This window comes from Equus przewalskii, chromosome 11 (assembly GCF_037783145.1).
Source record: "Equus przewalskii isolate Varuska chromosome 11, EquPr2, whole genome shotgun sequence".
NCBI classification, from domain to species: Eukaryota; Metazoa; Chordata; class Mammalia; order Perissodactyla; family Equidae; genus Equus; species Equus przewalskii.
This window is the reverse complement of record NC_091841.1, coordinates 18,232,893-18,521,250: the sequence shown is the minus strand read 5'-3', so window position 1 is coordinate 18,521,250 and position 288,358 is coordinate 18,232,893. Positions and strand designations below refer to the sequence as shown.

At 38.3% G+C, this 288,358-nt stretch overlaps 2 protein-coding genes, 1 long non-coding RNA gene and 5 pseudogenes across 3 annotated transcripts; 2 read left to right on the top strand and 6 right to left on the bottom strand.

The window, feature by feature from the left end:
• Window positions 1-3,387: 3,387 nt before the first annotated feature.
• LOC103561010 (putative olfactory receptor 5AK3) lies at window positions 3,388-4,287 on the bottom strand (annotated as a pseudogene).
• Window positions 4,288-21,208: 16,921 nt separating this feature from the next.
• LOC103561011 (putative olfactory receptor 5AK3) lies at window positions 21,209-22,138 on the bottom strand. The gene has a single exon (XM_008535392.2). The coding sequence runs from the start codon at window positions 22,136-22,138 to the stop codon at window positions 21,209-21,211; it is 930 nt and encodes a 309-aa protein (XP_008533614.2).
• Window positions 22,139-60,271: 38,133 nt separating this feature from the next.
• LOC103561012 (fatty acid desaturase 2-like protein FADS2B) lies at window positions 60,272-100,661 on the bottom strand (annotated as a pseudogene).
• A 42,246-nt stretch (window positions 100,662-142,907) lies between these two features.
• Window positions 142,908-157,847, bottom strand: LOC103561013 (putative olfactory receptor 5AK3; annotated as a pseudogene).
• Window positions 157,848-165,863: 8,016 nt separating this feature from the next.
• Window positions 165,864-202,249, bottom strand: LOC103561005 (fatty acid desaturase 2-like protein FADS2B). The gene is made up of 12 exons (XM_008535388.2): window positions 201,568-202,249; window positions 194,852-194,962; window positions 185,180-185,377; window positions 183,766-183,867; window positions 180,134-180,259; window positions 177,438-177,498; window positions 174,464-174,537; window positions 174,174-174,271; window positions 173,318-173,414; window positions 171,154-171,233; window positions 169,787-169,912; window positions 165,864-168,312 (listed from the first exon to the last, which is right to left on the bottom strand). The coding sequence occupies exons 1-12, from the start codon at window positions 201,949-201,951 to the stop codon at window positions 168,234-168,236; spliced, it is 1,536 nt and encodes a 511-aa protein (XP_008533610.1). The 5' UTR covers window positions 201,952-202,249; the 3' UTR covers window positions 165,864-168,233.
• Window positions 201,714-277,106, top strand: LOC139074354 (uncharacterized). Its single transcript, XR_011523877.1, has 5 exons — window positions 201,714-201,828; window positions 251,942-252,008; window positions 265,559-265,690; window positions 276,189-276,228; window positions 276,897-277,106. It is a non-coding gene; the product is annotated as an uncharacterized lncRNA (long non-coding RNA).
• On the bottom strand, window positions 229,432-231,403 carry LOC139074609 (olfactory receptor 5AK2-like; annotated as a pseudogene).
• Window positions 277,107-287,207: 10,101 nt separating the features above from the next.
• Window positions 287,208-288,005, top strand: LOC139074608 (olfactory receptor 5AK2-like; annotated as a pseudogene).
• Window positions 288,006-288,358: the final 353 nt, after the last annotated feature.

The window sequence follows — 288,358 nt, the reverse complement described above, 5'->3', positions numbered from 1 at the left end:
GAGAGACAGAGTAACAGTTTCCCAAAGACGTCCATATCCGAATCTGTGGAATCTGTGAATATGTTAGGTTACATGACAAAGAATAAGTAAGGTTGCGTGAGGAATCAAGGTTGCTAATCAGCTGACCTTGTGATGGAGAGAGTATCCTGGATTTTCCAAGAGTCCCTAAAATTGGAAGAGGGAGGTGAAAGAGTGAGAGTCAGAGAGAGATTTGAAGATGCTGGGATGCTGGCATTGAAGATGGAGAGAAAGTAGGTTATAAACTAAGGAATACATGTATCTTCTAGAAGCTGAAAGAATCAAGGAAATAATAGGTTCTCCTCTAGACACCTCCAAAAAGAACACAGCTCTGCTAGAGACCCATTTTAGACTGCTGTCTTACAGAACTGTAAGATAATAAATTTGCATTGCTTTAAGCCAGTACGTTTGCAGTAATTTGTTACAGCAGCAATAAAAAATGGATATACAGCCAACGAAACAGTTTGCAAGATGTTAGCATAATATTGCAACCAGGATATCAACACTGATGCAATCCACTGATCTTATTCAGATTTCCCCAATTCTACTCATTGCTGTGTGTTTTTGTATTAAGTTCTATAAAATTTTATCACCTCTGAAGGTTCCTGTACTCACCACCACAGTCAGGATAATGAACAGTTCCCAAACCAAAAGGATCCCTTATATTGTTCTTTTATAACCACCCCTATCCCATCCTTTCTCTCCTCCTCCCCGACCCGTACCTCACTGCATCCCTAACCCCAGGCAATCACTGATCTCTTATGTAAATGGAACCATACAGTATATAACCTTTGGGACAGGCTTTTTTTAACTCAGTATAATTCTCTGGTGAGTCTTCCAAGTTGTGTGTATCAGTAGCTCATTCATTTTTATTCTTAAGCACTTTAACTTTTTAAGAGGGCTTCTGCTTAACTGTTGAGCTTTGGACTTCTGCTTCATGGATATTTGCTTAGTATTCATCTTATCTTGGCCTCTAGCTACCTTCCAGTTGGTTCTCTCAGGCTTCTGGGGTGCTATTCTAGGCTGTGAATGAGTGCTACATTTCTATCCCTCCATTTCCTTGGGAAACAGGATCTTTTTTTTTTTTTTTAATATTTTATTTTTTCCTTTTTCTCCCCAAAGCCCCCCGGTACATAGTTGTGTATTCTTCGTTGTGGGTTCCTCCAGCTGTGGCATGTGGGACGCTGCCTCAGAGTGGTTTGATGAGCAGTGGCATGTCCTCGCCCAGGATTCGAACCAACGAAACACTGGGCCGCCTGCAGCGGAGCGCGCGAACGTAACCACTCGGCCACGGGGCCAGCCCCGGGAAACAGGATCTTTTGAAAAAACTTTTTTGAGTGACTCAGGTGCTTCCTAAATCTGTTACTAGAGATAGTATCTAATTCAGTCATGGGTGCCCAGTGATTTTATACTAGGCCTTCAGTAAATGTTTGAAATTTCAAATAAATAAATGGTTGCAGAAAATACCAATTCAGTCAAGATTGGGGTCTGTATTTTCTGTTATCCTCAGTCTAGGCTGAGCCTAAATATCCAAAGTGTAGCAGATGATTTATGAAATAATGTATGGTTATGCCACGTCAGACCATCACTACTCTACGTAATGTCAGAAAGGAGGTTCTCTCTTGGATAAGTGCTAACAATCACTAATCATCCCCAGGCCATAACCCAAAACAACTCTTTCTTCCATGTAAGCCTTGAGGGTTTCACTGCTGTTGTCTATTTGTCACAGAGCTTGTTTACTTTTGCAGTTTTTTTCACCCCAGTATTGAACATAGAGTGCTACGTGACTCTCCTTTTTGTGCCTTATTTCCTATTTGGTCACTTAGACTTCCCAACATGTACTAAGTTTTTCTTTTTTTATCATCTCTTTCCCTCTATGTTTATTGAGGTACAATTGACCAAATTTGTATGTATTAAAGGCGTAAACTTGATATTTTGAAATAGATACACATTGTAAAATTATCATCACAATCAAGCTCTTTAGCATACCCATCACCTTACATAGTTATCATTTTCTTTTGTGTGTGTGTGTGGTGGCAATGCTTAAAATCTACTTGAAATTTAGCAATTTTCAGGTATACAATACAGTATTTTAACAATATGTGCCATGCTGTACATTAGTCTACAACTGTCCCCTCCAGGGTCTCAGGACATACTGTTTACTTTGCCAATGACTCTCCAGAAACTGTCTTTGGTCTTGGTCTTTGAAGATACCTGGACCTGCTCTGTATAGAGGATCTCTTCCTTTATAAATACAGAGTTTTTACTGGGGAGATTCTGGTCATCCTCCATTGACTTCAGGTTAATTATTCTCTTCTCTTAGAATTTATGCAGGATATCGTCTTTGAAAAATATATCTTATTCTCTTACCCCAATCTCTTTGTGCTGTTACTTAACAGTATATTTTCTGGGAAGTACATTAGGCTGCTGTTATTTTGGTAGGAAACTTGCTCTTTCATCTAGGAAGTATGGCATCTCTAGATTCCTATGGAGGTTTTCATCAATCTTCCTACTAACTACCTTCAATGGATCTACTAACACTTTTTTGTCAACAGTTTATCTTCCTAATTCAAAGGGCTCTTGGTCTTTCTTCAAATTCTCATTGAATTCCAATAGTTTAAAGTTATTTTTCTGGACTAAAAGGATTTGTATGCCTTTCATAAATGAATGACCATTCTTTAGGTTTTTAAGTGTGTCTATATTCTAGATTTTCTATCTCTACTGGAGAGAGAGATAGAAAATATTTCTAGGAGTTTCCTTACCTTATGCAAGAAAAAGATGGACTCGGATTAAAGAGGGTAACTAATGACAAAAAGATTTCATAACATCACATAAGATGTACTAGAGAATGTAACTAATATGAGAATATTAGGTAGAAAGTATAGCCTGAATCATAAGTTGCTTTTTATTTAGGTTTATGTAATAATTGGAAGAGAATATGTAAAGAGCCTCCTTGTAGATGATTTAGGGAATCTGTTTAAATGGATGGATAGTAATTAACTTCAATTTTAATGTTGATTATATACAAAATTGGGTTTGTATACTCTTTAAGAACATATTTGAAATATATTTGATAGAACTAAATACTCTGTAAAGTCTATACATCTTAATATTTTAAATAATTTCAATAAAGCACTTCTTCATGGATAGTATGAGATATGTTTGTCATACTATATTCAAGGTAAAATTAATGTCATGAGATGTTATTGTATTCCTGCATTCTAAGAACTTGTCCACTGAAACAGGTAGCAGTGGTTTAAGATATGAACGTGTTCCTAATTCAGAAACATTAAATAATGGTCAAGTATCTCTATTGGATGCTTCCATGTGCTGAATTTTAACAATTTCAGTCCAATCCAGAAGAACTTTTTACCCATCAATTTTGGAACTTATCTCCTTATTTCTCAAACTATAAATCAGGGGATTCAACACGGGAATCACAATGCCATAAAATATGGAGGCTACATTCGTATTCTCATAGGAATTAATAGAATAAGGCTGTAAGTACATGTATGATAGCTTTCCACAGAAAATGGTGACTGCTGTAAGGTTGGAGGCACATGTGGAGGAGGCTTTTTTCCTTCCTGCGGTAGGAGACATCTTTAGGATGGTGACTGTAATATATATGTAGGAAAAGATGGCAACCAACAAAGTGATCATCTAATTAAATCCCACAAAGACAGAAAGTAGCATGATGTTGATGTCAGTGTTGGAGCATGAAAGGGTGAGAATTGGGAGAACATCACAGAAAAAGTGATTGATGGTATTGGATTTGCAAACAGATAGTGAAAATGTAAAATCTGTGTACAGAAGCATTTATTGAGCCTATGACATATGAACAAGCTACCAACTGGATGCATGTTTTTCAAGACATCACTATGGGATAGTGAAGTGGGTTACAGATGGCTACATACCACTCCATTGCCATAGCATCCAGGAGGTAACAGTCACTGGTCGCAAATGTTCCAAAAAACAATTGTATGACACAGTCTCAAAATGGCATTGATTTATTTACTACTGCCAAATTTTTCAGCATCTTGGGAGTGATAGCAGAAGTGTAACAGATATCAACAAAAGCCAAATGTAGGAAAAAGTATATGGGTATTTGAAGTCTGGATCTCTGATGAGCAGGATCATTCCAATATTGCCCACCATGGAGGTCACATAGATGACTAGAAATACAATGAACAGGACATACCGCAAGAACTGTTGGCTGCTGAATCCCGGAATAAAGGATTCAATCACTTCAGTACTATTTCCTTGTGTCATGGCTACCAAGTCTAGAAAGGACCAAAAATAGGACCAAGAAAAGAAGGGAAATATTGGTGACTTATTGAGGGGAGAAAGGCTCTTACAGTTCATGTCACTGTATTTGAATTGGATTTTCATGGCAAACACTCACAAAGAGTTTATAGCTTTCTAAATATTCCTTCTATTTTCTTGATAAGAAACTGCCACATGAACAGGGATATGTGAGCCATGGATTCATTTTAAAAATAAAGAAGGATTCGTAGAAGAAGATAGACTTCTAATATGGGTGATTCTAAAAAACATAGATTAAAACATATTTCCACTATATTAAACAGGTATTCATATTTGCTTATATCAAACATGACATATGTATGTATGTATGACATAAGTATGTCAAGGGGCTGGCCCAGTGGTGCAGTGGTAGTTTTCACGTTCTGCTTTGGTGGCCTGGTGTTTACCCATCTGGATCCGGGTGCAGGCCTAGCACTGCTTGACAAGCCATGCTGTGGCAGGCATCCCACATAGAAAGTAGAGGAAGATGGGCATGGATGTTAGCTCAGGGCCAGTCTTTCTCAGCGAAAAAACAGGATTGGCAGCAGATGTTAGCTAATTTTCCTCAAAAAAAAAAAAAAAGCAGTATGTCATTATGATTTTGTAATTATTAAATAATCTATAGTTTTTCTCAGCCATTTATCATTTTATATCATTTTAATCGTGGTTCAAATTTCTGAATTTAGTAGAACTAGTTAGAGAAATTACCCTGCTAGGAAGACAGCTGAGATGTCTTCATCCATGATTTTTCATATACTGTAAGTCCTCAAACTCCCTAATTCCAATTCCTTTACTTTTAAATACCATTCCACAGTGGTGAGCACTGCTCATGGTAGAGTAAAGTATCATGGACCCTTCATACAGCAGAAATTGATTTGTTGCTCATCAATACACTTGTCTTTTCTTCTGGACATAGCATCTTTTCTTTTGGGTAACCAAACTTTCTCATGTGTGGCTATGATACCATGTTCTGCCCATGGAACGTGAACAAAAGTAATGAATGCTGCTTCTAGCAGTGAACCAGTTGCTCCTTGTTCCCCTAAAACTGGAGCCATATGACTTTCCACTCCCTAATCTTCTCATCTCTTGGCTGGATATTGACATTCAAGGAAACTTTGGAAGCCATGTGTTAGGTTTGACAGATAAAATATAGGACACCCAGTTAATTTGAATTTTAGATATATAGTGGACTTTTTTTAGTAGAAGAGTGACAAATATTGCATGGGAAATATTTATACCAAAATAGCTTTCTGTTTATTGCAGTTCAAATTTAACTGAGACTTGCATTTTTATTTGCTAATTCTGGCAAACCTACCTGTGTTCCTTATTGTTACCTCTTTCAGGCTGTATTCTCCAATGTCTGTGTGCAAATGATCCCTCTTTCCTACACTGGATTTTATGTGATTGAGAACTTATATTGCTATAAGTTTATGAGATTTTGGGATTTATTTATTATATCAGTAGTCTTATTTTTAGCAATGCCATTGCAGTCACACACCACAATAAGGAATTTTTTAAAGGGCTAAACATATGAAGATATACAAACAGTAAAAGTTTTCAACCTGGAAAGTGTATTGATGAGTGATAAGTAATTCATCAGACCCAAGAAGACCAAATCCTGAGCCAGAAAAGGAGAGAGTTGAGAATCAACTTGATCTATACTGCAGAATGCTCAAAAGGCACAGGAATTGATATCAACAGATACACTGGAAGAGGGCTGATGGGTGTATTGAAAGAATGAGTACTGGTTAAGAGCCTCTAAGAAGCAAATTACAGAGAAACACATCATTAGTAGCTCACTTAAGATATCAAAGCCTCCTCTATTCATCAATATGAACAAACATGGCTCAGTTAACAGTTAACTGAAGAACAGAGAAAGAGAGAAAGGCCATTTGAAAACAGCAGAAACTACAAATGGAGAATGAATATTTTTGAAACTCACAAACCACCTACCCCCCAAACACACACACACACACACACACACACGAGATTTATAAATATACATTATAGGCTAATTGTTACTTTTATGGAGGATAATTGAAGAATCCATAAGAGGTCTAAAAATATTGGCTATTATTTGTATTTTGAATTGTATCATGGCTAATATGTTGTGGTTGTAGTCTTCTTCATATAATTTTATGAATTTACACATATAAAATACTATGTAATAAAAGAAGTTAATCATAATGGGAAAATCCTTATCCCTAGTATATCATTAGAGGGTCCCAGCACTCTGACGTCAATAACTCTAAGCAGAGCTATATACCCATATAGATGAGATGGTCAGTAAGAACCTGCCTTTAGTGGTAGGAATGTAGCTGACTGAGCCTGTTGTTATATGGGCTTCTCTGGTTCTTTAAATATTTTGAGAAATAAAGACAGTGGGATAACTTTGTAGTAGCAGAACAAGAAACAATTCTCTTCAATTCAACATTTAGTGAGGTCAGAGGAGAGTTAAGTTAGTGCAAGTTCCTTCCTCAGGTTATATTGCTGTAAAACAACTGAAATGCAGCCCATTCAAGGAGGCATTCATCCATTGAGTATGAGCACTTATCAGAGGAAGCTAGAATAGATCAGGGTTCCACTTAATTTAGAATCTTAATGGGGTAATTATAATTGCATTTACCCCATCAATTTGACTGTAATCATTCTGATTCAATAATATGTCATAATTATATGACATGGGGACTCTTGAAGAGCTAAGGAAACCAGGACAAGCTCCACTACCTACCTCCACAAACAAAATCTGTACGTTAAAGATGTGTTGGCTCAGTACGAAATTCTTTGTTTCATCTAAGATGAAGGTATTTGCTAATCAACAGAATGTTATGAAGAAAACTGCCAACGACCTGAGTATTTTGAATGCATTTCACCCCTACCGAGTTTCAGTGCTTCTGAAGTCTCCTGCATATTCAGCACTGGGCAGTGGAAAGGAAACCAGCAGACTTGGGTTTGAATTCTTGTCCTACAAGTTAAAAGAGATAAACAATATAACCCCTTCCAGCCTTAGTTCTTTCCTCTGTAAAATGGGGATCACAGAACATACTTAGAATTTAATGATGTCCCTTGAAACACTATTTATAATAGCAAAAGTATGGAAATAGGGTTAAATAGATCACAGTAGATTCATATTATGCATCAATACACAGTCAAAAATGGATGAGGAAAATATACACTCTTGCAAAAAGCTGTCCATTTCATCTTATCAAAGGACAAAAGAGGGGCAGGCTCTGTGGCCGAGTGGTTAAGTTCACACGCTCTGCTGAGGCGGCCCAGGGTTCGGATCCTGGGTGCAGACATGGCACCGCTCGTCAGGCCACATTGAGGTGGCGTCCCACATCCCACAACTAGAAGGACCTGCAACTAAGTTATACAACTATGTATCAGGGGGGTTTGGGAAATAAAGCAGAAAAAAAAAAAAAGATTGGCAACAGTTGTTAGCTCAGGTGCCAATCCTTAAAAAGAAAAAAAAGGAAGATTGGCAACAGTTGTTAGCCTAGGTGCCAATCTTTAAAAAAAAAAAAAAAGGACAAAAGTAAGTTGTAGAATGATAGGTAGTTTGTGAGCTGTTTTAAAAATCAAACTCTTTCTCTCACTCTCACTCTCTCTTGCTTCCATTCTCTTTATTTATTCGTGGATAAAGTTCAGTTTGGATATACACCACACTCTTAAGAAATAACTCTTACTTGAGTAACCAAACATTTAAGTTATCCATAGGTATGGTATAGAAGCGAGAGAACCTCACTTTTTAAACTTATAAAGTTTTGCAACTTCACTTTCATTTTAAAAGTGAGAATTCATGAATTTTATCATTTTAACACTGAAAAAGACCGTTTACATTTTACATAGTCATTGATATGCTAAGGCTTAAGTTTGCTATTTTATTATTGTTTTCTGTCTTTTCTGTTTCTGTGTTTTATATTCCTTGCCTTTCTGTGGGTCACTTGAACCTTTTTAGAATTCCATTTTGATTTATCTATAGAGTTTTTAATGTATATCTTTGTATAACATATATATAAGTGTGTATATATATATAAAGTTACACACTATGACCAAGTGGTGTTTATTTCATGGATGAAAGGCTGGTTCAGTATTTGAAATCAATCAATGTAATCTGCTATATTTACAATCTAAAGAAGAAAAAACACATCTTTTAAAATGACGAAGAAAAGACATTTGAGCAAATTCAACACCTCTAGTACTTTTAAAAAAATCTCAGAAAACTAGGAATAAGAGGGAACATCCTCAACTTGATGAAAAACATCTACAAATAACCTACAGATAACATCATACTTAGTGGTCAAAGACTGAATGTTTGCCCCCTAAACTCGGTTACAAGGCAAAGATATTCATCCTCACCAATTCTATTCAGCATAGCTCTGGAAGTTGTAGCCAGTAGAATAAAGGAAGAAAATGAATAAAAGCCATACATGTCAGAGGAAGAAATAAAACTGTCTGTTCTGCAGATGACATGATGGCTATGTAAAAGATTCCAAGGAATCTACCAAAATCTTCTAGACTAGTAAGTGCATTTAGTAAAGTTGTGATATACAAGATGATCATTTAAAAACTAATTGTATTTCTATATTAGCAATAGACACATGGGAACTCAAATTAAACTACTCCTTAAGTTGACATACAGATTTAACATAATCCTTATCAAATTTCCTGCAAGACTTTTCAGATATGGGCAAGATTATTCTAAAATTTATATGAAAAGGGAAGGTGGTTAGAATAGCTAAAATGATTCTTAAAAATAAGTAAAGTGGGGTGATTCACTTCACCTGAAATGAAGATTTTTTATATAGTTACGGTAATCAACTCTTTAAAATTTGCAGAGAGATACACAAAAAGATGGATCAGAATAGAGAACACACAGGTATAACCAGCTAACTTTTGATAAATATGCAAAACCAATTTAATAAAAGGACAGTTTTTCCAATAAATAGTGGCAGAGTAATTGGATATCCAGCTTCATTTGTAATAGCCAAAATCTATGCACAACCAAAATATCATCCAATGCACGATGGTTAAACAAACGGTAGTACATTCATGCTGTGGAATATTACTCAGCAACATAGAGGAACAAACTATTGATACACACAACAACTTAGGTGGATCTCAAGGGCATTATGCTGAGCAAAGAGGAGAAAATCTCAAAAGGTCACATAGCGTATTTTTCCTTTCATTCAACATTCTCCACATGATAAAATTATGGAGATAAGAAGAGATTAGTGATTTCCAGGGGTCAGGGGGGTAGGGGGAGGGGAGTGGTGTGACTATAAGGAGTAGCACCAGGGAGGCCTGCATGGAATCTGACATCTCTGGTAGGGTAGGTTTGAATCTTGATTGTAGTGGTGGTTACATGAATCTACACCTGTGATAAAATGACGTAGAACTACATACACACATTGTCGTGCACACCATTATCAAAATCCTAGATTGATGCAATAGTATAATTATGTAAGATCTAACCATTGAAGGAAAATTGTGTGAAAGATACATGGGATCTGTCTGTTGCATTTTTGCAACTTTCTGTGAATATATAATTATTTCAAAATAAGAAGTTAAACAAAATGAAGAAGAGGAAAAAGTAAAACCTGCTTTGCAGTCGTGTGAAGTTCAAGTGAGCAAATTTATGTAATCTTGCCAGAACAAGGCCAGGTGTTGAATCAATGCTCATCAAATGGCCATAATAATACAAGCAAATAATACACTAAGGACATGTAATAGTAATTGGTTGATTGATGTATTGATTCATTCAACTCTTTGTTCATGCCTATCCTTTCCCAGGAACTGCTTAGCCCAACTGAGTTCCCTGACTCCATTTCCATTACATTACCAGTGATGAATGGATTTCTCCTGATCTTGAGGCAAAGGATGGTGGAAGTGTGTTTCTGACCTTTTCACTCTGTCACTTCCTGCACACTGCGATGATACATAGCTCATGTTGAAAAATGGGATTTGCTTTGTTTTACTTACGTGAATGTTGCCTCAGATTCTCTTTCCACAACTGGCTAATTATCCTCCAAAGTTTCTCTGCACGGATCCTTCTAACTGAGGATATTATAGCTGGGGCCTGAGGGATCAATACTTGCTCACTTGAGAATTTGAGGTTGGGGCTGAGAAGGAATTGGAAAAAAACAACATGAATTAGTTATTCTCTGCTGAAGAAAAGTTCAGATTTCCAGAGGGGATCAAATTTATTTGTGTGTTGCTGCCTTTATGGACTACCTGTTTTCAGTTTAGAGAAATGCCCTGCTATTGACAAATTATGTTCATTCCCTCACTTTCTTCCTTGTTTCCTTCTTTCCTGCCTCCCTTCCTTCCTGTCTCCTTGCTTTCCATTGTGTGTGTATGTCTGTGTGTGTATAACAAAGCATCTGCATGGTTAAAAGTTAAGGGGTATGTAAGAGCATAGAGTAAAACCCAAGTCCTTCTCTTTACTTGATTCTCAATCTCTAGTTTCCCTCCCTGGAGATCACCACTGTTATAAGCTTCTGTCTTCTTTCAGATATAAGCTTTGCATTGCATTTGCAAGCATACTAATAGTTACATTCTTCCTTCCTCACCCATGCACCTGGAAGTGTAGTACTGACATTTTTCTGCAGCTTGCATTTCACTTAATAATTCTAGGTGATCTCTCTACATCAGTACAAAGAGATCTGTCTACATCAGTACAAAGAAGTCTCACTCTTTTTAATAGTTGTGTCACATTTTATTGAACAGCTGCATTGTTTACTGTGTTTAATGAAACTCTCCTCTCTATTGGTAGATATTTTGATGGTTTCCAATCTCTTACTCTTATAAACAGTTACCATAAATATTAGAGTCCTAAGTGTAAATATACTCCATCATTAAAAGATACTTACGAGACAAATCTCCAAGTCAAAGATGATCAACACTAAATTTTGACAGATATTGCCCAACTGTCCTTCAGAGTAAGGCTCTGTCAATTTAAATCACTTCTAGTAAATGTAAAGTGACTATTTCTGCAAATCCTCTCTAACACAATGCCAAGAAATTTTTGTTGAACTTTGTCATTATGATAGATGAAAAACAGTATATTTTAGCTTTACTTGCTGTTTTCTCCTGCAAACCAGAATGAGCATGATTTCATATGTCCAACAACCATTAGTATTTCTTTTTCTGTGAATTATCTGTTTACATGTTCCCCTCTTAAAAAGTAATTTGTTTGCTTTTATGCTGATATTTTGAGTTAAGAATCTTTCCTTATAAATTTGCAAATATTTATTTCTCAATATTAGTTATTTTACATTGCTAATTGTGTACTTTGCCATTCAAAAACTTTGATTTTTATACAGCAAATTTATTTTGTTTTATGGGTCATATTTATAAAGGCCTCTTCACTCTAAAGGTATTAAAAAATTCAGCATTTTTTAATTACATTTAAGGTCTAGTTTTTATTTGCTTAATTTTTTTACAATCTACTGTTACATTATTGCTGTCATTAACCTTATATATGTAACGTGTATTTTTTCATTGAGATCACATTGGTTTATAACATTATATAAATTTCAGGTGTCCATCATTACATTTTGCCCTCTCTATAGACTACAATGTGTTCACAACCAAAAGTCTGGTTGCCTTCTGTCACTGCACAGATGTGCACCTTTACACTTTTCATCTCACACCACCCCCTGCCCCACAGATAACGACCAATCTGTTCTATGCATCTATGTGTTTGCTTGATTGAAGTCATATGGTAATTGTCTTTCTGCATCATACTTATTGCACTTAGCATAATACATTCAAGGTCCATCCATGTTGTAGCAAATGCCATGATTTCATCGTTTTTATGACTGAGTAGAATTCCGTTGTATATATATACCACATCTTCTCTATCTATTCATCCCTTGATAGGCAGTTAGGTTGCTTCCAAGTCTTGCCTGTTGTGAATAACGTTTCCATAAACATAGGGGCACATATATCTTTTTGAATTAGCATTTTCATGTTGTTTGGAGAAATGCACAGAAGTGGAATAGCTGTATCATATGGTAGTTCTAATTTTAATTTTTTGAGGAATCTCCATAATGTTTTCCAAAGTGGCTGTACCAACTTACACTGCCACCAGCATTGCATGCAGGTGCCTTTTTCTCCACATTCTCTCCGACACTTATTATTTCTTATCTTTTTAGTAATAGACATTCTGATGGGCATGAGGTGATATCTCATTGTAATTTTGATTTGCGTTTCCCTAATAACTAGTAATGCTGAACATCTTTTCATATGACTGTTGGCCCTCTGTATGTGTTCTTTGGAAAAATGTCTGTTCTTATTCTCTGTTCATTTTTTGGTCACATTATTCTTTGTTTTGAGATATATGATCTATTTATACATTTTTGATGTTAACTTCTTACCAGATATATGATTTGCAAATATCTTCTCCAAATTGGAAGATTGTTGTTGTGTTTTGTTGGTGATTTCCTCTGCTGTGCAGAAGCTTTTTTGTTTGATGTAGTCCCATTTGTTTGTTTTTTCTATTGTTTCCCTTGCCAGTGGAGACATGATATTCAAAACGATACTATTAAACTGATGCCAAATAGTGTGCTGCCTGTTTTCTGCCAGGAGTCTTATGGTTTCAGGTCTTAACATTCAAGTCTTTAATACATTTGAGTTAATTTTTGTGTGTGGTGTAAGATAATGGTCTACTTTCATTCTTTCGCATATGGTTGTCCAGTTTTCTCTACACCACTTATTGAAGAGACTTTTCTTTCTCCATTGTATGTTCTTAGCTCCTTGACAAAAATTAGCTATTCAAAGATATGGGGGTTTATTTCTGGGTTCTCATTTCTATTACATCTTTCTATGTGTCTGTTTGTCTACCAGTACTATGCTGTTTTGATTACTATAACTTTGTAGTGTATTTTGAAATCAGGGAGTGTGATACCTCCAGCTTTGTTCTTTTTTTCTTGGGATTGCTTTGGCTATTCAAGGTCTTTTGTTCTTCCATGTAAATTTTAGGATTATCTGTCCTGTTTCTGTGAAAAATATCATTGAGATTCTGATGGGGATTGCATTGAATCTGTAGATTCCTTTAGGTAACATGATCATTTTAACTATGTTAATTTTTCCAATCCATCAGCACGGAATTTCTTTATATCTCCTTCAATTTCTTTCAATTATGTCTTACAGTTTTCAGCATACTGGCCTTTTACCTCCTTGGGTAAATTTATTCCTAGGTATTTTTTTTCTTTGTATTGCAATTGCTACTGGGATTGTATTACTGATATCTCTTTCTGCTACTTTGTTGTTAGTGTATAGAAATGTAACCGTTTTTTTATGTTGATTTTATACCCTGAAAATTTAGTGTATTTGTTAATTGTAAGTAGTTTTTTTGGTGGATTCTTTAGCGTTTTCTGTATATAGTATCATGTCATCCAGAAATTGTGACAGTTTTACTTTTTCCTTTCCAATTTGGTTACCTTTTATTTCTTTTTCTTGCCTAACTGCTCTGGCTAGCACATCCAGGGCTAGGATGAAGAAGAGTGGTAAGAGTGGGCATGGTTCTCTTCTTCCTGTTCTTAGAGGAATAGCTTTCAGTTTTTCATCATTGACTGTGATGTTGGCTGTGGATTTGTCTTAAATTGCCTTTATTATTTCAGTTACTTTCCTTCTATGCCCATTTTATTAAGAGTTTTTACCACAAATGGCTGTTGATCTTATTATTCTTTGTTGTGTTAATGTGGTGTATCACACTGATGATTTGTAGATATTTGACCATCCTTGTGTCCCTGGAATAAATCCCACTTGATCACGGTGTATGAGCCGTTAAATGTACTGTTGTATGGATTTGCTAATATTTTGTTGAGGATTTCTGCATCTATATTCATGAGCGATACTGGCTTGTATTTTCCTTTTCCACGTTGCCCTTTTCTTGATCTGGTATCAGGGTGATGTCCACCTTGTAAAATGAGTTAGGAAGCATCCTATCCTCTTCAATTTTTTGGAACAGTTTGAGAAGAACAGGTATTAAATCTTCTTTAAATGCTTGGTTGAATTCACCAGAGAAGCTGTCTGAGTCTGGAGTTTTGTTTTTTGGGAGGTTTTTGATTAATGTTTCAATCTCTCCTCTTGTGATAGGTCTATTCAGATTCTGTAATTCTTCTTGATCCAGTTTCGGGAGGTTGTATGATTCTAAGAATTTATCCATTTCTTCTGGGTTATCTAATTTATTGACATATAGTTTTTCATAGTATTCTCTTACAATCCTTTATATTTCTGACGTATCCATTATAATTTCTCCTCTTTCATTTCTGATTTTATTTTTTGGTGCCTTCTTTCTTTTTCCTTAGTGAATCTAGCCATGGGTTTGACTATTTTGTTTCTCTTTCCATAGAAGCAGCTCTTAGTTTCATTGATCTTTTGTATTGTCTTTTTAATCTCTATTTCATTTACTTCTGTTCTGATTTTTATTAATTCTCTCCTTCTACTGACTTGGGGATTTGTTTGTTCTTCTTTCTCATATTCTTTTACATATAGTGTTTATTTGTTTGAGTTTTTTTTTTTGTTTCTTGGGGTAGGTCTGTATTACTATGTTTCTTCCCACTTAGCATTGCTTTTGTTGCATCCAACAAGTTTTTGTATGTTGTGTTTTCATTTTTATTTGTCTCCAGGTATTTTTTGATTTCTGCCTTGATTTCTTCATTGATCCAATAGCTGTTCAGTAGTATGTTGTTTAGTCTCCATACCTTTGTAACTTTCTCAGCTTTTTTCTTGTAGATATTTCTAACTTCATACCATTGTGGTCGGAAAAGATGCTTGATATAATTTCAATCTTCTTAACTTTATTGAGGCTTGCTTTGTTTCCCAACTTATGGTCTATCTTTGAGAATGATCCATGTGCACTTGAGAAGAATGTTTATTCCATTGTTTTTGGATGGAATGTTCTCTATATATCTTAAGTCCATCTGGTCTAGTGTTTCATTTAAGATCGCTGTTTCCTTGTTGACTTTTTGTCTGGATGATCTATCTATTGATGTAAGTGGGGTGTTAAGGTCCCCTACTAGTATTGTGTTGCTTTCAACTTCTCCCTTTAGGTCTATTAAAAGTTATTTTATATACTTTGGTTCTCCTGTGTTAGGTGCACATATATTCACAAACGTTATGTCTTCTTGGTGGAATGTCCCTTTTATTACTTCATAATGACCATCTTTGTTTCTTGCTATCTTTTTTGTCTTGGGGTCTGTTTTTTCTGATATAAGCATAGCTACACCTGCTTCCTTTTGCTTGCTATTTGCTTGGAGAATCATCTCCTATCCTTTCACTCTGAGCCTTTGTTTGTCTTTAGAGCTGGGATGTGTTTCCTGGATGCAGCATATTGTTGGGTCTTGTTTTTCAATTCATCCAGCCACTCTATTGTTTTTTGATTGGTGAATTCAATCCATTTACATTTAGAGTGATTATTGATATATGAGGGGTTAATACCGTCATTTTATCTTTTGTTTTCTGCTTGTTCTATATTTCCAGTGTTTCATTTTCTTTGTGTTTCTGCCTGCTATTTCAGTTTAGTGGGTTTCTGTGATGTTTTATTCAGTTTTCTCTTTATTTATGATTTTTAACTCTGATTTTTGGTTTTGTGGTTACCATGAGATTTGTATAAAAGATCTCATAGTTGAGGTAGTCCTTTTTCTGCTCATAACACCATATTGTCATAAGCCTATGCAGGTTCCATCTTTTTCCTCTTCCTCTTCTATGTTTTCATTGTCACAAATTATCCTTTTTTTGTGTTGTCAGCTTGTGACCAAACTATAGTGGTTATAGTTATTTTTGATGTTTTCTTTCCTGTTAACTTTTATGTTATATTTAAGTGTTTACTAACCTAGTCTGATACAGACTTGCTATTATTTGATTCTGTCTGTCTATTTATCACCTAGCTCAAAGTTTTATAAATCCTTGACTTTGTTTCTTTGGGCAGGAGAGCTCTTTTCAACATTTCTAGTAAGGTATGTCTAGTGGTGATGAACTCCTTCATCTTTTGTTTCTCTGGGAAAGCTTTTATTTCTCCTTTATCTGAAGGGTAACTTTGTTGGATAGAGTATTCTTGGCTGACAGCTTTTGTCTGTCAATATTTTGAATACGTTGTTCTAATTTCTCCTGGCCTGTAGGGTTTCTGCCGAGAAATATGCTGACAGCCTGATGGGGGTTCTCTGTAACTTGTTTTCATTCCTCTGGATACTCTTCATATTCTTTCTTTGTCATTGTTTTTTGACAATTTTAACATAATGTGTCTTGGAGAAATTATTTTTGCATTGAGATAATTAGGAGTTCTATTAGCTTCATGTACTTGTATATCATTTTTTTCCCCAAGTTTGCGAAGTTCTCAGGTATTATTTCTTTGATTAAGCGCTCTGATCCTTTCTACTTCTCTTCTCCTTCTGGGATACCTATTACCCTTATGTTGCTTTTCCTAATTGAGTTGGATATTTCTCATATAATTTCATTTTTTAAAAATCATAATTATCTCTCTTCAAACTGAATCGTTTCTAGATTTACATCTTTGAGCTCACTAATTCTCTCTTCCTTATGGTCTGCTCTATTTTCAATGCTTTTTACTTTATTTTTCATCTATTGAGAGTTTTTAACCAGAAAAGGATGTTGAATCATGTCAAATGCTTTCTCTGCATCTATTGAGATAATCTTGTGATTCTTATTATTCATTTCATTTATGTGGAGTATCACATTGATTGATTTAAAGATATTGAGACTTCTCTGTGTCCTTCGAATAAATACCACCAGATAATGGTGTATGATCCTCCTATTGTACTGTGTCCAATTTACTAATATTTCTTTCAAGCTTTCTGCATCTATATTCATCAGTGATACTGGCCTGTAATTTTCCTTTTTTCATATTGCCCTTGTCTGATTTTGCTATTAGGGTAATTTTGACTTTGTAAAATGATTTAGGAAGCATCCCATCCTCTTCAATCTTTGGAAGAGCTTGGGAGGGATAGGTATTAAATCTTTGAATCACTGGTTGACTACACTAGAGAATTTGTCTGGCCCTGGACTTTGTTTTTTGGGAAGTTTTTGACCACCATTTCAATCTTTGCTTGTGATAGGTCTATTCAGATTCTCAATGTCTTTTTGATTCAGTTTTGGGAGGTTATTTGATACTAAGAATGTATCCATTTCTTCTAGGTTATCCAATTTGTTGCCATATAGTTTTTCATGGCATTCTCTTATAATCCTTTGCATACGTGTGGTTTCCATTGTAGTTTCTCCTCTTTGATTTCTAATTTTATGTATTTGAGCCTCGTCTCTTTATTTCTTAGTAAGTCTTGCTAAGAGTCTATCAATTTTATCTTTATAAGGACAGTTAGTTTCATTGATATTTTCTATTGTCTTTTTAGTCTATATTTCAATTATTTCTGCTTTGATTTTTATTATTTCCTTCCTTCTACTCACTTTGGGATTCATTTTTTTTTTCTCTTTTTAGTTCTTTTAGGTGTAGTGATAGATTTTTTCTTTGAGGTTTCTCTTGTTTCTTGAAGTAGATCTGTATTGCTATATTCTTCCTTCTTAGTACCACTTATGGTGCATCCCATATGTTTTGGTATGTTGTGTTCTAATTTTCACTTGTCTCCAGGTATTTTTTAATGTCTCCTTTTATTTTTTCATTGATTCAACAATTGTCCAGGAGCATGTTGTTTAATCTCCATGTATTTCTGACTTTTCCAGCTTTCCTCTTGCAGTTGATTTCTAGTTTCATACCATTGTGATCAGAAAAGCTCTTTGATATTTCAATCTTTGTAAATTTGAGACTTGTTTTGTTCTCAACATATAGTCTGTCTTTGAAATTGTTCCATGTGCACTATAACATTTGTATGTCTCAGCAAGTCTGAATTTATGTCTTTAACCTAGTCATGAATAAGACAAGTTAGTAACTGATTTTCACTTCCATCTGAAAAGTGCATTCCTAAATTCCAATGTATTTTGTCTAGAATTTCAATTATAACTGCATTGAAATACATATACAATTAATGTTATTATATTATTGCAGTCATATTTTTTGTGTTGGCCAAAATACGTTATAGATTATTTTATTGAGGTATAATTGACATATAACTTTATTTTAATTCCAGGTGTACAACATAATGATTCAGTATTTGTATATATTGCTAAATGATCACCATAATAAGTCTAGTTAACATCTGTCACCATATATAATTAAAATTTTTTTCTTGTGGTGAAAACTTTTAAGATTTACACTCTTACCAACTTTCAAATATGCAATACAGTATTATTAACTACAGCTGCCATACTGTACATTACCTTCTCATGACTTATTTTTTCCGTAATAGTAAGGTTGTACTTTTTGACCCCTTTCACCTATTTTGCCCACCCTCCATTCCAAACCTCTAGCAACTGCCAATCTGGTCTCTTTATTTATGAGCTTTGTATGTTTTTCTTTTGTTTCCAGATTTCACATTTAAGTGAGATCATATGTCATTTGTCTTGCTCTGTCTATTTCACTTATTGTAATGCCCTCAAGGTCCATGAATGTTGTTGCAAATGACAAAATTTCATTCTTTTTTATGATTGAATAATATTCCATTGTACCTATACACCACATTTCCTTTATCCATTCATGCATTGCTGGACACTTAGGTTGTTTCCACATCTTGGCTGTTGTAAACCATGCTGTGGTGAACATGAGAGTCTATATATCTTTATGAGTTAGTGTTTTCATTTTCTTTGGATAAATACCCAGAAGTGGAATTGCTGCATCACATGGTAGTTCTTTTAAAAATTTCATTAAGATTCTCCTTACTGTTTTCCAAAGTGGCTGTATCATTTATACATTTCTACAAACAATGTAGCAGGGTTATAATTTTTCACTTCCTGCCACTTATCTTTTCTTTTTGGCAATAACATCCTAACTAGTATTAGATGATATCTTACTGTAATTTTAATTTGCATTTCCCTGGTGATTAGTTTCTGATTCTATAGTACATCCAGAGTAAATGTTTGAAATTGAAAATACGCAAACAGCTGCACAAAATTTTGATTCAATCAACATTTGGGTCTATATTTTCCTGCTCTCCCCAGTCTAAGTTGAGCCCAAACAACCTACAGTATAGCCAATGATTTATGAAACAAGGTAAGACTGTGCCACATCAGACCATTACTATATATAATGTCAGACAAAAAGTTTCTTTCTTGGGTAAATGCTAATAATCACTAATCATTCTTGGGTCAGAACTGAGAACAAGCATTCCCTTCTTTGCATAAGCCTCATGGATTTCTCTATTTGTCACAGAACTTATTTCCTTCTGAAATTAAGTTCACCTCAGTATTGAATGCAGAGTACTATGTGACTCTTCCTTTTGTGCCCTATTTCCAATTTGACCATTAAGAGTTCCCACTATATAGCTTTTCTTTCTTTTTCCCCTAGGGAAAATTGACCAAATTTGTATATATTTAAGGAGTACAAGTTCATATTTTGATATCAGTATATATTACAAAATGATCACCACAATCAAGCTCATTAACATACCCGTCACCTCACATATTTATCATTTTCTTTCTTTTTATTTTTGTGGTGACGATGCTTAAAATATACGTTAGATTTTAGCAAATTTCACCTGGATGGTACAATATTTTAACTATAGTCATCACGCTGGACGTTAGTCTCCATTTTTCACCTCCAGGACATTAGGACAACCTATGTCTATACTGCCAATGACTCTCCAGTAACTGTCCCTGGTTCTGGTCTTTGAAGATATTTGGCCCTGCCCTGTTATGAAGATCTCTTCCTTTATAAAGACAGAGTCTTTGTTCCAGAGAGTCTAATCATTCTACATTGACTTCTGGTTAATTTTTTCTCTTATAATTAATGTAGGAGATAATATTTGAAAAATATATCTTCATCTCCTGCCCAAATCTCCTTATGCTGTTACTTAACTGTACATTTTCTGGGCAGTTCATTAGACTGTCTTCTGTTATTTTGGTATGAGGCTTGCTTTTTCATCTAGCTAGTATGGCATCTCTAGAGTCATATGGGGATTTCCAGTAGCCTATATTAACACTTTCCTATCAATAGTTTACTTTCCTGATTCAAGGGGCTGTTGGCCACCCTTCAAATTCTCATCAAATTCTTATAGTTTATTTGTTTTGACTAAAATGATTGGAATGACTTTCATAAATGAGTTAGGTTTTTAGATCCATCTACAGTTGAGATTTTCTATCTCTACTAGAAAGAGATATAGAAAATGTTTCCAGGCATTTCCTTGGCTATGCAAGAAAGAGATGGACTTAGAATAAAGAAGATAACTAAGACAAAAAGAAGTCACAACATCACATAAGAGATAAGTGTTTTCAAGTGCTAGAGAATGTAACTAGTCCAGTAATAGTAGGTATAACATTTAGCCTGAGTCATAAGGTGCTTTTCAAAGAAGTATGTTTATTTTACATTCAGGTTTATGCAATAATTGGAACACAACATACAAACAGGCTCTTTGTAGATGACCTAGGAAACATGTTTAAATGAATGGAAAATACGAACTTCAATTTTAATGTTGATTACATATAAAATTGGGGTTGTCTAGTCTTTAACAACATATTTGAAATGTATTTGAAACAAGTAAATAGTCTGTGAAGTGTATACATACTTCTTAGCACATTAAATAATCTCAATAATGCTTTTCTTCATGGGTAGTATGGGATATGCTTTCCAAACTTTATCAAAGGGGAAATTAGTCCCATGAGATGTTAGTATACTTCCTTCATTCTACACACTTATCCGTTGAATGATGTAGCATTGGTTTAAGATGTGAACGTGCTCCTAGTTTCAGAAATATTAAATAGTGGTTAACATGTCTGTTGGATGCTTTCTTGCACTGAATTTTGACAATTTTGGTGCAGTCTAGAAGAATTTTCTCCCAGTCACTTTTAGAGCTTCTTTTACCTCTTTATTTCTCAAACTATAGATCAGGGGGTTCAACATGGGAATCACAATGCCATAAAATATGGAGGCCACTTTCATATTGTCCTGGGAATTATTAGAATGAGGCTGTAAGTACATATATGACAGGGTTCCATAGAAAATCGTGACTGCTGTCAGGTGGGAGGCACACGTGGAGAAGGCTTTTTTCCTCCCTGCTGTAGAAGACATCTTTAGGATGGCGACCATGATATATACATAGGAAAAGATGACGATCAACACTGTGAACATCAAGTTAAATCCCACAAAGACAACAAGTAGCATGATGTTAATGTCAATGTTGGAGCATGAAAGGGTGAGAATTGGGGGAACATCACAGAAAAAGTGATTGATGGTATTGGACTTGCAGAAGGACAATGAAAATGTAAAACCTGTGTGTACAGAGGCATTTATTGAGCTCATGACATATGAACTAACTACCACCTGGATGCAGATTCTTTGAGACATGACTATAGGGTAGCGAAGTGGATTACAGATGGCTACATAACGGTCCACAGACATAGCGGCCAAGAGGTAACATCCACTGGTTGCAAATGTTGCATAAACCAATAATTGTATGACACAGCCCCCGAAAGATATTGATTTATTTTCTACTGTGAAATTTTTCAGCATCTTGGGAGTGATAGCAGAAGTGTAACAGATATCAACAAAAGCCAAATGTTGTAGGAAAAAGTACATGGGTGTTTGAAGTCTGGAATCTGTTTTGACGAGTAGGACCATTCCAACGTTACCCACCATGGAGATCATATAGATCACTAGAAACACGATGAAGAGGACATACTGCAACTTGTGTTTGGCACCAAATCCAAGAAGACAGAATTCAGTCACTTCAGTGATATTTCCTTGTGTCATGGCTACCAAAGTCTAGAAAGCACCCAGAAAAGAAGGGAAATGTTGACTTCTTGAAGGAAAAATGCTCTTACATTTTGTGTCACTGTTTTTGAATTGGATTTTCATAGCAAATACTCCCAACAGGATTATTACTTTCCAAATATTGGTCCTAGTTCCTTGATAAGTAACTACTAAATAATAAAAAGGGACATGTGAACCATGGATTTATTTTCAAAAGAAGGCTGAATTCTAATAGGTTTGATTCTAAGAAGCATAGATTAAAAGTTTTCCACTATGTTAAAAAGATATTTGTATTTGCTTAAAGCCACATGTCAGTATGATTGTGTACCATTTCAATGACCCATAGTTTGTCTAAGCCATTTCTCATTTTAATCCTGGTGAAAACTCTGGAAATTATTAGCATTAATTAGAGAAATTTTCTGAGATATGTTCACAATCCACAGATGATTGAAAGCTTCAGGTTGTCTTTGTACTACTATTCTTAGCTGGCAACTGCCATGTAGGTGATGTTCTTCACAAGCCAAATAATCCTCTCATTTTATATATATATCTATATATCTATATCTATATCTATATCTATATATATATATATATATATATATATGAATGTGGATTTCTGAGAGAATCTTGCATTTCCCATTGTATTATTTCTCTTTTTAAGTATATCCTAGCTGCAGGACAAATCATCTGCTAAAAAATTTATTACTATAAAATGATAGCTTATTTTAAGTCCTAAGTCGCTTTGTTTTCTACTTTAAGTCATGCTACCTCTGTATCTGGTTAGGTAGACAGCTGAGATGTCTTCATCCATCATTTTTCATATAGCCTTTGAATCCCTAATTTTAGTGTCTTTACTGTTAAACACCATTCTATATTGCTGAGCACTGCTCATTGCAGAGTAATATATTATGGACTCTTTGTATGGAAGAAATTAACTTGTTGTTCATCAATAAATTTGTTTTCTTCTAGGCACAGCATCAGTGCACACTTCCAAACAATGTTTTTCATGTGTGGCCATGATACCATGATTGACCCATGGAACATGGGAAAAGTAATGAATGCTCCTTCTAGTCCTGAACCAGCTTTTCCTCGCCTCCCGGAAACTGGAACCATATACTCTCTACTACCTTTCTTCCTCATCTGTTGCCTGGATATTGACATTCAGGGAAACTTTGGAAGCCTTGTGTTAGGTTTGATGGATAAAATACAGGACGCCCAGTTAAATTTGAATTTCTGATAAACAATAGGTATTTATTTTTACTATAAGGGTGATCTAAATATTACATGGGAAATACTTATGTTAAAAAATCACTTACTGTTTATCCAAGACTTACTTTTAATTTGGTGTATTGTGTTTTTGTTTGCTAAGTCTGACAACCCTATTGCAGCCTCTTTTGGGCTGTGTTCTCAAATGTCTGTGTGCAAATGAGCTCTCTGACAGCAAACCCTTTCCTCAACTGGATTATATGTGATGGAGAACTTCTATTGTTATAAGTCACTGAGATTTGGGCATTTATTTACTACATCAGTAGTCTTATTTTTAGCAATGTCATTGCAGTCATACACCACAATAAGGATTTTTTTCAAAAGCGTAAACATAGGAAGATATATGAACAGTACAATTTTTCAAACTGGAAAGAGGGTTGATGAGTGAAAAATAATTTATCAAATCCAAGAAAATCAAATCCTGACACAGTAATGAAGAAAGATGAGAATCAACTGGATTTATACTGCAGAATCCTAGAAAAGCTCAGGAATTGATAACAACAGGTATACTGCAAGAGGGCGCATGGTTATATTAAAAGAATGAATATTGGATAAGAACCTATAAGAAGCAAATTATGGTGAAACACATCACCAGTAGCTCATCTAAGACCTCAAATCTTCCTTCACTCATCAAAGTGAACAGACAAATATGGCTCGCCTGATAATTGAAAGACAAAGAAAGAGAAAAAGAACACTTGTAGGAAGCAGAAACTACAAATGGAAAAGGAACACTTTTGAAACTCACAAACAACTTTTCCACTACACACACACACACACACACACAAACGCAGACACACATACACATGAGATTCATATACATACATTGTAGGATAATTGTAACTTTCATGGAGGACAATTGGGAATGTAATTATTGAAGGATGCATAAGGGGACTAAAAAATATTGACTGTTATTTGTACTTTGAATTGTATCATGGCTAAATATGTGGTTATTGTATTATTCTTCATAAAATTTTATGCAACTACGCATGTAAAAGACTATGCAATAAAACAAATTTATCATAGTTGAAAAATTCACACCCCTAGTCCATCGTTAGAAAAGTTCTTTCCTCTGATGTCAATAACTCCTAGCAGAGCCATATACCCATGAAGAAAAGATGGTCAGTAAGAACGTACCTTTAGTGGTAAGAATGTACCAGCCTAAGTCTGTTGTTGATATGGGCTTCTCTCATTGTTTAAATATTTTGAGAAATAAACACAGTGGAATAATGTTGTAGTAACAGAACAAGAAACAGTTCTCTTCAATTCAACATTTAGTGAGGGCAGAGGGGAAATAAGTTAGTGCAAGTTCTTTCCTCAGGTTAACCTGCTGTAAAATAACTGAAATCCAGCCCTTTCAAGGATGTGTTCATCACTGAGTATGAGCACTTATCACAGGAAGCTAGAAGAGATCAGGGGTCTACTTAACCCAGAACCTTGATAGAGTAATTATAACTACATTTACTATATCAATTTGATTTTAATCATTCTGGTTCAATAATATGTCTTAATTATATGACATGGGGACTTATTTCAAGAGTTAAAGAAATCAGGACAAGCTCAGGACAAGCATCCACCTCCACACACAAAATCCGTACGTTAAAGACAGGTTGGTTCAGTATGAAATTCTTTGTTTCGTCTATGATGAAGGTATTTGCTAATCAACAAAAACTTATGAAGAAAACTCCCAACTACCTGAGCATTTTAAATGTGATTGACCTGCACTGAGTCTCAGTGCTTTGGCAGCTTCATGCATATTCGGCACTGGGCAGTAGAAAGGAAACCAGCTGACCTGGGTTTGAATTTTTGTACCACAAGTTAAAAGAGACAAAACACGTAACCACCTCAACCTCAGTTCCTTCCTCTGGAAAATGGAGATCATAGAACTTAGAAGTTAATGATGTCCTTTGAAACACTATTTATAATAACAAACATTTGGAAATAACATTAAATAGATCACAGTAGCTTCACATTATCGATCAATACACAGTCCACAACGAATGAGAGAAATATAGACTCTTACAAAAAGGTGTCCCTGTCATATTATCAAATGACAAAAATAAATTGTAGAATGATAGGTAGATCGTGGGCCATTTTAACAATCAAACTCTTTCTCTCACTCTCACTCCCTCTTGCTTCCACTCTCTATTTATTCAGATAAAGTTCAGGTTAGATACATACCAAAGTCTAAGAAATAACACTCACTTAAGTAATAAAACTTAAGTTATCTACAGGTGTGAGATTGGGTGAGAGAGAACCTCTCTTTTTAAACTTACACACTTCTGCATTTTTACTTTCACTTTAAAAATGGGAGTTCATAACTTTTATCATTTTAAAAATGAAGAAGACCATTTTATGAAGTTATTGATATGCTAAGGCTTACATCTGCCATTTTATTATTGTTTTCTGTCTTTTTTGTTTCTGTGTTTTATTCTCCCTGACTTTCTGTAGATCACTTGAACTTTGTTGAGAATTCCATTTTGATTCATTTATAGTGTTTTTACTGTATATCTTTGTATACTTTTATACACATAAACTATATAACATATATTATATATATACAAATAAATTATACACCATGACCAAGTGGTGTTAATTACAGGGATGAAATGCTCATTTGATGTTGGGACTAAACCAAGGTAATCTACCATATTTACAGTGTAGAGGAGAAAAATCACAGAATTATATAAATTGAAGAAGGAAATGAATTTTACCAAATTTTATTCATGATTAAAAAATATTTAGAAAATTAGGAATAGGAAAGAACACACTTAAGCTAATGAAGAACATCTAAAAACAACTTACAGCTAATATACTTAATGGTCAAAGACTGAAGGCTTGATCCCTAAAATCAGCTACAAGGCGAAAGATACACACCCTCACCAGTTTTATTCACCATGGCTCTGGAAGTTCTAGTGAGTGGGATAAAGAAGAAAAGGAATAAAAGTCATATATATCAGAAAGGAAGAAATAAAACTGTCCCTCAAGCAGATGACATGATGAGTATGAAGATCCCAAGAAAACTACTGAAATCATCTAGACCCAATAAGTGAGTTCATGAAATTGTGGAATACAAGATCATCATAGAAAAATTAATTGCATTTTTATATTATAATGGACATATGACAAATGGGAACTGAAATTAAAATGTAATATCATTTACAATCATTCAAAATATGAAATACTTAAGCATAAATCTGAAAAAACCTGTACAAGACTTATATGCTGAGAATTACAAAATGCCAATGAATGAAATCAAATAAGATCAAAATAAATAGACATACTGTGTTTATAGATTAGAAGATCCAGTATAATATAATCTAATTCTCCTTAAATAGATAAACAAGTTTAATGAAATCCTTATAAAAATTCATGCAAAACTTTTTGGATATGGCAAGATTATTCTAAAATGTATATGGAAAGACAAAGTAGTTAGAATAGCTAAAACAATTTTGAAAAAGAAGAATGCAGGATGGATTACTCTACCTGATATGAAGATTTATTATATAGTTTTAGTAATCAACACTCTAAAATTTGAAGAGAAATAGACACAAAGATGGAGTAGAATAGAGAACCCACAGGAACAGTCAACCGATTTTTGATAAAAGTGCAAAAGCAATTCAATGGAAGATTGATAGCGTTTCCAATACATAGTGCCAAGGCAACTGGATAACCATAGGCAAAAGAATGAACCTATACACCCTCTACAAAAATTAACTCAAATGGATAAGATATTTAAATGCAAAATATAAAACTTCTAAAAGATAATATAGGACCAAACCTTCAGAACCCAGGACTTAGTGCATAGTTCTTAGACATTACAGTGAAAACACAATCCATAAAAGACAAAGAAAGTCAATAAATTGGACTCCATCAAGATGAACAATTTTGCTGTGTTAAAGATCTGGTTAGGAGGATGAAAAGGCATGCTACAGACTTGGAGAAAATATTGTCAAATCACCTTTCTGACAAAAGACTTATAACTAGTATATATAAAAAAGTCACAAACTCAACATTAAAAAATCAAATTATAAAATGGATGAAAGACATGAATAGACAGTTCATCAAAAAGGGCTATATGTATGGTAAATAAGCACATGAGATGTCCAGCATCATTAGGCATTAGGGAAATGTAAATTAAGAACAAAATGAGATATCACTACACACCAACCTGAAAGCCTAAAATAAAAAAACAGTAGCAATATGAAATGCTGGTGAGGATACTGAGTAGCTGGATCTCTGATACATTGCCGGTAGGAGTGTGAAATGGTACAGTCACTGGAAAGAGTTTGGCGGTGTCTTAAAAAAACAAACCTACACTTAACATACCACTTAGTAATTGCACTCCTGGGAAATTATGTTTGCACAAAACTTCTTGTCCACACAAAAGCCTGTACATAAATTTTTGTAACAGCTTCATTTATAATAGTCAAAAAATGTACACAACCAATACGTTCTTCAATAGGTGAGTGGTTAAAGAAACTATGGTACATTCATACTGTGGGACATTATTCAGCAATAAAGGTGAACAGACTATTGATACATGCAATAAGTTATAAGGATGTCAGGGAATTATGCTGACTGAAAAAGAGCCAATCTCAACAGGGTAGACAGTGTATTGTTCCTTTCATCTAACATTCTCCAAATGACAAAATTACAGAAATAAACAGATTAGTGATTTCCAAGGGTCAGGGTGATAGGGCAAGGGGACTGGTGTGACTATAAGGGGTACCACCAGGGAGGCCTGCATGAAATCTGACATCTGTGATAGCATAGATCTGAATCTTGATTGTAGTGGTGGTTACATGAATCTACACCTGTGATAAAATGACATAGAACTACATACACACATTGTCACACACACCAATATCAAAATCCTGGTTTGGTGTCATAGTAAAATTACATATAGATATAATCATTGAAGAAAAACTATGTGAAGGATACATGGGGCATAGCTGCAGTAGTTTTGAAACTTTCTGTGAATGCATAATTATTTCAAAATAAGAAGTTAAAAAAAGAAGTAGAAGAAGAAAATGTAAAACTTGCTTTTCAGTGGAGTGAGGTTCAAGTGAACAAATTTATGTAATCTTGCCAGCACAGGGCCAGGTATTGAATCAGTGCTCATCAAATGGCCATAATAATACAGGAAAATAATACATTAAGGGCATATAATAGTGACTGATTGATTCGTTTATTCATTCACTCAATTATTGGTTCGTTCATATCCTTTCCCAAGCAACACTCATCCCAGCTGAGTTCCCTGACTTTATTTCCATTACATCACCAATTATGAAGGGATTTCTTCTGGTCTTGGGGCAAAAAATGGTCTAACTGTGGCCCTGACCCTTTCGCTCTGCCACTTCTTGCACACACTGCGATAATACACAGCTGATGTTGAAAAATAAGATTTTCTTTGTTTTACTCACGCTAATATTGCCTCCAGATTCTCTTTGGGCAACTGATGCAGGCTGATTGCCCTCCAATGTCTCTCTGTGTGATTTGTTCTAATTGGGGATTTTATAGCTAGGGCCTAAGGGATAAATACTTGCTCCCTTGAGAATCTGGGGTTCTGGGGATGAGATGGAATTGGAAAAAAAACAACATTCATTAGCTATTCTCTGCTGAAGAAAAGTTTTGATTTCCAGAGGGGATGAAATTTATTTTTGTTTTCCTGGCTTTAGGGACTTCCTGCTTTCAGTTTTGAGAATTGCCCTCCTATTGACAAATTACCTTCCTTCCCATCCTTCCTGACTGTCTCCTTGCTTTCCATTGTGTGTGTGCAAGTGTGTGTATAACAAACCATTCACATCGTTAAAATTAAGAAGTATGCAAATGCATGGAGTTGGAATAAAGTCCCCTTCTATTTCTTGATTCTAAATCTCTATATTTCTTCCCTGGTGATCACTCCTGTTATAAGCTTCTGTCTTCTTCCAGATGTAAGCCTTGTATTGCATTTGCAAACATAATAATACTTATATTCTTTCTTCCTCGCCCGTACAAATGGCAATGCATTATTGACATCTTCTGAAGCTTGCATTCCACTTAATAATTCTGGGTGATCTTTGTACTTCCATACATAAAAAGAACTCTCATTCTTTTTAATCATTGCATTATATTCTACTGAACAGCTGCATTGCTGAATATTTAATCAAACTCTCTTCTCTATTGGTAAATATTTATGTGATTTCCAATCTTTCACTATTATAGACAATGTTACCATAAATATTAGTGTGCATAAGTGTGAATATATCTCTAGGATTAGAAGAGATTTAGGAAAGGAGTCTCTGAGTCAAAGGGTATGGACACTGTAAGATCACACTTATAAATGTATTTGTTGTTTAAAAGTTACCTGTCATATATCTGCAATTCAAACTTAATTGGGTCTTCTATATTTTATCTGGCAACTCTAACACATGGCTTTCAAAGTTTGCCTGAATGTCAATATCCAGGCAGCAGATGAGGAAGAAAAGGAGTAGAAAGTCATGTGGTTCCAGTTTGAAGGGGGCAGGAAAGACCTAGTTCAGGGATAGAATTAGCATTCATGGCATTTGCCCACGTTCCATTGGCAGAACATGGTATCATGGCCACACATAAGAAAAGTTGGCATGATCCTGAATGACCGTATGGAGCAGAGTCCTCTTGCCAGCATGCCTTTTCTCTACTGCACCTTATGTGATTGAGGACTTCTATTGTTATAAGTCAGTGAGATTTGGGTTTTTATCAATTACAACAGCTAGTGTTAGTTTAATCCACCTTCATCGCAGTCACGATTTTCATTCTTCATGAATGACCTTTAGTCTTTTAAAATATAGTAATTTGGAGTATTGCTAAGGTAAGAACTGAGTTTTGTGAGTTGGGAGCCTTTGTATTGTTTAGAATACATTATCCTGCAAAAATGAAAACATAATTGATACATTTCAATGTCATTTTTTTGTTCTCTATACCTTATCTTAAAACACTGTAACATTTGTCTTTTCTAGCATTAAAAGAAATTAAGCATTTAAAAAAGTTCTCTAAACCTAACCATCACAAATGTCAAATGGTAACGGTAGTGAGGTTATTGCTGCAAAATAATAGAGTCACTTTTACATGCAGCATCCCAACAAAATATTAAGGTTAATATTTTATCTTAGGTCAATATTTTATCTTAGGTCAATATTGTATCCAGAGTAGTTGTCACAAGATGTTGCTTGGGCTGCCACAAAGACTTTTGCCATTACACGAAACACAAATCTTTGGTTTAAAGAGCTAAGTGGGGGATGGGAGACTATGTCTTGTATATGCAGAGTGTAGATGGACCCAAATATATAATCTCAGTACATAATGGCTTAGAAAAAAATATCACCCTCATGGAAAACAGCTTCTGCTTTGACAAAAAAAAGTCCCACCTGAGTATTTGTAACTTCCGTTCTGAATTCACATGGGTTTGGAGTTAAATTTACATTTCTAGATAAGAAATTAACAGAAAATTGTGCTGGGTTGTGACTACCTTAGCTATCTGCTTGAAACAAAGTAAAATCCTGAGAAGTAATATACTAATAATCCAGATTCCTTAAGGTTCATGCAGATGAGATCAGTAAAAATGATATGATAATTCCAAAAATTTAACAAATTTCCAAGAAAACAGTCATTCTGAACAAAATTAAGATGAAAAAAACCAAACAGCAAAATTGAATAATATAGGATTTCAGATACTGGAATTATCAGGGATGGAATATAGAATAATAGATTTTTATTATTTAAAGAAATTAAAAATTAAAATAGGGCAAGGAAAAAAGACTATCAGAAATTACCATGAGGATTTATAAGTTTTTCACAGATTTCCTGGCAAAAAAAAATCATCGAAAGATTCAGTAGAGAGTTAAACAAGAAATTAAAAACAACTGAAAAGAATATTGGTGAGCTAGAAGACATATATAAGGAAATTCTTGGGCTAGCCTCAGTGCCTTCATGGTTTAGTTTGATACACTCTGCTTTGGTGACCTGCATGCATTCATTTCTGGAGCATGGACCTACACCATTCATCTGTCAGTGGCCATGCTATGGTGGCAGCTCACATATAAAAAGAGGAAGATTGGCAGCAGATTTTAGCTCAGGGAAAATATTCCTCAGGAAAAAAAAAGAGAAATACTCTGGAATACGGGATATAGTGATGAGATGGAAACTATAAAAGAGAGATTAAGAAATGTTGAAATTAGAATAGAAAGCATTAAATTGGAATATCAGAAGGAAAGAACATGTTTTAGGAAATAATGGCTGGCAAGTTATGAGAAAAGGCAAAAGATAAAATTTGGAAAGTATGAAGAAACTCACGCAGAAAAATAAAAACTGTCCACATACAGAAATACCATTGTGAAAATAAGTAGAACAAAAGAAAAGAAATCATAAAAGCATCCAAAAGAAGAAAATGACAGAATCTAAAAAATCAGACTTCTTAATACTTAGAATAAAAGCCTGAAGAGAACAGAATAAAATCTTCAGAGTGTTGTGAGAAAACAATCACAGCCTAGAACTGTATACGAGTATAAACAGTTATACAGGGAGGGAAAAACCATCACCTATGTTGTTTTAATGCCAAAAATGTTTATTCTGAATCTAATCATGATGAAGCCACCTGAAAAAATCCATATGATGGGAAATTCTACAAACCAGCTGGCTTGGACACCTAAAAAATGTCAATTTTGTAAAAGATGAAGAAAAAATAAAACAGGAAACTGTTCCAGATTTTAAGATTAGAAGACATTATAACTGTTTAATAAACAATCCTTGATTGCATCCTGAATCTGAAAATAAATATGTACAAAGGATATTGTTAGGACAAGTGGGAGAGTTTGAATAGTGAGTATATATTAGTTATTTTATCAATATTAAATTCCTTTGATGTGAAAGTTAGTTATAACAAAGATTTTCTTTGTAAGAAATATATGCTGAATATCTCTTCTCTATCAGTTTTTCTTTGTAGAGATAAAGCAAAATGGGAAGAAGAAATTTGTTAATCTAGATGAAGCATATACCATTTCACCATACTATCATTTTAACTTTTATGAAGGTTTTACATTTAAAAATAAGACGTTAATGAAAAAAATGGAGAAAATAAAACCTTTTCACATGAAAACAGATGAATAATGTTTACCATCAATAGTTGTGCACTAAAAATACTTGAAAGGAGTGTTGTTGAGAAGAGTGGAAAATGACCTCTGAAAAAAGTCTCAGAAGCAAAAAATGGTGACCTTAAAAACTAGTCAGCATTTCAGTAAACTGGAATAGAGGCAGTATAAAATATTAATAATATTGTCCATGGGGAAGTGATAAACAAAAAACATCACCTAACACTGATATAGGATTGGAGGGTTCTTTAGACTTAAAGTTCTCTAAGATTCATGTACTTTTTTACTTAGATTATATATTTTAAATAATTACAAAAGATTAAAATGAAGTTTTATTTAAAGTTTAGGGCAATAAATGGAATTTTAAAATAAATCAAAAGAGGAGATAAAAATAATAGAAAAATTTAAGACAAATAGAAATCACCTGAGAAGGCATAAATAAATCCAAATTAATTAGTAAGAAAAATAAATATAAAAGGAATACAAATATAAAAGGAATAAATTCATCATTAAAATTTAAAGATTGTCAAATTAGATTTGAAAAATATAAATTAAGCCATGTGATATAATAGACAAGGAATTGAAAAGAAACTAAACAATTAATGATTAATGGTATAGAAATAATGGTATACAAAGGAAGAGAATATTATGCATCAGTGAAGAGGAATTCACAAGAGCTACATTTCTCAACCAAGATCTTAAAAATATAATGTTGAGAAAACGAAAAGACAACCTAACAATTGGGAGAAGATATTTGCAAACCACATATCAGATAAGGGGTTAATATCCAAAATATACAAAGAACTCATCCAGCTCCACAACAAAAAAACCAACAATCCAATTAGAAAATGGGCAAAGGATCTGAACAAAGATTTCTCCAAAGAAGAAATACAGATGGCCAACAGGCATATGAAAAGATGCTCAACATCATTAGCTATCAGGGAAATGCAAATCAAAACTACAATAAGGTATCACCTCACTCTGGTCAGAATGGCTATAATTAACAAGACAGGAAACAACACATGTTGGAGAGGGTGTGGAGAGAAGGGAACCCTTGTTCACTGCTGGTGGCAGTGCAAACTGGTGCAGCCACTATGGAAAGCAGTTTGGAGTATCCTCAGAAAATTAAGGATAGATCTACTATATGATCCAGCTATTTCCACTGCTGGGTATTTATCCAAAGAACTTGAAAACACAAAGGCATAAAGATACTTGCACCCCTATGTTCATTGCGGCATTATACACAATAGTCAAGACTTGGAAGCAACCTAGGTGCCCATAAAGGGACAAATGGATAAAGAAGATGTGGTATTTATACACGATGGACTACTACTCAGCCATAAGAAATGACAAAATCCAGCCATTTGTGACAACATGGATGGACCTTGAGGGTATTATGCTGAGTGAAATAAGTCAGAGGGAGAAAGTCAAATACCATATGATCTCACTCATAAGTAGAAGATAAAAACGACAAAAAAAACCGACATAGCATTGGAGATTGGACTGATGGTTACCGTTGAGGAAGGGGGGAGGGGGGAGGGCAAAAGGGGTGATTAGGGTCACATGTGAGGGGATGCACTATAATTAGTGTTCGGGTGGTGAACATGATGTAATGTATCCAGAATTTGAAATATGGTGTACATCCGAAAAAAATAAAGATTAAAAAAAATATATATAATGTTGAAGAAAAGAGCTTATTGACTAATTAGAGTATGATATAATACTTGGGCTTCAATGATATTGGTGATATTTTATATCCATGGCTATTCAGTGGTTACATGTGTCCACTGTATATTCTATATGCCTTTTTATAAGTATTAAATATTTTTGTATGTATTTTACAGTCATAAATTGCCTGTATAACACGTTACACACATACCATCTCTCAGCATGTCAAAATGCTGCCAGTTTTATTAAATCAAACCCATACCTCCTTTATAACACATTAGAGAAAGAAGGGTATTAACATTTTCAGGGTTAAAAGAAATCAATTCAGTCCAAAGAAAAAAACTGAGTATCTCAATTGTTAACAATATTGTTCAGAGACTTAGGGTCTAAAAAGGTGAGTAAGTTACACCCACAGTCCCCAAGTTCAGTTGTTACGGTGATTCTCTGTGGGAAAAGTCAGAGTTAACAGTGTCCACAAGGAGACACAAACCAAATGCTGTTTGAGTTCAGTTTAGGGAATGATCTAATCTTGTTAGAGGATCTGGAAACCTTTCCTGAAATACTTGGCTTTAAAATTTGTTCTAGAAATATGTTTGGGATTGTATAAGGTGACGATCTGTATGGCCAGGGCAGGCAACTCCAAGCAGAGGAAGGACTTTGAACAAAAGCATGGTGATGATGCTCCAGATGCTAAGAGCAAGAGGCAACAGGGTCTCAGATGATATATAATTCAGGAGTGTTGCTCTAATTAGTAGCAATTTCTGTATTAAATCACAACAGACTTTTCCTGTATCTGTTTCAGAGACATACTTTTCCCCCCAGCTTTACTGAGATATAACTGATGTATAACATTGTGAAAGGTTAAGACATGCAATGTGATGATTTGATACACGCATATATTGTGAAATGTTTATCACAATGTTAGTTAACACATCCATCACCTCACATAATTACCATGTTGTTGCTGTTGTTATGGTGAGAACACTTAAAATCTACTCTTAACCAAATTTCAAGTGTACAATGAAATATTTTTAACTATAGTCACCATGCTGTACATTAGACACCAGATCTTATTCCTCTTATAACTGGAAGTTTGTACCCTTTGACCAATATCTCATTTCTCCCACCCTCTGGGCCCTGGCAATCACTGTTCTACTCAAAGACATTCTTAAGTAAAGCAAATTTTGAGTCTGGACCGGACTTCTCCCTTTCCCAAAGTTTTAGCTTGTAACTAAGATAGTTATTTCAGTCACAAAACTTTGAATGAGCATTGACAGTATTTGAGGGATTATTTTAGGTACTGAATGTCCGGAGTTCTCTCAACTCACCCCATCAGCAGATCCTGCTACTTTGTTTCCACGTTTGATTTTCTGAAGGAAGATTCCAGAGAGCCTGCAAAGAACCAAAGATAAAGTTTCTGGTGTATTTCTATGACTTCTAGACTTGGATTTTCCTTCCAGATGCTACAGCCAGTGTCTGCTTAGAACAACAAAACAAGAATTATTGTTTTAAAAAGTCGTATTTATTGGGTGGGCCCAGTGGCATAGAGATTAAGTTCATATGCTCCACTTCAGTGGCCTGGGGTTCACAGTTTCAGATCCTGGGCATGGACACACACACAGCTCATCAAGCTGTGCTGTGGTGGCATCCCACATACAAAATAGAGGAAGACTGGCACAGATGTTAGCTCAGGGAAAATCTTCCTCAAGCAAAAAGTGGAAGATTGGCAACAGCTGATAGTTCAGGGCCAATCTTCCTCACCAAAAAAAAAAAAAAATTGTATTTATGTTAGAATATCCCTATCCACAACTCCTGCAAGGTGATATTTTTGCTTTTGCTATAAATGGTGGGTTTATTTTGGAGGGCTGTGGGATTAAGACCTACTTCCATGAGAATATCAGACACTGAGGGCTGTGTTGACTATATAGTATAGAGCTGCCCAAGTGAGACCATTAAAAAAGTTTTTTTCCCCAAGTTTCTGTCCTTTAGGGACTTTGAAACTTGTTTACTTCCAAGTGATTGGGAAACATCTGTTCCAACCTGGGGTTCATCCCGGATTGTGAAAACCAAGTTTTGCATCTTGGATCTTCTACTTACTCTAAACCTCAGTTTCTCCATCTGTAAAATAGGGCTAATGACACCAGACATAACTTCCTCAGTGGTGCTGGAAGAGGAACTGAGGGGATGCACATACATATTACTTTTGAACTGTGAAGGGCTTTGCCATGAAAAGGCTTTCCTGATTATCATTCTTAGACGGATTCTCCAAATCTGGGTGCCACTTTTTCCTCTTTCACTGTGGTAGCTGTTGTCATTGTCACATACCATGAGGGCTCTCTGGGGCCCTACACAGCCAGGATCCTCAACTGAAGCTCTGCTCCAAGATCAGCAGACACATTCACATGCCTTCTTAACTTGATTAACTCCATTCCTCACTTTATTCACCTTGTGGTAGCTATTAGAAGACAGTTCACAGGCATTACCCTGTAGTTCTAGACCATCATTTCAGAAAGCTTTTTATGTATCCTTCTTGAGCTCAATTTCCAAGTGATTCTCAGAATTTAAATCCCTTCTCCTACACGCAGTAGATCCCCTGTCAGGGACTCTGGCCGAACAATGAGAGGTTATTAGAAATTTGTGTTTTACTGCCTACTCTTCTTATATTCAGTGACCTCCCAGTGTTTATCATGAAGTATTAAATGGGTATCTTTTTCCCTGGAGGCTGGGCAAGCCAATAGGCTCTATGGCATAGGGGTTTAAGGCATAAACTCTCAGAGTCTTTCTGCCTGCATTCAAATCCTGGTTCTATCACTTATTAACTGAGGAAACACTGACAAGTTACTGAACCGCTTGGAGACTTCAGATTTTAGGTTTCATGGGTTTAAGGACTGTATCACGTATTCTATTATTTAATCCATGTTTAGTAAAGTGTTTAAAACATTTGAACCTGTTGCCTGAATATCTATCAAGCAGCAGGCATCATTGTCTACCAGTAGCCAGCCCTGGTGGTCTAGTGGTTAAGATTCAGCCTCTCACTACCACAGCCCGAGTTCATTTCCCAGTCAAGGAACCACACCACACATCTGTCAGTAGTCACACTGTAGCGGCTGCATGTTGTGATGTGGAAAGCTATGCCACTAATATTTCAAATACCAACAGGGTCAGCAATGGCAGAGAGGTTTCAGTGGAGCTTCTAGACCAGACAGGCTGGGAAGAAGGACCTGGGCACTCGTTTCTGAAAAAACTGTCCGTGAAAGCCCTATGAATAACCATGGAACATTGTCTTATATAGCACCAGAAGGTGTGAGGTTGGTGCAAAAATACCGGGCAGGGTTCTGCTGTGCTGTAAACAGGGTTACTAGGAGTTGTAATCGACTTGATGGCACTAACAACAACAAAGCAAGCATTATTCTAGTTGCACTTTGACCAAATGCTGACAGTATTAGAAGGATAATACACATTGAACACTGCTAGTGGTGACCATCATTGCTTACCATGTTTCACTCTCATCAACTGTCCCACCATATCTTGATCACTGGCTGTGCATAATCACTTTTGCATCAAATCTTAGAGCATGCCTAAAAGGAAATTTAATTTCTCAGTTCTAAATCTAATGAGGACTATGGTTCCCTTCCATTCATCATATTTGAGCTTCTAAAAGTGGTTTTGTTTGAATGCCTCATAAAACCCAGTTAATTCTACTTCTCTTTCATATGCTTCCTAATTTCTGTCTCCATATGCACTGCCTTAGTTCATATGTTTGCTACTTCTGCTCACAATTACAAACCTAACTTCCTAATGCACCTTCTACTCACAACTCTAACCTTCCACAAATCCAATATTTCTTAAATGCACGTCTGCTGATGTTATCTTCTCTGACTAAATTTTTTCCATGATTCCTCATTCTTTCAGGATAAAGTTCAAACTGGCTCAGCACACAAGGTTCTTCACTATTTGTCCACTGCTTTCTGCTCCAAATATACCAAAGGAACCACTGCTGCTCTTCAATCCATGGTGTTTCCTACAATGCCTTCTGAAAACCTCTGTCCCTTGCTTCCCTCCACTTTCCTACCACTCACTATTCTTCTGACTACTTCATACTCATCGCTTGACTCTTGGTTCAGAGAAATGTCCATCTGCTTGCTCTCCTCACTTGTGACTTAGATCTTTCTCTCTTTCTTCCCATAGCCAATAGGTTTATATCTATTCTTTATCCTTATATACTAAGTACCAATGTGAATCATTTCTTTTTGCAATGGATGGTAAGCTCCTTGAGGACAAGTATACTTGTTTGTATTTGTGTAGGTGGTGCCTGCATGGTGTGTAGAACCAGTATGAATTCCCACCTCCATGGAATGAATAAATGAATGAATGTGAATGAATGATGCAAGATCTTTGATAGAGAAAACTATACCTTCTACTTTATAGTGATGACTACTGCGAGCTCAAAACCAACACTGGCAACAGTAATAATGTTTATTGAAGACTTGTCATTTCAAGACATTGAGCTGAAAGGTTTTATATGTATTATCTTGTTAATCTGCACACAATCCTATGATGTAAGTGCTGTTATTATCTGCATTTTGCAGGTAAATGATCTGAGGCTCAGGGACATGAAAGGATTCAGACATGACCACGTGGATAGCAAAGAATGAAGATGGAATTCAAATAAGTCAGTTGGAATTCAGAATTTAAGATCTCAGTCATCAGGCTGGACCAGACCCAAGTTTGAAAAGAACTAGAATGGAGAAATCTTCTGTCTTCTTGAGGAAAAACATAAATTCAGTGATTCTATGTTAAATTATATGGTAATGCAATAGATAGTACTAGTACCTAATGTGTGCCTGGCAGTGTTCTAGGCACTGTGGACACACAGGAAACAGGAACAAACGGCTATGACTTTCACAAAAGTTGCATACTAGTGTGTGTGGAGAACAGAGTATAAACAAGGAGACTCACTAATAAGCAAGATAATTTCTAGCAGGGATAAGTGCTAGAAGGCAAATAACATACTATGGAGTGAAGGTGCCTGAGAGGAGGCACCACCTCAGTCAGGAGAGGCCTCTTTAGAGAGATGCTACTGTGGGAACAGCAAACCCAACTGAAGGAAAACATGGTTCAAAATCTTTAAAGTGGGAATTAAAATGAGCTTGGCTTCTTCGTACGTTCCAAGGACAAGAAAGCAGCCAGGAGGGCCTGAAGGAGAATATGTTACACATTGGGTCAGAGGCCCAGGCAATGGTCTTATCGTATATGGCCTTTGGGGTCTTGGTGAGGAGTTTGGGTGTCATTCTAAGTGTGACAGGGAGTCATTGTAGGCTAAGTGGGGAAAGTGACATTAGATAGATCATTGCACTGGACAGATTATTCTTGCTGCTGACTGGAGTCTAGATTATAAGAGCAAGAATGGAAGTTGGGAGACCATATATGAAGCTCACGCAGTCGTTCAATTGAGAGATAACAGTGGCTCATCTAGGCTAGTATATGGGAAATGGAGACAATGATACTTAATTGTACTGTTTTGAGAAGGTAGAGTTTATAGGAATTGCTTTTGATTTCAATGTAGGAAGTGAAAGAAAGAGAGAAATGAAGTTTGACTCTAGACTCTTGTTCTAATTAATTATGTGAATGGTGGTTCTATTTAAGTGTGATGGAGAAGATAGAAGGAGTAGGTTAAAACACATTGGAGATAAATCAGATAAGACATTACCAAAATACCCTACAAAAACAAGCCTCAGTATAATTGCAATATAAAATGGATTTCAAAGGCTTTGTAAGGGACTTTGTCAAAGCTGAAGATGGTGAAAAGCTGCTAACAGGGTTCCAGAGGGGTCCAAGGAGACAAAAACTAAATTCCTTTGGCCTCTTTTCAGAACTTCTCAATAGCTGAGTCACAGAGTAAACAATCCCCAGGAAGCCTACTGCTGAGGCAAACAGAAAACAAACAGCAAGCAACCATTCCAGCTGACCCCTTAGCTGCTTAAACTACCCTAGGGAAGGTTAGCTGAGTCCTTTCCAGCCTCCTGTGGAAATTGGCAGGTGACCCACAGTGAGACCAAAAGCTTTGAAGGAGGAGGAATAGCTGGTTTCCATATCCCTTCTTTTCTGACAGTTTATAGTCTGTTACTGAGGCAGCATAAGTAAGGTGCATTGATCCATTTCAGCTGAAATATCTGCCTATTTATTAATACTCCATACTACTATACAAAGAATGTCAGGCTCACCTGGACACTTGGCTCTGATTCATTTTGTTCACCCTCTTCATGTCAGCTGATACTATGCTGTAGTCCAAATTCCTAAAATATCTTTTTTCTTTTTTTGGCGAGGAAGATTGGCCCTGAGCTAACATCCTTTGCCAGTCTTTGTCTTTTTTTTTTAAACTTTTTATTAAGATTATGATAGTTTACAACCTTGTGAAATTTCAGTTGTACCTTATTGTTAGTCATGTTGTAGGTGCACCACTTCACCCTTTGTGCCCTCCCCCGACTCCCCCTTTCCCCTGGTAACCACCAATCAGTTTTCTTTGTCTATATGTTTAACTTCCACTTATGAGTGGAGTCATACAGAGCTCGTCTTTGTCTATTTGGCTTATTTCACTTAACGTAATAACCTCAAGGTCCATCCATGTTGTTGTGAATGGGACGATTTTATCCTTCTTATGGCTGAGTAGTATTCCATCGTATATATATATGCCATATCTTCTTTATCCAATCATCAGTTTATGGGCACTTAGGTTGCTTCCACATCTTGGCTATTGTAAATAATGCTGTGATGAACATAGGGGTGCATGGGACTTTTGGAATTGCTGATTTCAAGTTCTTTGGATAAATGCCCAGTAGTCGGATGGCTGGGTCATATGGTATTTCTATTTTTAACTTTTTGAGCAATCTCCATACTGTTTTCCATAATGGCTGCACCAGTTTGCACTCCCACCAACAGTGTATGAGGGTTCCTTTTTCTCCACAACCTCTCCAACATTTGTCACTTTTTGTTTTGGTTATTTTTGCCATTCTAACAGGTGTAAAGTGATATCTTAGTGTAGTTTTGATTTGCATTTCCCTGATGATTAGGGATGATGAACATCTTTTCATGTGTCTGTTGGCCATCTGTATATGTTCTTGAGAGAAATATCTGTTCATATCCCCCAGTCTTCCTCTTTTTGTTTGAGAAAAACTATTACTGAGCTAACATCTGTGGCAATCTTCCTCCATTTTGTATGTGGGTCACTACCACAACATGGCTTGATGTGTGGTGTGCATGTCTGCACCTGGGATCCGAACTCAAGAACCCTGGGCCACTGAAGTGGAGCATGCTAACTTAACCACTATGCCACTGGGCTGGCCCCTAATATATCTTTGATAGGGACATTTCCTAGTTTCATATCACCATAATCATTTAAGTAGTTCTATGAACAGGAAAATGTACGATTTGTAGTGATACTGTTTTACTGGATTTTTCTGTTGTCCAAAATGATTGATGCCTCATAATTCCTAAGTGGCCCAGTGATTTTGTTAGAAAAGGTGGAAGAGGCTCAATCATTCAATCATTAAACAGATATTTATCAAGTACCTGATTTGATTCTGCCACAGTACTGAGGATGTGGTAGTGAAGAAGAGAAAAATTCTTGACTCTCAAGAAGTCTGCATTTTGGTAGGGTTGCTATAGGAAGTACTACTGAAATTATTAATGCAAATTTGCAAGCATGTTGAAGGGTGCACAGACCTATAGGTACAGGATAATCCATCTGGCTATAAAAATTATTAGAGTGTCAGAGCTAGATGAAAACTTTGCTATCTCCCCATCTAACTTCCTCATTAAATTTAACACATGAGAAATCCAACACACAGAGGCCAAAGCCCAGTAGGGATTGTTGTCTGTGCCTTCTTATTCTGGAAGACCACACTGACTCCTTCTCTGAGTTTTAATTGTTGCTATCACATCATTTTTAAAATTTTAAATCTGATGAATTTCTTGTCAAATTCAGATGTAAAACTAGTATTTCTGTTGTTTTTAAGAACTCTTACATTTTACGTGAATATTGAAATATTTATGAGTAAAATGATATGATATATAGGAAATGTATGAAAATAATCAGGTGAGGGGACTAGAAAGGGTGGCAGAAAGGAAGATTGGTTATGAATTAAGAATTATGGGATGTGTCAAGATGGCAGTGTAGGCAGATTCTGAACTCACTTCCTCCCATGGACACAACAAATTTACAACTCCTCTTGTAAACATTACCTCTGAGAAAGAACTGAAAACTGGATAAAAAGAACCCCCACAACAACTGAGATGGGGTGAGGCAGAAATTTTCCTCTGGAGAGAAAAAAGTCACCTTTGAGAGGTGGCGCTTCATGGTCAGCTGGGAGCAATCATAAGGTATGAAACCTTCCCTGCAGGAGTGGGGGACCTGAGGGGAAGCGTTACCACTATAAGCAGCTTTTGAATTCAGCACAACCAAGACAAGTGTCATATCTGGATTTGCTGGCTATTAACTACAGTCAGGAATATCCCTAGAAAAGCTTTCAATCACAAGGGAAAAAAAGTCTGCTCTTAAAAGGCCTATGCACAAATTCACCCATTTCAGGAAGCAACCTAAAATCACCAGGAAGAAAAGTGCGTAGCCCTGTGGTGAAAAGAGACTCACTTGATAGACTCTGGGTATGAAAGACTAGTGGAAATCACTGAAGCTGAACAGATAAAAGATAAAAAAATTAAAAACAACAAGGACCTCTGGGACAACATCAAGTACACTCACATCTGTATTATAGGTGTCCCTGAAGGAGAACAGAAAGATAAAGGGGCAGAGAACCTATTTAAAGAAACAATAGCTGAAAACTTTACTAACCTAAGAAAGGAAAGAAACATTCAGGTACAGGAAGAACAGAGAGCACCAAACAAGATAAATACAAGGAGGCTCGCACTGAGACACATTATAATTAACATGTCAAGAATTAAAGATAGAGAATCCTAAAAGCTGCAAGAGACAGGCAACAAGTTACATACAAAGGAAATGCCATAAGGCTATTAGCTGACTCTCAGAAAAAATATTACAGGCTAGAAAGGAGTGGCACAATATATTTAAAGTGCTGAAAAGGAAAAAAGGTACAGCCAAGAATACTCTACCTGGCAAGGTTATCACTCAGAATGGAAAGAGAGATAAAGACTTTTCCAGACAAGCAAAAACTAAAGGAATTTATCACTCAGAAACCAGACTTACAAAAAAAGCTAAAGGGACTTATTTAAGTGGAAAGAGAAGACTACGAATAAGAATAAGAAAATTATCCAAAAAAAGCAATAAAATCTCTGGCAAAGGAAAATATACAGTAAAGGTAGCAGATCAGCCACCTATGAAGCTAATACGAAGGTCAAAAGACAAAAGTACTAAAATTATCTATTTCCATGGTAAGAGGGCACTAGATGCACATGCACAATAAAAGAGGTTAGACATGATATCCAAAACATAAAATGTGGGAGGAGGGGAGTAAAAGAATAGAGCTTTAAGCAAGAGGTCAAACTAAAGAGACCATAAAGTTAGTATAGATTGCTATATACATAAGTTATTATATATGGACCTCACGGTAATCACAAACCAGAAACCTGTAATGAATACACAAAATATGAAGAGAAAGAAACTCAAACATAATACTAAAGAATGCTATCAAACCACAAGGGAAGGGAGCAAGAGAAGAAGAAAAGAAGAGGGGAGAACTACTAAAACACTCAGAAAAAAAGTATCAAAATGGGAGTACGTACATTCTTACCAATAGCTATTTTAAATGTCAATGGGTTAAATGCTCCAATCAAAAGGCATAGGGTGGCCGATTGGAAACAAAAAACAAGACTCGTATATACTGCATACAAGAGACACACTTCAGACTTAAAGACAGTCACAAACTGAAAGTGAAGGGATAGAAAAAGATATTCAATGCAAATGGCAATGAAAAGAAAGTTAGGGTAGCAATATTTATTACTAGACAAAGTGGACTTTAAGATAAAAACTGTAACAAGGGAAAAAGAAGAGCACTACACAATGATAAATGGAATAATCCAACAAGAGGATATAATACTTACAATACGTGTAAATATCTATGCACCCAACATAGGAGCACATAGATATATATATATATATATATATATATATATATATATATATATATATATATATATAAAGCAATTATTGGCAGACATAAAAGGAGAAGTAGACAGTAACAAAATAATAGTAGGGGCTTTAATACTCCACTTACACCAATGAATAGATCATCCAAACAGAAGAACAATAAAGAAACATTGGCCTTAAATGACACAGAAGACCAGATGGACTTAGTAGATATATACAGAACATTCCATCGAAAAACTGCAGAATACAAATTCTTTTCAAATGTACATGGAACACTCTCCAGGACTGATCACATATTAGGACACAAAATGAGTCTCAGTAAATTTAAAAGATTGAAATAATATCAAGCATCATTTCTGACCACAAAGGCATGAAATCAACTACAGGAAGAAAATCAGAAAAGCTACAGTTATGTGGAGATTAAACAAAATGTTACTGGACAATGATTGGGTCAATGAAGAAATCAAGGGAGAAATAAAAAATTACCTGGAGACAAATGAAAATGGAAATACCACATGCCAAGATGTATGGGATACAGCAAAAGCAGTTCTTAGAGGGAAGTTTACAGCAATAGAGGCTTACCTCAAGAACAAGAAAAATCTGAAATAAACAATCTAACAGTGCCCTTCAAGGAATTGGAAAAAGAAGAACAAATAAAGCCCGAAATCAGTAGAAAGAAGGAAATAATAAAAATCAGAGCAGAAATAAATGAAATAGAGACCAAAAAAATAGAGAAAAATCAATGAAACGAAGAGCTGGTTCTTTGAAAAGATAAACAAAATTGACAAAGCTATGGCTAGACTTACAAAGAAAAAAATAGAGGAAGCTCAAATAAAATCAGAAATGAAAGAGGAGAAATTACAATGGACATCTCCGAAACACAAAAGATTATAAGAGACTACTATGAAAAGCTATATGACAACAAATTGGATAATGCAGAAGAAATGGATAAATTCTTAGAACCATACAACCTTCCAAAACTGATTCAAGAAGAAATAGAGAATTTAAATAGATCAATCACCAGTAAGGAGATTGAAACAATAATCAAAAACCTAACCCCCCCACCCAAGAAACATCCAGAACCAGACAGTTTCCCTAGTGAATTCTAGCAAACATTCAAAGAAGACGTAATACCTATCCTTCTCAAACTGTTACAAAAAGTTGAAGAGGAGGGGAAACTTCCTAACTCATTCTATGAAGCCAATATTAACCTGATATCAAAACCAGACAAGAACAACACAAAAAAAGCAAATTAAAGACAAATATCAGTGATGAACATTGATGCAAAAATCCTCAACAAAATACTAGCAAATAAAATACAAAAATACATTAAAAAGATCATACACCATGATCAAGTGGGATATATTCCAGGGCTGCAGGGATGGTTCAATATCTACAAATCAATCAACGTGATACACCACCTTAACAATATGAAGAGTAAAAATCACATGAACATCTCAATAGATGCAGAGAAAGCATTTGAAAGATACAGCATCGATTTATGATAAAAACTCTCAATAAAATGTCTACAGAACAGAAGCACCTCAACATGATGAAGGCCACATATGACAAACCCACAGCTAATATCATTCTCAATGGAGAAAAACTGAAAGCTACCCTCTAAGAACAGGAACCAGACGAGGAGGCCCACTTTCACCACTCTTATTGTACATAGACTTGGAAGTCTTAGCCAGAACAATCAGGCAAAAGAAAAAAAAGAAAAAGAAAAGGAATCCAAATTGGAAAGGAAGAAGTGAAACTGTCACTATTTGCAGATGACATGATTTTATATATAGAAAACCCTAAAGAATCCACTAAAAGACTTTTAGAAATAATAAGTGAATGAGGTAGAGTTGCAGGATACAAAATCAACATACAGTTGCATTTCTAAACACTAACAACCAAGTAGCAGAAAGAGAAATTAAGAATACAATCTCGTTTACAATGGCAACAAAAAGAATGTTACCTAAGAATAAACTTAATCAAAGTGATGAAAGATCTGTACACTGAAAACTATAAAACCCTGTTGAAAGAAATAGAAGACACAAAGAAATGGAAAGACATTCCATGCTCTTGGATTGGAAGAATTAACATATTTAAAATGTCCATACTTCCTAAAGCAATCTACAGATTCAATGCAATCCCTATCAAAGTTCCAATGACATTTTTCACAGAAATAGAACCAAAGAATCCTAAAATTTACATGGAACAACAAAAACCCCAGAAAGCAAGCAATCCTGAGAAAAAAGAACAAAGCTGGAGGTATCACACTCCCTGACTTCAAAATATACTACAAAGTCATAGTAACCAAAACAGCATGGTACTGGCACAAAAACAGACACATAGATAAATGGAACAGAATCGAGAGCCCAGAAACAAACCCACAAAACTATGGACAGTTAATTTTCAACAAAGGAGCCAAGAACACACAATTGGAGAAGGAAAGCCTCATCAACAAATGGTGTTGGGAAAACGGTACAGTCACATGTAAAAGAATGATAGTAGACCATTATCTTACACAAAAAATAACTCAAAATGAATTAAAGACTAAATGTAAGCCCCAAAACCATGAAATTTCTAGAAGAAAGCATAGGCAGTATGTTATTTGACATTGGTCTTAGGAGCATATTTTCAAGTGCCATATCTGGCCAGGCAAGGGAAACAATAGAAAGAATAAACAAATAGGACCACACCAAACTAAAAATCTTCTGCACAGCAAAGGAAATCACCAACAAAATGAAAAGATGACCTAACAACTGGGAGAAGATATTGGGAAACCATATATCTGATAAGGGGTCAATATCCACACTATATAAAGAACTCATACATCTCAACCACAATAAAACAAACAACTGAATTAAAAAATGGGCAAAAGATCTGAACAGACATTTCTCCAAAGAAGATACACGGATGGCCAACAGGCACATGAAAACATGTTCAAGATCATTAACTATGAAGGAAATGCAAATCAAAACTATAATGACATATCACCTCATGCCCCTCAGAATGACTATTATTAAGACAGGAAATAACAAGTGTTGGAGAGGATGTGGAGAAAAGAGAACCCTCATACACTGCTGGTGTGAGTGCCAACTAGTGCAGCCACTATGGAAAACAGTACGGAGCTTCCTCAAGAAATCAAGAATAGAACTACCATATGATCCAGCTATTCCACTTTTGGGTTTATCCAAAGAACATGAAAACATGAATGCTTAAACATATATGCCCCCTTATGTTCATTTCCAGCAGTATTCACAATAGCCAAGACTTGGAAGCAACCTAGGTGCCCACGAGGGGACAAACGGATAAAGAAGATGTGGTATATATACACATTGGGATACTACTCAGCCATATAAAATGATGAAATCTGGCCATTTGTGACAACATGGACGGACCATGAGGGTTTTATGCTAAACGAAATAAATCTGAGGGAGAAAGTCAAAGAGTGTATGATCTCTCATAAATAGGAGGTTAAAACAACAACAAACAAACACATAGAAACTAAGATTGGATTGGTGTGGTGATGGATTGTAATTGGTCTTTGGGTGGTGAACCTGATGTAATCTATACAGAAATTGAAATATCATGATGTACACCAGAAATTTATATAATGTTATAAACCAATGTTACCATAAGAAAAAAAGAATTATGGAAGCTGAGTAATGGTTATGTGGAGGTTCATTATAGCCTCTTACTTCATACATTATAGTCTCTTACTTTTTCATTTGAAAAAATTTTCTATGATAGAAAGTAAAAAAAAATTTAGCTTGAGAATTTCTTGAGTACAGGTTCCCTGGGTACCCCAGTTCCTGGAGTCCTTCTCAGAAGCCACCTGCCTATAGACAGTCCCCAACTTAAGATCGTTTGATTTGTATTTTTTGACTTTTCAGTGGTGTGACTATACGCATTCAGTAGAAATTGTACTTCATATTTTGAAATTGGATCTTTTCCCAGGCTAACAGTATGCAGTGTGGTACTTTCTCATGATGTTGGACAGCTGCAGCTCCCACAGTCAGCCACTCGATCATGAGCATAAACAACCAATACACTGACGACTATTCTGTTCCCAGACAACTATTCTCTTTTTCACTTTCAATACAGTATTCACTAAATTACATGAAATATCCAACACTTTCTTATAAATTAGGCTTTCTGTTAGACGATTTGCCCAACTCTAGGCTAATGTCAGTGTTCTGAGCCCATTTTAGGTAGGCTAGGCTAAGCTATGATGTTCAGTAGGTTAGATGTATTAAATGCATTTTCAACCTGTGATATTATCAACTTAATAATGGATTTATTGGGATGCAACTCCCTAATAATTCAAGGAATATCTGTATATACCTCTAACTGAGGCTGCAAAAAGCTTTGCAGAGCCCCCTGAAACAGAGGATATGCTTTCTCTGGGGGGCTCATGTCCAAGGGGCATGAAAACAAACAAACAAATTAACTCCCAGAGGTAAAAACAGAAAAAGAATGAGAGGATAAAGAAGGAATCCAAAAGGTGATGTTTTTTTCTCTCTGGGTGGTGGGAATACCTTCTTCGTGCCAGTGCCTAAGCAGTACTTGGCTATGGAGACAGACACCCTGGGTTCCAGTGCTGTCTCCACTACTTACCAGCTGTGTGACCTCAGGAAAGCTATGTAATTTCTCTGTGCCTCAGTTTCCTCATTTATAAAGCAGGGATAAGAGTATCAATTTTTTGTGAGGATTAAGTGTTAACACCTGGCAGAGTTAGTACTAAATAAGTGTTAGCTGGTATTATTACTATTATTATTGCCTGAACTTCCCAAAAATCTGTGGCAAAGGGAACGTGGGGGTAAAGACAGCATTGAGGAAACACAGAATGGGATTTCTGTGCTGCGCAGCCTCAAACTCAGGCTGGAAGGGCTCATTCTACTCTCCTGACCATCTGCGACACACCAACCAAAAGAAAGGCTCCCCGTGCCACTGATGTGACTGCTATTTTTGCCTCCAGCCTTGGGGGACTGTGCTGAGGGTGGGGAGCAGAGGGTTCGTCCACACTGCAGGCTAATCAGGACCTCCCCTGAGAGAAGGGGCTCCCGGGGTGTGGGGACACAAGCAGTCCCCAGCGGCAAGTGGACTTCGTCAGATGAGGCAGGTGGCCCTGCCAAAGAGCCATCACCAACCTGTGCTGGACACAGTTACAGAGAGCTGAAAGGCGATGGTGGAGGAGGATGGTGAGGAGGCCTCGGAGTCTTTCCCTCCAGCGGGGCCACAGGCAGCAGCAGGCTGTGGGCTTTGTGGGGGGGGGGGGGGGCAGCGGGGATGACATTCTGTAGCAGGAGCTCATCCAGGCCCATGGTCCCCAGGTGGAATGGTTCACCCTCATATGAGAAGGTCTCATCCCAGATGGACGGCCTGAGGGAGGCTGAGGTGGCCACACAGCTGGCTGCCATGGTCTTCCTCTAGCTTATCCTTCCTCCCTTCCTTATAGAGGGGTGCCTGGTGGGGGTTTCGCTGTCAGCTTCTTCAGGACCAGTGGGCAGGAGCCTGGGAGACTCCTCTCCCCAGCAGGGTGCCCAGCCTGGGGCTGGCCCACCTGTGGCTCAACAGGCAACTTCTTTCTACCGAGCATTTCAAGTCCTGCCCATGTTCTGTTCAGGCACCTCACCTCACCAGGCTGGCCTCGAGAGATGGGCCTGAGCCCTGTGACCTAATAGCAGATACAGGAAGCCACTGCACAGGCGCCCAGCAGTACAGCCGCCTAACCACTGCTATTTCTAACAATAGCCCTGGATTACCTTAATTTTATCTTCATTTTAAATTTGTTAGCCTTGGTTTCTTAATGAAATTGTCCGCTCCTTTAGGGCAGAACGATGGCGTGCTCATGTTCCACCACATGCCCATCTGGGTGAGCAGTGTGGGATAGGTTTCTGAGAGAACCAAGAAATGACCCAGAGACAGAAAATGAGACATAGGGGTTTATTGGGGAGTTACTTACAGGGAAGGTCCAGCGGCAGCTGGCTGGACAAGCAATGTGCACCTGCTACAACCGCCTGAGAGAAGCTTGCCTAAGTAGACAGAGGAACAAAGGCTGTGTGCTTCCCAAGTTGGATTGTCCCTGTACGACCTGCATTCCTAGGACCAGACCCCACCCCTGGAATGCCTCTGTGTTCCATCAGACAGTGAAGGTCTTTGGGCTAACTACCCCAAGAGAAAGCAGCTGGTTTGGCCAAGCTGAGGACTTATCATTGTGAGTGCTGGCATGTAGCCCAGACAAGGAGCCTCAAGGACACATGGTTTTTAAAGGGGCATGTCAGTTAATGCCCCTTCAGCTCATATTTCATGCACCTGCAGTACACGTTAGCCTCAAAATAGGTTCTCCATAATTGCTTGTTGAATTCTCTGAAGCCAGGCATCAGAAGTTCTTCTCCAAATACGACTCTACTGGATGGTACTGGTGGCTCCGCCCTTGGAAATTCCAGCCAGGCCTGGACTTTGTACCCCCTGAAAAACCACTCTGAGATGTGTTTGATGGCTTGAAGGGAGAAAAAGTCAGAACAGACCTTCAAGAACAATTATTTATTGAGCACCCACTCTGGGCCATGCTCAGTGCCAGAGAAATAGTAGTAAACAAATCAGTCAAAAATCACTGCTCTCAAGGAGTTGAAGTCTTTTTCCCAATTTTCTTCTCATTTATAAATGACAAGGATATACTTAAATTCATTCATTAATTTGTGAAGCACCCTTCCAGATTTCTGTATTAAAACTTGTCAACTTAAAAAGCAAATTTGCCTGGTATTTTATCTCAAAATAAATTTATTTGAGAATAGCCAAAAGAAGTATAGTTTAGGATGTTCATGCTATGGTAATCCACAGGCAAATCCAGAAAACAAAGGAGGGGAACTGCCTTTAAGGGAGTAGGGAGAGGCTGTTCTAATGGAAAGTTCACTGGGGGAAACTAGTTCAGGGTGGTAACGGCTTCTCATTGACTGAGCTGTGGGATTTCTCATTGGCTGGGCTGTTGCTGGGTGGGGAGAGAAATCTTCCTTCAGTAGTAAAGTAGTTTTACTTCCTGTCAAAGATGCAAGCTTCCAGTCTCTTCCTGTTTGCTGTAATTGATGATGTGTTATAAGGCATGAGAGCTCATCCTACAGGCCTTCTCAACCCCAATTTAGTTAACATTTCTTTTACTAAGTTCCACAAACTTATATTGCAATGAGATGAGATGAATAATAAATAAGATAATTTCAGATAGTGTTCCATATTATGAAGGAAAGAAAAGTGGCTAACGATTAGAGAATGACAAGCAATTGTGGCGGGGGAGTGTACAGGGATTCTGTGCATGAATTGGATTGGATAGAAGGTGACAAGAATGATGAGTAAGTAGCACTTGTGCAAATATCCAGGGGATTTCAGGTAGAGAGAACATCAAGTTCAAAGGTGCTGATGAGAAAGAAGAGGGGAAGCAGAACGAAGAGTTAGGAAGTTATTGCAGTAGCCCTGAAATCTGACCAGTGCCAGGCAAGATACTGACCCTTTAACATACATTGTACTTTTAAAACTCAGAATGATTCCTTGTATTTCATTCATCATTTGTGGATGAAGGAGGGAGTCTCTGGAAAGGAATGGGCAGGCTCATGAGCACATTGTTAGTTAGGAGTAGATGTGTACCTATTAACAGAACCCAAGAACAGGGCTCTGGTCAGTGAATCCTCATGGCTATAAACTCCCCCTTGTGGCTTAGGGCAGCCTCACTTTCTGGTCTCTCCAGCTCTGCCTATTCCTTCTGTCAATAAATCATATGTCAGAACAAAAATTATTTGGGTGTGAGTCAACGTTTGAGTTTGCCCTGTTGAGAAGAGGATTCAAATGGCTCTTGTGCATCCTTTTGCAACTGCCTGAGCAAAGGATTCCAAATTACAGGTTTTAACAATTTCATCCACATAGGCATTTTCTTTTGATTCCTCTATTGAACAGGGAGCACCAGAATAACAGTTGCATTCCGGGCAGCAATTACCAGGAGTTTTTGGAATGCTGTTCATGAGAAGGAAGATTATTTATACTTTTCATCACTCGGTAGTAACATTTTGTGTCTTTGGTTGTTGCTCTTTATTGGGAGATTTTGTAGGTCATGTTGAAATGGTCAAGCTCAAATAATCTGAGGCCTAGAGCTTAAATTTTATTTTGGACAGGATACTTGTCTTTTGTAAATAAGCTGCTTTCTCAGTACATTGAACAGGGTTTAAAAGATATGGAAATTTACCACCACCCACTCATTCCCATTCCAGGCAGATGGTAAGTGTGTCCTTGGAGAAGAGGTGGGGTGTCAGGGAGAGAGAGTTGTGGGACTTAGGAGAGAGGGTAGTGGCTATTTGCCAACTGATATGGTAGTGTCTCTAGCCAGCCCTGGTGGCCTAGGGATTTGGAGCTCCTACCATAGTGGAACAGGTTCGCTTCCCAGTCAGGATACCACACCATCCATCTGTAAGTTGTCATATTGTGGGGGCTGCATGCTGCCATGATACTGAAAGCTGTGCCACTGGTAGGGTCAACCAGGGTGGGCAGGTTTCAGTGGGGCTTCCAGATTAAGACATATTAGGAAGAAGGACCTAACCACCCACTTACAAAAAAATTGGTCGTGGAAACCCCATGAATAGCAGTAGAGTATAGTCTGATATAGATCACTGGATAGTGCAAAAAGACTGGGCAGGGTTCAGTTCTGCTGTACATGAAGTCAGAATTGACCAGATGGCATTAATAACAACAACAGTGGTAATGTCTCAATCTTTTAATAAATGATACAGCTGAAGGGGCTGACTATTATCTCTCCCTGTCAGAATAGCAGTAAAATCCAGACATGTTGCTTGAGGTGATGTGAATCACAATTTTCCAACCTGTATGCTGGGACATTCTGATATGCTAAGATATTCATCCCCCCATCTTTCCCTTTAGCTGGATGAGGCTTGGGGAAGCCATAGTTCCCAGGTGGGTCATCTTGGTGGATAAGCATCCTATTCTATTTACTCTTATATTTCATATAAACATTCTAATTTTATGTTTGTGACATTACAGAAAAATTTTTGATGGTATGCAAATACAAAATCTTTATCTCTACTTTTTGTAAAAATGATAACACACTTTCAAACATTAGCAAAATAGTCCTTTTAGAATATCATGGCAACATGTTCAAGTACACATTGTTCCATCTGGATGTTTAGTTCCTTCTTCAGATGAACCCAACTCAACTTTGGCAAACTGAACAAAGTTAAGTGAAGTTAAATGGACTTTTCTCTGTATTAACTTCTTTCAGTATTTGACTGTTCATTAGTCTCTCTCTAACCTTTATCCTCTCCTATTCTGCCTCATACATTATCTTGTGTTTGCTGCTAGGGCTCAGCTAATCTCATTTATTTTTGCTGTCCCCTTTTTCCTCAAATCTAACATCCTTAAGGAATCTTCCCTAATCCTTAATATCCTTAAGGAAATTCCTTAATATCCTTAAGGACAATCCTTAAGGAAAACATCCTTAACATTCTCAGTCAAATCAAGCCTCTTTCCCTCTACTCTTTTTCTTGATGATCTCTCTGGAGATTATGTCCAAGCTGGTATCTTTTATGTTTATTTCTCTTCCAAGATCCAGAAGGGAATTTCCTCCAATTACTTGCTAGACATCTCCACTTAGGTTCTCTTTCAATATCATAAACTCAAGACATTTAAAAGAAACCCTTCACTTTTCCTTCATCTTCTACTTTTTCTCCCCTAGTTAATGTCACCATCTACAATCCAAACTTTGGTTTGTACTTAGGTTTCCCAAATGTTTTATTACATATCATTTCACGGACCCAGACTCTACAATGTGTCTCTATTTATTCCTTTGTGTTTCATATTTGTAGCACCAGCCAAACTCAGGTTTCTTTGATCTCTCACCCAGGTTGTTGCAATGGTCACCTCTCTGGTCTCCTCACCTCCATGCCACTTACTCTTCCAATCTTCCCTTTGTGTGGCTTCCAGAAGGGTCTTTCCAGAGCCCAATTCCAATTCCACTGCTCTCCAGTTCAAAGATTCTCTATGGACCCATGTAATCTACTTAATCAAGCATATACTTTCCAGCCTGGCATTTTAGATTTTGTTCAATATGAACCCCAATTTAAGTTTCCAGGCTTATCTAGCATTGCTCTAATTAATTATTTATTTAAGTAATCATCAAAATATTTATTGAACACCAAGTCAACGTGCTACAATGGACTAAGGCTGGTGATAAAATGGTGAGCAACCACCTACTGTCCTCATGGAATTCAGTCTAGTGGGTGTAGAGGCAGAAATAAGTTTTACCAGTGAGGTGCACAGAGCACAACAGCTTCTAACGGGAGAATTAACCTGGTCAGTTAAATCAGGGAAGAATTCTAAGAGAAAACTAGGTTCATACAAGTAACAGAAAATTATTTTTGAATGCTGCTGTAAAGCCACAGTGAAACATGCTCATGAAGAAATGAAGTTGAAGAGACAGTGAGGACAACACCTAGCACACTGTTCCACAGCCCTACAGGTTCCTGCTCTATTCTTTGAACAGCTTATTCTTGCCTCAGGGCCTTTGCACTTGCTTCTCATGATCATACTCACCAGGATCTCATGGCAGGAGCCTTCACACTCTTCTCACATTCATCTTTCCCTGATCTCCTTATCATTCTCTCTCATAACACTCTATTTTCTTTATAGGTAATCATCCTGAGTTTTCTTCCATTTACTTGTTTATTGACTCTCTTCTCCAGTACACTGTAAGCTCCAAAAGGCTGGGCTCCTGCCTCTCTTCTTCACATCACCTAGCCTCAGTGTCTAACACATGGTAGGTGCTTAATTAATGTTGCCAAAAGAAAGAGACTGAAGGTATATATATATATATATATATACATATATATATATATGTATATATATATATATGAACACATGAAAAATAATGGAAGAGAAGTGTATGTATGAGAAGGTTTATTCTGTTTTGAGTTAATAATTGATTTTTTCAGAAAGTTAACTACTTTATATTCCCCTAACATATTCCCTTAACATAGCAAAATTCTCTTAAATATGAAACTGATACACAATTTTCACCACTTCTTTATTGAAGAGGAGAAACATACTTTGTTGTCTGCATAATCTGAGGTTTACTTTTAAAAGTAAGCCTCTGGAAATTTACTCTGAAGTGCGTAACAAAATAAGAGGGATTAATGGATAGAGACATAGGTAGATGGATAAATATGAAGTAAAACAAATTTACTAAAATGTTCAAGTTGAAATTTAGGTGATGGCTATGCAGATGTTCACTGTAAAATTCTTTCAACGTTGCTGTGTTTGCAGTTTCATAAATGAAGTTGAGAGTGAACAAGTACATTCTGAGTATAGTCCTGCCCTCAGCCTCCTATGCTTTCTGCATCTTTGTGGTTGGTGATTAGCAGGGAAATACTCAAGAAAGTCCTTTATAATATACCAGTTAAGCAACAAATGGTATAGTTGTATTTCGTATGATTTCCAACAATAAGAATTATGAGCTCACACTGTTAACCAGAAGTTTGGATAATTAGAACCCCTGGCTCTCTACTGTCCGGCAGGCCTGAGATGTGCATGCTGGTCCCAGGGGATTTAATATAGTCAGACAAGGAGGGTGACTCTGGGTGTTACTTGTAACAGAAGAAATTGTTTCTTCCCTTGTGACTCATAAGCCTCTCATCTATGGAAAAGCGCTCCTGTCATGGTTGAAAAGATTCAGTGTCTTTCCATCCTTCAGGTCTGTGTGACTCTATGGATTCCCTTGCTTTTGGTCTGTCTAGGATGGGGGGAATCATTATAATAACAACAGTAACCAGCATCAGAATGAGCATTCTTGGCTTACAAAACTGTTCCATTTGCCTTATTTCATTTGATTGTCCCAACCATGCTGTGATGCACAGAGGTTGGGTAATATCATGCCCTATGTCAGTTTAACAGATTGAGATAAGAAGTGTATAAATGGCCTGGCCAATATCAGTATGGAGTATTAAGTGAAGGAGCAGATATTGGAACCTAGGTTCCTGAATTCTAATTTAGGCACCCTTAATTAATGGTAAAATGAATATGCACACACTTTCTCACAGCCTAATTTTGCCAAGAAGAATGAAGCTTTAGAGGATACAGGATCCAGGAAAGACCTCCTGAAAATAGCCACAAGGAAGGTGAATTTCCCTTGGTTTGAATTCATGCTCAGCAATCACAAAAATCTCAAATCTATTTCTTATAATGTTCTTCCATGTTTAATGCAGTGTCTGTCCTTTCTGAGAGGTTAAATCTCACCTTGACTCCTCCCAAGTGAAATTTCTCTGAGCTGCGTACTCTTTCAGGATTGTTGAGTAGAAGGTAGTCATGGGGTGACTCTTTCTAAGTTGCTGCTGTGCCTGTCATGTGCTCCTCCCCTCCCCAGCCATCTGTTCTCACTGAGATGGAAAGATAACCACCTAATGCTTATTCCATCAGCTTCTGGGAAGCTATTACAGATATTGCAGAAATGCCAACTGCTCATGTCTTCTGCATTTGATCTTAGCCAAAAGGCCATGAAGTGATTGCCCTTGTCTTTTAATGCCTCTTAATTCCTCTTTATTTTGAATTTCCTGGCATGGTAATTCATGTTCATTGACTATGGAGTCAGTTGTTCCTGGGTCTGAAACTCTGTTCTGTCATTTCCTATCTGTGACATCAGGAAGTCGCTTGGTCTCTCTAAGCCACAAGGTTTTCATCTGTAAAATGAGGTTAATTACAAGGCTTGCCCCACGGGGCTGTTATAAGGATTAAATGGAACCATGCCAATGAAGGATGTAGCTCAGTACATATTTCTTAATGGATGCTCTTAAGTATTGGTAAGAATTTTAATAATTTAGAGTTAGGATATAAAAGTGCTTTTCATATATTTGATAAAATTTACCTTTGTAAATTTTTGTAATTGGTAATTAGAATGAATTATATTCATATACATCTATTCTTTTCTTACTCCCTCCCTCCCTCTCTTCTTTTCTCCCTCCCTCCCTTCCTCTTTCCCTTCTTTCCTGCCTCTCTTCCTTCTTTCCTTCCCTCTACCTGTGTTTATTGAGTGTCTCTAATATGTCAGCCTGTCCTTGCCATCACAAGTATTGCAGGCTAGAGTGGAAGACAAAGAGGTTAATTAAGGAATCACACAAATAAATGTAAGATTATACCTGTAATAATTTTATATTACAGGAGACCTTCATTTAGTTCAGAAGCTTCCCTGGTCGTGTGATAATAGTACTGAGATCTGCAGGTGAGTGGCAGCTAACCAGGTGAGAAGGAAAGGGCAGGAAGGCTGACAGAGCAGTTCAGACACTGGGTTCAGGGGCAAAGACCTTGTGGCAGAAGGGAGTGTGATGATTTGAAAGAAGCCTTTGGGGCTGAAGTAGAGGAAGCAAGGGCCAGAATAGTACAAGGTGGAGCAGGGTGCATAGGGAAGGGCTAATGCAGGCAAAGTCAATCAGCAATCTTCAGGGTTGGTCCATCCAGAGCCATGGGAATCCATTGAAGAGTTTTAGGTAGAGCCGTAACATAACTCTCAGGAGTCATTTAGCTTAAAGAGGCAGAAACTTGGCTGATTAAGCTACCTTCATGCGTACAACCATAGAGTAGAGCCTTATAGTACAGAGGGCAGAAATGAAATGACCTACAGGAAGGATTAGCTAATTCTAACTCAGTGCTTAGTGGTCTGGGAAGTTGTGAAAGTAACAGGCGTTGGTTCTCCTCCTTTGGGAGGATTATTGAACAAGCAATAGAAATGCAGTCATTTGCCTCACTAACTGCAAATATCTGTCACCATAGGTAAGAAAGAAATCAGTTGGAAACTGGAAAACAATTATTTTATCGACTAGCACAAAGCAAGTTAAAATTTACTCCATCACACATTTTTATTCTCATCAAGCACATTTCTGAACTGATTTCACATTTTGCCTACGTAATCTGTCTAAATACCCCAAGTTCATTCAGTTACACATAAACTAATCCATTCAGGCAGCTACAAAGCTGGCCAGCTTTGACACTGAGGAAGGAACACCTTGGAGGTGGTAAGTTTGTCCAGGGAGCGGTCTGGTTGATATCTCTTGTCACTAGGACAACAAACGATGCTTGACCATCTCTGGAAGTTGGACCAAATGAGACAAAGAAAACCAAGCACTGTACCCTACTCCCACTGGCAACCTTGATTTTATGTGGGAGAAATCATGTATAGATCCACCAGCATAAGGAATGTGGGCTCTTGCCAGATCCACCCAGGGCTATACAGTCCTGCATCACTTAACAACAGGGAAACCTTCTGAGAAATGCATTAGGTGATTGCATGACTGTGCAAACCTCATAGAGTATACTTACAGAAACCCAGATGGTATAGCCTACTACATACCTATGCTATATGGCATAGCCTGTTGCACCTAGGCAACATGATATGTATGAAGCTGCTGCTGGCTTAACACGGGATGCTATTTTGCAGTAAACTTTTTTTTTAAGTAGAAAGAGTACACTCTAAGATAAGGATAAAAATATGGCATAGTAAATACATAGACCAGTAATGTGTCATTTATTGTCATTATCAAGTATTATGTACTGAATGTAATTGTACAGGCTATACTTTTATTTGACTGGCAGAGCAGTAGATTTGTTTGTACCAGCATCATCACAAACATGTGAGTAACATGTTGTGCTACATGTTATGACAGCTGTGATATCACTAGATGATAACAATTTTTCAGCTCCATCACAGTTTTATGGTACCACTGCAGCATATGCAGTCCATTATTGACTGAAATATCATTATGTGGTGCATGGCTGCATTATGAGAATGCTGAAGTCAACAAACCCTTTTTTCCTTTTCATGCTTTGCCCAGTTTCTCTATTTGATATTTTTTATTTGATATTATTACCATTTCAATGTCCAATTCTCCAAGACAGCCAGTTGTTGTTTTCTTAGCTTTGACATGCTCCCCAGGACTGGTGAGCAATTTAATGCATTTTCCTTCATTGCTCCACCTTGTAGCACTCTGGCTTTTGTGTCCTCTGCCTCATCCCCAATGGCTTTTTTCAAGTCATTGCACTTCTTTCTGCCACAAGGTCTTTGTTCATGAATCCAGGGACTTAATTATTAAACAAACAAAGAAGAGTATTTTGCGGGGTTGAGAGTAATGGAATGAAATGCTCCCCTGGTAGAATATTAGACAACAGAGAAACCCATAATGCTGACTTGCTTGCAGCTAGGTATGGAGGTTTGTGCTGTTGTGCTTTCCCTCCCTGCAGCTAAGGTCCGCTTTAATATGCCCTCATGAATAGATGAGCAAAAGCACAGACACTATATATCTGTATAGTACTGAGAATGTCCACTCATTCTTCTAGCATTGAAACTTTCTCATCCTAAGCCAAGCTTAATTCGATGCCAAGCTTGAAAAATGACTTGACACAGCCTTGGGTATACATTATAGAAAACAAATCTCTTTCTTTCATTAAGGTCACCCAATAATGAGGTTCAATATTTCTGCTCTGGTGGGTAGAGATTAGGCAAACAAATCTTACACTCAGGGACACTCTATTCTTTAGCAGAACAACAGTCACCTTTAAATGTTGAACCTTAACCTGGTTGATCAGTTTCTATTGGTCCTGCATGTAGAAAGCTCCTTTAAGAGATTTTTATAACTTGGACAGGAAGTGTATATCTATACACGTTAATTACACATCGGCATGTACAATAATGAAAATCTAAAGTGAATATTGAAACATTTAAAGAGAGTTTAATGTCAATTATACTCAATTTTAAAGAAAATGAAGTTGACATATTTGAAAGAAGAATAAGCAAAAATTTGTACTTCATTAGGAACTTCTTAAATACATGATTCTCTTCTAAAAATGATTGCACTGTTTTCAAAAATACCCCATTAGAAGTCTCTGCTTTAGCCCATTTCTGCCTATTCCCTCTTCATCAGTAAAGCTTTACCTGCTCCCTGAATTTATGCCCAGTGACCAAGATAATCTGACTAAGGTATACTGGTAGAACTAAGTTCAAGATCCTATTGAAAAAATGAAAACGTTGGCTCCCATTTCCCTTTTGTCACCCTGGCCAAAGCCACCTTGTGTTTCCTCTGCTTCTTATTGGTAGGGAAAATCTTCAGGGAAGGGGGTTATCATGTGTCCTTGGAACTCACACTCCTGGCACACTCAGGTATGCCAATAGTGCTCACAGTTAAGCAGCAAAGATCTCTTGCACATTCACCAACCCTCTTCAGAGAAGCAATTACATGCATATTCAGTCTGAGATTCTGCATCATGTTTCTGTGTTTCGTAGTAAGCATCCTTCCAGAGGGCTCCAGATTTCTTCAAAGTCCTGTGGGAGGGGTAAAAAAATCATCAGGAGGTGAGACCCTAAGGTAAAAGAAGCTACTCCACAGATCATTTGTTCCTTTATCTGGTTCAAGGCAATGCTGTCATTTTCAACTATATCTCAATAACGTCTTTCTCTGTTGCCCAGTGGTAGGAGACAAATACACTGAACTGTTTTTTAGCAGATGTGTTCACCTTTCCTTTACGGAGGAGATTGAGCTTTTCTTTCATTTTATTCTCTTCTGTACCCCAAATCATCACCTATCCTTTTCTCTATCACTTAAAATAAAAAGGTTTCTCTGAGTCACTATAAGATAAAGCTGATACTTATAAACCACTCCATCTGATATCCACCTATGCATCCTATTTTATAATGTGAAAGATATTTTTCTAGGTTCTGGAGCTACAGCAATGAACAGGACAGATGTAAGTCCTGTTAACATGGAGGTCCTGATCTAGATTGGGAGACTCATTTTAAATAATTTATTAACCAATATGTTATTTCTTTTTTTTTCTTTATTTTTTTTAAAGATTGGCACCTAAGCTAACATCTGCTGCCAATCTTTTTTTTCTTTCTTCTCCCCAAAGGCCCCCCAGAACATAGTTGTATATTCTAGTTGTAGGTGCTTCTGGCTCTGCTATGTGGGATGCTGCCTCAGCATGGACTGATGAGCGGTGCCATGTCTGCGCCCAGGATCAGAACCAGTGAAACCCCGGGCTGAAGAAGTGGAACGCGCAAACTTAACAACTTGGTCACGGGCCGGCCCAACCAATATGTTATTTAATCACGATTGTGATAAAAGTCATGAATGAAGAGATCAAGGTGCTACAAGAGCATGGGATGGAATTAGTGTTGGGGGTCAGGGATGACTGAGATGAGGAAAAGGCATTTGACATGAACTGTGAAGAATGAATCCAAATTGAGAAGATGATATGAAAGGAGGTGGTAGGTTGGAAGAGACTTATAAGCAGAAGAAAACGTGGGAAAGAAATAAAATAGCACAGAGCAAAGAATTATGTAGCAACTGAAGGGAGGCCAGATATCTGGAGGGCAGAGAAGGAGGAGGGGAGTGGCAGAGAGTATGAAACTGGAGCACTAGTCGGGGCTCAGATCAGACTGGGCCTGGCCTTGTTGGCCCCATTCAAGATATTGTTTTGTTCTGATATTTTGCAATCCTAAAAGAAAGAAAGTTATTAAACCTAGAGCACTGGCTGTTAATTTGAGCAGTACACTTTTCTCTTAGGAACTGTGAATGCTTTATGATGAGTATGGATTTTCAGTTTCCCCAGGTCTCATCACTCTTGCTTAGTCATCCCAGGGGTCAGTATACAGGTGGTCAATCATCCATGCCTGATTCACAGACTTATGTCCCACCAAACCCTGCAGGCATCTGAGTTTGCCACCCTGGACCAGATGACTTGGCCGTCTCTTCCACCACTTAAATCTAAAGCAGGTAGAGGTTCTGCAGGTGGATACAAAGACAAGTAATACACAGCCCTGATTTTTAAGACGCTTGAAATTTAGTATGGCAGCAAGATAGCACCTAGAAGGCATTAGGTAACAGTAAGAATTATTATTATCATTGCTGTAATTGATATTGTGCCCTGGAGAGTCTCATGTCCATAGGGGGCATACACAGGTGTTCGTGATGAATGGTTGTTGGGTGAATGAATCCTAAGCCAGGGAATAGTTTGGGGAGCAGCTGTGAAGGGAAATGAGGGCTGTGAGTTGAAAGAGACTCTATTACCTGAAAATATCTCCAACTGCCTTCAACAAGGGTTTTTTCACATACTGCAATCCATGCTTGGCACACAGTGACTTCACCAGAGGTGCCACCTTGTGATAATTATGGCGTGGCATTGTAGGGAACAGACTAGCGAAACAGAGACAGGAGATATAAAACTTAGACCTAACGAGAAACTCGAAGGAAAGATGCCTTTTCCCTATTACTTAACAAAATTATATCAGCAATGCAGACCCAATCTTGACCTTGAGCAATACTTCTGTTCTGGGAAATTCAAAAATTCCTGGAAAAGTGCTGTCATTTTAGCTCTTAACCCTCTATGAGCCCTGTGGGTGGCAAATGTTTAGGAAGAGCTAAGAGAATAAATATTAGCTCCCTTAAAAGTGTTTATTTTTGGCCAGGTCAAATGAAAGCATGCAGTTTTACACCATTTTGAATGACCTATAGACGTGAATATAACCACCCTCCATCTCTGTCTCTGTTTCTCTCTATCCATCTAACTGTTGTATCATGAATAGTTGAGTATTCAATGAGCTCTAGTCATGATATGTGCGGAAAAGTCCTAAGATATGAATAAGAAGTAAGGAGAGGTGGGTTTTTACCTAAGATTTTCACTAGTCACCAGATGACCTTCTAGGGTTTTAACCTCCTCCTTGGTAAAATCTGAATAATCATCCTTTCATTTTTTTTGCTGAAATTTTATAAGACTAACATGAGAGAAAGAATGAGAAAATATCATGAATAGATATAATATCTCATTCCCTCTCTGACTATTGCAGTATGTCTTAGACAGAGTGGATCTGGAAAGTGCCCCTCCTGAATATTCTAGACAGATTGACTCTCAAAGTATCATCATTTTCTCTTTCTTTAGGGCATGTCTACACAACTGACCCATTGGTAAAGTGTTTCCAGGTATCATTTGCAACTTGCAGGAGGGATTGGATTCTCTCATTGATTATTTTGTAACCTTAGCTCTAAAGATATAGGTATAGATAGATAAAGAAACTAAACTGTAATTAACTTTCAACAAAACTTTTTACTCAAGTGGTATAATCTTTCTTGGGTTTTGTCAACAAACCAAATGCAATTAAAACAATCACCAATTCCTAAGTCCATAGGAATCTGGAAACTGAGGTGCTGGTATTTTTCCAAGATTTCACTGCATTTACTCAAAACTGTTCTACCTCCTTTTCTTTCTTCCCTTCCTTACCATTGATCTTAAGAGAGAGAGAGCAGCCTTTAGAGAATTCTGGTTCATTTTTTCCTACTGAGATCTGGAGCCTAGGGCTCTGCTCTGGATTCTATGGGGATGCCGTGATAAGTGACAGCCCTGGGCCCTGTGATCACTACTATCACTTTTCCTATTACTCACTGGTGCTCAATTTGGAAGTTCAGGTGCCCAGTGAACCAGTCGTTGAAAAAGGACTGTTCAACATTACAGGTGGCCAAGACCTGCAAAGAAAAAGCTTACATTAGATGTAAATGAGCCCAAGGGTCAAACAGAGAAAATGTTTACTTATTCTTTTATTCAGTCAATCATTCAACAAGTGCTGATTGAGTACCTATTTTGTGTAAGAAACTACGCCAGATAAAAAGGATACACAGTCCTAGGTCTCAAGGAGTTTACAATTTAAAAAGGCAATAAGACATTTGCTAAGAAGTATATGCAAGGCAATAGATATGAAAACGTATGTAGGATTTAAGGGGGCTAAATCACTATCTGCCCTTGGATACAGAAGACTAAGGTGTCATGAATGAAGACTTTGGAAGACGGAAGTGGAGTTGTAAGATTTTGGTAGAGATTGTAGGAGTTAGAATACCATTTCCATCAGGTGGACTTGAATGACTTCTAAATTGAGAGGAAGGCATTCAATAGTTCTGTGCAAAGAAGTGCATTCCAATACTAGTGGCTTCCTTTGTAATCTAATGTATTCTAAAAAGATTATTCTGAGAAGGAGTTCATAGGCTTTTCCAGACAGCCAAGATTAAGAACCTTCATGAATGTCATTTTATTCAATGCCTTTCTAAGCTTTATTAGCAGTTGGGATTGCTGTCATCTTGAATGCGATTTTTGTGGTTGCTCTATGTCAATGTTTCTCCAAGTGTACTTCAGAAAAACTTGGGGTTCCCTAGGATTCTTTCAGGGGATCTGCAGTTTCAAAACTATTCTTGTAATTCTTCAAAAACATTATTCGCCTTTTTCATTCTCATTCTCTCATCCACATACAGTGGATTTTTCCAGAGGTCACTCAACATGGGATAGCATCATGACTCTGATGTTTATGTGCAATGGTTTTATTCTCGCTATTTTAAAATTAATTAATATTTTAAAATTTCTCAGTTTTATTTTCAAATACAGTAAATGTTAGCAGATATATTATATATGTACTTATATAGGTTATCATATAACCTATGCAAACAAAACTTGTTTGAGGTTCTCAGTAACTTTTAAGAATGTAAAGTAGTTCTATGACCAAAAGGTTTGAGAATCATTACTCTATGCTCCCTGAAATGTCCACTCAGTTTGGGAAAGAGTTTGGAGAAGGAAGCAGGATAATGACTGGATTCTGGAGTCAATCACAGCACAGCCAGTGGAAGGCTTAGGAGGCAGGGGTGTTGTGCATTAGTCACTTCTCTGTTAATCATTAATGGCATGCTTGAAGACCACGTCATATCTCCTCTCTAGGCTTCTCTATCTATACAATGAAATGAGGTGAATTCTAGGGTCCTTCTAGGTGAGACATTCATTCTGTAATTCTAGGAGTCTCAGATTCACTTGAAAGGCTGTGTCATGTGGCAGTTTAAAGCAGGGGTCAGTAAACTTTTTCTACAAAATGCCAGACAGTAAATATTTTAATCCTTTGTCACAGCTACTCAATTCTGCTGTCATAGCATGAAAGCAGTCATAGATAATATATAAATGAATGAGCATGGCTGTGTTCCAATAAAACTGTACTTCTGAAAACAGATAGTGAGCTGGATTTGGCCCTTGGACTGAAATTTATTGACCTTTGCTTCAGTGCAAGAGCTCTGAAATACAACTGCTAAGGTTTAAGACCTGCTTCTACCACTTATTAGCTGTGTGACTTTATGCAAGTTACTCAACTTCTTCATGCCTCAATTTTCTCATCTATAAAATGGGAGTAATCATAGCACATACCTCATGTAGTTAGATGCAAAGCAGTAGACACTGCCTGGCCCCTGGACAGTATTCAATACATATTATTATTATTTTTCGGGGGTGTAGGGATGATGAAGATTGGCCCTGAGTTAACATCTGTTGCCAATCTTGCTCTTTTGGTTTGAGTAAGAATCACCCTGAGCTAACATCTATGCCAATATTCCTCTATATTGTATGTGGAATGCTGTAACAGCATGGCCTTATGAGCACTGTGTAGCTCTACCCTCGAGATCTGAACCCGAAAAACCTGGGCCCCCAAAGCAGAGCGTGCAAACTCAACCACCATGTCACCAGGTCAGCTCCTGAATTATTATTATTTGAGGTAACCACATTCTAAATCAGTGTTGTTTGAAGTATCTTCTTCCAGGATTTCCCTTATTACCTGAGTACTGAGCCAGTCCTGATTCTCTTCTCTGGTCGTTATGTGGCTCAAATTGGTAACACATTATCCAGGGACTTTCAAGAAACCTTTAAGAGAATAAAAAGGGGAAGAAATGACTCCTTGGGGTGTTATGGTTCCAATCACCAGGCTGGAAGAGATGGCTGAGCAATGGAGGAAATGGAAGAGACCCAAAAGTTCCCCCAAAATGGTGGTCATGTGTTTTCCTCTCAGGAGGCCTTTATATCAGGAGATGACACTTTAAGAATTTGGGCACATAACCTGTCATACTGTCTAATGTATGGGAACAGTGCCCCAATAATTTGCTGTAAACATTGATGCAGGATCAAAAGCTATCTAGGGAACTTAACTGCACGTACAAAGTGATTGACAGCCTAAGCTTTGTCATCAGTTAGAGCTGGTTCCAATGTCTGGTTTGGCACTGCTAGTGGCCCTTACTGGCTCTATAAACTTGGGAAAGGGATTTAATCTCTCTGATTTTAGTTTAGGGAAATTCTCTAGTCATAAAGTAACTTTAAAATATTCCTCTCATTCCGTTATCTTTGGGAAGGGTTATGATATCTATTGGGATTAGATGGAACACAGCAATTGTGAATGAAGAAAGCGGGGAAAAAAAAAGATTGGGTAACATTTTTTCCAAGGAGCTCTTCGTATTAAACTATTTCCACCAATGTTTTTCACATTTTCTTGGAAATGTCACTGTTATAGAGAATGGGGCATAGTGTCATAATCTTCTGCTAATCACAAATTCATTAGACGAAGAAGGTAAAGGACCATCCAGGTTATGGGAATAAGAGGAGATTCTTGCTTTCTTACTTCACAAAATAGATGAGCAACAGGCTTCCAAAGATTCCATATGAAGGGCCAAATATGATGAAGTAGTGGATGTAAAAGCTGCTGACCCAGGGCAATTCCTGCAGAAAGAAGCGCTTGAAAGTTAGTTGCCATGAACACAATTGCAATTCCCCTTCATCGGGCTAGGGTCCCTTCACATACTGGCTAAATAATATGTCCTGTTACTCAAGGAAGCTACATCTGGCAGGGACCAAGCATTTTCATATTTCATTTTCTACCTGATCTAGCTTTAGAGAATGAGTTGTTACTCACCTCCCAATGCTTTCGGCTGTATATATGTCGCACGGTTTGCATGCTGATGTATCCAGGCATGAAGAAGGGAAGAACAACTGAAGAAGTCCAGAAGAAAAGATGGTGAATAAATGAGCAGATTGTGACCTCAAATGAGCAGGAGTCTATCTTTTCCCCATACCACCCCTAGAATGTTGCCCCTGAGAAAGAATGCAAGGTGGAGATCCACAACCACCTCCTAGACTCCACTGGGGTTTTTTGAGTCTCCGAGGATGAACCAGGAATTTGGTTCATACTCCCTCAAGGAGACTAGACAAGCTTTGAAGATTTGAGTCATTCTTGATGGAAGCATCCTGGAAGAGCTTCTTCTGCCAGCTTTCAAGTTTTCTCATGGTCTGTGGAATCCTTCTGTCCTTCACAATCTCTAGGATTCAGCCCTGTCACAATATATCAAGGTGGCAGAGATAAAGAAGGTTTACTCATTTCCTGGGTAGACGGTTATGTACCTGCTTCTCCCCTAAGACCAATGAGGCTGTCCGGAGCACAAGGGCATCTTATGGAAACCCTTTGGGTTTTGACTGACTCTCTCCTTCACCAAACTTTAGTCAAGTTCTCTGAATCCTCTTCTTGACTAGGCCTCAGAATTGGTCTACAAACTCTCAAACTCTGCAAATTCTCAACATAAATGATTTCATCCACCCTCCACACTAAGAGACTTGAACAAACACTAGCATAGTTTCTAATAGCTCAAGGCCAAATTTCTAGGATGACCGCAGCCCCCTTAAAGATCATGCCTAAGAAAGTTCAACACTGTCAACAAAAGGTACTGTTTGTTCAAGCCAAAACCTGACTATGGGCCTCTGACTTCCCTTTTCTTGGACCATTTCTGTTAGAAAATTTAAAATTATAAATCTTTCCTATGTCCCTTTGAGATGTATCTTCTACAATCCAGAAATATCTTTCTCAAGGACATAGGAGTCATCCTTTTGAAATATAATCATCAGGAAAGATAGTGCCCTGCATCCATGTCTCTGTGGGAGGGTAAGAGCCTAACACAGATTCCCTAATCACAGTGACCAGCGTTGCTTCCCCTCAATATCTTTCAGTAGTTTCCTTTAGCATGCCCCAGCGTTTAAAGTCTCCCACATTTTGATTCGCCAGAGTTGATCTCAGCTTATAATGAAGTCTCTATTTCCTGCAGCAGTTGCTTGAATAAAATCTGTCTTGCCACCTTTGAAAACACTCAGCTCTGTTTCTCTTTGACAGTTTGAGTGTGACTCATTTGTACCCAAGTTGCTAAGTTGACATTTGAAAGGAAAGGACACAGTGAAACAGCTGCTGAGAGCCCTGTGGTTTGTGAGGTGGGCATTCTGCAGTGAATCCACACCATTCATTCATTCTTCATAAGCTAAGGGCATATTGCAGAACTATAGACATGGGACTTGAGTTCAGAAAAGAAACTCCAGCTGCTTTTTTCTTATGTGAACACACATCTAGTTAGGCTAGGAGTCAACTGCTTTTCAAAATGGGGCACCAATGTCCTCACCCCTCATTTTGGTCCTGCAAGAAAAGGAGCAGGTGACTACTATAGGCAGAGGCTGCAGAATTCCAGCAGGAGCAGCAGGGCCAGTTGCCCCCATATCACAGAAATTGAGCCTACAGGCCACTCTGTTCAGGCATGTTACAGTTGAACAGTGGCAGTCAACATCTCAGCAAATTGGATTGTCTGCAACAGAGTTTCCCAGCCTTACCACTGTGGGCATTTTGGGCCAGACAATTCTGTATTGTTAGGTGCTATCCTATGTTTTGTAGGATGTTTAACAGCATCCTTGACCTTCTATCCCCTAGATGCCAGTAGCATCCCTCTGTCTCTGTTGTGATAACCAAAAATGTCTCCAGATATTGTCACATGTCCCATTGTGGGTTACATTGCTCCTAGTCAAGAACCACTGATCTACAGGAAATGTTTTGGACTTTCCCTGATTGGGGCTTATCTCTTGGATGTTTTAGACAAGCATATTTTGGGGTCCCGTGAGACCTTTATTTGTGAGCTGTTATTAGTTTGATTTTTATTAAGAGAAAAGCATTTTTGCTGCTGATGTTCTTTATTGGTACCAGCATTATTCAGCTATGCTAGTTTCTTTTAAACCTGGACCACATTCAGACCTGTTATATAAATCTGTATCTATGCCTAGCTATCAACCTATTTATCAATTGATTAATAGAGATAGATATAAAACAGGTACATATATGTATATCAGAACTATATATATACAACTGTCCACCAAGATATCTTCTACAGCTGTGTGTAAGCCCTAGGAACAGCCAGTTTTCTTTCACACAGAAGCTCTACAGGTATCTTTTATTCCCAGGCCTCTGCTTTTTCTGGCATCATCCTGTCAATGCTTTGGCATTCTTTTCCTATTTCTCTTTCCTCCTGATCCAAATACCACTATTCTTTTCCTCTTGACAGGTGTTTAGTCTATCCAGGATGAAAGTCCCAGATGCAAATCCCCTTGATTGGCATCCTTCTTTCCATCCTTATTGGAGTATCTCCTTCCCTGCCACATACCCAGAGTGATGAGACAACTATTAAATATTCCTATTTGCCTTTCCATTTTCCTTTTCAGGTCTTCACCCCAAAAAGTCTGAAAGAAGACATGCTGCTTTTCTCAGTCACAATAAGACATGGGCTGGTCTTTGTCAGAGGGTTCCAGTCTGCATTTTGGCCTGACAACTGCTTGCCTCAAGGAAATAGGATGACAAGAAATGTGGCTGCAAAAAGACTCACTCATTAAGAAGTACAGGTGCTGCTTCTCATAGTTGATGTATTTGATTTTCCTCTTGCCATACTGAATGGAGAGAGAAGAAAACATAAAAGACAACTTCTGAGCACTACACACGAGGACATCTGTGTGTGTGAATGAGTGTGTATGTGAGTGTCTAAAATCTCTATGGAAAGAGCTATCTGATCGAAGTTCACTGGTGGTAAAATTTGAGATAGTAGAAGAACCAGACCTGGAATGGGAGGTAATATTGTAGGACCTTTTGCTTTAATTAAATGTGGGAAATTCTTGCATGGATGGTTTATTAAACTTGACCATGGGGATTGCAATCATTTTTTTCTTTTTTATTCCCATGGAAGCCATTTTGAAATTTTCTGTCCTTCTGTAGAGAGGAGTGGTGATTGGGAAGGGAAATTTCTGATGAGTTTTCCTAGCTCTTCTTTAACTGGGGTGTATAGAATTCTTCTTGAGGCTGAGTCTCCATCTATATTTATTCATTCAAAATATATTTATTGAATGGTAATGTCAGGAAAGATATAGGCATGGGCCTTCCTATTTATCTCATCTTTCCTCCTTTGTGTTATCATCATGGATCTCATGCTGTGATTTTCTATTTCTAAGACATGATGATATTATATATAACCTCATGACAGGGAATTTGATTCGTTTTCTTGGGGTCTCCTCAGTTAATTTAGTCTTTCAGTGCACAAGACAGCAAATACCCTGAGAAGAAGCATAGAAGTAATGGTTATATCTCCAGTAACTAGCAGACATTCAATCAATGCTGAATTGAAGGAATGAATGAATAAATGATAATTCACATTCACTCTGTATTTTTGCTGTGTGTTCACTGAGTTACAACATCATGGGTGGTTACAACATCAAGACACCATGAGATCTTGCTTTCCTTATTCCCTTGATAACTTCACTCCTACGAACAGATTTCCTATCTTGTGGATAGTAGAGTTTTTCCATCCTTCTCTTATTGTCAAAAACAAAAAGAAATATCATGGTGATGAAGTAATAATAGCTAATTTCAGTTACTCTCAAACTTACAAATATTTAAGAAGTGGGAAGCATGGAAGAAAGAGTAGGTAGAAAATGCTTGAGAGTTAGCGAACCGAGGTGAAGGGCTGATTTTGAATATCACTCCAAAGGAGGACTCTGTGTCTTTCAGGTGCACATGACATGGCACATTGAAGATTTAATTCATACTTGTTGAAGGACTGAATGTTTGGAGAAACTAGTAGAAAGATTCACAGTAAAATGAGAAGAAAGAATAAGTTCCAGACTCATCAGAACTATTTTTTGATGTGAAATAACTGAATTTTAGAGTTTAAATAATTTTAAGTAATGTCTGGTATGGTAGCTTTGAAACTATAATGTACAGATGTCTATGTTTTAAGGCATAAAACTCCCAAGAGCATCTGTAAAACATGGAGAGGTAACCATCATTTGTGAAGGGCCAGCATGTGTATTGAATATGGCTCTAATGAAGGAACTTCTGGAGAAGGTCAGGTCGCTTCATGAACTTCAGTGAGATGAATCTCACAGATTCACTATATGGGGGAATGATTAGAGAAATTAAAATGTCACAGTTTTGTGATGTGCATAGGAGTCCAGTGACATCAAGTTGGTCCAAATTGTTTGCGGAGCCATGGTCAAAAGCAAGTGATTTGTGATCACACCCAATGATTTTCTTTTTAAATCTAGGCAGCATATTTCATCTCCTAATTCAGCTGGGGAAGAGGGTGAGTTCCCCAAAGCTGACAAAGCCTATTTTCAAAGAGTTGTACATAATTTGTGGTTTACGTACCTACCACAGGGCTTGGGCAGCAAGTGGTAAAACTATGTTCTCCTATTTTTATAAAAGTCCTAAATTCTTCTAGAAAGAGATAGCACCCTTGTCCTCAGTACCTTATCCTCAAGATTTATCATTTCTTCCTGAGGAGAGATACTTCTGTGGCTGTCTTTATACCTCCTTTGGAGTTGAAAGAAGACTACCTCCTAACAACCTTGGCAATTGTCTTTTACACAATGACTTTAAGTTGAGGTTTAAAAACAAATCAACATGTGATAATTTCTGGAGTTGACTTTTCCCCTTTTATTCCTGTGGTTTAAGAAGTCCAGAGGTGGGGTCTCTAAGTGTCTTACAAGGCATTTGGTCTATGGTTTATGTGTAAATGAACCAAAAGGAACATTAACTAAAAACAACAGCACAGTATCTTCTAGCTGAGCTGGAATTAGTGAGATGACTAGATATTTAGTTGTTTGTGATTTAGTGATTGTTGAATACACTGACATGTCTTCTCTAAGTGAATGTTTCTATATGATTGTTAAATTTTGAAGAGTCATCGCCAACCTCAATCATCTAGTTTCACTATCTAACATTAGCTTGAGTTCTCTCAGAGGTAGTGACAGGCACTGGGCAGGCATCCCTCTGCCACCAGGATTGAAGCAGAGTGATATGAGTTATCATATTCCCCACTGTAGGAGGTTGGACTTAGTGACCTGTATGGTCATAGAGTCATGCGCTCCACATCTCCTATTCTTACATCCCCCGATTCAGTTATTTCAAATCTGTAACTTGGATTCAAAGGAGTGATGCCCTCAGAATATGCTTGAAGCTGGAACCTCCAGCTTGATCTTTCCAAGACAAGGCTGTAGGCTTTTCCAAGAACCACTTCCAGGAACATTTCTCTGATGCTGTTTGTTTCAAAATATACCTCAACAGGTAGTAAATCTCCAAACAGAAACAGTGGCTGAAAACTAATATCTGGGTCTTTGGAGTAGATGTTCGGTTTTCCATGATGCTGGGGGTGTGCTGAAATCCACAAATTTCTTGATACACCCTGAGGAGAAGAGAGAGTTCATTAGCTGCAAGATTTATTTCCTGAAATATCCTTCACTACCGCAGTTTTCTGAATGCATCTCCAAAGTCAAAATAAGATATTTGACCTTCTCAAACTTATCCCCACAGCTGGGTCACAGAATGATTCACTAGACGGAGGCTCTCCAAGCCTACAAACAAATAATTATCTGATTCAGGAACATAATTTCAGGCTTAAACAACTCTGGATAACGAAAAATCATAAAAACCTGTTGAAATAAAATGTTTTTCCATATTTCTGTTCCATGACTCTCATTTAAATGAAAGCCTGAAGGTAGGTGGGGCAGAGAGTATTCTTCCCATTTGACAAATAAAGCAAGCTCAGCTCCAAGACTGGAATTAGTTCTGGGGAAAAAATGGCCCAATCATTTTGAAGAATCCTACTTCAATGAATATTTCAAGGAAGTATGGATCTGAAGTGATCCCCTAAGGGAGGTTGGCTCACATCATTGCATTCACAGGCTTCAATGTTTTCATATAAAAATAAATTAGAATAACAATATTTCAGCTAATGTCAAGCCTGAGTCATCTCTGACGAGGTTGTTTGCGGTTTTATCTCTCTTAATGAAAGTCCGAAGATCTTAATAGAGCAAAGGATCTAGAGCCGCATCAACCTAGTTTTGTATACTAGATGTATAAATACTGCTATGTGTTTTGGACAAATTACTCACCCTCTTTGAGGCTCAATTCCATCTCCAGTAAATATAGCATAATGACATTTATATCCTTGGGTCGTTTAGGGAGACTTGATACGCTGTACATAAAATGTTGGCACATTGAAATATTTAATTTCTCCTCCTTTCTCCCATTATGTTAAACATTTACAGAAGAATAAACAGTAGCAGTAGTTTTTTATTGAGGATTTGACGTCTCTCAATAAGTGGCCAATATGTGTTTTAGATCTGCACTGTGCAATACAGTAGCCACTAATCACATGTGGCTATTGAGCACATGAAACGTGACCAAATTAAGGTCGCCTGGAAGTGTATAATACATACTAGATTTTGAAGTCTCTGGATGAGAAAAGAATGTAAAATATCGTATTAGAAATTTTTATACTGATTACAAATTGAAATGATAATATTTGAATATATATGGTAATAAAGTTCCCTTTTAAAATGTGGCTATTAGAAAATTTAAAATGACATGTCATTTAAGTGTGATTGGCATCATTTTTCTGATGTTGGTTGATTCATCTATGGTAGAGTGGGGTGAGTATGCTTCAAAATCTGCAAGTGTTGCCTTTTCATAGTCTTCGTTGAATCTTCTCTTAGCAACCCACCCCCCTACCCCGATCCATTGGGAGAGGGATTCTCTTCTCACCTCTAACACTCTCTAATATCCTTACAGTGGAATGTCTGTCTCTCCAGTCCCGATCTCTCTCTTGAATCTCATGCTTGAATGGCAGTCGCTTTCCAAACATTTTCTTTTGGATGTCTCATGATATTTCAAATCAACGTGTGCTACTCAATTTCTATTCCCCCTTCTGAGGCCCCACTACACTCCACACTGCTGTCAAAGAGCATACCACACTCACTCTTAAAATCGCGTATTCACTCATTTATTCACCCATTCATTATTTATTCTGAAGTATGTCTCATACATCAGATACTGAGCTAGGCATTTGGAATATAGACATGATAAAATAGTGTTCCCACACTTATGAAACATTCAATCTAATGGGAGTAGTAGGCAATTAAACAAAGACCGTATGATAAGCAATGATTCTCTTTTTCGATTAAATCTTCTGAGAGCTATCATTTGGCCTCTTCCACTAGCTGATTGCACACTTTTAGCTAATGACTAACTGTGGAAATTGCTAATATGAGAAAAACGTTTTGATTCGTGATAGGTCAGGGAGCAGATCTTGACAACTCAAGGTCCTGGAGCTTAGAACAGTCATCAGAGTAATTATTGGTGTGATCTAAAGCTGCTGGCCCCACCCTTGCCCCTCTATCTGGAAGCCACTCTTGCTGGAGACCAAGGAGAGTGTGATCCATAAGGAAGTAAGGATTATCAGCTGCATGCAAAATGGGCTGATTCTGCACCAAGTTCCATGCAGAAATCACCCTAAGTCATTCTTTATTTCCAAGGTAGACCCTTTCTTCATAAAGTATAAAGAATCTAGACTCTGGACTGAAACCATCCTGAGTTTAAATCTCTGCTACTAGGTGCATGGCCTCGTGCAATTTCCTTATTGATAAAATGGATGAGGTTACCGGAAGGATTACAGGAAATGACATGCTTAACACTCCTCCCCCCAAAAATGTTTTAGGATGTAGTCATGGAAACAGTATGGGCCAGATTTTCAAGGAAGGTTCATTTTAAAGGTTCTGCCTCTTTATCCCTAAAATAACAATAGATTTTTATAGTTTCTGAAATATACACACTGGGGAGGACTTGAAAAATATGCTACAGGGAGTCCATTTTGATTTTAGGATTGCACAGAAGTTCCTATGGGTGACATTTCCTGCTTTATTTTCAAAAGGGCTCTTTTATTGTATAAACACTGCAAAGAACAGAACATACGTATTTTTGCACAGCTACTGAATGAAAATTTTAAGAATTTCCATGTCTGTGCGTTTTTCAGGGCGAGGGCAAATTGATACGAAATCAGGTTTTGAAATTTGAAATTGTGATGTGTATATAAGGCAGAGAAGTTGATGTTTATATGTTAATTTTCCTTGATACCTCCCTCCCGCTCACTTTTCCTTCTGACAGGTAATTGCTCTCCTCACATAGCTGAAGCCTATGTTCATATTGCTCATGAATCATTGGTTTTTCTACAAAACGGCAGAGTTTACTTGATTTACTTTCAGAGCTATTTCCCATTACTCTGTTCACAAGTCATGAAAGTCATATTTATTTCAACCAGAGCAAACTTATTTCTGAAAATACAATTGATAGAGAGAACTGTGTACAAATTTGAACCAATGAGAAAGCAGTGATTTTTTAAAAAGCATCAGCAAGAGTGGGGCTGATCTGAAATATTCCATACACTGGCACCAAACCAACTCCATGGCAGATGAGTCTCACTTTTCTTCTGACGTCCTCAGAATTGGGGAGAGAGGGTGGAGGTGTCCATTACCTGGATCTCACGATGACGTAAGAAACCATCTCTGCATTATTTCCGTGATAAGGATTTTTGAGTGAACCCAGAAACACTTCAACTATCCAACACTGGTGGATAAAGGGCAGAATAGGGTGCCTACATAAATTTTCTGGTAAAATGAAGCTTGTCACATATAATGACAATATATTATTCATTTTAACCATTTTGAGTGGCAGACATATTTCTAATATGAATCTGGATCCAACCCTGTGTTGTTTAATCTACTTAAGCCTCAGTTTGCTCAACCAGAGTGAGAGTAGATGAGAAGACTAGGTGATTCTAAGATTCTTCCAATTTAATGATGCCATGATTTATGGTCTAATTCCCTATCTTCTTAGTGACATAATTCAACATTTTTCTTAATGATTCTGGGTTCTTGTTTTGATTATGGAAAGATTGTGCTTAATATTGTTACTAATAATATTAGTAACAGCTGAACATTATTGAGCATTTCCCATATGTCATGCTTTGTGTTCAGCACAACACAGGTATATGACATATAATCCTAACAATATCCCTGTCGGGTTGAAGCCATCATCTATCTCCATTTTACAACTGAGGAAACTGAGGTTCATAGACATTAAGTAATTTGATCAAAGTGACCCAGCTAACTAGTGGCTGAGTTCCTACAGAAGGCAGGTCTGATGTTAGAGCCACAGTTCTTAATCCTGGCTGCAGGTTAGAATCACCTGGAGAGCTTTCAAAACAGTGCTGACGTCCAGACCCCATCACAGATGAATTAAATCAGAACCTCTAGAGAGGGTACCTGTACCTGGGAAGCAGTGTTTTCTAAAAGCTCTTCAGATGACTGTAAATGACAGCCAGAAAGGAGGAGCCAGAATGACTCCTCAATATTAGCTCCTAATATGAGAGATGGGAACCCTGAGGGCCAGAGATAGTATGTGACTTACTCAAGGTCACACGATAAGCATTATCAGAGGCAGGGCTAGAAGCCATTCTTAGCAGTCCTGTTCTGTTACCAAAGTTTCTTCATTCATGCATGCATTCATTCATTCATTCATTCAACAAATACTTATTGAAGACCTCCTATGTGCCAGGTACTCTGCTAGGTGCTGCACTGCAATGTGCATTGCGTAGGAGTGTGTGCCTCCCCTCCTGGAGCTACGTTAGGGGGGATAAAACCAACTGCCATCATCATCACCTTTTTTTCAGCAGTCTAGGTTTTGTAACCCAAGAATCTTGAACAGAGCCATCTGTAATTTCTTGCCCATCCTTTCTCTTTCTCTTCATATTTGTCTATTTTCCTGCATTTTTTCCTTTATTTCTTCATAGTCCCAGCCCTCTGGAATTAATCACGTTTGCTGGCATCCCTCAGCTTCCCAACGATAAATGTCCAGACCCGTTCTAAGAATACTCCCTCTCATGATTTTACAGGCACACCTTCATTTGTAAAGATGCAATCCTTCTCCCGTGAGGTGGCTCCTTAATGAGGTACCAGGGATTGGGCCAAATAGTTTACTGGGATAAGGAAAAATATTAGAATTTCTTGAATAAAAATAAATCTTATCCTTCTAAAATTCTAATTTTAGCATATATATTATAATGTTATATTACATATTAGTATATATAAATATATGTATATATAATACCTACATTGTTAGCATATTTATTTTTATTTGTGGGGTTGTAAAAACAGTTTTTATTGAGATCAGTGAACAGTCAAGGAAGCTTGGAAACTGGTGCCTTAGCAAATGACATTCAAGAATCCCATCACACTTCCTGAACATCTCATACCTCGAGATGACACATCAAATTTGTGCATCAGGCGGTTGCACTTGGACTTCTTAAATATGGATAGGTGTTCTGCATCATGCGTAAAAACGCACTCTGAACCTAGAAGAGATCAAATTGTGGTTAGAGAAATTGGGAAGTCAAGAGGTAATTAATAAATCAGCCTGCTAGTAGATTCAGGAGTCAGTTTGAGAACAAGAGTGTGAGATCTTCTCTGACCTCAAGCTAAGTTTACTTTGTATTTCTCACATATGTCGCTTTCTTTCCCAACTCCGTGCTTTTGCACAGATGATTCTCCAGCTGACAGTGCTCTCCTTGCCACCATCAGAATCTTTCAGTGTGGAGTGGAAAGAGCATGACCTGTGGAGTCAGGCAGATTTGGGTTCTAAACCTTCTTCACCATTTATGAGCTGTAAGACTCTTGGTAAGTCATTAGTAGCTTGAACCTCAGTTCTTCATCTGATAAGCAGGGATAATACCATCTTACTGATGGAGCTGTTACACAACTTAAATACATGTAAAGTGACTGGCTTATGCTAACCACCAAACAAATGTTTGCTTCCTTTCTTGTTTCCAAAAGTTGCTTTTCAAGGAATAAAGCAAGTTAGCTTTTCAAAAAAAAATTAACGTATGAAATTCTGGAATGAATGTTGGTGTTAATTCTCCGTAAAACCTTCCACAGTTATTCCAATTAGAACTAAAAGCCTCTTTCTGCCACAATAGGACATGTTTTTTCCTCTCTTTGACATCCATGTCATTGTGTCATATAGTATGTTAGATATTTAAATGATGGTCTCCTCCAGTGGATGACTTATTTTCCACAGGCAGGGTCTAGATGCATTGGTATTTCTTTCCCTAATACCATGTTGTGCTCATAGAAGGCCATGCTCAGAGATTCATTGATGGGGTCCCGCCCCGGCGGAGTCCAGGTTCCTGAGGGATGGACAGCGTCAGCACAATGAGGGGAAAATAAAGGGGACGTGAGACTTGGGTTGGTGTTAGCAAGTCCGACTTTACTGTGCACAAGTGTCGTTTATATATTTTTCAGGATTAGTACAGAAATAGTTCTACAAATATTCTCAGAGAGATAAGGAAGTAAAAAACGAGCACAAGAATATTTATTAGCATTCTATTCTATAGAGCATATGGTTAATGGTAGTCTTCTCCGCAATTAACTAGTGTTTGTTGTCTCTAAGCTAAAGGAGATAGGTACCTAGGCATCTGTTGTGATTCACGGTAAAGTTAAATCAAAGAGAGAAGGTCCAGGCCTCCGGACAGGACAGCAGTCTGTCTGGTTACATCCTGGTGGAGCCATCCCTGCCTCCCTCAATCATTTATGCCATTAGTGTAGATGGTTAATGGGAACAAAAGGCGACTCCAGGGTGTCTTATTCCCAGGGCTATCTGCATTCTCAACGGGCAGTTAAACCTCTTTACATTTTTGCGCCCTTTAGGGGGTGAAAGCATTCCTTTGTCTTTTAGATTGTGGAGCTAACAGTCCCTTAAGCACACTGCCGGAGAAAGTATCATTTTGTTAGTAAAGTAAAGGGCTGAAAAGCTAAGCTAAACTGTATATCTTCAAGAATAAAAAACAGAAATAAGTATAGACATAACCGTGCTAGAAAGCATGCATATAATTCAGAAAATATCAGGGGTGTTGGCTGGCCATTCTTCACCGAGGGGCATCCTTGCACCCCTCGGCCCTTCTACTCATCAATTATTTATTATTTATTGCTTTTAGGAGAAAACCTCTATAACATTTTAACAGAAAGCAGAAGGTCAAGAATAATATATAGATACTTCTTGATCATCCAATTAACCAACAAACTTAGAAGGACAATGCATATATATATTTAGACAAAGAACTGGAGGGAGAAGGAAACATTAACCAGATAGAGGCCATAAACCTAATTCGACATCTTATCTGGACAGGATTCCTTTCTGCTTGAATCAAGTGGGACTGTGTGCTCCTCCGTTAATTAACTGAAAAATATGTTGAAAGTTACCTGCAGGTGGTCACATTCTCTTACTATATTTAATTTTCCCAGGAGGTAGTGCCTCCCAAGCAGCCACCCAAAGGAGTGAAAACGGGAGGTTAAGAAAGGAAAAGGAACGAAGGGCAATTAGAAGCAGCACAGGTTTCAGAACTACGTGAGAGGCTGGCCGGTTATTCTTCACCAAGGGGCGACCCTGCACCCCTCGGCGTTAATTGGCTGGACCCTGTCAAACAGCCAATCAAATGATGTAGCCACGGCTCCCAGCAATTCATATTTGATTCAACAAGGATTCATCAAATGTCCTGCTATGTGCCACTTGCTGGTTGTCCTTTATGGCAAAATCTATGCATTCTTAATTTTCATATAATGAGATATAACCTCTGCTCTTGAACAATTCATGATTCGATGCATTGATAAATCTTGGTTGCTAAATGAATGAAAGATAAGAATGAGTGTTACCTGGCTGAGAGTAGAACTTCAGTTACTGAAGTGGTGTGGATAAAATTGGGCAGAGAGTAGCAACAGTCATGAATTAAATATTTACCATATACTAGGTCTTTTACACATTAACTTGGTTAGCTCTGTTTAGAATATTTCCATAAAAAAATTGTTATGCCCACTTTACAGACAAGAGAACTGGGGCCCAGTAAGATTTCGTGACTTGCTGGTGTGAGACACTGATGAGTAGCTTGCTAGGAAGCAGCAGGCAGCAGCTGAAACCAACCTAAAGAGAGAAGAAAAATGTCTAAGCTTTCCCCTGAAGATATTGCCTGGGCTTAGGATGCCACTTACCTGAGAAACTGTGAGAAGAAAGGAAATGAATATTGTAATAGTCCAGCTATTGCCAAAATGCCACAACATTAGCCAAGCCAGGGCTTCCAAAATCAAGATCTGGGCAAGGTGAAGGAAAAAGAACCCGAGATTGGCATTGAACATATTCATAGCCTCTAATTTCCTCCGCAATTCTTGGAAATCTTCCACCAACTGGGACTGCGAAATAAATGTTCAAGGAATGAATTAGTGCTATAAGGGGAAAAGAAACACAAATGAACATAATTAAGAGTTTATTTTATTAACTTACTAATGCCTTAACTTTGTGAATAGAAACTTGTTAATATTAATAAATTTAATTGGGAAGAAGTATAAGCAAGAAACAATGAACAAATAAAACCTTTAAAAAGGTTATGATAGGGGCCGGCCAGGGTTGTTATGGTTAAGCTCTTGTGCTATGACAGCAGCAACATGGCAGAGTGAACTGTTCCCTTTGTCTCTCCCTCTTTTGAATTACAAGTAAATTGACATTCACTGACCAATAGAGGAAGTCCACACAGCACAACAGGATGCCTGAGAGACATGCAGCTATACATCTGAGCATGGATAGACTGGCCCCACGGGAAGTGACAGACAGGTGAGCACTGCCTACTCTCCCCTGGTGGCCCTGTGTGTGCACAGAAACACTTCCCAACCTGGAACGAGTGCTCTGAAAATGGGTACATGCACCAGGGCGACTGTAGGAGGAGGTGGTGACAGCCATTAGCCTGCTCATGATCACTTTCCCAGCAGGGAGGTGGCGCCCACTGGGCCCCTACAGTGCCAAAGACTGGCCCTAGCTTGGTCTCAGGGAGGAAGCCCTGCCTGCCAAGCACAGGAGCCCCGTGGACTGCAAGCAGAGACTACATCAGATATACATGCTGGGGCAAGCACATTCCAGGCCCATGCAAGTGCCCACAGTGAGCACCAAAAGAGGAAATGTGTCCCAGTGTGGCTGTGGGAAAAGGCAGCGGCATCCCTTAGCCTGCTGGTGATCACTTTCATGGCAGGGAGGGGGAGCCCACCATGGCCCAGTCTCACCAAGGAATGGCACTAGCTCAGTCCAGAAAGAAAATCCTGCCAACCAATCACAGTCTCCACAAGCACCTGAATGCACCTCAGGCTTGGGCAAGCACCCATTGTACTCCCACAGCTGCCAGCAGATGAGGTGGGGCAAAAAACTCTGTTCGAGCTTCTTCCTAGCAGTGACAGATGGAGTCTGTGACCCAGTACTACCACAAATGCTGTGACAAAAGATTGGTTTCAGGGCCAACAGGGTGGCCTAGTAGTTAAGCTCACGTTCTCCACTTTGGTGGCCCAGGGTCCACTGGTTCAGATCCTGGGCACAGACCTACACACTGCATATCAAGACATGCGGTAGCAGGCATCCCACATATAAAATAGAGGAAGATGGGTAAGCCATTTGCTCAGGACCAAGCTTCCTCAGCAAAAACAGGAGGATTGGTGACAGGTGTTAGCTCAGGGCTAATCTTCCTCAAAAAAAAATCAATCAATCAATCAATAAAGATTAGTTCGTCAAACACTATTAGAAAAAGCAACAACAATTCAGACCAGAAAGAAAATGACAATTCTCCAGAAACCAACCCTGAAGCCATAGAAGTTAACAACCTAAATGACAGAGAATTCAAAATAGCTGTCATAAAGAAATTCAACCATTTACAAGAGAACACAGAAAGACAGTTCAAGCAGCTCAGGAATAAAATGAACCTCTTCAACAAAGAGATTGAAAGTATAAAAAAAGATGAAGCAGAAATTCTGGATATGAAAAACGCAATTAATGAGAAAAGAAGTAATCTAGATTCCTTAAGAAGTAGAGCTGATGTATGGAGGAAAGAATTAGTGATTTAGACAATAAAAATATAGAAATTCTATAAGTGGAAGAGGAGATAGAACTAAGATTTAAAATGAAAGAACTAATTCTTTGAGAAATATATGACACAATTAGAAAAAGCAGGATAAGGATTACAGGTATTCCAGAGGGAGAAGAGTTGGAGAAACGAGCAGAGAGCTTGACCTAAGAAATAATAGCTCATCACTTCCCAAACCTGGGGAAGGTTCCAACTTTACAAATACATGAAGCTAATACAATGCCTAATTACATCAATGCTAAAAGACTTTCTCCAAGGCATATAATACTAAAAATGGGAAAAGTCAGTTACAAAGGAGAAATATTAAGTCCAGCAAGGCAGATGAAAATAAACTGCAAAGGACATCCTATCAAGCTTTCAGCAGATATCTTGGAACAAACACTACATTCTAAGAGAGAATGGAATGATATATTCAAAATACTGAAAGAACGTTCAGCCAAGAATACGTTATCCAGTAAAACTTCCCTTTAGATGTGATGAAGAAAGAAAAGTTTTGTCAGCCAAAAGCTGAGGGATTTTATCACCACTAGACTTCACCAACAAGAAATAATTAAAGATGCTCTCACACCAGAAACAAAAAGGCAAAGGTCTACAAAGCTCTGAGCAAGGAGACAAATAGACAGACATGATCATAAAACTGCAGCCCTGTATCAGAACTGGGAGGCAAAGATACAATTGTAAGTTAAAATATAAAGGGGAAGTAGGCATCAAAAGTAACAATAAACACTTCAACTTGGCCTCAAAAACTCACAACATTAAAAACAGAACAATTTGTAACAGCAATAACTCACAAGGGGAGAGGAAAGGGAAGGAAGTTGCTCAGATTACTGGAGGTAAGAGGCTATGAGAAAATGTACAATCTCATCTATGAGATCGTTTAGACAATCCTGATGGTAACCACCAAAGAAAAAATCAGAGCAGAGCTACAATTCACAAAAAGAGAGAAAAGTGAGAAAACCTCCTTAGAAAACCACCAAAATGAAATGGCAGTCAGAAATACAAAGGGAGAGAAACAATGGAAACATAGAAAAATGAGAAAACAGGGGATAAAATGGTAGTATTAAGACCTCATATATCAATAATCATTCTAAATGTAAATACATTGAATTCTCCAATCAAAAGACACAGAGTAGCAGGATGATTAAAAAATAAGACCCAACAACATGCTGCTTCTAGGAAACACATTTCACCTCTGAAGACCAATATAGGCTTAGAGTGGAGGGATGGAAGACAGTACTCTAAGCAAATGGCAAACAAAAGAAGGGAGGGGTTGCCATCATTACATCAGACAGAGCAGACTTCAAGTTAAAAAAGACAATGAGAGACAAAGAGTGGCAGTGTATAATGATAAAAGTGACATTCCACCAAGAGGACAAAATACTAATTCATATATATGCACCCAACACAGGGACACCAAAGTACATAAAGCAATTATTAACAGACTTAAAGGAGGAAATTAACAGCAACACAATAGTAGTAGGGAATCTCAACACCCCACTACATCAAGGGACAGAACATCCAGACAAAAAGCCATGAGGAAATAGTAGATTTAAATGAAGCACTTGATAAGATGGATTTAACAGATATATACAGATCTTTCCATCCAAAACCAGCAGATAACACATTCTTCTCAAGTGCACGTGGATCATTCTCAAAGACAGACCATATGTTGGGAAAAAAGGCAAGCCTCAATACATTTGAGAAGGTTGAAATCATCCCGACCATCTTTTCTGACCATAAAACTATGAAACTAGAAATCAACTACAAGAAAAAAACTGGGAAGGACAGAAATATGTGGAAACTAACCAAATGCTATGGACATTCATTGGATCAAGGAAGAAATCAAAGTGGAAGGAAACTAGAAAATACCTAGAGAAAAACGAAAATGAAAATACAACATACCAGGTCTTACAGGATGCAGCAATGTCTGCCATAAGAGGGAAATTCATAGCAATACAGGGCCACATCAACAAGCAAGAAAAATCCCAAGTAAGTAGTCTTAAAATGCACCTAATAGAAGTAGAAAAAAAAAAAGAAGAAAAAAAGAAACCCAAAGTCAGCAGAAGGAGGTAAATAATGAAAACCAAGAAGAAATGAATGAAATAGAGACCAAAAAACAGTAGAACTGAATTAAGGAAACTAAGAGCAGTTTCTTTGTGAAGACAAACAAAACTGACAAACCTTTTACCAGACTTACCAAGAAAAAAAGAGAGAAGCCTCACATAAATAAAATTTGAAATGAAAGAAAAGAAATTAAAACAGTACTACAGAAATACAAAAGATTATAAGAGAATACTGTGAAAAGCTATATGCCCACAAATTGAATAATGCAGAAGAAAGGGATAAATTTCTAGACTTATACAACCACTTAAAACTGAGTCAAGAAGAAACAGAGAATCTGAGTAGACCAATCACGAGGAAAGAGATTGAAACAGTAATCAAAAACTTCCCAGAAAGCAAAAGACCAGGACCCGATGGCTTCTCAGGATAATTCTGCCAAACACTCAAAGATTTAATACCTATCTTTCTCAAACTATTTCAAAGAAGAAGATGGAATGCTTCCTAACTCTTTCTATGAGACTGAAATTACTCTGATACCAAAACTAGACAACGATGTCACAATGACGGAAAACTACAGGTCAGTATTGCTGATGAACTTAGATGCAAAAATCCTTAACAAAATATTGGCAAATCGAATATGGCAATGCATTAAAAGGATTGTACACCGTGGTCAAGTCAGATTTACTCCAAAGATGCAGGGATGGTTCAAAATATGCAAATCAATCAATGTGATACACCACGTTAATGAAATGAGGAATAATAATCACATCATCTCAATAGATGCAGAGAATGCCTTTGACAAAATCCAACATCCATTTATGATAAAACTCCCAGTTAAATGGGTATAGAAGGAAATTACCTCAACATAATATAGGCCGTATATGAGAAACTCACAGTGAACATCATACTTAATGGTGAAAAATTGAAAGCCATCTGTTTCAGAATAGGAACAGGACGAGGGTGCCCATTCTCTCCACTCCTATTCCACATAGGACTGGAGGTTTTGGCCAGAAGAATTAAACAAGAGAAAGAAATAAAGGTATCTGAACGGGAAAGAAAGAACTGAAATTCTTGCTGTCTGCAGATGACATAATTCTATGTCTAGGAAAACCTACAGAATCCACCAGAAAACTATTAGAAATAATCAATAACTGCAGTGAACTTGTAGGGTACAAATCAACATAAAAGACTCAGTTGCATTTCTATACACTAACAATGAAATACCAGAAAGAGAAATCAAGAATACAATCCCATTTACAGTCACAACAAAAAGAATAAAATATCTAGGAACAAACTTAATTAAAGAGCTGAAAGACCTCTACACTCAAAACTAGAAAACATTATTGAAAGAAATTGAAGGAGATATAATGAAATGGAAAGATATCACATGCTCATGGGTCAGAAGAATAAGCATAGTTAAAATGCCCACACTCTAAAGAAATCTACAGATTCATTGCAATCCCAATCAGAATCCCAATGACGTTCTTCCCCGAAATAGGACAAAGAAACCTAAAATTTACATGAAGCAGCAAAAGACCCCAAATAGGCAAAGCAATCTTGAGGAAAAACAACAAAGCTGGAGGCACAACAATCCCTGACTTCAAAATATAATTCAAAGCAATAGTAATCAAAGCAGTATCATGCTGGCACAAAAACAGACAAGCAAATCAAGGAAACAGAATTGACAGCCCAGAAATAAAACCACATATATATGGACAGTTAATTTTTGACAAAGGAGCCAAGAATGTACAATGTAGAATGGAAAATCTCTTCAGTAAATGTTGGGAAAACTGGACAGCCACATGCAAGAGAATGAAAGTAGACCATTATCTTGCACCATACACAAAACTTAACTCAAATTGATTAAAGATTTGAACGTAAGACCTGAAACCGTAAAACTCCTAGAAGAAAATATAGGCAGTACACAAGTTGACATTGTTCCTAGCAAGATCTTTTCGAATACCATGTCTACTCGGGCAAGTGAAACAAAGAGAAAGTCAACAAATGTTATTACATCAGACTAAAAATCTTCTGTAAAGCAAAGGAAACCATGAACAAAATGAAAAGAGAACCCACCAACTGGGAGAGAAATATTTGAAAATCATTTATCCAACAAGGGATTGATCTCCAAAATATATAAAGAACCCATAGAACTCAACAATAAAAAAAACGAACAGCTCAGGGCTGGCCCTGTGGCCATGTGGTTAAGTTTGTGTGCTCCGCTGCAGGAGGCCCAGTGTTTCGTTGGTTCAAATCCTGGGCGCGGACATGGCACTGCTCATCAAGCCACGCTGAGGCAGCGTTCCACATACCACAACTAGAAGGACCCACAACGAAGAATATACAACTATGTACCAGGGGGCTTTGGGGAGAAAAAGGAAAAAATAAAATATTTAAAAAAAAAAACAAAAACGAACAGCTCAATCAGAAAATAGCAAAGCATATGGACAGACATTTTTCCAAAGAAGATATACAGATGGCCAACAGACACAGGAAACAATGTTCAACATCAGTAATTATTAGGGTAATACAAATCAAAAGTACAATGAGATATCACCTCACATGGGTCAGAATGGCTATAATTACCAAGACAAAAAGCAACAAATGTTGGAATGGATTTGGAGAAAAGGGAACTTTCATCCAGTGCTGGTGGGAATGCAAACTGGTGCAGCCACTATGGAAAGTAGTGTGGATGTTTCTCAAAATATTAAAAATACAAGTAGCATATGACCCAGCTATCCCACTACTGAGTATTTACCCAAATAACTTGAAATCAACAACACAAAGAGATTTATGCACCCTTATGTTCATTTCAGCACTAACAATAGTAAAGACATGGAAGCAGCCCAAGTGTGCATCGACAGATGAATGGATAAAGAAGATGTGTGTATATATACAGACACACACACACACACACACACAATGGAATACTACTCAGCCATAAAAAATACAAAATTTTCCCATTTGCAGTAACATGGATGGATATTCAAGGTATGATATTAAGTGAAATAAGTCAGACAGAGAAAGACAAATATTGCATGATTTCAATAATATGTAGAAGATAACAAATACAAGGAGAAAGAGAACAGATTAGTGGTTACCAGAAAAGGTGTTTGGAGGTGGGCGAAAGATAAAGGGGCACATATGTATGGTGATGGACAAAAATCAGGCTACTGGGGATGAACACAATGAAGTATATTCATAAATAGATAAATAATAAAGTACACCCAAAATTACACATTGTTATAAAGAGTATGATCTCAATAAAATTAACAGATAGAAGAAGATTGGCACAGATGTTAGCTCAGGGCAAATCTTCATCACACACACACACACACACACACGCACGCGGACACAAAATGTTATGATAATTTTTTTCTCTGGAGGAGAGAAAGATGAGTAGTGATTTGTAAACTGTCCTCAAACTGTTACAGAATTCTGTTAGTTTCTTTTACTGAGTGGGGGTTGGTCAGTAAAGACATGCATAAGTCTAACAGTTGTCTATAAAATCATCAGTATTATTTCAGGTGTCGAGTGATCTCTGGCTAGGCTCTGGGGAACTCTGTTGTCTATATGGACCTGTGTTACTGTAGTTAGTGGTACAGTTTACAAAGCGTTTTCAATGTCATCATCTGTTTATATGTGCACATGGCTCTTGCATAGAAGATGAACAAGACAAATGTAATTCACTTAGATTAGTTCAAAGGATGCCTTTGCCGTGAGCTGCTCAATGGATCTACAGAAACAAGATACAGAGTCTCCAATGACATTAGTGTGTGTCTGCTGGCTGGAGGGGTCCTGGTCCTGTGGACAAGTAGTATGCATATGTGCGTGTGTGTGTAGGTATAATACCAGTGTTCATTTACAAGTTTGCCACATTATACTGGAGAGTCAGTGCAAAGGCTGGAAAGAACTATATCTTAGCTTAATGACTAGAATGGGTTTAAAATCAGGACAGTTGAGAAAGTGACCAGGGTATAAGAAAGAGAGCAGGATTGTTCAGATGTAACAAAGGTGAGAAATTTGAAACAAAAAAGAGAAAGAGTTATGAACATAATTCTAGAAGGCAAAAATTTTATTTCAAAATTTACTGATGCAATTTTTAAAACATCTGCCTTGGAAAAGTCTGGATGGGCTAATCTCTCAAGACCCCATCAACCTTGAAATTCTGATGGCCATCGATAATTATAATGTCATGTCTAGAGTGCCTCTCAGCCTGGTCATCTTTTCCAACTCACTTATTGTATGGAGTAGGGGATCACCAAAGCCCAGAAAAGTGACAGATCTGAAATTTTCAACAAGTCAGTGACAGATCCTGGAGTTAAACTTATGCTTCCTGACCCCCACATGCATGCTCAAACACTAATTTTCTCTATATACATATTTCTGTCTGTATATATATATGTAGACGTATTAAAGAAAATTTATGGTAGACTTTTAGCCCCAGAGTCTAACACTGTTTTAGATTATGAATGATTATCTCATAGCTCTCAGCCACTAGTGGCAATTTATTTTTCATAGAGAAAGTTTATTTGAAAAATAATTGTGCTTTGCATCCTCTTCCCTTTTTAACCTAGGACTACCTGCCCTAAATGATGGGGACATATCTAGAGGTTTATCGACTACTAGTGTCACCACTGAGTTCATGTTATTGACAGTATCTAAAATTTGTTTAGCATTGTCTATGTTCCAGACCCTGTGCTTTTAAGGCCTTTAACTCTTTCAACAATCTCCCAATAACTTTTGTGAGTTTGGTGCTATTGTTGTTGCGATTTTATAGACAGAGAAACAGAACCACAGAGAGGTTTGGTAGCCGACCTAAATGCACACAACTTGTGACTGAGCTGGGTTGTGAGTCCAGGCTGTCCACTCACAGAGCACACTCATCTAAATAAAGAGCTGAGCTTCCTGACACACAGCCTTGTGGGATGAACGGGATGCATGGGGACCTAAGGAGGGAGCCTGAGTGTTCCTCTCAGGGCTGCAGCTAACCAGCTCTGTGACCTCAGATGCCTCCTGTCCCTCTGTGAGCTTGTTTCCTCATTTCTTACAGCAGAAACATAATCTTTATTCTATCTGCCTCACAGTGATATATTATCAGCACTTTGTGAAAATTATTTTACAAGAATTATACAAATGTAAGCTAATTCAAAAAACACATTGTTATAAAATGAAATGTTCAATATTAATAAAAATCCCTTCAAGGTTAATGTAAAACAATCCTAGGGAATTTTTAGTCTTCTAGTGACCCTGTCCTTTGAAAGATAATATATCAGGTAGCTGAAGTGTTAGACAAAGAAAGAGTTGTGCCTTGACTTGGGAATATCTAAGGAATTGGTCCAGAAAGAAGTGACTTGGAGTCCCAGTTCTTTGACACACCAGCCATGGGAATTTCAGAGAGTGATTTATTTGCCCTGAACTATAATTTCTCAAATGTAAAAAGGGTTGTAGATAAGATATTCACATCTTTCATTCAATGGCTATTTATAAAGTTCTCAGTGCATGTCTGATCTTGCACCGATAGATCCTGAAGACAGAGATGAGCAAAATAGACATATTCTCTGCTCTCATGGACCTTTGTTTCACAGCAAACATAGATACAAACGTCAAACAAATAATTACAAGCAGTCACGGGAAAAAATACAGCCGCAATTTGCCTGACATCAAGCAGATGCTTAGAGACCTGCAGTTACTGTTTGGTTGGGAACCAAAAATTCCATTCCTTTGTTTTACAGAGGTTTAAGAGCTCTGAGGGTTTAAGGAAGAGGACATTGTTTTTGATACATGCAGAATCCACTCCTTCATGCTATGGTAGGTCCACCTTGGCATGTTGACTGATTTCTCACAGAAAACGATAAGTTGGCCGTGAAATATACCTTGTCCCCATCCTCTCCATACTCTTGAGTCCTTAGACCTCATTCACATTTTTGTTTCTCTCCTGGCTGGGCTCTCCTGGAGCAAGCTCTCCGATGAGCAGGGGCTTAAGGTACAACTGCACAATGTCAAGCTTCGGGTGTGTGGCTCTGAAGACATCCTGTAAATCAGAGAGGATTGTTAGAGGCTTAAAAGAGACCTGTTTATCCACAAATTAGTCCCCTTCCTTATCTCATCCTCTGCCCAACTTCAGAACCAATACCAGCTCTGTTATAGAGGATTTGTTTCTCACTGCAGGTTGATGCTTCAAGTTTATCAATGTTACCCTTGGAAACCCTCTCTGAAAACCTCATGGTGGAGATCCACCTACTGAATTCACTGCTTCACTAGGCAAGTCCAACGTAGCCAGGTTATCCCTAAGTGTTAAAAGAGATCACTGATCATTTTATTGAGCACCAGAAGAAATTGTTGGCTTCAGTTAATGGGCCACGATGAAACTTCAATGTCCAACATCAGGGTTGGTGTGGAAGTTGCTTACACTATCTGAGGCATGCAGCAACCAAGACTGTCTGTGCAAATCATATCTCCCACCAAAGTCTCCTTCTTGTGTCTTGCTAAAAGCCCAGGGGAATGAGACTCTTGAATTAAGTTCTTTCTGAAGAAAGGTTAAATTTGATGATGGTAGCTTAAAACAAATGCATAAGAGAGCCTAGGAGCAAAGCCGTTGAGCTCTGGGTTGTCCAAAGTAGCACACTCTTGGCTAAGTTTGTTATTGAAGGAGTCTTCTCACTCTTCCTAAAAAGCACCAAGGCAGTCTCTGCAGGGTTTGTGACAGTCAGACACAGAAAGGAGTTGACCAACTATATTTACTATGTCAGGTCCCACATTGGGTAGCAACTTCAAGTACCTATGAGAAGCAGAAGTGGTTCCTATATCCTGCTTATATTTGCAAGTAAGAGATATTCTCTTCCAGCCTAGGAATTTAAATAGTTTTGGGGGAAGGCTGTTTCTCCAAGAGAAAGATGTTAGACTTCTTGCTATTATGGCACTTGGGACAGCAGAGATTAAAAATGAACTATGATCAAGGTTGTGACTTGAGTACGTGGAAGCCATAGATATTATTCTGGAGTGCTGGTGTTTCATAGTACTAAGAAAGTGTACCCTGGAGCAGCCTTCCTACATCTAAATCTGGCTTTGCCACTTACTAGCTGTGTAACGGTGGACAGGTCTCTTGACCTGTCCCTGCTTGTATTTTGTCTTCTCCAACATGGGGGTGATGATAAAAATAACACAGTTCATTAAGTTTTTGTAAGGATTATGTGACCTAATTAGAATCTGATTTGCATACAGTAAATTCTCATTGTATAATAGCTATGTTTCTTATATTTATACCTGTAGTGATAAGAACTCATTACCTATCTTCTCTTCAATACAGAATCCAGAGATTTTATGCCTAAACTTGAAAGCCTAATGGAGAGTGACTTCTGAATTAATGAATATAATGAGTCCTCCATGTTCAAATGGTATGAGAAGAATTATATACAAGCCTATTCATAAGAAGGTGCTCATAGAGTGAATAAGGTTAACTAGAATGGTGAAGTTACCTAAGCCAGATATTCATGTCTGTTTGACTCCTCCAGCCTGTTTACTCATCCATTCCCTCATCATTTATTATAATTTATGTCTCCTAGATATCCTTGGCACTTATCCAATCTTCTCCCTTCCTGTTGCACATGCCTTCCTCAGGCCTTCAACATGTTCCCTGGACTCCTTCTTTCACTTTGAATGACTCTTCTCTTAATTGCCAGGCTGCGCTTTCAGAAAGGCAGTGTCTTCTCGTGCCTTATTTTCACCTATTAGCCCTTTGGTACTTCTCTCTTTACTGCTCTACCTACTTTTCAGTTTGAACCATTGTTCAAAGGAGAATCAGGTTATTTAAGTCATTTTGACAACCCAGAGGAGATGCACTTATAATTTTACTTTCATCAACAGCTTAGAAACCTTGGTGGATTTTGTTGTTATGATTGTGGATGGGGAGCGATGCTGTGCTAGAGAAATGTCATGTGTAGCCAAAGGAGAGGAAGACATGCAGTCAGGATAAAATGCAGACTGCTTAGCTCAGCATCCAAGACACTTCCTCCCTCTCCTCCTTCTCTTTATTCTTCCCCCACCTCTTCCCTCAGTTCATCTTCTCCTTCTCCTTCTCTTCTTTTCATCCTCACGCCATGACAGTCACTGACATTCACTGAGGACGTACTATTTGCTGATATTGTGCTAAGACAAAGTGGTATCCATAAACTTCCTTTTAAAGAAGTGGCTAAGCTGGGATGCCCATTTTGGCTGTGTGCTTACTCATGACACCAATCATATGTGTACTCCACCTTTGTGGAGTTATATTATGTATTTAAAGCAACTGAGGATACTACTTAACTGCTGTAATGTCGCATAAAGTTTTTAAGAGTAATTGTTAATACTGGGTATGAGTTTTAAGTATAATAATTATGTTTTATAATCTGCATACTTAAAAACAGGTTCCGAAATCTTTTTGGAAACTTAAATTTTATAGCTTTACTAAGTTAAGTTAAATAATAACAATTTATTGGGTAGCTAGGTAATTTCCACATAAGATAAAATATTAAAGGTTAACTACTAAGCATATATTTGTCTGCCTTTGGTTTCTTATATCAAAGAGACTAAAAAATGCTTAGTTTTATTGATAAATGTGTTTTATATATGCTGAGAAATTTTCTATGAGAAAACATGTATTTCTAAAATGTCTGTATACAAGGAGAGTAAAATATATGTTTTCAGTAAAAAGATATAAAGAATAGAAATATTTTTGTTTCTTGAGTTGAGAAAGATAAATTTGTCCTAAAGTGCTGGGACAAATTCTGAATGTAAAAAAAGTAACCAAAAGTTTGTAAAAGTAAAACCCTAAAGAGATTTATATATGGTCAAGTTGGCCAGGATTAAAGTATATCCAATTAAGTAAATAAACTTATATGTCAAAAGTAAACCAATACAAAATTAAAACTTGGTTTCCTCTTTCTTAAAACGTTAATTTTCCTAAATTTTTTAACTTTTCTTGATAAAAAGATTATAAAAAGGCTTTTTTTTTGACTATTTTAACTCTGTTTCCCCTTGACTGTTTCTGCTGTCACTTTGAATAGATACCTGAACATGGTTTTACAGTGAACTTTGTTTCCTATCTGAAAAAATGTTTTAAAGCTTTTAATACTTTTGACAAGCTTCCCCCCACATACAAATATTCAAGTTTTCTATAAAAGCTTTCTTTTGACCTGGAACAGGAGGGAAGGTTTCTCTGGGGATTTTCAGAGGGCCCCTGGGACTTCTTGGAGAAATTTGCTCTCTTCCTATAAGAAAAGAATGCTAAACTAATAAGGCTTATTTTGTATGTTAAATTACATGAGAAGCATTGTCAAATGAGTAATGATAAACTTTCTTAAATGGTATTATGTAAATGAATGTTATTGACATAAATATTTTAAAAATTATCTGATCTATTCCGATTGTCAGCTATAATCCTGGTTATTATCTCAAAATGTTATATATCACAGACATGGTCAAATGCCTTTGTCAGTTACCATTTTTGAATGTTTTGTTATTTATGAACAGTGGCTGTTTTACTCTGATGTTTTTGCAAGTACGTTTCATTTTCAGAGAAATTCATGGAAAGGACTCTCACACTCTAGAACACAGGTTTCCAATAAACGTTCAGATTGTAAAACCAAACTGGGTAAAAATTACAGAACTCCAACAGAGAAACTAATGACCTCACAAACTGCCGACAGAAAATTAAGATCAAGAACCAATTACACAGGACAGAATAAACTGATAGGGGTGATTATAATTTTTATGACTTTTTAATTGAGATATTACTGATTTTTAATATTTTGCTTTTTTTTCAGAGTTAAGAAGACCTTTTTCTCTATTCTCTTAAAGAACTATGTCTTGCAGCAATTTATAAACAAAATTGAAACATTTGTCTTTTCCTCCCTATCTGAGTCCCCCAAAATGCAAAGACTTCTGCTAAGCAAGTATTCTTATTCTTATGGCAATATAGTTGTTTGCATAAGTCCAATAAGAATCTGTTCTTCTTTTAACAGGACACAATTGGAAACACTGGTTTTATTACCAAGGCTTTGACTGGAACATCATATTTTAAAAGAACATACAGGCTTGGATATAGCAAGACAGCTTTTGAGGAATGAAGGTTGACATTCTGGAATAAAGCCACTTGGAAATATTGGCCTGGTACTGTGCTTATGGGTTCTGTAACCTGGTAAGGTTGAGCAAAGAATGTCGCTCCCTCTGGCAGGTACAAGGAACCTCAATATTTTGGGGAACCTCACGAGGAGAGGGATTCCCCCAAATCTGTAGGTACTGCAGGCAGAATGTGATAACAAGTCCTTTGCCTGGCTTTCCTTGAGAGACTTTTAAAGTTCAACCTGAGATTCCTTATAAGGTTCCAGCAAAGCAGATTAAAAAGAGCCTATATGATCAATTACTATTCTTGCTGTACTTAGGTAAATAATTATGCCAAATTTATTAAAACTTGACTAATTTTGCGAACCACTTAGTCTTAATTTGGCTATGTCTAGTGAAATTGAGGGTGATTTTAGGGAGGAAGATTATGTTTCAATAGAAACTATAATACATGTTTATAAATATTGAATTTTAATTTTTTCAGTTGTCTTTAAAATTTTTGTTTTACTTCTGTTAACTGGACTGGATCTTGAATTCTTCATCTCCTGAAATATCTGGCTAAAAACCTCCAAACTAACATTTTCAGGGTTTTTTTTTCCCCCATTATTTTCATTTAGAGTCATTGAAAACTAAATCTGCACTTTTTCCTAAAGCCTTACAAACTGAAGCTGGAAGACCCAATATAAACTTAAGAGAGATTCATGTTTACTGCTGTGTAAGCCACTCAGAAAGCTACCTGAGTGTCCGATGACACCATCAGAGACATTTCAAACTGCAAAAGATGCTTTGACCCTGACTTCTAGGAATCTTGATTGGCTGCCCCTGGGCTCAGAAACTGGTTTATAATTTGCCCCAATCATTAACTTTGTTTTTCTCTTTGTGTTTCTCTAGAAAAACTTCTTATTAAATACCTGGTTACTTACTTACATGATACAGGCCTACTTTCAGGAGCCCACCAGCATCAGTGCCTTATTAAAAGACTGGTTCAATGAGATGAAACAACCTATGCCCCATTTCAGCAAGAAGTAGCTAGATTGGTCATCCCCCAAATCCCTCAAGATTGAGGGATGGACAAAAAATAGGGGGGAGTTGATACCGACCCTGATGTCAGTTTCCCCACATTAAACCCAGCATATATGGGGTTAAAACCAAAATACTCATTCCCTGCTTACTCTCTGGCTTCCTGGCTCCAGAATCCACTATCCTCCATGGAGACAGGCACCGTTAAGGACAAGCACCTGGACTATCTCCTCCCACAAAGAGATACGGGCTGGTGGGAAAGCTGCTGACCAGAAAGGTCATGAGTTCCCTCCTCTCTGCAAGTGCCTCAAGGCCAAAGACAGGCCGGTGGGAAAGCTCTGACCAGCAAGGCCATATGCTCCCCATCCCCTACCTAAAACCCCAAATAAAAACCCTTCTTTTTAGCTTTTTGGGGAGTTTGGGATTTCAGCATTAGCTGCCCTCTCTCCTTGCTCAGTGCTGTACAAAAATAAAATTCCTACTTTCTTCCACCACACCCAGTGTCAGAGATTGGCTTGCTGTGCAACGGGTGAACAAACTCACCTTAGGTTCGGTAACATTTGTACACATCCTCTCTTCCCACTGCCCTAGTCTTGCCTCTATTGGCTTTGCTCATTTCAAGCAATTTGGAATTCCAAGCAATTTGGAATTCTCTTTTTTGGAGCTGTACACAGCTCTACCCTCCTTCACAATGCAATCCTCCAGATAGTTGAAATGGACTTTGTTGTATTTCCTCTAAGTTTTTGTCATTCATTCCCTATTACATTGAGCTTTGACTCTCATGAAAAAGAACTTGAGTTTCTCAGTGTCCCTCCTTGAGTGTGGTGTCCAGAGATACGTTTGGGCTGCTCAGCACATAGGATCATAAACCTGCTTTCTTTGTTCCAAACGTGCTGCTCATGGACACACATCACCAGACTGCAAATATCTCTTTCAGGGAGGCTGGAACACACCATTGCTGCATATAAAAATTGCAGCTAATTTGCGTATGGGCTCCTTTACCTCCTTTGCCCTTCCCCACACCTCTTACCCTCTGGTAACTATCTATCTGCTTCCTTATCCGTTGCTGGTGAACATGATGCAGTCTACATGGAAACTGACATATAATAATGTACACCTGAAATTTACACAATTTTATAAGTCAATATTACCTCAATAAAATGACTTAAAGGAAAAGAAAAGTATGCAGCCATATTTATTTAAGAAAACTGCAATTGTTGTGTATATGTTATTATATCCTACTTAAAAAATTGATTAAATTCAAGCATTTCTGAGCAAAAACCAAAAAAAAATATTGTGACTATTTATTTGTATGTATTTCCTGTCATCTAATGCTTCTTGATCCTCATTGTAATGATTACAAAATAGCCCAACATGTGGATATATTGTGATCCATATAATCAGTTCTTGGTCTTATAGGTTGTTTCTGAATTTTCTGAGTTGAGCTATTCCAGGTAGGAAGACCTGGCCTAGGCTCTAGTTTTTGGCACTGAGTCAGTAGCTTTAAATCATGTAGTTTGAAAACAATCAGACAACTCATATGTGCCACAATAGGAGCTGACATGCCAATTTTTTTTTATGAACTTATTTCCCTCAGTATGGTCTTTGGAGAAAATTACAACCCATCTCAGGAGAAGTAAGTAATAATAAAACACAGGAGGGGCATTTTTTGAGTGTTTAAGCTGTGCCAAGCACCAAAAGGATCACTTTATTTTATCTCCACCGATTTTTATAACAATGCTGAGATGAAGGTATTCTTGTTCCCACTTTCCAGAGAAAGGATCCAAGGCTCCAAGAGCTTTAGTAACCTCCTCAGGAGATTCCTAGTGATGGAGCCCAGATGCAAACCAGTACTGTTTCATTCCCAAACCTCTACTCTTTATCCTTAAAAAGGCTGGAAACCTAATAAGGATTTTAGAATGGTGACTACATGAATGAATGAATTAATGACCCTATGGGACAGAGTACTTAGGTATTATGATTCACCTTTGATGAGGATGGACGATTGAAGAATATTTCTGTGTAAATAAGAAAAGGGTACTCGTTCTGGGCAGATGCAGCCATGGGTCCAGGGCTGGCACACAGAGTCCATACTTTGGTCCATATTTGCCTTTCAGGGTGCAACCCGTAAACACCTCAAGTTCTAGAGTAAGCATTGACCTCATGCCCTCTGACTTTATGTTCTGCTCCCTTCACTAGAGAGCACGATGCCTCTCCACCCTTCCAGGACCCCTCTGTTCCCAATCAGATGACAACAAATATAATCAGATTTCTAAGCTGGTATTAAACAGGATGTAAAATTCACAAGCTGAGGTACGGATAGTGGTGATATGAATAATAATAGTTACAATTTAATAAACTTTATTAAGTGTCTGACATTATGCTAATCATTTTATGAGCATTAGTCATATTTACCATAAACCAGTTATAGGGAAGGTCATTGCCATTTTGAAGATTATGGAACTGAGGTTCAGACCCTGTTAATATATTACCCAGGTTCACATAACCGATTCTAAAGCTCAGGGTCCCCATACTCTGAGGAGCCCTGGAGTGTGGTGCTTGTCAGAATTCTCCTGCACCTTCACATTCTTCTTGAGTCACCTTCCTTTGGAGTAGATTGTCTATGAACATTTTTGGCTTTACATTCCTAAAGTCTGAGGTACATTGCTGGCCATGCCCAGAATTTTCATTCTAAAGTTATGAATTCTAAAGTGGCATGGATATTTTTCCCTAAGGTTCCGATGATTTGATTTTATTAATCAATTCCTCCTGTTGACTAGAATTGGATTCAGTATCATGGTCTTTTCCTAAGTTCTGGGAGATGAAAGTCACCACCAAATTACAGATTTATCAGCTGACCTGCCTCAAGATGAATGAGTGTATCAGTTATTTTCATGGTGGTCTGACTTGTGTCACAAAAGCATTATCCACATTATCTCTGAGTTGTGGGAATAATGGGATGGGTTAGACAGGGATCTGTAGTATTTTTTTCTCATTTTATTTTTGTTAATCTTCTTCCTTTATTTTTTTATTTTAGTTTTTAAATTTCCTTTTGGTGAGGAAGATTGGCGTGGAGCTAACATTTGTGCCAATATTCAACTATTTGGTATGTGGGACACTGTCACAGCATGTCTTAATGAGAGGTGTACAGGTCCATGGCTAGAATCCAAAGCTGTGAACCCCTACCACCACAGCAGAGTGTGCCAACTTAGCCACAACACCACTGTGCTGGCCCCTCTCTCTTATTATTTTTGCACAACCGCTTTCCACCTTGATTCTTCTACCCTCAGCTTTCTGGATTCCTACACAGCAAGTATCTTCCTGACACACACAATACTCCTCTCTCTTGCTCCAAGCTCATGCTCCTTTTACCAGGAAAAGGTTGAACTTTGTTTAAGAAATAACAGATCTGACAGAAGTGGTGAGGAACTAGCAAGGTATGTTCATGGAGGAATAAATCTGACTGCAGAATCAAGACAGAAAGCTAGAAGAAGATCCTGGCCAGAGAAAGGAGATGAGAATTGTGGAAAAAAGATGCAGATCCCATCAAAAGACAAAATCTTGCTTACTTTGCAAATTTGCCCAGCGAATACTTAGTCTGTTATTGTTAGCGCAGTACCATTTGCAGAGTAGTGCTTAGTGAATCAGTGTTTCCAATCCTATGCTTTGAAACCAGCTGGAGAATTTATATACTATACTGTGAAAACAAAGGAAATAAAGTAAAAAACTGCCAGGTTTTATATTTCTGCCCAATTACATATTATTTTCAGAGTTTGGGTTATTTATTTGGCTCCTCTAATTCTCTGTTTCTCTATCTGTACAATGTGCAGAATAAAATTCCTAACTGGGATAAAACAAACTTACTTGTAGAATATTGTAAAAGAGATTCCTAAGTGAATTAAGGGTTTGAGAGAGCTCCCTATGAAAGAGTAAATGGAAATTTAATTTGGTAAGGACTCAGCTGTAAAAGGCTCTTTGGTCAAAAACCTACCTAATTCCAAATTTGGCACTATTACTTGCTAGCTGTATGACACATTATTTACCTCTTTGAATATTAATTTTCCCTCTGTAATATGGGATAATATCCACCTTCCTCATGGTGAGGTCAAAGTGAGGTGAATCATTTGAATGTGTCTAGAGTATTCTAGGCATCCAATAAACTTCTAGTTGTTTTTTCCTTAGCCATTTTGGTGGCGGACGGTGATGAGGAGAAGCAGTGAAGAAAAGTAGAAAGACTAGAATTTCAGAAAGATAAAGGTTTTGAATCTGAGATCTGCTGCTGGGTGACCTTGGGCCAGTCACGTAATGTCTCTCATTTCAATTTTTTCATCTGTAAAAGAGCGTTGTATTACCTGTATTACACTGAATCAGCTGCAGGATGCAAGAGAGCTCTAGAAAGTTTAAAAACCTATGTAATTCTAGGTTTTCGTCATTGATGTTAACCTTTTGATGCCTAACAGGTGAACCTCTGTCTTTACTTTAGACACTCCAATTATAAGAGTATGAGAAATTTTTACTTGTGTGTAGACATATTTGTCTGGATTTTAATCACCTATTGGTAAATTTCTTGTTACAAAAAAAGTGACTCCACTTCAAAAGGAAACAAAATGTCAAGAACACAACAAAACTCAGAAGACACAAACATGCTATCCACAACTTCTGAGTCCATCCCCAAACTAGTGCTAGATCTTAAGGCTTAATTTGCACCCAAATTCCTGTTGGATAGGAATCCTGAAAAATTGGTTTTGGGGGAGAGGAGCGATTGTGGTGCCTGCACAGTTCTCGAAGTACTTTTGGGAAGAGAACCAATGTCCTAATCACACAGCAGCTGGAAGACAGAGAGGACAGAACTTTGAGTTCCTTACCATGGCATCGTCCCCGGCATAGTGGTTGAGGACCCAGCGGCCACCTGGATGCCTCTTGGCCCAGCCAGTGACGTCGTAGACCTTGTGATTGATCACCAGCCACTGGTCAGACTCCTGATTGTGTCTCTGGATCTCCTGCCAGCTGTATGTGTTAAGGATTTTTCTGGGTGTGTCACAGCACTTCCCAGTTGCCTCCTGCTTTACAGAAGCCTCGGCTTTCTCATTTCCTACTGGTTTCCAGTTCCCTTGAGGTTTTTCATACAGGTAAGGCTGACTCTTTCCTACAAGTCTCCCATTGCCCTCATATTTCTCCTCAAATTTCATCATCACTGAACCTCTGGGATTTCTGAGTTGACTCTTGAAATTTCTAATCCTCCCCTGTGACTGGAATATTAAAATGACCCTTTTCCTCTCCTCTTATTCCATTGCCATGTTATGCCTACACAGAAAAAATTTCAGCTTAGTTGTCTGCTCACAAACCTGACAGTAAACACTTTCCCGGCCTCTATCTTCTCTATCCTGAATCTTTTCTGCCCTGATGGAGCCTGTGTCCCCTTTTCTCCTGGGAGGTTGGCCCACCTGTCTCTCTTCACTTCTCTCCTTCTTGGCTGATCTCTTAGTAGCATCCTCCTTCTTCATTAAATGTCCCTTAGTATGTATCTGAGGCCAATGGCAGTGGGGCTGAATGTTGTGGTGTGACCCAGGAAGGAGGGGCTAGGCTCGGGTCACATGACTGCCCTGTTAGGTGTCTTGCTGGGTTGGCTTCACCTGCTCTCTGACCTGCATGTGAATGGAGATATTTAGATTTCTTAATTGAACATGTGAGTGTTTCTAATCTTCTTCAAAAACATTTTTTCAAAGACAGGTTTAGGTTTACCCAAAAAGAAAATCAACAGTAAACCAGTTTCTCTCTTTTACTTCCCTTTGAAAGCTGACTAAATCTATCAATATGCCTAAAGAAAATAGCAACTCACATTTGCTAGCACACAGGATGATTTTCACAACCCTTGTCACATGCTGTGTCTGATTGAATTTACACAGTGTTCTTTTCAGGAAGGTGCTATTAGTGTCCCATTTTCCAGGTGAGAAAAGACAGGCTGAAGATCTCAGGTATCTGCCAGAGTCATCCTGCCAGTGAGAAGTAAACGGGGGCATGAATTCAGATTTTCTGATTAAAATCCCAAACTCCTTCCACTCTGTTCTCCAAACCAAGTGTCTAGACATATACATGTAATAACAACTTGATTCAGCGGTTTAGAAAAGAGGCAGAAAGAGACATTCCAGGGTGGTGGTGGAGGTGGGGTTAGGACAAGGGTCTTAATTTTAAGACAACAGGCATCATGAAATAATAGAAAAAGCCCATTTTCATATTTGGGAATCAGTCCCAAGTGAATGAGCAGTAACTCGGGCCAAGATTTATGTACTAAGGGTTTTATTCTAGTGCTATTAATAATTGTTAAAAATCAGGGCCGGCCCAGTGGTGCAGTGGTTAAGCTTGCACATTCCACTTCTCCGCAGCCCAGGGTTCACAGGTTCGGATCCCAGGTGTGGACATGGCACTGCTTGGCAAGCCACGCTGTGGTAGGCATCCCACGTGTAAAGTAGAAGATGGGCACGGATGTTGGCTCAGGCCCAGGCTTCCTCAGCAAAAAGAGGAGGACTGGCAGTAGTTAGCTCAGGGCTACTCTTCCTCAAAAAAAAATAAAATGATAAAATAATTGTTAAAAATCAGTAATGGCCTAGATGTCTAACAATAAAGAACAAGGCTGATTAATTATGCATATATTGAATATTATATAGATATTAAAAACAAAGCTTTAAGAATTTTTAATGGCGTGGATTCATGTTTGAGATACAACCAGTGAAGAAATCATTTGATAAAATGCTATTTACTGAATAGTATATGATTGGAGGGGAAAATGCCAAAATGTTGGCATTAGTTCTCTTTGGACTATAATGTTATTGAAGTTTGTTTCTTATTATTCTCCATGGTATTTTCCAGATTTTCTACAAATGAATACATGCTATTTTTATAATTTGGAAAAAAGCAAGGTTTTTAAAAATAAAATAAAATAGGGCACCAAAGAAAGAAAGAAAAACATGGAGTTTGGAGCTGGTTGGGCCTGGGATCCTTTTTCAGCTCTACCACTTATTATCAGTAGAACATCATGCAAATTCCCTTACTTCTTTGGGGTTTGGTTTTCCTATCTGTACAATGAAAGAATAAGCACAATTTTCAGGATTATAGTCAATTAACATAAGTGCCATGGTATTTACAAAAACCCTCAGTAGTTTCCATGATTTCTGGACAGGAGTCTCACAAAGCCCTCATATGTACATTTGGTTCACTTGGTGTGTTAAATACATCAATTCATGATAGCTCCAGGATTTCAGTGTAAGTGACATTTGAGGGCAACAGTCTGGTTGGAAGTTTGTTGGTGACAGGTAAGGGGCTTGTTCAGGGGAGATGGCAGACACCTCATGTAATCTTGAGATCATGTCATTTTGTCATAACACACAATGCAGACACACTGGTGGGAAGCATGCGTGTGTGTTATTCGAGGGAGGTAGCTAACGACCTTCACATCCCTCCTCTGGTGTTACCATTGGCAACACTTGGTGCATAGCAGGGGCTCTGGAATTGCTAGTTTCCTGTCTGTGCCTGCTCGGATATCAACTAGACTGCAAAGATATCTACCCATTCCTTTAAAACATTTGCTCAGGTTTTATTTTGGAGGCAGGGAGGCTGTTTGCAATGCTGGAAACAACATAAACTTTGGAGCCAGAAAAATCTAAGGTGAGCGTTTTTGCACCAGATTCTTATCCTTGTACCTCAGCTTTCTTTCTGTTAAAAAGGATGAGCAAAAACTCTATTTATAAATTTGGAGAGATGGTTAAATTGTTATATATTGCACTATGCTTGGCTATTGCATAATACTTGGAGTTACTCAATAGATGTAGCAGCTGCTATTATTATTATTGTTCATGTTTCAGTTTTTGCTCAACTGAAACAGTTGAAACAGTTCCATTTTTGCTCAGGAATGTAGTCACCTGTGTCTGTTAGTTATTTTCTCAGCTCCCTGGGCTTCACTTCATTTTGTTTGCTTTTTTCAAAAGAATGTCCTTTAAATGACCATGGTTATTAAGGCCAAGGAGCCTTATCATTTCAACAAAGTTTGTGTGAAAAACACCCCAATTAGCTACTGGTGCTTTGGCTTTGAAGAGTCTTGTTGTTTTAGTGCAGAGATTCAGGAAGGACTGCTTTAGTCACAGAGGCTCCTAGCACTCAGCTGGACTCCTGACAGCTGGTGATTGGCTGGCCCTGGTCTGGTCCTGCCGTGAGCAGGATTCAAGTGGGGCCGCATGGCCTCATATTCATACAGCCTCATCAAAATCACTTACGTTTTTGTCTCAGCTACTGCCTTATTGCATGCAGAGAATGGAGAACTGGAGACGTAATCCCGAATAGGAAAACAGGAACACCCAAGATTTTTTCTCTTGGACTCACCAAAGAAGAGATGAGAATTGCTAGAGGACAGAGCAGGAAATTAAATTCTGAGGTCCAGGAGGACAGTAATTTTGCCTGTTTGGTTTGTCACACTGTTTGTAGAGTCTGGCCTAGTATTAGGTTCTCACTAAATATTTGCTAAATTTCAGTTTTACATTACTGTTTGTCAGGCACCATATAAGTGTGCCCCTTCACCCTTTGTGCCCACCCCTCAACCCACGTCCCCCTGGTAACCATTAAACAGTTCTCTTTGTCCATGTGTTTGTTTCTCTTTCATGTATGAGCAAAATCATATGCTTTTTGTATTTCTCTGTTCTGCCTATTTCACTTCACATGATACCCTCAACGTCCATTCGTGTTGTTGCAAATGGGATGATTTTGTCCTTTTAATGACTGAGTAGTATTCCATTGTGTATATATATACATACATATATATATACCACATCTTCTTTATCTAATCATCAGTCTATGGACAGTTGGGTTGCTTCCAGGTCTTGGCTATTCTGAATAATGCTGCAACAGATATAGGGATGCATAAGCCTCTTGGAATGGTTGATTTCATGCTCTTTGGATAAATACCCAATAGTGGGATAGCTGGGTCATATGGTTTTCCTAGTTTTAATTTTCTGAGAAATCTCCATATTGTTTCCCATAGTGACTTCACCATTTTGCATTCCCACCAGCAGTGGATGAAGATTCCTTTTCTCTACAACCTCTCCAACACTAGCTATTTTTGTGTTGGTGATTATAGCCATTCTTACAGGTGTACAGTGATATATTAGTGCAGTTTTGATTTGTATTTCCTTGATGGTTAGTGATGTTAAACATCTTTTCAGGTGCCTATTAGTCATCTGTGTATCACCTTTGTAGAAATGTTTGTTCATATCTTCTGCCCATTTTTTTCATGGGGTTTTTTTGTTGTTGTTGCTGTGCGAGTTCTTTATATACTATGGAATTTAACCCCTTGCCAGATATATGGTTTGCAAATATTATCTCCCTGTTGGTGGTTTGACTTTTTCTTATCAGCATGGTGAGAAAAACCCTGGCTTTTTAGGTGTCTCAATTCGAGATATTTTTAAAAGGTCAATCTAAAAACACTACAGAGGATAAATCAGACAGTAGATGGAAGGCTAGGAGATTAGCTGGTAAATTTCCTTAAGAAGAGATTATAGAAGGAAAATAAGGGTGAATGAGGGTGTCAAAGAGAAACCCTCAATGTTTACTTTTATTAGGTATGACTCTCAATAAACTATTTTCCTGGGAGGATAATTTTCAAAAGGTCACATACCATTATTAAAAACCTTTAGTGGATCTTTCATTATTTATAGGATCATTTCTAAACCCATTAGCCTGGCAGCCAAAATTTTGGCCCCACTCTATCTTTTACTTCTCCCAAACATATTCTCTACTTCAGAAGAAGCAACTTACCAAACACCTTACATGACACCTCTGTAGAACCCAGCTTACTCATGATTCTTATGCTTGCTGTCTCTTTCATTTCTCCAAGGTCCAGCTCAGATAGTTTCTTATCTGAGAAGCTTTTCACAATCACTTAGGCTGGAAGTGACCTATTTCTCCCATGATTCAATAAATTGAACTAGACTCCTGAAAGAAGTATCCCTATCAGTACTATCAGTAATGACTCCATGAGTTGAAAGACAAGCACAAATCAAATTGGTTTAAGAAAAAATGAAACGTATTTCCCCCAAAATTAAGTTAAAAAGGTAATTCATTAGCTCAAAAAAAAAAAAAAGTCTAGAACTACACATGCCTTTAAGCACAACTAGATCTAATAGGCTAAAGTCAATTTTTCAAGACCTGGTCCTTGTCATTTTTCCTCAACCTTCAACTTGGTTCTTCTCCATATTGCCCTCATTCTCAGCCATATTAATTCCTTGGTAAATGCAAGCAGTTTGAGCTTTAAATCCATATAAAGTGCATCACTTTACCAATAGTGCCAAAAAAGGGACGCAGATTGACTCTCACTCTATGGCTCCAGGAAGAGAGAAACCAGGTTCAGAGACCTGGATCTTGAACCCCACTCATGACTTGAGCCCAAGAAGTCATGAATCCACCTGATGAGGTTAACTCCCTAGAGTCACACCATGTCAATCCAGGAGAGGTAGTTACCCAAAGGAAAATGTGTGAGTACTATTGCCAGTGGAACAAAGAATGAAACAGCAGATGTCTGACTCTATAGAAAATACAAAGAAGAAAATAAATGACCATTAATTCTACCACACAGAGATGGTCATCTCGCTTTTAGATAGGGCATCATATTCACACCTATGCACAGGGACACTTATACGTACATATATACGCAGATATGTATGTATGTCTTTTTAATAAAAATGAGCCAATTAAATGACATATGCTATTTTGTTTCCTGGTTTTATTTACTTAAAATATTTTTCTTTATCATTTCCTCTCTGTAAAATATTCTTTGAAAGTACCACTTTAAACAGCTACATAATTTTCCACGCTAAGGATGTAACATGCTTTATTTTTCAATATACCTATTATTGATTAGGTGATTCTTATTTCCATTATTAATAATGAAGTCAGGAAATCCCTTCAGATAAGTATATATCCGCACTATTTCTATAGGAGAAATGTCTTTAATGGGAAGTGCTCTGTCAAAGTGTTTGACTATTTTTAAGTTACTCATACCTTTTATCAAATATCCTTTGAGAATTTATGCTCATTTGTCTCATTAAAAATTTAATAATTTCATCCTTATTAGAATTTCAATGACATTTTTCACCAAAATAGAAAAAAGAATTCTAAAATTTATGTGGAACAGCAAAAGACCCTAAAGAGTCAAAGCAATCTGAGAAAAAAGAAAAAAGCTAGAGGCATCACAATCCTTGATTTCAAAGTATGCTACAGAGCTATAGTAATCAGAACAGCATGATACTGGCAGAAAAACTGACACACTGATTAATGGAACAGAATTGAGAGCCCAGAAATAAACCCATACATATGTGAATAGCTAATTTTCAACAAAGGAGTCAAGGACATCCAATGGAGAAAGTCTCTTCAATAAATGGTGTTGGGAAAACTGGAGAGCCCCACGAAAAAGATTGAAAGTAGACCATTAACTTACACCATGCACAAAAATTAACTGAAAATGGTTTAAGGACTTGAGTGGAAGACCTAAACCCATAAAACTCCTAGAAGAAAACATACGCAGTATGTTCTTTGACATTGATCTTATCAGGATCTTGTTGAACATCAAGTGTCCTCAGGCAAGGGAAACAAAAGAAAAAATAAACAAATGAGACTATGTCAAACTAAAAAGCTTCTACGTAGCCAAGGAAATCATTAACAAAAGGAAAAGGCAACCTACCAACAGGGAGAAGATATTTGCAATTCATATATTTCATAAAGAGTTAATAACCAAATGTCTAGAGACCTCATACAACTCAACAGTAAAAAAACACAACAGAAAACAAAACCCCAAAAAATCACAATTAAAGTTGTTTCATTCTAAACTGACATTTTTCCAAAGAAGATATAAAGATGGCCAACAGGTACAAGAAAAGATGTTCAACAAAACTAATTATTAAGGAAAGACAAATCAAAACATGGTGATATCACCCCACACCTAGTAGAAGCGTTGTTAAGAACAGAAGAAATAAGCATTGGAGAGGAAGTGGAGAAAAGGGAACCTTTGTACATAGCTGGTGGGAATGCAAAATGGTGTAGTCACTATATAAAACAGTTTGGAGAGCTCTCAAAAAATCAAAAATAAAACTACCATATGATCCAGCTCTTCCACGTCTGTGTGTTTCTCCGAAAAACGTGAAAAGACTAATTCAAAAAGATATATGCACCCCTTTGTTCATTATGGCATTATTCACAAGGGGTACCTTCTGGATTAAACACTCAAGATGGTACATATATTCAGCTAACATTTATGGAGTGTCTACTCTTGGTTATGTCTTTCACATCTGTTATTTTGTTTTTTCTTCACAATAGACAGCTAGGTATTTTCACTCCCATCTTACAGATGAGGAAATCGAAGGTCTGAGAGGTAAAACACCTCATTCTGGATCTTAGAGCAAGGGACTGAAGTGTGATGTGATCCCTGGTCTATATGAATCCAAGGTGCTCTGTTAACTTTACCATAGGTAACTTAATATGGATAGTGTTAAATTACTCATGCCTAGTGTATTTGGGTGACATGGGATTTGTCAATCATTGCAATTGGTTGCAAGAGTTCTTATTTTGCCCCTTCTTTGCTTTAGTAATTCCAAGTTGGTAAATGGAATTCCCCTCAGCAAAGATGGAACATGTTTCTCAGGAAGGCTTTCTGAAAGGCTAAAGGGAGAAATATTGAGACATAGTGTTCGTTAGTTTATTTACTTAAATATTTGCCAAGATCCTTTGACAAGCTGGATGTTGAGGATACCAATAAGAACAAGACAAAATGCTAACTCTCAAGAGTCTTGGTTCAAGGTGAGAGAGAAGCATTTATAGGATGTTATGATAACACAGAAAGAGAGGGCCCAACACTGTCTTTGGGAATTGAGGGAAGCCTTGATGGAGGAGACCCTAAGCTGAGCTTAGAAGAAAGAAAGGGCCCCGGGACAGACTTTTTGGAGATGGAGATTCCTAAAAGAAAGATGTGTCCTGCAAAGCTGATACTGGGACATGATCACTGCCTTCTAGCCTAATCTAACTTTCAGAGATGGTCCTAAGACCAGGGGCTTCCTTCACACGGAGATGAAAGGCAAGTAGAGAAATAGGCTATGACACAGCCTACTTTCTTGCTGTCTATCCAACCCCTAATAGAAGCTTCTTTGTATTTCCTGGACCATGAACTCATTTTCCTTTGTCTTACATAACTGCAAGTCCATTAAAAAATGTTTCATTCAATATCCTCAAGCTACCTTCCTTTCTTTTCCTTCACTCTTGCCAAATTCTTGAAAGAATAGTCTTTAGGTATTGCTACCGTTCCAAAGAACCCACTGAATTCCATGTAAACTGGCTACTACCCCACTACCACATAAACTTCTCCCCGGGGTTACCATGACTGCTTAGCTGCTCAATTTTCAACCTCCTGCTCAGTATTCAACCTCTTCATCTCTGTGTAGCCTCTGGCCCAGTTAACTTCTACTCTTTCCTCTCCTGGCTTTTGGATACAGAACTCTCTTGGTTCTTGGCCTGCTCCAATCATTTTTGATTTTCTCCTCTCATCAGGTCAGCATTTCCTGAGATTCTGCTTCCTTTGCATGTAGCTTCTCTCCTTGTACAACAGTGTTGACTCTCATTACCTCACCACAAGGGTGTCCCAACATCTCTACCTTCAGTTCTGATCTTTTACTGTGACTCTAAAGCATATCTGGTACTCTAGTAAAGCCTATGGAATTCTTCTAGGAAAGACTTTTTAAACACGCAAAGCAAAACATATAATACTATTAAAAAGTTCAAGTATACTAAAATTATGACTAAAGGTCTGAGGATCTATCCGCTTTGTCTAATATGACATTCTGCTGTGATGGCAATGATCTATATCTGTGCTGTGCAAGACAGTAGGCCCTAGCTACTTGTGCCTATTGAGGATTTGGAATGTGGCTAGTGTAGATATGTGATTACTCGGATTACATTTTTAATTGCATTTAGTTAATTCAAATTTAAATATAAATAGTGATATGTGGCTAGTGCATTGGATAAGTGCAGATTTAAATATTTCCTCATACCTGCTAGATAACAGCAAATTATACTCAATCTGACTCAAATCTAATTGACTCCTCTTTTTAAACAGCTTGTTCTCTGACATCTTCTTGTACTATTAATGCTTTATTCATCACCAGGAATCAAAACCTCTCTCATCTTTAATTCCACCCTCTTACATGCCATTTTCTTCTAAAAATAGAAAACATTTATTAAATATTCACTATGTCTGAGCAATGTTAACTGCTTTCTATACATTATCAGTTTTCCCAAAAAGTATGATGTAGGAACTATTTCTTGTTACAACTTGTAACAGACTGGAGAGGTTAAATAACTTCCCTTGTATGAAATCATACTCCTATCATTAACTGGCAGATCCAGTTGTTTCCAGGTTTGTTAAAAGTACTAATTTTTCACATAAGGTCAACCAGACTCACTAAGAAGTCAGGTTCTTGACACTTGGCTGAAATTCATTGATCTCAGAATCATACTGTGAGTTATCACACGGTGACCAGAAGCTCCAAGTAGCAGTAACTTTTGTTCTACGAAATAAAAACTGGTTGGCTGGCCCTCTGACTGAGTGGCTAAGTTTGCATGTTCTGCTTCGGTGGCCCAGAGTTTTGCTGGTTCGGATCCTTGGCGCAGACATGGCACCACTAGTGAAGCCATGTTGAGGTGGCATCCCACATAACACAACCAGAGGCACTCACAACTAGAATATACAACTATGTACTGGGGGGTTTGGGGGAGAAGAAGGAGGGGAAAAAAAGAAGATTGGCAGCAGTTGTTAGCTCAGGTGCCAATCTTAAGAAATAAAGAAAGACAAACTGGGAACAGAAATTTACCTTTCCAATAAAATATTTACTGACAGAATGTTTGATTGAGCAGTCTCTACTTGTTGAGATATAAAAATAAATTGTTTTATTTTCTGTAATAACTGCTACCTACTGTGCTCTTTGGGACGGCTCTTTCCAGGTGGGCAGTAAAGTCATTAATATGATTGCAGTTAGATACCTTAGCTGTACAGTCATTTTAGTGTATTAAAATAATCCCAATGGGCTATTAAGATACAGCACTTTTCATTTGCAACATCAGTCTCACAAGTGGATCTCACATGCATTGCTGATGGGAAAGTAAAATGGTACAGATCCTTTAGCACATCCTTATAAAGCTTCATGTACACTTATCACATGAATGATGCAGCAACTGCACTCCTAGGTATTTGTTCTACAGAAATGAAAACTTATGTTCACATAGAAGCCTGAAGACAAAAGTTAATAGCAGCTTTATTATACTTTTATTTTTTTAAAGATTGGCCCCTGAGCTAACAACTGTTGTCAACCTTTTATTTTCTTTTCTGCTATTTTTCCCCAAATCCCCCCAGTAAATAGTTGTATATTTTAGTTGTAGGTCATTCTACCACCAACTTTGTCTCTCTGCCTGACTCTCTCTGTGGCTTATAGGATTCCTCTTGTCTACTGAAGGGGCTGTAATTGCCAACTTTTACCAGGCCATGCCACCACATTAGCTTAAGTAAAAACAAAATCTTTGTAAATATAGTGAATATGGAGGAAAGTAATACATGTTTCGGGCCCATCTCCTCCAAAAAGCCTTCCCCACCTGCTATATCCCTTAGAGATCTTTCCCTTTTACCCCTCTGGTATCTGTACTTTGCTCCATTCATTTGGCATATAGTCAAGAAGCCTTGGATTGCTAATTCCCTACCGAAATATGTCTAGCGTACCAACTCAAATAAAGATCTAGAATGTCAAATGAGCTAACAGGAATAAACCTGAGAGGGCCTAGAATTCAACTATTTAACAGGTGAAGTATAGAGATATTGGGAGTCACTCAATGTCATATATGGAATAAGTGCTCGACCCAGGGCATACTCTGCTTCTATAATCCAGGGTTAGTGACCTTTTAGTAAAAGTATTTCCCAAAGGTAAGGGTGTTTGATAAGCCGTATAGCATGGTAGTTAAGCATTAAGTATGGAGCCAGATGGATATGGGTTCAGATTTCAGTTCCACAATTGAACAGGCTATGAGACCTTGGGGAAAATCTGTCACCTCTCTGAACGTTATCTATAAAATGGAGATTATGATAGAATTTAATTCATAGAAATATTGGTGAGAATTAAATTCAAATAATGTATTTAAAATGTTTAGCACAGTGCTTGCCCCACAGCAAACACTTCGTCATCCACATTGTCACCATCAGAGCAAGTGTTTTGGAGTTTAGAAAACTCTTTCACATACATTAATACTTCCTTGGAGGTAGGTGTTAGTGATGTTGTATAGATGAGGAAACAATTTCAGAGAGATACTTGATTAAATTCACACATCCTGTTACATGAAAACGCAAGCATAGGTCTTCTGATACAAGACTCATGCTTCTCCTCCCAAGTTTCCTTCCTTCCAGTTAAGATTTTTGCACTTGATGGCTATTTCCTGGGGCTTTAGATACACAGAGCAGGTGTTAAATATTTCCTGGGCCAAATATTGTATGGTTTTTTGTATGTTGATCCCCCTACCCTAAACACATCTAGCTAAAAATACTTAGAAGGTAGGTTCTTAGCTTAGATCTCTTGATAGGCCACAGAGATAGGGTTTGAAGCTGAACCCATAACTTGTTTTTCACAAATAGTCATTGATGCAGACAATGCTGTAGTATGCAAGGGAGATGTGACGTGAGCTATGCTATCTAAGCAGCCTATTCTGTCTATGCAAAAGTCAGAAGGAGGATCAAATGATAGCATAGGTCATACAGGTGGAGAGGGGCAGGAAGGATTGCCAGACCAGGGCTTATTAAATGCCCTTTGTTACTTTGATTCTGGGCAAAAAACAAAACAAAAGTTAAAACAGTGTAGCAAAGATGAGAACACAAAGGAGAAAAAACGGAGCCACCTTCACCAATTCAAAATGCCTGAAGGAAAATGTACTTTTACCATAAGATTAGTAAAAATGGCATGTTTCTTTGCTTTCTGTTGGTGCAGCCTAAGTAATAACAACAATAACTCCTATTTGATAAGGTTTTGACATGGAGTTGAAATTCATATAATTTTTTTGCTATTCTTCAAAGAAAACTTTCTCTGAGGCTTGAGCCACAGATCTGAAAAAAGCTTGAAAGAGGAATTGAAAATGAAGGGCTGTGTGCCTTGAGTTTTTAAGTGAGTGGAACAATGGCATGGAGAGAGTTAAAGAGGTAACAGATGCAATATCATGGTCATACTTTGATTGGGTTTGGATTAATTTGAAGTACAACTGGTCACTATCAACAGCTTTTATGTAGCTGGGGAACGTGATCTGCTTTGAGATATTCAAAGACCATTCATTCTGGATGCTGTGTAGAGTGAGGTTGGAGAAGAATTTAAGTGGAGAGACCAGTTAGGGAGCTTGCCATAGTCCAGGTAAGAGGTGATGGTGGATCAGATAAGAGTGATCATGGAAATGGAGAGATTCTACTGCTGGACTCATTCTTCAGGATTCTGCTCTGATACATTGCTTTTCTAATCAGGAACAAAACAAAACTGAATTTTAGAGAGGCAGCCTCTTTGTCCATGTAATCATCCCACTATATCCTCACAATACCCAATGATTCATCATATAAGAACCTGTATTAGGTTGAATCATACAAAACTGCCATTTCTTGGACATTAAACTAGTCAAATAGTATGAATTTCTTATGGTTCAATGTAATAAGTGAAGTTATATCAGTGGAACATGCACTTGTTGAGTGTCTACTTTGGCCAGCCTTGTGCTGGTTCTTACTACATTGAATGTGTCTATCTTTAACCACCTGTCTTTGCTCTGAAACAGGGACCTCCACTTAGGGGCAGAGATCATGACTTTCATATCTGCATTCTCAAAGATCTGAACAGTGACTGGCAGATTTTAGCAGGGAAAACAATAATTGTGCAGAAGAAGCAAGTCTGAAAAAGAAGGAATGCTGGGCCGAGCCACGAGAAAATGTGAATAGAATCAGCAAAGAATATGGCTCTGGGAAGAATGTTCTGGTTCAACATGTTACCATACTCATTGTTGGTAATTGATTGAAGAGCTAAAGAAAGGAGAGGTCGGAATAGAAAGAATCCTGTAAATTTCTACCAAAACCTAAGCAGATATTGATCTCATCTCTTGAGCCACAGTCCTAAGAACATGTAGGAAATTGTTCTAAAGTTCAGGTGTAGCTGTTCATGTGGTGTGGTGGTGTGTTTTTTAAGATTGGCTCATGTTTTCAAAGACTTTTCTGGAAGAATGTAATTGCATTTGGGTTTACAGTCTTACAGGGGGGACTGGGCTGAATGACATGTGTAGCCAGTGAGAGTCTTTCACTAAACAAAGTGGAACTGTCATCTCATGATCAGAGTCTGCAACTAGGGAAAAGCAGCCCGTAGCTTTTTGGGGAGATGGTGACACTGGAATTTCCTCTGCTAATCCTATGAGCTCCCCATGAACTTCCCAGCACCATAATGCCTGTGATCATTGAGGTTGTTGCTTTGTACCTTGGGCCAAGTCCAAATCACCATCTCTGTGGTATGATGATAAAATGGCTTCTTCTCTCATGAGTAAAACAAACACATCCAGGAGTAGTACATTTGTTTGACATGATGATGATGATGATGGTGATGATGGTGATGACAACAACAATAATAAAACATTTACTATTCACTCAAGATGTGCCAGCATTATTCCTAAGACTTCACATGCATTAGAAAAGTTAATCCTCACAACAACCCTATGAGAACGTAACAGAAAGTTTTAGGAACTTGTCCAGGTTTACAGGGTTCATAAGGGGCAGAGCTGGGAAGTGACTTATGCCAGAGTTAATCTCCTAGTTACTGTTACAGTTACTACTTTACCTCTCAACTCTGAAACTTCCTTCTACTACACAGATGTTAAGCTTGTTTTTATACTATGCTTTGTTTGGGAGCCCCCTCATTGCACCTAACCTGGATACATCCTTTGTATCCATTAAGACCCATTTAAGGAAATCTGTGAAGATTTCTCTAACTCTCTTGTGTTTCCTTGGTACTTGGTACATGCCTCTATCCCACTTAATTCTCATTATGTGTCTACAAGTTTCTTTCTCTCACTAAACTGTGAGCTCCAAGAGGAACAGCACTATGCTTCTTTCTTCTTCTTATCCTCAGGACCTGGACCAAGTCAATGCCTAATAAATGTTTTATGAGTGAATAATGAAAGAATGACTTCAGTAACGTAATTCTCTGAAGAGAGAGAAATTCAGACAATAAGTAGAATACAGCTTCTGAGCAAACTAAATGAATGACACAGCATTCGTGCTCTGAAGTGCACAAATTGCCCTCACAGAAATGTGTTTAAATGCATTGAGCTGTCTGTCTGTCATCTCTTTCTAATGGAATTGCCAAATCTCTCTGATGATATGGTTCCATTGGAGCAACTATGAACTTGTAATGTGACCTCTCTCATCTAAGCCGTAGTGGCTGGTCCAAGAGAGCTACCCAACCAAACTCACATCAGTGAGCTTCTTTTGGAAATTGGCTATTGTTTTGAATGGAGGAGATTTAAATTTAAGAGTTGCTGGCAGTGGTTATTTACCACCATTTGGGCCAGGAACCTAAAAAGACTTCTCCGTAGTAAGTTTGAAAAGTAACGAGATTCCAGGGAAAATAAGTCAAGATTTAAATGCAGGAGAATTTCTGGATAAATCTCTTGTTGTTCTCCAGTGACTGAGATCTACATGCTCCATGATAAAATGCCCATTTCTATTCTGTTCACTATTATATGCCAAGGTCTAGCATGGTATGAATTTAATAATTATTTGTTCAGTGAATGAATAAGTAGAGTCCTAAACAGAGGAAACAGCTGGAGCAAGGAAAGGGACAGGTGGTCCCAGTTAGCTTGATGCTGGGAGGTCTTACAGCTCCTGGAGGGATATAATTGACTGCCACAGCTGATTCCATCATTTAACTTGGAATATTTTCTTTTGAAAAACATGGCCAGAGTTCATTTGAGTGTATTAGATAATCATGAGTTACCTGGGGAGTTTTTGTAAATGTTGAATTCTGAGCATCAACCATGGAAATTCTGATTCAATTAGTCTGGGGAGTAGTTCCAGAGCTTGCATTTTCCAAATGCTCCCCAGGTGATTCTGCTGAATAGGCAGGTTCCAGAGTTCCTATGTATCTACACATCCTGTGAGTCACTTATCTTCCACTTTCAAGTAAGACTATGTATGGCGTTAAATTGGTTTTTTAGGTAACATCAACTTGTCATTCATTCAGTGACTACATATTGAGTATCGACTACATATAAAGCAAAGCACACATGGATTGCTTACTCTGAATTTAAAATTTCCTAATATGAAGTCTGTTACTCCCTCCATTCCATTAAGCAAAAAATCAATAATTACTTTAGCATCAGAAGTTTCATGGTACCATCTGTTGATATCCAAATTCCCTGGGAGCTTCTGGGGTGTAACCTGAAACTGGCTTCCTTATGTCAAGGGCAGGGAGAGACTGAAGAAAGAAGCAGCCCCCTCCAGATTGGCAGGTGACAGTCTTAATAAGCGAGGGAACTTACTCACAAGGGTTCTCTTGGGTCACCACAAGATAAGCACATTTCTGCACCTGCCTGCCAAATCCAAAAATTTATATAGGGGCCATAACTGGGTTCAGTCATCTACACAGAGAGCCTTAACTGGGTTCAGTTATGTACACAGCCTCAATGGCTTTATTACTGTATTACCAGATCAAGGCTCTATCCTTGGGGTAGCTTCTGGGAGTTAGGAGGGCAAGCAGAGCACAACTCCCATAGGTATGAGAGGGGTGCGGAGCTTCTAACTGTTCAGATACAGCTCCTGGGCCAACTAGTGGTCAAGTCTTGATGAGCTCCTCCACTACAATCTCACCAGAATGTGAAAAATAATCCCTCATTCCCATATGTGTGAAGTCACGGATTCTGTAATATAAGACAATCAGAGTGGGGATTTTTTTAAAGGCTTTTTTATTATCCTAAACTGGAATCATTTATACTGACCCTTTCTGCTTGCTTCTCAGAGAGGTAGTTCACAGACCTAGTCCAAGATAAACTGGAAGTTGACACTCTGATCACAAAGGTAAACTGCATCCCTGTGAATTATGAATTTATCTGTACTTAGAGATCTGGGAAGTCATGGGATAGATGGCTGCTTATTCAGAGGAGGTGGTGGCTGAACTGTGATAAAGCAAACTTTGATCCAGGCTTCTGGGGTTCTAGTCCCCATCACTGATTAGCTGGATGCATTACAAAGCCGTATCCCCTGGCTGGGTCTCCATATCCTCATCTCTCATCAAGAGATGACATCAGATATACTTGTTCTCCAACTTCTGGACTTGGGGATCCTAAATTATATCGACTTAGAAGTCAAAGCTATCACTTTTTCTGATACTTTAGTCTCAAGATGTTCAAAACCACAAACACAAAACTTGAGTAACAAGATTGCATGACGGAACTTGATAATACTGTGGTCATCCTAATATACACATTACCTTTTAGAATCTGAATGAAAACAAAATTTTTCTTTGAGTAGTTGAGGTACCAAGTTAAGAAAACTGCCTTAGATAATATATGAGACTCCTTCCAGCTCTTAGATAAAAGGAAGCCGTGTCTGAGTTCCTCGCTGAGGTAAGTTCTTCAGTCCTCTTCTCCAACAATAGAAAAGTGTAGCTCTGATTCTGTTCGATCACACATGGAGATTAGATCTACAGAGAACATGAGGCTTAATAATAAACACCTATCTCCTGAGACCGTATATGCTGAACATCCTACTAGACGATCTTAGAAGATACATGAGAAAGGGGAGTGTGCTCTCTTTGCCTACCAGATGTTTACCACCTGCTAGCCTTTTTCATCTTGTGTACTCCCACACTAGACTATGTGTGGAGTCACACAAGGAGGGCACTGCGTCTTCACTCATGCACACTATCTTACCTTTCTAGGGGACTCCTGTACATTCTTCAGAACTCAGTAATTTTACTGTTTCATGATCAACCTTGATAGAGCTGGAGCTGCTTCTTTTTGTTCTCATTGTCTCTCAGGCATGATGTGATTCTAGCACTTGTCACATCTTGTGTGCACTGTTGTCATTGTTGTCTCTTTCCTCTCCTAGATTGTGAATTGGATTTATGGCAGGGGTTGTGCATCTTTTAATCCTGTATTTCTCAAACCTGGCAGTAATGAGGGTTCAGTCAGGACTTGATGAGTAGAGACTAAATGGATGGATCGATGGCTAACTAAGACCCGGAGGTGTTCACATTTTTCTCTGTCCTATATTCTCTGTTATGGAGGGTGGATGGTGGATGGGTAAATCTCAGTCGAAATCAACCCCAGGTTCCCTTCCCATCTTAACAGTGTCAGGCCTTGTGACTCATTTCAGTGTCATCTCCGTTTGTTCTCTCCCACCCTAATTAGAAGTGCCCTGAGGTCTTTCACTCCTGGTACACTATTTTTGTGGAGGGATGTGCTGGTTATGCTCATGTCGTTTGTATCAGCTTTTGATCTGATAATAATTGCAAAGCCTGCAAAGCAAAATCTCATGGAGGGAGAAAGGTGCTTCCTGAAGGCCTAACAAAGTCTTCGGTTCACAAGATAAAGACCCAAACTTTGGTTTCCTAAGAGGTGTTTGCTGCTGTGAGTGGCAGTTACATGCCTCTCCAGGCTGATGGTCAGTAATAAACATTCGGCTCTCTAGTGGTTTTCTGAGGCTTGTCATTGTACTTTTTACTTTTTCCTTTTCCTGCATAACTACTAGGTTCCAAAATGTTAAATGTTATCTCAAGCAGTCTTTACAGCTGGCCCTTTGCCTCATTGTACAGGTGAGAGTCAGAACAGACAGGAAGGAACTTGCTCAAAGTTACACTGCTGGAAACTGACTGTATTGGGATTAGGACAGGGTTGCAACTGGCTTTATAGATAAAGCTCTTTCTATTTTGGCAGCATCGTTGAGCTATGACTTATTTTATTGGATCCCTATTTACAGTGTAGCTGCATCCTAAAGACCCTCCATCTTTCCCTCTCTGTTTGGGCAGAGCCTTTGGACATTTCAGACACGAATCTCTCTTCAATTTCTGACCTATTCTCTGTGGGCTGGAGGAAAGGATACTGAGGCTCCCTCAGCCCTGTCCTTTCATCAAATATGGTACTGGACACTCACTGTGCCCCAGTCCTTTGATGAGATGAAAAGATCAGTAGGTTAGTTCTGCCCTCAGAGAGCTCACAATCTATAATGGGAATGAAATAATTTCACAAATAAAGATGAGACAAGGCAACATCTTAAAATTGCCATGAAAGTGCTATAAGCAATCCAGGGTGGGGAGTCAGAATTAGAAGAATGCTTGTTTGCTTGACATGAACAAGGAAGCCTTCATAAGGAGATGGCATGGAATTAGACCATGTAAGATAGAGAAGCTTTCCAATGGCAGTGGTCAGCAGAGAACATACGGACAGAGGTAATAGGATGATCGCAGATCTGAGTTTGTAAAAATATGGAGCATAGTGTGGGAATGAGGAACACTCAAAATTTCTGAGTCACAACATGAATAAAAGCAGGAACTTGGAGATAAAGTTTGAATTACAGTGTTAGTGTTGGATTGTGAAAGGCCTCCAGTGTCAGGTTGGGGTGATTGGATCTTAACATCATGGAGATTCTGGAATTGCTACAACTCTTTTTTTGATAGGAGAGTCTCATACTGTGTGAAGGAGAGCGTTTGTATAAGAGCTTTACATGGAAGATGATCAATTAGAAAACAGTGTTGAGGACAGACTGGAATGGAGAAAGCCTGGAGGAAGAGATAACCATCAGATGATTTGTGCAATGGTTTACGGTGAGAGGTAATGAGGACTGGAAAAGGGATGGGGGTAGAGAGAATGGAGGGGAGAGGTGCTGGCATGTCCTAGCCTTTTCATTGCAACCACAGTAGTCACCCTTTAACTCTTTTTGCTGGGATACAAAGAAGTAATATTCCTAGTTGAAGCTCCAGTTGGTGGAAGTAAAGCTGCAGCAGATTTACTTTTCCCTTCTCAGTTTCTGCTGAGGCAAAAGGAGAGTTCATTACTCTGAGCGAGTTCTACAGATGTCTATTTTTGTCTCATGAGCTGGGTAGAGAACATAAGTTGATGAAAATCATCTTCCAACTACCCTGTTTTTTAAAAGGATGTCAAATATCTTTAAGAAAGTTGTTTGTGGATTAGGGGTGGGTATGATAAGGCATGCTGGAAAGAGCTATGGGATGGGAATCAGGAGTTGCGGATTCTTGCAATGGGTCTGTCCTGGCATAAATGTGTCTTAGTGCTAGCCATTTACCCTTTCTGAGCTTTGGTGTCCTTCCAGATCAAAGGATTGAGTTTGGGGTCCCTTGGAATTTTAACTTTTCCCAATGATAGTGCCCTTGGGTTAAATAAATCTGTATGAGGAACCCAAGGTAGGAAACAGATATGTGAAATATGTAGTGGTCTGGCTGGAGTGAAGAGCTTGAATCTTGCTTGCTGAGCCTCTGTTCATATTCCCCTGCCCGCAATCTCTGGGACTTCACAAGACATTGTCAAAAGCCATCGTCAGACCATGGATTATTCGATGATCTCAGATGTTTCTTTTAGCTCATCATAGTGATCCCTGAGTTTCCAGGCCAAGTGACACATTGAGTTCCTTACTATCTTGGTGCTCCTGAGTTTGTTAGAAAGATGGAGAAGCTATACTCCATACATGGTGGTTTTCTTTCAATGCTTCCAATGTCTCGTATTTGTTCTTACCTCAAGCCTTTGTATTAGTGGTTCGCTCTTTCAAAAATACCCTTTCTCCATATGTTTTGCATGACATGCTTATTTCTTATCATTTAAATCCCTAATTTACTATGTTCCCAGCACCCCTCCTTTAGAGGAAGATTTGTTGGGAACCTCCTCACTTGAATTGGTCCCTTCCAAGGCCCTTGATGGATCCCACCAATGTGCCCCCCTGATCACATGTTTTTGTAAAATTTACAGAAGTCAGATATTTTGGCTGCAATTTATCATGGCAACTATTTGTTTCTTGTTTCCATTTCCCCTCTGTCATAGTCTTCCTTTTGTTGGCCTCAATTTCCTCATCCACAAAATGAGAATAATAACAGTATCTACGTCCCAGTATTGTTGTGAGTGTTCAATCTGTTCATATATGAAAAGTGTTTGGAACAGTGAGTGTCTCGTGTGCAAGAAATGCTTATTTAATTTTTTGTTATCACTATACATGGAAATTGACAAAATAGTTGATGTATTACTGGATTCAAGTTCTGGCTGGACCATCATAGGCTGTAAATAACTTACTAATGTTAAGAATATCCAAGCAGAAAGGATATAAACTAATTTTCCTATAGTTGATGTAACTAAGGCCAAGGGAAATGAAGTGACTTGTCCAATCTCTTGGCTAGGAGGGGTCCAAGGTAGGACCAAGACCCATTTTTTCTGATAGATAGTCATGTGACTTTCAAGCACACTATCACATGCCTATGTTATGCACAAAAGAAGCCTGACTTGAACAGTTCTTCAGTCCCTTCTTTATTCTTCTTTTATACACCCCACTCATGTGGACTCTAACCCTTAGAATAATCTAGAGAAGAACAGGGTGTCCCAAAACAGCATGCCAGGAAACCTGTGATAGTTAGGGCCACTAAATTAATTTTGAGTAGGTGAGATACATATTTTAGGGTTTGGGTAGATTCCTTTTTTAGGCTTCAGCCTGACTTTAGAGTGTAGCCAGAGAGCATAAGCAGACCTGAATTCAAATCTTAGTTCTTGGAAATTAGAGCCATACTTCATTACCACAGACAAGGAGAAATTCTGGACGATGGGATGATATAAGTATAAAAAACAAAGCCAAAATACTTCTTGAATAATGTATGGGTAAATGTTCATAATGTTGAACTAGAGAGATCCTTTGTAACTATGACATACATATCTATATGCCACAAAAAGAATGGGCTAATTTGTTCACCTTACAGAACAAATGCATGATAAAAAGTAAATAAGTCTTCCACACGGCAAAAAGCACCACCATAAGTAAAATCAAAGGAGAAGTGACAAATAGAGAAACGTATGTCCCAGAGAAAAGATTAATTTCTTTAAAATAGAGAGAGCTGCCAAATTTAAAACTAATACGGAAATTGCATTTCTCGCCTACCTGATGGGCAAAAATCCAATAGTTTGTCAAATACTCGTTGGATGAGCTTTTAAAATATTTCACAATGTCCTGGTTAGTATAGAAATCTACTACTCTAATGGAAGACAATATAGCAACTTTTCTCAATTACTCTGAACCACCTACACAAAATGGAATATGCACAAGGTTATTCTTCCTTTCTGCTGGCGAAGACAATGAAACAACCTAGGTTTCCAGCAACAGAAGATTGATTACATAAACTGTCGTTCACCTCTCCATGGTAGTAGCATGTGGAAAAATGAGACGCTCTCTAGGTACTGTCATAGACAAGTCTCCAGGATATATTTTTAGGTGAAACAGGAAAATCCAATGAAGATTACGTAGTACATTGTACTTGGATAAGGAAGGAGGAGAAGAATAGGAATTATATCTGCTTGCACTTGCATAAACACTTGAATGAGACCCAAGAACCCCCAAACTAAACCACTTTGAATTAGGGAGTAGGGATGAGGGATGGAATGGTATGGACAGGAAAAAAGGGAAAGTGAGACTCCTAATGAATGCCTTTCTCTACTGCTTTGATGAAATGTAAAGAATTTGCCTATTCACAAAGTAAACATAAAGTTAAAAGAATTCCCAGCAGTGGCACATATTTGTAAAGTAACTTGGGGCATGTTATTTAAACTTCAGGAGCCTCAAATTTCTCCTCTACAAAATGGAAGTAAACAGCATTGACGTTAGCCTTCTTTCGGTTGTTCGCACAAATCAAGCTCATTCTTGATGCAAGTCACTTACACTGCTGCGCCTTCTGTGTGAAATGTGCAATCAGTGGGGTTTTAGAGAACACGTGTATTTGATCCCAAGTAGCTCTAATGTCAATTTCCTGCTCAGAAAATCCTTCTCCGGCCACACTATGTAATCTAGTCCTTGCCCACTCATAAGCCCTTGGTGTATTTTTCTCTTTTATTTCCCTAGTAACTTCTTTCTTATCATTAGCTAGACTTCACTCTCCCCTCTAATTTTTTTTTTTAACTTACTTGTTAGGATTTTGTGTCTCCTTCATCATAAAAATCATGAGAAGAGAGCACTGTCTGCTTCTATCACAGTTGAATACCCAAAACCCAGAGCTATGCCTCATGTCTGAGACATATTTTTTGGCTGGATGACTATTAGTCCCCAATGCAAGATGCATCGAAGAGGCTCGGTCAGTTTTTACCACTTTCTGTCATGGGCTACATATCAGGGATCAGGCTTTGTTGGATACTATCTCCATACTTCTGTTATCCAAATACTAGTTTGTACAATTGTACTTCTCTGTTTAACATTAACAGCAAGACTTAACCTAGACAGATAGCATTTGGAGTAAGAATTAAATAAAATTATAAGACTCTAAAAGAAAGGCCACTCTCCTCCTCTCTCGATCTACCTTCCCTATTTAATGAGATTTTGCGTGTTCTAGCCTCATTACAATCTTGCTCTGATTTTGTTCCATAACAGACATAAACCTAGGAACCACGCCCCCTGAGATGTTTGCTCAGAGTGAGAGCAGCCCTGCAGCTCTTTGTTCCTTGCTGTCAGATAATTGCTCATAATTAGTTTGCATATCTTATCAGAGAAGGCGCATAATTATCTCTTCCCGCTGCAAAGTCTTTAAAGAGGAAGCTCACTTTCTAATATTTTTTCCTTTTCCTTCTTCAGAAAAGTCATATTTTTGAACCTGATTTCACCTTGGAATGGAATCAGGAGAGAAAAAAACCACATGTACGTAACTTTTCTTTTTTGGGGAAAATAATTTCTTTTTCAACTCTGGTGTGCCTGTTTTATAGACAAATATTTAGAACAGCATGTGGGTGTCAGACCCTTAAACACGGCATGAGTGCAGTGGTCTAAGTGAAGTTCTCTCTAATTCACATGCTTCTTCCTTTGTACTCCCTTTCCCCATGCCCAACATGGGGGCCTGTGGGAGGCTTATGCTCATGCTTCATTTAAAATGTATAAGGTTATATTTACATAATATGCATATATATACGTGTGTGAGTGAGTATAGTATTAGCAAAATGAGGTGGAGAAATGACTCACTTTTCAACCACTTTGCCTAATGACACCAGCTTCTCTGGCTAATTCCAGGCCCCACAATGGTAAATATTCAGGTGTTCATTATTTGGTTGATTACTTCAATATCCCACTACATGGATATAGGCTGAATTAATGACGTAAACAAGCTGGGAGATTTATACAACATTACCAACATTATGCAAGGTAATCTTTAAAGATGATTCTGCTTTGCATTTAAGAGCATAATGGAAACGTCCAAGATGGGAGTTTGGAGAGGCACAAGCTCTCCGTGAGATCCATTTCAGTCCCCCTGCGTGTGTGTACACGTATGTGTGTTGTATTTCTTGTCTACCTGGGATGTGAGGAAATAGCATTTTTGCAGGGCCTGTTTTCATGGATCATGGAATTCTAGATGATCAAGTGACTCATTTAAGGTGAGAGACTGGAACCAAACTCTATGATTTTCCTCAGTCTAAACCTTCTTTCTTGGCATGAAGTAAACTGATTTCTGAGAAGCCAGAGCAGGACCCAGGGGGTAAATCAGGTGAACCTGAGACATTACTACACTAGATAATAAAAGCTGAGGGCAAGGAAGTTGTCCTGTTCAAATTTGCACCCTCCAGTGGTATACAGTGGGCAATGAACTGATGGTATTTTTCAGCATCCATAATATCAATACCTTAAGTTTACAGAGCATTTTGAAATGCACCAATATTTTTCATATGTATCATTTTATTTAATATATATGCCAGCAGTTCAAATATTATCCTCATTTTATAGATAAGAAAACTGATCAGTTTTTCTGATCAAATATTATCCTCATTTTATAGGTAAGAAATCCGAACTTAAGGAATTGTCCAAAGTCACAGAGCAGGTAAAAGTGACTCTGAGGGCTGGCATGAGCTCTTCTATGTCTAAATCAACTCTTCTTGCTATGCCTCATTTGCTCTCATTCACTGTATTAATTGAAAGAAAGGAAGAAAAGAGGGAAGGAAGGGAGGGAGGAAGAGATGAAGGAAGGAACGGAGGAAGGATGGATGAACGAAAGAGAATAACAGCCAGAGTAGTGAGCCATGCCTCTGGATTGGAGAGGCTAGCCTGGCAAAGAGGACCAAGACAGAACATCCATCAGGATCCCCTCAAGAAACCCAGGCTGTGGTGTCAGATTGTAAATTACAAATGAGGCAGGGGGAAATTCATTCACATCACAAGCAGATGTGCTAATAATCTATATTTTACCTCTTTTACTATAGCTGCTGTCATCTTGAGGGCCCACATTCTGCTTAGTAACAGGGGCCACTGCATTGTGTTTAATCTGTTAGACACAACTGAAGTGACCATCTCTCAAAGTGCTGTCTCTCAGATGCCTCTTCTCCACGCTCCTCTCCAGGTTGGCCTCTTGAGGTATAGGGAAGGGGCATTTGGAGACTTATGGTGAATGAGATGGGAGGAGTCTCTTGAGGTCACGTGGGGGAGCGTGTATTGTCTTCTGGCTTCCCTGGACTCTAGGGTAACTTTCCTGCCAACCTGATTATTTCTAACCCCCCTGGCTTCCTCAGCTGGTGATCGCCTGGTCTCTTGTCTCTTAGCTGAGGCAGGGCACTGTGGTCTTCTCTGTTTTCAAGGCCCTACCCTGGCCTTGCTGGTGATGATGACATGGGTGACAAGAAGAAATGCAGAGTCTGGGAGGGCTCTTGGGTATCTATTGATTCAGTCCATAGATAGGGTACATAGCCCTAATTGTGCAAAGCCTAATAGACCTCAGACTCTTTCAGGCCCAAGAGAGCACTGTCTACCCACCATCCCACCATATCACATCTCTTTCCAAGTGTACAGATTTGAAGGAGAGGGTAACGATGAAAATTATTCCAGCTAGTTCAAGGATTTAGGGGGAGTAGCTAGTTCTTGTAGGAGGATTTGATTTGCATCCTAAGAAGGCCTCTAGGGCCAATGCATTCAAACTTCGGTAAAAAGGACAATAAAACCATTCTGCCCAACACCCAACTTCTCATAATGTGCCCTGTATAGGTAAGGTGGTTTCTCTGAGTTAGGTAAGCTGTGAGGGCCCTTGGCTCCAGGATGGTGGCTGGATGTTACTAAATTTGGTACTCTACTTTTACCTTCAAGCAAACTTGTTTTCAGTCTGAGAACCACTGCTTTCTCAGATGCTTCATTTCTATCTCCAGTACTAGAAGCTGGTTGTCTTTGTAGGTTCATTATTTCTAATCACATCTACTTCCCCCCAAAAAGGGCTTCATCTCTCTACTTGAGTTACAATATTCGCAATGAATATAAAACAATGAAGCTTCACAAATTACGGGCAAATGACTAGGTTCACTATCTGGCCTAATGATCCTCTTTATACAGACAGAAGCCGTGCTAAAAATTCAGGATATAAGAGAGTGAAAGGTGACTGCATAGAATGAGGACAAGATTGCCTGAAGACCTCAATAGCCTTTGGGAAGTATGTGTCCAAAGACCATAAACCTTAACATTTCATGTGCTCATTCTTACAGAGTTCCAAGTGATAATGAACCTTTTATTTCTATAAGCTTCCATTCTTTCCCTATTGATGTAAAGATGAATTTCCTATTCATCACTTAGGGTCTCTACTTATACCAGGAATCTCCTTGACAGGACATTTAGAGCTGTGAGAGTAGAAGTTGAAAATTAACCACAAATTAACACCAAAGAAAAGTTCCATTAGAGCAGTAGACCTGTGAGGGCTGGCACTGAGAGCCACAGGGGCAGCGGCTCCTCTATGAGTCTACTAAAGCCATTGGCCATTTCATAGGTTATATACGATGGCTTTTTCTTTTAATACAATTTTGTTTTAACACATTTTTCATGTGTTAATAGGCATTCATGTGTCTTTTCTGAACATCTTCCTTTTTCTCTTTTTTTGAAAATAATCTTCAGCTCTTTAAAGGAAGGAACTATGTTTTTCACGTTTACCAAAAGCCTATCAAATTCAAAGTGAATACTCTCCATCTGTCGTCTAATATTCTAGCACTTACAACTTCCAGGAGCTACTCAGTTTTCTACTTTAGAAGAATTTTCCCTTTCATTTCGGCTATCCTATCTGTGATCTGTCTTCTCTGTTAGTAATTCTCTCGTCTATGTGATGAGCTGCTCACGTGACATATATGATTCTCTGGTCTCAGCTCCCTGGAAATGACAGTTCATCCTCCACTCTGACAGCTTTTGCTTCAAGGGTCTATTCATGCCACTTCTGACCTTTCTTTTCTCTTTGTGAGGGAGAGAAAGGGGGCTCGGCACTAAAGATGGTATGTACAGTGCTCTACCTGGGCCAGGGAGCTGAAGAGAGAAGGTTGTACACCTGGGTGTGATGATCTTTATTGTCTATCACACTCTCCCCCTAATCAATTGTTATATCTTCCTCTGGAGGGATGTCCAGTATCTAGTTTGCTTCTCTAGTCTCTCCTAAGTCTAACTTTGTCTTTGATCATTCTGGAATTGCTGTTGTATAAAGTCTGGCAAAACATCACAGACCCTCCTGAGAAAACCTTGAGGCTGGGGAACAGTTTAGGAGCAAATTCGTTATAAGTAGAATTTAGACTCCATCTCCAAGACTAGGCTCTTTGCTATGAGTAAGAAAAGGGACATTGAGGAAAGCAGCCACCAGATATCTGTATATAAGTCCTCAGTAGTGGGATTTAACTGGGGTCCTTTAGGGTTCCAAATTAGTCAGAGGGTGAGTGCAAATTGCTGCATGACTCTGCTCACTTCCCTAATGGCCTCCTGCATTTCACTGTGAGTGAACCATGGATATGCAGTCTCTAACCTGCACCCAAGCTGGCTGTGGTGGCGGGATGACATTTACTCATCTCCACTTTCAGAGGCCCTCTTTCAGTGTCATTCCTCAGGTCTGCATCCTATTGTGCATGAGATTTGCCATAAGAATGATACTCCAGAGTTCCCTACATAACATACACATATATGATATATATATACACACACACACACACACATATGCCATATAAAACATTTGGATGGAAAGTCCACCTTTAACCTCTGTTATAGATTTTTTGTGTGTATGTGTGTGGTTGCATTACTGGCAAACTCCTCTTCTAATGGATGTACTCTATCTTTAGATGAGGCAAGAATTTAATCTTATTTCTGTCCAATGTAACAGGATAGATCTTTCAAAAGTGATTTGGTATACTTTTGATCTCAATGATTTTTCACTCACTGTGTTACTCTCAGAATATCCAATCCTCATTTTTGTTATTTCAAATATTTTATTGTTTGGATGGTGGCTGCTGTGGATGTGGAAGTGAGGCATCTTAATTTTACCCCCATGCTTATAAGGTAATATTTTCTACTTGATAAGCACTAGAATTACTTAATGAGCAAATCTCAGATGCACTGATGCTCCTTAAGTTCTTAAAAGGTTGTTTCTGGTTCAGCAAGTCAATTAACAATATGGGTTTCAGGAGCAAACTGTTGTGAGAAATTCTGTTCTGAGTTGATCGCAGAGCACGCAATTAGGGATATCTGTAGCCTACACAGGCAAAGACGACACTGTGGTGTGGTCAGGATATTGATGATCTAGTTTTAGATTTTCTGTTGTGATTTTGAGTAGGAAGATGAAAGGAATTTGAGGGACTGGAAATCAATACAGCCAACCTCATAGATGTGGATGTACTGCCACCTGTTGGTCTTTTCTTGCCATTGGCTAGGTTACAAAGGCTGCATCCGTGAATTCTTAATACAGCCACATCTAGACTCATTCTATTTAGGACTTCTTGCTCTGTAACACTGAACAACTGGCCACTGCTTTGCGTGGTCGTTATCTCATTTGCAAAATTGCCCCAAAAGTGATCATGATCACCAAAGATTTATTGTGATTACAAAGTGGCATTTATTAAATACTTGAGATGTATTATGTTACTTAGGCCAGACAATTACACCCATTAACAAGTGAGGAAATTGGCAAAGAGAGTGCAAGAGACCTATTTGTTGAATGGCAGAGCTTGGGTTTGATCTCAGGAAGTTCTGATTCAAGAACCGATAGTCTTAACCATGATGCTAAATACTCTTTTGCTTTTTTTTTTACAAGATTTCTTCCAGCTCTGGTTTTTCTAATCTCCTTTTGTTAATGAATTAATTATAATGATAGCCAACATTTCTTGGCAACTTCCTTTGAGGGACAATGTGCTAAGATTTTTACCTGAATTCTTTCATTTAATTATTGTTAGAATCCTGTGAAGCAGATACTGCTATAATTTCCAGTTTATAGACCATGACAAATAGAAATGGCAAGCAATAGGATATATTGGAGTATATGAGGAAGCCATTTGGTGTAAAGTTAATTGGGCCTGACCTTGTCTTTCCAAAAGGGCCTGACCGAGGCCGTTGAGCATGCATTGTATATCTACTTTAGATATTCCCTATGGCAAGAACAAAGGCCCTTGAGATAAAGGTGCAACTTCCTTCCCCTTCCCAGTGTTGGCATTTCCTTAAGGATTAAGCATCTTTCCTTAGGCTAGGAACTGACCTCGGTGCTCACCTGTGACCACACAGCTCCAGACAACAGACCTGCCACTCTGCTGTGCTCACCAAGACAGCAGACCTATCTGCTGTTTCCATCAATCGCTGTGCCAACAGTGCAGTCTCGCGACTATTGTAAAAGGGACATTTCAATCATATGTGAAACACCCTCTTTGAGGGTGCTATATACCATCTTTGAGGGTAACCACCCTGTATACCCCCACTTATTTGCAGTGCTCTAGTTCTTTTGTGGAAAGACTCTCCTGGGCCATGGTCCTCAGATTTTAGCTCAGAATAAACTCACCCAAATTTTCATTTATAGATTGGTTATGGATTATTTTCATCGACAACCAAGACATTAAGGCTTGGACTGGTTGATTCCTGACCTTGCTTACAGTGACCTATACTTAGATTTTCTTCCTAGTATAACTGATACCAATATGCCATAAGGCTTTTAAAGGCGGCCCTTGAAGACATATATTAGTCAGGAGTTTGCTGTACAAATAATTGTTCTAGGCAGTATAGGGAGGGACAATACAGAGCTTATGCTAATACAGTAGTCCTCCCTTATTCACTTTTCACTTTCCATGATTTCAGTTACCTGTCGTCAACCCCAGTGTGCTAATACTAAATGGAAAATTGCAGAAATAGACAACTCATAAATTTTAAATTGCACACTGGTCTGAGTAGCATAATGAAATCTTGTGCCTTCCTGTTCTGTCCTGCCCAGGACACGAATCATCCCTTAGTCCAGTGGATCCACCTTGTATACACAATCCACTGGTTAGTCTCTTCCTAGCTGTCACAGGTATAAGGTCCACTGATGTGGTATTTCAGTGGTTGTGTTCAAGTAACCCTTATTTTACTTAGTGACAGCACAAAAGCACAAGAGCTGTGATGTTGGCAATTCAGATGTGTCAAAGAGAAGCTGTAAAGTGCTTTCTTTAAGTGAAAAAGTGAAAGTTCTCAACTTAATAAAGAAAGAAAAAATATCATATGCTGACGCTGCTAAGATCTACAGTAAGGAGGGATCTTCTATCTGTGAAATTGTGAAGGAAAAAGAAATCCATGCTAGCTTTGCTACTGCACCTCAAATATGTAAGTATCGCAAAAACTATAGCATATATAGGGTTTGGTACTCTCCATGGTTTCAGACATCCACTGGGTGTCTTGGAGTGGATTTCCTGTAGATAAGGGGGGACTGCGGTATAGATCCTGCCTTAAGAAGAATTCTACCTAGTACAGAACTGTGCTTCGCAGTATGTTTTATTATCTACATTTGTGATGTCCACAATGAGAGGGGTCCAGCTAAAATAACCGAAAGTCCAGTGCCCAGGAGATGACACCAATCTGGGCACAGGGGAAGCTTCATGACAAACATGACCTTCAAAGAACTGGTACTCTTTGTAACTACAGAGCCCAACTTTGTGCAGATGGGTCATAAGCTTCTTTGGGTCTCTTCTAGGCCACCTGAGGCTCACCTATTGCACCCAAACTGTTTTTTTCCAATTCCTAATTGCATATACAATTTCCACTTTCAATATATCAATAAGGCTGAGGCTACTAATGCTTCCCCTGGGACCAGAGAGGTCAACAATCTCCCCCGCTATCCTTTTGCTCTGCGGTATGACTTTGAACAGTACTTTTCACTTCAAAAAACTGTTCATACTGTCCCTTCTCTTTTTGTTTACACTACAGCCCACTGCCACCCATACTGACGTCTGGGCTCTCCTAATATTATGCCCTTAATCTTCTCTTTAGCAGGAACTAGGACTATTCTTTCCCTCTGAAAACACTAGAGAGGCTCTACTTATTTACTTAGAAAATGGCACCTGGTCTAACAGTGATTTAGCAAACCAAATCTGGATGTCTATGTTTACAGATCTAACTCCTTCATCAATCACTCATTGGGATGGAAATGTAGTTAGCCAAAAGTTTCTTTTAAGATCTTTTAACTTTAATTGTTAAATGACAAAAGTAATTTTGCTTTTTATAAAGATCTATAAAATATACCTCAGTAGGAAAATACCAGAGAATAGAAATCATCTCTGATTCCACCAAACAGGCCTAGATAGTATTACTATTTTTGAATGCATTTTATTTCTTTTTTTCAAAAGATAAGCTCAACTTACAAGGCAGGTATTACATACTTAAATATCACACACACATATACACACTGACACATAAGTATACAGACCAAAGCTTAGTTCCATTCTCAATATCAGAGAAAGGAAGTTCCCTTATCTTTGTTGTCTGTGAAGAGAGATTTAGGAAATATCCTGGCAGGCAAAATAGACAAAAGATACTTTGTTTCTTTATAACCACCTAAGCTTTAATATTTTTATCTTCTTGCTTTTCAGGCCAAGTTGGTTCCCCAGTTTGCATTTCCAAGAAGCAGAACCTGAAACCAGGATTCGAGTTTGAATAATTGATTTGGGAAGTCAAGCAAGCTGCAGTATAGGAGTGAGGAATTGAGAGAGAAAAAGGAAGTTGGCCAGTAAAAGGCAGTTACTTCTGTAGTCTACCAGAGCTTCCTATAGTTGGGGAGTCCCTGGAAATCAGTATAAAACACAGATCTCAGAGTCAACCAATCTGAGGGACCAGGACGCTGGGTACATATATACCAATTCCCATCAATCATAAGCTTAAGGATGCTTTCGGTAGTTGTTAATTCCTCCACCGCTTCCTGCCTGCCAGACAGGTCTCAGTGAATGCTCTCAGGAAAAGAAATGCAGGGTCCATCAGTCTTAAATTTGAAGTGACAGGAAACACAAACTCCCTAAGTGAGTCTGTGTGAGTAATCGTGATACAGGCTACTTCTATTTCAATCTCTTGGATCCCAGACTCATATATTCTAGCTCTCAGGGACACTGCACACCATTGGTCAAAGGATATAGAGAAACTTGAAAAAGAGTGTCCCAACCATGCTAAGTATCATCTCCAAACTGTTACCCTAACACTACTCATGAAGCCATTCCAACACAAAGTTAGCCAGTAGCTTTGTGATGACGAGGCATAAAGGAAGGTATGTTGGCTTCATGGTCATGTGCCCATTCTTTCCTCTTAACATAAACTGTGTCTCTTAGACTGAGATGGTGTCAGGTCTAATCCCACAATGAAAAGTTAGACATTTTGTGCATTCTCACTCAATGAAAGCCAGAGCATCATAGGCTGGGAGAGTGAATCTATATCTGATATTTGGTTTAATTCCAGGAAGATCAAAAAATTCCTTCCTCTAATATGGAAGGGGTCTGATATAATCAAGTTAGTATGATGTGGTTGGTTAGTCTCCTCCAGGGATGGGACTATATCCAAGGTCCAGAATCATTTTCATTTATGTGAAGATGAACATTCGGCAGTAGCAGCAAGGCTGTTGGCTCAACCTTGGTGAGAGAGAGCTCGTGCTGTTGGGTTGATGCATAGCCTCCATCCCTGCCCCCATGGCTACTCTGTTCATGGGCCATTGTGCTAGCAGTAAGATGACTGAGCAAAAAGACTGGCTGACATCAATGGATCAAGTCATCTTGTTTACCCGGTCAGTGCCTTCTGCTGCAGGTGATATCGGTTGGCACTGGTATAAGATACAAAGATCTGCATATTTTCTGCACACACCCATAGTTCCCTCCACATGCTTCTCTCCTAGATCTCTTGGTCTCTGCTCTTCCAATCTTGCTTCTTACAGGTTTCTGAGTAACCGGCCAAGCCATTTTCACATCTGAGAAGGCTGAGTAATCTAAGCATATTTTTAGTTCAGGCCACTTCCACTTATAGTAGCATCTGCAGTGTTGTCACTTCTCTACTTGTTGACATTGGTATTTGGTTCTTTTCTTTTTTCCCCACTCAATCTGGCAACTTTAGTGATTTTATTGACCTTCTAAAGGAACCTGCTGTGGGTTCAACTGATTTTTCTGTTTTCTATTTAATTAATTTCCACTCTGATTTTTATGATTTCCTTTCTTCTGTGTATGAGGGTATTGCAGCTGTTGTAACAAATTACCACAAACTGGGCCCAAATCAAGACGGCAGCTGGGCCATACTTCCTTTAGAGACTCTAGGGCAGAATTCATTTCTTGCCTCTTCTAGCTTTGCCAGAGTTCCTTGGCTTTTGGACATTGCTCCAATCTCTGCCACTGTAGTTGCTTTGCCTTCTCCTCTCTCCCTCGCTCTCTTTCTCTCTGATTGCCCCTACCTCCCTCTCTCTCTCATAGAAAGACACCTGTGATTGCACTTAGGGTCCACCCAGATAATTTATGATAACCTCTGCATGTATGATCATTCATTTATTCAAATCCTCAATAACACTTTAGCCACATGAAGTAACATTTACAGGTTCCAGGGATTAAGATCTGAAATCTTTCAGGAGGGGGCATTATTCCAGTAATCACACCATGGTTTCATGGATTTTATTTGCACTTCTTTTTTCAGCTTCTTTCCGGTAGAAGCTGAAGTCATTGAATAAAGTCCTTTTCTCTTTTTCTTTTGTTGGTGGTTGTGTAAGTGAATATAAGTGAGGCCATCTTATTATGCTATATGACCCCCGGCCCTTCTTTACATGACTTCTCACTGTTCTGCACAGAGTCTAAAATAATGCACATGCTCTCCTGATTTATGTCTTCTGCTTACGTATGTACTCTCCTACAGCTTGATAAATTACAACTTTGTTCCACGAGTTTCTCTCCAGGAACAGGCCGACCACAAGTGGGAAACACATCTACAAGATATTCATTATCCCTGGCAAAAGAAAAGAACAGTGAAAGACCCTGGAGTCCCTCATGGCTGAAGGCCGACATTTCTGCATCTTCTCCTTAATGCCCATTATACCTGTATAATTGCCTCCAGATTCTTTAATCCTTGAAGATTAAAGGGTTTTTTGGACATTAGTCACCAGTCTTCCAATTATGCCAGCTGATCAAACGGAAACTTCCTTTCTCCCTCCTTATCTCATTGTTATTAACTGGCTCAGATTACAGTAGGCAGAGCAAGCCCACTGATCTGTACCAGTGCTAGAGACTTCCCGTAAGTGCTGCTTTACCTGTTTCCCACTAATTTTCATATGTTGCATTTTCACTTTCATTCTGTTTAAAATAATTTCTATATATCATTTTATTATTTTCATTATTTCATTGAGGTTACATTAGCTTAGATGTTATATAAATTTCAATTATACATCTTTACAGTTCAGCTTCTGTATAGATTGCATCCTGTTCACCACCAAAAGTCTAGTTTCCATCTTTCACCATGTGCATGCAACCCTTTACCACTTTTGCATTCTCCCGTCTCCTTCCCCTCTGGTAATTAGCAACGTGTTCTCCTATGCATTTGCTTCTTTATCTATCCTCTACATATGAGTAAAATCATATGGTATCTGTCTTTCTCTATCTGGTTATTTTGCTTAGCATAATACCCTCAAGGTCTATCCATGTTGTTGAAAATGGCAAAATTTCATCCATTTTTATGGCTAAGATTCTATCGAATTTGTGTTTTCATGTTCTTTGGATAAATACCCAGAAGTGGAATAGCTGGATCATATGGCATTTCTATTTTTAATTTTTTGAGAAATCTCCATATTGTTTTCCACAGTGGCTGCACCAGTCTGCCTTCCCAGTAGCACAGTATGAGGGTTCCCTTTTCTCCAAATTCTCTCCAATACTTGTTATTTCTTTTCTTTTCAATGATAGCCATTCTGATGGATGTGGGGTGATATCACATTATAGTTTTGATATGTATTTCCATAATAGTTAATGCTGTTGAACATCTTTTCATGTGCCTGTTTGCCACTGAATATCTTATTTGGAAAAATGTCTGTTCTTATCCTTTGCTCATTGTTGGTTCAGGTTGTTCTTTGTTTTTGAGAGCTATGATTTATTTACATATTTTGGATGTTATCCCCTTATCAGATGTATGATTTGCAAATATATTCTCCCAACTGGAAATTTGTCGTTTTGTTTTGTTAATGGTTTCCCTTGCTGTGCAGAGGCTTTTTAGTTTGATATAGTCCCATTAGTTTATTTTTCTTTCGTGTCCCCGGTCTATGGAGACATAACATTCAAAAAGATTCTGCTAAGACTGATGTCAAAGAGTGGACTGCTTATGTTTTTTTCCAGGAGTTTTATGGTTTCAGGTCTTACATTCAAGTCTTTAATCTTTTTTCTAAATTATTTATTTTCAGATGTTCATCATAATATATTTGAATTCTGTGTAGATTACATCATGTTCACCACCCAAAGACTGATTATAGTCCATCCCCTCACATGTGAGCCTAATCGCCCCTTTTGCCCTCCTTCCTCCCCCTTCCTCTATGGTAACCACCAATCCAATCTCCAATGCTATGTGTTTGTTTGTCGTTGTTTTTATCTTCTACTTATGAGTGAGATCATATGGAATTTGACTTTCTCCCTCTGATTTATTTCACTCAGCATAATACCCTCAAGGTCCATCCATGTTGTCACAAATGGCCAGATTTCATAATTTCTTATGGCTGAGTAGTAGTCCACCGTGTATAAATACCACATCTTCTTTATCCATTCCTCCCTTGATGGGCACCTAGGTTGCTTCCATGTCTGGGTATTTATCCAAAGAACTTGAAAACACAAAGGCATAAAGATACTTGCACCCCTATGTTCGTTGCAGCATTATACACAATAGTCAAGTCTTGAATCTATATTGAGTTACTTTTGCTGTCTGGTGAAAGATAATTGTCTACATTCATTCTTTTGTGTGTGGTTGTCCATTTTTCTCTACACCATTTATTGGAGAGACTTGTCTTTCTCTATTGTATGTTTTTAGCTCCTTTGTTGAAAATTAGCTGTTAATATATGCATGGTTTTATTTTGGGGCTCTTGATTCTGTTCCATTGATCTGGGTGTCTCTTTTTCTGCCAGCATGATGATTTTTGACTACTATAACTTTGTAGCATATTTTGAAATCAGAGAGTGTGATCCCTCCAGCTCTGTCCTTTTTCTCTCAGGATTCTCTGGCTATTTGGCTTCTTTTGTTGTTCCAGATAAATTTTAGGATTCTTTGTTTCATTTCTGTGAAAAATGTCATTCAGATTGTGATAGGGATTGTATTGAATCTCTAGATTCCGTTAGGTAGTATGGCCACTTTAACTATGTGAATTCTTTGAATCCATAGCATAGCATATCTTTCCATTCTTTATATCTTCTTCAGTACCTTTCAACAATGTCTTATGGTTTCACAGTACTGGTCTTTCACTTTTTGGTTAAATTTCTTCCTTGGTATTTTGTTCTTTTTATTGTGGTTGTAAATGGGACTGTATTCTTGATTTCTCTTTCTGCTACTTTGTTTTTATCATATAGAAATGCAACTGAATTTGGATGTTGATTTTGTACCCTGCAACTTTACTGTATTTGATAATTAATTATAAATAGGTTTCATTGGGTGTTTTAGGGTTTTCTATATAGAGAATCATGTCATCCAGACATAGTGACCGTTTTAATTGTTTCTTTCCAATTTGGTTACCATTTATTTCTTTTTCTTGTCTAACTGCTCTAACTAGGACTTCCAGTGCTATGAGGAAGGAGAGTGGCAAGAGTGGACACCATTGTCTTGTTCCTGTTCTTAGAGGAATAGCTTTCAGTTTTTCACCATTGAATACATTGTTGACTGTGGGTTTGTCTTATGTGGCCTTTAGCATGCTGAGTTACTTTCCTTATACACCGATTTTATGAAGACCTTTTATCATAAATGGCTGTTGATCTTGTGAAATACTTTCTGGATATCTGTTGAGACAATCACGTGATTTTTATTCTTCGTTTTGTTAATGTGAATGTCCCACACTGATTGATTTGCAGATACTGAATCATCCCTGCATCCCTGGGATACCTTCCACCTGACCATAGTGTATGATCCTTTTAATGTATTGTTGCGGTAATTTGCTAACATTTTCTTGAGGAGCTTTGCATTTATGTTCATCAGTGATATTGGCCTGTAGGTTTTCTTGATTTGTGTTGCCCTTGTATGGTTCTGGTATCAGGGTAATGGTGGCCTCATAAAGTAGGTTGAGAAGCATCCCATCCTCTTCAATTTTTTGGAAGAGTTTGAGAAGAATAGGTATTAAATCTTTGAATGTTTGGTTGAATTCTCCAGAGAAGCAGGCTGGTCAAGGACTTGTTTTGGTGATCGTGGGGGTTAGATTACTGTTTCAATCTCTTGGCTTGTGATAGGTCTACTCAGATTCTCAATGTCTTCTTGATTCAGTTTTGGGAGGTTGTATGATGCTAAGAATTTATCCATTTCTTCTAGGTCATCCAATTTATGGGCACACGGCCTTTCATTATATTCTCTTACAAGTCTTTATATTTCTGAAGTATCCATTGTCATTTCTCCTGTTTCATTTCTGATTTTATTTATTTGAGCCTTCTCTTTTTTCTTTAGTGAGTCTAGCTAAGGGTTTGTCAATTTTGTCTATCATCTCATGGAACCAGTTCTTAGTTTCATTGATCTTTTGCATTGCCTTTTTCCTCTCAATTTCATTTATTTCTCTTCTGATTGTTATTATTTCCTTCCTTCTACTGACTTTGGGCTTTGCTTGTTCTTTTTCTGATTCTTCTTGTTATAGTGTTAGATTGTTTATTTTAAATTTTTCTTGCTTGTTGGGGTAGGTCAGTATTCCTATTTATCTTCCTGCTTAGTGCTGCTTTTGCTGCATCCCATAAGTTATCATATGTGATGTTTTCGTTTTCATTTGCCTCCGGGCATTTTTGATTTCTCCTTTGACTTCTTCATGGATCCAATAGTTGTTCAGTAGCATGTTGTTTAATCTCCACATATTCGTGACTTTTTCAGCTTTCCTTTTTTTGTTGATTTCTAGTTTTAAACCATAGGGGCCAGAAAAGATGTTTCATATGATTTCCATCTTCTTAAGTTTATTGCAGTTTGTTTGGTTTAACAACGTATATTCTATCCTTGAGAATGTTCCTTGTGCACTTAAGAAGAATATGTATTCTAATAATTTTGGATGAGTTGTTCTATATATATCTATTAAGGCCATTTGGTCTAATGTTTCTCCTAAGGCCAATGTTTCCTTGTTGGCTTTCTTTCTGGATGATCTATTCCTCGATGTAAGTGGGATGTTAAAGTTACCGAATATTGTGTTACTGTTAATATTCCCTTTAGGTCTGTTCATAGTTTATACAGTTTGAGGCTCCTATGTTAGGTGCATATATATTAGCATGTGTGATGTCTCCTTGCTGAAATATCCCTTTGACCATTAAAATGTTCATCTTTGCCTCTTATTATCTTTTTTGGTTTGAATTTTATTTTGTGTGATATCGGTATTTTTGGTTGTCATCTGTTTGGAGTATCATCTTCTATCCCTTTACTCTGAGGCTATGTTTATCTTGACAGCTGAGATGGGTCTCCTGGAGGCAGGATATTGTTGAGTCTTATTTTTTAATCTATGTAGCCACTTGTGTCTTTTGATATATATTTTTTTTAAGTTTAGCTCTGAGCTAACACATATTTCCAATTTTTTTTTCCATTCTTTGTCTCAAAGCCTCCCAGTACATAGTTGTATAGTCTAGTATTAGGTGCTTCTCATTATGCTACATGGGACACCACCCCAGCATGGCTTAATGAGCTGTGCTAGGGTATGTCCATGATCTGAAACAGCAAAACCCTGGGCTGCCTAAGCAGACCATGTGAATTTAAACACTTGGCCATGGGGCAAGCCCTTGACGGTTGCATTGAATCCATTTACATTTACAGTGATTATTGATATATGAGTGGTTAATACTGCCATTTTACTTTTCTTTTCTGCTTGTTCTATATTTCCATTTTTCACTTTTCCCTGTATTTCTGTCATTTTAGTTTGGTGTTATCCCAAAATGTTTTGCTCAGTTTTCTTTCTACTTATGATTTGTGACTCTGCTTTGATTTTTTGTTCTGTTTAACATGAAGTTTCAGTAAATGAGCTCAAAGAGGAGGTAGTTCTTTTTCTGCTGATAGCATCTTATTGTCATCAGCCTATGCAGGTTCCCTCTTTTTCCTCTTCTTCTAAGTTTTCGTTGTCAAAAATTGTCCTTTTTTTTTGTTGTGAGTTTGTGATCAAATTGAACTGGTTATAGCTATTTTGGGTGCTTTATTTCCTTTTTATCTAAGTGTTTACTAAGAAATCTGATAGTTGCAATTTTCTGATTCCATCTGTCTATTTATCACCTAGCTCAAAGCTTTGCAAGCCTTTGCCTTTTTGTTTCAGGAAGGAGGGCTCCTTTCAATATTTCTTGGAAGGCAGATGTAGTGGCAGTCAACTCCCTCAACTTTTGATTCTCTGGGAAAGCTTTTATTTCTCCTTCATATGTGAAGGATAATTTTGCTGGATGGAATATTCTTGGCTGATAGCTTTTGCTTTTCCATATTTTCAATATATCATTCCAGTCTCTTCAAGCCTGTAGAGTCTCTGCTGAGAAATACACTGGCAGCCTGATGGGGGTTCTTTGCAAGTTATTTTCTTTCCTCTGGATGCCCTTAATATTCTTTCTTTGTCATTGTCTTTTGACAGTTTTAGTAGAACATGTCTTGGAAGTCTTTCTGCATCGAGATAATTAAGAGGTCTATTAGCTTCATGTACTTGTATATCCAGTTCCTTTCCCTGGTTTGAAAGGCCTCAGCTATTATTTCGTTGAAGAAGCTCGCTGCTCTTTTCTCCTTCTCTTCTTCTTCTCGGATAGGTATTACTCTTATGTTGATTTTCCTAATTGAGTTGGATATTTCTCATATAATTTCTTCATTTGCTAAAAAACATACTTCTCTCTTTTTTTCAACCTGAATCATTTCGAGATTTCTATCTTTGAGCTCATAATTCCCTCTTCCATATGGTCTGCTCCACTTTCAATGCTTTCTAATTTATTCTTCATCTATTTGAAGTTTTTATCAGAAAAGGATGTTGAATCTTGTCAAATACTTTCTCTGCATTTATTGAGATAATCATGTGATTTTTATTCTTCATTCAGTTTTTGTGGTGTATCACACTAATTGATTTGTAGGTATTGAACTATCCCTTTGTTCCTGGAATAAATACCACTTGATAATGGTGTGTGATAGTTTTATTGTGTTGCGTGCATTTTCTTAACATCTTTTGAGGCTTTTTGCAACTATGTTCATCAGTAATACAGGCCTGGAACTTTCCTTTTTTCTCACTGCCCTTATCTGGTTTGGGTAACTGGATAATTTTGCCTTTCAAAGTGAGTTAGGAACCATCACATCTTCTTAAATTTTTTGGAAGAGTTTCAGAAGGATAGGTAATAAAGCTTTGAATGTTAGGTTTTAATACACCGGACAAGCCATTTTCTCCTGGACTCTGTGTTTTGGGAAGTTTTAGATTACTGTAGCAATATCTTTGCTTGTGATTGGTCTATTTAGAGTCTCTATTTCTTTCTGATTCAGTTTTGGGAGGTGTATGATTCTAAGAATTTATCCATTTCTTCTAGGTTATCCAATTTGTTGGCATAGTTTTCATAGTCTCCCCTCATAAGCCTTTATATTTGTGTCATGTCCTTTGCAATTTCTCCACCTGCATTTCTGAATTTATTTATTTGAAACTTCTTTTTTTCTTACTGAGTTTAGCTAAGTTCTAAATTTTACCTTTTAGAGAAACAGCTCTTAGTTTCATTGATCTTTATTTTCGTTTTAGTCTGCATTTCCTTTATTTCTGCTTTGATTTTTATTATTTCCTTACTTCTACTGACTTTGGGCTTCCTTTGTTCTTCTGTTTCTACTTCTTTTAGGTGTAGGGTTAGATTGTTGTGGGGTTTTTTTTTTTTTTTTGAGATTTTTCTTCTTTCTTGAGGTAGGCCTGTATTTCTGTATACATCCCTCTTACTACCATTTTTGATGAATCTCATAGGTTTTGGTATTTTGTCCTTGCATTTTCACCTGTCTCCAGGTATTTTCTGATTTCTGCTTTGACTTCTTCATTGATTCAATAGTTGTTCAGAAACACGTTGTTTAGTCTCCATGTACTTGCAACTTTTCCAGCTTTCTTCTTATTGTTGATTTCTAATTTCATACCATTGTAATCAGAAAACCTGCTTAAAATTATTTCAATCTTCATACATCTATTGAGACTTGTTTTGCTCCCAACATACAGTCTATCTTTGAGAATGATCCATGTGCACTGTAACATGCATATTTTGAACCACCTGAATTTATTTATATCTTCAGTCTAGTACTGAATTAGATAAGTTATTAACAGAGTTTCACTTATATATGTATATGCACGTATATATACATACACACACACACACATATATAAAATTACATAATTACTGGGGTTATCTTATCACAATCTTATTTTCTGTTTTGGCCAAAATATCCTATAGACTTTTTTTTAATGAGGGATCATTGACATATAACATTACTTTTAGCTATACAATATCATGATTCAAGAGTCATATGAATTGCTAAATGATCACCATAATAAGTCTAGTTAACCTCTTTAACCATATATAATTACAATGTTTTTCTGGTGAAGAAAACTTTTAAGATATACACTGTTACCAACTTTCAAATCTGCAATACGGTAGTATTAATGAGAGTCGCCATGCTGTACATTACATTCCCATGACTTATTTATTTTATAACTGCAAGTTTGTAATTTTTGACCCCCTTTCCTAATCTGCCCACCCTCTACTCCATACCTCTGTAAAGCACCAATCCGGTTTCTTTATCTGTGAGACTGGTGTCTTTTTGTGTTTTTCAGATTGCACATATAAGTGAGATCATATGGCATTTGTCTTTCTCTGTCTATTTCACTTAGTATAACGCACTCAAGGGTCATGAATATTGTTGCAAATGGCAAGATTTCATTCATTTGTATAGTTGAATATTTCTTATTCTTTATCCATTCACATCATTGATGGACACTTAGGTTGTTTCCTTTACTTGGCTATTGTAAATAATGCTGCCATGAACACGTCAGTCTACACGTTTATGACTTAGTGTTTTCACTTTCCTTCATAAATGAATGACTATTGTTTTGGTTTCTAGATCCATCTACAGTCGAGACTTTCCATCTCTATTGCAGAGAGATGTAGAAAATTGTTTCCAGGAGTTCCCTTACCTTATGGAAGGAAGAGATGGATTTGGAATAAAGAGGATAACTAATGATAAAAAGAAGCAATGGCATCACAGAAGAAATAACTGTTTCCAAACATCAGAGAATGTAACTAGTAGAGGAATATTTGGTAAAACACATCACTTGAATCAAAAGGTGCCTTTCAAAGAAGCATGGTCGTTTTACATGCAGGTTTATACAAAATTAGAACAGAATATATGAACAGCCTCTTTGGAGATGATTTAAGAAACATGTTTAGATGAAAGGGAAAGAATGAACTTCAATTTTAATTGATAATACACTAAATTGGGGTTTTCTAGTCTTTAAGAACATCTTTGAAATTTGAAATATATCTGAAGTGAAACAACTAAGTGCTCTGTAAAGACTATACATACTTCTTAATATTTTAAATAATCTCAATAATGCTCTTCTTCATGAATAGGGTATGTTTCTCCAACTGTATTCAAGGGACAAATAATCCAGTGGGGTATTACTATATTTCCTGCATCCTGAGAACTTGCCTATTGAAAGGGGTGTCACTGGTTTAACGCATGAACATGTCCCAAACTCTGAAACATGAAATTGTGGTCAAACATCTCTACTGGATGCTCTCATATGCTGAAATTGAACAATTTTGGTGCAATCTGGAAGAATTTTCCCTCTCATCTTTAGAGCTACTTTCGCTTCATTTTTCAAATTATAGATCAGGGGATTCAACATGGGAATCAAAATGTGATAAAATATGGAGGCCGCTTTCATATTCTCCTGGGAATTTTTAGAATGAGGTTGAAAGTATATGTATGACAAGGTTCCACAGAAAATGGTGACTGTTGTCAGGTGGGAGGCACATGTGGAGAAGGCTTTTTTCCTCCCGGCGGTAGAAGACATATGTGGGATGGCAGCCATGATACAAATGTAGGAAAAGATGACGACCACTACAATGAATATCAAATTAAATCCGACGAGAGGCAACCAGCATGATGTTGATATCAATGTTGGGGCATGAAAGGGTGAGAACTAGGGGAACATCACAGAAAAAGTGATTCATGGTATTAGACTTGCAGAAGCACAGTGAAAATGGAAAACCTGTTTGTACAGAAGCATTTATTGAGCCCATGACCTCTGAGCTAGCTACCAACTCAATGCAGCTCTTTGACACATAAACATGGGAAAGGGAAGTGGACTGCAGATGGCTACATAAGGGTCCATTGCCAGAGCAGCCTGGAGGTAACAGTCACCGGTCGAAAATGTTGCATAAACCACTAATTGTATGATGAAGACCCTGAATGATATTGATTTATTTACTACTCTGAAATTGTGCAGCACGTTGGGAGTGAGAGAAGAGGCATAACAGATATCGACAAAAGCCAAATGTTGTAGGAAAAGTACATGGGTGTTTGAAGCCTGGAATCTGTCTTGATGAGTAGGACCCTTCCAACATTACCCACCATGGAGGTCATATAGATCACTAGAAATACAATGAAGCGGACATTATGCAACTTGGATTGGGCACCAAATCTAAGAAGAAAGAATTCAGTCACTTCAGTGTTTTTTCCTCATGTCACGGCTAACAAGTTCTAGAAAGGACCAAGAGGAGGACCAGGAAAAGGAGGGAAATATTGTTTACTTCTCAAAGGAAAAATGCTCTCACATTTCCTGTCACCTTTTTTGAATTGGATTTTCATAACAAACACTCCCAACAGTGTTGAATGCTTTCCAAATATTGCTTCTATTTTCTTAATAAGTAATTACCACATAAAAAAGTGATATTTGAGCCATGTATTCACTTTCAAAATAAGAAGATTTCACAGTAGAAGACTGACTTCTAACATTTTGATTAGATGAAACATACATTAAAACACATTTCCATCATATTAAAATGGTTTCTATATTTTCTAAAGCCATATGTCAGTATCATTTTGTACCTTTTCAATGACTTATAGCTATTCTAAGCCATTCATCATCTTAATTATTGTTCAAACTCCTAAAGTTAGTAGCATTCTTTAGAGAATTTTATGAGAAATGATGATGTTCTACAGGTGTTTGAAGGCTTGAGGGTGTTTTGGTGCTACTGTGCTTAGCATGCAACTGCCATCTAGGTGGCGTTCTTCAAAAGTCACATAATTCTCTCATTTTATACACACACATATATGTATGGTTTTCTTAGAGATAATCTTGCATTTCCCCTCGTATTGTTTTTCTTTTTTTGTTATCCTAGCTGCAGGATGAATCACCCTGTAAAAAATTATATTCCTATATAATGATAGCTTTTTTATTTTGTCATAAATCCCTTTGTTTTCTAGTTTGAGTCATGCTACCTCTGTGCCTCATTATGTAGACAGCTCAGATGTCTTCACCTATGATTTTTCATACACTGTAAGCCCTCAATTCCTTGATTCCAATGGCTTTTCTCTTAAATACGATTCCATATTGCTGAGCACAACTTTTTTTGGAGTAATTTATCACTGACCATTGGTATGGTAGAAAGTGATTCGCTGCTCATCAATACATTTGTCTTTGCTTCAGAGCCCAGTATCAGTGCACAGTTTTAATCAGTCTCTCATGTGTGGCCATGATACCATGTTCTGCCCATGGAATATGGGCATATGTAATGAATGCTCATTCTAGGCCTGAACTAGGTCTTGCCTCCTCCCCTCAAACTGGAACCATATGACTTCCTAGCTTTTTTCTTCCTCATCTGTTGCCTGGATATTGACATTAATGGAAACTTTGAAAGCCATGTGTTAGAGTTCCCAGTTTAAATATAGTACCCCCAGTGAAATTTGAATTGCAGATACACAACAGACTTTGTTAGGTATATATAAGCATGATCTAAATATTGGAAGGGATGAACTTCTATTAACAATTACTTAATAAAAAATGCTTGATTGGATGCTGATTCTGCAAATAAAACATCCACAATGGACACTTTTGGGAAAAGTGGGGAAATTTGAATGCTGAGTATTTATTACACAATGTTATTTTTATCAATATTAAATGCCTTTGGTGTGAAAAATTGATTCTAATAAAGGTTTTCCCAGTTTATCTGAGGAGGCTTACATTTAACTTGGCATCTTGTATTTTTATTTGCTACATCTGGCAACTCTACCTGTGTTGCTTATTGCAGTCTCCTTCAGGGTGTGTTCCTAAATGACTGTGAAGAGCAGAGTTCCCTTGCCAGCAAGACTTTCCTCTACTGCATTTTATGTGATTGAGAAGTTCTATGGTGATAAGTCATTGAGAGTTTGGTTTTGATTGATTACAAGAGCTAGTGTTATTTTAACCAAACTTCACTGCAGTCATTACTTTGATTATTCATGTGTGACCTTTGGTCTTTTAAAATATAGTAATTTGGAGTATAGCTAAGGTAAGAACTGAGGCTTGTCAGTTGTGAGTCTTTATATTGTACATAATACATTTTGTGCATAAAAGAATTGATAGATTTCAATGTCATTTTTTGTTGTTGTTCTCTATACCTTATCTTAGAATACTGTAACATTCGTCTTTTAGGGCGTTAAAAGAAATTAAACACTTAAAAAAGTTCTCTAAACCTAACCATCACAAATGTCAAATGGCAACTCTATGTGAGGGTTTTGCTGCAAAATAACAGAATCAATTTTACATGCAGCATCCCAGAGAAATAATGATTAATATTTTATCAGAAATGTTGCATTTAAATGAAGACTGTCATATTCAGTGTACTTCAGATGCTAAATATTTGCTGCTAGTGATAATACTTTTGAAAAATATTTTTTGAGAATTCTCCTTTGATTAATATTTTCAGAATTGAAATTCCACTTTCTTGTGCACAACACAAGAGTGGAAATTTTTGTTCCTTGACGGGTAGTTTTAAATAGGTGAGAAGGTGGCAAGAATTATTTTTGAAAATCCCACTTATCCTTCTGCTCCAGGCTGCATAATATAATAGATAATGAGAAAACTAGACTGTACAAAACTCCCAAAAATACTGGCAAAAATAATAAAGATCATTGTAAAGTCATATTGAGCTCATAGGCAAGTAAAGAAAATGCCTAGTAACTGAAGATTGAAAAGGAACCTGCAAACCAGAGTGGTGGTTACGACATGTTGCTTGGGCTGCCACAAAAACTTTTGCCATTGCATGAAACATACATCATGGCTTTAAAGACCTAAGTGGCAGATGGCAGATTATTTCTTGGATAAGCAGAGTGTAGACGCACCCAAATATATAAATTCAGTACATAATGGCTTAGAAAAATATCACCTCACAGAAAACAGCTTCTGCTTTGACAATAAAAATTGCCACCTGAGTATTTGTAACTAACATCTTGAATTCACAGGTTTTTGGAGTTTAAATTTACATTACTAGATAAAAAATTAACAGAAAATTGTGCTAGGTTGTCACTACCTTAACTATGGGGCTGAAACAGAGTAATATCCTGAGGAGAGATATTATGCTTAATAAGACAGATTCCTTAAGATTTCTGCAGACCAAATCAGTAAAATTGACATTATAATACAAAGAATTTTAAAAAATACAAATGAAAATGTCATCCTGAACAAAACTTAGCAGAAGCAACAACTAACAGAACTGAATAACATAGGATCTGGGATATTGGAAATATCAGGTATGGAATATAGAATAATAAAATTTTATTCTCTAAAGAAATTTAAAACCTGAAACTAGTGCAAGAAAAAAAGGATAAACCATGAAGATTTATTAAAGCACTTTACAGATTTCCCCAAAACAACCATTGAAATGAAAGACTCATTCAAGAGTTAAACAAGAAATTAAAAACTTCTCAAGAGAGAACTGGTGAGCTGGAAGACATATATGAAGAAATTCCTTAGAATATGGGACATAGTGACAATGAAAAGAGAAAGTATAAGAGACATTAAGAAATGTCGAAGTTAATAACAATCAAACACATAGCAAAGGAGAAAGCATTGGTGGTTAACATACGGGAAGGAGGGGAGGGCAAAAGGGGTGATTAGGCTCACATATGAGGGGATGGACTATAATTAGTTTTTGGGTGGTGAACATGATGTAATCTACACAGAATTCGGAATATATTATCATGTACATCAGAAAGCTATATAAGGTTAGAATCCAATGTTACTGCAACCAAAAATTAATTAATTAAAATAAAAAAAGAAATGTGGAAGTTAGAACAGAATGCATTAAATTGGCCTATGAAAATGAAATGGCTGAGAAGTTTTAAGAAGCAGCAAAAAATAAAAAAAAAAAATTGGAAAGTATGAAGAATCTCAAGCAGAAAAATAAAAACTGTCCACGTATAGAAATACTATTGTGACAAAAAGTGGAACAAGAAAAGAAAAGATCATAAAACCAGCCAGAAGGAAGGAGTGACAGGGTCTGAAAAAGCAGACTTCCCAACAGTTATAAGAAAACCCTGAAGAGGGCAGAATAAAATCTTCAGAATGCCCTGAGACAAATTCACAACCTAGAACTGGATATCTATACAAACAATTATAGAAGGGAAGGCAAAAACATCACCTATGTTTTTTTTAATGCCAAAAATGTTTGTCCAGAATCTAATCCTGATGTAGCAACTTGAAAAAATCCTTATGATGGCAAATTCTACAAATCAACTGGCTTGGACAACTAGAAACTCTCAATTTTGTAAAAGACAAAGAAAAAGCAAACCAAGGAACTGGTCTAGATTTTAAAAGACTAGAAGTCATTGTAAGCAAATTTAATAAGCAATCCTCCCCTGGATCTTGAACCTGAAAATAAAACACCTACAAGGGATATTGTTGGCACAAGTGGAAGAATTTGAATAGTCAGTACATGTTAGGTAATTTTATTTTATCAGTATTAAAATCATTTGGTGTGAAAGGTTGCTTATAACAAAGGATTTCTTTGTTGGAGATGTATGCTGAACATCTCTTATCTTTTTGTCTATGTGGAGATAAAGCGAATTGGAAAGAAAAAGAATTGGTTAATCTAGGTGAAGCATATACCAGTTCATTGTACTATCATTTTAACTTTTATGAAGGTTTTACATTTAAAAATAAGAAGTTAATGAAAAACATGGAGAAAATAAGCCGTTTTCATGTGAAAAAAATGGACAGAATTTACTCTCAATAGCTGTGCACTAAAGATAATTCTAATGACTGTTGTTCAGAAGAGAGCAATATGATTTGTGAAAAAAGTCTCAGAAGCAAGAAAAAATATTGAACTTAAAAACTGGCAAATGTGGAAAAACTGGGATAAAGGCAGTATAAGCTATTAATAATATTGTCTATGGGGAAGTAATGAGCTAAAAATATCAGCTAACACTAATGTTGGATTACAAGTTTCATTACATTTAAGGAGCTCTATCATTCTTTTTTTTTTTTTTTGAGGAAGATTAGCCCTGAGCTAACTGCTGCCCATCCTCCTCTTTTTGATGAGGAAGACTGGCCCTGAGCTAACATCCAAGCCCATCTTCCTCTACTTTATATGTGGGACACCTACCACAGCATGGCTTGCCAAGCAGTGCCGTGTTCGCACCTGGGATCCGAACCAGGGAACCCCAGGCTGTCAAAGTGGAACGTTTGCACTTAACCGCTGTGCGACCGGGCCGGCCCCTATAATTCTTATACCTTAGCCTTTTACTTAGATTTACATATTTCAATAATTACAAAAGATAAAAAGTTTTTTTTAAGTGGAGGGAATAAATGGAATTTTAAAATCAATCTCACTAAATACAATAAAGGAGATAAAAAGAATAATAGAAAAAAAAAAACTAAGACAAATAGAAATCACCTGAGAAGGCATAAATAAATCCACATTAGTTAGTAAGAAAAATAAATATAAATGGAATAAACTCATCATTAAGATTGTCAAATTAGATTTTAAAAACACAAATCAATCCATGGGATATAATAAACAAAACATTGAAAAGAAACTAAACAACTAATGGTTAACAGTATAGAAATAATTGTATAGAAAAAATCATAATATTAACCATCAGAGGAGATAAATTCACAAGAGCCATATTTATCAACCCAAATCTTAAAAATATAATGTTGAGGAAAATAGCTTATTGTCTAATCAGAGTATGATATAATACTTGGGATTCAATGGTATTGGTGATATTTTGTATCAATGGCTGTTTGGTAGTTACTTGTGTGCATTGTATATTCTATATGACTTTTTGTAATTCAACATTTTTGTGCATATTTTAAACCCTTAAATTTCCTTTAAAGCACAGGTTACAGACATATCATGTCTCAGCAAGCCAAAACGATGCCACACACAGCATCACAGTTCAATAAAACACACAGCTTCTTTTTAACACATTAGAGAAACATGAGTATTACCATTTTAAGGTTTAAAAGAGGTCAACTCACTCCCAAGAGCAACTTGAGCATCTCAATTGTTAAAAATAATGTTCAGAGACTTAGGGTCTAAAAAGGTGAATATGTTACACCCACAGTCCTCAGGTTCAGTTGTTACGGTGAGTCTCTGTGGGAAAAGTCAGAGTTAACAGAGTCCACAAGGGGATACAAACCAAAGGCTGTTTGAGTGCAGTTTAGGGAATGATCTCATCTTGTTAGGGGATCTGGAAAACTTTCCTGAAGCACATGGCTTTAAAATTGTTTCTAGAAATATGTTTGGGATTGTATAAAATGGTGATCTGTATGGCCAGGGCAGGCAACTCCAAGCAGAGGAAGGACTTTGAACAAAAGCTTGGTGACACTGCACCAGATGCTAAGGGCAAGAGGCAACAGGGACTCACAAGATATGGAATTAAAGAGTTTTGCTCTAATTAGCAGAAATTTCTGTATGCAATCACAACAGACTTTTCCTGTATCTCTTTCAGAGGTATAATTTTTCCCCCAGGTTAATTGAGATCCCACTGATGTAAAATATTGTGTAAATTTAAGGTGTGCAATGTGATGATTTGATACATGTATGGATATATAGTGAAATGTTTATCACAATGTTAGTTAACACATCCTACACCTCACATAATTACCATGTTGTTGCTGTTGTTATGGTGAGAACATTTAAAATCTACTCTTAACCAAATTTCGAGAGTACAATGAAGTGTTTTTAACTATAGTCACCATGCTGTACATTAGACACCAGATCTTATTCCTCTTATAACTGGAAGTTTGTACCCTTTGACCAATATCTCATTTCTCCCACCCTCTGGGCCCTGGCAATCACTGTTCTACTCAAAGACATTCTTAAGTAAAGTAAATTGTGAGTCTAGACCTGACTTCTCCCTTTCCCAAAGTGTTAGTTGGTAATTAAGTTGAATTATTTCAGTCACAAAACTTTTACTGAGCATTAACAATATTCGAGGCATTGGTTTAGGAACTGAATGTCCAAATGGATCCCAACTCACCCCATCAGCAGATCCTGCTACTCTGTTTCCATGTTTGATTGTCTGGAGCCTGTGAAGAACTAAAGAGAAATTGCTGGTGCATTTATCTGACTTCTAGACTTGGATTTTCCTTCCAGACACGATAGCCAGTGTCTGCTTAGAAAAAGAGAACAAGAGTTACTTTTTAAAAAGTCATATTTATGTTATAATATCCCTTTCTTCACCGGTTACAAGGCAATATTTTTGCTTTTGCTACAAATGGGGGATTACCTTTAAGGGCTGTGGGATTAAGACCTATTTCCATGAGAATCTTTGACACTGGGAGCTGTGTTGAGTGTATAGTATTGAGCCTCTCAGGTGAGACCATTAAAACTTTCTTTTTAAACCAAATTTTCTGTTCTTTAGGGCCTTTACATCTTGTTTACTTCCATGAGCTTGGGGAACATCTGTTCCAACCTGCGGCTGATCTTGGATTTTGAAAACCAGGTTTTGCATCTTGTATCTTCCACTCACTCTAAACCTCAGTTTCTCTATCTGTAAAATACATCTACTGACACCAGATGCCTTCCGCAGTGGTGCTGGAAGAGCAAGTGAGAGAATGCACATGCATATACCTTTAGAACTGTGAAGGGCTTTGCCATGAGAGAGTTTTCCCAATTATCATTGTCAGAAGGCTTCTCCAAATCTGGGTGCCATTCTTTCCTCTTTCACTGCTGCAGCTGCAGTCACTGTCACATACCTCGAGCATTCTCTGGGGCCCTACACAGCCAGGATCCTCAACTGAAGCTCTGTCCTCGACATGAGCAGATGTTTTTTTGAACTTGATTTACCTTTTTAACTTGATTACCTCCATGCCTCACTTTATTAACCTTGTGGTGGTTATTTGAAGAAAGCTCACAGGCATTACCCTATAGTTCAATTCCATCCTTTCAGAAAGCTCTTTATGTACCCTCCCTGAGCTCCATTTCCAAGTGATTCTAAAGAACTGAAAAAATCCCTTCTACCCCAGGCAGTAGAAGCCCTTCCTGGTAGGAACTCTGGCCAAACTACAAAAGGTTGTCAGAAATTTGTATTTTATTGCCTACTCTTCTTATGTTCAGCGATCTCCCAGTGTTTATCATGAAGTATCAAATGGTTATCTTGCTTGTTCTTTTTCCTAGGAGAATGGGCAACCCGATAGGCTATGTGGCATAGGGGTTTAAAGAAGAACTCTCAGACTCATTCTGCCTGCATCCAAATTCTGCCTCTGTCACTTATTAACTGACTGAACACTGACAAGTTACTTCACCTCTTGGAGACTTCAGCCTCCAGGTTTCATGGGTTTAAGAACTATGTCACGCATTCGATTATTTAACCCATGTGTATTGAAGTGTTCAATACATTTGAATTTGTTGCCTGAATAGCTATGAAGTCGCAGGCATCAGTGTCTACCAGTAGCCAGCCCTGGTGGTCTAGCTGTTAAGATTCGGTGCTCTCAGCACCACACCCGGCTTCATTTCCCAGGCACGGAACCATACCACAAATCTGTCAGTAGTCATACAGTGGTGGCTGCAAGTAGCTGTGACATGGAAAGCTATGTCACCAATATTTCAAATACCAGCAGATTCAGCCACGGTGGACATGTTTCAGTGGAGCTTTCAGACAGCTTCCAGACCAGGAAGAAAGACCAGGGCACTGAGTTTTGAAAACACTGGCTATGAAAACCCTATGAATATCAGTGGAACACTATCTGATACAGCATAGGTAGACGTGAGGCTGGCACAAAAGCAGGGCTTGGTTCTGCTCTCCTGTAACAGAGTCACTAGAAGTTTTAACAGACTTTATGGCACTAAGAACAACAAAGAAAGAATTATTCTAGTCGCACTTTGATTGAACAAATGATCACTCTACCAGAAGGATAATCCACATTGAACACTGCTAGTGGTGACCAGCACTGCTTACTTAACTCTCGTCAACTGTCCCACCACATCTTGATCATTGGCTGTGCACAGTCACTCTCACATCAAGTCTTAGAGCACGCCTAAGAGGAAATTAAAGTTCTCAATCCTAAAACTAATAAGGCCTCTGGTTCCCTTTCATTGGCCATCCTTGGTCTTCTCATGGTGGTTTTTCTTTGAATGCCTCATAAAGGCCAGTTAATTCTACTTATCTTTCATATGCCTCCTACTTTCTATCTCCACAGACACTGCCTTAATTCATACATTTGCTAGTTCTGCTCAGGATTACAAACCGAACTTTCTAATCAACCTCCTACTCACCATTCCCACCTTCCACAAATCCAATCTTCCTTAAATGCAAATCTACTGATGCATCTTCTCTGACTAAATTCTTTCCACGACACCTCATTCTTTCAGCATAAAGTTCAAAACTCTTTGTGTCAGCACATGAGACCCTTCACAATTGGCCAACTGCTGTCTGCTCCAAATATACAAATGCATCACTTCTGCTCTTTAAACCATGCTGTTTCCTGCAATGCCTTTTGAGAGCCTCTGTCCCTTGCTTCCCTCCACTTTCCAACCGCTCACCCTTCTTCTAACTAATTCATACTCATAGTTTGACTCTATGTTCAGGGAAATGTGCACCTGCTTCCTCCCCATCCCTTGTGACTCAGATCGTTCTTTCTTTCTTACCATAGCCAATAGGTGTATATCTATTCTTTGTCCCTTTGTGCTAACTACTAATGTGAATCTCTTGTTTGCACGTGATGCTGAGCTCCTTGAGGGCAAGCATACTTACCTGTATTTGTGTAGGTAGTGCTTGCATGGTGTCTGGAACTAGAATGTATTCCAATCTTCTTGGAATAAATAAATGAATGAATGTGAATGAACTGAGGCAAGACCTTTGATAGAGAAACCTCCCCCTTCTACATAATGGTGATGACTACTGAGAGCACAAAACTGACACTGATAACAGTAATAATGTTTATTGAAGGCTTTCCATTTCAAGAGATTGGGCTGAAAGGATTTACATGCATTGTCTTTAATGCACACAACCCTATGGCATAAGTACTGTTATATCTGCATTTTATAGATAAAGGAGCTGAGGCTCAGAGACATGAGTGAAAGGAGTCAGCCCTGACCACATGGATAGTAGAGGACGAAGATGGAATTCACATAAGTCAGTTGGAATTCAGAATTGAAGATCTCAGTCATGAGGCTGGACCAGACCCAACTTTGCAAAGAACTAAAACGCAGGAATCTTCTGTCTTCTTGAGGAAAAAGATAAATTCAGTGATTGTATGTTAAATGTTCTATGTTAATGCAATAGATAGTTTTAGCATTACTGCATGCCAGGCAATGTCCTAGACTCTGGGGACACATAAGAAACAGGAAGATATGGCTATGACTCTCCTGGAATGTGCATTCTAGTGCGTGTGGAGAACAACGAATCAACAAGAAAATTCACCAATAAGCAAGATAATTTCTAATAGGGATAAGTGCTAGAAGGAAAGTAACATACTTTGGAGTGAAGGTGCCTGAGGGCAGCCACCACCTCAGTCAGGAAAAGGCTCATTAGAGAGATGCTACGGTGGGTACAGCAAACCTAACGGAGGGAAAAGATAGTTCAAAATCTTTAAAGTGGTAACTGAAATGAGCTTGGCTTGTCTGTGTGTTCTAAGCACAAGAAAGCAGCCAGGAGGGCCTGCAGGAGAACATGTTACACATTGGGTCAGAGGCCCAGGCAATGGCCTTATCACATAGGGCCTTTGGGGTCTGCTGAGGAGTTTGGATTTTATTCTAAGTGTGACAGGCAGTCACTGCAAGGTAAGCAGTTGAAGTGACATTAGATAGATCATTGCCCTGGACAGATTACCCTTGCTGCTGACTGGAGTAGAGATTAGAAGAGCAAAATGTAAGTTGGGAGCCCACATATGAGGCTCATGCAGTCTTTCAAGTGAGAGATAACAGTGGCTTGACTAGGGTAGTGTACGGGAAATGGAGACAATTATACTTAACTGCACTACTTCTAGAAGGTAGAATTTATAGGAATTGGTTTCGGTTAGAAAGTAGGAAGTGAAAGAAAGAGAGAAATGAAGTTTGGCTCTAGATTCTTTTTAAGATCAATTGTGTGAATGGTGTTGCCACTTAACTGTGATGGAGAAGACAGAAGGAGTAGTTTAAAACAAAGTGCAGGTAAATCAGATAAGATATTACCAAAAAATCCCCACAAAAACAAGACTCAGGATAACTGAAATACACAGTGGATTTCAAAAGGCTTTGTAAGGTACTTTGTCAAAACTAAAATTGGTGAAAATCTGCCAACAGGGGTCCGGGGGGCCCAAAGAGACAAAAAACAGATTCCTTTTGTCCCTCTACAGAACTTCTCAATAGCTGAGTCACAGAGAAACAATCCCCAGGCAGCACACTGCAGAGGCACACAGAAACCAAACAACCAGAGCTCCCATTGCAGCTGACCCCTTAACTGCTCTAACTACCCCAAGGGAGATGAGCTTAGTCTTTGCCAGCCTCCTCTAGACATGAGCAGGTGACCCACAAGGAGACCAACTGCTTTGCAGGAGCAGGAGGAGCTGACATCCATACCTCTTCTTTTCTGACAGTCTATAGTCTGTTATTGAGGCAGCATAAGTAAGGTGCATTGATCCATTTCCCTTGAAACACCTGCCTATTTAGTACCACTCCATACTGCTGTACTTAGGATGTGAGGCTTGCCTGGACACTTGGCTCTGATTCATCCTGTCAACTCCCTTCATGTCAGCTGCTATTATGCTGTGGCCCTCAATTCCTAAAACACCTTTGATAGGGGCATTTCTTAATTTCCTATCACCATAATCATTTAAGTATTTCTATGAAAAGGGAAAGATAAGATTTATAGTGATACTGCTTCACTGCATTTTTCTGTTGTCCAGAAAGATTGATGTCTCGTGATTTCTATACAGCCAAGGGGTTTTGTTAGAAAAGCTGGAAGAGGCTAAATGATTCAATCATTATACAGGCATTTATCAAGTACCTGCTTTGATTCTGGCACAGTTCTAGGCACTGAGGATCTGGCAGCGAACAGGACATAAGTACTTGACTCTCAAGAACTCTACATTCCTGTAGGGGAGATATAGGAATTACTATCAAAATTATTAATACAGAATTTGAGGGCATGTTGAAGGGTATCCAGACCTATAAGTGCAAGATAATCCATCTGGCTATGAAAACTATTGGAATATCAAAGCTAGATGAAAACTTAGCCGTCTTCCTTTCTAAATTCCTCATTTAACTCAGCATCAGAAATCCAATGCACAGAGGCCAAAGCCCAGTAGGCATGTTGCCAGTACTTCCTTCTTCTAGACGATCCGACTGACTACTTCTTAGTTTTAAATGTTGCTACTGCTACTTTTTGTTTTTAATTTGAATGTTGATGGACTTATTGTCACTTACAGATGTAAGTGGATATTTTGTTGCATTTTTAACATGTTTTGAACATACATATTGAAACATTTTTACATACATATTGATATATTTACAGGTGAAATGACATGATATCCAGGAATTGATTGAAAAGAATCAGGTGAGGGCAATGGAAGGAGCTATAGAAAACAAGGTTGGTGATGAGTTAAGAATTATGGAACCTGAGTGATGGTTACACAGAGGTTCATTACAGTAGTCTCGCACTTTGCATATGAAAAAATTTCCATAATAAAAAGTAAAAATAAAAATACACACACATAGCAAGAGAGTCCTTTGGGTACAGGTTCCCTGGGTTACATACCAGCTCCTGGGTCCTTCCCAGAAGCCACCTGCCTATAGACAGTCCCCAACTTAAGAGGTTCGACTTGTGATTTTTCGACATTACGATGGCATGAAAGCTATACAAATTCAGTATAAATACTGCATATTTTGAATTTGAATCTTTTCCCAGGTGAGCAACATGCAGTATCATCCTCTCTCAGGATGCTGGACGGCTGCAGTGAGCTGCATCTCCCACAGTCAGGCGCTCAATCAAAAGGGTAAACAACCGATACACTGACAGCCACTCTGTTCCCAGACAACCATTCTCTTTTTCACATTCAGTACAGTATTCAATAAATTGCATGAAATATTCAACAGTTTATCATAAATTAGGCTTTCTGTTAGATGATTTTACCCAACTTTAGGCTAATGTCAGTGCTGTGAGCCCATTTAAGGTAAGCTAGGCTAAACTATAATATTCGGTAGGTTAGATATATTATATGAATTTTCAACTTGTGATATTTTCAAGTTACAATGGATTTATCAGGATGTAACTCATAAGAAGTCAAGGAAGATCTTTATAAAGCTCTAACCGAGCCTGCAGGAAGCTTTGCAGAGCCCTGTGAATCAGGGTCCTGCCTCCTCCGGTGGGCTCATGTCCAATGGGCATGAAAAAAACAAGTTAACTTCCAGAGGTAAAAATAGAAAAGGACCAGAGGATGAAGGAGGAATCCCAAAGATGATGTCTTTTTCTGGGCAGGTGGTGGGAATGCCTTCCTCATTCCAGTGCCTAAGCAGTACTTTGCTATGGAGACAGACATCTGGGTTCAACTGCTGCTGCCACTATGTACCAGCTGTGTGACCTCAGGAAAGTCACTTAACTTCTCTGTGCCTCAGTTTCCTCATTTACAAAGCAGAGATAAGAGTATCAATTTTTTGTGAGGATTATGTATTAATGCCTGGTGCAAAAGAAATGTTAGTGAGTATTATTATTATTGCTTGAGCTTCCAAAAAACCTGTGGCAAAGGGCACGAGAGGGTAAAGACAGCATTGAGGAAACATGGTGGGATTTTGGTGCTGTGCAGCCTCAGGCTGGAAGGGCTCACTCCACTCTCCTGACCACGTGTGGCACAGCAATCAAAAGAAAGGCTCCCAGTGCCACTGATGTGACTGCTATTTTTACCTCTAGCCTTGGAGGACTGTGCTGAGGGTGGGGAGCAGAGGGTTTCTCCACACTGCAAGCCCACCAGGACCTTCCCTGAGATGAGGGGCTCCCTAGGTCTGTGGACACAATCAGTCCTCAGTGGCAAGTGGACTTCTTCAGATGGGGCTGGTGGCCCTGCCAAAGGGCCGTCACCAACCTGTGCTGGACATGGTCGCAGAGGGCTGAAAGGCAGCGGTGAAGGAGGATGGTGGGGATGCCTTGGACTCCTTCCCTCCAGCTGGGCCACAGGCAGCAGCAGGTTCTGAGCCTCGTGGGTGGGGTCGGTGGGGATGCCACTCTGCAGCAGGAGCTCGTCCAGGTTCATGTCTCCAGGCAGAATGGCTCGCCATCATAGGGGAAGGTCTCGTCCCAGATGGGCGGCGTGACGGAAGATGAGGCTGCCATTGGGCCGGCTGCTGGCGGCCTAGTCTTCCTGCAGCTTGTCCTTTCTCTATTCCTTATGGAGGGTCGCCTCACGGGCTTGCTCCATTACTTTCTTCAGGACAAGTGGCAAGGAGCCTGGGAGATGGCTTTCTCCATTCGGGCACCCAGGCCTGGAGCTGGCCCACTGGCACTTCTTTCTACACAGCGATTCTAGTCCTCCCCCTGGGTCTGTGCAACTGCCTGGCCTCTCAGATTGTTCTTGCGAGATGGGCCTGAGCCCTGTGACCCACTCTAGTAGTAGACACAGGAAACCACTGCGCAGGCGCCCATCAGTACAGCTGCCTACGCACTGTTATTTCTAACAAAGCCCTGGGGAGTCTTAATTGTACCTTCGTTTTAAATTTATATTAGTCTTGGCTTCTTGATAAAGTTGCCAACTCCTTGAGGGAAGAACAATCATGTGCTCATATTTCATGAGCCTGCAGTGCATGTTAGCCTCAATATAGGTTTCCCATGGTTACTTGTTGGATTATCTGAAGCCGGGCATCAGTTCTTCTCCAAGGAGGACTCCATTGGATGCTGCTGGTAGCTTTGCCTAGGAAACTCCAGCCAGGCCTGGACCTTGTAGCCTCCACAGAACTACTCTGAGATGTGTTTGATGGCTTGAGGTGGGAATGAAGCAGACCTTCAAGAACAGTGATTTATTGAGCACCCACTCTGGGCCAGGGTCAGTGCTTGGATATAACAGTAAACAAATGAGACAAAACTGCTGCTCTCAAGGAGCTGATGATATTTTTCCCATTTTTCTTCCATTTTATAAATGAAAGGATATACATAAATTCATTCATTCATTTACAAAGTGCTCTTCTGGGTTTCTGTATTAAAACTTGTTAGCTTAAACACAAACTTGTTCGGTATTTTATCTCAAAATGAATTTTCAGGAAGAGCCAAAAGAATTGCAATCCAGCACATGCATGCTGTGGCAAACCATAGGCAAATCCAGAAAAGAAAGGAAGGGAGCTGCCTTTATAGAGAAAAAGGGGCAGTAGGGAGAGGTTGTTCTAAAGGAAATTTCACTCGGGAGAAGTAAGGGTTCAGGGTGGCAATGGCTTCTCATTGACTCAGCTGTGGCACATCCCATTGGCTGGGCTGTTGCTGGGTGAGGAGAAAAATCTTCCTCCAGTAGTAAAGCAGTTTTACTTCCTGTCAAAATGCAAGCTTCCAGTCTCTTCCTGTTTGCTGTAATTGATGATGTGTGATAGGGCATGAGAGCTCACCCTGCAGGCCTTTCCACCTCCAATTTTGTTAATGTTTCTTGTATTAATTTCCACAAACTTATATTCCAGTGAGATGAGATGAATAATAAAGAAGATAGTTTCAGATGGTATTAAATACTATGAAGGAAATAAAACAGGGTAATGGTTAAGGAATGACAGGCGATTGTGGTGGGGGAGGGCACAGTGATTCTGTGTATGAATCGGCTTGCATAGAAGATGACCACAATGATAAATAATACACCTCATGAAAATATCCAAGGGGTTCCAGGTAGAGAGAACATCAAGTTCAAGGGTGTTCATGAGAAAGAAGATGGGGAGGAAAGTGACCATTTAGGAAGTTAATGCAGTAGCCTGTGAAATCTGACCACGCCCAGGCAAGATAATGACACTTTAACATACATCGTATTTTTAAAACTCAAAATTATTCCTTGTGTTTCATTCATCATCTGTGGGTAAAGGATGTAGTGTCTTAGCAAAGAACCGGCAAGCTCATTATCACATGGTTACTTAGGAGTAGATATGTACAATTAACAGAACCGAAGAACAGGGCTCTGGTCAGTGCATTCCTGTGGCTGTCAACTCCCCATTGTGGCTTAGGCCAGCCTCAGTTTCCAGTCTCTCCAGTGCTGCCTAGTCCTTGTCTCAATAAGTCATGTGTCAGAACACAACTTCTTTTGGTGTGAGTCACTGATTGGGTTTGTCCCATTGAGAAGAGGACTCAAATCCCTGTTGTGCATCCTTTTGCAACTGCCTGAGAAAAGAGTTACAAATTAGAGGCTTTAACAATTTCATCCACTTAGGCATAGTTTTTGGTTCCCATATTGAACAGAGCCACCAGAATAAGAGTCAGATTCTGGGCAGCAATTACCAGGAAGTTTTGGATTGCTGGTCATGAGAAGGGAGATTATTTCCTGTTTTTATCACTAGATAGTGACATTGTTGCTTTGATTGTTACGCTTAATTGGGAGATTTTGTAAATCCTGTTAAAATCATCAAGCTCAAATAATCTGAGACCTAGAGCTTAAATATTATTTTGGACAGGATAATTGTCTTTTGTAAATAAGCTGCTTTTTCAGTACATTGAATAGGGTTTAAAAGGTATGGGAATTTACCACCCACCCACTTGTTCTCATTCCAGGCACATAGAGGGTATGTCCTGGCAGAAGGGGTGGCGTGTCAGGGAGAGAGAGTTGTGGGACTTAGGAGAGAGGGCAGTGGCTATTTGCCAACTGCTATGGTGGTGTTTCTAGCCAGCCCTGGTGGTATAGTGATTTGGAGGTCCTACCACCATGGAAGAGGTTTGTTTCCCAGTCAGGGAACCATACCACCCATCTGTAGGTTGCCATACTATGGAGGCTGCAGGTTGCCATGATGCTGCATGATGCTGAAAGTCATGCCACTGGTGGGGTCACACATGGCGGACAGGTTTCAATGTAGACTAAGATATATTAGGAAGAAAGACCTGACCAACCACTTATGAAAAAATTGGCTATTAAAACCTTATGAATAGCAGCAGAGTATTGTCTGATATAGACTGTTGGATGGTGCAAAAAGACGGGACAGGTTTCAGCTCTGCAGTACACAGGGTCACTAGGAGTTGGAAGTGACAAGATGGCATTAACAACAACAGTGGCAGTGTCTCAATCTTTTAATAAATGATACAACTGAAGTGGTTGACTAGTATCTCTGCCTGTTGGAAAGCAGTAAAATCCAGCCATGTCCCCTGAGGTGATGTGGACCAGAATTTTCCAACCTGTGTGCTGGGACATCCTGATATGCTAAGATATTGATCCCCCATCTTTCACTATAGCTGAATGAGGTTTGGGTAAACCATAGTTCCTGGGTGGGTCATCTTGGTGGATAAGCATCCTATTCCATTTCCACTTATGTTTCATATAAACATTCTAATTTTATGCTTGTGACATTACAAAAAAATTTTTGGTAGAATACAAATATAAAATCTTTATCTCTTTTTTTTTAAATGGTGCCACACTTTCAAACATTAGCAAAATAATACTTTTAGAACATGATGGCAACATGTTCAAGTACACATTCTTCTGCCTGGATGTTTAGGTCCTTCTTCAGATGAACCCAACTCAACTTTGGCAAACTGAACAAAGTTAAATGAAGTCAAGTGTGCTTTTCTCTATAATGACTTCTCTTGGTATTTGACTGTTCATTAGTCACTCTCTAACCTTTATCCTCTCTCATTTTCTGTCTCATACATTCTCTTGTTTCCTGCTAGGACCCAGCTAATCTGATTAATTTTTGCTGGCTCATTTTTCTCCCCCTAAATCTACATTGAACATATCCTTAAGATTCTCGGTCAAATCAAATGCCTCCCTCTACTCTTTTCCTTGATGACTTCTCTGGAGAGTATTTCTGAGCAGGTATCTCTTATCCTTATTTCCCTTCCAAGATCCAGAAGGGCATTTTCTCCAATTACCTGCTAGACAACTCCACTTAGGCTTTTTTCAATACTGTAAACTCAAGACATTTAAAAGCAACCCTTCACATTTGCTCTGTCTTCTACTTTTCCTCCGCTGATTAATGTCACCACCAACAACCCAAACTTTGGTTTGTCTTTAGGTTTCCCCCATGTTTAATTACTTACTGTGTTCATGGACCCAGCCTCTACAACATGTCTCCATTTATTCATTTCTGTTTCATATTTGTACAGCCAGCTGAACTCAGGTTTCTTTTCTCTCTCATGCAGGTTGTTGCAATAGTCAACTCTGGTGTCCTCAACTCCATGCCACTCACTTTCCCAGTCTTCCCTTTGTGTGGCTTCAAGAAGGGTCCTTCCAGAGCCCAATTCCAATTGCGCTGCTCTACAGCTCAAAGATTCTCTGTGGACCCATGCAATCTACCTAATAAGCCTTTTATTTCTAGTCTGGCATTTTAGATGTTTTCAACTTAAACCCCAATTTCACTTTCCAGGTTACCTGGCATTGCTCTAATCAAGTAATTATCTAAGTAGTCATCAAAATATTTATTGAACACCAAGTCAATGTGCCACAGTGGACTAAGGCTGGTGATAAAATGGAGTATGTGGTTACATACTCATCTCATGGAGTTTTCAGTCTAGTGGGTGTGCAGGCAGAAATAAGTTGTATAAGTGATGTGCACAGGGCACAACAGCTTATAAAAGGAGAATTAACCTGGTCGGTTAAATCAGGGAAGACTTCTTAGAGAAAACTAGGCTCATAGAAATAATAGAAAATTGTTTTTGAATGCTGCTGAAAAGCCAAGGTGAACCATACCCTGAAGAAATGAAGTTGAAGCGACAGTGAGGGCAAGACCTAGCACACTATCCCACAGTCCTGCAGATGCTCTGCTCTATTCTTTGAACAGGAGCTCATTCCTGGCTCAGGGCCTTTGCACTTGCTCCTGATGATCCTGCTCTTCAGGATCTCACGGCAGGCTCCTTCAACTTCTTCTCGTATCCGTCTTTCCCTGACCTCCTTATCTAAACTAGTCCCCTACTTATCAATCTCTCTCCTAACACCCTATTTTCTTTATATATGATCATCTTGATTTTTCTTCCATTTACTTGTTTATTGACTGTCTTCTCCAGGAGATTGTAAGTGCCAAAAGACCATGCTCCTGCCTTTCTTGTTCACACCACTTAGCCCAATGTTCGACACATGGTAGGTGCTTAATAAACGTTGTGCAATGAAAGAGAAGGATGAGAATAAGATGTGCCCAAGGATACAGAAAAAATAATGAAAGATAAGTGTATGCATGAGAAGGTTTATTGTGTTTTGATTTAATATTTTATTTTGTGGAAAGTTCCCTATGTTATATTCCCTTAACATAGCAAAATTCCCTAGAAGATGAAGCTGTTACAAAATTTTCACCAATTCTTTACTGAAGAGGAGAAATACGCTATGTTGTTTGCATAATCTGAGGTTTATTTTTAAAAGTAACACTCTGGAAATTTACTTTGCAGTACATTAATGAATAAGAGGGATTAATGGATAGAGAGCTAAGTAGATGGAGAACTGTGAAATAAACAAGTTTACCAAAATGTTCAAGTTGAAATTTAGGTGATGGCTATACAGATGTTCATTGTAAAATTCTTCCAACATTGTTGTGTGATTGCAGTTTCACAAATGAAGTCGAGAAAGAACAAGTGCATTCTGAGTATAGCCCTGTCATCAATAGTGTTGAAGTTCAAACTACTATACTTTCTACAACTTTAGGATTGGTGCTCAGCAGCGAAATAGTCAAGAAAGTCCTTTCTAATATACTGGTTATGCAACAAACGGTACTTATATTTGGTATGATTTCCAAGAGTAAGAATTGTGCACTCACATGGTTAACCAGAAGTTTGGCTTATTAGAACCCCTGGCTCTCTACGGTCCCTCAGGCATGAAATGTGCACTCTGGTTCAAGAAGATTTAAGACAGTCAGACATGCAAGCTGACTGTGGGTGTTACTTCTTGTAACAGGAGAAATTATTTTTTTCCCTTGTGACTCATAAGCCTGTCATCTGTGGAAAAGTGCTCCTATCATTGTTAAAATGACCCAGTGTCTTATCATCCTTTGGGTGTATGTGATGCTAAAGACTGTCTTGCTTTTGGTGGGTCTAGGATGAGTTGAACCCTCACTATAATAATAACAACAATAACTGGCATCTGATTGAGGTCTTGGCTTATGAGACTGTTCAGTTTGCCTTAATTCATTTGTGTTTGCAAACATGCTTTGATGCATAAAGGCCAGGTAATATCCTTCCCCATATCAATTTTCCAGATTGCCATAGGAAGTGTATAAATGGTTTGCCCAATTTCATTATAGAGCATTAACTGAAGGAGCAGAAATTGGAATCTAGGTTCCAGAATTCTAATCCAGTCACCATTACTTAACACTGAACTGAATATGCACACAATTTCTCACAGCCTAATTTTAAGAAGAGGAGTGAAGGTTTAGAGGATTCAGGGTCCAGGAAGACCTCATAAAAATAGCTACAGGGAAGGTGAATTTTTCTTGATTTGAATTCCTGCTCAGCAACCACAAAATCTCGAATCCATTTCTTATAGTGTTCTTCCATGTTTAACGCAGTGTCTATCTTTTCTGAAAGAGTAAATCTCACTTTGACTAGTCCCAAGTGAAATTTCTATAAGGGGGATACTCTTTCAGGATTGTTGACTAGACTGTCAACAGAGACTCTTTCTAAGTTGCTGCTGTGCCTGTCATGGGATCCTCTCATCTTCCCCTCCCCAGGCACCTGGTCTCACTGAGATGGAAAGATAAGTACCTTAATGCTTGTTCTATCAGCTTCAGGGAAGCTATTCGACATATTCCAGAAATGCCAACTTCCCATGTCTCCTGCATTTCATCTTAGCCAAAAGGCCAACAAGCAATTGCCTGTGTCTTCTAGTGCCTCTTAACTCCCCTTTATTTGGAATTTCCTGGCATGGGACTTAATGAGCCTTCACTATGGAGTCAATCATCCCTGGGTCTGAAACCTTTTCCTTCATTTCCTTCCTGGGACATCCGACTTGTTGCTTGGCCTCCCTAATCCCCAAGGTTTTCATTTATAAAATTAGGTTAATTATAGGACTTACTCATGGGTCTGGTATACAGGTTAAATGGAACAAAGCCCATGAGGGCTGCAGCTCAGTACTTAGGGCTTGGTGGATGCTCTTAAATATTGGTAGGAAATTTAGTAATTCTGAGTTAGAATATAGAATTGTTTTTCCTATAGTTGCTAAAATTTACCTTTGTATCTAATTAGAATGAATTATATTCACATATATCTATTCCTGCATTGGTCCCTCCCTTTCCCCCTCCCTCTCTCCCTTCCTCCTTCTCTAATTCCCTCTATCCCTTCTTTCTTTCCTTCCTTCCTTCCTATCCTCTGAACACCATTATTGAGTGTCTCCAACATGTCACCCAGTCCCTGCTGTCATGGATATTGCAGGATAGAGTGGAAGACAAATTAATTAAGGAATCACACAAATAAATGTAAAATTACACCTGTAATAATTGCTACCCCATAAATTACAGAAGGCCTTGACTTACATTGGAAGCTTCCCTTGGGTGTGATAATGGTGCTGAGATCTGAAGGTGTGTGGCAACTAACCAGGTGAGAAGGAGTGAGGGCAGGAAGAGTGAAGGAGAAGTTCAGACACTGGGTTCAGGGGCAAAGTCCCTGTGGCAGAAGGGATTGTGATGATTTGAAAGAAGCCTTTGGCACTGAAATAGAGGAAGCAAGGGTCAGAATGGTACCAGGTGGGGCAGAGTGCAGAGGGTAGGAATAATGCAGGCAAAATCTGTTGGTAATCTTCATGGCTTGTCCATTGAAGAGTTTTAGGTAGGGCCATAGCATAACTCTCAGGAGTCATTTAGCTTAATGAGGCAGAATCCTGGCTGACTAAGCTACCTTCATTCGTACAACCACAATTCAGAGCCCTATAGTACAGAGGGCAGAAATCAAATGACCTGCAGGAAGGATCATGTAAATTCTAACTCAATGCGCAGTGGTCTAGGGAGTTGTGAAAGTAACAGGCCTTGGTTCTCCTCCTCTGGGAGGCTTATTGTAGAAGCAAAGAAATGCAGTTGCACACCTCACCAAGTGTGAATGCCAGTAACAACAGGGTGGGAGAGAAACATCAGTTGAGATAGTGAATTCAGGAAACTGATTATCTTATTGACTAGCACAAAGCAAGTTAAAATTTACTCCATCATACACGTTTTATTCTTACCAAGCATATTTTTTAACTGATTTCACATTTCCCCTACATAATCTTTTGAAATCTCCCAGGATTGTTCAGTTGCCTACAACCTATTCCATTTGGGGAACTACAAAGCTGACCAGCTTTGACAATGAGGAATCAACGCCTTGATATATCTAGTGACCAGGACAGCATACGATACTCGAGCATCTCTGGAAATTGGACCAGATCAGACAGAAAACCAACCACTGTACCCAAATCCCACTTGCAGCCTCGACTATAGGCAGGAGAAGTCATCTATAGATCCACCAGCAGAAGGAATGCCGTCTCTTGCCAGATCCATCCAGGCCTTAAAATGTCCTTATCACTTAACGATGAGGGTACATCCTGAGAAATGCATCATTAGGCAATTTCATGATTGTGTGAACACCACAGAGTGTACTACAGAAACCCAGATGGTATAGTCTTCTACACACCTAGTCTATATGGTATAACCTATTGTACCTAGGCAACATGAGACTTATGAGGCTGCTGCTGGTATAACACGGCATACTGTTTTAAACTAAATTTCTTTCATAAGTACAAAGAGCACACACTAAAATAAGGATAAAACTATAGTATAGTAGACTATCATAAGCCAGTAACATAGTCATTTATTATCATTATCAAGTATTGTTTACTGTACATAATTGTACAGGGTATACTTTTATTTGACTGGCAGAGCCATAGATTTCTTTATACCAGCATCATCACAAACATGTGAGTAACATGTTGTCCTACAATGTTATGACAACTATGACATCACTAGGTGATAGGAATTATCCAGCTCCATCGCAATTTTATGGTACCATTGTCACATATTCTGTCCATAATAGACTGAAACTTCATTATGTGGTACATGGCTGCACTATGACAATCATGAAGTCAATAAAGCCTTTTTTCCTTTGCATTCTCTGCTCAATTTCCCTATTTGATATTCTTTATTTGATATTATTACCATTTCACTGTCCAATTCTCCAAGACACACAGTTGTTCTTTTCTTAGCTTTGACGTGCATGGCTTAATCCCCAGGACTGCTGAGCAATTTAACGTATTGTCATTCATTGCCCCACCTTGTACCACTCTGGCCCTTGTGCACTCTGCCTCAGCCCCAGTGGCTTCTTTCAAGTCATCACATTCTCTTCTGCCACAGGGTCTTTGTTTCTGAATCCAGGGATTTAATTATGAAACAAACAGACAGAGCATATTTCAGTGTTTGGAGGAAGGGAATGAAACGCTCCCTGGTAGAATGCAAGACATGGAGAAACAAATAGTGTTGGCTCACTTGGAGATGAGAATGGAAGCTTATGATATTATGCATTCCCTCCGTGCAGCTGAGGTCAGCTTTAACATGCCCCCATGATTACATGAGCAGAAGCACAGACTCTCAGTATTAGTATACTACTGAGAATGTCCACTCATCCTCTAGCATTGAAACCTTCTCATCCTAAGACATGCCTAATTTGATGCCAAGCTTGCAAAATGCCTTGACATAGCCTGGGGGCTACATTCTAGAAAACAAATCTCTCTCTTTCATTAGGGTCACCAAATAATGAGGTACCATATTTCTGCTCTGGTCAGTAGAGATTAGGCAAACAAATCTTACACTCAGGAACAGTCTATTCTTTAGCAGAACACTAGTCACCTTTAAATATTGAAACTCGACCTGCTTGAACAGTTGCTATTGTGCCTGGATGTGGAAAGCTCCTTTAAGAGATTTTATAACTTGGACAGCAAATATGTAACTATACACATTTGTTATGCATAGCCATGTACAATAATGAAAATCTAAGGTGAATATTGAAATATTAAGAGGCTTTAATGATAATTATAGTTAATTTTGAATGAAAATGAAGTTGACACATTTGAAAGAGGAATAAGCAAAAATTTGTGCTTCAGTAGGAACTTCTTGAATACATGACTCTCTTCTAAACGCAGTTGCACTGTTCTCCAAAGTACCCCATTAGAGGTCTCTGCTCTGGCCCACTTTGGCCTATGCCTTCTTCATCAGTAAAGCTTTTGCCTGGTCCCTCAATTCATGCCGGGTGACCAACATAATCTGACTAAGGCATACTGGTAGAAATAAGTTCAAGATCCTTTTGAAAAAGTGAAAACATTGCCTCCTATCTCCCTTTTGTCACCCTGACCAAAGCCATTTTGTGTTTCCTCTGCTTCTTATTTGCTGAGAAAATCTTCGGGGAAGGAGGTAACCATGTGTTCTTGGAACTCACACTCCTGGCACACTCAGGTATGCCAATGGTGCTCACAGTTAAAGAGGAAAGAACTCTTGCACATTCACCAACCCCCTTCAGAGATGCAATTGCGTGCATATTAAGTCTGAGATTCTTCATCATGTTTCCCTGTTTTGTAGTAAGCATCCTTCCAGAGGGCTCCAGATTTCTTCAGTGCCCTGTGGGAGGGGGAAACAAAATCACCAGAAGGTGAGACTCTAATATAAAGGAGCTACTCCACAGAACATCGGTTCTTTTACCTGGTTCAGGGCAATGTTGTCATTTTCAACTATATCTGCAAAACGTCTTTTTCTGTTTCCCAGTGGAGGAAGTCATATGCACTGAATTGGTTTTTAGCAGTTGATTTCAACTTTCCTTTATGGATGAGATTGAGCTTTTCCTCCACTTATTTTCTTATGTACCCAAGACCTCACCTATCCTTTTCTCTACTATTTACAATAAAAGGGCTTCTCTGAGTCATTATAAGATAAAGCAGATACTTGTAAATCACCCCACTCTATATCCACCTACCCATGCTATTTTATACTGTGAAAAATATTTTTCTTGGTACTGGGGCTACAGCAATGACTAGGACAGAAGTGACTTGTCTCCACATGGAGTCCCCGGTCTTGATTGGGAGATACATATTAAATAATTTATTAACCAATATGTTATTTAATCACAACTGTGATAAAGGTCATGAATGAAGAGATCCAGGTGCTGCAAGAGCATGTGATGGTATTAGTGTTAGGGTCAGGGAAGATTGAGATGAGGAAAAGGCATTTGACTTGAGCCTTGGAGAGTCAACACAAATTGACTAGGTGAACTCAAGGGAGGGGCTGAGTTGGAGGAACCCTCTAAGCAGAAGACAAGGTGGCAAAAGAAATAAAATGGCACAGAGCAAAGAGTTATGCAGCAACTGAAGGGAAACTGGATATCTGGAGGGCAGAAGAGAAGGAAGGCAGTGTTAGAGAGTCTGAAACTAGAGCATTAGTTAGGGATCAGATCAGACTGGGCCTGGCCTTGTTGGCATCATTCAAAATGATGTTTTGTTTTGTTTTCAATCCTGAAAGAAAGAGACAGTTATTAAACCCAGATCACTGGCTGTTAATTTGACCAGCACAATGTTCTCTAGGGAACTGTGAATGCTTCAGGATGAGGATGGGTTTCCAGTTTCTCCAGGTCTCACCACCCTTGGTTAGTCACCCCTGGAGTCAGTATATAGTGGATAAGTCACCTCCTCCTCATTCACACACTTATGTCCCACCAAACCCTGCAGGCATCTACGTTTGCAACCCTGGACCAGAGGATTTCACTGTCCCTTCCACCACTCATGTCTAAAGCAGGTAGAGGTTCAGCAGGAGATAGAAAGACAAATAATATGCAGCCTTGATTTTAAGAAACTTGAAGTTTAGTAGGGCAGCAGGGCATTTTCACTAGGAAGTACCTAGAAAGCAGTAGGTAACAGTAGGAATTATGATATCATTACTGGTGTTGATGTTGTGCCCTGTAGAGACTCATATCCATAGTGGGCATTCACAGGTGCACCTTAATGAATGGTTGTTGCATGAATGAATCTCTAGTTAGGAAATTTACTGGGGACTGGCAGTGAAGGAAATGAGAGCTTTGAGTTGAGAGAGACTCTTTTATTACCTGACAATATCTCCAAACGCCTTCAACATGGGCTTGTTCACATATTGCAGTCCATGCTTGGCACACAGTGACCTCACCAGAGGTGCCACCTTGTGATAATTATGGCGCGGCATTGTGGGGAATAGACTAGGGAAACAGAGATGAGAGATATAATACTTGGACCTAAAGAGAGACTCGAAGGAGTGGCGTCCTTTTCCTATTACTAAATAAAATTATATCTGCAATACAGACACAACCTTGACCTTGCACAATACTTCTGTTCTGGGATGTTCAAAAAGTCTTCGCAAAACACGGTCATTTTATCTCTTAACCCTCTGTGAGCCCGGTGGGTGGCAAATGTTTAGGAAGAGCTAAGAAAATAACTATTAGCTCCATTGAAATTATTTCTATTTGGCCAGGGCAAATGGAAGCATGGGGTTTTCTACCATTTGAATGACCTAGAGAATTAGAGATAACCACCCTCCATCTCCATCTCTGTTTCTCTCTATCCATATAACTACTGTATCAAGAAAATAGGATTCAATAAGCTCTAGTCATGATATGTGGAGAAAAGTCCTAAGACAGGTGTAAGAAGTGAGGAGAGGTGGGATTTTACCCAAAGTTTTCACTAATCACCAGATGACCTTCTATGGTTTTAACCTCCCTCTCAGTAAAATAGGAATAATAATCCTTTCTTTGGTTGCTGGAATTTTAAAAGACTAACATGAGAGCAAGGATGAGAACATATCATGCATAGACATAAGATCTCTTTCCTTCTCTGACTATCACAGATATGGCTTAGACAGAGAGGATCTGGAAAGTCCCTCCCCTGAATATTCTAGATTGACTGACTCTCAAAGAATTATCATTTTCTCTTTCTTTGGCACATGTCTACCTAACTGACCCATTGGTAAAGTATTTCCAGGTACGATTTGGAAATTGCAGGAGGGATTGGATTCTCTCATGGATTATTTTGTAACCTTGGCTGTAAAGATATAGATATACATAGATAATTAAATTAATTTGTAATTCAGTTTAACACAACTTTTTATCCAAGTGGTGTGATTTTTCATGGGCTTTCCCAGCTAGCCAAATGCAAAGAAAAGAATCACCAATTCCTAAGTCCATAGGAATCTGTGATTCAGGCGCTGGTACTTTCACTCTAGATTTCACTCTATTTACTCAAAATTATTATATGTCCATCTTTTATTTCTTCCCTTCCTTACAGTTGATGTTAATAGAAATATAGCAGCCTTTAGAGAATTCTGGTTCATATTTTCCTTCTGGTATCTCGAGCCTAGGGCTCTGCTCTGAACTGTATGGGGGTGATGTTATAAGTGATAGCCCTTGCCCCTCTGATCACTATTATCACTCTTCCTATCACTCACTGGTGCTCAATTTGGAAGTTCAGGTGCCCTGTGAACCAGTCGTTGAAAAAGGACTGTTCCACATTACAGCTTGCCAAGACCTGCAAAGAAAAAGATTACATTAGATGTAAATGAGTCCAAAGGTCAAACAAAGAAAATGTTTATTTATTCTTTTATTCAGTCAACAAGTGCTTATTGAGTACCTATTTTGTGTAAGAAACTACGAGGGATAAAAGATATACACAGTCCTAGGTCTCAAGGAGCTTACAATTTAACAAATTAATAAGATATTTTGCTAAGAACTATATACAAGGCAATAGATATGAAAACATATGTAGGATGTGAAGGGGCTAAAAGTTACTATCAGCCCTTGGATACAGAAGACAGAAGTGTCATTCATGAAGACTTTGGAAGTTGGAAGTGGGATTGTAAGGTTCTGGTACAGATTGTAGGTGTTAGAATACCATTTCCATTACGTGGACTTAATGACTTCTAAATGAGGAGTAAGGCATTCAATAGTTCTGTGCATTCCAATATAAGTGGCTTCCTTTTTAGTCTAATGCATTTTATTTTATGTATTTTAAAAACATTGTTCTGAGAAGGAATTCATAGGCTTCTCCAGACTGCCAAGATTAAGAACCCTCAGGAATGTCATTTGATTCAATGCCTTTCTAATGTTTAATTCCAGTTGGGGTTGTTGTCATTTTGAATGCAATTTTTCTGTTTGTTCTATTTCAGTGTTTCTCAAAGTATACTTCAGAAGAACTTGGGGTTCCCTAGGATTCTTTCAGGGGATCTGCCGTCTCAAAACTATTCCTGTAATTCTTCTAAGATACTTTTTGCCTTTTGCGTTCTCATTCTCTCCACGTATGATGGATTTTTCCAGAGCTTGCTAAACATGGAATGGCATCATGAATCTGATGTTTACATGCATTGGTTTTATTCTTGTCATTTTAAACTTAATATTTTAATATTTCTCCATTTTATTTTCAAATACAGTAAATATCAATGGATATAACCTATGAAAACCAAAGCTCTTTGACGTTCTCAGTAACTTTTAAGAATGTAAAGTTGTTCTGTGACCAAAGGTTTGAGAACCACTATTCTTTACTTCATGGAAGGTGCCTTGAGTTTGGACATGAGCTTGGAGGAGGAAGCAGCATATTGGCTGGATTCTGGAGTTAATCATGGCATGGTAATGAAAGGCTTAGGAGGCAAGGTTGTTCTGCTTTGATCACAACTCTGTTAATCATTACTGGCAGGCTTGTAGAGCATGTCATGTATTCTCTCTGGGCCTCTCTCCCTATACAATGAAATGAGGTGAATTCTAGGGTCTTCCTAGGTGAAAAATTCATTCTGTAATTGTAGGAATCTCAAATTCACTTGACAGGCTTTGTCATGTGAAGGTTTAAAGCAGGGGTCAGTAAAATTTTCTACAAAGTGCCAGACAGAAAATGTTTTAATTCTTTTTCACAGCTACTCAATTCTGCTGTCATTGCATGAAATCAGTCATAGATAATATATAAATGAATAAGCATGGCTGTGTTCCAATAAAACTTTACTTATGAAAATAGGCAGTGAGGATCTGGCCCTTGGAATGAAATTTATTGAACTTTGGTTGCATGCAAGAGCTCTGAAATCCAACTGCAAAGGTTTAGGACATGCTTCTACCACTCACTAGCTGTGTGACTTTATGCAAGTTACTCAACTTCTTCATGCCTCAATTTTCTCATCAATTAAATGGAAATAATCATAACATCTGCCTCATGTAGTTGCATAGAAAGAAGTAGACAGTGCCAGGCCCTTGTCAAGCATTTTGATAAATATGAATTATGATTATGATTATGATTATGATTAATTCTTTGGGTGGATGTGAAGAAGATTGGCCCTGAGTTAACCTCTGTTGCCAATCTTGCTCTTTTTGTTTGAGGAAGATTCTCCCTGAGCTAACATCTGTGTCAATCCTCCTCTATATTGTATGTGGGAGGCTGCAACAGCATGGCTGTATGAGCCCTGTGTAGGTTTGTACCCAGGATCTGAACCCAAGAAATCCAGACCACCAAAGTGGAACATGCAAACTCAACCACTATGCCACCTGCCCAGACTCTGAATTATTATTATTTGAGGTAACAACACTCTTAATCAGTCTGGTTGAAGTATCCTCTCCCAGGATCTCCATTATTACCTGAGTGCTGACCCAGTCCCGATTCTCTTCTCTGCTCATTTGCATTGACAGGTGGCTCATCTGGGTGACATATGTTATCCAGGGACTTTCAAGAGACCTTTCAGAGAATAAAAGGGGAAGTGATGACTCTAAGGCGTGCTTTGGTAATCACCAGGCTGCAAGAGCTAGCAGAGCATTGGAGGAAATGGAAGAGACTCAACAGTTCCCAAAGAATGGGGGTCATTTGTTTCCCTCTATATCTAGAGATGACACTTTAAGCATTTGGTCACATAACCTGTCATACTGTCTAATGTATGGGAGCAGTACTCAATAATTTGCTGTAAACATTGGTGCAGGATCAAAGGATATCTAGAGAACTTAACTGAATATACAAAGTGATTGACAGCCTAAATTTTGTCATCAGTTAGAGCTGGCTCCAATGTCTGGTTTGGCACTGCCAGTGGCCCTTACTGGTTCTATAAACTCGAGAAAGGGATTTAATCTCTCTGACTTTGGTTTTGGGAAATTCTCCAGTCATAAAGTAATTTTAAAAAATTCCTCTCCTTCCATTAACTTTGGGAAGGATTATGAAGGCCAACTGGATTATAATTTTAAAGGATTTGGGATTAGATGGAATACTGAAATTGTGAATGGAGAAAGTGGGGAAGAAAAGAGAAGACTGGGTAATTTTATTCCCAGGGATCTCTTCATATTAAAATATTTTAACCAATTTTTTTTCACATTTTCTTGGAAACGTTGCAGTTATAAGGAATGGGGCATAGTGTCATAATCTTCTTCAAATCACAAAGTGATTAGACAAGGATGGTAAGAGGACCATCCAGGTTATGGGAATAAGAGGATATTCTTGCTTTCTTACTTGACCAAATAGATGAGGCACACGGTTCCAAAGATGCCATAGAAAGGGCCAAATGTGATGAAAAAGCGGATGTAAAAAGTGCTGATCCAGGCCACATCCTGCAGAAAGAAGTGCTCAAAAGTTAGATGCTCTGAACACAATTTCAATTCCCTTTCAATGGGTTAGGGTCCCTTCACATACTGGCTAAATCTTATGTCTCATTACTCAAGGATCTGTCTGGCAGGGGCCAAGCATTTTCATTTCCCATTTTCTACCTGATGTTGCTTCTGAGAATGAGTCAAGTTACTCACCTCCCAACACCTTTGCCGGACTATCTGCCACACGGTTAGGAAGTGGGAATATATAGGCATGGTGAAGGGAAGAACTGGAAAAGAATAAAAGAAAAGATGGAGAATAAATGAGCAGATTATGACCTCAATTGAGCAGGAGTCTATCTTTTTCATATGCCACCCCTGGATATGTTGTCCCTGAGAAAGAATGCAAGGTGGATATCCACGACCACACCCTAGACTCCACTGGGTTTTTTGAGTCTCTGAGAGTGAACTAGGAATTTGGTACAAGCTCCTTCAAGGAGACTAGTGAAGCTTTGAAGATTTGAGTCATTCTTGATGGAATGCTGGATCCTGGAAGAACTTCTGCTATGAGCTTTCAAGTTTTCTCTTCAGTCCTTCACAATGTTTAGGATTCAGCCCAGTAACAATATGTCTGCGTGGCAGAAATAAAGAAGGTTTACTCATTGCCTGGGTAGAGGGTTATGTACTTGCGTCTCTCCTAGCACCGATGAGGCTGCCTAGAGCACAAAGTCATCTTATGCAGACCCTTTGGTTTTGACAGACCCTCTCCTTGACCAAACTTTAGTCCAGTCGTCTGAATCCTCTTCTTGCCTAGGCCTCAGCATTGGTCTGCAAGCTCTCAAACTCTGCAAACCCTCAATACAAATTATTTCATCCACTCTCCACATTAAGATATTTGAACAACACTAACACAGTGTCTAACAGTTCAAAGCCACATCTCTGGGGTGACCCCAGTCCCCTTAAAGTCCTTGCCTGAGAAAGTTCAACACTGTCAACAGAAGGTACTGTTTCTTCAAGCCAAAACATGACTTTGGGTCTCTGACCTCCCTTTTCTAGAGCATTTCTGTTAGAAAACTTACAATTATAAACCTTTTTTATGCCCCTTTGAGATGTATCTTCTATAATACAGAGATATCTTTCTCGAGGACCTGGGAGTCATCCTTTTGAAATATAATCATCAGGAAAGATAGGGCCGTTCATCCATGTCTCTGTGGGAGGGTAAGAGCCGAACACAGATTTCCTAATCATGTTGACCAGCTTCCCTTCCCTTCAATGTCTTTCAGTAATTTCCTTTAGCACGCCCCAGCGTTTAAAGTCTCCCTCTTTTTGTTTCACCAGAGTTGAGCTCAGCTTATAAGGAAGCCTCTCTTTCCTATTGCAATAGCTTGAATAAAGTCTGTAGTGCCACCTTTAACAAATGCCCACCTCTGTTTTTCTTTGACAGTTTGAGTATGACTCATTTGTACCCAAGTTGCTAAGTTGGCATTTGAAGAGAAAGGGCACAGTGAAAGAGTTCCTGAGAGTAGTGTGGTTTGTGAGGTGGGCATTCTGCAGTGAATCCACACCATTCATTCATTCTTCATAAGCTGAGGGCATATTGTAGAACTATAGACATGGGAGGTGAGTTCAGAAAAGAAACTCCAACTGCTTTTTTCTTATGTGAACACACATCTAGTTAGTCTGGGGGTCAGCTGCTTTTCAAAATGGAGCACCAGTGTCCTCTTTCCTCATTTTGGTCATGCAACAAAAGGAGCAGGTGGCTACCATAGGTAGGGCTGCCCAATTAAAGCAGGGGCAGCAGTGGAAGCTGCTCCCATATCACAAAATATGACCCTACAGGCCACTCTGATAAGGTATGTTACAGATGACTACTGGCAACCAACATCTGGGCAAATCAGATCATCTGCAACAGACTTTCCCAGCTTTACCACTGTGGGCATTTGGGGTGAGATAATTCTTTATTGTTAGGGTTTGTCCTCTGTATTACATAACAGTGTCCCTGGCTTTCTGGCCCCTGGATGCCATTATCATTCCTCCCTCTCCATTTTAATAACCAAAAATTTCTCCAGACATTTTCAGATATTCCATTCGGTTAACATTGCTCCTGGTCAAGAACCACTGATCTACAGGAAATGTGTGGGACTGTCCCTGATTGGGGCTTATTTCTCAAACGTTTTAGATGAGCATATTTTGGAGTTCTATGAAACCTTTCTTTGTGAGCTGTTATGAATTTGATTTTGATTATGAGCAAAGTATTTTTGTTGCTGATGTTTTTTGCTTTTTTTATTAATGTTATGATAGATTACAACCTTGTGAGATTTCAGTTGTACATTATTGTTAGTCATGTTGTGGGTACACCTCTTCCCCCTTTGTGCCCTCCCCCCACCTCCCCTTTTCCCTGGTAACCACCGATCAGATCTCCTTGTCAATATGTTAACTTCCACCTATGAGTGGAGTCATATAGAGTTCGTCTTTCTCTGACTGGCTTATTTCGCTTAACATAATACCCTCGAGGTTTTTTATTGGTACCAGCATCATTCAGCTACCCTGCTTTCTTTTATATCTGCACCACATTCAGACCTATTATATAAATCTATATGTATGCCTATCTATGTATTGATCAATTGATCAGTAGATAGATATAGATATATAACAGGTACATATATGTATATTAGAAATATATATATACATAACTGTCCACCAGGATATCTTCTACAGCTGTGTGTAAGCTCTGGGAAGAGCCAGCTTTCTTTCACACAGAACATCTACGTGTGTCTTTTATTATCATTCCTCTACTTTTTCTGGCATCATCCTTTCAATGCTTTGGCATTATTTTCCTATCTGTCTTTCCTCCTGATTCAAATATTTCTATTCTTTTGTTCTTGACAGGTGTTTAGTCTATCCATGATGAGAGTCCCAGATGCAAAGCCCCTTGATTGGCATCCTGCCTTCCATCCTTCTTGGATCATCTCCTTCCCTGCCTTATACCCAGAGTGATGAGATGAGTATTAAAAATTATTATTTGCTCTTCCATTTTCCTTTTCAGATTTTCACCCCAGAAAGTCTGAAAGAAGACATGCAGCTTTTTCCAGTTAAAATAAGACACGGAGGGTTCCAGTCTGCCTTCTGCCTTGACAACAGCTTGCCTCAAGGAAATGGGATGAAGAAATGTGGCTGCAAGGAGACTCACCCATGTAGAAGTACAGGTGCTGCTTCTCATAATTGATGTATTTAATTTTCTTCTTGCCACACTGAATGGAGAGAGAAAAAAATTTAGGTAAAAGACAATACTTCTGGCCACTACATCAAAGACATCTGCGTGTGTGAATGAGTGTGTATGTGAGTGTTTAAAATCTCTATGGAAAGAGCTATCCAATCAAAGTTCACCAGCAGTCAAATTAGAGGCACTAGAAGAACCAGAACTGGAATGAGATGACATTTTTTGGCATCTTTTTGCTTTAATTAAATGTGGGCAAATCTTGCATGGATGGTTTATTAAAATTGACCATGGAGATTGCGATCATTTTTTTTTTATTCCCATCGATTCCATTGTGAAAATTTGTTACTTATGTGGAGTGAAGTGGTGATTGAGAAGAACATTTGTGATGAGTTTTCCCAGCTCTTCTTTAACTGTGGTGTATAGAATTCTGCTTGAAGCTCAGTTTCCATCTATATTTATTCTTTCAACAGATATTTAATGAATGGTCATGCGAGGAAAGATATAGACATGGCCCCTCCTATTTATCTCATCTTTCCTCCTTTGTGCCATCATTATCATCATGGATCTCATGCGGTGATTTTCTATTTCTAAGACATTATGATATTATATATAATCTCATGACAGGGAATTTGATTCATTTTCTTGGGGTCTCCTCAGTTAATTTAGTCTTTTAGTGCACAAGACAGCAAATACCCTGAGAGCAGGTGGAGAAGTAATGGTTATAACTCCAGGAACTAGCAGACTCAATGAATGTTTAATTAAAGGAATGAATGAATAAATGATAATTCGCATTCACTCTGTATTTTTGCTGTGTGTTCACTTAGTTATAACTCCGTGGGCTGTGTTTGACTCTTGCTTTCCTCATTTCCTTGATAAGTTCACTTCTACATATAGATTTCCTCTCTTCTGGATAGTGGACTTTTTCCACCCTTCTCTTATTGGAGAAATAAAAAGAAATATCATGGTGATGAAGTAATAATAGCTATTTTCAGTTACTCTCAAACTTTCAAACATTTAAGTAGTGTGAAGCATGGAAGAAAGAATAGGTAGAAAATGCTTGGGAGTTAGTGAACCTAGGTGAAGACTGGTTGTGAATATCATTCCAAAGGAGGACTCTATGTCTTTCCAGTGCACATGACCTGACACATTGAAGATTTAATTCATCCTTGTTGAAGGACTGAATGTTTGGAAATAGTGGTAGAAAGATTCACAGTAAAATGAGAAGAAAGGATAAGTTCAAGTCTCTTCAGAACTATTTTTTGATGTGAAGTAACTGAATTTTAGAGTTTAAATAATTTTAAGCAATATCTTGTATGGTAGCTTTGACACTATAATGTACAGAACTCTATGTTTCAAGGCATAAGTCCCAAGAGCAGCTGTAAAACTTGGAGAGGTGGCCTACGTCATTTTTGAAGAGGCAACAGGCGTATTGAATATGGCTCTAAAGAAGGCACTTCTGGAGAGGGTCAGGCTGCTTCATGAACTTCGGTGAGACAAATTTCTCTTTCTCTGGGGGGAGGACTAGAGAAATTAAAACGACACAGTTTTGTGATGAGCATAGGAGTCCACAGACATCACAGCAGTCCAAGTTGTTTGTGGAGCCATGGTCAAAAGCAAGTGATTTTTGATAACAGCCAGAATTTTCTTTTTCAGTCTAGGCAGTATATTCATTTCCTAATTCAGCTGCAGAAGAAGGTGAGTTCCCCAAAGCTGGGAAAACCTATTTTCAAAAAGCTGTACAGTTTTTGGTTTATGTACCACAGGACTTGGGCAGCAACTGACAAAACTATCCTCTTTTGTTTTTACAAAACTCCTAAATTCTTCTAGAAAGGGATAACACTGTCTTCCTAAGTACCTGATTCTCAAGATTTACCATTTCTCCCTGAGGAGAGAGACTTCTGTGGCTGTTCTTATACCTCCTTTGTTGAAAAAAGATTACCTCCTAAGAAATTTAGCAATTGTTCTTTACATGATGACTTTAAGTTGGGGAAAATAATCAACATGTGACAATTTCTGGAGCTGACTTTTCCCTTTTGTTTTCTGTTGTTTAAGAAGCACAAATTAGTGGTGGGGGCTCTAAGTGTCTTACAAGGCACTTGGGCTGTGGGTCATGTGTAAATGAATCAAAATGAACATTAACTAAAAATAACAGCATAGTATCTTCTAGCTGAGCTGGAATTAGTTGAGATAGTTAGCTATTTAGTTGTTTGTGATTTAGTGAGTTTTGAATATACCGACAGGTCTTCTCTAATGAATGTCTCTATAAGTTTGTTAAATTTTGAAGAGTCATTGTCAACCTCAGTCATCTAGTTTAATTGTCTAATATTAGCTTGGGTTGTCCAGAGGTAGTGACAGGCACTGAGCGGGGATCCCTCTGCCATCAGGATTGCTGAAGCAGAGTGATATGGTTATCACATTTCCTACTGCAGGAAGTTGGACTGGGTGACCTTTATGGTCATAGAGTCATACACTCCACATGTCCTCCTGTTCTTACAATCCCAGATTCAGTTATTTCAAATTTGTAACCTGGATGCAAAAGGAGAGGTGCCCTCAGACTATGATTGAAGCTGGAACTTCCAGCTTGATGTTTCCAAAGCAAGGCTGAAGACTTTTCCAAGAACCACTTCCAGGGACATTTCTCTGGTGCCCATGATTTCTAAATGTACCTCAACAGCTTGCAAATCTCCAACCAGAAATAGTGGTAGTAAATTAACATCTGGGTCTTTGTGGTAGATGTTCGTTTTTACATGATGCTGCCAGTGTCCACTGTTCCACCAGTTTCTCGACATGGCCTGAGGAGAAGAGAGGGTTGATTAGCTGCAAGATTTCTCTCCTGAAATATCCTTCACTATCACAGATTCCTTCAGGCATCTCCAAAGTCAAAATAAGAGATTTGAGATTCTCAAATTTGTCCCCACAACCAGGTCACAGGGTGATTCACTAACTGGAAGTTCTCAAAGCCTACAGACAAATAATCATCTGATTCAGGCTAAAACAACTCTTGATAATGAAAAAATCATAAAAACTTGTGGAAATAAATTGTTTTTCCATCTGTCTATTTTTTGATTCTCGTTTAAAAAAAAGTCTGAAGGTAGATGGGGCGGAGAGTATTCTTCCTATTTTACAAATAAAGAAACCTCGGCTCCAAGGCTTGAATTAGTTCTGTGGAAAAAAATTGGCCTTTCCTTTTGAAGAATCCTGCTTCAATGAACATTTCAAAAAATTATAGATCTGAAATGATTTTGTAGGGGGTCTTGGCTCAGATCATTGAATGAACAGGCTTCAATGCTCTCATATAAAAATAAATGTGAGTAAGATTATTACAGTTGATGCCAAGGTTGCATCATCTCTGATGAGGTCATTTCTGGTTTTCTCTCTCTGAATGAAAGTCTGCAGACCTTAATAGAGCACAGGATTTAGAAACACATCAACCTCTTTCATAAACCAGATAAACACTGCTCCGTGGTTTGGACAAATCACTCATCCTCTTTGAGGTTCAATTTCATCTCCAGCAAATACAGTATAATGACATTTTTATCCATGGGTCATTTGGGGAGACATGAGAGGCTGTACATAAATTGTTGGCACATTGCAATATTTAAGTTCCTCTCATTTCTCCTGTTGTTAATCATTTATAGAAGAATAAGCAGTAGCAGTAGTTTTTATTCAGTATTTGACATCTCTCAATAACTGGCCTACACATGTTTTAGATTTGCCTGTCTAATAAAGTAGCCCCTAATCACATGTGGCTATTGAGCACTTGAAATGTGACCAAATTAAGATTGGCTGGAAGTATATAATACACACTAGATTTTGAGGACTCTGGATGAAAAGGGAATTTAAATTGTCTTATTAATAATTTATATACTGAGTACAGGTTGAAAAGATAATGTTTGAATATATATATATATATATATGATAAAGTTACCTTTTAAAATGTGGTTACTGGAAAATTTAAAATGACAAGTCATTTAAACGTGGTTGGCATTATTTTTCTGTTGGACTATGTTGGTTGATTCATCTATGGTAGAGAGGGATGAGCATGTTTGAAAATCTGTAAGCGCTGTCTTTCTATAGTATTCATTGTGTCTTCTCTTAGCACCCACCCCCCTACTCCAATCCATCAGGAGTGGTATTCTCATCTCACCTCTAAGATTTTCTAATACCCTTATGGTGGAATCTCTCTCTTATTCTCTCCAGTCCCAGGTCACTCTGTTGAAGTTTATGCTTTAATGGGCAGTCACTTTCCAAACATTTCTTTTTGAATGTCTCATGATATTTCAATCTCAACAGGTGCTACACTATTTCCAGTCCTCCTTCTGGGGCCCCACCACACTCCAAACTTCTATCAAAGTGCATACCACTCACTGACTCTTAAAGTTGTGTATACACTCAGGGATTTTTAAAAAAGCATCAGCTAGAGTGGGGCTGATCTGAAATATTCCATACACTGGCAACAAACCAACTCCAGGGCAGACGAGTCTCACTTTTCCTCTGACGTCTTTGGAATTGGGGAGAGAGGGTGGAAGTGTCCATTACCTGAATCTCACGATGACATAAGGAACCATCTCTGCATTATTTCTGTGATAAGGATTTTTGAGCGAATCCAGAAACACTTCAACTATCCAACACTGGTGGATAAAGGGCAGAATAGTGTGCCTACATAAATTTTCTGGTAAAATGAAGCTTGTCACATATAATGACAATATATTATTCATTTTAACCATTTTGAGTGGCAGACATATTTCTAATATGAATATAGATCCAACCCTGTGTTGTCTAATCTACTTAAGCCTCAGTTTGCTCAACCAGAATGAGAGTATACAAGAAGACTAGGTGATTCTAAGATTTTTCCAATTTAATGATGCCATGATTTATAGTCTAATTCCCTATCTTCTTAGTACCATAACAATTTAACATTTTTCTTAATTATTCTGGGTCCCCATTTTGATTATGGAAAGATTATTCCTAGTATTATTAACAGCTGAAAGTTATTGAGCATTTCCCATATGTCATGCTTTGTGTTCAGCACAACACAGGTATATGAAATATAATCCTAACAATATCCCTGTCGGGTTGAAGCCATCATCTATCTCCATTTTACAACTGAAGAAACTGAGGTTCACAGACATTAAGCAATTTGATCAAAGTGACCCAGCTAACTAGTGGCTGAGTTCCTACAGAAGGCAGGTCTGATGTTAGAGCCACAGTTCTTAATCCTGGCTGCAGGTTAGAATCAACCTGGAGAGCTTTCAATACAGTGCTGACGTCCAGACCCCACCACAGATGAATTAAATCAGAACCTCTAGAGAGGTTACCTGTACCTGGGAAGCAGTGTATTCTAAAAGCTCTTCAGATGACTGTAAATGAGAGCCAGAATGGAGGAGCCAGAATGACTCCTCAATATTAGCTCCTAATGTGAGAGATGGGAACCCTGAGGGCCAGAGATAGTATGTGACTTACTCAAGGTCACATAATGAGCATTATCAGAGGCAGGGCTAGAAGCCACTCTTAGCAATCCTGTTCTGTTACCTAGGTTTCTTTCTTCATTCACTCATTCATTCCTTCATTCAACAAATACTTATTGAAGGCCTCCTATGTGCCAGGCACTCTGCCAGGTGCTGCACCCAGTGTGCATTGCATAGGAGTGTGTGCTTCCCCTCCTGGAGCTATGTTGGGGGGATAAAACCAACTGCCATCATCACCACCTTGGTTTTCTGCAGTTTTTTCAGCAGTCTAGGTTTGGTAACCCAAGAATCTTGAACAGAGCCATCTGTAATTTCTTGCCCATTTTTTCTCTTTCTCTTCAGGGTTTATCTATTTTCTTGCATTTTTTCCTTTATTTCTTCATAGTCCCACCCTTCTGGAATTAATCAGGCTTTCTGGCATCCCCTAGCTTCCCAGCGATAAATGTCCAGACCCTTTCTAAGAATATTCCCTCTCATGATTTTACAGGCACATCTCCATTTGTAAAGTCACAATCCTTCTCCTGTAAGGTGGATTCTTAAGGAGGTACCAAATAGTTTACTAGGATAAGGAAAAATATTAGAATTTCTTAAATAGAGATAAATGTTATCCTTATAAAATTCTAACTTTAGCATATATATTACAAAGTTATATTGCATATTAGTATATGTAAATATATGTATATATAATACATACATTGTTAATATATCTACTTTTATTTGTGGGCTTATACAAACAGTTTTATTGAGATGAGCGAACAAAGAAACTTGGAAACCTGTGCCTTAGCAAATGATGTTCAGGAATCCCATCATACTTCCTGAACATCTCATACCTTGAGATGACATATCAGAAATTTGTGCATCAGGCGGTTCCAATTGGACTTTTTAAATATGGATAGGTGTCCTGCATCATGCTGTAAAAATCCACTCTGAGCCTAGAAGAGACCAAATTGTGGTTAGAGAAATTGGGAAGTCAAGAACTAATTCATAAATTAGCACGATAGTAGATTCAGGAGTCCGTCTGAGAAAAAGAGTGGGAGAGCTTCTCTGAGCTCAAGCTAAGTTTACTTTCTATTTCCCACACGTGTCACATTCTTCCCCACCTCCATGCTTTTGCACAGATGGTTCTCCAGCTGAGAATGCTCTTCCTGCCACTGTCAAAATCTTTCAGTGTGGAGTGGAAAGAGCATGACCTGTGGAGTCAGGCAGATTTGGGTTCTAAACCTTCTTCACCACTTATGAGTTGCACGAATCTTGGTGAGTTATTAGTAGCTTGAACCTTAATCCTTCATTGATAAGCGAGGATAATAACATCTTACTCACGGAGCTTTTATGCGGCTTAAACATGTGTACAGTGACTGGCTTATGCTAAACACCAAACAAATGTTTGCTTCCTTTCTTATTTGAAAAGTTGCTTTTCGTGGAATAAGAGAAGTTAGCTTTTCAAAGACAAATAGCATATGAAATTCTGGAATTGACATTGGTGTTACTTCTTCTTAAAACCTTCTACAGTTGTTCTGATCAGAATTAAATGCCTCTTTCCTCTCCAATAGGACAAGCTCTTTCCCCTCCTTGGCATCCATGTCATTGTGTCATATAGTATGTTAGATATTTGAATGACAGTCTCCTCCAGTGGATGACTCATTTTCCAAGGGCAGGGACCACATGCATTGGGGTTTATGTCCACAACACTGTGTTGTGTTCATAGAAGTCCATGCTCAGAGATTCATATTTGATTCAACAAGGATTTATCAAATACCCTGCTATGTGCCAGCTGCTGGTTGTCCTTTATGGCAAAATCTATACATTCTTAATTCTTATATAATGAGATGTCTTTGCTCTTGAACAATTCATGGTTTGATGAATTGATAAATCTTGGTTGCTAAATGAATGAAATATAAGCTGAGTGTTACATGGCTGAAAGTAGAACTGCAGTTCCTGAAGATGTGTGGATCAAATTGAGCAAAGAGTAGCAACTGCCATGAATTAAATATTTACCACATACTAGGTATTTTCTACATTATCTTGTTTAGCTGTCCTCAGCATACTTCCATAACATAATTTGCTATAGCCATTTTACAGACAAGAGAACTGGGGGATGGTGAGGTTTGGTAATTTGCTGGTGTGAGATGCTGATGAGTAGGTTGCTAGGAAGTACCAGGCAGCAGCTGACAACAATCTAAAGACAGAAGAAAAATTCTAAGCTTTTCCCTGAAGCCATTGCCTGGGCTTAGGATGCTTGCTTACCTGAGAAATTGTGAGAAGAAAGGAAGTGAATATTGTAATACACCAGCCATTGCCAAAATGCCACAGCATTAGCCAAGCCAGGGCTTCCAAAATCAAGATCTGGGCAAAGTGAAGGAAAAAGAACCCCAGATTGGCGTTGAACATATTCATATCCTCTAATTTCCTCCGCAATTCTTGGAAATCTTCCACCAACTGGGACTGTGAAATGAATATTCACATTGAGTAATGAATTAGTGCCTTCAAGGGAGAAGGAACACAAATGAACATAATTAAGAATCTATTTTATTAACTTACTAATGCCTTAATTTTGTGAATAGAAACTTATTAATATTAATAAATTTAATTTGGCAGAAGTATAAACAAAAGAAAATTAACAAAGAGACCCTTCAAAAAGGTTGCGGTGGTGGCTGGCCAGGGGGTGTAGTTGTTAAGTTCATGTGGTATGACTGCAACAACATGGCAGAGTTAGATGTTCCCTTTGTCTCTCCCCCTTTTGAATTATAAGTAAGCGGAGATTCGCTGACCAATGGAGGAAGCTCACACAGCACAGCAGGATGCCTCAGAGACACACAGCTATACATCTGAGCATGGAGAGACTGGCTCCATGGGGAGTGGTGGAGAAAGGTGAGCACTCCCTACTCTCCCCTGGTGGCCCTGTGCATGCACACAGACACTTCCCAACCCAGCATGAGTGCTCTGAAAGTGGGAACATGCACTGGGGCAACTGTAGGGGGCGAGATGGTTGCAGCCCTTAGCCTACTTCTGATTGCTTTACCAACAGGGAGGGGGAGTCCACTGGGCCCCTAAAGTGCCAAAGAGTGGCCCTAGCTTGGTCCCAGGGACGAAGCCCTGGCCACCAAGCATAGCAGCCCTGTGGACCACAAGCAGAGACTGCAGCAGAAACACATGCTGGAGGAAGCACATTCTAGGCTTATGTGAGTACCCATGGTGCCACTGAGCCCCAAAACAGGAAATGTGTCCCAGAGTAGCTGTAGGAAGAGGCAGCAGCAGCCCTTAGCCCACTGGTGATTGCTTTCCTGGCAGGGAGGTAGAGCCCAGCATGCCCCCATGGCACTAGGAGTGGTACTAGTTTTGTCCAAAAATGAAGCCCTGCCCACCACAGATAGTCCCCACAAGTGCCTGAACACACCCCATCCTGAGGCAAGCATCTATAAAACCCCCATAGTTTCAAGCAGATGAGGTCAGGCCAGAAACTCTGCTCCTGTTTCCCCTTAGTGGTAACGGGTGGAATCTGTGACCTAATACTACCACAAATGCCATCACAAAAGATTAGCTCAGAGGTCAGCCCAGTGGCGTACTGGTTAAGCTCATGTTCTCTGCATTTGCGGCCCGGGATTCACTGGTTCAGGTCCCAGGCACGGACCTATGTACTTCTTATCAATCCATACAGATGCAGGTGTCCTACATATAAAATAGAGGAAGATGGGCAAGCCATTTTCTCAGGGCCAAGATTCCTCAGCTAAAACAGGATGATGGAGACAGGCATTAGCTCATGGCTAAACTTCATCAAAAATGAATGAATGAATAAATAAATAAATAAATATTAGTTCATCAAACACCATTAGAAAAAGCAACAACAATTCAGACCAGATAGAAAATGACAATTCTCCAGAAACCAACCCTGAAGCCACAGAATTTAACAGCCTAAATGACAGAGAATTCAAAATAGCTGTCATAAAGAAACCCAACCATTTACAAGAGAACACAAGAAGACAGATCAAGGAGCTCAGGAATAAAATGAACCTCTTCAACAAAGAGATTGAAAGTATAAAAAATGATCAAGCAGAAATTCTGGATATGAAAAAGACAATTAATGAGAAAAGAAGTAATCTAGATTCCTTAAGAAGTAGAGCTGATGTATGGAGGAAAGAATTAGTGATTTAGACAACAATTATAGAAATTCTATAAGTGGAGGAGGAGATAGGTGGAACTAAGATTTAAAATAAAAGAACTCATTCTTTGAGAAATATCTGACTCAATTAGGAAAAGAAACATAATGATTACAGGTATTCCAGAGGAGAAGAGTGGGAGAAAGTAGCAGAGAGCTTGATCTAAGAAATAATAGCTCATCACTTCTCAAACCTGGGGAAGGTTCCAGATTTACAAATACATGAAGCTAATAGAATGCCTAATTACATCAATGCTACAAGCCCTTCCGCAAGGCATATAACACTAAAAATGGCAAAAGTCAATGACAAAGGAAAAATATTGAGTCTAGCAAGGCAAAAGAAAACAACCTTCAAAGGATACCCTATCCAGTTTTCAGCAGATATTTCAGAAGAAACCCTACAATCTAAGAGAGAATGGAATGTTATATTCAAAATACTGAAAGATAGATCTTTCAGCCAAGAATACGTTATCCAGTAAAACTTCCCTTCAGATCTGATGAAGAAATAAAAGTTTTGCCAGATAGCCAAAAGCTGAGGGATTTCATCACCACTAGACTTCACCAACAAGAAATAATTAAAGATGCCCTCACTCCAGTAACAAAAAGGCAAAGGTCTACAAAGCTCTGAGTAATGAGACAAATAGACAGACATGATCATAAAACTGCAGCCCTGTATCAGAACAGGGAGGCAAAGATTCCATTATAAGTTAAGAGATAAATAGAAAGTAGACATCAAAAGTAAGGATAAACACTTCAACTTAGTCTCAAAAACTCAGAACATTAAAAGCAGAACAATTTGTAACAGCAATAATGCAGAAGGGGAGAGGAAAGGGAAAGAAGTTGATTAGATTAATGGAGATAAGAGGCTATGAGAAAATGGATGATCTCATCTATGAGATCGTTTATACAATCCTGGTGGTAACCACCAAAGAAAAAATCAGAGCAGAGCTACAATTCATAAAAAGAGGGAAAAGTGAGAAAACCTCTTCAGAGAACCACAAAAATGAAATGGCAGTCAGAAATAGAAAGGAAGAGAAAAAAAGGAAACATAGAAAAATGAGAAAACGGGATAAAATGGCAGTATTAAGCCCTCATATATCAATAATCACTCTAATGTAAATACATTGAATTCTCCAATCAAAAGACACAGAATAGCAGGATGATTAAAAAATCACACCCAAAAATATTCTGCCTCCAGGAAACACATTTCATCTCTGAAGACAAGCATAGGCTCAGAGTGGAGGGATGGAAGACAGTACTCCAAGCAAATGGCAAAAAACAGAAAGTAGATGTCGACATATTTCTATCAGACAAAGCAGACTTCAAGTTAAAAAAGACAATGAGAGACAAAGAGGGGCAGTGTATAATGATAAAAGTGACATTCTGCCAAGAGAAGAAAACATTTGTTAATATATATGCACCCAACACAGGGGTACCAAAGTACATAAAGCAATTATTAACAGACTTCATGAGGAAATTAACAGCAACACAATAGTAGTAGGGGACCTCAACAGTCCACTACATCAATGGACAGAACATCCAGACAAAAAACCATGAGGAAATAGTGGATTTACATGAAACACTTGATAAAATGGACTTAGATATATGCAAATCTTTCCATCCAAAAATCGCAGATAACACATTCCTCTCAAGTGCACATGGATCATTCTCGAAGATAATTCTCCCATATGTTGGGAAACAAGGCAAGCCTTAATGAATTTAAGAAGATTGAAATCATCCCAACCATCTTTTCTCAGCATCATGCTATATAACTAGAAATCAACTACAGGAAACAAACTGGGAAAGGCAGAAATAGGTGGACACTAAACAAATGCTATGAACATCCATTGGATCAAGGAAGAAATCAAAGTGGAAGCAAACTAGAAAATACCTGGATAAAAATGAAAATGAAAATGAAAATACAACATACCAGCTCTTACGGGATGCAGCAATGTCTGCCATAAGAGGGAAATTTATAGCAATACAGGGCCACCTCAACAAGAAAGACAAATCCCAAGTAAGTCATCTTAAAATGCACCTGATAGAAGTAGAAAAAGAAGAACAAACTAAGCCCAAAGTCAGCAGAAGAAGGCAAATAATGAAAACCAGAGAAGAAATAAATGAAATAGAGACTAAAAGACAGTAGAATTGAATTAAGGAAACTAAGAGCTGGTTCTTTGAGAACTCAAACAAACCTTTTGCCAGACTCACCGAGAGAAAAAGAGAGAATCCTCACATAAATAAAATGTGAAATGAAAGAAAAGTAATTACAACAGTACTAAAGAAATACAAAGGATCATAAGAGAATACTGTGAAAAGCTTTATGCCCACAAATTGAATAACGCAGAAGAAAGGGATAAATTTCTAGACTCATATAACCACTTAAAACTGAATCAAGAAGAAATAGAGAATCTGAATAGATCAATCATGAGGAAAGAGATTGAAACAGTGATCCAAAAGTTTCCAAAAAACAAAGACCAGGACCAGACGGCTTCTCTGGAGAATGCTACCAAACATTCAAAGAAGATTTAATAGCTAGCCTTCTCAAAGTATTTCACAGAAGAAGATGGAATGCTTCCTAACTCATTCTATGAGATTGAAATTACCCTGATACCAAAACTAGACAAGGATGACACAATGAAGGAAAACTACAAGTCAATGTTGCTGATGAACTTAGATGCAAAAATCCTTAACAAAATGTTGGCAAATTGAATATGGCAATACATTACAAGGATTGTACACCATGATCAAGTGGGATTTATTCTAAAGACGCAGGGATGTTTCAAAATATGCAAATCAATCAATGTGATACGCCTCATTAACAAAATGAGGAATAAGAATCATATCATCATCTCAATAGATGCAAAGAATGCCTTTGACAAAATCCAACATCCATTTATGATAAAAACTCTCAGTTAAATGGGTATAGAAGGAAATTACCTCAACATAATATAGGCCATATATGAGAAACTCACAGCGAATGTCATACTTAATGCTTAAAAATTGAAAGCCATCTCTTTGAGAATAGGAACAAGACAAGGGTGCCCACTCACTCCACTCCTATTCCACATAGTACTGGAGATTTTGGCCAGAAGAATTAAGCAAGAAAAAGAAATAAAAGATATCAGAATTGGAAGGGAAGAACTGAAATTCTTGCTCTTTGCAGATTACATCATTCTATTTATAGAAAAACCTACAGAATCCACCAGAAAACTATTAGAAATAATCAACAACTACAGCGAATTTGTAGGATACAAAATCAATTTAAAAGACTCGATGCATTTCTATACACTAACAATGATCTACCAGACAGAGAAATCAAGAATACAATCCCATTTACAATTGCAACAGAATAAAATATCGCAATCCCATTTAAAATTGCAAAAAGATTAAAATATCTAAGAACTAACTTAGTGAAAGAGGTGAAAGACCTGTACAGCCAAAACTAGAGAACATTATTGAAAGAAATTGAAGAAGATATATTGAAATGGAAAGATATCACATGCTCGTTGGTCAGAATAATAAACATAGTTAAAATGTTCACACTCTAAAGAAATCTACAGATTCATTGCAATCCCAATCAGAATCCCAATGACATTCTTACCAGAAATAGGACAAACAATCCTAAAATTTACATGGAGCAACAAAAGACCTCAAATAGGCAAAGCAATCTTGAGACAAAAACAGCAAAGCTGGAGGCACCACAGTCCCTGATTTCAAAATATAATACAAAGCTATAGTAATCAAAACAGCATCGTGCTGGCACAGAAACAAACAGATCAAGGAAACAGAATTTAAAGCCCAGAAATAAAACCACATATGTATGGGCAGTTAATCTTTGACAGAGGAGCCAAGAACGTACAATATAGAATAGAAAGTCTCTTCAATAAATGTTGGGAAAACTAGACAGCCACCTACAAAAGAATGAAAGTAGACCATTATCTTGCACAAAACACAAAAATTAACTCAAATTGATTAAAGATTTGAATGTAAGACCTGAAACCATAAAACTCCTAGATGAAAATATAGGCAGTACCCAAGTTGACATTGGTCCTAGCAACATCTGTTCGAATACCATGTCTACTCGGGCAAGTGAAGCAAACAAAAGAGTGAACAAATGTGATTACATCAGACTAAAAGTCTTCGGCAAAGCAAAGGAAACCATGAACAAAATGAAAAAAAAAAAACCACCAACTGGAAGAAGATATTTGCAAATCATTTATCCAACAAAGGATTGATCTCCCAAATATATAAAGAGCTCATAGAACGCAACAATCAAAAAACAAACAACTCAACCAGAAAATGGCAGAGCATATGGACAGATATTTTTCCAAAGACGATATACAGATGGCCATCAGACCCATGAAACAATGTTCAACATCACTAAATATTAGGGTAATGCAAATCAAAACTACAACAAGATACCACCTCAAATGGGTCAGAATGGCTATCATTACCAAGACGAAAAGAAACAAATGTTGGAAAGGATGTAGAGAAAAGGGAGCCTTCATACAGTGCTGGTGGGAATGCAAACTGGTGCAGCCAGTATGGAAAACAGTAAGGAGGTTTCTCAAAAAATTACAAATACAAATACCATATGACCCAGCTATCCCCCTACTGAGTATTTATCCAAAGAACTTGAAGTCAACAACATAAAGAGACTTATGCAGCCCTATGTTCATTGCAGCACTAAAAATAGTGAAGAGATGGAAGCAGCCCAAGTGCGTATCTGCTGACGAATGAATAAAGAAGATGTGGTGCGTATATATATATACAATGGAATGCTACTCAGCCATAAAAAGACAAAAATTTTCCCATTTGCAACGACATGGGTGGACATTCAGGTTATGATATTAAGAGAAATAAGCCACACAGAGAAAGACAAATATTGCATGATTTCAACAATATGTAGAAGACAAATACAAGGATAAAGAGAACAAATTAGTGGTTATCAGAGGGAAAGGGGGTTCGGAGTGGGCAAAAGGTAAAGGGGCACATATGTAGGGTGATGGACAAAAATCAGGCTACTGGGGGCAAGCACGATGAAGTTTACTCAGAAATTGATAAATAACAGTGTACACCCCAAATTACACATTGTTATAAAGCAGTATGATCTCAATAAAATTAGTTGAAAAACAGATAGAGCTCACAGATGTTAGCTCAGAGCCAATCTTCCTCACACACACACACACGCACACAGGGTTATAATAAATTTTTTTTCTCTCGAGAAGAGAAAGATGAGTAGTGATTTGTAAACTGTCCTCAAACTGTTACAGAATTCTGTTAGAATCAGTTTCTTTTACTGAATGGGGGTTGGTCAGTAAAGACATACATAAGTCTAACAGTTGTCTTTAAAATCATCAGTATTATTTCAGGTGTTGAGTGATCTCTGGCTATGCTCTGGGGAACTCTGTTCTCTATATGGATCTGTGTTACTGTAGTTAGTGGTATGGTTTACAAGCGTTTTCAATGTCATCTCCTGTTGATATGTGCACAGGGCTCTTGCATAGATGATGAACAAGACAAATGTAATTCAGTTAGATTAGCTCGAAGGATGACTTTCCCGTGAACTGCTCAACGGATCTCCAGAAACAAGACACAGGGTCACCAGTGGAAGTAATGTTGGTCTGCTGGTTGGAGGGGTCCTGGTCCTGTGGTCATGTAGTGTGCATATGTGCATGTGTGTGTATGTATAATGCTAGCATTTGTTTACAAGCTTGCCACATTATACCGGAGAGTCAGTGCCAAGGCTGAAAAGAAATCTCTCTTAGCTTAATGACTAGAATGGGTTTAAAGTCAGGACAGTTGAGAAAGTGACCAGGGTATAAGAAAGAGGGCAGGATTCTTCAGATGTAAGAAAGGTGAGAAATTTGAAACAGAAAAAGAAAGAGTTATGAAAATAATTCTAGAAGCCAAAAATTTTATTTCAAAATTTACTGATGGAACTTTAATAAGATCCTCTGCCTTGGAAAAGTCTGGATGGGCTCATCTCTCAAGCCCCCATCAACCTTGAAATTCTGATGGCCATCGATAATTATAATGTCATGTCTAGAGTGCCTCTCAGCCTGGTCATCTTTTCCAACCCATTTATTGTACACAGCAGGGGATCACCAAAGCCCAGAAAAGTGACAGATCTAAAATTATCAACAAGTCAGTGACAGATCCTGGAGTTAAACTTATGCTTCCTGACCCTGCGTTGCATGCTCAAACAGTAATTTTCCCTCTATATACATGTTTCTATCTGTATATATAGAGATGTATTAAAGAAAATTTATGGTAGACTTTTAGCCCCAGAGTCCAACACTGTTTTAGATAATGAATGATCATCTCATAGCTTTCAGCCACTAGTGGGGATTTCTTTTCCATAGAAAAAATTCTTTTGAAAAATAATTATGCTTTGCATCCTCTTCTATTCTTAACCTAGGACTACCTGCCCTAAATGATGGGGACATATCTAGAGGTTTATCGACAACTAGTACCACCACTGAGTTCATGTTATTGACAGTACCTAAAATCTGCTTAGCATTTTCTATGTTCCAGACCCTGTGCTTTAAATGCCTTTAACTCTTTCAACAATCTCCCAATAGCTTTTGTGAGTTTGGTGCTATTGTTGTTGTGATTTTATAGACAGAGAAACAGAACCACAGAGAGGTCTGGTAGCTGACCTAAACCCACACAACTTGTGACTGAGCTGGGTTGTGAGTCCAGGCTGTCCACTCACAGAGCACACTCTTCTAAACATAGAGCTGAGCTTCCTGACACACAGCCTCGCGGGATGAACGGGGTGCATGTGGAGCTAAGGAGAGAGCCTGAGTGTTCCTCTCAGGGCTGCAGTTAACCAGCTCTGTGACCTCAGATGCCTCCTGTCCCTCTGTGAGCTTGTTTCCTCATTTTCTACAGCAGAAACATAATCTTTATTCTATCTGCCTCACAGTGATATATTATCAGCACTTTGTGAAAATTATTTTACAAGAATTATAAGCTAATTCAGAAAAACAAATTGTTATAAAATGAAATGTTCAATATTAATAAAAATCCCTTTAAGGTTAATGTAAAACAATCCTAGGGAATTTTTAGTCTTCTAGTGACCCTTTCCTTTGAAAGATAGTACATCAGGTAGCCGAAGTGTTAGACAAAGAAAGAGTGGTGCCCTGCCTTGGGAATATCTAAGGAATTGGTCCAGAAATAAGTGACTTGGAGTCTCAGTTCTTTCACACACCAGCTATGGGAATTTCATAGAGTGATTTATTTCCCCAGAACTATAATTTCTCAAATGTAAAAAGGGTTGTAGATAAGATACTCACATCTTTCATTCAGTGGCTATTTATAAAGTTCTTAGTGAATGTCTGATTTTGTGCCGATAGATGCTGAAGACAGATATAAGCAAAATAGACATATTCTCTGCTCTCATGGACCTTCGTTTCACAGAAAACATAGATACAAACATTCAACAAATAATTACAAGCAGTCATGGGAAAAAATACAGCCTTAATTTGCCTGACATCAAGCAGATGCTTAGAGACCTGCAGTTACTGTTTGGTTGGGAACCAAAAATTCCATTCCTTTGTTTTACAGAGGTTTAAGAGCTCTGAGGGTTTAAGGAAGAGGACATTGTTTTTGATACATGCAGAATCCACTCCTTCATGCTATGGTAGGTCCACCTTGGCATGTTGACTGATTTCTCACAGAAAACGATAAGTTGGCCCTGAAATATACTTTGTCCCCATCCTCTCCATACTCTTGAGTCCTTAGACCTCACTCACATTTTTGTTTCTCTCCTGGCTGGGCTCTCCAGGGGCAAGCTCTCCGATGAACAGGGGCTTAAGGTACAACTGCACAACGTCAAGCTGCGGGTGCATGGCTCTGAAGACATCCTGTAAATCAGAGAGGATTGTTAGAGGCTTAAAAGAGACCTGTTTATCCACAAATTAGTCCCCTTCCTTATCTCATCCTCTGCCCAACTTCGAAACCAATACCAGCTCTGTTATAGAGGATTTGTTTCTCACTCCAGATTGATGCTTCAAGTTTATCAATGTTACCCTTGGAAACCCTCTCTGAAAACCTCATGGTGGAGATCCACCTACTGAATTCACTGCTTCACTAGGCAAGTCCAACGTAGCCAGGTTATCCCCAAGTGTTAGAAGAGATCACTGCTCATTTTATTGAGCCCCAGAAGAAATTGTTGGCTTGAGTTAATGGGCTACGATGAAACTTCAATGTCCAACATCATGGTTGGTGTGGAAGTTGCTTACACCATCTGAAGCATGCAGCAACCAAGACTGTCTGTGCAAATCATATCTCCCACCAAAGTCTCCCTCTTGTGTCTTGCCAAAGGCCCAGGGGAATGAGACTCTTGAATTAAGTTCTTTCTGAAGAAAGGTTAAATTTGATGATGGTAGCTTAAAACAAATGCATAAGAGAGCCTAGGAGCAAAGCCCTTGAGCTCTGGGTTGTCCAAAATAGCACATTCTTGGCTAAGTTTGTCATTGAAGGAGTCTTCTCACTCTTCCTAAAAAGCACTAGGGCAGTCTCTGCAGGGTCTTGTGACAATCAGGCACAGAACACAGTTGACCAACTATATTTCATTCCGTTGTTTACAACTCTTCCATGTATTTCTGTTGCATTTAGGATTTTTCTCTCTCAGGTCCCATGGTAGGTAGCAACAACAAGTGCCTATGAGAAGCAGCAGTGGTTCCTATATAGTGGTTCCTGCTTATGTTTGGAAGGAAGAGAAATTCTCTTCCAGCCTATGGATTTAAATGGCTTTGGGGGAAGGCTGATTCTCTAAGAGAAAGATGCTAGAGTTCTTGCTATTATGGCACTGGGGACAGTAGTGATTAAAAATGAAATATGACCAATGTTGTAACTGGAGTACGTGGAAGCCACAGACATTACTCTGGAGTGCTGGTGTTTCATAATACTAAGAAAGCATAACCTGGCGCAGCCTTCCTACATCTAAAATCTGGCTTGGCAACTTACTAGCTCTGTAATGGTGGATGAGTCTCTTGCCCTGTCCCTGCTTGTATTTTGTCTTCTCCAACATGGGAGTGATGATAAAAATAATTCTGTTCATTAAGCTATTGTAAGGATTATGTGACTTAATTAGAATCTGATTTGCATATAGTAAATTCTCCTTGTATAATGGCTATCTTTCTTATATTTATACCTCTAGTGATAAGAACTCACTGCCTACCATCTGTTCAATACAGCAATCCAGAGATTTTACTCCTAAACCTGAATGCCTAATGGAGAGTGAGTTCTGACTTAGTGAACATAATGAGTCCTCCATCTTCAAATGGTATAAGAAGAATTATATACAACTCTATTCATAAGAAGGTGCTCCTAGAGTGAATAAGGTTAACTAGAATGGTGAAGTTACCTAAGCCAGATATTCATGTCTGTTTAGACTTCTCCAGCCTGTTTACTCATCCATTCCCTCATCATTTGTTATAATTTATGTCTCCTAGATATCCTTGGCACTTATCCCATCTTCTCCCTTCCTGTTGCACATGCCTTCCTCAGGCCTTCAACATGTTCCCTGGACTCCTTCCTTCATTTTGAATGACTCTTCTCTTAACTGCCAGGCTGCGTTGTCAGAAAGGCAGCGTCTTCTCATGGCTCACTTTCACCTATTAGCCCTTTGGTACTTCTCTCTCTACTGCTGTACCTACTTTTCAGTTTGAACCACTGTTCAAACGAGAATCAGAGTATTTAAGACATTTTGACAACCCAGAGGAGATGCACTTACAGCTTTCCTTTCATCAACAGCCTAGTAACCTTGGGGGATTTTGTTGTTATGATTGTGGATGGGGGGGCGATGCTGTGCTAGAGAAATGTCATGTGTAGCTGAAGGAGAGGAAGACATACAGTCAGGGTAAAATGCAGACTGCTTAGCTCAGCAACCAAGACACTTCCTCCCTCCCCTCCTTCTCTTTACTCTTCCCCCACCTCTTCCCTCGGTTCATCTTCTCCTCCTCCTTCTCCTCTTTTCATACTCACACCATGACAGTCACTGACATTCACTGAGGACATACTATTTGCTGATATTGTGCTAAGACAAAGTGGCATCCATAAACTTCCTTTTATGGAAGTGTCTAAGCTGAGATGCCCACTTTGGCTGTGTGCTTACTCATGACACCAATCATATGTGTACTCCACCTTTGTACACATCCTCTCTTCCCACTGCCCTAGTCTTGCCTCTATTGGTTTTACTCATTTCAAGCAATTTGGAATTCTCTTTTTTGGAGCTGTACACAAATCTACCCTCCTTCACAATGCAATCCTCCAAATAGTTGAAATGGACTTTGCTGTATTTCCTCTAAGTTTTTGTCTTCCCTTCCCTATTATATTGAGCTTTGGCTGTCATGAGAAAGAACTTGAGTTTCTTAGTGTCCCTCCTTCACTGTGGTGTCCAGAGACAGGTGTGGGCTGATCAGCACATAGGATCATAAACCTGCTTCCTTTGTTCCAAACGTGCTGCTCATGGACACACATCACAAGACTGCAATTATCTCTTTCAGGGAGGCTGGAACACACCATTCCTGTATATAAAACTTGCGGCTAGTTTATGTATGGGCTCCTTTACCTCTTTTGCCCTTCCCCACACCTCTTGCCCTCTGGTAACTATCTATCTGTTTCTTTATCCATTGCTGGTGAACGTGATGCAGTCTACATGGAAACTGACATATAATAATGTATACCTGAAATTTACACAATTTTATAAGTCAACATTACCTCAATAAAATGACTTAAAGGAAAAGAAACGCATGCGCCCAAATTTCTCTAAGAAAACTGCAACTGTTTTGTATACGTTATTATATCCCACTTAAAAAAGTCTTTGATTAAATTCAAGCATTTCTGGGGAAAGAAGCAAAAAAAAATTATTGTGGCTATTTATTTATACGTATTTCCTGTCATCAAATGCTTCGTGATCCTCATTGTAATAATTACAAAATAGCCCAACATGTGGATATATTGTGATCCATATAATCAGTTCTTGGTCTTATAGGTTGTTTCTGACTTTTCTGAGTTGAGCTATTCCAGGTAGGAAGACCTGGCCTAGGCTCTATTAGCTCTAGGCTGGTAGCTTTAAATCATGTAGTTTGAAAAAGATCAGATAACTCATATGTGCAATAGTAAGAGCTGATGTGCCAATTTTGTTTTATGAACTTATTTTCCTCAGCATGGTCTTTGGAGAAAATTACCACCAACCTCAGGAGAAGTAATTAATAATAAAACACAAGAGGTGCATTTTTTCAGTGTTTAATCTGTGCCAAGCACCAAAGGGATCACTTTATTTTATCTCCACTGATTTTTATAACAATACTGAGATAAAGGTATTCTTGTTCCCACTTTCCAGATAAAGGAGCCAAGGCTCCAAGAGCTTTAGTAACCTCCTCAGGAGATTCCTAGCGATGGAGCCCAGATACAAATCAGTCCTGTTTCATTCCCAAACCTCTACTCTTCATCCTTAACAAGGCTGGAAACCTAATAAGGATTTTAGAATGGTGACTACATGAATGAATTAATTAATGATGCTATGGGACACAGTACTTAGGTATCATTATTCACCTTTGATGAGGATGGAGGATTGAAGACTATTTCTGTGTAAATAAGAAAAGGGTACTCGTTCTGGGCAGATGCACCCATGGGTCCAGGGCTGGCACACAGAGTCCATAGTTTGGTCCATATTTGCCTTGCAAGGTGCAACCTGTAAACGCTTCTTAAGTTCTAGAGTAAGCACTGGACCTCAGGTCCTCTGGCTTTATGTTCTGCCCCCCTTAAGTAGAGATCATGATGCCTTCTACCCCTCAAGGACCCCTCTGTTCCAAATCAGATGATACAAAATATAATCAGATTTTTAAGAGGGGTAGTAAACAGGAAGTAAATATCACATCCTGAGGCTACACATGACAGTGATATGAATAATAATAATTACAATTTAATAAACTTTATTAAGTGTCTGACATTATGTTAAGCACTTTATAAGCATTAGCCTTATTTACCATAAACCAGTTAGACGGGGAACATCATTAACACTTAGCAGATGATGAAACTGAGGTTCAGAGCATTTCAATAATTTTCCCAGGTTCACATAACTGATTCCAAATCTCAGGCTTGCCATACTCTGAGTAGTCCTGGAGTATGGTGCTTGTCAGAATTCTCCTGGCACCTTCCCATTCTTCTTGAGCCATGTTCCTTTGGAGCATATTTTCTATGAACATTTTTGGCTTTATATCCTTAAAGTCTAAGGTACATGGCTGACCATGCTCAGAATTTTCATTCTAAAGATATGAATCCTAAAGTGCCATGGATAGTTTTTCCATAAGGTTCTGGTGATTTCTATTTTATTAATCAATTCCTCCTGGTTGGCTAGAATTGGGTGCAGAATCATGGTCTTTTCCTAAGTTCTGGGAGATGAAAGTCATCAGGAAATTACAGTTTTATCAGCTGAGCTGCCTCAAGATGAGTGAGTCTATCAGATTTCTCCATGTTTATTGAAGGGCCATGTCTTTGCCAACATATCCTCTGAACTTATTCTCGGACTTGTGTTAGGAAAGCATTATCCACATTATTTCCAAGTTGTGGGAATGACGGGATGGGCTAGATAGGAATCTGTAGTATTTTTTTCTCTCTCTTTTTAAACTCTTTACTTTTATTTTAGTTTTTTAATATTTTTTTTTGGCCAGAAGGATTGTCCTGGAGCTAACATCTGTGCCAATCTTCCTTTATTTTCTAGAGGGGATGCTGACTCAGCATGTCTTGGTGAGAGGTGTACAAGTCCATGCCCGCGTTCTGTACCTGTGAACCCTGGCCACCGAAGCAGAACCTGAAAACTTAACCACTGCACAACTGGGCCGGCCCCTCTCTCCTATTACTTTTGCACAAATGCTTTCCGCCTTGCTTCTTCTACCCTCAGCTCTCTGGATTCCTACACAGAAAATATCTTCCTGACAGACACAATACTCCTATCACTGGCTACAATCTCATGCTCATTTTCCCAGCAAAAGGTTGAACTTTGTTTAAAAAATATCAGATCTGACAGAAGTGGTGAGGAAGTAGCAAGGTATGTTCATAAAGGAATACATCTGACTAAAGAATCAAGACAGGAAGTTAGAAGAAGATCCTGCTCAGAAAGGAGATGAGCAATTGCGGAAAAAAAGATGTTGATACCATCAAAAGACAAAATCTTGCTTACTTTGCAAATTTGCTAGGTGATTGTTTATTCTGCTATCATTAGCATGGTACCATTTATAGAGTAGTGCTTAGTGAATCGCTGTTTTCAATCCTATGCTTTGAAACCAACTGGGGAATTTGTATACTACACTGTGAAAACAACAAAGGCAACAAATTAAAAAGAAATCCAGGTTTAAATTTCTGCCTGATCACTTATTATTTTCTGAGTTTGGGTTATTTATTTAGCTCCTCTAATTCTCTGTTTCTCTATCTGTACAATGTGCAGAATAAAATTCCTAACTGGGATAAAACAAACTTACTTGTAGAATAGTGTAAAAGAGATTCCTAAATGAATTAAGGGTTTGAGAGACCTCCCCATCAAAGAGTAAATGGAAATTTAATTTGGTAAGGACTCAGCTATAAAAGGCTCTATGATCAAAAAACCTACCTGATTTCAAAATTTGGCACTATTACTTGCTCGCTGTGTGACACACTATTTACCTCTTTGAACATTAATTTTCACATCTGTAATATGGGATAATAACCACCATCCTCATGGTGAGGCCACAGTGAGGTGAATCATTTGAATGTGTCTAGGATATTCTAGGCATCCAATAAATCTATAGTTTTTTTTTTTCTTAGCCGTTTTGGTGGGGGAGGGTGATGAGAAGAAGCTGTGAAGAAAAGTGCAAAGACTGAAATTTAAGAAAGATAAATTTTGAATCTTAGATCTTCTGCTGGGTGACCTTGGGCCAGCCACTTAATGTCTCTCATTTCATTTTCTTCATCTGCATTACACTGAGTGAGCTGCAGGACGCAAGACAGCTCTACAAAGTCTAAAAGGCTATGTAATTCTAGGTTTTCATTATTGTTATTAACAACCTTTTGATGCCTAACAGATGAACTTCTGTCTTTGCTTTAGACACTCCAATTATAAGAGTCTGAGAAATTTCCACTTGTGTGCAGACATATTTGTCTGGATTTTACTCACCTATTGGTAAACTTCTTCTTACAAAACAGTGACTCCACTTCAAAACAAAACAAAACACCAAGAACAGAACTAAACTGAGAATACACAAACATAGTATCCAACATCAATATCTGAGTCCATCACTGGTGATAGACCTTCAGGCTTAATTTGCACTGAAATTCTTGTTGGACAGAAATCCTGAAAAATTGGTTTGGGAGGAGAGGAGCGATTGTGGAGCTTGAACATGTTCTCGAAATACTCTTGGGAAGAGAACCAAGGTCCTAACCACACAGCAGCTGGAAGAGAGAGAGGGCAGAGCTTTGATTTCCTTACCGTAGCATCTTCCCCGGCATAGTGGTTGAGGATCTGGGACCCACCTGGATGCCTGTTGGCCCAGCCAGTGACATCATAGACCTTGCGATTGATTACCAGCCACTGATCTGCCTTCTGTTTGTGACTCTGGATCTCCTGCCAGCTGTAGGTGTTGAGCATTTTTCTGGGCGTGTCACAACACTTCCCATTTGCCTCCTGCTTTACAGAAGGCTCGGCTTTCTCATTTGCCTCTGGTTTCCAGTTCCCCAGCTTCTGACTCAGGTAGGGCTGACCATTTCCTACAAGGCTCTCATTGCCCTCATTTTTTTCTTCAAACTTCACCTCCATTGAAGGCTTTCTGAGTTGACTCCTGAAATTTCTAATCCTCACCTCTGACTGGAACATTAAAATGACCCTTTTCCTCTCCTTTTATTCCATTGCCATGTTATACCTCCACAGAAAACTTTTTAGCTTAGTTGTCTCCTCACAAACCTGAGAGTGAACAACTTCCCAGCCTCTAACTTCTCTGTCTGTCCTGAATCTTTTCTGCTGTGATGGAGGCTGTGCCCCCTTTTCTCCTGGGCAATTGGACCACCTGTCTCTCTTCACTTCTCTCCCTCCTGGCTGATCTCTTAGTAGCATCCTCCTTCATCATTAAATATCCCTTAGTAAAGATCTGGGGCCAATGGCAGTTGGCTGAATGCTGTGTCATGCCACAGGGAGGAGGGGCTAGGCTTGGGTCACATGACTCGCCTGCTCTGTGTCTTGCTGGTTTGGGTTCAGCAGCTCTCTGACCTGCATGTGAATGAAGACATTTAGATTTGTTAATTTAACATGTGAGGGTTTTTAAACGTCCTTATAAACATTTCTCTAAAAACATTATCCAAAAAGAAAATCAAGAGTAAACCAGTTTATCTCTTTTACTTCCCTTTGAAAGCTGACTAAATCTGTCAATATGCCTAAAGGTAATAGCAATTGACATTTGCTAGAATACATGATGATTTACACAGCCCTTGTCACATAATTTATCTGATTTAATTCTCAAATTGATGTTTTCAGGAAGGTGCTATTATAGTCTCATTTTCCAGGTGAGAAAACATAGCTGAAAACCTCAGGTAACTGCCAGAGTCACCCGGCCGGTGAGAAGTAAACTTGCCCATGAATTCAGATTTTCTGATTCCAAATCCCAAACTCTTTCCACTCTATCCTCCAAACCTAGGGTCTAGACATATACATGTAACAATAGCTTGGCTCAGTGGTTCAGAAAGGAGGAAGAAGGAGACATTCCAGAGTGGTGGGGGTGGGAGGTAGGAGAATTTTACATTAATTTGAAGAAAATAGGCAGCATGAAATAATAGAAAAAGCCCTTTCTCGTATTTGGGAATCAGTGCCAGGTGAATCTGTAGTAACTCAGGCCAAGAGTTATGTACTAAATGTTTTATTCTAGTGCTATTAATAATTGTTAACAATCAGAACTGCCCTAAATGTCTAACAATAAGGAAGAAGGCTGATCAATTATTATGTCTGTATTGAATATTATATGGATATTAAAAACAAAGCTTTATAAAATTCTTAATGTTATGATCTCATGTTTGCAATACAAGTGAAAAAAATCAGTTGATAAAATTCTACATACTGAATAGTATATTATTGGAAGGAAAAATGCCAAAATGTTGGCATTAGTTCTCTTTGGACTATAGTAGTATTGAAGTTTTTTCTTCTTATTCTTTATGATATTTTCTGAATTTCGACAAATGAATACATGTCATTTGTATAATTAGCTAAAGCAAGGTTTTTAAGAAAATATAAAATAGGGCACCAAAGAAAGAAAGAAAAAGCATGGATTTTGGAGCTAGATGGGTCTGGGTTACTATTTCAGCTCTACCGCTTATTAACTATAGAACACCATGCAAATTACCTTACTTCTTTGGGCTTTAGTTTTCCCATCTATAAAAGGAAAGAATAAGTACAATTCTCAGGATTACAGTAAATTAACGTAAGTGCTGTGGTATTTACACAAAAACCCTCAGTAGTTTCCATGACTTCCATATGGGAGTCTCACAAGTCCATCATATATACATTTGGTATATTTGGTGGGTTAAATACATAGATTCAGGATAACTCCAGAATTTCGTTGTAAGCAAAGTTTTTAGGGCAACAATCTGGTTGGAAGTTTGCTGGGGGCAAGTAAGGGGCTTGTCCAGGGGAGTTGGTTGACATTTAGGTAATCTTCAGATAAAGTCTTTTTGTCATATCACAAAACACAGACACACTGGTGGGAAGTGTGTGTGTGTGTGTTGAGGGAGTTAGTTAAAGACCTTCACATCCCTCCTCTGGTGTTGCCATTGGCAACACTTGGTGCATAGCAGGGGTTCTGTAATTGTTAGTTTCCTGTCTGTGCCTGCTTGGATATCAAGTAGACTACAGAGATAGCTATCCATTCCTTTAAAATATTTGTACTGGTTTTATGCTGGAGGCAGAGGATGTTTATAATACTAGAAACAACATAAACTTTGGAGCCAGAAATATCTAAGCTGAGTATTTTTGCACCAGCTTATTATCCTTGTACTTCAGCTTTCTTATTCTATAAAAAGGGGTGAACAAAAACTATACTCATAAATTTGTAGAAATGATCAAATTATGTTAATATGGCAAGAAGCTAATCTAGTGCCTAATACCTGTAATTACTCAAGATGTAACAGCTGCCATTATTATTATTGTACATTTTTCAAGTTTTGCTCAGGAATGTAGTTACCTGTGTCTGTTAGTTTTTCTCTCAGTTCCCTGGGCTTCACTTGATTTTATTTGCTTTTTTAAAAAAATGTCATTTAAATGACCATCATTATTAAGGCCCAGGTACCTTATCATTTCAACAATGTTTGTCTGAAAAGCACCCCAGCTAGCTACTGGTGCTTTGGCTTTGAAGAGTCTCATGGTTTCAGTGCAGACATTCAGGAAGGACTGCTTTAGTCACAGAGGCTCCTAGCACTCAGCTGGACCTCTGACAGCTGGTGATTGGCTGGCTCTGGTCCTACCATGAGCAGGATTCAAGTGGGGCAGCATGGCCTCATATTCTCACAGCTTCATCAAAATAACTTACTTTTGTTGTCTCAGCTACTGCCTTATCTCATGTAGAGAAGGGAGAAATGGAGACGTAATCCTGAAAAGGAAAATGTGAACAGCCAAGATTTCTTCTGCTGAACTCATCAAAGAAGAGATGAGAATGGCTAGAGGATAGAGCAGGGAATTACATTCTGAGGTCCAAGAGGGCAGTAATTTTGTCTGTTTGGTTTGTCATCCTATTTGTAGAATCTGGCCTAGGATTAGATTCTCCCTAAATATTTGTTAAATAAGTGAACAAATGCGTGAATGAATGACCAGGGGGCTGGGACGAAGTTTAAGGTTTGCCAATGGTTTGCCAATGTCCTTTAGTTGGTCTCTCAGGGACTTGATTTGTAGTGAGAAAGAGGGAGAATAAGAGACATTCTTTCAAGCATTTGCATGCATTTGTCATATGTTCTTACCTCATTTTACTTAATTCTCACAATACTGGTATGTGATAAGTATTATTAGCTCCAAGTCTTAGGCAGGGGAAATCAGATTCAGAGAGATTAAATATTTTGTCAGATTGCTCAAAAGTGGTGGAGATGGAGCTGGCCTCTTCTAATTTTTCTCTTAATGACTCTTATATTCAACGAAAATAAATGCATGCCCTGGTGGCGAAGCTTCAAGTAACTTCAAATCGTTGGCTAATTCAGTTTTATTTTAAACTTCATGGCAAGTTTGATTCCTGCTCAATAGTAGCTAGTATATTCTCATCTCAATTTTGGAAGATATTGCAGGTATACCGTGTGGTTTCATTAGACACTTGGCTCGTGCTCCCCAGGTTGACGAACGTTGCATAACGTCATTTGGCATCTAGAACGTGCAGACCACATTTAGAGGTATTTCACACCCCTCCTACATATCCACTGTGGATGCCTGGGGCCAAGTTTGTGTGCAAATATTATTGGAACATGTTGATTTCTTGAAACAGACTCCATCACACAAGTGAGGTCTTGATTCTTCTTCTTTCCTGTTTCTTACCTTTTTCTTCTCTCCTTCTGCACCTTGCCCTCTCTCTCCTTCTTTTCCTCCCCTCTTCCTCCTTCTTTTATTCATTATCCTTTCTATCTTCCTTTCTGTGGACCTTTCAGAGATTAGTAAGGTATGTCCCCTTCACCATGTATATTCAAGTGAAGAGAAAACTATCACTGTCTTTCTGAAGATCTCAATGGTACTTACCCTAAGTGCATCTGTAAGAAGTATATGTGTGTGTCTGTGTTTCACAATGAAGACTGAAGATTTAACTGACCAGACTCAGCTTCTCTGCAGGCAAAATCTAGACAGGTCTTTGTGTGTGAAGATAGGAATCCATTATGGTGATTCATATGATAGATGGAGGCTTGTTGACAATGTAAATTAAAATAAATTTATTGGTTATTTGGAATTCAACATTTTTTACCTCATTTTCAGCACCTCTATCATATCAACTCTGGGCATAGAATTAGAAACTTATTAGTTAAGATACATACTATGCATTTTCTAATCATCATAACAAAATAATTTATCAGAATTAAAGATGGCAAAATTTAACATTTTTGCAAAATGGAGCAGGAAGGTTGTCTGTATGAAAGAGTTAATTAAAATTCAGAAAGGACTTGTGGGTGATCAGGGTGAGATTTTATTGATCAATGATCATTACATCTCTGGGATCTCTTGGCATTACAGAGAGAAGAAATGTTATCATTTCCAGAGAGTTTTTGAAGCCCATAGTTCACAGTCATTTAAGAACAAAATCACTGGATTTAATTTTCTCCTCAAATGTTCACGTTTTTAAATCTGGAACATACATAAAAGTTCCAAGAATAGAGAAGTGAATACTCCTATACCTGTCATCTAGATTCACCAATTGTCAAAATTTTACCACATTTGCTTTATTTCTTTCACACTGCATGTGTAAGGACACATCTATCTATCTATCTATCTATCTATCTATCTATCTATCTATCTATCTATCTATCTACTTATTTATCTATCTAATTTATTTGTATGAGTAAGAACTCATGGATTCTTTATAAATCAATGGACTTTTATCCTTTCTTATCATTATTCATCTTGCAAATTTACCAGTTATGGGCAAAGGAAGATCTTTCAACTTGACTTCTTGTTCTTTTGATATATCCCCATCAACTTTTGAGCACATCCTTACTTCCTGGCATACAAAGATGTACCAGGTTCACTTTTCCTGTCCCTCCCCTGGAATTAACCATTTGGTTTATGTTAATATGATACTGTTTTTAGAAAACAAGATCTTGGAGTGATCAGAAAGTCTCTAAGAACGTGACTGTGCCTATCGTTCCAGAGAATTCCTTGTGGTCCCAATCTGTCCTGAGAGGATCACTGTATGTTGCTCAAGTGATGAAGTCACTTTAGACCAATAAATGTCCATATATGGCCAGCCCAGAAAAACGCGACCATTTTATAGCATGGAATCCTCCCACTTCCTTTGTTACAGTCTCTTTTTTTGGTATTTTTATCTGTAGTAAAGAGAGAAAAATTCAGTGCCAGAATTGGAAGAGATACCTAGTTTCATATTGCTTTACAAGAGAAAACTGATGATCAGAGAAGGCAAGAGACCAGCCGTAGGTTACACAGCAAGTGAGTGGGAGGTACTGTGCACCTTTCTTATGCGTTCTTATGAGGAGTAAGAAAATGCATTTAGCTCAGTGAATGGCACAATGGAAGAATCAGTAAATGTTAACCGCTAAAAATAGTTTTGTGTAACAAAATGCTCCACAGTAATGAGAGTGACTGCCACGAAATGATGCTGGGGCATCCTCTATCATTTCATTTCCGTCAGAAGCAAGTAAACCCTGGGATTCTTATGCCATATAAGGGCAAAGAATAGCACTAAAAAAATGCTTGATTTGGGACATTCTTGCCAAAATTTGAGGTCTGGAAGTGGATTTAATACAAATTAGAAAAATACAGAATATACTTAGACTGGCGGCTGAAGGTGAAATTTTCAGGGAATTTAAAATAAAGAGCTGTATGAGCACCTGAGGGATCCAGAAGACATGGGAACAAAAGAGAATAGGAGTATTTTAGAGAGTTATTGCTATAGGGTTCAAGAAATGCAAGAACTATTTTGAAAATTAATTTTTAGTTGTAGAGCGTTTCTTTTGTTTGTTGCTTTAAAACTAGACCTCATGGTCATCTTGGCTGTTTTTTCTTTTCAAACAGCTTTATTGAGAGTTAATTGTCATAGACTAAACTGAACATATGCAAAGGGTACAACTTGATGGGTTTTGACATATGTATACAGCTATGAAACCATCACCACAATCAAGATTGTGATCCTGTGCATCACTCCCAGATGTTTCTTCATGCCCTCTTGTAATCATTCTCACAAGCACAACCCCCAGACCTATCCCAGTTCCAGGCAATCCCTAATCAATTTTCTTTTATTTTTATAGAATTTTATATAAAAGAAACCATACACTATGTGTTTTTGGTGGGGCAGTCTGGCTGTTTTTCACTCAACATAATTATTGTGAGATTTATTCATGTTGCAGAATATACATTAAGAAACATCTTGGTTTTTCAGGTGTCTCAATTAGACCTTTGAAAAGGTCCATCTAAAAAAAGTATGGAGGATAAATCAAAGAGTAAATTGAAGGCTAGGAGATTACCTGGTAAATTTCCTAGAGAAGAGATCATAGACTGAAGGGAAGCGTGAACGAGGGTGCCAAAGAGAAACCCCCATTGTACACTTTTATTAGGTAGCACTCTCACTAAATTATTTTTCTTGGAGGATAATTTTCAAAAGGTCACATACCCTTATTAAAAACATTTAGTGGAGCTTTAATTTTTTATAGGATAATTTCTAAACACATTAGGCTAGTAGTCAAAATTTTGGCTCCACCCTATCTCTTATTGCTCCGCCACACATTCTCTACTTCAGAAGAAACATCTTACCTACCGCCTTACATTACACCCCTACAAAACCCAGCTTACGTCTGCTTCTTATACTTGCTGTCTCTTTCATTTCTCCAAGGTCCAGCTCAGATGATTTCTCCTCTGAGAAGATTTTAGCAATCACTGAGGCTGGAAGTTACCTCTGTCTCCCTTGATTCAATAACTTGTCCTATACGCTTAAAAGAGTATCCATATCAGTAATGACTCCATGAGTTTAAAGACAAAACACAAATCAAAGTGATTTAAAAAAAGTGGAATGTATGTCCCCAAAATTAATAAAAAAAGATAATTCATTAGCTCAAAAAACTGAAAATTCCAGAGCTACACATGTCTTTAAGCATGATTAGATCTAATGGGGAAAAGTAATTTTTTTCAAGACTTAGTCCTTGTTTCTGTTCTTCATTGTCCAACTTCATTCTTCTCCATGTTGCCCTCAGGCATATTACTTCTTTGGTAGTTTGAGCTTTAAATCCATACAAAGATAAGCTCCTTACCAATAGCACGAAAAAGATACCTGGATTGACTCTCATTCTATGGCACCAGGAAGAGAGAAACCAGGTCCACAGACCTGGATCTCGAACCCTGCTCATGAACTGAGCCCAAGAAGTCATGAATCCACCTGATGAAGTTAGCTCCCTAGAGTCACACCATGTCAATCCAGGAGAGGTAGTTACCCAAAGGAAAATGTGTGAGTACTATTGCCAGTAGAACAAAGAATGAAACAGCAGATGTCTGACTCTATCGAAAATAAAAAGAAGAAAATAAATTACCATTAATTCTACCACACAGAGATGGCTATCTCTCTTTTAATTTTTTAATTTTCTTTTTAGATTAGCCCTGAACTAACATCCACTGCCAATCCTCCTCTTTTTGCTGAGCAAGACTGGCCCTAAGCTAACATCTGTGCTCATCTTCCTCTACTTTATATGTGGGACACCTGCCACAGCATGACTCTACTAGTGGTGCATAGATCTGCACCTGGAATCTGAACTGGCAAACCCCGGGCCACTGAAGTGGAACGTGTGAATTTAACTGCTGCACCACCAGGCTCGCCCTGGCCATCTCCCTTTTAGATTCATCATTATATACACTCATATACACACACATACATATATGTACATATATATGCACATATGTATTTATATCTTTTTAATAAAAATGGGCCAATTAAATTATGTATGCTATTTTGTTTCCTGCTTTTGACTACTTAGAATATTTTTCATCATTTCAGCTCTGTAAAATATTCTTGGAAGGAAGCACTTTAAATTACTACTAGCATTCCACACTAAGGATGTAACATTCTTTATTTTGCTATATCCCTATTATTGATTAGGTGATTGTGAAATTGTTCCCATTATTAATGATGAAGTAAGGAAATCCTTTTAGGTAAGTACTTTTCTGCACTATTTCTGTAGGAGAAATGTCTTGAATGAGAAATAATGGATCAAAATATTTGTTCTTAAAGCTACTGACACATTTTATCAAATTTCTATTTGAGAATTTATGCTCGTTATTTTCATTAAAAATTTAATAATTGCCCCTTCTTGGCCTTAGTAAGTCCAAGTTGGTAAAAGGAATTCCCTTTGGCAAAGATGGAATATGTTTTTTGAGGGGTTGGTAATATACACATATTTTATTTTGGTCATCATAGCTTGTAACATAGTGAGATTTCAGTGGTACAGTATTGTTTGTCATACACCGTACAAGTGTCCCCCTTTACCCCTTATGTCCACCCTCCACCCTCCTTCCTCCTGGTAACCACTAAGTTATTCTCTTTGTCTGTAAGTTTGTTTATATTCCACATATGAGTGAAATCATATGGTATTTGTCTTTCTCTGTCTGGCTTATTTTACTTAACATATGCCCTATAGGTTCATCCATGTGGCTGCAAATGGGACGATTTTGTCTTTTTTATGGCTGAGTAGTATTCCATTGTGTGTGTGTGTGTGTGTGTGTGTGTACACCACTTACATATAAGTCTCACTACTGGGTATTTACCCAAAGACCTGTAAATCAACAATTCAAAGAGACTTATGCACCCCTTGTTCATTGTGGTATTATGCACAATAGCCAAGAAGGATTTTTGAAAGGCTAAAGGGATAAATATATAGACATAATGTTCATTAGTTTATTTATTCAACAAGCTCCTTTTACAAGCTGGATGCTGAGGAGACCAATAAAAACAAGACGAAACACTAACTCTCAAGCATCTTGGTTCAAGGTGAGAGAGAAGCATTTATAGGATGTTATCGGTATCACAGAAAGAGAAGGCCCAAAACTGTCTTTGGGAATTCAGGGAAGCCTTGATGGAGGAGACCCTAAGCTGAATTGTGAAGAATGAAAAGGCCTCAGAGCAGACTTTTTGGAAATGGAGTTTCCTAAATGAAAGATTTGTCCTGTAAAGCTAGTATTGGAACATGATCACTGGCTTCTAGCCTAATCTATCTTTCAGGGATGGCCCCAAGGTCAGAGGCTTCCTTCACATAAAGATGAGGGGCAAGTGGAGAAATATTGGCTGTAACACAGCCTACTCTCTTCCCTTCTGTCCAACCTCCAATAGAACATTCTTGGTATTTCCTTGACTATGAGCACATTTTCCATTGTCTCTACATAACTGCAAGTCCATTAAAAAATGTTTCATTCTATACCCTTCCTCATTTTCCTTCATTCTTGCCAAATTCTTGAAAGAATAGTCTTCAGGTACTGCTTCCACTCCTAGCACCCACTTATTTCCATGTAAACTGGCTACTACACCCACCAACCACAGAAATTTCTCCCCTCGGTTACCATGACTGATTAGCTGTTCAAACCAGGAGCCCCTGCTCCATATTTAACCTCTTCATCTCCATGTAGCATCTGGCCCAGTTAACCACCCAATTCTTTCCTCTCCTGGCTTCTGGATACTGAGTACTCTTGGTTCTTTTCCTGTCCCCATCATTTATTATTTTATCCTCCCATCAGGTGAGTGTTTCCTAAGATTTTGCCTCCTTTGCCTGTACCTTTTCTCCTTGTGCAATAATGTTGACTCTCAGTATTTCACCACAAAGGTATGTCAACATCTCTACCTCTAGTTATTATCTTTTACTGTGGCTCTAAATCATATTTGGCACTCTGGTAAAGCCTATGGAATTCTTCTGGGAAATACTTTTAAACACAAAGCAAAATACATAATATTATTAAAAAGTTCAAGTATTTAAAAGTATGATTAAAGGTCTGAGGATCTGTCTGCTGTGACCGATAGAACTTTCTGCCAAGACAGCAATGTTCTATAACTGTGCTATCCAAGACAGTAGGTCCCAGCTACATACGCCTATTGAGGACTTGAAATGTGGCTAGTGTTGAAATGTGGTTAGTGAAAATAAATTTTGATTTAATTTAGTGAATTCAAATTTGAATGTAAATCGCCACTTGTGGGTAGTGGCTAGTGCACTGGATAAGTGAAGATATAAATATTTATTTCCTCATACCTGGAGATAACAGTTAGTAAATTATACTCAATGTGCCTCAAAACTAATTGAACCCTATTATAAAACAGCTCGTTCTGACATCTTTTTCACTATTAATGCATTATTCATTAACAGGAATCAAAACCTCTCTAATCTTTTATTCTCCCCTATTACATGACATTTTCTCCTGAAAATAGAAAACATTTATTAAATATTCACTATGTCTGAGGCACTGTGTTAACTGCTTTCTACACACTATCAAATTGCCCAAAAAGTATGATGTGGGAACTATCGTTTGTTACAATTTGTGTTAGATTGGTGAGGTTAAATAGCTTATCCTGTATGATATGATACTCATATCATTAACTGCAGCTCCAGTTGTTTCCAAGTTTATTAAAAGGACTAATTTTTCACATAAGGTCAACCAGACTCACTAAGAAGCCAAGTTCTTTGCGCTTGGCTGGAATTCGTTGATCTCTGGACAATACTATGAGTTGTCACATGGTGACCAGAACCTCCAAGTGGCAGTCATGTTTGTCCTTAAGAAATAAAAACCGGAAACAGAAATTTCCCTTTCAAAGAAAATGGCATTTACTGACAGAATGTTTGACCGTGAAGTCTCTACTTGTTTAGATATAAAGATAAATAGTTTTATTTTCTATAATAACTGCTACCTCCTGTGCTCTTTGGGACTTCTCTTTCTGGGTAGGCAGTGAGTTCCATTAATATGATTGCATTTATATGCATTAGATGTACAGTCATTTTAGTTATTAAAATAGTCCCAATAGGCTGGCCTGGTGGTGCAGCTGTTAAGTTTGTGTGCTCTGCTTGGGTGGCCCGGGGTTTGTTGGTTTGGATCCCTGGCGCAGGCCTATGCACTGCTTAACAAGCCATGTTATGGCAGGAGTCCCACATATAAAACAGAGGAAGATGGGCACAGATGTTAGCTCAGGACCAATGTTCCTCAGGAAAAAGAGGATTGGTTGTGGATGTTAGCTCAGGGCTAATGCTTCTCAAAAAACAAAACAAAAAGTCTCAATGGGCTATTAAGATATACCATTTTTCATTTTTTTCTTCTAATTTTTTTTATTAATGTTATGATAGATTACAACCTTGTGAGATTTCAGTTATACATTATTGTTAGTCATGTTGTGGGTACACCACTACCCCTTTGTGCCCTCCCCCCACCCCCCTTTTCCCTGGTAACCACCGATCAGATCTCCTTATCAATATACTAATTTCCACCTATGAGTGGAGTCATATAGAGTTCGTCTTTCTCTGACTGGCTTATTTCACTTAACATAATACCCTCGAGGTCCATCCACGTTGCTGTGAATGGGCCAATTTTGTCTTTTTTTATGGCCGAGTAGTATTTCATTGTGTATATATACCACATCTTCTTTATCCAATCATCAGTTTCTGGGCATGTAGGTTGGTTCCACACCTTGGCTATTGTAAATAATACTGCGATGAACATAGGGGTGCAACGGACTCTTGAGATTTCTGATTTCAGGTTCTTAGGATAGATACCCAGTAATGGGATGGCTGGGTCATAGGGTATTTCAATTTTTAACTTTTTGAGAAATCTCCATACTGTTTTCCATAGTGGCAGTACCAGTTTGCATTCCCACCAACAGTGTATGAGGGTTCCTTTTTCTCCACAACCTCTCCAACATTTGTCGCTCTTGGTTTTGGATGTTTTTGCCAATCTAACGGGTGTAAGGTGATATCTTAGTGTAGTTTTGATTTGCATTTCCCTGATGATTAGCGATGATGAACATCTTTTCATGTGTCTATTGGCCATATTCATATCTTCTTTTGAGAAATGTCTGTTCATGTCCTCTGCCCATTTTTTGATCGGGTTGTTTGTTTGTTTGTTGTTAAGCAGTGTGAGTTCTTTGTATATTATGGAGATTAACCCTTTGTCCGATAAGTGGCTTGTAAATATTTTTTCCCAATTAGTGAGCTGTTTTTTTGTTTCAATCCTGTTTTCCCTTGCCTTGAAGAAAAAGCTCTTTAGTCTGATGAAGTCCCATTTCTTTATTCTTTCTATTGTTTCCCTCAACTGAGGAGTTATAGTGTCCGAAAAGATTCTTTTGAAACTGATGTCAAAGAGTGTACTGCCTATATTCTCTTCCAAAAGACTTATTGTCTCAGGCCTAATCTTTAGGTCTTTGATCCATTTTGAGTTTTTTTGGTGTGTGGTGAAAAAGAATGGTCAATTTTCAATCTTTTGCATATGGCTGTCCAGTTTTCCCAGCACCATTTGTTGAAGAGACTTTCTTTTCTCCATTGTAGGCCCTCTGCTCCTTTGTCGAAGATTAGCTATCCATAGATGTGAGGTTTTATCTCTGGGCTTTCAATTCTGTTCCATTGATCTGTGGACCTGTTTTTGTACCAGTAACATGCTGTTTTGATCACTGTAGCTTTGTAGTATGTTTTGAAATCGGGGATTGTGAGTCCGCCGGCTTTGTTTTCCTTGCTCAGGATTGCTTTAGCAATTCGCGGTCTTTTGTTGCCCCATATGAATTTTAGGATTGTTTGTTCAATTTCTGTGAAGAATGTTCTTGGTATTCTGATTGGGATAGCATTGAATCTGTAGATTGCTTTAGGTAGTATGGACATTTTAGCTATGTTTATTCTTCTAATCCATGTGCATGGAATGTCTTTCCATCTCTTTATGTCATCGTCAATTTCTTTCAAGAAAGTCTTGTAGTTTTCATTGTATAGATCCTTCACTTCCTTGGTTAAGTTTATCCCAAGGTATTTTATTCTTTTCGTTGCGATTGTGAATGGGATTGAGTTCTTGAGTTCTTTTTCTGTTAGTTCATTGTTAGTGTATAGAAATGCTACTGATTTATGCACGTTAATTTTATACCCTGCTACTTTGCTGTAGTTGATTATTTCTAATAGTTTTTCTATGGATTCTTTGGGGTTTTCTATATATAAGATCATGTCATCTGCAAACAGCGAGAGTTTTACTTCTTCGTTACCTATTTGGATTCCTTTTATTTCTTTTTCCTGCTGAATTGCTCTGGCCAGCACCTCCAGTACTATGTTGAATAGGAGTGGTGAAAGTGGGCACCCTTGTCTTGTTCCTGTCCTCAGAGGGATGGCTTTCAGTTTTTGTCCATTGAGTATGATGTTGGCTGTGGGTCTGTCATATATGGCCTTTATTATGTTGAGGTATTTTCCTTTTATACCCATTTTATTGATATATTTTATTTATTTTTTATCATAAATGGGTGTTGGATCTTGTCGAATGCTTTCTCTGCATCTATTGAGATGATCATGTGGTTTTTGTTTTTCATTTTGTTGATGTAGTGTATCACGTTGATTGACTTGTGGATGTTGAACCATCCCTGTGTCCCTGGTATAAATCCCACTTGATCATGGTGTATAATCTTTTTGATGTATTGCTGTATTCGGTTTGCCAAAATTTTGTTGAGGATTTTTGCATCTATGTTCATCAGTGATATCGGCCTGTAGTTCTCCTTCTTTGTGTTGTCCTTGTCAGGTTTGGGGTTCAGAGTGATGTTGGCTTCATAGAATGTGTTAGGGAGTACTCCATCTTTCTCAATTTTCTGGAACAGTTTGAGAAGAATAGGTATTAAGTCTTCTTTGAATGTTTGGTAGAATTCTCCAGAGAAGCCGTCTGGTCCTGGACTCTTATTTTTGGGGAGGTTTTTGATTACCGTTTCTATTTCCTTACTTGTGATTGGCCTATTCAGATTCTCCATTTCTTCCTGATTCAGTTTGGGGAGATTGTAGGAGTCTAGGAATTTGTCCATTTCTTCCAGGTTGTTCAATTTGTTGGCATATAGTTTTTCATAGTATTCTCTTATGATCTCTTGTATTTCATTGGTATCTGTTGTGATTTCTCCTCTGTCATTCCTAATTTTATTAATTTGCGATTTCTCTCTTCTTTTCTTGGTGAGTCTGGCTAGGGGTTTGTCAATTTTGTTAATTCTTTCAAAGAACCAACTCTTTGTTTCATTGATCCTTTCTATTGTCTTTTTTGTTTCAATATCGTTTATTTCTGCTCTTATTTTTATTATTTCCCTCCTTCTACTGACTCTGGGCTTTGTTTGTTCTTCTTTTTCTAGTTCTCTTAGGTGTCGTTTGAGGTTGCTTATGTGAGATTTTTCTTGTTTAGTGAGTACCATTTTTCATTTTAAAACATCATTCTCATAAGTGGATCTCACATGCATTGTTGATGGGAATGTAAAATGGTACAGATCCATTGGAAGCAGTTTGGTAGGTTCTTATAAAGTTTCATGTACACTTATCATATGAGTGATGCAGCAACTGCACTCCTGAGTATTTGTCCTAGAGAAATGAAAACTTATTTTCACATAAAAGCCTGAACACAAAAGTCCATAGCAGCTTTACTTACCATAGCCCCAGACTGGAAACCACCTAGATGTCCTTCAACAAGGAAATAGTTAAACCAACTGTGGTTCATCCATACACTAGAACACTATGCATCAGTAAGTAAGTATTTCAATAAATTACTGAAACATACAACAACTTGAATGACTCACAACAGCACTATGATCAGTGGAAAAAACAAAACCTTTAAAGGGCTATATACTATATGATGCCATTTACATAACATGATTGAAGTGACAAAATTGTGGTGTTGGAGAACAGATCAATGCTTATCAGAGATAAGTGCTGGGGGAAGGATGTGACTATTGAGGGGTAACAGGAGAGAGGGTTTCATTGTGGCAATGGAACAGTTCTGTGTCTTGATTATGGTAGTGGTTACTTGAGTTTATACATGTGACAAAACTTTAAAAAACTGTATACCCAAAAAAAAAAAAAAAAAAAGAGGGCATGCAAATACTGGTGAAGTCCAAAAAATGTCTGTACCTGTGTTAACAGTTTTGTATCATAGTCACTTTTATGCTTTTGACCATGTGCTATGGTTATGTAATGTCGTTATTGGGAGAAGGAGAAACTAGGTGAAGGGTACGCGGGAACTCTATGCCATAATTTTTGCAATTCTTGAGAGTCTTAAGCTCTTTTAAATTAAGAAGTTATTACAAAATCAACCTAGTATTCAGTTTAAATCTTTTCCCACCCTGCCAAAAACCTTGCCTGAGTTGGCCTAGTGACTGCAGGTGCTTTCCTCTCTATTCCCTCTGATGTTGGAGTGGGGAGGAGAGGGTAAAAATGAGACACTTCTATTCATGGCTGACCTTAGTGAGTTTAGCTACCTTTTTTTTGTTGTTATGATTGCTGTTCCCTTATATCAGAGTTTCCCAACCTTAGCACTATTGACCTTTTGGGCCAGATCATTCTTTATTGCTGGGGATGGGGGAGATGTCCTGAGTGTTGTAGGATGTTCAGTAGCATTCCTGGCCTCTACACACTAGACATCCATAGCACTTTCCTCCTATTTCCCCTGCCAAATCATGACATTCAAACTGGTTCTCTAGGTATTTGCATTTATCATTGGGGGACAAAATCACCCCTGGTAGAGAATCTCTTCCTTAGATACCCCTTCCCACAATCACAAGGATGGAGTGGATGGATGAGGCTCCCACAGGCCTCACTGAGGAAAGAAGACTCAACTCCAAGAAACTGTTGGGCATTTGGCTACAACTTCTAGCTGACTCAAAGCTGATGGCAAAATGCTGTCCCTACACTGTGGTGGTCTGCAGGAAGCATGGAGCCACCAACTTTGTCTCCCTGCCTGCTTTTCTCTGTGGCCTATTGGATTCCTCTTCTCTACTGAAGGGGCTGTAATTGACTACTTTTACCAGGCCACGCCACCACATTAGCTTAAATAAAAACAAAATCTTTGTAAATATAGTAACCAGGGAGGAAAGTGATAAATGTTTCAGGCCTATCTTCTCCAAAAAGCCTTTTCCGTCTGCTATATCCCTTAGAGATCTTTCCTCTTTAGCCCTGTGATATCTGTAGGTTGCTCCATTCATTTGGCATATAGTCAAGAGGACTTGGATTGCTAATTACCTAATGAAATGTGTCTAGCATACCAACTGAAACAAAGTTCATAGAATGTCAAATGACCTCAAAGAAATGAACCTGAGAAAGCTTAGAGCTTTAACAGGTGAGGATGTAGAGATATTGAGACTCATCCAATGTCATATACAGAATAAGTTATCAACCCAGGCTGTTCTCAGGTTCTATAACACAGAGTCCACAACCTTTTAATAAAAGTAATTCCCAAAGGTAAACATGTTCGATAGGCCATATAGTGTGGTAGTTGAGTGTTAACTATGGAGCCAGATAGATCTGGGTTCAAATTTCAGTTCCACAATTAAGCAGGCTATGTGACCTTGGGAAAAATTTGTCACCTTTGTGAATGTCATCTATAAAATCAGGATTACGATGGAATCAGGGTCGGTATCAACAGTTACCTTGATGCTGGGAGGTCTTACATCTCAGGTAGGATTATAATTGATTGCCATAGCTAATTCAATCAATTAACTTAGAATCTTTTCCATTGAAAAACATGGCAAGAGTTCATTTGGGTTGATTAGATAATCATCAGAATTACCTGAGGAGTTTTAGTAAATGTTGAATTCTGAGCTTCAGCCATGGAAATTCTAAGATAATTAGTCCAGGGTCAAGTTTGCCTTTTCCTAATACTCCCCAGGTGATTCTGCTGAAGTGCCAGGTTCTAGAGTTCCATGGATCCACACACCCACTGGTTCACTTATCTCCCACTTCTAAGTTCGACTATTTATTGCATTAAATGGGTGTTTTAGGTAACATCAACTTGTCATTCATTCAGTGACTACATATAAGGTATCAAATACCTATAAAGCAAACCACAAATTGACTGCTTCCTCTGCTTTTAAACTTTACTAATAAGAAAGTTGTTATTTTCTCCCTTCAATTAAACAACAAATCAATAATTGCTTTAGGATCAGAAGTTTCATGGTACCATCCGTTGTTATGCAAATTCACAGGGAGCTTCCAGGTGTAACCTGAAACAATCGCTCTTATGTCAAGGGCAGGGAGAGACTGAAGAAAGAGGCAGCCCCCTCCAGATTGGTAGGTGACAGGCTTAATAAGCAAGGGAACTTACAAGGCTTCTTTTGGGCAGGCATATGATGTGTAGATTTCTGCAACTGCCTGCCAAATCCTAAAGTTCATATGGGTGCCTTAACTGGATTCAGTCATATACACAGGGAACCTTAACTGGGTTCAGTCACGCACACAGTCTAGATAACTTCATTACCATATTACTACTTCAAACTCATTGTCTTGGGGTAGCTTCTGGGAATTGGAAGGGCAAGTGGAGCACTCATCCCATAGAGAGGGCAGGGGTAGGGAGCCTCCAACTGTTCAGAGCCAGCTTGCAGGTCATCTGCTGGTCAGGACTTATTGAGCTCCTCCCACATCAGAATGTAAAAAATAAAACCCCTGCTTCCTATATGTGTGAAGTCGCAAATTCTGTAATATGTGAAGATTAGAGAGTGTGGATTTGTTTAAAAGCTATCTTTTTTTTACCCTAAGCTGGACACATTTATCCTGACCCTTTCTGCTTGCTTCTCAGAGAGGTAGGTCACAGACCTAGTCCAAGTTAAACTGGAAGTTGAAACTGTGACAAAAAAGTTAAACTGCATCCTTGTGAATTATGAACTTATCTGTACCTAGAGATCCTGAAATTCATGGGATTGATGACTGCTTATCCAGAGGGGGTGGTGGCTGATCTGTGATAAAGCAAACATTGATCCAGGCTTCTGGGGTTTTAGTCCTTGTTACAAATTAGTGGATACATTACAAAGACATACCCCTTTTCTGGGTCTCCATATCCTCATTGCTTATTGAGGGATGGCATTAGATAAACTTGTTCTCAAAGTACAGGACCTGGGGATCCTAAATTATACCAACTCAGAAGCCAAAAGGTATCACTTTGGCAGATCATTTGGTGTCAAGATGTTCAAAATCATAAATGCAAAATTTGACTATCAAGATTGCATGGAAGAACTCGATAATAGGGTGGTCATCCTAATATACATATGATTTTTATAAATTGAATAAAAACAGAATTTTTCTTTGAGTACTTAAGGATGCCAAGTTAAGAAAACTACCTTGGATAATATCTGAGGGTCTGTCCAGCTCTTAGATAAAAGGAAGCCTTGTCTCATTTCCCTGCTGTGGTAAGTTCTTCAGTCCTCTTTGCCACCACAACAGAGTATACTTCTCATTCCACTCTATCATATATGGAGATTAGATCTACAGACAACATGAGGTTTAATAATAAACACTCTTCTCCGGAGAACATATGTGCTGAACATCCAACTAGACGTTCTTAGAAGACACACAAGAAAGGGGAATGTGCTATCTCTGCCCATCAGTTTATCATCTGGTACCCTTTCACATCTTCTGTGCTCCTACACTAGACTATGTGTGGAGTCATAAGGAGGACTTATGTGCCTTTGCTCATGCACACTGTCCTACCTTTTCCTCTCCTTTCTAGGAGACTACTACTCATTCTTCAGAACCAGTTTAAGTAGCACTTTTACTTTCTCATGATCAACCTGGATAGAGCTGGAGCTCCTTTGTGTTCTCATTGTTCCTCGGGCATGGTGTCATCATTGTTGTGTCTTTCCTCCACAAGATTGTGAATTTTTTGAGGGCAAGGATCATGCCTTTTTTAGTCCTGTATTTCAAAAACCTGGCTGTAGTGAGGGCTCAGTCATGACTTAATGAGTACAGAATGAATGGATGGATCGATGGCTCATTAAGACCCAGGCATGTCCACATTCTACTGTGTCCTATATTTTCTGTGATGGAGGGTGCAGGGTGGGTGGGTGCAAGTCTCAGTTAAAATACACTCCAATATCCCTTCTCATCTTAGCAGTGTCAGGCCTTGTGACTCATTTCAGTATCATGCCTGATGGTTCTTTCCCAACCTAATTAGAAATGTCCCTAGGTCTTTTGTACCAGGTGCACTTTTTTGGGAAGGGAGGTAGTGGTTACACTCTCACATTATTTTCATCATCTTTACATCTGATAATAATTGCAAAGCCTGTGAAACAAATTCTCATGGAGGGGGAAAAGTGCTTTCTGAAGGCCTAACAAAAGACCCAAATTTTGGTTTCCTATGAGGTGCTTGCTGCTGCAAGCCATAGATACATGCCTCTGCGGGCTGATGGTTAGTAATAAACATTCAGCTCTGCAGTGATTTTCTGATTCTTGTCATTGTATTTTTTACTTTTTGCTACATAACTACTATCTTCCAAAATGTTAAATACAATTTTCAGGCAGGCTTTATAGCTGATCCTTAGCCTCATTGTGCAGATGAGAATAAGAACAGACAGGAAGGAACTTGCTCAAAGTCACACAGCTGGAATGTGACTAGACTGGGATCAGGACACAATTGTAATTGGCTTTGTAGCTAAAGCTCTTTCTATTTTAGCAATCTCATTCAGTTCTGAACTAATTTTATCAGATCTCTACTTATTGTCTAGCTGCATCCTTAAGACCCTCCATCTTTCCCTTTCTGTTTGGCCAGAGCCTTTGGATATTCATAAAGGAATCTGTCCTCAATTTCCAGCCTATTCTTTATGGGCTGGTTCAAACTGGAGGAAAGGATACTGAGGCTCCCTAAGCCCTGTCCTTTCATCAAATATGGTACTGAACACTCACTGTCCCCCAGGCATTATATTACTCCTTTCTCCAAGACAAGGCTGTTTGCTAAGAGTAGCAAAAGGGACTTGGAGGAAAGCAGCCACTAGATTTCCATCTCTAACTCCTCAGCAGTGGGATTTACCCAGTGCGCTTTGGGGTTCCCAATTAGTCGGAGGGTGAGGGCAAATTGCTGCATGACACTGCTACTCCCTTATGGCCTCCTGTGTTTCACTGGGATGGAAACAGGGACATGTGGTCTCTAACCTGTACCCAGGCTGGCTGTGGTGTGGGGATGACATTGACTTATCTCCACTTTTGGGGTCCCTCCTTAAGTTTCATTCCTCATGTCTGCATCCTATTGCGCATCAGATTTGCCATAAGAATGATACTGCAGAATTCCTTATATATATATACACATATATATATAAAATACGTTTGGATAGGAAATTTCCCTTTATCCTCTGTTTTTAGAGGTTTTTCTGTGTGTCTGTGTGTGTGGTTGCATTACTGGCAAACTCCTCTTTTAATGAATGTACTCTTCCTTTAGATAAGGCAACAATTTAACCTTATTTCTGTCCAATGTAACAGGACAGATCTTTCAGAAGTGGCTTTGTCTATTTTTGACCTCAGTGATATTTCACTCACTTGCAGTTTTACTCTCAGAATAAGCAATCCTAATTTTCTATTTCAAATATTTTAACTTTGGAGGTGGGGGCTCTGGAGGTGGAAGTGAGGCATCTTAATGTTACCCCCCTGCTTTTAAGGTAATATTTTCTACTTTATAAGCACTAGAATTATTTAATGGCCCTAGATGCAGTGATGCTCCTTAAGTTCCTAAAAGCTTGTTTCTGGTTCAGCAAATCAATTTACAATATGGGTTTCAGGAGCAAACTGTTGTTAAAAATTCTGTTCTGAGTTGAGAGCAGAGTGTGCAATTAGGGCTATCTGTAGCTTATACAGGCAAAGATGGTGCTGAGGTGTGGTCAGGACATTGATGGTCTAGTTTTCGATTTTCTGGTGTGATTTTGAGGAGGAAGATGAAAGGAATTTGAAGAGACTGGAAATCCATACAGCCGACCTCGTTGATGTGCATGTACTGCCCCCTGTTGGTCTTATCTTGCCCTTGGCTAGGTTGCGAAGGCTGCATCAGTGGATTCTCAACAAGGCCAGATCTAGACTCATTCTTCATGACATCTTGTCTTGAGATCTTTACAGGCATTTTGACTTTTTTTTTTCAAACTGGGTGGGATTAGGAGACATGGATTCTAGTTCCAAAACTGACACAAACTTGCTGTGTGATCTTGGACAATTGGCCGGTGCTTTGATGACGATTATCTCATTTGCAAAATAGCCAGGAAATTGATCATTATAACCAAAGATTTATTGTGACTACAAAGTGATATTTACTAAATACTTTAGATGTATTACGTCACTTAGGCCAGACAATTATATCCATTTACAAATGAGGAAACTGGCAAAGAGAGTGCGAGACACCTATGTGATAAATGGCAAAGCTGGGGTTTGATCTCAGGAAGTTCTGATTCAAGGACAGATACCCTTCACAATGATGCTAGATGAGTTTTACAGGATTTCTTCCAGCTCTGGTTTTTCTAATCTCCTTTTCTTAACGAATTCATTATAATGACACCTAACATTTATTGGCAACTTGCTATTTGACAGACAATGTGCTAAGATTTTTACCTGAGTTCTTTTATTTAATTATTGTTACAATCCTATGAAGCAGATACTGTTATCATCCCCATTTTATAGACCAGGAGACTAAGGCTTAGATGGGTTGAGTCCTTACTTCCTTGTTTACGGTGGCCCATGCTTATTTTTTATCCCTTGTATAACTGACACTCATATGCCATAAGGTCTTTAAAGGTGGCACTTGAAAATATATTTTTAGTGAGGGTTGTTTTTGTACAAATAATTGTGCTAGGCAGTATAGCAAGGGACAATACAGAACTTATGCTAATGCAGTAGTCCTCCCTTATCCATGATTTCGCTTTCTGTGGTTTCAGCACCTGGATGGAGTCAACCTCAGTGCACAAATATTAAATGGAAAATTCCAGAAATAAACAATTCGTAAATTTCAAATTTCACAGCACTCTGAGTAGCATAATGACATCTTGTGTCTTCCTGCTCTGTCTTGCCTGGGATGTGAATTGTCCCTTGGTCCACTGGATCCACTTTGTAGACATTATTTACAGGTTAGTCACTTCATAGCTGTCTAGGTTATAAGATCCACTGACACAGTATTGCAGTGCTTATGTTCAAGTAACCCTTATTTTACTCAATAATGGCCCCAAAACACAAGAGTAGTGATGCTGGTAATTCAGATGTGCCAGAGAGAAGCTGAAAGTGCTTCCTTTAGGTGAAAAGATGATATTTCTCAACTTAATAAGGAAAGACAAAAAATCACATGCTGAGGTTACTAAGATATACAGTAAGAATGAATCTTCTATCGATAAAATTGTGAAGAAAAAAGAAATTCATGCTAGTTTTGCTGCTGCAACCCAAACATGTATGTATAGGAAAAAGCATAGTATATATAGGGTTCTGGTAGTATCCGTGCTTTCAGGCATCCACTGGGAGTCTTGAAAAGTATCTCCTGTGGATAAGGGAGGGTTACTGTATAGATCAAGTCTTCAGAAGAATTCTATCTAGTACAGAACTGTGCCTTGTAGCGCAGTTTATTATTTATAGTTGTCACATCCACAATGTGAGGGTACTCCTAAAATATGAAAGAGTCTAGTGCCCAGGGAGATGACAGCAATCTGGGCACAAAGGTAGCTTCATGCCAAAGGTGACAGCAAAGTGAACCTCAAAGGACTGGTACTCTGAATAAGCACAGAGCCCAACTTTGTGCAGGTTGGGAAATACATTTCATTGAGTCTCCTGTAAGCCACCTGAGGCTCACCTATTGCAACCCAACCATCTTTTTCCTATTCCTAATTGCATATACAATTTCTGCTTTCTATATACCAATAAGGCTGATGCTACTATTACTTCTTCATGGACTAGGGAGGTCAACAATCTCCCTTGCTCTCTTTTCACTCTGATGCATGACTGTGTCCAGCAATTTTGGGTTTAAAAAAAGGTATATTCAGTCCCTTCTCTTTTTATCTACACTGCAGCCTATGGTAATCCATGCTGAAGTCTGAGATATCCTACTATTACACCTCTAGTCTTCTCTTAGCAAGAACCAGACTAGATTTTCTCTCTTAAGACAGTAGACAGTGCCCTCTTATTTATATAGAAAACATTGCACCTTGTGTAACGGTGATTTAGCAAATCACATCTAGATGTCTATGTTTACAGATATAACTCCTTCAGAAATCACTCATAGGGATGGAAAGGTACTTAGCTGAAATTTTATTTTAAGAACTTTTAACTTTGATTTTTAAATGACAAAAGTAGTCATGTTTATTATAAATCATTGTAAAGTATGCCTAAGTAGAAAAGAAAGAATAAAAATCATTTGTGATTCTACCAAACAAGCATAACTACTGTTACTATTTTTGAACACATCTTATTTATTGCAAAATATAAGGTCAACTTACAAGGCAAGTTTTAAATGCTTGACTATCACACACACACATATACACACAGACACATAGGTGTACAGACCAAAGCTAAGTTCCATTCTACATGTCAAGGAAAGGAGGTTCCCTATCTTTGCTTGCTGCGAAGAAAGATTTAGGAAATATCCTAGCAAAAGAAATAGAGCAAGGATATTTTGTTTCTTTATAATCATAGAAGCTTTAATACTTTTATCTTCTTGCTTTTCAGGCCAGGTTGGTTTACCAGTTTGCATTTCCGAGAAGCCGAACCTGAAACCAGGATTTAAGTTTGAATACTTTCTTTGGGAGTCAAGGAAGCACCAGTATAGGAGTGAGGAAATGAGACAGCAAAAGGAAGTTGGCCAATAAAAGTCAGTTACTTCTGTGGTCTACGGGAGCTTACTGTAGTTGAGGATTCTCTGGAGTCAGTATAAAACAGAGATCTTAGAGTTAACCAAGCTGAGGGACCAGGAAGCTGAGTCCACATATAACAATTCTCATCAATCATATGTTGAAGGCTGCTTTTGGTGGTTGTTAATTCCCCCAGTGGTTCAGACCTCCCAGGCTGGTAGCAGTGAATGCTCTCAGGAAGAGAAATGCACAGTCCATCAGTCTTAAATTTGCAGTGACAGGAAAGACAAACTCCCTAAGTGTCTGTGTGAGTAATTGTGATACAGGCTACTTCTACTTCCCTTTCTTGGTTCCCAGAGTCATATATTCTAGCTATCAGGGCCAGCATATACCACTGTTTCAAAGCATATAGGCATCTTGAAAAAGAGTGTCCCAGTCATGCTAGGTATTATCCCAAAATTGTTACCGTAACACTACTCATGAGGCCGTATGAGCATGGAGTCAGACAGTAGCTTTGGGATGACACAGCACAAGGAGAGTACATTGGCTTGATAGCCATGTGCTTATTCTTTCCTCTTATCATAATCTGTGTCCCTTAGAATTAGATAGTGTCAGGCAGAATCTCATGATGGTGAGGTAAACATTCTGTGAGTTCTCAGATAATAATTTTGTATGTTAACCCCTTATCAAACATGATTTGCAATTATCTTCTCCCAATTGGAAAGCTTTTTATTTTGTTAATGGTTTCCTTGGCTGTGCAGAAGCTTTTTAGTTTGATGCAGTCCCATTTGTTTATTTTTTCATTGGTTTCCCTTTGCTGTGGAGACAAGATATTCAAAAATATACTGCTTAGAGAGATGTCAAGGAGAGTCCTGCCTGAGTTTTCTTCCAGGAGTTGTATGGTTTCAGGTCTTACATTCAAGTGTTTAATCCACATTGAATTAATTTGTACCTATGTTGTAAGATAATGGTCTACATTCATTTTTTTTTGCTTGTGGCTGTCCAGGTTTCTCTACACCATTTATTGGAGAGACTTTTCTTTCTCTATTGTATGTTCTTCACTCGTTTCTTGAAAATTAGCTGTTGATAGATGTGCAGGTTTATTTCTGGGCTGTCAATTCTCTTCTATTGATCTGGATGTGTCTTTTTTCCGCAGGTACCATCCTTTTTGATTACTCTAACTTTGCAGTGTATTTAGAAATCAGGGATTCTGATACCTCTGGCTTTGTTCTTTTTTCTCAGGATTGCTTCAGCTATTTGGAGTCTTTTGTTGTTCCATATCAATTTTAGAATTCTTTGCTCTATTTCTGTGAACAATGTCACTGAGATTCTGATGAAGATTGTATTGAATTTGTAGATTTCTTTAGGTAATATGATCATTTTAACTATGTTAATCTTTACAATCCATGAGCATGGGATAGCATTCCATTTTTTTATGTCTTCTTCAGTTTCTTTCAACAACGTCTCACAGTTTTCACCATACTGATCTTTCACTCCTTGGTTACATGTCTTCCTAAGTATTTTATTGTGATTGTAAATTGGATTGTATTCTTGATTTCTCTTTCTGCCACTTTGCTGTTAGTTTATAGAAATGCAACTGATTTTTGTATGTTGATTTTGTACCCTACGACTTTACTGTGTCTTAGTTATTTCTTAGTAGGTTTCCCTTGGAGTTTTTAGGGATTTCTATTTATAGAATCAAGTCATCTGCAAATAGAGACAGTTTTACGTCTTCCTTTCAAATTTGATTACCTTCTATTTCTTTTTCTTGCCTACCTGCTATAACTAGGATTTCCAGTGCTATGACAAAGAAGAGTGGCAAGAGTGGGCATTGTTATCTTGTTCCTGCTCTTAGAAGGATAGCTTTCAGTTTTTCACCATTGAAGATGATTTTCTGCTTTGATTTTTATTTTCTTCCTTCTATTGACTTTGGGCTTCTTTTGTTCTTTGTCTAGTTCTTTTAAGTGTAGGGTTAGATTGTTTTCTTGAGATTTTTCTTCTTTCTTGAGGTAGGCCTTTATTGCTATATACTTCCATCTTAGTACCATTTTTGATGCATCCTGTAAGTTTTGGTATGTTTTTCTTTCATTTTCATTGGTCCCCAGGTATTTTTTGATTTCTCCTTTGACTCCTTCATCAATCCAATAGTTATTCAGTAGCATGTTGTTTAGTCTCCACCTATTTGTGACTTTTCCAGCTTTCTTCTTGTAGTTTCTTCCTAATTCCACACCATTTTAATCAGAAATACTGCTTAATATTATTTAAGTTTTCATAAATTCATTGAGACTTGTTTTGTTCCCAACGTATAGTCAATCTTTGAAAATGTTTTGTGTGCAGCGTAACGTGTATTTTTAACCATATGAATTTACTTATGTCTTTAGTCTAGTCCTGAATAGACAAGATACAAACAGATTTTCACTTCCATCTGAAAAGCGCATTGTTACATTCCAAGGTATTTTGTCTAGAATTTTAGTTATAACTGCATATAAATATATACATATGTAAAATTACTGTTATTAGCTTATCACAATCATATTTTTTGCATTGAACAACATATCCTACAGGCTTTTTTTATTGAGGTATAATTGACATATAATGTTAATTTCAGATATACAACATAATGAATCAGTAGTTTTGTATATTGTTAAATGATCACCATAATAAGTCTGGCTAACATGTGTCACCATATACAATTACATTTTCTTTTTCATTTGAGGAAAACGTTTAAGATTTACATTCTTGGCAACTTTCAAATCTGCAATATGGTATTATTAACTACAATTACCATGCTGTACATTATATTCCCATGACACATTTATTTTATAACTGCCTTTATACTTTTTGATCCCCTTCACCTATTTGCCCACCCTCCACTCCAGTCACCTGGAAACCATCAATCTGGTCTCTTTTTCTTTGAACTTGATTTTTTTCATTTTTTTTTCCAGATTCCACATTTAAGTGAGAGCATATGGCATTTGTCTTGCTCTGTCTATTTCACTTAGTGTAATGCCCTCAAGGGTCATGAATTTTGTTGCAAATGGCAAGATTTCATTTGTTTTTATGGCTGAATAATATTTCTTTGTAAATATACCACATTTTTTTATCCGTTCATCCATTGATGGACACTTAGGTTGTTTCCATGTCTTGGCTGTTGTCAATAACACTGTGATGAACATATCAGTCCATACAGGTTTATGATCTAGTGTTTTCATTTTCTTTCATAAATGAATGACTATTGTTTCAGTTTCTCGATCCATATACAGTTGAGATTTTCTATCTCTATTGGAGAGAAATACAGAAAATGCTTCCAGGAGTTTCCTTACCTTATGGAAGAAAGAGATGGATTCAGACTAAAGAGGATAACTGATGACAAAAAGAAGTAATAACATCACAGAAGAAATAACTGTTTCCAAGTGCTGCAGATTGTTGCTAATAGGAGAAGATTTAGTTGAATGTATAGCCTGAATCATAAGGTACTGCTCAAAGAAGTATGGTCATTTCACACTCAGGTTTATACAATAATTAGAACAGAACATATGAACAGCCTGTTTGTAGACAGTTTAGGAAACATGTTTAAATGAATGTGAAATAACGAACTTCAATTTTAATATTGATTATATACTAAATTGGTGTTTTTTAGTCTTTAAGAACGTATTTCAAATTTGAAATATATCTGAAATGCAACAGATAGGTGCTCTGTAAAGTCCATACATACTTAATATTTTAAATAACCATGAATAGTACAAGATACGTTTCTCAAACTATATTCAAGGGAAAATTAATCAATGAGATGTGACTGTATTTCCTACATTCTAGGAACATATCCATCAAAAGAGGTAGCATGGTTTAAGATGTGAACATGTTCCAAATTCAGAAACATTAAATTGTCAAACATCTCTACTGGATGCTTTCATGTGATGAATCTTAACAATTTTGGACCAATCTGGAAGAATTTCTCCCTTCCCATTTAGAGCTTCTTTTACCTCCTTATTTTTCAAACTATAGATCGGGGGATTCAACTTGGGAATCACAATGCCATCAAACATAGAAGCCACTTACATATTCTCCCAGGAATTATTAGAATGAGGCTGCAAGTTCATGTATGGCAGAGTTCCATAGAAAATGCTGACTTCTCTCAGATGCGAGGCACACATGGAGAAGGCTTCTTTCCTCCCTGCAGTAGAAGACAAAATTAGGATGGTAGCCATGATATAAACGTAAGAAAAGATGATAAACAATACAATGAACACCAAGTTAAATCCCACAAAGACAGCAAACATGATGGTGATGTCAATGTTGGAGCACGGAAGGGTGAGAATTGGGGGAATGTCACATAAAAACTGATTTATGGTATTGGACTTGTGGAGAACAGTGGAAATGTAAAACCGGTGTGTACAAGGATTTATTGAGCCCATGACATTTGAAGTAGCTGCCAACTGGATGCAGGCTCTTTAAGACATAATTATGGCATAGTAAAGTGGGTTACAGATGGCTTCATAGTAGTCCACTGCAAAAGCAAACAGTAGATAACAGACACTCATCACAAATGTTGCATAAACGACTAACTGTATGACATAGTCCCTGAATCATGTTGATTTCTTTTCTACTGTGAAATTTTGCAGCATCTTGGGAGTGATAGCAGAGGTATAAGAGATATCAACAAAAGTCAAATGTTTTAGGAAAAAGTACATGGGTGTTTGAAGTCTGGAATCTGTCTTGATGAGTAGGATCATTCCAATATTACCCTTCACAGAGGTCATATAGATCACTAGAAATACAATGAGGAAGACATACTGCAACTTCTATTGGGCACCAAATCTGACAGGAAAGAATTCCGTCACTTCGGTGCTTTTTCCTTGTGTCAGGGCTACTAAAGCTTAGAAAGGACCAGGAGGAGAACCAAGAAAGGAAGGGAAATATTGGTGACTTCTTGGAGGAAAAATGCTCTTACATTTCATGTCACTTTTTTTGAATGGGATTTTCATGGCAAACACTCCAAACAGAGTTCATTGCTTTCCAAATATTCCTTCTATTTTCTTAACGAGTAATTACCACATAAAAAAGTGATATGTGAGCCATGGATTCACTTTCAAAGTAAATAAGATTTCATAGTATAAGGCTGATGTCTAATACCTGTATTTCTATGAAATATAGATTAAAACATGCTTCCACTACATTAAACAGTTACCTATATTTGCTAAAGCCATATGTCAGTATTATTTGGTACCTTTTAAATGGCCTATAGTTTTTCTAAGTCATTTATCATTTGAATCCTAATTAATCCTAATCAAATTTAATTAATTTGAATTTAATCCATTCAAATTCCTGAAATTATTAGTAGTCATTATTGAAATTTTCTGACATAGAATCATGATCCATATATGTTTGAAGGCTTCAGGGTGTTTTGATGCTACAGTGCTTAGCATGCAACTGCTATCTAGGTGGCATTCTTCACAAGTCACATAGTCCTCTCATTTTATATATATCCATATATGTATGGATTTCTTAGAAATAGTTTTGCATTTCCCATTGCATTGTTTTGCTTTCTGGGTATATCCAAGCTGCAGGAAAATCATCTTGTAAAAATTTTGTTACTATGTAATGATAGCTTATTTTATTTTAAGTCATGAATCTCTTTGTGTTCTACTTTGAGTCATGCTACCTCTGTATCTGGTTATGTAGACAGCTGAGATGTCTTCACCTATGATTTTCCATATACTGCAAGCCCTCAACTCCTTGATTCCAATGTCTTTTCTCTTAAATACCATTCCACATTGCTGAGCAGTACTTTTTGAGGAGTAGTATATCATGGACCATTGGTATGGCGGACATTGACTTACTGCTCAACCTTACATTCATCTTTTCTTCTGAGCATGGCATCAGTGCATGGTTTCAACCAAACTTTCTTTTTTTTTAAAGATTGGCACCTGAGCTAACATCTGTGGCCAATCTTTTTTTTTTTCTGCTTTTTCTCCCCAAATTCCCCCTGGTACATAGTTGTTTATCTTAGTTATAGGTCCTTCTAGTTATGGCACATGGGATGCTGCCTCAACGTGGCCTGACAAGCGGTGCCATGTCCATGCCCAGGATCCGAACCAGCGAAACCGTGGGCCGCCGCAGCGGAGGCGTGAACTTAACATTCAGCCATGGTGCCGGCCCCTCAAACAAACTTTCTTATGTGCGGCCATGATACCAGGTTCTGCCAATAGAACATGGGTAAAAGTAATGAATGCTAATTCTAGGCCTGAACTAGGTCCTGCCTCCTCCCCTCAAATTGGAACCATATGACTTTCTAGTCTTTCTCTTCCTCATCTGTTCCCTGATTATTAACATTTATGGAAACTCTGAAAGCCATGTGTTAGAGTTTCCAGTTTAAATACAGTATACCCAATGAAATTTGAATTGCAGATAGACAACAGATAATTTTTTAGTATAAGCGAGCTATAAATATTGCATGGGAGATATTTATATTAAAAATTACTTAACAAACAATCCTTGATTGGATCCTGAACCTGAAAATAAAACATCTACAAAGGTTGCTGTTGGGAAAAGTGGGGGAATTAGAATGCTGAGTATTTATTACATAACATTATTTTAACAATATTAAATTCCTGTGGTGTGAAAAGTTGGTTATAACAAAGGTTTTCCCTGTTTATCTGTGGCTTACATTTAACTTGGCAGCTTGTGTTTTGATTTGTGAAGTCTGGCAGTCCTACCTGTGTTGCTTATTGCAGTCTCCTACAAGGTTTGTTCCTCAATGACTGTGAGGAACAGAGTTCCCTTGCCAGAATGCCTTCTTTCTACTACATTTTATGGATTGAGAACTTCTATTGTGATAAGTCACTGAGATTTTGTTTTTTATTTATTATAACAGGTAGTGTGATTTTAATCAACATTCATTGTAGTCTTGATTTTGATTACTCATGAATGACCTTTAGTCTTTTAATGTACAGTAATTTTGAATATTGCCAATATAAGAACTCACTGAATCTTGTGAGTTGTGTTTATATTTTTCAGAATATATTATTCTTCAAACAAGAAAGTGTAATTAATATATTTCAATATCATTTTTTGTGTTGTATACCTTATCTTAGAATACCATAACATTTGTCTTTTTGGGCATTAAAAGAAATGATCATTTAAAAAAATTCTCTAAGCCTAACCACCACAAATGTTTAGTGGCAATTGTATATGAGGGTGTTGCTGCAAAATAATAGAATCAATTGTACATGAAGTATCCAAAAAAAATTAAGATTAATATTTTATCAGAAATTTCCCATTTAAATGAAATTTGTCATATTCTGTGTACTTTGGATGGTAAATGTTTAGTACTAGTGATAATACCCTTGATACAATAGATTTTTAGAATTCTGCTTTCATAATTGCTTTCAGAATCTGAATTCTATTTACTTGCACATAAACCAATAGTGGGAATTTTTGTTCCTTGACAGGTAATTCAAAACAAGTGAGAAGGCGGGAAGAATTATTTTTGAAAACCCTATTCATCCTTCTGCTCAAGGCTGCCTCATATAATAGACAACCATAAAACTAAACTGTAAAACATCTCAAAAAGTACATGGATAAAATATAAATGAGATCACTGTACAGTCATACTGAGCGCATAAGCAAGTAATGAAAATGCCTAGCAACTGAAGACTGAAAAGGAACCTGCAAACCAGAATGGTGGTGATGAGAAGTTGCTTGGGCTGCCAAATAGATGCTACTATTACATGAAACATAGGTCTTTTGTTCAGAGAGCTCAGTGGGGGTGGGGTGGGGGGGGAGACTTTGTCTTAGATATGCATAGTGTAGATGCACCCAAATCTACAATCTCAGTACACAATGGTTTAGAAAAATATTACCCTCATGGAAAACATCTTCTGCTATGTCAAAAAGAATTATCACCTGAGTATTTGTAACTACCACCCTGAATTCACATGAGTTTGGAGTTTAAATTTACATTACTAGATAAAAAATTAACAGAAAAATGTTCAATGAGTGGCTGGTAATTTTCCATACCTTTTAAGCCCTGTTCAATGTACTGAGAAAGCAGCTTGTTTACAAAAGCCAATTATTCTGTCCAAACTCTAGACCTCAGATTATTTCAGCTTGACATTTCAACATGACCTACAAAATCTCCTAATGAAGAGCAACAACTAAAGCCACAAAATGTCGCTACCTAGGGATAAAAACAGTCAATAATCTTTCTTCTCATGACCGGTATTCCAAAACTTCCTGTTAATTGCTGCCCAGAATCCAGCTGTTATCCTTGTTAAGTGTGGGAGCCAAAAACATTGCCCTGTGGATGAAATTGTTAAAACTTATAATTTGGGACCCTTTGCTCAGGCAGCTGTAAAAGAATGCACAAGAGCCATTTGAGTCCCCTTCTCAATGGGACAAACTCAAATGTTGACTCACACCAAAAGAATTTGTGTTCTAACACATCTGGTGATCTATATCAGACTCTGCACCATCTGATTTATTGACAGAAGGACTATGCAGAGCTTGAGACCAGAAAGTGAGGCTGCCCTAAGCCACGATGTGGAATTTATAGCCATGGGGATGCATTGACCAGAGCCCTGTTCTTAGGTTCTGTTAATACTTACACTTCTTCTCCTAACTAAACACATGATAATGAGCCTACACCTTCCTTTCTAGAGATTCGCTCTTTTACCCACAGATGATGCATAAAGTACAGGGAATTATCTTGAGTTTTAAAAATACAATGTATGTTGAACAATGCCTGGGGGCTCTCCCAAACTGCACACCAGCCCGCCAGCTGCCACGGCAAGCTCCGCTGACCGGGCTCTAGCCCGGGAGAGGCTAGGGATAACCGGAGGTCTCCTGGGAGAAGTCCGGGGCTGGGTGGAACTCCAGCAGCTGGCAACATGGCCTGGGGGAGAAACTCTGAAGTCCTTTCCCGGCGGCAGGCAGGGACTTTGCCTGCCATTATCGGAGAGGCCCCTCCCAGCTTCCACAACGCCTGGGGCCTCTCCCAAATGGCGCGCCAGCCTGCCAGCTGCCGCGGCAAGCTCCGCTGACCAGGTTCTCACCCGGGAGAGGCTCGAGATTACCGGAGATCTCCTGGGAGAGGTCTGGGGCTGGGTGGAGCTCCAGCGGCCGGCTGCGTGGCCTGGGGGAGAAACTCTGAAGTCCCGTCCAGGCAGCAGGTGTGGTCTTTGCCTGCCACTAGCAGACAGGCCCTTCCCAGCATCCACAATGCTGGGAGGGTCCAAAAGAGGAGAATCCCAGGCAGGGCAGCATCTGACCAGCTGCCACTGAACTCGAGGTATCTGGCTATCCCCCAGTTAGGGCAATGGGCTCCCCAAGATCCTAGGGGAGAGGTCTGGGGCTGGGTGGAGTTCCAGCAACCTGGCGCTGTGGCCCAGGGGGGAAACTCTACAGTCTCACAGAAGCCTCAGCGATAGCTTCTGCACAGCACTAGTAGAGAGCACCCATATGGCAACCACAAGGCTGGAAGACCTTGGGACAAAACTAGCGTAGCTAGGGGAGCTAACCACAGACTGTAGAAAATGCCCATAGCTCTGCTGTGACCCATAGTGGACAAGTGAGATTTTGTGGGTGCCGACAGCGACAAAGCTGCAAATATAGGTGATCCTGCCCCTGGCCACTGGGAAAGCCCATAAAACCACTGCAAAACCTAAGGACGGACCACGTCTAGGTGGTCTGCAACAGTAGGCACCAGCAGCCTGAAGCCCCCCTTTGACGGCCTCCACAGCTGAAGAGGGAACCCACAGGATGACTGTGACTGCATGGAGGGGCCCACGCCCAGTTAGCAACAGCTGTTAGGGTTCCTGGTTGGAGCAGTATAAACAGCTGTCCACCCACCACACCAGTAGAAACAAGTGGAAGCAGTAACTATCTCTATGTGGAGGCACAAGTCTACAACATCAAGCAATATGAAAAAATATATTAAATCTCCAGAACAGAAGGAAAATGACAAACACACAGAAAACAATCCCAAAGACAATGAAATATACAACCTAAATGATGATGACTTCAAAACAGCCATCATTAAAAAACTCAATGAGTTATAAGAGAATTCAGATAGACAACTCAACGAATTCAGGAGCTATGTCACAAAAGAGTTCGATACTATAAAGAAGAACCAAACAGAAATACTGGAAATGAAGAACACCATAGAGGAGATTAAGAAAAATCTAGATGCACTGAACAGTAGGGCCGATAATATGGAGGAAAGAATTAGCAATTTGGAAGATAGAAATATATAAATGCTGCAGGCAGAGGAGGAGAGCTAAGACTAAAAAGAAATGAGGAAACTGAGAATTATCTGACGCAATTAGGAGATGCAACCTAAGGATTATAGGTATACCAGAGGGAGAAGAGAGGGAGAAGGGGGCAGAAAGCCTATTGAAAGAAATAATGGCTGAGAACTTCCCAAACCTGGGGAGGGAGATGAAACTTCATGTGACAGAAGCCAGTGGATCTCCAAACTTTATCAATTCAAGTAGACCAAACCCAAGTCATATAGTAGTGAAGCTAGCAAAAGTCAACGGCAAGGAGAGAATACTAAGGGCAGCCAGGCAGAAGAAATTAACCTACAAGGGAACCCCCATCAGGCTTTCAGCAGACTTCTCAGCAGAAACTTTACAGGCTAGAAGAGAGTGGAATGATATATTCAAAAATCTGAAGGACAAAAACCTGCAGCCGAGAATTCTCTACCCAGTGAAAATATCCTTCAAATACGATGGAGAAATAAAAACTTTCCCAGATAAACAAAAATTAAGGGAGTTCATTGCCACCAAACCTCCTATTCAAGAAATGCTCAGGAAAACCCTCATTCCTGAAAAATCAAAAAAAGGAAAGGGACTACCAAACCAAGAGCAAAGGAGATAAGTAGAAGGACAACAACAGAGAGTAGCAGCTCTACATCAGAACAGACTAAACCATGGGACGAGAAACAAAGGAAATTGAAGAGAACTGGAAAACAAGAGATAAAATGGCAGTGGTAGGCCCCCACATTTCAATAATCACTCTAAATGTAAATGGATTGAACTCTCCAATCAAAAGACACAGAGTGGCAGGATGGATCAAAGAACAAGACCCAACAATATGCTGCCTCCAGGAAACACACCTCAGCCTCAAAGACAAACACAGACTCAGAGTGAAGGGACGGAGGACAATACTCCAAGGTAATAATGAACAAAAGAAAGCAGGTGTTGCTATACTAATATCAGACAAAGTAGACTTCAAAGTAAAACAGGTAAAGAAAGACAAAGGAGGGACAGTATATAATGATAAAAGGGACTCTCCACCAAGAAGACATAACACTTGTAAATATATACGCACCCAACACAGGAGCACCAAAATTTGTAAAGCAACTCTTAACAGAACTAAAAGAAGACATCAACAACAATACAATAATAGTAGGGGACCTCAACACACCATTAACACCAATGGACAGAACATCCAGACAGAAAATCAACAAGGAAATAATAGAATTAAATGAAAAATTAGACCAGATGGACTTAATAGATATATATAGAACACTTCATCCCAAAACAGCAGGCTACACATTCTTCTCAAGTGCGCATGGAACATTCTCAAGAATAGACCATATTCTGGGAAACAAAGCAAACATCAATAAATACAGGAGAGTTGAAATAATATCAGGAATCTTTTCTGATCACAATGCTATGAAACTAGAAATCAACTACAAGAATAAAGCAGAGAAAGGTGCAAAAATGTGGAGACTAAACAACACACTACTGAACAAACAATGGATTATTGAAGAAATCAAAGAAGAAATCAAATATTATCTGGAGACAAATGAAAATGAGAACACGTCATACCAAATCATTTGGGATGCAGCAAAAGCAGTCCTAAGAGGGAAATTCATTGCAATACAGGCTCACCTCACAAAACAAGAGAAAGCTCACATAAGCAACCTCAAACGACACCTAACAGAATTAGAAAAAGAACAAACAAAGCCCAGAGTCAGTAGAAGGCGGGAAATAATAAAAATAAGAACAGAAATAAACGATATTGAAACTAAAAAGACAATAGAAAGGATCAATGAAACAAAGAGCTGGTTCTTCGAAAAAATTAACAAAATCGACAAACCCTAGGCCAGACTCACCAAGAAAAGAAGAGAGAAGTCTCAAATAAATAAAATTAGGAATGAGAGAGGAGAAATCACAACAGATACCAAAGAAATACAAGGGATCATAAGAGAATACTATGAAAAACTATATGCCAACAAATTGAACAACCTAGAATAAATGGACAAATTCCTGGACTCTTACAACCTCCCCAAACTGAATCAGGAAGAAATGGAGAATCTGAATAGGCCAATCACAAGTAAAGAAATAGAAACAGTAATCGAAAAGCTCCCCAAAAATAAGAGTCCAGGACCAGACGGCTTCTCTGGAGAATTCTACCAAACATCCAAAGAAGACTTAATACCTATCCTTCTCAAACTATTCCAGAAAATTGAGGAAGATGGAGTACTCCCCAACACCTTCTATAAAGCCAACATCACTCTGATCCCCAAACCTGACAAGGACAACACAAAGAAGGAGAACTACAGGCCAATATCACTGATGAACATAGATGCAAAAATCCTCAACAAAATTCTGGCAAACCAAATACAGCAATACGTAAAAAAGATTATACACCATGATCAAGTGGGATTTATACCAGGCACACAGGGATAGTTCAACATCCTCAAGTCAATCAACGTGATACACTACATCAACAAAATGAGAAACAAAAACCACATGATCATCTCAATAGATGCAGAGAAAGCATTCGACAAGATCCAACACCCATTTATGATAAAAACCCTCAATAAAGTGGGTATAGAAGGAAAGTACCTCAACATAATAAAGGCCATATATGACAAACCCACAGCCAACATCATACTCAATGGACAAAAACTGAAAGCCATCCCTGTGAGGACAGGAACAAGGCAAGGGTGCCCGCTTTCACCAATCGTATTTGACATAGTACTGGAGGTGTTAGCCAGAGCAATTCGGCAGGAAAAAGAAATAAAAGGAATCCAAATAGGCAATGAAGAAGTAAAACTCTCGCTGTTTGCAGTTGACATGATCATATATATACAAAACCCAAAAGAATCCATAGGAAAAATATTAGAAGTAATCAACAGCTACAGCAAAGTTGCAGGGTATAAAATCAACATACGTAAATCAGTAGCATTTCTATACACAAACAATGAACCAACAGAAAAAGAACTGAAGAACTCAATCCCATTCACAATCGCAACGAAAAGAATAAAATACCTTGGGATAAATTTAACCAAGGAAGTGAAAGATTTATACAATGAAAACTACAAGACTTTCTTGAAAGAAATTGACGACGACATAAAGAGATGGACAGACATTCCATGCAAATGGATTGGAAGAATAAACATAGTTAAAATGTCCATACTACCTAAAGCAATCTACAGATTCAACGCTATCCCAATCAGAATACCAAGGGCATTCTTTACAGAAATTGAACAAAGAATCCTAAAATTCTTATGGGGCAGCAAAAGACTGCGAATTGCCAAAACAATCCTGAGTAAGAAAAACAAAGCGAGAGGCATCACAATCCCCAATTTCAAAACATACTACAAAGCTACAGTGATCAAAACAGCATGGTACTGGTACAAAAACAGGTCCACAGATCAATGGAACAGAATTGAAAGCCCAGAGATAAAACCTCACATCTATGGACAGCTAATCTTCGACAAAGGAGCAGAGGGCCTACAATGGAGAAAAGAAAGTCTTTTCAACAAATGGTGCTGGGAAAACTGGACAGCCACATGTAAACGAATGAAGATCGATCATTCTTTCTCACCAGTCACAAAAATAAACTCAAAATGGATCAAAGACTTAAAGATTAGGTCTGAAACAATAAGTCTTCTAGAAGAGAATATAGGCAGTACACTCTTTGACATCAGTTTCAAAAGAATCTTTTCGGACACTATAACTCCTCAGATGAGGGAAACAATAGAAAGAATAAACAAATGGGACTTCATCAGACTAAAGAGTTTCTTCAAAGCAAAGGAAAACAGGATTGAAACAAAAAAACAGCCCACTAATTGGGAAAAAATATTTACAAGCTACTTATCCGACAAAGGATTAATCTCCATAATATACAAAGAACTCACACAACTTAACAACAAAAAAACAAACAACTCGATCAAAAAATGGGCAGAGGACATGAACAGACATTTCTCCAAAGAAGATATAAGTATGGCCAACAGACACATGAAAAGATGTTCATCATCCCTAATCATCAGGGAAATGCAAATCAAAACTACACTAAGATATCACCTTACACCCGTTAGATTGGCAAAAATATCCAAAACCAAAAGTGACAAATGTTGGAGAGGTTGTGGAGAAAAAGGAACCCTCATACACTGTTGGTGGGAATGCAAACTCGTGCAGCCACTATGGAAAACAGTATGGAGATTTCTCAAAAAGTTAAAAATTGAAATACCCTATGACCCAGCCATCCCACTACTGGGTATCTACCCTAAGAACCTGAAATCAGCAATCCCAAGAATCCCATGCACCCCTATGTTCATTGCAGCATTATTTACAATAGCCAAGACATGGAATCAACCTAAATGCCCAGAACCTGACGACTGGATACAGAAGATATGGTATATATACACAATGGAATACTACTCAGCCATAAAAAAGGACCAAATTGTTCCATTCGCATCAACATGGGTGGACCTTGAGGGTATTATGTTAAGCGAAATAAACCAGACAGAGAAAGACAAACTCTATATGACCCCACTTATAGGTGGAAGTTAACGTATAGACATGGAGAACCGATCGGTGGTTACCAGGGAAAAGGGGGGGTGGGGGGAGGGCACAAAGGGTGAAGTGGTGTACCCACAACATTACTAACAATAATGTACAACTGAAATCTCACAAGCTTGTAATCTACCATAATCTTAATAAAAAAAAATCTAAAAAAAAAAAATATGTATATATATATATATATATATATATATATATATATGATATATATATAAATTCAATGTATGTTGAAATGTCAGTACATTGTCTGGCACTGGTCAGATTTCAAGAGCTACTGCATTCACTTCCTAACTGTTCTCTTTGCTTCTCCTCTTCTTTCTCATCAGCACCTTTGACTTGAAGTTCTATCTACATGGAATTCCCTGGATATTTGCATGAGGGACACTTTTTATCATTCAAGTAACCTTATATCCAAGCCAATCCATTGTCACCTTGTCCCATATTCTAGGGAGTTTCTTTATATACAAATCTTCTAGCTCACCAATTCTCTCTTCAGAAGTTGTTAATTTCTCTGAACAAAATTAAATGAAATTGAATTGGCTTTTCTCTATAATGACTCCTCTCAGTATATGACTTTGTTTATTAGCCAATCTCTAACCTTTATCCTCTCCTATCTTCTGCCTCATACATTCTCTTGTGGTTCCTGCTAGGACTCAGTTAATCTCATTTAGCTTTGTTGGCTCATTTTTCTCCCCTCCAACTCTACAGTGGCAATGTCCTTAAGATTCTCAGTCAAATCAAGTCTCTTCCTCTAATCTTTTTCTGGGTGACCTCTGTGGGCAGTATGCCCAAGCAGGTATGTTTTGTCCTTATTTCCCCTCCAAGGTCCAGAAGTGCATTTCCTGCAATTACCTGCTAGACATCTCTCCTGAGGTTTTCTTTCAATATTGTAAACTCAGGATGTTGAAAAACAACTCTTCAGTTTTGCTTCATCTTCTACTTTTCCTCCCTTGGTTAATGTCACCACCTACAACTCAAACGGTGGTTTGTATTTGGGTTTCCTCAACGTTTAATGACTTTCCATGTTCCATGGACCCAGCCAATACAGTGTGTCTTCATTTATTATTTTCCATTTTCATATTTGTACCACCAGTCGAACTCAGGTTCCTTTTCTCTCTCACCCAGGTTGTTACAATAGTCACGTCTCTGGTCTCCCCTCCTCCATGCCACTCACTCTTCCAATCTTCCCTTTGTGGCTTCAAGAAATGTCCTTCTAGAGCCCAATTCCAATTACGCTGCTGTCCAGCTCAGAGATTCTCTCTGGACCCATGTAGTTTACTTAATCGAGCAAATACTTCCCAGCCTGGCATTTTAGATTTTTTTCAATGTGAAGCCCAATTTAAATTCCCAGGCTTCTCTTGCATTAATTATTTAATTGCTCATTAAGATATTTAGAGCACCCAGTCAATGTGCTACAATGGACTAAGGCTGGTGGTAAACCAGTGAGTAACAGCATACTGCCCTCATGCAGTGTTCAGTCTAGTGTGTATACAGGCAGAAATAAGTTGTATCAGTGAGGTACACAGGGCACAAGAGCATGTTAAGGGAGAATTAACCTGGGTGGTTGAATCAGGGAAGAGTTCCAGGAAAAACATGGCTCATACAAATAACAAAATTATTTTTGAATTCTTCTGAAAAGCTGAGGTGTAAAACACTCTTGAGTTTCTCCCTATCCATCTAAATACTGTATTTTGAATAGGTGAGTAATCAATAATCTCTAGTCATGATATATGGGGAAAGACTTAAGACAAGAATAAGAATTGAGAAAATGTGGGATTGTACCCAAGGTTTTCACTAATCACCAGATGACCTTCTAGGGTTTTAACCTCCTCCTTGGTAAAATATGAAGAGCAATCCTTTTTTTTTTTTTTGGCTGAGATTAAAAGAGTAACATGAGAGAAAGGATGAGAAAATATCATGAATAGATATAAGATCCCGTTCCCTCTCTATCACAGATATGGCTTAGACAGAGAGAATCTGGAAAGTCCCTCCCATAAATGTTGTAGAGACTGACTCTCAGATTATTATGGTTTTCTCTTTCTTTAGGGCATGTCTACCTAACTGACCCACTGATAAATTATTTCCATATACCATTCAGAAATTGCAGCAGAGAGAAAAATACTATATTCATTTTGCTCATGAATCACTGTTTTTTCTGCAAAAAGCAGAGTTTACTTGATTTGCTTTCAGATCTATTTCCCATCTATTTACTCCATTCACGAGTCATCAAAGTTATATCAATTTCAACAAGTGCAAATTTTATTTCTGGAGACAAATTTTATAGAGAGCTGTCTACAAATTTGAACCAATTGGAAAACAGCGATTTCTTAAAAAGCAGCACAAGGTGCGGCTGATCTGAAATATTCCACATACCAGCACCAAAGCAACTGACATTTGCCTCCAGGAAAGAGTCGACTTTTCCTCTGACTTTCTCAGGACAGGGGAGGGAGGGTGGAAAGGTCCATTACCTGAATCTCACAATGATGTAAGAAACCATCTCTGCTTTATTTCTGTGATAAAGATTTCTGAGTAAATCCAGAAACATTTCATCTATCTAGTGCTGGTGGTTAAAGGGCAGAATAGTGTGCCTAAAGAAATATTTTTGTAAAATGAAACTTGTCGTGTATAATGATAATATAGTATTCATTTTAGCCATTTTGAGTGACAGACATATTTCTAATATGAATCCAGATCCAACCCCCTGTTGTTTAATCTACTTAAGCCTCAGTTTGCTCAAATGGAATGACAGTAGATAAGACTAGGTGATTCTTAGATTCTTCCGATATAATGATGCCGTGATTTATGGTCTACTTCCCTATCTTCTTAGCAACTTAACAATTAAACATGTTTCTTAATGTTTGTGGGTCCTCATTTTGATTATGGAAAGACTGTGCCTAATATTAGTAACAGCCGCCAATTAGAGAGCATTTCCGATATGTCAGGCTGCATTCAGCACAACACATGAATATCACATATAATCCTAACAACATCCCTATTGGGTTGAAGCCATCATCTATCTCCATTTTACAACTGAAGAAACTGAGGTTATAGATATTAGCTAACTTGTTCGAAGTGACCCAGCTAACTAGTGGTTGAGTTCCCACAGAAGGCAGTTGTTAGAGCAGCAGTTCTTAATCCCGGCTGCAAGTTGGAATCACCTGTGGGGATTTCAAACCAGTGCTAATGTCCGGATGCCACCACAGATGAATTAAATCAGAACATCTAGAGAGGGTGGCTTGGCAGCAGTGTTTTCTAAAAGCTCTCTTGATGGCTAAATGACAGCCAGAATTGAGAAGCTGGAATGACTACTCTGGAGCCTGCATGATTTAGTACTGTGCTGTGATTTCTTCCACTCATCAGCTTATGAACATTGGCTTAGGTAATTAACCTCTTAGAACATCAATCTTGGCTGTCAAACATGAGTGGTATAATCCTGCATCTCATGAGCATTATATGAGACAGTCACCTAAATGGGCCATTTCTGACCTTCACACTTGGCAGGCTCTCATCTAATGTGAGTTCCCGTCTGCCTTCCTTATCACTTGCTGTCAGTAGTTTATTCTCAGGACTCTGGGATCCAACTCCAGCATTCCCTTCTTTCTCTTATAAATTGGCCACTTCTAAGTCACTAGAGGCTAGGGAACCAGATAACCAGGAATATATTTATTTTCCAGTTAAATGAAACTTCTCACATAAAATGGCAACTTCTAACCATTTTGGGGACAGACATATTTCTAATATGAATCCAGATCCAACCTAACGTTATTTAATCCACTTAAGCCTCAATTTGCTCAAACAGAAACAGGATAGATAAGACTAGGTGATTCTAAGATTCTGCCAATTCAGTACAAAACCAGCACATTCAGGATAAACAAATAGGTTCTGAGTCAGTGCCTTTGAGTTTCCCTAAGATAGTCTGGCTTGAATGCAAGGATTTGGCTTAGGCAAAGGCTCAGAGGCATTCACACCGGAGCCTGAATATATAGTCACCAAAACCTACAATGTCATAGAAAAAGCAGAGATCTATTTAACTCCTAATGTTAGAGATGAGAACACTAGGGGCCAGAGATAACATGGGATTTGCTCAAGGTCACATTGTGAGCATTAACAGAGCCAGGGCTAGAAGCCACTCTTAGCAGTCCTGTACTGTTATCTTAGTTTGTTCATTTATTCATTCAACAAACACTTATTGAAGTCCTGCTATGTGCCTGGTACTCTGCTAGGTGCCGCACTGCAGAGGTACATGCAACTGTGTGCCTGCCCTCCTGCAGCTTATGTTAGAGGGGATAAGACCAACAGCCATCACTGCCCTGGCTTTTTCCAGCAATCTAGGTTTTGCAAAACTTGACTCTTGAACAGAGCCATCTGATCTTCCTTATGCATTCTTCTCTTTCTCTTAAAATTTATCTATTTTCCTGCAATTTGTACTTAATTTCTTCATAGCCCAAACCTTGCAGAACTAATCAGGCTTGCTGGATTCCCCTAGTTTCCCAGAGATAAATGTCCAGACCACTTCTAAGAATATTCCCTCTCATGCTTTTACAGGCATTTCTTCATTTGTAAAGACAATCTTTCTTATGTGAGGGGGCTCCTTAATGGGGTGCCAGAGATTGAGCTAAATCATTTATTGGGGTAAGGAAAATACTAGAACTTCTTAAATAAAAATAAACCTTTTTCTCAAAAAATTCTAATTTTAACATATATATTATAATGTTATATTACACGCATATATATATAATATCTTCATTTTTAGTATGCTTACATTTATTTGTGGGGTTTTACAAACATGTTTTATTGATATGAGTGCACAAACAAATTTGGAGACCGCTGCCTCAGGGAAATGACTTTCAAGAATCCCATCATAGTCTCTCAACATCTGTGCTCTGAGATGACTCATCACAAATTTGTGCTTCAGGTGGTTCCACTTTGACTTCTTAAATATGGACACGTGTGTATGTCATGATGCAAAAATGAACTCTGAGCCTAGAAAGATGAAGTTGTTAGAGAAATTCAGAAGTCAAGAAATTAATAAATTAGCCTGCTATTAGATTCAGGAGCCTGTTTGAGAAGAAGAGTGGGAGATGTCGTCTGACCTCAAGCTAAGTTTACTTCCTATTTCCCACACATATCGCATTCTTTCTCACTTCCCTGCTTTTTGCAGAAGAGGTTTTCTCAGCCTAGAATGCTCTCCTTGTGCCTGTCAGAATCTTGCAATGTGGAGTGGAAAGAGTATGACCTGAGGAGTCAGGCATGTTTGGGTTCCAAACCTTCTTTAACAGTTATGAGCAGCATGATTCTTGGTAAGTTATCAGTAGCTTGTACTTCAGTTCTTCATCTGATAAGCAAGGATAATAACACCTTACTCATGGAGCTGTTATGCAACTTAAATACATGTACGGCCTGGCTATCCTTTGCACCAAACAAATGTTTGTTTCCTTTCTTGTTTCCAAAAGCTCCTTTTCAAGGAATAAAGCAAGTTAGCTTTTCAAGAAAAAATTAATATATAAAATTCTGCCATTCGGGGCCAGCCCCATGGCTGAGTGGTTGAGTTCGTGCACTCCGCTTCAGTGGCCCAGGGTTTCTCCAGTTCGAATCCTGGCCGCAGACATGGCACTGCTCATCAAGCCATGCTAAGGCGGCATCTCACATGCCACAACTAGAAGACCCACAACTAAAAATACGTAAGGATGTGCTGGGGGGCTATGGGAGAAGAAGGAAAAATAAAAGCTTTAAAAAAAATTCTGCAATTAACATTGATGTTAATTCTCCACAAACCTTCTCTAGTTGTTCTGATCAGAATTAAATGCCTCTTTCTGCTCAAAAAAACACATGCTTGTGCCTCTCCTTGACATCAATGTCATTCTGTCATAGAGTATGTTTAGATATTTGAATGACAGTCACCTCCAGTGGATGACATTTTCCAAGGACAGGGACCAGATGCATTTGCCGTTGTGCCCACAATGCATTGTGCTCCTCATAGAAGACCATGCTCAGAGATCCCTACTTTATTCACCAATGATTCACTAAATTCCCTGCTTTTTGCCAGCTGCTAGTTGTCATTTCTAGGGAAATTCACATGTTCTTAATCCTCGTATAGTAAGATGTAGTGTCTGCTCTAAGAATTCATGTTTTGATGTATTGATAAATGTTGGTTGAAAAATGAATGAAAGAAAAAGGTGTCTGAGAACAGAACTTCAGTTACTCAACTTGTGTAGGTAAAATTGGGCAAAGTGTAGCAACTGTCATGAATCAAATATTTACCATATACTAGGGTGTTTTACACATTAACTTGTTTAGCCCTCCTCAGAATATTTCCATGAAAAAAATTATGCCATTTTATAGACAAGAGAATTTTGGGCCCAGTGAATTTTGGTAAATTGACGGTCTTAGACACTAATGAGTAGTCTGCCAAGAAATGTCAGGCAGCTGCTGACACCAATCTCTTTATCAAGAGGGAAGAAAAAATTCTGAGCCTTCCCTTTAAGCCATTGCCAGGATGCCTGCTTACCTGAGAAACTGTGAGAGAAAAGGAAATGAATACGGTAATAGGCCAGCCATTGCCAAAATGCCACAGCGTTAGCCAAGCCAGGGCTTCCCACATCAAGATCCCGGCTTGATGAAGGAAAAAGAACCTCAGGTTGGCATAGAACATGTTCATAGCCTCCAATGTCCTCTGCAATTTTTGGAAATCTTCCACCAGCTGGGACTGTGAGATAAATATTCAAGGAAGGAATTAGGTCCTTCAGGGAAAAGGGAACACATATGAACATAATGAAGAAACTTATGAATGACTTAATTTTATGAACAGACATTTGTTAATATTAATAAATTTAACTGGGCAGAAGTAAAAACAGAAAAAACAATGAACAAACAAAATCTTTGAAAAAGTTATGATACTTTCTTTTTCTCTGGAGAAGAGAAAGATGAGTAGTGATTTGTAAACATTCCTCAAACAGCTATAGGATTCAGTTAGAATTAGTTTCTTTTTCTGAGTGGGTGATGGTCGGTAAAGAGAGACATAAGTATAATGGTTGTCTTTTAAACTATCAGTGTTATTTCAGGTGTCAATTGATCTCTGGTTATGTTTTGGGGAACTCTGTTGTCTATATGGATCTGTGTTACTGCAGTTAGTGTTACAGTTTAAAGAGTGTTTTCAATGTCATCACCTGTTTATGTGTGCAAAGGGCTCTTGTCTAGAAGATGATGAACAAGACAAATATAATTCACTTAGATTAGTTCAAAGTATGACTTTCCTGTGAGCTGCTTAATTGGGCTCCAGAAACAAGGCAGGATCTGCAGTGACTTTAGTGTCTGTCTGCTGGTTGAGGGGAATTCCTTCTGTGTACATGTATTGTGCATATGTGCATGTATGTATGTATAAGGCAAGGATTGATTTCCAAACTTGTCACATTTTACTGGAGAGTCAGTGAAAAGGCTGAGAAGAAATCTCTCTTAGCTTAATGGCTTTAATGGGTTTAAAATCAAGACACCTGGGCCTGCCCAGTGGCGCAGCAGTTAAGTTCACACATTCCACTTCAGCAGCTTGGGGTTTGCCAGTTTGGATCCCGGATGCAGACCTATGCGCTGCTTGTCAAGCCATGCTCTGGTAAGCGTCCCACACATAAAGTACAGGAAGATGGGCACGGATGTTAGCTCAGGGCCATTCTTCCTCAGCAAAAAGAGGAGGATTGGTGGCAGATGTCAGCTCAGGGCTAATCTTCCTCCAAAAAGAAAAAAAAATCAAGAGAGTTGAGAAAATGATCAGGGTAAAAGAAAGAGAGCAGGATTGTTCAGATGTAAGTAAGGAGAGGAATTTGAAATAAAAAAGAGCTAAGAACATACTTCTAGAAGTCAAAATTTTATTACAACATTTACTAATGCAACTTTTAACCTACACACTGCCTGGGAAACCTCTGGATGGGCTCATCTCTCAAGCCCCCCTCCCCCTTGGAATTCTGATGGCCATCGATAATTTTAATAGGTCATGTCTAGAGTGCCTCCCAGCCTGGTCATCATTTCCCACTCATTTTTTGTACAGATGAGAGGGTCACCAAAGCTCGGAAAAGAGACAGGTCTGAAGTCATCAGCTAGTCAGTGACAGATGCTGGACTTAAAACTATACTTCCTGACTCACAGTTTTGTGCTCAAACAGTAATTCTCTCTCTCTCTCTATAAGTATATGGGTAAATAGAGATAAAAGATGTACCAAAGAAAGTTTATTTTCTTTCTTTAAAATTTAAAATTTTACCCCCTGATACCAACACTCTTTTAAATGATGAATGATTATCTCATAGCTCACAGTCATTGGTGGGATCTTCTTTTCCTTAGAGAAAAATTTCAGGAAAAATAATTAAGCTTTGCATCTTCTTCCCTTTTTAACCTGGAGGTCCTGGTCTAAATGATGGGAACATATATAGAGGTTTGTCAATTACTAGTGCCACCATTAGTTCATGCTATTGATAGTAGCTAAAATTAATTAGCATTTCCTATGTTCCAGACACTGTGCTTTAAATACCTTCATCTCTTTCAATAATCTCCCAATAATTCTTATGAGGTTGATGCAATTGTTGTTGCTATTTTATAGAGAGAGAAATGAACCACAGAGAGGTTTAGTAGTTGGCCTACACCCATAAACTTGTGGCAGGGCGGAGTTGTGTGTCTAAGCTGTACACCCTCAGAGCCAACTCTTCTAAGGACAGAGCTGTGCTTCCTGACGCACAACCTTGCAGGATGCGTGTGGACCTAAGGAGCCAACTTGAGTCTTTATCTCAGGTCTGCATCTAAACATTTTGGTGACCTCAGATTCCTCCTGTCCCTCTGGGAATTGGCTTCTTCATTTCTTAAAGCAGAAAAATAATCCTTAATCTATTTGCCTCACCATGATGTATGGATCAACACTTTGTACAAATTATTTCAAAAGAATTATACGAACGTAAGCTGTTTAAAAAAATACATTGCAAACAACTGAAATGCTCAATATTGGTTTAAATCCCTTTAAGCTTAATGTAAAACCATCCTCATGAATTTTTAGTCTTCTAGAGACCCCGTCCTTTGGGAGACAGTATTTCAGATAACCAAAGTTTTAGAGAAAGAATGAGTGGCACACGGCCTTGGGAATACCTAAGGAATTGGACCAGATAGAAGTGACACGGAGTCCCAGTTCTTTAACACACCAACTGTGGGAATTTCTGAAACTAATGTTTTCTCCCTGAAGTATAATTTCCCCAAATGTGAAAAGAGCCATAGTCAAGATATTAACATGTTTCTTTCAATAGCTATTTATAGAGTTCTTAAGGCATGACTGATCTTGGGCAGGTGGATCTTGAGGACACAGATAAACAAAATAGACATATTCTCTGCTCTCATGGAACTTAGTTTCACAGGGATTATAGATAGAGACATCAAACAAAGAAATACAAGCAGTTCTGGAAAAATCATATAGGCATAAATTGCCTGACATGAAGTAAGTGCTTAGAGACGTGGAATTACTGTTGGGTACAAGACCAAAACTTCCGTTCCTTTCTTTCACAGCACTTTAAGAGTTCTGAGTGTCTAGGGAGGATGAAGTTGTTTTTGCAATATACAGAATCCACTCATTCCTGCTACTGTAGGCCCACCTAGGCATGATGTCTTGTTTTCACAGAAAATGATAAGTTGGCCCTGAAATATACCTTGTCCCTATCCCTCTACATGCTCGTGAGTCCTTAGACCTTACATACATTTTTGTTCCTTTCCTGGCTGGGCACCCCTGAGGTGAGCTCTCTGGTGAGCAATGGCATGAGGTACAAGTACACAAAGTCATGCTTCAAGTGCTTGACTCTGAAGATATCCTATAAATCATAGAGAATTATTAGAATTATTAGAGGCTTAAAAGACTGTGGATATGCCTTTATCATCTCATCCTGTGCCCATCTTTGGAAGCAGTGCCAACTCTGTTATAGAGAATTTGCTTCCAACCCCAGGCTGATGCTTCAAGTTGGTCAAAATTACCCTTAGTAACCATCTCTGAAAACCTCATTCTGGAGATCCACCTACTGAGTTCACTGCTTCGCTAGTCAAGTCCAATGTTGCCAGGTTATCACCAAGCATTAGAAGAGATCACAGTGTATTTTACTGAGCAGCAGAAGAAAGCATTGGATTGAATTAATGCACCATGATGAATCTTCAATGCCCAACAACAGGCTTGGTGTGGAAGTTGCTCACACTCTCTGAGGCATGCAGCAACAAGACTGGCTATGCAAATCTTATCTCCCACCAAAGTCTCCCTCTTGGTTCTTGACCAAGGCCCAGAGAAATAAGACCCTTGAATTAAGTACTCTCTGAAGAAAGATAGGTCAAAGTTGATGATAGTAGCTTAAGACAAATTCATAAGAGATCATGCAAGCACAGCCCTTGAGCTCTGGATTGTCCAAAGCCACACTCTTGGCTAAATTTGTCACTGAAGGAGTCTAGTCACTTTTCCTAAAAAGCACCAGGGCAGTCTCTGCAGGGAATTGTGACAGCCAGGCACAGAACAGAGCTGGCCAACTGTATTTTCCATCTAAGGTCCTACATTAGGTGATAATTCCAAGTGGCTATGAGAAGCAGCGGTGGTTCCTATATTCTGCTTATATTTGGAAGTAAGAGATATCCTCTTCCCTCCCAGGGATTGAAACAGTTTTGGGGAAGGAGGATTCTCCAAGAGAAAGATTCTGTACTTCTTCCTATTATGGTATTGGGGACAGGGGCGATTAAAATTGAAATTAACCAAGGTTGTAACTTGAATACATGGAAGCCATGCACATTACTCTGGAGTGCTGGTATTGCACAGTACTAAGAAACTGGACCCTGGAGCAGCCTTCCTTCATCTAAAATCTGGCTTTGCCACTCACTAGCTGTGTAATCCTGGACAAGTCTCCTCTCCAGCTCCTGGTCTTATTTGCTGTTCTCCAACATGGGAGTGGTTATAATAGCAACTCAATTCCCATCATTTTTATAAGGATTAATTGAGTCAATTGGAATCTGCTTGTCATATAGTAAATTCTCAATGTGTAATGGCTATCTTTCTTATATTTATACCTCTAGTCTTAAGAACGCACTACTTACCTTCTCTTCAATACAGGAATTCAGAGATATTATTCCTATATCCCTACGCATAATGTGTGAGCTCTGAATTGGTGTATATAATGAATCCTCCATCTTCAAATCCAGTAGCAACTTTAGATATATCCAAGAATTACATATAAGCCTATTTATAAGAAGGTGTTCATATAGTGAATAAGGTTAATTAGAAGGGTGAAATATCATTCTTTAAACTCACTTCACCAAACTGGCTCCGGATTCAGTGAGGTAAAAAGGGCTTTGTATCTACTAGAACCAGTCCAGGCGCTGCAGTCCATTCTAATTCTGCACACTTTTTCTGACTCCTTTGGGCAGTGCTGAACTATATAATCCCAAAGATCATTTTTTAATTGTCACACTTTCTGAATATAAACCTTGGTTCCCGTAACCAGGAAGAGAGTCAGTTAGTGATTAAGAACAAGATTAAAGTATTTCATGGTGATTTATACTGAAAAATCCTGTTCTGTTTGTTGTTTAGGAGCATATTAGAATGGAAAATCCATCAGAATCAATCTGATGGATCAAGATCAGAGTATAGAAGAAAGGTAAGCTATTGCAATTTCATCTTACTCTGAGCAGTCATCCAGAGTGCTGGAACAGTGTGATGACAATAATATTCTTCCTGGTTCATTGTTTCTTCTAATCCCCAGCAAGATTCACAGATCAATATGATGACAACAGATAAAGACAAACTACAGAGTTTTCCAGAATAGCGAGCATTGACTTACTATGTGGAACTCTTTTCATTGTACTGAATAAGAAGTACAACAAAGGAATTTAGGTAGTCTTGAGACATTTGATTTAAAAGAATTTCCTAATAGATTAAGTTGTGAAATCTCCTTGAAAGACCTGCACAAATGGGTTCTGTTAACATTCTTGGGCAAGTACATTCCTGCTGAAGGAAGGAGAGGAAACAGTGCCAACATTTATTGAGTGTATCCTATGTACAAGGGGCTCTCTGTGCCAACTTATAATAATCATCTTGGTTCTGTGAGATTCTATCACTTATGCTGCACAGATAGTGACACCAGTTTCTGAGTGGAGAAATGTCTTGCCCCCAAAGCTTCACTAAATAGTGGAGCAGGAATTTGAACTCAACACTATGTGAATCTAAAGCCATGAAGCTGTAAAGGTCCACTCCAGCCTTAACATGTAAAATTCTTTTTCTGAAAGGCCTCTCAAGAGAGGAGTGATTTCAGATTGTCTTGGCATGATGTTAAAATCAGTTTGTTTCTGCTGGGCAGATGGTAATAGTATCTCCTCCTCTTAAATTTTAACCACATGAGTCATTTTGCCTCTGGCTCCAACCTACCTCTCCAGGCTTACCTTTCACCTTATGCACCATCTTGTCCACTGGAATTCTCCCCATTCAATAAACATTCCATATCCTTGTATGGATCTGAAACTTTGCACATACTGTTCCATTTGCCTTGACTGCCTCCTTCCATTTTCTCTACATAACAGCTCTTCCTCACCCTTCAAGATTCAGATGATATATTGCCTCTCCTAACTCACTCGGGAAAGTTATTCATGATCCCCTCTGGCTCCCATGACACTTTGTTTCTAAAGCTTTTCAAATTATGTTGTAAGGAATCTGTGTATTCACTCCCTTCTCTAGTGGTCTTTGAATTTTTTGAAGACTGGGACCATGTACTATTGATTAAATAGACCTACTGTCTATCCCTGTGCCTGCAATATGGCATATGCTTGATTAGATGTCTTTGAATAAGGGAAACAGTGAATGAGTAGGTTAAATAGAGTTTCTCCAACAAGGAGAAAGTCGGAATCATCAAAATGTTGGGCTCAGAGGAAACAGATCTTAAGTACCACCATCCCTGCCCTACCCTCAGCATCTCTATTTTCTGACCTTTTTGCTACTTTAGCATTTCCCATTTTCATCTGTTAGCCTTCTGATTCACTTCTCAACCATCATCTCTACTCCTTGACCTACATAGAAATTTCTATCATAGCTTATCTTCAAACTGGTTATTTCCAAAACAGTATCAAACAGGAAAGATGTGATTATAACTTTGCTTTCACAAATAGCTTGAAAATCTGGCTAAATTGTTGCTGTTATTTAATGGGGCATGGAGTGATGCACTTTACCATAAAAGCAGTATGATACTAGTGGAAGAGAAAAGCATGTAAAGTCAGAAGGCCTGACACAAAATCCTGCCTTTACAACCTAAGTACTCTACACAAGTTGTGCCCTCTATGCTGCAGGCTGTCAGCCAAGACGGTGCATATGGGCTGAAATCCAGTGGACATTCTGTTTGCCAAATCTTGTGCTGCAACCACCCAGAATGTACCTTGATAACTCACACTAAGGTACAGTATAGGGTAGCAGGCAAGTAGGCTGTTTTATATTGTGTAAATTACTTAATTTCTCAAGCCTTGAACTTTTTTTCTGTATGTGGATAATAATACCCAGTCTACTAATGGGTTTATTAATTCCTTCATTCATTGATTCAATCCTTCTAAAACCTTATTGAGGATCCAGTCTAGTGGCTAAGAACTTAAACCTTGGAATCAGACATCAATACATGACCACATTTTTATGTTATCATTATTTAGCATTTCATCTGAGGTGGGTTGACATTTTCCAAAATTCAGAAAAGAAAATACCAATGGAAAATACATGTATATAATCTTAAAAAGGACAACTAGAATACAGTCCTTGATTCACTCACCTAAATAAGGCTCACCAGACTATTCACTACCCAATCGTAGATACCCATTCCACATCGTTGGGTAATTTCTCTTCTTCTCACATTTCTTAGATCTCATCTACTCCAAGGCAATGTTTAGAACAAGCCTCCTCATATTTGGGGTAAAGCACGAATTATGAATAGGACAATTTGTGGGGAGAATGCAGTCTGCCCTTGTCTTGGGAGAGAGCCACTTTGAAGTGGAGAATGTTTACATGAAGTCACCCAGATTCCCCTTTACCCACATGGATAAGCAGAGGGTTATTTTTCTACTGCAATACATTCTATTCTTTGGGAGCTTCCATTATTTTAAAGCTCTTCCTTATACTGGGGTTTCTTTTCTAAATTCTTTCAGCTGGACTGCAACCCAAACTCTCTCTCTCTCTCTCCACTCTCCCTTCCAAACCTTCTCATCCTCCTGGATTCTCACTCCTGTAATGGATATCACCATGTAGTTACCTAAGCCAGATATCCATATGTCAGTTTAGACTCCTTCATCTTGTTTGTTCATTCAGTCACTCATCCAATATTATAAATTGTGTCTCCTAGACATCTGTGGCACTTACCCTCTCTTCTCCCATTCCTGATGTCAAGGCATTGTTCAGACCTTTAACATGTTCCCTGGACTGCTTCCTTCATTTTTTGACCAATTCTTCTCGATTTCATCCTTCACTTAAATACTAGGCTGGCCTTTCTGAAAGGCAGCGTATCCTCATGGCCCATTTTCACCTGTTAGCACTTTGGCACACAGATGATAGTGAAATATAGTAATGGACTCTTGAAACTGACACAATGTTATAAGCCAATATGACCTCAATAAAATAGCTTAAAGGCAAAAAAAAAAATATGCACCCAAATTTTTCTAACAAAAATGCAATTGTTGTATATACGTTATTATATCCTACTTTAAAAAAAAGACTTTGATTAACTTCAATTATTTCTGGTAAAAACAAAAAAAGTACTTGTGGCTATTCATTTCTATGTATTTCCTGTCATCAAATGCTTTGTAATCCACAATTTAATAATTGCAAAATAACCCATCATACGGATATATTGTGACCTATATAATCATTTATTCTTGGAATTATAGGTTGTTTCTGGCTTTTCTGGGGTGAGCTCTTCCAGGTGGGAAGACCTGTTCTAGATTCTAGTTATTAGCACTGGGCCGTTGGTTTCAAAGCATATAATTTGAAAACAATCAGATAAGTCATATGTGTAATAATAGGAGCTGAAATGCCAATTTTGTTTTATGCACTTATTTTTCTTCGTAAAGTTCTCCTGAGAAAATTACAACTCCCAGCTCAGAAGAACTAAGTAATGATAAAACACAAGAAATGCATTTTTTGAGTGTTTAATCTGTGCCAAGCACCAAAGGGAGCACTCTCTTTGATCTCCGCTGACTTTTACAAATATACTGAGATGAAGGTATTATTAGTCCCACTTTCCAGATATAGGAGCTGAGCCTCCAAGAGCTTCGGCAACCTCCTCAGGACATTCCTAGTAAGTGTTGGAGCCCAGATGCAAACCAGGCCTGTTTCATTCCCAAGCCTGTACTCTTAATCAGTAGGATGGAATCCTAAAATGGGTTTTAGAATGCCTGACTAAATGAACGAATAAATGAAGGACCCTTTGGTACAGACTCGGTATTATTATTCACATTTTATATGGATGATGGAGGCTTGGAGAATAGTTTCTGTGTGAATAAGGAAAGTGTGCCCCTTTCAGGCAGGTGCAGCCATGGGTCCAGTGCTGGCAAAGAGAGGCCATACTTTCATCCATGTTTTCTTTTCAGGGTAGAACCTATAAATACCTCTTAAGTTCTAGAGTAAGCATTGGACCTCAGGTCCTCTGACTTTATGTTCTGTCCCCCTTCACTAGACAGCATGCTGCTTCTCCACTCCTCAAGGACCCCTCTGTGCCCAATCAGATGTCACCAAATGTAATCATATTTCTAAGCTGGTGGTAAACAGGAAGTAAAAGAATCACATCCTCAGGCTATGGATGCCCATGATATGAGTAATAATTACCACAATTTACTAAAGATTTATTAAGTGTCTGACATTATGCTAAGTACTTTATAAGCGTTAGTCTTATTTACCATATGCCAGTTAGATGGGGAAAGTAATTCTCATTTTGCAGATGATGAAACTGAGATCCAGAGCATTTCAATAATTTTCCCAGGTTCACATAACCGATTCCAAAGCTCAGGCTCACCATACTCTGAGTCGTCCTGGAGTATGGTGCTTGTCAGAATTCTCCTGATACCTTCCCATTCTTCTTGAGCCTTCTTCTTTTGGGGCATATTTTCTACGAACATTTTTGGATTTAATTCCTTAACGTCTAAGGTACAAGGCTGACCATTCTCAGAATTTTCATTCTAAAGCTATGAATCCTAAGGTGTCATGGCTATTTTTCTCTAAGGTTCTGATGATTTCTATTTTATTAATCTATTTCTCCTTGTTGACTAGAATTGAAGAATCCTGGTCTTTTCCTAAGTTTTGGGAGATAAAAGTTATTAGCAAATTACAGATTTATCAGCTGAGCTGCCTCAAGATGTGTAAGTCTATCAGTTATTTTCATGGTGGTTGAAGTTCCATGTCTTTGCCATCATATCCTCTGAGATAATTCTCTAACTTGTGTTACAAAAGCATTATCCATGTTATCTCTGAGTTGTGGGAATGAGGGGGCGGGCTAGATAGGGATCTGTAGTGTTTTTTTTTCATTTTATTTTTGTTAATCTCCCCCTTAATATTTTTGCAGAAATACTTTCCATCTTGCTTCTTCTACCCTCAGTTGTCTGGATTCCTACACAGCAAGCATCTTCCTGACACACACAATACTCCCATCCCTTGTTCCAAACTCATGCTCACTTTCCCAATAAGAGGATGAACTTTGTTTAAAATACGTCAGATGTGACAAAAGTGGTGAGGATTTAGCAAGGTATGTTTATAAAGGAATTCATTTGATTGTGGAATCAATACAGGAAGTTAGGAGAAGAAGAACTTGGTCAGAGATGGGAGATGAGAAATTGGGGGGAAAATGTTGATTGCATCAGAAGACAAAATTTTGTTTACTTTGCAAATTTGCCAGTTGATTCCTTATTATGTTATTATTAGTATAGTACCATTCACAGAGTGATGCTTAGTGTATTTATCTTTTCAATCCTATGCTTTGAAACCAATTGGAGAACTTATATAATAAACTGTGAAACAACAAGGACAACAAAGTAAAAACCCATAGGTTTAAGTTTCTGCTCCATCACTTATTAATTTTCTGATCTTGGGTTAGTGATTCAGCTCCTCTTATTCTTATTCTCTGTTTCTTTCTCTGTACAATGTGCAGATAAGAACTCCTAATTGGGATAAAACAAAATTCATTATAGAATATTTTAAAAGGGATTTCTAAATGAATTTAAGGGTTTCAGAGACCTCCCTATCGAATATTAAATGAAATTTTATTTGATAAGGTCTCAGCTATAAAAGGCTTTATGGTCAAAAACCTACCTCATTTCAAAATTTACCACTATTATTTGCTGGTTATGTGATACGGTATTTGCTTCTTTGAACACTGATTTTCTCATCTGTAATATGGGGATAATATCCACCTTCCTCATGGTGAGGGTTAAGAGAGGTGATGCATTTGAATGTGTCTAGGGTATTCTAGGCATCCAATAAATGTTATAGGTTTTTTTTTTTCCTTAGCCATTTTGTTGGGGAAGGCTGATGAGGAGAAGTAGTGAAGAAAAGTGGAAAGACTAGAATTTAAGAAAGATAAAGTTTTTGAATCTGATATCTACTGCTAGGTGACCTTGGACCAGTCAATTAACCTCTCTGATTTTAATTTCTTCTATAAAAGTGTGTTATATTACCTGTATTGCACTGTTTGAGCTACAGGATGCAAGACAGCTCTGCAGGTCTAAAAGCCTATGCCATTGTAGATTTTCATCATTTTTATGAACAACATTTTGACGCCTAAGAGATGAATTACTGTCTGTCCTTTAGACATTCAAATATTAAGCATCTGAGAAATTTCTACCTGTATGCTGACATATTTTTCTGGATTTTATTCACCTATTTGTAATGTTCTTCTTCCATTTCAAAACAAACAAACACACAAAAAACACCAAGAACAAAACAAAACTCAAATACTCAAACATAGTATCCACCATCCACCTCTGAGTTCATCCCAAACCCGGTGCAGATAATAGGTAGACCTTGAGGCTTAATTTGCTTGCAAATTCTTGGTGGATAGTGATGCTGAAAAATTGGCTTTCGAGAAGAGGAGCGATTGTGGAGCTTGAACATGTTCTTGAAATACTTTTGGGAAGAGAACCAAGGTCCCAGCCATCCAGCAACTGGAAGAGAGAAAGGGCAGAGCTTTGAGTTTATTACCATGGCATCTGCCCTGGCATAGTGGTTGAGGACCTGCTGCCCACCTGGATGTCTGTCAGCCCAGCCAGGAACATCGAAGACCTAGTGATTGATCACCAGCCATTGCTCGACCTCCTGTTTGTGTCTCTGCATCTCCTGCCAGCTGTACATGTTGAGGATTTTTCTGGGCATGTCCCACTTCTCATTTGCCTCCTGCTTTACAGAAGCGTCAGTTTCTCAGTTGCTACTGGCTTCCAATTCCCCTGATGCTTCTCACCTCGGTAGGGCTGACTCTTTCTTACAAGGCTCCCACTGCCCTCATGTTTTTCTTCAAACTTCATCATCATTGAACCCCTGGGATTTCTGAGTTGACTCATGAAATTTCTAATCCTTACCTCTGATTGTAACAAAATGACCCTTTTCCTATACTTTTATCCCATTGCAGTATGATGCCTACACAAAACACTCTTTAGCTTAGTTGTCTCTTCATAAACCTGAGAGCAAACACTTTCTCAGCCTCTAACTTCTCTATCTGTCCTGAGTCTTTTTCCCCTGATGGAGGCTGGAGCACCATTTTTCTTGGATGTTAGACAACATTTCTCTCTTGACTACTCCTCTCCTTCTTGGCTGATTTCTTAGTAGCCTCCTCCTTCATCATTGAATGTCCTATAGTGTAGAGCTGGGGCCAATGACAGTTGGACTGAATGTTGTGGCCTGCCCCTGGGAAGAGAGGCTAGGCTAGGGTCACATGACTCCCCTTCTCTGCATCCTGGCTAGATTGGGTTCACCAGCTGTCTGGCATGCGTGGGAGTGGAGAAATTTAGATTTGCCAATTCAACATAATAGGGCTTTTAAACTTGTTTAAAAATATTTTTTAAGGAAAGATTTTGTTTTATCAAAAAAAAAATCTATGATAAACCATTTTCTCTCGTTTATTTCCCTTTGAAAGCCAACTAAATCTGTCAAATGACTAAAGGTAATAGAAATCGACATTTGTTGGAACACATTATGATTTACAGAAACCTCGTCACATGTTTATCTGATTTAATTCTCACATTGATCTCTTCAGGGAAGTGCTATTACTGCCCATTTTCCAGTTGAGAAAAGACAGGCTGAAAAACTCAGGTAACTGCCAGAGTCACTGTGTCAGTGAATAGTAAACTGGGGTGTGAAATCAGATTTTCTGATTCTACATCACAAATTCTTTTCACTGTATTCTCCAAACCTAGAGTCTGGACATATACATGTAATAATAACTTGACTCAGTGGTTGAAAAGAGCTAGAAGAAGACATTCCAGGGTGGGAGTGGGGGTGCAGGGTGAGGGACAGATCTTAATTTTAAGAAAACAGTGAGCATGAAATAATAGAAAAAGCCCTTTCTTCTATTTGGGAATCAGCCCTCACTAAATCAGTAATTCAGCCCAAGATATAGGTACTAAGGGTTTTATTCCAGTGATATTTATAATTATTAAAAATCAGAAATGGACTAAATGTCCAACAGTAAGAAAGACAGCTAATTTATTGTGTATATATTGAACATTATACACATATTAAAAACAAACTTCTTATAGGATTTTTAATGGTAGGCACTAACACTTGTAAAATAAATGAAAAAATTAGTAGTCAAAATTCTATTTACTCAAAAGTATATGGTCGGGGGGAAAATGTTGGCATTAGTTCTCTTTAGATTATACTATTAGTGAAGTTTTTTCTTCATTATGGCATTTTCCAAAATTTATACAAGTGAATATACGTTATTTTTATAATTTAGAAAGACCAGGTTTTTTTTAATAGGGGGCCAAAGAAAAAAAGAAAAAGCAGGGATTTTGGAGCCAGATGTGTCTGGGATCCTATTTCAGCTCTATTACTTATTAACTAAGTAAATTCCCTTACTTCTTTGGGCTTTAGTTTTCCCATCTGTAAAATGAAAGAGTAAGCACAACACTCAGGATTACAGTGAATTAACATAAGTGCTATGCTATTTACAGAAACCCTCAGTAGTGTCCATGATTTCTGGATGGGAGTTTCACAAATCCAATATACATATATTTGGTACATTTGGTAGGTTAAATACTAAAATTCAAGATAGCTCTGTAATTTCAGTGTAAGTGAAGTTTGAGGGCAACAATCTGGCTGGAAGTTTGCTGGGGGCAGGGTAGGGGCTTGTCTAGGGGAGATGGCTGGCACCTTATCTAATCTTGAGGTAATGTCATCTGGTCATATCACACAATGCAGACACACTGGTGGGAAGTCTGTGTGTGTGTTGAGGGAGATAGCTAAAGACCTTCACATCCATCCTCTGGTGTTACCATTGGCAACATTTAGTTCATAGCAGGGGCTCTGTAATTGTTATTTTCCTGTCTATGCCTGCATGGATACCAACTAGACTATCAAGATGGCTATCCATTCCTTTATTTATTTATTTATTTGAGGAAAACTGGCCCTGAGCTAACATCCATGCCCATCTTCCTCTACTTTATATGTGGAACGCCTACCACAGCATGGTGTGCCAAGCAGTGCCATGTCTGCACCCGGGATCGGAAGCAGCGAACCCTGGGCCGTGGAAGCGGAACGTGTGCACTTAACCGCTGCGCCACCGGCCGGCCTATCCATTCTTTTAAAACATTTGTACCTATTTCATTTTGGAGGCAGGGAGGTTCTTTAAAATACTGGAAACTTCATAAACTTTAGAGCCAGAAATGTCTAAGTATTCTTGCACAAGATTCTTATTATCTATGTACCTCAGCTTTCTTATTTTTTAAAAAGGGGTGAACAAAAGCAATAACCATAAATTTGTAGACAGGACTAAATTATATTATATATGGCAAGAACCTAGTCTAGTGTCTAGTCAATGGAGTAACTCAATAGATGTAGCGGCCACCAGTATTATTACTGTACGTATGTAATTTTTTCCTCAGAAATGTAGTTACACGCGTCTGTTGGTAATTCTCTCACCTCCCCAGGCTTCACTTCAATTTCCTTTTTTTTTTAAAATAACTTAAATGACCATTGCTATTAAGGCCCAGGAGCCTGATCATTTCGACAAAGTTTGTTTGAAAAGCACCCCAGGTAGCTACTGGTGCTTTGGCTTTGAAGAGTCTCATGGTTCCAGTGTAGACATTCAGGAAGGACTGCTTTAGTCACAGGGACTCCCAGCACCCAGCTGGTCTCCTGACAGCTGCCAATTGGCTGGCCTGGTCCTGCCATGAGCAGGATTCAAATGGGGCAGCCTAGCCTCATATTCTTACCACCTCATCACAACCACTTACTCTTGTGGTCTCAGCTACTGCCTTAGCTCATGCAGAGAATGGAGAAAGGGAGACCTAATCCTGAAAGGAAAACACAAACACCCAAGATTTTCTATGTTCAATTTGTCAAAGAAGAGATGAGAATGGCTAGACAACAGAGCAGGGAGTTAAATTCTAAAGTCCAGGAGCACAGCAGTTTTGCCTAGTTGATTCCTCACTCTATTTGTAGAGACTGTCTTAGGATTAAGTCCTCACTAAATATTTGTTAAATCAGTGAATAAAGGCATGAATGGATGAGCAGAAAGATGGGACCAAGTTTGAGCTTTGCCAGTGACCTTTAGCTGTTCTTTCAGGTGCATTTCTAGAGAGAAAGAGTGAAGAGAAGAGACATTTGTCAAGCTTTTTCATGCCTCTGTCATATTGACTTACCTCATTTTACTTAGTTCTCACCATAGTGGTATATGATAAGTATTATTAGCTCCTTTTCTTAGGCAGGGGAAATCAGACAGCGAGATTAAATATTGTGTCAGGGATTAGATTGCTCAAAAGTGGTGGAATGGAGATGATCTCTTAAAATTTTTCTCCTAAGGACTCTCTAATATTCAAGGAAAATAAATGCATGCACTGGTGGTCAAGCTTCAAGTAACTTCAAATTACTGGTTAATTCAGTTTTGTTGTAAAACTTCATGGCAATTTTGATTCCTGTTCAGTAATATCCAGGATAGTCTCATCTCAATTTTGGAAGATACTATAGGTTTACTGCTTGGTTTCATGAGACACTTGCTCATGGTCCCCAGGACGATGAGCCTTGCATAATGTCATTCAGTCTCTAGGACATGGAGGCCACATCTAGAGGTACTTAACACCCTTCTCACATATCCACTGTGGATGCCTGGGGTCAAATTTCTGGGCAAATGTTATTGTAACATGCTATTTCTCGAAATAGACTCCATCACACAAGTGAAGTTTTGATTCTTTTCTCTCCTATTTCTTATCTTTTTATTCTCTACTCCTTCACCTTGTCCTCTCTCTCTTTCTTTTCCTCTCCTCCTCCCTCTTTTCTTCATTATCCTTTTTTCTTCCTTTCTGTGGACCTTTCAGAGATTAGTAAACTATGTCCCCTTCATCATGTCTCTTCAAGTGAAGAGAAAACTATCACTGTGTTTCTCAAGAACTCAAGGGTACTTCCCCTAAGTGCATCTGTAAAAAGTCTATATGTGTGTGTGTGTATTTCAAAGTGAAGATTGAAGATTTAACTGACCAGAGTAAGCTTCTCTGCAGGCAAAATCTAGACAGGTCTTTGTGTGTGAAGATAGGAATCCATTATGGTGATTCATATGGTAGATGGAGGCTTGTTGACAATGTAAATTAAAATAAATTTATTGGTTATTTTGAATTCAACATTTTTTACCTCATTTTCAGCACCTTTATTATATCAGCCCTGAATATAGAATTAGAAACTTACTAATTAAGATAAATACTATGCATCTTCTAATTATTATAGCAAAACCACTTGCCTTTTTGTAAGAATTAAAGATGGCAAAATTTGACTTTCTGACAAAATGGAGCAGGAAGGTTGTCTGTGTTAAAGAGTTAATGAAAATTCAGAAAGAACTTGTGGATGATCAGAGTGAGATTTTATTGATCAACGATCATTGCATCTCTTGGATCTCTTGGCTCTAAAGAGAGAAGAAATCTTATTATTACCAGAGAGTTTTTTAAGCTCATAGTTCACAGCTATTTAAGAAGAAAATTACTAGGTTCAATTTTCTTCCCAAATGTTTATGCTTTTAAATCTGGAACCTTGGAGCTTGCCCCATGGCCCAGTGATAAAGTGCGCTCAGTCTGCTTCTGCAGCCAAGGGTTTCCCTGGTTTGAATCCTGGGCAGAGACATGGCACCACTCATCAAGCCATGCTGAGGTGGCATCCCACATGCCACAAATGGAACGACTCACAACTAAAAGATACACAACTATGTACCGGGGGGCTGTGGGAGAAAAAGGAAAAAAAATAATTAAAAAAAAAATAGAGGAATTCTTTACTGGGGCCGGCCTGGTGGTGCAGCAAAGTCCACATGTTCTGCTTCAGCGGTCCAGGGTTTGCCGGTTCGGATCCCTGATGTGGACATGGGACCGCTTGTCTAGCCATGCTGTGGTAGGTGTCCCACGTATAAAGTCGAGGAAGATGTGCACAGATGACAACTCAGGGCCATTCTTCCTCAGCAAAAAGAGGAGGATTGGCAGAAGATGTTAGCTCAGGGCTAATCTTCCTCAAAAATAAATAAGTAAATAAATAAATAAATAAAATAAATAAATCTGGAACCTACATAAAAGTTTCAAGAATAGACAAGTGAATACTCTTACATCTACCGTCTAGATTCATCAATTGTCAGAATTTTACCACATTTGCTTTATTTCTTTCACACTGCATGTGTAAGGACACCTGTATCTTTCTATCTATCAATCTATATCCATCTATTTACCTATGTACATAGCTATCTATTCATCTATGTATCTAATTTATTTGTTTGAGTAAGGACTCATGGGTTCTTTTAAAATCAATGGACTTTTATCCATTTCTATTATTATTCATCTTGCAAATTTTACCAATTATGGTCAAAGGAAGCCCTGTCAAACTGACTTCTTATTCTTTTCATATATCCTCATGAGCTTTTGAGAAAATCCTTATTTCCTGGCATACAAAGATGTACCAGGTTCACTTTTCCTGCCCCTTCCGTGGAATCAGCCATTTGGTTTATATTAACCGGAAATTTTATTTAGAAACCAAGATCTTGGAGTGACTGGAAAATCTCCACAACTTGACTGTGCCTATGCTTCCAGAGAATTCCTCGTGGTCCCAATGTGTCCAGAGAGGATTACAATATGTTGCACAAGTGATGAAGTCACTTTAGGCCAATAAATGTCTTTATCGGGCCAGTCCAGAAAAATGGGACCAATTTATAGCACAGAATCCTCCTACTTCCTTTATTACAGTCTCTCTTTTGGCATTTTTATCTGTAGTAACGAAAGAAAAATCCAGTGTCAGAGCGGGAAGAGACACCTAGTTTCATATTGCTTTATGAGAGAAAACTGATGATCAGAGAGGGCAAGTGAGTAGTCCTAACTTACACAGCAAGTGAGTGGGAAATAGGGGCACTGTGCACCCTTCTTATGGGTTGTTGTGAGGAGTAAGGAAATGCATGTAGCTCAATGTATGGCATAATGGAAGAATCACTAAATGTTAACTGCTAAAAATAGTTTTGTGTAACAAAATGCTCAAGAGTAATGAGAGTGACTGCCACAAAATGATGCTGGGGCATCCTCTGTCATTTTATTTTCTCTGTAACAAGTAAACTCTGAGGTTCTTATGCCATATAATGGCAAGGGGTAGCAATAAAAGTGCTTGATTTGGGATGTTCTTGCCAACATTTAGTGTCTGGAACTACTTTTATCAGAATAATGTTAAAGAACAATTACAACAAAAAACTAGAAAAGCATTATGTTCCAGCCTATATGAAATCATTATGGCTTTCCAAGGGTCAAAGAATTCAAAGTCATCAAGCAAATTATCACGTGGATTTAAGACTGAACTTTTGCCACCACTCCCTTTTAATCCTATATTTTCCGTACCTCCCAGATTAAACACTCAAGATGACAAATACATTTAGCTAACATTTATGGAGTTTCTACTCTTGGCTATGTTCTTCACATCTGTTATTTGTTTCTTCTTCACAATAGACAGGTAGGTATTTTCACTCCTATCTTACAGATGAGGAAATTGAACATCTGAGAGGTTAAGCACCTAATTCTGGGTCATATATTTAGCAAGAGACTGAAGAAGTGGGATTTGATTCCTGGCCTGTATGAATCCAAGAAACTCTGCTAATTTTATCATAGGCAAGTAAGTATGAATAGTGTTAAATATTCATAGCTAGCGTGTTTGAGTGATATGGGATTTGCCAATCATTTCAGTTGGTTGTAAGAGTCCTTATTTTGCTCCTTTTTGGCCTTTGTAATTCCAATCTAGTAAAAGGAATTTCCCTCACTAATTATAGTATAGGTTTTTAGGAAGACCTTTTGAAAGGCTAAAGGGAACACTATAGTGACATCATGTTCATTAGTTTATTTATCCAACAAATATTTGCAAAGCTCCTTTTACAAGCTGGCTGTTGAGGATACCGAAAAGACCTAGACAAAATACTAATGCTTAAGTGTTTTTATTCAATGTGCGAGAGAAACATTTATAGGTTGTTATCATATCATAGAAAAGAGAGGGCCCAAAATGTCTTTGGGAATTCAGGGAAGACTTGGTGGAAGTGACCCTAAGGTGAGGTTTGAAGAATGAAAAGGTCCTAAACAGACTTTTTGGAACTGGAGATTCCTAAATGAAAGATTTGCCCTGCAAAGCTAGTACTGGGACACTGTCACTGCCTTCTAGCCTACTCAGGGATGGCCCCAAGATGAGGGGCTTCCTCCACATAGAGATGAAGGGCAAGTGGAGAAATATTGGCTATAACACAGCCTATTCTCTTGTGTTCTGTCCCACCTCCAATAGAACATTCTTGGTATTTCTCTGACCATGAATTCATTTTCCTCTGTCTCCAAATAACCGCAAGTCCATTAAAAAAATGTTTCATTCTATATCCTCAAGCTACCTTCCTTTCTTTTCCTTCACTCTTGCCAAATTCTTGAATGCAGAGTTTTTAGTACTGATACTGTTCTGAAGGACGCACTCAGTTCCGTGTAAACTGGCTTCTAGCCCCATCAAACACAGAAACGTCTCCACTGGGTTACCACGACTGCTTAGTTGCTCAAACCAGGAGCAACTAAGGTTGCTGAGGTTGAGCTCAGTATTCAACCTCTTCATCTTGTAGCATTTGACCCAGTTCAGCAGCCCACTCTTTCTTCTTCTGGCTCCTCGATACTGAACTCTCTTAGATCTTTGCCTTCTCCAGTCATTCATCAGCTTCTCCTCCTGTCAGGTGAACATTTGCTAAGATTCTGCCTCCTTCGCAAATACCTTCTCTCCTTGTGCAAGAGCATTGACTCTCATTCTTCAGGACAATGGTGTATCAGGTCTCTACCTCTAGTTTTGATCTTTTACTATGGCTCTAAATCATATTTGGCAATCTGGTGAAGCCTATAGAATTATTCTTGCAAAGGTTTTTTTAAACACAAAAAACAGAATACATAATATTATTAAAAAGTTCAAGTATATTAGAAGTATGATTAAAGGTCTGAGGATCCTTCTGCTCTGTCCAACAGAACTTTCTGCCATGATGGCAATGTTCTATATCTGTGCTGTCCAAGACAGTAGGCACTAGCCATACATGCCTATTGATGACTTGAAGTGTGGCTAGTGTTGAAATGTGGTTACTGAGACTAAATTTTTAATTTCATTGAATTCATTCAAATTTAAATATAAATAGCCACATGTAGCTAGTGGCTAGTTCATTGGATAAGTGTAGATCTAAATATTTCTTTCCTCATATCTGCTAGATAACAGTTAGCAAATTATACTCAATCTGCCTCAACACTAATTGAACTGTATTCTAAAACAGCCTATCATCCTGACATCTCTTTTAATATTAATGCATTATTCATCACCAGAAATCAATTTTGGTGATTGAGTTTGTTCCACCCTCTTACATGTCATTTTCGCCTAAATATAGTAAATATTTATTAAATATTCACTCTGTCTCAGGCATTGTGTTAACTCATTTATGTACCTTATCAAATTGTATAGAAAGTATGATGTAGTAACTGTTGTTTGTTACAATTTGTAATAGATTAGAGAAGTAACATAACTTAACTTACATGCTATCATACTCATATCATTAATTGACAGACCCAGTTGTTTCTAGGTGTATTAAAAATACCTATTTTTCACATAAGGTCAACCAGACACACTAGGAAGTCAGGTTCTTTGCAATTGGCTGGAATTTGTTGATTTCTGGATGATACTATGAATTAAACATATGGCAATCAGAAGCTCCGGGTGGCAGTTATCTTTGTCTTTAAAAAGTAAAAACTGGAAAGAGAAATTTGCCTTTCAAAGAAGATGACAATTATTGATAGAATGTTTGATTGTGGAATCCCTACTTATTTAGGTATAAAGATAAACTGGTTTATTTTCTTTAATGACTGCTACCTCCCATGCTCTTTGGGACCTCCCTTTCCAGGTGGACAGTGAGTTTCCTTAATATGATCACAATCAGATGACTTAGCTATGCTGTCATTTTAGTTATTAAAACCACCTCATTTGGGTCACTAAAGCAAGGCACTTTCCATTTTAAAAGTCTTATATTTTGAAAGTCTCCAAGTTAAAAGATCTCACATGCTTTCCTGATGGGAATGTAAAATGGTGCAGACCCATTTGAAAACAGTTTTGCAGATTCTTATAAAGGTGCATGTACACTTATCATATGAATGATGCAGCAGCTGCACTCCTGGGTATTTGTCCTAGAGAAATGAGCACTTAGTTTCACATAAAAGCTGAACACAAAAGTTTATAGCAGCTTTACTTACCATACCCCAAACTGGAAACCACCCAGATGTCCTTCAACAAGGAGATGGTTAAACAAGCTGCAGTACATACTTAGAATGGAATAGTATTCATCAATGAGAAGGAATAAATTATTGAAATATACACCAACTTGGATGACTCTCAAGGGCATTATACTAAGTGGAAATAAAGAAAAAAAAACCCTCAAAATGCTATATACTGTATGATTCCATTTACGTAACATTATTGAGGTGAGAAAACTATAGTGATAGAGAACAGATCAGTGGTAACCAGATATGAGTGCTGGGGTAAGGATGTGACTATTGACAGGTAACATGAGAGAGATTTTTGTTGTGGTGATGGAACGGTTCTGTATCTTGATTGTGGTGATGATTGAATCTACACATGTGATAAAACTTTATAGAACTGTACACCGAAACAAACAAATAGACAAAAGGATTGCATACAAATGCTGGTGAAACCTGAATAGTGTCTGTAGCTGACTTGAAAGTATTGCATCATAGTCAGTATTCTGGTTTTGACTATGTACTATGGTTACGTAACACGTCATTATCTGGAGAAGGAGAAGCTACGTGAAGGGTACATGGGAAACTATAATTTTTGCAACTTTTGTGAGTCTCAAATCTTTTAGAATAGGAAGCTGTTAAAAAATCAACCTCATATTCAGTGTAAAGCTTTTCCCACCCTGCCCAAAGACCTTGCACGTGTTGATCTAGTGACTGGAGGTGCTTTCCTCTCTATTCCTTCTGATGTTGGAGTGGGAGGTGAGAATAGAAATAAGAAGCTTCTATTCATAGCTGCTCTTAGTGAATTAGCTTCTCTGTCTTTGTTGTAAATACTGTTCCCTTATGTCAGAGTTTCCCAACCTTAGCAGTATTGACCTTTTGGGTCAGATAATTCTGTATTACTAGAGGTGAAGGGGTGGTGGTGCTGTGCTGAGCATTGCAGGATGTTCAATAGCATTCCTGGCCTCTAACCACCAGATGTAGATAGCAGGCTCCCCCAGCTTCCCCTGCTAAGTAATGACAGTCAAACTGTCTCTAGATATTTGCCAATTGTTCACTGGGGGACAAAATCACCCCTGGTAGAGAATCACTGCCTAGATCCTCACTCTCACAAGGGCAAGGATGGTGTGGATGGATGAGGCTCCCACAGGCCTCATCGAGGAAAGAAAATTCAACTCCAAATAACTCTTGGGCTTTTGGCTACAACTTCTAGCTGACTCATTGCTGTTGATAAAATGCTGTCCCTACACTGTGGTGGTGGCAGGAAGCATGCAACCACCAACTTTTTCTTCCTGCCTGAGTCTCTCTAGGGCTTACTGGATTGCTCTTCTCCCCTGAAAGAGCTGTAATTGCCTATTTAGGCCAGGCCATGACACCACATTAGGTTAACCAAAAATAAAATATTTGTAAATATAGTGCTATGGAGGGAAATAATACATGGCTCAGGCCCATCTTCTCCAAAAAGCCTTCACCACCTGGTATAGCTTTACCCTTTAACTCCCTCTGATATCTGTAGTATACTCCATTCATTTGGCATATAGCCAAGGTGACTTGGATTGCTAATTACTTAATGAACTATGTCTAGCATACCAACTGAAACAAAGATTATAAAATATCCAATGGCCCTAAAGCAATGAACCTGAGAGAGCCCATAGTTCAACTCCCTGATTTAATTGGTTAGGTCCTGAGAGATTGGGACTCACCCAATGTCACATATAGAATAAGTTATAGAACCAGGCGGGACCCAAGGTCTATAACCCAGAGTCAATGGCCTTTTAATAAAGCATTTCCCAAAGGTAAGGATGTTTGACCCTTATATATTGGATATATAACATGGCAGTTGAGTGTTAACTATGGACCCAGATAGATACGAGTTCACATTTTAGTTCCACAGTTAAACCTGCTATGTGACCTTGGAAAAATAGTCTCCTCTCAGAATCTTATCTATAACATGGAGATTATGATAGAACCTAATTCATAGATATATTGATGAGAGTTTACTGAAATTATCTATGTAAAATGCTTAGCACAGTACTTGAACTATAGCCAACAGTTTGTCATCCTCATTCTTATCTTCATCATCATCATCACAGCAAATATTTTGGAGCTTAGGAAACTCTTTTACATGCACTTAATCTTCTTTGCATGTAGGTGTTAGAGACATTTTATAGATGAGAGAACAAGTACAGAAAGACACTTGACTAAATTCACACATCCTGTTAACATGAAAACACAAACATAGGTCTTCTGACTCCAAAACTCAAGCTTCTCCTGCAAAGCTTCCTACATGCCAGCAATTAAGTGGTCATCACTGGATGAATGGATCAAGAAGACATGGTGTATATATATATATAATGGAATATCACTCATCCACAAAAAATGATGAAATCTTGCCATTTTTGACAACATGTTGGACGTTGAGGGTATTATGCTAAGTGAAATAACTCAGACGGAGAAACACAAATTCCGTACCTTTTCCCTCATGCTTGGAAGTTAAAATAACAAACACATAGATGCAGAGAACTGATTGGCAGTTATCAGCGGTGAAAGGCAATGGAGGGGACCAAAAGGGTAAAGGCACACATGTGTATGGTGACAGATGGCAACTAGACTTTTGGAGGTGAACACGATGCTGACTATACAGAAGTTTAAATATAATGATGCACACCTGAAATGTGTATATATGTGTGTGTGTGTGTGTGTGTGTGTGTTTAAAGTTATGCACTATAGAGACCAATGCTACCTCAATAAAAAAGTTAAAAATAAAGATTTTTGTATTTCATGGCTATCCTGGGACTTTGCATTTATATGATAGGTGTTAAATATATTCTGGGTCAATTCTACTATTGTTTCTTGTCTGTTGATCCCCTCCTCAAAATACATTTAGCTAAGAATTCTTAGAGGGTGGGTTCTTATTTCAGATATCTTAATAAGCCACACACATATGATTTGGAGCTGAACCCCTGATTTGTTTTTCACAAATACTCATTGATGCAGACCATGCTATAGTATGCAAAGGAGACGTGATGGGAACTCTGATATGTAGGCAGCCTATTATCTCTATGCAAAGGTCAGAAAGAGTCCCAAATGAGAGCATAGGTAAGCCAGGTGGAGAGGGGCAGGAAAAGATTGCCAGACCAGGATGCATTAAATGCCCTTTTCTATTTTGATTCTGGGCAAAAAAGCATACCAAACCAAACAACAACAGAGCAAAGAGGAGAACACAAAAGGAAGATTGTGGGGGTATCTGCAGGTAGACAAAGTGATTGAAGAAAAGTGTACTTTTACCATAAGATTAATAAAAATGGCTTGGTTCTTTATTTTTGTTGGTGCATCACAGGTAATAACAACAACTCTTTTTTAATGAGGTTTTGACAAGGAGTTTAATTTTATATAACTTTTTTGTTATTTTTCAACGAAAACTTCCTCTGAGGCTTGAGCCACAGATATAAAAAAGGCTGTTGGAGGAACTGAAAATGAAGGCTGGTGTGCCTGGAGTTGTTAAGTGAGAGTGTGACAGTGCATGGAAAGAGTTAAAGAGGTGACAGGTGCAAGATCACACCTATACTTCGATGGGGTTTGGATTTTATTTGAAGTACAGCTGGCCACAATTAAAATGTTTTAAGTAGTTAAGGAACATGATATACTTTGAGATTTTAAAAGATCATTCATTCTGGATGCGGAGTAGAAAGAGGTTAGTGAACACTATAAGTTCAGAGTCCAGTTGGGGAGATTTTGTATAGTCCAGGTCTAAGAGGTGATGGTGGACTGGATAAGAGGAGTGATCATTGAAATTGAGAGATTGCACAACTGAATTAATTCTTCAGGATTCTTCTCTGATATGTTGCTTTTCTAACCAGGAAAAAACATAAAATTGAATTTTAAAAAGGCCCAGTGTTCTAGGTGTTAAGTTCCCACACACTCTTCCAATCCACCTTCATATCAGTTTGTCAATTTGCATTCACTCTCCAAGGCTCATGTCTAATGCCTTTTCCTCATCTCACTCTTCCCTTACCCCAAGATTAATTTCATCACATGCTCTTGTAACACCTAGATCTCTTCATTCATGAAGTTTTTCACAACCATGATTAAATTATGCATTGGTTAATGAATTATTTAATATGCATCTCCCAGTGTAGACCAGAAACTCCTTGTGGACAGGACATGCATCTATCCTATTCATTTCTGTATACACAGAGCCTAGAATAATGTCTTTCACATTATAAAATAGGATGGGTAGGTGAATATACGATGGGGTGGTTTACAAGTATCTGGTTTATCTTACAGTGAGTCAGAGAAGTCTTTTTATTTTAAATAGTAGAGAAAAGGATAGATGATAGTTTGGGTTTCAGAAGAGAATAAAATGAAAGAAAAGCTCAATCTTTCCCATAAAAGAAAGGTGAATACACCTGCCACAAAACAGTTCAGTGTGTTTGTCTCCCACCACTTGGCAACAGAAAAAGAGATTATTCAAATATAGTTGAAGATGATGTTGTTGCTCTGAACCAGGTAAAAGAACAAATGATCTGTGGAGTAGCTCCTTGTATATTAGAGCCTCACCTCCTGATGATTTTGTTTACCCCTCCCACAAGGCACAGAACAAATCTGGAGCCCTCTGGATGGATGCTTACTATGGAATGCGGAAACATGATGCAGAATCTCAGACTTAATATGCACATAATTGCATCTCTGAAGGGGGTTGGTGAATGTGCAAGAGTTCTTTCCTGTTTAACTGTGAGCACCATTGTCATCACTGAGTGTGCCAGAGTGTGAATTCTGAGGACACATGATAACCTCCTTCTCTGAAGTGTTTCTCTGCAAATAAGAAGCAGAGGAAACACAAAGTGGCTTTGGGCCGGGTGACAACAGGGAAATGGGAGCCAATGTTTTCATTTTTTCAATAGAATCTTGAACTTAGTTTTACCAATATACCTTGGTCAGATTACCTTGGTCACCAGGCATAAATTGAGGGAGCAGGTAAAGATTTACTGATGAAGAAGGCATTGCAGAAGTTGGCTAAATGACAGACCTCGAATGAGGTACTTTGGAAAATAGTGAAATTGTTTTTAGATGAGAATAATGTATTTAAGAAGTTCCTAGTGAAGGACAAATTTTTGCTTAGTCCTCTTTCAAATGGGTGAATTTCATTTTCTTTAAAAATTGAGTATAATTAACATTAAAGTCTCTTTAAATATTTCAATATTCACTTTAGATTTTCACTATTTCACATGCATTTGTGTAATTAATGTGTATAGATATATATTTTCTCTCCGATTTATAAAACCTCTTAAAGGAGCTTTCCACATCCAGGCCCAAAAGTAACTGATCAAGCAGGTTAAGGTTCAACATTTAAAGATCACTGGTCTTCTGCTAAAAATTACTCTGTCCCTGAGCATAAGCCTTGTTTGCCTAGTCTCCACCCACCAGAGAAGAGCTATGGTACCTCGTTATTGAGTGACCCTAAAGAAAAAAAGAGGTTTTTTTCTATAATGTAGACCCAAGGCTCTGTCAATGCACTTTTCAGGCTTGGCATCGAATTACACATGTCTTAAGATGAGAAAGTTTCAATACTAGAAGAATGAGTGGACAGTCTGAGTACTATAAAGATATCTAGTGTCTGTTCTTTTGCTCATCCATTCATGGGAGCATGTTACAGCTGACCTTAGGATGCAGGGAGGGAATGCACAACAGCACAAGCTTCCATCCCGGGCTCCAAGTGAGTCAGCATTATGGATTTCTCTGTTGTCTAATATTCTACCAGGGAGCATTTCATTGCCTTACGCCACAGACTGCAATATATTCTTTTTGTTTGTTTGTTTCATAATTAAATCTCTGGGTTCAGAAACAAAGACCTGGTGGCAGAAAGGAGTATGATGACTTGAAAGTAGCCATGGGGGCTGAAGCAGAGGGCACAAGGGCCAGAGTGGTACAAGGTGCAGCAATATAGGACAATACATTAAATTGGTCCCCAGTTGTGGGGAGTTAGCCATGCATGTCAAACCTAAGAAAATAACAACTAGTTGCCTGGGAGAATTGGACATTGAAATAGTAATAATATCAAAAAACACATCAAATAGAGAAATTGGGCAGAGGATGAAAAGGGAAAAAAGGCTTTCTTGACTTCCTGATTCTCATAATAAAGCCATGCATCACCTAATGATGTTTCAATCAATAATGGACTGCATATGCAACAGTGGTCCCATAAAACTTTGATGGAGCTGAAAAATTCCTATCACCTAGTGATGTGATTGCTGTCAAAACATTGTAGCACATGTTACACACATGTTTATGATGATGCTGGTAGAAACAAAACTACTGCTCTGACAGTCAAATAAGAGTATAGCCTGTACCATTATGTACAGTACATAATGCTTGGTAACGATACTAAACGACTATGTTACTGGTTTACATATTTACTATACTATACTTTTATCCTTATTTTAGAATGTACTCTTTCTACTTATAAAAAAAGTTTACTTTAAAATAATACTCCGGGTTATACCAGCAGCAGCCTCATATATATCATGTTGCCTAAGTGCAATAGGCTATGCCATATAGCCTAGGTGTGTAGTACACCATACCATCTGAGTTTGCATGAGTACACTCTATTATGTTCACACAATGGTGAAATCAGCTAACGACACACTTCTTAGGATATATCCCTGTCACTAAGTGATGCAGGTCTGTATAAGCCCTGGATGGATCTGGCAAGAGCCCACATTTCTCCTGCTGGTGGATCTATAAACAATTTCTCCTGCCTAAAATAAAGATTGCAAGTGGGAGTGTTGTATATTGGTTGGTTTTCTCTGTCTTATCTTGTCCAACATGTAGAGATGCTCAAGCATCGTTTGTTCTCCTAGAAATAGCATCATTTGTTCTCTAGAAACAGCAACCAGAGCTCTCCCTGGGCAAACTTATGACTTCCAAGGCATTCCTTCCTTGGTGTCAAGACAGGCCAACTTTGTAGTTCCACAAATGGAGTAGGTTATGTACAAGTAAATAAACTTGGGAGATTTAGACACATGATGCAGGGGAAATGTGAAATCAGTTCAAAAATGTACTTGGTGAGAATAAAGATGTATGATGGAGTAAATTTGTACTTGCTGTTTGCTAGTCAATAAAACAGTCACTTTCCTGAATTTAATAACTCAACTGCTTTCTCTCTCTCACTCTGCAGCGACTGGTATTTGCACTTGGTGATGCATATGACTGCATTTCCATTACTTGTTCAATAAAATACTCAGAGGATAAGAAGGAAACCCTCTTACTTCCACAACTTCCCAGACCACTCAGCACTGAGTTAGAATTTAGATAATCCTTCCTCCACGTCATTTGATTTCTGCCCTCTGTACTATAGGGTTCTGATCTATGGTTGTACAAAGGAAGATAGCTTAATCAGCGAACCTTCTACTACTTTAAGGTAAATGACTCTTGAGAGTTATGTTACACCTCTACTTAAAATTCTTCAATGGATTCCCATGGCTCTGGTTGGACCAACCCTGATGATTTCCAACTGACTTTCCCTGCATTAGCCCTTCCCTATGCACCCTGCCCTGCCTTGTACTATTCCGGCCCTTGCTTCCTCTACTTCAGCTCCAAAGGCTTCTTTCAAATCATCAAACTCCCTTCTGCCACAGGGTCTTTGCTCCTGAACCCAGTGTCTCAACTGCTCTCTCATTCTTCCTACCCTCGCTCCTTCTCACCTGGTTAGCTGCTACTCACCTGCACATCTCAACACCATTATCACACCTCCGGGAATCTTCCCCACTAAGTCAAGGCCTCCTGTTATATGCTGTGTAGCAATTATTACAGATGTAATTTTACATTTATTTGTATTATTGCTTAATTAATCTCTTTGTCTTCCACAGAAGCCCTCAACAACCTTAAGGACAGGGACTGCCTGACATGGTAAAGACACTCAATAGAGATGTGCAGATGGAAGGAAGGAAAAACGGAAGGAAGGAAGGAAGGCAGGGAGGGAGGAGAGAAGGGAGAGAGTGAGGTAGGGAGGGATGAAGAGAAAGAGAGGGGGAGGGATGAAGGAAGGAATAGATCTATCTGAATATAATTCACTCTAATTAGATACAAAGGTAATTTTTGTCAATTATATGAAAAGCACTTTTATATTCTAACTATGAATTATTAAAATACTTACCAATACTTAAGACTATCTACTGAACAATAAGAAATGAGCAACACCCTTCATGGGCATTATTCCATTTAATCCTTATAACAGCCCCATGGGGCAAGCTCTGTAATTAATCTTATTTTGTAGATGAAAAGCTTGGGGCTTAGGGAGGACAAGTAACTTGCTTGATGTCACAGGTAGGAAATGAAGGAAAAGTTTTCAGACTCAGGGATGACTGACTGCGTAGTCAATGATTATTAATTTCCATGCCAGGAAATTCAAAATAAAGGTGAATTAAGAGACATTAGAAGAGAAGGGCAATCACTTCTCAGCTTTTGGGCAAAGATCAAGTGCAGAAGACATGGTCAGTTGGCATTTGTGGAATATCTTTAATAGTTTCCCAGAAGCTGATGGAATAAGTATTAACATAGTTATCTTTCCATCTCAGCAAGAACAGATGCCTGGGGAGGGGAAAGTGAGAGGAGCCTATGACAGGCACAGCAGCAACTTAGAAAGAGTTCCTGATGACTAACTTCTACTCAACAATCCTGAAAGAGTATGCAGCTCAGAGAAATTTCACTTGGGAGGAGTCACGGTGAGATTTAACCTTCCAGAAAGGACAGGAACTGCATTAAACATGGAAGAAAATTATAAGAAATAGTTTTGAGATTTTGTGGTGACTTAGCATGAATTCAAACAAAGAGAAATTCACCTCTGCTGTGGCTATTTTCATGAGGTCGTCCTGGACCCTGTGTCCTCTAAGACTTCACTCCTCTTGTTCAAATTAGGCTGTGAGAAATTGTGTGCATATTTAGTTCAACATTAAGGAAGGGTGACTGGATTAGAAGTCAGGAACCTAGATTCAAATTTCTACTCCGTCACTGAATACTCTGCAATGAAATTGTCAAGGTCATTTATACAATTCCTACCTCAATCTGTAAAATTGATATGGGACATGATATTACCCGACCTCTGTGCATCAAAGCATATTTTGGACGATCAAATGAAGTAGGGCAAGTGGAACAGTTTCATAAGCTGAGAACGCTCTTTCAGACGCTGGCGATTATTATTATTATTATTATTATTATTATTATTATTATATGAGGGTTCCTCCCATTCTAGAGCCACCAAAAGTAAGAATGGCCATGGATTCACACAGACACAAAATATGGAAAGAGACTCAATGATTTGAACAATGACAGGAGCACTTTTCCACAGATGAGAGGCTAATGAGTCACAGGGGAAAAAATAATTTCTCCTGTTCCAACAAGTAACACCCACGGTCACGCTGCATGTCTGACTGTATTAAATCCCCTGGGACCACCATGCACATCTCAGGCTGGAGGGATAATACAGAGCCAGGGGTTCTAAGTAATCAAACTTTTGTTTAACCATGTGAGCACATAATTCGTATTGTTGGAAATCATACCAGATATAAGTATACCGTCTGTTTCTTAAACGGTACATAATAAAGGACTTGATTATTTCCCTGCTAATCACCAACATTAAAGACGCTGAAAATAAAGGAGATTGAACTTCAACTTTATTGAGGGCAAGACTATACTCAGTATGTACTTCTTCTTTCTTGATTTCATGTATGAAACTTTGCAAACACACAGCAATGTTGAAAGAATTTTGCAGTGAACATCCGTATAGCCATCACTTAAATTTCAACTTGAACAGTTTAGTAAAATTGTTCCATTTCATATCTATCCATTAACCTATCTCTCTATCCATTAATCCCTCTTAATTTTTCTGCACTTCAAAGGAAGTTTCCAGTGGCTTACTTTTAAAAATAAACCTAAGATTATCCAAAGAACAAAGGATATTTCTCCTCTTGGATAGAGAATTGGTGAAAATAGAGCAGGAGCTTCATCATTAAGGGAATTTTGCTATGTTAAGGGAATATAACATAGTTACCTTTGTGAAAAATCAATTATTAACTCAAAATAGAATAAGTCTTCTTATGTATGCACTTATCTTTCATTATTTTTCTTACATGTACATATGTATTTTTGTTCTTTATTCTCTTTCATTTTTCAGCCTGTATTAAGCACCTACCATCAACTAACTACCTATCAGACATTGGGCTAGGTGATGTGAATAAGAGAGGCAGGATGGGGCCAGCCTGGTGGCACAGCGGGTACGTGCCCACATTTCGCTTTGGTGGCCCAGGATTCGTTGGTTTGGATCCCGGGTGCAGGCATGACATCAATTGGCAAGCCATGCTGTGGTAGGCATCCAACATACAAAGTAGAGGAAGATGGTCACGGATGTTAGCTCAGGGCCAGTCTTCCTCAGCAAAAAGAGGATGATTAGGAGCAGATGTTAATTCAGGGCTGATCTTCCACAAAAATAAATAAATAAGTAACATTCAACAAGTTAAAAAAAAAAGATATGCAGGAGCCTGGCCTTTTGGAGCTTACAATATACTGGAGAAGACAATCAATAAATATCTAAATGGAAGAAAAATCAAGATAATCACATATAAAGAAAATAGGGTGTTAGGAGAGAAAATGATAAGTAGGGAACTAATTTAGATAGGGGGATCAGGGAAAGATGAATGTGAGAAGAATTTTAAGGAGCCTGCTGTGAGAGTATGATGAGCAGGATCATCAGAAGCAAGTGCAAATGTCCTGAGGCAGGAATAAGCTCCTGTTCAAACAATAGAGAAGGAGGTCTGCCCAACTGTGGAACAGTGTGCTAGGTTCTGTCCTCACTGTCACTTCAACTTAATTTCTTCAAGAGTATGTTTCACCTTGTCTTTTCAGCAGTAATCAAAAATAATTTCCTGCTGTTTGCATGAGCCTAGCTTTCTCTGAGAAGTCTCCTCTGATTTAACTGAGCAGGTTACCTCTCCTTTTATAAGCTGTTGAGCCCTGTACAACTCGCTAATAAAACTTATTTGTGCCTGTACATTCACCAGACTGAAAACTCCATGAGACCAGTATGCTATACTCACCATTTTATTGCCAGCATTAGACCACTGTAGGACATTGACTAGGGTGTGCAATAAATATTTTAATTATTAAATAGATAATTAATTAGAGTAATGCTATATAAGCCTGGACAGTTAAATTGGGTTTCAAATTCAAAAAACCATAAAATTCCAGGCTTGAAACTATACGCTTGTTTAAAGAGACTACATGGGTCAGCAGAGAATCTCTGAGTTGGAGTACAGTGTAATTGGAATTGGGCTCTGGAAGGAGCCTTCTTGAAGCCATAAAGGGAAGATTTGAAGAGTGAGTGGCATGGAATTGAGGAGACCAGAGAGTTGACCACTGCAACAATTTTGGTGAGAAATAAGAGGAACCTGAGTTTTGCTGGTGGTACAAATATGAAACAAAAAGGAATAAATGGAGACACTTGTAGGGGCTGGGTCCATGGAACATGCTAAGTAATTAAGCATTGGGGAAACCTAAGTACAAGCCAAAGTTCTGATTGTAAGTGGTGACATTAACCACAGGAGGAGAAGTAGAAGAGTGAGCCAAAGTGAAGGGTTGCTTTTACATGTCTTAGATTATGGTATTGAAAGAAAACCTAAGTGGACATGTCTAGCAGGTAATTGGAGGAAATGTCCTTCTAGATCTTGGAAGGGAAATAAAAATAAAAGATACCAGCTTGGACAAATTCTCCAGAGAGTTCACAAGTAAAAGAGTAGAGGGAGGAGAGACCTCATCAAGATAGAGGTGTCAGCAGACTCTGAATTCATCTCTTCCCATGAACACAACCAGGTTACAACTATTTTTTGAAAAATTACCCTGGATAGAAAAAACTGAAACCTAGATAAACAGAACCCCCACAACAAGGGACAGTCCTCACTAAGGTGGAAGAGGAAGAAATTCCTGCTGGAGAGGAAAAAAGCCACCTTTGAGAGCAGCTGAGCTTCTCAGTTGGCCAGGCAGGAGACACCCCAAGGTATGCAGCCCTCTCTGGAGGAGTGAGGTGAAAAGGCCCACCTCCTAAAGGGCTCATGCACAAACTCACTCACTGCAGCAACCTAAAATCACAAGAGAGAAGGCTGACAGTCCTTTGCTGAAAGAAGGCTCACCTGGTGGGCTCTGGGGGCATCTTGGTGAGAGGAGGGACATCTCCAGAGACTGAGACATTGGTGGAGGCCATTGTTCTGACCTGGTCCAGGGGTGCTGACACAGACCCTGGTGGGCACTGTTGAGGCGCTTCCCTTGGCCTGTCAGCCCAAGGATCTGCTGCATCCACTAGAGCACAGATTTAATCCAGTTCAGCCAGAGCAGGCAGCCCACCCTAGGGACTGGCTCCACCCAACAGTAAGCCCTCAGGCTACTTTTTAGTCTGCATTTACTGGGTGCCTTGATCCTTACAGGTAGGCAAGTGTATCTGACCCTGCAAGTCAGGGCCTGTGTGAGGAGCAGGTGAAAGGTGGGGGGCATTGTTGAAGAGATGGGCACCTCTGCAGTGTTGTGTCAGGGTACGCTCCCAGGGGTTGGGAAGTGTGCATGGGCCAGGACTGTGTTGATGGTGTGTGTGGTCCTGTGGGGGATGAGCCTTATCAGTGGCAAAAGACCTGTGCTTCACAAATAGCCAGAAAAGGGTCAGTCCCACCTTCCAAAGCCTGAAACAATTGAGTGCTCCCATGCCTAGGGCCAGCCCCACTCAGCTGTACTCCTAAGAGAAGTGAAAATAAGCTTGTAGGCCTGAGGAGTAGCGCAACTGTAAGCCCCTGAGCTTAGCAACCAGCTACACTGAGTCGCAAAACAATTAAGAAGAAAGATGCAATAGGAGTGCTGATAGACTTTGTAGCCAAGAGGCTAAGGTTCTACAAATCAGATTTACAAACAGCTGGCCAGGGAAGGAAAGACTAGACTTCCTGGGTACCTACAGTAAGAGCAACCCTGACACAGCAGGAAGACACAAGTAGCCCACAAAGGTGTCACTCCTGGATCATTTGAACTGGTGATGAGAGGGAAGCACACTGCTGGGCCTCAAAAGGCATCTCTTACATAAGACCCCTTCGCCAATGTCAGGAGACATAGCTGACTCAACTAATACATAGAAATAAGCACAGAGAAAGAGGCATAATGAGGAAACAAAGGAATACTTTCCAAGGAAGGAACAGGACAAAACCCCAGAAAAAGGACTAAATAAAACAGAAATAAGCAACCTACTCGACAAAGAGTTCAAAAACATATCATAAGAATGCTCACAGATATTGGGAGGTGACTGGATGAACACAGTGAGCTCATCAACAAAGAAATGGAAAATATAAAAAAAGAACCAATCAGAAATAAAGAATACAATACTGGAAACGAAAAATTCACTAAAGGGACTCAATAGCAGAGTAGAGGATGCAGAAGAATGGATCAGCGAGCTAGACGAAAGACAAGAGGAAATCATCCAAGCTGAACAGAAAAAAGAATTAGAAAGAATAAGAACAGTCTAAGGCAACTCTGGGACAATGTCAAGCATGACAACATTAGTATTATAGGTGTCCCAGAAGGAGAAGAGAGAGACAAAGGGGCAGAAAATTTATTTGAAGAAATAATAGATGAAAATTTTCCTAACCTAATGAAGGAAACAGACATCCAAGTGCAGGAAGCACAGAGAGCTCCAAAAAGATAAGCCCAAAGAGGCTCACATCAAGACATATTATAATTAAAATGTCCAAAATTAAAGATAAAGAGAGAACCCTAAAAGCAGCAAGAGAAAGGCCACACATGACATGCAAAGGAAAACCCATAAGGCAATCAGCGGACTTCTCAGCCAAGACCCTACAGGCGAGAAGAGAAGGGCACAACGTATTTAAAGTGCTAAAAGGAAAAACCTACAGCCAAGAATACTCTATCCATCAAGGCCGTCATTCAGAATGGAAGGAGAGAGAAAGAGCTTCCAAGACAAGCAGAAATTAAAGGAGTTTGTGATCAAGAAACCAGTTCTACAAGAAAAGCTGAAGGGACTTATTTAAGTGGGAAAGCAATGACCACAAATAGAGATAAAATAAATGATCAAAAAACAAAAAAGAAACAGGCAATAAAATCACTTGTAAAGGTAAAAAAATAGTAAGGTAGGAGAACAACTATCTGTGAAGATAATATGAAGGTTAAACAACAAATGTACTAAAAACACCTATTTCAATGATAAGATGGTAATGGATAGACACACAATAAACTAGAGACTGATTTCAAAAACATAAAATGTGGGTAGAAGGGAGTGAAAAAGTAGAGCTTTTAGAAAGAAGTCAAGCTAAACACTCAATGTACACTGTTATATACATAGAATATTAAATAGGGTCCTGATGATAATCACAAATAAGAAACCTATAATAAGTAAGCAAAAAATTAAGGCAAAAAAATTACACATATTACTAAAGAAAGCCCTCAAACCACAAGGGGAGAGAGCAAGAGAAAAAGAGTGGACCAGAGAAGAACTACTAAAACACCCAGGAAAAAATGTAACAAAATGGCAATAAATGCATATTTGCCAATAGCTACTTTAAATGTCACTGGACTAAATGTTCCAATCAAAATGCATGGGTTGGCCAATTGGATAAAAAACAAGACCCACGCATATGCTGCATACAAGAGACAGACTTCAGATCAAAAGACACTCACAAACTGAAATTGAAAGGATGGAAAAAGATATTCCATGCAAATGCCAAAGAAAATAAATCAGGGGTAGCAATACTCATATCAGACAACATAGACTTTCAAACAAAAACTGTAACAAGAGACAAAGATGGGCACTACATAATAATACAGGGAACAATTCAACAAGAAAATATAACACTTGTAAATACCTATGCTCCTAACATAGGAGCACTTAAATATATAAAGCGATTATTAACAGACACAAAAGGGGAAATAGACAGTAACAATAATAGTAGGGGACATTACACTCCACTTACACGAATGGATAGATCATTCAAACAGAAGATCAATAAAGAAACACTGGCCTTAAATAACACATTTGACCAGATGGACTTAGTGGATATATATAGAACATTTCATCCAAAACCCACAGAATGTACATTCTTTTCAAATCCACATGGAACATTCTCCAAGACTGATCACATATTAAGCAACAATCAAGTCTCACTAAATTTAACAAGATCAGAATATGACCAAGTATCTTTTCTGAGCACAAAGGTAAGAAACTAAAAATCAACTACAAGAAGAAAACCAGGAAAGCCACAAAACTGCAGTGAGTAAACAAAATGCTACTGAACAACGATTGGGTCAATGAAGAAATCAAGGAAGAAATAAAAAAATTCCTGGAGACACATGAAAGTGAAAATACAACATGCCAAAATCTATGGGATACATCAAAAGTGGTTCTCAGAGAGAGGTTTATAGCAATTCAGGTCTACCTCAACAAAGAAGAAAAATTCCAAATAAACAATCTAACAGTGCATCTAAGGGTACTGGAAAAAGAAGAACAAACAAAGCCCCAAATCAGCAGAAGGAAGGAAATAAAAATCAGAGCCGAAATAAATGAAAGAGAGACCAAAAAAAGAGAAAAAAATGATAAAACCAAGAGCTGGTTCTTTGAAAAGATAAACAAAATTGACAAACCCTTAGGTAGACTCACCAACGAAAAAAAGAAGTCTCAAATAAATAAAATCAGAAATGAAAGAGGAAAGATTACACCTGAATACTCCGAAATAGAAAAGATAAGAGAATACTATGAAAAGCTATACGCCAACAATTGGATCATCTAGAAGAAATGCATAAATTCTTAGAAACATACAACCTTCCAAAACTGGACCAAGAAGGAGTAGAGAATTTGAATAGACCAATCACCAGTAAGGAGCTCAAACAGCAATAAAAACCTCTCCCAAAATAAAAGTCCAGGACCAGATGGCTTCCCTGATGAATTCTACCAAACATTCCAAGAAGACTTAGTAACTATCCTTCTCAAACTCTTCCAACAAACGTAAGAGGAGGGGAGGCTTCCTAACTCATTCTACGAAGCCAACATTATCCTGACACTGAAACCAGAGAAGGACAACACAAAAAAAGGAAAATGACAGGCCAATATCACTGATGAACATCGATGCAAAAATCCTCAACCAAATACTAGCAAATCAAATACAACAATACATTAAAATGATCATATATCATGTTCAAGTGGGTTTCATTCTGGGGATGCAGGGATGGTTCAACATCCACAAATCTATCAACGAGATACACCACATTAACAAAATGAAGAATAAAAATCACATGATCATCTCAATAGATGCACAGAAAGCATTTAACAAGATCCAGCATCCATGTATGATAAAAACTCTAAATAAAATAGGTGTAGAAGGGAAATACCTCAATATAATAAAGGCCCTATATGACAAACCCACAGCAAATATCATCCTCAACAGGGAAAACTGAAAGCCATCCCTCTAAGAACAGGAAGCAGACAAGGATGCCCACTGTCACCACTCTTATTTAACATAGTATTGGATGTCCTAGCCAGAGCAATCAGGCATGAAAAAGAAATAGAAAGGATCCATATTGGAAAAGAAGAATTGACACTGTCACTCTTTGCAGACAACATGATTTTATATATCGAAACCCAAAAAGAATCCACTAAAAAATGTTTAGAAACAATAAATGAATACAGTCAAGTGGTGGGATACAAAATCAACATTAAAAAATTGGTTTGCTTCTATACACTAACAACAAAGTAGCAGAAAGAGAAATTAAAAATACAATCCCATTTACAATTGCAACAAAAAGAATGAAATACCTAGAAATCAACGTAACCAAAGAGGTGAGAGGTCTGTACACCGAAAACTATAAAACATTGTTGAACGAAATCAAAGAAGATGCAAAGAAATGGATGGATAATCTGTGCTCTTGGATTGGAAGAATTAACATCGTGAAAATGTCCATACTTCCTAAAGCAATCTATAGATTCAACGCAACCCCTATCAAAGTTCCAACAACATTATTCTCAGAAATAGAACAAAGAATCCTAAAACTTATATAGAACAACAAAAGACCCCAAATAGCCAAAGGATCCCTGAGAAAAAAGAACAAAGCTGGAGGTATCACACTGTCTGATTTCAAAATATACTACAAAGCCATAGTAACCAAAACAGCATGGTACTGGCACAAAAGCAGAAACACAGATGAATGGAATAGAATCTAGAGCCCAGAAATAAACCCACAGGTTTATGGACAGCTAATATGCAACAAGAGAGCCAAGAGCATATGATAGAGAGAGTCTCTTCAAAAAACGGTGTTGGGAAAATTGGACAGTCACATGCAAAAGAATGAAAGTAGATCATTACTTTACACCATGCATAAAAATCAACTCAAAATGGATTAAAGACTTGAATGTAAGATCTGAAACTATGAAACTTCTAGAAGAAAACATAGGCAGTACGCTCTTTGACATCGGTCTGAGCAGCATATGTTCAAGTACCATGTCTGACCAGGCAAGGAAAACAAAAGAAAATATGAACAAATGGGACTCCATGAAAGCAAAAATCTTCTGCACAGCAAAGGAAACCATCAACAAAATCAAAAGACAATGTAACAATTGGGAGAAGACATTTGCTAACCATATATCAGATAAGGGCTTAATATCCAAATTATACAAAGAACTCATACAACTCAACAACCAAAAAAACCAACAACCATTAAAAAATGGGCTAAAGACCTGAATAAGGATTTCTCCAAACAAGATATACGGCTGGCCAACAGGCATATGAAAAGATGTTCAACATCACTAGCTATCAGGCAAATGCAAATCAAAACTACGATTAGGTATCACCTCACTCCAGTCAGAATGACTATAATTAACAAGACAGGAAACAGCAAATGTTGGAGAGGATGTTGAGAGAAGGGAACACTTGTGCACTGCTGGTGAACATGTAAACTGGTGTAGCCACTATGGAAAGCAGTATGGAGTATCCTCAGAAAATTAAGAACAGATCTACCATGTGATCCAGCTATCCCACTGCTGGGTAGTTATCCAAAGAACTTGAAAACACAAAGGCATAATGATACTTGCACCCCTATGTTCATTTCAGCATTATACACAATAGCCAAGACTTGGAAACAACCTAGGTGACCATCAAGGGACGAATGCATAAAAAAGATGTGGTATTTATACACAATGGACTACTACTCAGCCATAAGAAATTATGAAATCCTGCCATTTGTGACAGTATGGATGGACCTTGAGGGTAGTATGCTGAGTGAAATAAGTCAGAGGGAGAAAGTCAAATACCATAAGATTTCACTCATAAGTAGAAGATAAAAACAACGACAAACAAAAACAAAGCAATGGAGAATGGATTGGTGGTTACAACGGGGGAAGAGGGGGAGGGCAAAAGGGCTGATTATGCTCACATGTGAGGGGATAGACTATAATTAGTTTTTGGGTTGGGAACATGATGTAATCTACACAAAAGTCAAAATATATTATGATGTCCATCTGAAAGCTATATAATGCTATAATCCAATATTACTGCAATTAAAAATTTTAAAAAAAGAAAATAGAAGGAATATTTGGAAACAATGAACACTGCTGGGAGTGTTTCCCATGAAAATCCAACTTAAAAAAAGGCACAAAATGTAAGAGCATTTTTCCTTCAAAAATTCACCAATATTTCGCTTCTTTTCTTGGTCCTTTCTAGACTTTGGTAGCCGTGACACAAGAAAATAGCACTGAAGTGAATGAATTCATTCTTCTCAGATTTAGTGCCCAATACAAGTTGCAGTGTTTCCTCTTCATTGTATGCCTAGTGATCTTGTGACCTCCACAGTGAATATTTTTTGGAATGATTGTACTCATCAAGACACATTCCGGACTTCAAACACCCATGTACATTTTCATACAACATTTGGCTTTTGTGGATATTATACCTCTTCTCTCCCTCCCAAGATGCTGCAAAATTTCACGGTAGAAAATAAATCAGTATCTTTCATGGGGCTGCATCATACAATTACTGGTTTATGCAATATTTGTGACCAGTGACTGTTAAATCCTGTTTGCTATGATAGTGGACCATTATGTAGCCAGCTGTAATCCACTTCACTCTCCCATACTTATGTCTCAAAGAGCCTGCATCCACGTGGAAGCTGGTTCAAATGTCATGGGCTCAATAAATGCTTCTGTAAACACAGGTTTTACATTTTTCCTGTTCTTCTGTAGATCCAATACCATACATCACTTTCTGTGATGTTCCCCCAATTCTCACTCTTTCACGCTCCGGCGTTGATATCAACACCATGTTTGTTGTCTTTGTGGGATTTAACTTGGTATTCATTGTATTGCTTATCATCTTTTCTTACATTTACCTTATGGCCACCATCCTAAAGATTTCTTCTACTGCAGGGAGGAAGTGTACCTCCCACCTGACGGCAATCACCATTTTTTACAGAAACCTGTCAAAAATGTAATTTCAACCTCATTGTAGTAATTCCCAGGAGAATATGCAAGTGGCTCCATGTTTTATGGAATTGTGATTCCCATGCTGCATCCTCTGATCTATAGTTTGAGAAACAAGGAGGTAAAAGGTGCTCTAAATGTGACGGGAAAAATTCTCCCAGATTGCACCAAAATTGTTAAACTTTAGCTCATGAAAGCATCCAGCAGATATGTTTCACCATATTTTAATGTTTCTGAATATGGAACACATTCACATCCTAAAACAATGCTATCTCTTTCAATAGATATGTGCTTAGAATGCAGGAAATATGATAACATGTCATTGGATTAATTTTCCCTTGAATACAGTTTGAGAAAAATATCTCATACTATTCATGAAGAACAGCATTATTGAGATTAAAATATTAAGTATGTATAGACTTTATGGAGAACCTATTTGTTTAATTTCAAATATATTTCAAATTTAAAATACATCCTTAAAGCCTAGAAAACTCCAATTTAGTATATAATCAATATTAAAATTGAAGTTCATTATTCCTC

What these genes read in the sequence shown, in the direction of transcription:
- LOC103561011 (XM_008535392.2), bottom strand. Translation starts at nt 22,138, where the DNA reads ATGACACAAGGAAATATCACTGAAGTGACTGAATTCTGTCTTCTTGGA.
- LOC103561005 (XM_008535388.2), bottom strand. Translation starts at nt 201,951, where the DNA reads ATGTTCCAGTCAGAGGTGAGGATTAGAAATTTCAGGAGTCAACTCAGA. An exon ending in AACTTCCAAATTGAGCACCA is followed by an intron (nt 169,913 to 171,153) that starts GTGAGTGATAGG and finishes CTGTTTCCCTAG; the next exon opens with TCTATTCCCCACAATGCCGC. An exon ending in GCGTTTGGAGATATTGTCAG is followed by an intron (nt 168,313 to 169,786) that starts GTAATAAAAGAG and finishes CCCCTCCCACAG; the next exon opens with GGCACTGAAGAAATCTGGAG.